At 27.0% G+C, this 288,358-nt stretch overlaps 18 protein-coding genes and 4 long non-coding RNA genes across 42 annotated transcripts in view; 12 read left to right on the top strand and 10 right to left on the bottom strand.

Annotated features, from left to right (window-relative positions):
- Window positions 1–64,606, top strand: part of LOC114121153 (kinesin light chain) — a 78,622-nt gene extending 14,016 nt beyond the window's left edge. Inside the window, exon 12 of the mRNA XM_050204090.1 lies at window positions 64,577–64,606. Within this exon, the coding sequence (XP_050060047.1) occupies window positions 64,577–64,591 (15 nt within the window). The 3' untranslated portion in view covers window positions 64,592–64,606. The remainder of the gene's footprint in view (window positions 1–64,576) is intronic.
- On the bottom strand, window positions 7,057–15,135 carry LOC114121164 (uncharacterized). 2 transcript variants are annotated; one of them, XR_007605098.1, is made up of 5 exons: window positions 14,826–15,135; window positions 9,951–14,333; window positions 9,543–9,557; window positions 8,507–8,545; window positions 7,057–7,388 (listed from the first exon to the last, which is right to left on the bottom strand). It is a non-coding gene; the product is annotated as an uncharacterized LOC114121164 (long non-coding RNA). The 2 variants fall into 2 exon arrangements; XR_007605099.1 differs by having other exon boundaries at window positions 9,951–13,840.
- On the top strand, window positions 24,753–25,856 carry LOC126551234 (uncharacterized). The gene is made up of 3 exons (XM_050204091.1): window positions 24,753–25,051; window positions 25,145–25,249; window positions 25,317–25,856. Exons 1-3 carry the CDS (start codon window positions 24,808–24,810, stop codon window positions 25,796–25,798), a joined length of 831 nt encoding a protein of 276 aa, XP_050060048.1. The 5' UTR covers window positions 24,753–24,807; the 3' UTR covers window positions 25,799–25,856.
- LOC114132348 (uncharacterized) lies at window positions 49,324–54,611 on the bottom strand. Its single transcript, XM_027997786.2, has 3 exons — window positions 54,426–54,611; window positions 52,174–52,370; window positions 49,324–51,057 (listed from the first exon to the last, which is right to left on the bottom strand). Exons 2-3 carry the CDS (start codon window positions 52,346–52,348, stop codon window positions 50,750–50,752), a joined length of 483 nt encoding a protein of 160 aa, XP_027853587.1. The 5' UTR covers window positions 52,349–52,370; window positions 54,426–54,611; the 3' UTR covers window positions 49,324–50,749.
- Window positions 54,753–57,249, top strand: LOC114132340 (SAP30-binding protein). Its single transcript, XM_027997777.2, has 3 exons — window positions 54,753–54,928; window positions 56,330–56,938; window positions 57,000–57,249. Exons 2-3 carry the CDS (start codon window positions 56,351–56,353, stop codon window positions 57,171–57,173), a joined length of 762 nt encoding a protein of 253 aa, XP_027853578.1. The 5' UTR covers window positions 54,753–54,928; window positions 56,330–56,350; the 3' UTR covers window positions 57,174–57,249.
- Window positions 60,320–90,945, bottom strand: LOC114132327 (photoreceptor-specific nuclear receptor-like). Of its 2 annotated transcripts, none has more exons than XM_027997755.2 (9): window positions 90,372–90,945; window positions 88,200–88,330; window positions 82,067–82,361; window positions 76,326–76,429; window positions 71,894–72,008; window positions 67,754–67,908; window positions 63,002–63,240; window positions 62,315–62,558; window positions 60,320–60,778 (listed from the first exon to the last, which is right to left on the bottom strand). In XM_027997755.2, exons 2-9 carry the CDS (start codon window positions 88,321–88,323, stop codon window positions 60,540–60,542), a joined length of 1,515 nt encoding a protein of 504 aa, XP_027853556.2. In that variant the 5' UTR covers window positions 88,324–88,330; window positions 90,372–90,945; the 3' UTR covers window positions 60,320–60,539. The 2 variants fall into 2 exon arrangements, with proteins under 2 accessions (XP_027853556.2, XP_027853555.2); XM_027997754.2 differs by having other exon boundaries at window positions 67,754–67,923; window positions 90,372–90,943.
- A 4,907-nt stretch (window positions 90,946–95,852) lies between these two features.
- Window positions 95,853–102,274, top strand: LOC114132343 (thiamine transporter 1-like). The gene is made up of 9 exons (XM_027997780.2): window positions 95,853–96,113; window positions 98,112–98,282; window positions 98,477–98,696; window positions 99,378–99,499; window positions 99,988–100,128; window positions 100,255–100,336; window positions 101,159–101,351; window positions 101,566–101,707; window positions 101,894–102,274. Exons 1-9 carry the CDS (start codon window positions 95,988–95,990, stop codon window positions 102,008–102,010), a joined length of 1,314 nt encoding a protein of 437 aa, XP_027853581.1. The 5' UTR covers window positions 95,853–95,987; the 3' UTR covers window positions 102,011–102,274.
- A 16,664-nt stretch (window positions 102,275–118,938) lies between these two features.
- Window positions 118,939–126,259, bottom strand: LOC114132350 (casein kinase II subunit alpha). Of its 3 annotated transcripts, none has more exons than XM_027997791.2 (9): window positions 125,640–126,259; window positions 124,655–124,832; window positions 123,869–123,980; window positions 123,577–123,789; window positions 123,196–123,390; window positions 122,928–123,130; window positions 122,688–122,836; window positions 120,521–120,589; window positions 118,939–119,152 (listed from the first exon to the last, which is right to left on the bottom strand). In XM_027997791.2, exons 2-9 carry the CDS (start codon window positions 124,747–124,749, stop codon window positions 119,103–119,105), a joined length of 1,086 nt encoding a protein of 361 aa, XP_027853592.1. In that variant the 5' UTR covers window positions 124,750–124,832; window positions 125,640–126,259; the 3' UTR covers window positions 118,939–119,102. The 3 variants fall into 3 exon arrangements, with proteins under 3 accessions (XP_027853592.1, XP_027853591.1, XP_027853590.1); XM_027997790.2 differs by lacking the exon at window positions 125,640–126,259 and adding an exon at window positions 125,136–125,581 and having other exon boundaries at window positions 118,939–119,149; XM_027997789.2 differs by lacking the exon at window positions 125,640–126,259 and adding an exon at window positions 125,136–125,579.
- A 1,074-nt stretch (window positions 126,260–127,333) lies between these two features.
- On the top strand, window positions 127,334–145,837 carry LOC126550667 (uncharacterized). 3 transcript variants are annotated; one of them, XR_007604747.1, is made up of 4 exons: window positions 135,404–135,418; window positions 138,642–138,858; window positions 139,466–139,746; window positions 145,429–145,837. It is a non-coding gene; the product is annotated as an uncharacterized LOC126550667 (long non-coding RNA). The 3 variants fall into 3 exon arrangements; XR_007604746.1 differs by lacking the exon at window positions 135,404–135,418 and adding an exon at window positions 127,334–127,348 and having other exon boundaries at window positions 138,642–139,746; XR_007604745.1 differs by having other exon boundaries at window positions 138,642–139,746.
- Window positions 145,838–154,690: 8,853 nt separating this feature from the next.
- LOC114132330 (putative phosphatidate phosphatase) lies at window positions 154,691–181,067 on the top strand. 3 transcript variants are annotated; one of them, XM_027997760.2, is made up of 6 exons: window positions 154,691–155,053; window positions 177,784–177,941; window positions 178,065–178,279; window positions 178,484–178,604; window positions 179,858–180,031; window positions 180,580–181,067. In XM_027997760.2, the coding sequence occupies exons 1-6, from the start codon at window positions 154,999–155,001 to the stop codon at window positions 180,727–180,729; spliced, it is 873 nt and encodes a 290-aa protein (XP_027853561.1). In that variant the 5' UTR covers window positions 154,691–154,998; the 3' UTR covers window positions 180,730–181,067. The 3 variants fall into 3 exon arrangements, with proteins under 3 accessions (XP_027853561.1, XP_027853560.1, XP_027853562.1); XM_027997759.2 differs by lacking the exon at window positions 154,691–155,053 and adding an exon at window positions 168,607–168,998; XM_027997761.2 differs by lacking the exon at window positions 154,691–155,053 and adding an exon at window positions 177,114–177,174.
- LOC114132331 (uncharacterized) lies at window positions 161,753–169,049 on the bottom strand. Of its 2 annotated transcripts, XR_007605024.1 has the most exons (4): window positions 168,909–169,049; window positions 168,687–168,774; window positions 168,523–168,610; window positions 161,753–161,990 (listed from the first exon to the last, which is right to left on the bottom strand). It is a non-coding gene; the product is annotated as an uncharacterized LOC114132331 (long non-coding RNA). The 2 variants fall into 2 exon arrangements; XR_007605023.1 differs by lacking the exon at window positions 168,523–168,610 and having other exon boundaries at window positions 161,755–161,990.
- A 7,989-nt stretch (window positions 181,068–189,056) lies between the features above and the next one.
- Window positions 189,057–191,069, bottom strand: LOC114132341 (60S ribosomal protein L29). Its single transcript, XM_027997779.2, has 4 exons — window positions 190,914–191,069; window positions 189,499–189,561; window positions 189,373–189,437; window positions 189,057–189,294 (listed from the first exon to the last, which is right to left on the bottom strand). The coding sequence occupies exons 2-4, from the start codon at window positions 189,533–189,535 to the stop codon at window positions 189,133–189,135; spliced, it is 264 nt and encodes an 87-aa protein (XP_027853580.1). The 5' UTR covers window positions 189,536–189,561; window positions 190,914–191,069; the 3' UTR covers window positions 189,057–189,132.
- Window positions 191,070–191,351: 282 nt separating this feature from the next.
- On the top strand, window positions 191,352–204,547 carry LOC114132316 (epidermal growth factor receptor substrate 15-like 1). 3 transcript variants are annotated; one of them, XM_050203107.1, is made up of 20 exons: window positions 191,352–191,585; window positions 191,887–191,931; window positions 192,606–192,695; window positions 192,831–192,974; window positions 193,037–193,198; window positions 193,261–193,371; window positions 193,443–193,613; window positions 194,985–195,178; window positions 195,245–195,410; window positions 198,602–198,757; window positions 199,009–199,098; window positions 199,356–199,418; window positions 200,074–200,271; window positions 200,336–200,506; window positions 200,585–200,675; window positions 200,739–200,782; window positions 200,850–200,901; window positions 200,989–201,041; window positions 201,144–201,389; window positions 202,405–202,552. In XM_050203107.1, the coding sequence occupies exons 1-20, from the start codon at window positions 191,559–191,561 to the stop codon at window positions 202,408–202,410; spliced, it is 2,280 nt and encodes a 759-aa protein (XP_050059064.1). In that variant the 5' UTR covers window positions 191,352–191,558; the 3' UTR covers window positions 202,411–202,552. The 3 variants fall into 3 exon arrangements, with proteins under 3 accessions (XP_050059064.1, XP_027853542.2, XP_027853543.2); XM_027997741.2 differs by having other exon boundaries at window positions 191,353–191,585; window positions 202,508–204,547; XM_027997742.2 differs by lacking the exon at window positions 199,356–199,418 and having other exon boundaries at window positions 191,353–191,585; window positions 202,508–204,547.
- A 3,594-nt stretch (window positions 204,548–208,141) lies between these two features.
- LOC114132303 (voltage-dependent calcium channel subunit alpha-2/delta-3) lies at window positions 208,142–231,423 on the top strand. 5 transcript variants are annotated; one of them, XM_050203549.1, is made up of 30 exons: window positions 208,142–208,751; window positions 211,111–211,192; window positions 214,160–214,267; window positions 214,403–214,616; window positions 214,795–214,926; window positions 215,846–216,105; window positions 216,866–216,979; window positions 217,074–217,278; window positions 217,400–217,536; window positions 217,604–217,744; window positions 217,801–217,893; window positions 219,772–219,828; window positions 220,563–220,643; window positions 220,715–220,789; window positions 221,351–221,455; window positions 223,185–223,256; window positions 223,753–223,894; window positions 223,954–224,008; window positions 224,287–224,438; window positions 224,617–224,664; window positions 226,536–226,629; window positions 227,082–227,114; window positions 227,182–227,313; window positions 227,395–227,507; window positions 227,896–228,041; window positions 228,125–228,391; window positions 229,376–229,490; window positions 229,569–229,764; window positions 230,227–230,437; window positions 231,125–231,423. In XM_050203549.1, exons 1-30 carry the CDS (start codon window positions 208,651–208,653, stop codon window positions 231,242–231,244), a joined length of 3,801 nt encoding a protein of 1,266 aa, XP_050059506.1. In that variant the 5' UTR covers window positions 208,142–208,650; the 3' UTR covers window positions 231,245–231,423. The 5 variants fall into 5 exon arrangements, with proteins under 5 accessions (XP_050059506.1, XP_050059509.1, XP_050059508.1 ...); XM_050203552.1 differs by lacking the exon at window positions 219,772–219,828; XM_050203551.1 differs by lacking the exon at window positions 224,617–224,664.
- Window positions 221,453–222,977, bottom strand: LOC114132345 (uncharacterized). Its single transcript, XM_027997782.2, has 2 exons — window positions 222,877–222,977; window positions 221,453–222,019 (listed from the first exon to the last, which is right to left on the bottom strand). Exons 1-2 carry the CDS (start codon window positions 222,889–222,891, stop codon window positions 221,555–221,557), a joined length of 480 nt encoding a protein of 159 aa, XP_027853583.2. The 5' UTR covers window positions 222,892–222,977; the 3' UTR covers window positions 221,453–221,554.
- Window positions 231,424–232,562: 1,139 nt separating the features above from the next.
- On the bottom strand, window positions 232,563–235,362 carry LOC114132344 (peptide chain release factor 1-like, mitochondrial). The gene is made up of 7 exons (XM_027997781.2): window positions 234,891–235,362; window positions 234,714–234,799; window positions 234,449–234,632; window positions 234,201–234,364; window positions 233,177–233,294; window positions 232,962–233,098; window positions 232,563–232,882 (listed from the first exon to the last, which is right to left on the bottom strand). The coding sequence occupies exons 1-7, from the start codon at window positions 235,192–235,194 to the stop codon at window positions 232,673–232,675; spliced, it is 1,203 nt and encodes a 400-aa protein (XP_027853582.2). The 5' UTR covers window positions 235,195–235,362; the 3' UTR covers window positions 232,563–232,672.
- A 2,206-nt stretch (window positions 235,363–237,568) lies between these two features.
- Window positions 237,569–247,384, top strand: LOC114132349 (neuroglian-like). 4 transcript variants are annotated; one of them, XM_027997787.2, is made up of 20 exons: window positions 237,586–238,043; window positions 240,484–240,596; window positions 241,107–241,236; window positions 241,307–241,422; window positions 241,505–241,698; window positions 241,779–241,912; window positions 242,002–242,163; window positions 242,256–242,446; window positions 242,533–242,808; window positions 242,878–243,055; window positions 243,126–243,217; window positions 243,298–243,578; window positions 243,654–244,022; window positions 244,092–244,326; window positions 244,391–244,509; window positions 244,574–244,760; window positions 244,961–245,228; window positions 245,300–245,470; window positions 246,321–246,493; window positions 246,881–247,384. In XM_027997787.2, exons 2-20 carry the CDS (start codon window positions 240,521–240,523, stop codon window positions 246,910–246,912), a joined length of 3,384 nt encoding a protein of 1,127 aa, XP_027853588.2. In that variant the 5' UTR covers window positions 237,586–238,043; window positions 240,484–240,520; the 3' UTR covers window positions 246,913–247,384. The 4 variants fall into 4 exon arrangements, 2 of the variants coding, with proteins under 2 accessions (XP_027853588.2, XP_027853589.2); XR_007604981.1 differs by lacking the exon at window positions 246,881–247,384 and having other exon boundaries at window positions 237,569–238,043; window positions 244,961–245,245; window positions 246,321–246,459; XR_007604982.1 differs by lacking the exon at window positions 246,881–247,384 and having other exon boundaries at window positions 237,583–238,043; window positions 244,961–245,245; window positions 245,316–245,470; window positions 246,321–246,459.
- Window positions 247,385–248,250: 866 nt separating this feature from the next.
- Window positions 248,251–251,144, bottom strand: LOC114132332 (protein FAM98A). 2 transcript variants are annotated; one of them, XM_050203554.1, is made up of 2 exons: window positions 251,127–251,144; window positions 248,251–249,986 (listed from the first exon to the last, which is right to left on the bottom strand). In XM_050203554.1, the coding sequence occupies exon 2, from the start codon at window positions 249,974–249,976 to the stop codon at window positions 248,471–248,473; it is 1,506 nt and encodes a 501-aa protein (XP_050059511.1). In that variant the 5' UTR covers window positions 249,977–249,986; window positions 251,127–251,144; the 3' UTR covers window positions 248,251–248,470. The 2 variants fall into 2 exon arrangements, with proteins under 2 accessions (XP_050059511.1, XP_027853563.2); XM_027997762.2 differs by lacking the exon at window positions 251,127–251,144 and adding an exon at window positions 250,629–250,876.
- LOC114132325 (condensin complex subunit 3-like) lies at window positions 251,027–254,411 on the top strand. The gene is made up of 2 exons (XM_027997753.2): window positions 251,027–251,241; window positions 251,326–254,411. The coding sequence occupies exon 2, from the start codon at window positions 251,421–251,423 to the stop codon at window positions 254,310–254,312; it is 2,892 nt and encodes a 963-aa protein (XP_027853554.2). The 5' UTR covers window positions 251,027–251,241; window positions 251,326–251,420; the 3' UTR covers window positions 254,313–254,411.
- Window positions 254,412–255,502: 1,091 nt separating this feature from the next.
- LOC114132328 (protein fem-1 homolog A) lies at window positions 255,503–273,986 on the bottom strand. Its single transcript, XM_027997756.2, has 7 exons — window positions 273,305–273,986; window positions 263,126–263,285; window positions 258,592–258,792; window positions 257,212–257,430; window positions 256,708–257,036; window positions 256,195–256,601; window positions 255,503–256,108 (listed from the first exon to the last, which is right to left on the bottom strand). The coding sequence occupies exons 1-7, from the start codon at window positions 273,374–273,376 to the stop codon at window positions 255,628–255,630; spliced, it is 1,869 nt and encodes a 622-aa protein (XP_027853557.1). The 5' UTR covers window positions 273,377–273,986; the 3' UTR covers window positions 255,503–255,627.
- Window positions 269,074–270,516, top strand: LOC126550937 (uncharacterized). 2 transcript variants are annotated; one of them, XR_007604983.1, is made up of 5 exons: window positions 269,391–269,480; window positions 269,546–269,736; window positions 269,850–269,952; window positions 270,016–270,228; window positions 270,326–270,516. It is a non-coding gene; the product is annotated as an uncharacterized LOC126550937 (long non-coding RNA). The 2 variants fall into 2 exon arrangements; XR_007604984.1 differs by lacking the exons at window positions 269,391–269,480; window positions 269,546–269,736 and adding an exon at window positions 269,074–269,226.
- A 722-nt stretch (window positions 273,987–274,708) lies between the features above and the next one.
- Window positions 274,709–283,409, top strand: LOC114132329 (DDB1- and CUL4-associated factor 6-like). Its single transcript, XM_027997758.2, has 11 exons — window positions 274,709–275,372; window positions 277,491–277,760; window positions 277,840–278,018; window positions 278,095–278,224; window positions 278,557–278,841; window positions 279,110–279,220; window positions 279,297–279,417; window positions 279,996–280,154; window positions 280,248–280,503; window positions 282,619–282,724; window positions 283,264–283,409. Exons 1-11 carry the CDS (start codon window positions 275,285–275,287, stop codon window positions 283,296–283,298), a joined length of 1,740 nt encoding a protein of 579 aa, XP_027853559.1. The 5' UTR covers window positions 274,709–275,284; the 3' UTR covers window positions 283,299–283,409.
- The last annotated feature ends 4,949 nt before the right edge of the window (window positions 283,410–288,358 follow it).

Below are 288,358 nucleotides of genomic sequence, written 5' to 3'. Positions count from 1 at the left end.
AAATACTTATTTATTTAGATTAAACGAAATGCAAGTTGTAGTTCTGCCTATGGAAAAATTATTTTAAACACTTTTATTAAAATTTAATTAATTTAATCAAATATTATTTAAAATGTATAAGTACTACATTTATTAAAAATAAAAACAATTCACCTGCATTTTTAGTGCATTATTTTAATGTTTAGGACATTAAAGCATCTTTTAGGATTTTATAAGGCATTACATTCCCATTCCTGGCTGCATCCGAATTGTATGCCAAAAAAAAAAAAATGTCCGAATTGCATGCCACCTCATAAAGGACTTTGTCCGAATTATATGCCGTATATCGATAATAGTTTTTATTTATTACCTATACCTACACTTATTATATTATAACTTTTCAAATTAAAAAAAAAACACATGTATAAAAACACTATGTTATAGTTGTTACAAATGATTAATTTCTAGATTAAAATATTTTAATTTTAAACTGTATTCATATACAATTTATATTCATATATAATACGCTTTTCCAAATTAAATATGACTTAAAAGACAACATTATTATTATTATTTAAAAAACTCCACCAAATTTCATATTATTATTATAGGTAACAGTGCTGTAACTAGACTACTCGAGGCCTGTGTGCAAACCAAAATCTAGACCTAGAGGACCTGTATGGCCGTATTATAATATTTTTGAGGCCCTGCAATATAGTATGAGGCCTGTGACCTGTGTAGCACACTCTGCACACCCGGTTTTTACTGCACTAATCGGTAATTATTCATTTAAAATATACCATGTACAAATTTAATATACTAATATACATTCACTTTATTACACTAAACTACAATCTTTCTATTTAGTACTTAATATTAACAGTGTCATATTCTCCAATAGATATTTATATATTTTACTTAATGAGTGTAATGTAACAAATTACAAAAGCCCGTTCTTTCAGTGGAATAGTAAGTTAAATTATTTCATTATTAATAAAATTATGTAGGGCATGCAAATCGGATGCACCAATATTCCTAGACTCCCACCCTAGCTATATGACCATAATATAATTAATAAACAGTAGGTACCTAAAATAGGTATATTATGCTTTGAAGTTCTAACCTTTAAGTAGGTAGCTGATATTAAGTACTATTAAGTACCTACCAAACCTACTATACATAGTTTTAAGTTTATATGTCTAGATTAAACAATAGTATTATTATTCTACTAATAGAACCTGATGTAGCGCCATAGAGAAATTAATTATTTGTAGGCGACTAATATTAGAAATACAAATGAAATAAACGAATTAAAAAAAAACATTTACCTAAATAAAAAATTGCTTGCAAATAACTCTCTTATGGCCTTATTTCAGAAATGTTAACCACAATATTATTTAATTGCATAGATTGCCAATGAATATTTCAGTATTTATTTGATAAATTAGTATAATAAATATTAATTCATTATTTAACTTTAATTTAGCTAATATGACGGAAATAGGTAGTTATAATAAATGTAAAAACCTATATAAATTTTTATAAGTTTGAAAGCTTCTTCGTCCATCAAGTTTCGAGAATTTGGTATACAAAGTAGTCCAACTTGTATTATTTTTTAGATTCTGAACGAAGTGATGAATGTATTGATTTTACAATGGTGTGTGTTTTTTTTTTTTTTTTTTTTTTTGTTTTTGTGTGTGTGTACAGCATAACTAGTCGAAATAATGCTCCAATTTCAAACTATGGGGGTGGTTTCCGATGTAAAAGTGAATATCCTTGGTGCATTATAGAGGTAAAAAGTTAACATTTTCCAACAGTTTTCAAAAAAATCGAGAAAAACAAAAAAAAAATGACGGAAAAACAGCAATTTTTACGCAAAACCAGTTTTCGACCAAATCGATTTTTTTTTATGGTTGTAATTCAAAAACTAATCACTGAAAATACTTGAAATTTTCACCAAATGTTAATGTCAGTGGTATCCGTATATAGTTAAATTTTCAAAAAATTTTGACTTTTTTTGTGTTATTTATAGACCACTGAAATTTTCGATTTTTTTGAGAAATTTTTTTTAAAGTGTCGATAAAAAATTTTTGGATGACCAAAAAGTTTTGAAAATGTAATACAAGGTTCCTTATGAGTTGTTTTTATTATAGCTAAAAAAAATTAAAAATCGTTAGTCACAATTTTTTTTTATAAGCGTTTTTAGTTCAAATTTTTACAAAATCTGTCGAAAACGCGAAAATTTGCAAGTAATTTTGAAGTTGAAAAATCATAAAATTTTTTTCTTTTATAACTAAGTTTTGAAAATTTGGTACAAGGTTCTCCATACATTTTTCTTCAAATATCTGTAAAAAAAACTCTACCGCATTCAGACAAAAAATTTTTATGAGTGTTTGAAATTTAAATTTTTACAAAAACCGCGTTAAATAACAGTTTAGCCTCAAACGATTTTTGATATTTGTTATAATTCAAAAAGTATAAGTCGTAGATACTTGAAAATTTTACCAGTTATTTAGATTGGCATTTTATTTACTTGATTTAATTTTCATAATATTTTGAGTTTTTTTGAGCTATTTATAGACAACTGACATTTTCAATTTTTCTGAAAATTTTTTTTTGAAGGGTCGATAAAATTTTTTTGGCCCTATCAAAATACTTGAAAATTTTATACAAAGTTCCTCATATGTTATTCTTATAGTGATTAAAAAATTATAAGAATACATAGCCACAATTTTTTTTTATTAGCATTTGAAGTTCAAATTTTGACAAAAACTCGTCAAAATCATGAATATTTGCAAATTATTTTGTAGTTCAAAATTCATAAAATTGTTTGTATAGGTAGCTAAGAGTAGAAAATTTAATACAAGATTTCCCATAAGTTTTGCTTCAAAAAGCTATAGAGAAAATTTTAAGAGTCATTATAGGAAAAATGTTTTGAGCGTTTGAGTTTTAAATTTTTATGAAATCGGAATATTTGTTTCAAAATAGAATATATGACAATATTTAATTATAATATATTATAGACTGACAAATCATCTCCGTTCAGAATCGTTTTTCGTATACAATGATACTTATCATTGCATTCAAATTTAATCTACCCTAGTCCGAGGTCTACCCCACCCCCTAATGTACAGCAGAGCGGTACCCACTTGCCGACTTTTTTGCATTAGATTCTTTACCAAATAATTTCATATGGTAGTCATAGCTAAAATAGTTTAACATTTAAAACCAATTTAAAGAAAACATTTTTTTGTGTTGTCTGCTTGTTCAAATACCTACTTTAAGTATGATTTTATATTAGTATGTGTCCAAGTAAAATAAAAAGAACAATAGTTTACAAAACAATCTTGTTTTATTAATTATAAAATACATAGTTAAGAAATTAGAAAAATTATCTAATATATTGTAATATAAATAAAAATAGTACCTATATACTCGTGTTTATAATACAATAAAATCGAGTTTTCATTTTTTTCTTTAGAAAATCTGTTTATAATATTTTTAATGTTAGCTAGCTTTCACTGTTAATATTAATATCTTTATGGTTATAGGATATACATAAGTATTAAGCGCTAAACAAATTAATGATTTATATTTTTAATTTTATTTTAAATTATAATAATAAATAATAATGGTATTGGGTTTTGGTTCTTATTTATTTTTAGGCGAAAATTTTCGACAAATTCAATTTTTTTATATGGTTGTAACTGTAAGTCTGTAAATAAATTAAATTTTCACAAAATGCTTATTTTAGCGTTATCTATATATAGAATATAGTCAACATATTTTGACTTTTCTGAGCTATTTATAGATAATAGAAATTTTCGATTTTTCTGAGTATTTTTTTTTGAAGTGCTAATAAACAATTTTGGGTGCCCAAAACAACTTGGAAATTTAATACAAGATTTCTTACAAGTTGTTCTTATTGTAGTTAAAAAAAAAATCAAAATTGTTTTTATTTTTTTTATTAGCGTTCAAAGTTCAAATTTTTAAGAAATATGTCAAAATCGCGAAAATTTGCAAGTAATTTTGTTGATGAAAATTTATAAAATTTCTTGTGTTTATATCTAAGGTTGAAAAATTCAACTCTAAGTTTTTCATCAGTTTTCCTTTAAATAGCTATAGAGAAAACTCGAAGTCTCATTATAGAAAAAATGTTATGAGCGTTTGAATTTTAAATTTTTACGAAATCGCGTAACGATAACGATTTATCCTCTAACGATTTTCAATAATATTTGTTATTATTCAAAAAGGATAAGTCGTAAATACTTGAAAATTTTACCAGCTCTTTATATAGTATTTCGGTTATTTTAAGGCTATTTATAAGCATTTGAAAGATTCATTTTTGTTTAATTTTTTTTTTATAAATATCGATATAATATATGATTTTATGAATTATATTTTGTCACTTATATAATGGTCACCATGATGTCTTGCAGGACAAATCATGGCCTCTGCAGACGATCCGTATACATAACCGTTTGAAGCCGAATCAGTCTCTCGTCACCTATCGTTATTGGACAAGATGCAGAGATTTTGTAACAATATAGTTAGTGTTTGTGTACTGTTTAGTGTATATATATATATTATTATTTAATGTCAGTTTTTACTTTTATATAAATTATACTTGGTTAACCCATATTTGATTATTAAACATTAAACCATTTGTATTCTTATATAATATGCATCACCAAAATATTTTAACTCCTACACGAATAATCTTTTTACCTGAATGATTTAGGTAAAAAATCCGCCTAGGATCAATTTTAATATCTTTTTCAATACAGAATATTGATAAATTACTAAAACGATCTTGATCCATTGTAGACCTCATAGATAAGTAAGGTATTGTTAAAAGAAAAATTACTAACACAGACTTAAACTCTTTAATTCCCTTTTATTTCATCAACAAGCCAAATGTAACGTAATGACAAACACCAATTAACACTAATTACTCACACAGGGCAACGACACCTCGGGGCTCGATTTAGCTCAAATGTCCCAAAAAAACAACTGACCCATGGCAAAACAGATTTAAATAGATAGATTTATTTTCTCATGAACTGACCACTGTCCTTCCAACTGTTCAGTATACTGCACGATTTAAGATAGTATTTAAAGAAAAAGTACTTTAAAATAGTACTTTCTTGAATCTTAAATCGCCACCCTAATGTGTCACATAGAAATATTAAGATAACAGTATTTATTTGCCATAGCAAAAAATGATTGCTAAGATGTGGCAGAAGATAGGTATAGGTAATATAATGGCAATTTGAATCATCTTGTACAGATTAGGAAAAATTGTTTTTGATAAATTTTCCTGTATGGGGTCAATATAGAAAATGTAAAACTAGGACTGTATGGGTATATCCATAATTTATAGAAACCATGGTTTAAGATATACGTTAAAGTATGGTAGAGAATGGAACAGATTAATTTATTATACAAGTTGTGATAAACAGTGTTGAGCTTAGATAAATAGTTCTTCATCTAGATAAAGATAAAGATAATAGACCTAAATTCTATTTAGATAAAGATAAAAATAAACTCAACTAAAACTATCTATTTATTAGATAAAAGATAATTGGAATTTATCTAGATAAAAAGCAGATAAATTTTTAAAAAAACAATTAAATTGTGTATTTGTATTAGATCAAAAAGCTTTTTCTGTAGTCATTATGTAAACAACAATTAGTATTTGTTTAAGGTGTTTGAAATGTGTTTCAATAACCTAACCTAACCTTGCATGGAGCACATTTATGAGGACAGTGGGCATCCATAAAGGCTGTACGTAATCGAGGGATTTATTTTCAACGAAATAATTATTTTTAGTTTTATAATTTCTATGGAGTTCGGACTTTCCATAAACAATATTATAATAAAAATTGTTATCGTTTGGCTGTCGCACGTCGACGTCGCGCGTCGTCGACGACGTTCCATAGTACGGCGACAACACGAACGAAAGTACATAGTATATTACCAGAAATATAAATATAGATTAGACCCGTATTACAGTAATACAGTATGCATGTTTCGGTCGATTACTGATCGGTTGCGTATTATTAGCAACCGACAAACCGCATAGTGTGAATGTGTGATCCTAGCCATAATAATATTAAAATTAATAAAAATAGTTTCTATAAAAAAATATTTAGATAAATTACTGTAGATGACTGAAACTTTCATCTAAGATAGATAAATAGATAATATTTAGATTTTAATCTAGATAAGATAATATATAATTAATATATTTATCTAGATAATTATCTAGATAAATTTATCTAGATAAGACTCAACACTGGTGATAAAATAGCTGAGCTAGGTTAAAAATATTTTCATAAAATTGATGTGAACGAAATAATTATTTTACATTGACTTCAAAAATGTAAAAAAATGTATAAAATAATTTTTGTTTTGGGGGTCTAAGCCCCCAAGGCAAACCTCCCCCCCTAGTTGCGCCTATGCCTGAATCATCATTAAATGTAAACTCCTACACTAATAACCTTTTAAAATTTTTACCTGAAAATCAAAGATACCTACTGTAATCGCCTACATAGATATTTTTACCTTAAAAAAACGGGTAATATTACTTAAATTTTGAAGTTAAAAAGTTAAAAAAGCTAAAAATGATCATAACTTGAAAATAATATATATATGTATAAAATACAAACACATTTATTCGTGATCGTTTTGAAAGATGTATACCTAACCCGAAACATAAATTTAAATTAGAAGCAGTCATATAACACAACGCAGGCTACAGACAGACAAAAACAATTTCAAAATATCCATTTAAACTTACTCAAAAAAATAAAGATATACGAAGAGAAATTTCACGTTTCGAGTTTATCTCCAAAGTATGTCACAAAAATAAATGTAAATAATTATGACTATTGTTTTATTAAATTTGTCATTATTATTTTTCAATAATATTAATATTTTGTTTAAGCTAAAAGTTAATTCGGCAATAAATATTTAACTTGTCCTAATTCATTATTATACATAAAATAAATGAATGAAACAGTTATTTAACACCACTCGATGGTAAAGAAATAATTAAGAATTTTCTTATTATCGTTTAATATCAAGATTATTATTATTTATTTATCAAATAAGAAATATACTATAATTGTACGTTATAACATGAAAGTATAAATATGAAATAAAAAATAAGATATTATATACTTCCAGTATTATTTTCATAACTATAATAAATTTAATATGTTATTCTATTAGACAATTTAAATTTTAAATTATATTTTATAATAAAATAGACAATAGTCAAACAAAATATTAAATAGATTAATTTTAAACTGTAGTAGCAGTGAACATCTTCTTCACATATGAGTAATCTCCGTCAACAATTTTAGCTTCAACGAACGCCGTAATCGGTTCAGTTTTCGTTTTTCCTGTAAAAATAAATAATGATATAGTAACATAACATTGCAGAAAATTGATATTCATGCATTGGGTATTTTTTGTTTCTGTCAAAATAACATTGGGCGTTTTTGCTACAGCCTTTTTCCCCCAAAAAAGTTTTGAAACCAATGATTTTAATTTTTAAGTAATATTTTTAGTGGTAGGTACCATAAAGTATTTAACAAATAGTAAAAAACACAGTATAATAGCAATTACATTTATTAATAATCTAGAATTAAAAATTACCTACTGAAAACGCAATTAAAAAAAAAAGTCCAAAGAAATTAGTAGACACACAAATGTAAGAACTGTTTCTTTTAATCATGCGGTTTTTAAAAACTTTGATTTAATTGTACATATTATTTGAGTAAAGAACTTATTATTATTACCTACTGGGTACTTGTATTATAATGTCATTTGATTAACTCTGTCTTAAAATAATATATAATTTTAGTTGATCCGGAGCACTTCGTAGCCCATTAAAAATACCATCCCTATAATATATCACTATATATGATTCTAATTTAAAACGATTTCTTATTGCTCACTAAATTTGTGATAACTAACCTAACCTACTGTGTAAATTGCAAGCCTTGATCTATCACTGTTCAGACTCTACGTTTACCAGTCAGTGAGTTAGTGAGGTTATATCATAACCATTCCGATTTTGACGTTGCCCGTAAGAGACTTGATAAGTTATGATTATATGCAATATATGCAAGCAATTTATTATCAGATAGGCAATCCCCCTGTAGCGTAAAAATACTCTTTGTTAAAAACGGGAATCATATCTTTTTCATTTTTGACGTAAATGGACCATTCCCTAATTATTAATACTGTAGCAGATTATTTCGCAAAGCTTATTTTGGTTTACACTTTACAGTCACAGCCAATCTTTTAGTTAAGCCAGGCCTAACAAAACTGAACCGAATTATTATTATTATTTTATTATTATGTACCTATTCAATATGAACACTAATTTTTATAGCATTTAAAAAACAAAATCTTATTTTTCGATTAATCTACACGTTTTGTTTGTCATTGGATATAAACACTATTTAGTTACTATTATAGTATTTTTAGTCGATTCTAATGCACTTTTACTTACCATCTGATTGGAGGTATTCGACGAAATCTTGGGCAATACCTGTAAAAATAATTTACAGTAATTAAATCTTTGAATGAATTCAATAAATTGCACATCGGATGAAACAATGCTTTTTCATCGTTGTCCCCTGTATTTCATTAATGTAATCGAATAGTGAACCTAACCTAACCTATCTTGGCCATCGGCTGACGTCGGCACGTCGCAAAATTTCATCATAAATGGTATTACTTTACATTATAAGATAGTAATCATAACAGTCGCCGATGGCCAAGATGAACTGGATGGATTCGTTATATTACTTTTGCAGTGTTGCACAAAATAAATCATTGAGCAATCAATTATTATTTTATCGTAGATCGATGAATAGGTAAAATTAAAAATATATTTTATCCCTCCCTTCCTAAAAACATGACCAAATTACGGCACTGCTGAAATCAGTAGAAAATTTTCACCAAAATTTTAGAATTTTACGACATTAGATTAACCACACAGCCAAAAAATTTCCTTTGTTGAAAAATTTAAGTTTGTTGTAACTTGATTATTTCAATATTTAACACGTAATTAAAACGTATTTGAATGGCATTGATTAACATATAAAATCTAGCTTTGCCTGTGATCGTTGCGTAGGCCTAAACCTAACGAGAAATAAAAAAAATTCAAATAAGCCATGAATGTATTTGTTTTACAATAGGTAAGCTTTTCTTCTTACACCTATAGAACGAAATTTTTTTTTCAATTTTCAAATTTTAAAGAAGAGTGGTCAAAATTTAATCTAGTTGTATTTAAAATGGGGGTAGTTGACGCAGCAAGAACTTTTCAAAATAGTTTGATAATCTAAACACAATTATGGAAAATTGTATTTATTATTTAATTGTATTATGTACTTATTTATATTATAGATAACTAAATTAAAAATTGTTAAATGCATCATGCTTTAATAATTAAAAAAAAATATATTTTAAAAATATTGACGGTAAAATACGATACGATTGTTATAAATAAATTATACACATAATTATACAAAAAACATACTTACAATACACGGCTTTTTCTAAAATATATTAATATATAGGTAAATTATTAATGTAATATAGTTTTATAATAAAACCCTACTGGAAATTCTTTGACACAGAAAAAAAACAAATAACCTTATAAATATTAATTTAAATTAAAATGTTCAAATTATGGTTAACTCAATACTTAAATTAAGGTCCAAGAGTCAACTTTTTATAGAAAGTGAAAAAATCTACAGAGTAATGATAATAATAGTTATAACATTAATGGGTGACTAAACCTAACTTAAAACTTCTTCAGTAAATAAATTACGTACATACATTTTAAAATGGTTATTATTATAAATCATATTAAACATAAATCTCACGAATTAAGTTACAAAATTCAGTTTTATTTTTAAAGAAAAAATTTTATTACAAAATACACGTACTCATTTTTGCTAGAGAAAATATAATAAACATATTAATTAATAAACAATTATAAACATTATGATTAAATTATACAGTCTAAAAATTAAAGTACTCAAATATTGTTTCTATACAAAATATTAAATAATATTATTTAGTATTTTACAACAATATTCAAATGTGACTTATAATATGAGCGAATCGTTTGCACACCGTTATAGTTGATAATAATCTTTTTATATTTTATAAGTGAATCATTAACTACTTTTTTCATAATGCACTTTTTGAATTTCATTTTCGCATCGTTATTGTTCAAAAGATACAACAAAATATTTTGTGGTCGCTCAAAAATGCATTGCATACCTACTACTATCAAACTTTTAAATCATTTTACAGTTTTAATAAAATAAAATTAATGATCATCGATATTTAAGATATCTGTTTCTTTAATATAAATACGAGTATTTATGTTAGTATCTTGTAATAGTCATACAGTTTTCATAGTATTTATTATTTATTTATGTTTGTGTAATTATTTATATTATTAATACACAACTGATGTCAATTTCCAGATTTTCTAATAATAATTAAAAAACTAAATTACTGCAATCTTTATAAGTTATACTACGGTTGTCCATTACAATGCCCTATTTAATAAAAAAGTAGATACTCTCGAAACTTATTGTACATCAGAGGTAGATGCATATTGCATAGGGTTGGCAATAATTTCTAGAAATCTTGAATTACTTTTCCGTATTACGATTGACCAAAATAAACTAACTTACCCAAAATTCTACAAATATTAACCAAACTGTATCATGATCACTTTTTAAAAATTGTCTTGAATCGAATAAGGACTAAATGAAGAATAGTTAGCTACATAGTTTCAGTATAAGGATTAAGGGGTTTAAACTATAATAAGTTCGGTAACTACGTAATTCAACCATATTGTTATTAACGAATGTTCAAAATATGTATTGTTGGACGTTTGGATTCACATAGCCTAGTCCTAGTATTTAATACGTCATATAGGCTCACTATAGCCGCTACTTGTTACATGATTTGTCAAAAATTCAGTGTGCAAAAGTGCTACAAAGATTGATGACTCATGTTAAACACTCAATGTGTGAAAAACTAAAAAGTGATCTCCAAGCTTGCAGTTTAATCCGGATAGGTATCATGACAAATGTACAAACGTTGAACTACGCTATCAATTTTCTTATAGTATGGAACAATTTATTTAATCACAAGTTTTAATGTACAAACCAATTACCTGCAGTTATAATGCATGCATTGTGTTTAACCCAACACAATAGAAGGTAATTGATTTAGGAAAACAATTTATGAACGCTATATTATCGATATTCGATTTTAAAATTTAGTAAAAATATTGTTGGGAATATATATTCATTTTTTACTTTATACAACGCAAATATTTATTGAAATTAATAAAAGAATAAAACTATTTACTTACAACCATCCGCTAAAATAAAAGTTTAAAAGTAGATGTTAATATTAATGATTGTTACCTATGTTAAAAGTAGTGGCGTATTTACGGGGGGAGGATGTAAGGGGTTTCCACCTCTCCCCCAAAAAAGCCAAATTTTTTTATATGACGGTTAGAACATAATAAAAATGCAAACTAAAAATCGTATCTACGCCATTGGCTAAAAGACAAACTAATAACTATGGAATAATATAGTAAGAAGGCGAAATGAATGTGTAGATCATATACTCATATTATAGTATTACACGACATTTATTAGAAGACTAATGATGTGATTTATATGTACAAAATGAAAACAATAAAAAATAATAGATTATATAGGATGGTTTTTAAGGCCGGACCTATACACGCCTACACGCCGTATTCTGTCGCTTTTCGAACGCTGCGTATTCCGCGGCGTTTTCTGTAGAATTAAAAATGGATTGGTTTATATCAAAGTAGCTATAAATACGACGGACGTAATACGCCGTTTTTTTATTACTTCGGGGCGTTCGCCAATCAAAACGCAAGCCGGATTACGTTTTCCGCAGCGGATGAAAATGCGACATATTACATCCGTAGCGTATAGCTATTCAAATATAAATCAACGCATTTTTAATACGACGGAAAACGCAGCGTAATACACAGTGTATAGTTCCGGTCTAACAAATCTACAGCTCAATACTAACAAACTATAAAGAGATCGATACTTGATAAAACAAAATATATGGAAGCTAACGTCTTTTTTAAGAAATAATGTAAAAACGATTATAACCACTTAAAAAAAAAATTCAAACCACGGTTTAATAACATTTAATCATTGACATCTTAAGTTGAATACTCAAAAAGTAAAATTATTCAGGTAGGTATATTATTGTATACAATAAACTTGTTGCTAAAAATATACACAACTTACATAGGTTAACTAAAAAAAAAAAAATAACAACCGATAATAATAATTGATTAGTATAAGATATATATAATATTCATATGAATAAATTATAAAATATAGCCAATCGTTTAAATAGTTCTTAACAAATTTCTATGTAATTTCTGATTTCATAGTATATTAATATATTACTTATTTTTATTATATCGTTTACTACTTTCAAAGATTAAGTTACGTTACACTTAATATAAACAAAAGGTAATATTATTTTTAAGCTCTGACTTATTAGATAAAATTGTCAAAAATTATGAAGAATCGAAACATTTTTAAGTAAAAAGACAAAAAATATAAGTAACATACATAATAAATAGGTAAGTGTAGATAGTAAAAATGTTCATCGCATATAAAACCACATTGAAAACTTTATCAGACTTACAATGAAAAACTAAACCAAGAACACATTATAAATGAAGTCACAGTGTAGTTGACTTGATAATAATAATTTGGAAAATGACACACTCGACTAAAAGATAAAGTCTTACGAGTGATACGGACTTAAAAAAGTTGCTATTCTAAAGTTTTTAATTGATTACAAAAGAATTTTTAAAAAGAAAAACTTAAATTATATAAATTAATAAAATGAAAAGCAAGAAATAATAGGTACATACCATCTGCAAAATAATACATAATTAAAAATTAATAATCAAATTACAGTTGCTACATAATATATAAGAATAAATTATATAATGATAAACTTTTTTAAATTGGTTTGTTATTTTTTTATGATAATTAACTAATAAAATAAAATATTAAAATTTAAAATGCTTAGAATCAAAATACTGAATTCATTAAGAGACAAATTTTTAATTTCAATCTGTAATTTCTGTTAATGCCTTATTTTATAATCCCTTATACGTTTATTATACATTACATTTTGTAGAAAGCTCAAGCGTTTTTTTATGTTAAATTAAATTTTATTGAGTATTTATTTGTATTGATTTATATTGTGATAATGTACACATGTGACATGTACTCTACTTTAGACCTTGAATGTATTTAATAATCAATCAACTTTAAAACAATAAACGAGATAATTATATTCGTTTAGCATCATAATAAAAATTATAAACAATAATAGGTACTTACTATCTGTAAAATAATACATAATTAAAAATTAATAATCAAATTACAGTTGCTATATAATATATAAGAATAAATTATATAATGATAAACTTTTTTAAATTGGTTTGTTATTTTTTTATGATAATTAACTAATAAAATAAAATATTAAAATTTAAAATGCTTAGAATCAAGCAATGTTATATCAAAACACTGAATCCATTAAGAGACAAATTTTTAATTTCAATCTGTAATTTCTGTTAATGCCTTATTTTATGATGCCTTATACGTTTATTAAACATTACATTTTGTAGAAAGCTCAACCGTTTTTTTATGTTAAATTAAATTTTATTGAGTATTCATTTGTATTGATTTATATTGTGATGATGTGCACATGTGGCATGTACTCTACTTTAGACCTTGAATGTATTAAATAATCAATCAACTTTTAAACAATAAACGAGATAATTATATTCGTTTAGCATCATAATAAAAATTATAAACAATAATAGGTACTTACTATCTGTAAAATAATACATAATTAAAAATTAATAATCAAATTACAGTTGCTATATAATATATAAGAATAAATTATATAATGATAAACTTTTTTAAATTGGTTTGTTATTTTTTTATGATAATTAACTAATAAAATAAAATATTAAAATTTAAAATGCTTAGAATCAAGCAATGTTATATCAAAACACTGAATCCATTAAGAGACAAATTTTTAATTTCAATCTGTAATTTCTGCTAATGCCTTATTTTATGATGCCTTATACGTTTATTAAACATTACATTTTGTAGAAAGCTCAAGCGTTTTTTTATGTTAAATTAAATTTTATTGAGTATTCATTTGTATTGATTTATATTGTGATGATGTGCACATGTGGCATGTACTCTACTTTAGACCTTGAATGTATTAAATAATCAATCAACTTTTAAACAATAAACGAGATAATTATATTCGTTTAGCATCATAATAAAAATTATAAACAATAATAGGTACTTACTATCTGTAAAATAATACATAATTAAAAATTAATAATCAAATTACAGTTGCTATATAATATATAAGAATAAATTATATAATGATAAATTTTTTAAATTGGTTTGTTATTTTTTTATGATAATTAACTAATAAAATAAAATATTAAAATTTAAAATGCTTAGAATCAAGCAATGTTATATCAAAACACTGAATCCATTAAGAGACAAATTTTTAATTTCAATCTGTAATTTCTGTTAATGCCTTATTTTATGATGCCTTATACGTTTATTAAACATTACATTTTGTAGAAAGCTCAAGCGTTTTTTTATGTTAAATTAAATTTTATTGAGTATTTATTTGTATTGATTTATATTGTGATAATGTACACATGTGACATGTACTCTACTTTAGACCTTGAATGTATTAAATAATCAATCAACTTTTAAACAATAAACGGGATAATTATATTTGTTTACTATCATTTAGTTCTAGAAAATTCTTTAAAAATGAGATTTTATCGATATTTGTGAGCTCCGATAATACTGAATCAGTAATACTAAACATAATTACTCATACGAAGTGGATTATCAAAATACAATATAATACAGTTTAGTTTTAAGTTGATGAATAATTTTTATTTTACAAATTTCATAAATAACACCAATAAAATTATAAAGCTACTTATTTAATTAAATATTTATAATTATTGTTACGTACATAAATTACCAGCTGCAATAAAAGTTATTATAATTGTTACATACATTTAAAACAATGTAGAATTCATTATAAATAGTTTTCAATATACTCAGTAAGAAATGTATTATTAATTTTAACATCTAATCACTATGGTTTTATTTCTGTGAACAATTTTTGTCCGTTGATAAATAATCTTTTATAAAAATAATCTGATTGGAGTTGGTACATTACAAAGTTTCTGTTTTAGAAACGTAGTTCGATAATTTTTTTTTTGTACCATAATTCGTAATGTATTTTTTTATAATACAAATAATATGGTAGATTGATAATATTTTTACCAAAATCATATCCTAACACATTATATTATATAGGATGTCCCAGCAGAAGCGCACATTTTAAGGACGTCAGGATTTTTTTGTATCTGGATTGGCTGCTTTGTTCCAATGTTTTTCTTATTTTATAACATCTCCCATTTGTAAATTTTTCATCGCAAAGTAGTTTTTGGCATTCATCATTATGGAGAGGTTCACAGTGAAACAACGCATAACAATAGTGGAAACGCGCCACAAGTGCAGGCGGCGAGTGTTTTGATGAAATCTTGCGAAAGCTTCGGACGAAAAAATGCGCCTTAGTGAGCAACTGTAACTCGTTTGTTAGTAAAATTCGAGAAAACTGGCTCAGTTGTGTCCAAAGATCGTCCGAAGCTTTCACAAGGTTTTAGCAACATATACTCTCCACACTTGTAGTACATTTTCACTATAATGTTACGCGTTGTTCCACTGTGAACCTCTCCATAATGATGAATGCCAAAAACTACTTTGCGATGACAAATGGGAGATGTTATAAAATAAGAAAAACATTGGAACAAAGCAGCCAACCCAGATACAAAAAAATCCTGGCGTCCTTAAAATGTGCGCTTCTGGTGGGACACCCTATAGATATCGTAAATAATAATATTATTCAAACGTTAAGAGGGAAAATTGTAAATTTTTGTTTAAATATTTGCATAATAGATTTGGTATGTTATTGTAAGATTGTATACATTTTTAAGGTTCTTCTTTTTTTGAGGAAAAGTGGTATCGCTGGTTAGCAATTTCACTCATTCGGTACAATCTTTCTTAATTGAATGACAAAAAAAAAAACTATGTTTTAAAAAACTAAGCTGCATAGATATTCTCATTTGCTTCTGCTTACGTTTTTTCACAATTATTTTAAATTGTTATTAGTACTTTATAATTAAATTGTTTATTAAATATTATCACAAATGTTGCAAACAGAAGCATGTAACTGTTCCATAGTATAAAATTCAAACCTCAAATTATATTGTAAAAGATTTTTTCTATACAAAACGATTATAATCATTTTTCTTATTAAAAAAAAAAAATTAATACGTACTTAAATTATCTGTGAATGATTATATTTAATTTATTTATTTATATGTACATAATATTTTTTTATAAATAGATTATAGACAAATGTCTTGTCACGGTTAATTTAAGAAAACCAAATTTTGAAGAAAAATACTTTCTGATGAGCAATTTCTTAACAAAATTCAGTATGAAATCGTATAGTTAATTGGACAATAGAATATTTTTTATTTTTTATCTAGTCATTCTAAAATATACTAAAATATCACAATAAACAAAAATAATACTAACTCATGTCAACTGTAAAAAATATAATGTAATATATCGTCATTATTAGTATAACAATTATATCTAACTAACATTTAATTTACAATGAAGTTTAATGAGTACATTTTAATAAAAATAAACAAAATAAATATTTACGTACCAAGTTTACCTAAAAAAAAAAAAAAAATAATAATAATAATAACACGAATTAAATAATAACTATATAAAAACTGTAATAAACATTTTTAATAGAGAAACTTATACATCGAAATATTTCAAAAATAATTATTTTAATAGCAAATATTTGCATAGCATTTATAGACGTACATCAGGGTTGTTAGTCGTTATAGGTTATTATATACTTATTAGTTTTATACATGTTTTGAAAAAAACATAATTGAAAGTTGAAATAAATACAAAGTAACTATCAAAATTGGATTGTGTTAACCAGACATAAATACGTTAAAAAAATTGATAAAAGTTCAATTGATCATAGTATCCTCATTTGCATATATGTATAATAACAAATAACAATGGAGAAACAAAATTAATAAAATAAATTATGAGAAACGTATTATGTTAATAAGTTTTATAAATCACAATAATATATACAATTATAAACTCAACAATTACTTACGTTGTAATGAATCTTATTAAAATAAAAATAAATAGGTAATTGTAATTAATTTGTATTGTTTTAAATTATTAACAGTTAATTGAAATACATTTTATAAAACTACGATAATAATGATAGATATTTTGCTTACTATATTGAGCTAAAAGCAAATAACAATAAAATTTATTTGAGATAATATAATAACCATTTATTGCAAAATACATTACTGCATTCTACAATCATATTTTATCATGATTCTTAATTGAGTTTGAGCTCAAAAAAAACAGGTGATTAATTTACAAATTAATATTATTTTAATTTATAACGTATTACAAAGATAAGTTATTACAAATGTTTAGCATGTAGGTATCTAATCTATCTTTCAGCAGTCATCACTCAATGTAGACCATTTTTGTATTGTTTTTAAAATTTATTATGATTACATGATTATAAATTATTCGATAACAATATATTAATTTGAGATTGGACTTTAAAACTTTATCTTCTTTTCAGAATTTTAAATTCATAATTTGTGTACAAACTTTCTTATATTCTATAATTATATTAATGAAATGAAATTTAACGACGATAACTCTGATTGTAATTTATGAAAAAGTTAGGAATGAATAATTTAATTTGTTGATATCGGGTGCCAGCGTGACGTCACAGTGACATCACCTGTTCCCATCAAACATTTGACTTTATTTAACTTCATTTTTGTCAAATAATAAAACTCATGTGTATAAAACTTATAAATATTTACCTTGGGAATCTATAAAAATAAACAAATAATTTTTTATTAATAATATGATATTTAATAAACCTGTCATTTCTTATAAGCTATTTTTATTTTATTTTAGTACTTTTTTTTTTTTTTTTAATTTAACTTGGTGTGTTCCAAATTTTAATATTCTAATTTGCGATCGAGCATTGTTTTTACTATGGTTTAATTATAGTTATCATTTGAACAAATTTAATATTGCATAAGTATTGGATATATTAATATTAAAAGAAAATAATTAAATATAATTGTATGTTATTGTAAAATAGCATAAAATAGAACAAACAAATACGTACTCAATTTGTCTTCTATAAATAAAAGTAAAATTAAAGTAATGTAATTTTTACAAATTAAAATAATAATAATAAACTTAAAATACTAAAATGGTAATAAAAATACAGAGCGAACACATACCAATTGTATCTAAAAAAACAAATAAATTAATATTGTGAATTTTGTTTTTAAATTAATAAACAAATAATTTACATACGTAGAAATACATTTTATTTTCAATTGTATTGAAAACATATTTTTTATCAATATTGTAATATTTATTATTTAAGTGTGTAATTACAATATTTAAATTGATAGAATTTGTTTATGCCAATATGGCCCTTGTTTTATGTTTGTGTTATCTATGTTTTCTTATGTTATCGTTTTCATGTGCACGTAACGCACCGTGCGTTCCACAGTTGCAGCCACGGACTAAGATTAACAGGACTGGAAACGAACCTTTATCATTTGGACAAGATCTGTTACGCAAAGTCATGATTTAAGATAGACTTAAAGATAGATCTTAAATCATGCGCTAAGTCAATGAGCGATTGTGGCGCCGTCTGGTGTTATAAAATTAAACAAATCACTGAAATACTGAATACAGTAAGTTCATAAAGCTGACGAAAAACAAATTTATTTAAACCATGAACTACTACGTGTAGTAGTTCATGATTTAAACTATAAAAGTATAAAATAAATATCTTACTATAACAAGTAACATGTAAGCATTGTTTTATTCTGTGATGTAAGGTTTGTATACATTGAGTAGGAGATGGAGCCACAATCGCTCGTTGACTTTCCGTAACAGATGTGGATCTTTTCATTATATTGTGTAGTATCTATGTATGCGACCGGCCAGCTGTGGAAACATTATCAATGTTAAATGTTTTCTTATTATTCGGTTATGTTCAAAACGTTAAGTTTTTCATTTAGTCATGCTTTTAGTGTCACAAAGTTTCTAGTTTTTCCATTGTTTATTGTTTAGTGTGGTGACACTGAAAAACCGTTCTTTTGAGTTTTTTCGTTTTCTCTCGTCCGTTATAATATGTTAAGTCGAATCACTTCACTTTTGTCCGCTGTCCACTGTCCAGCCAGCCGTACCATACTGTGTTTTTGTTCCTGCTGCAGCTGTCAAACCACGTTTTTCTTGTGTATTGTGATTTCTTCTGTCTGGTAAATATCGTTCGAGCATTTATTGCCAATCATTTAATTGTTTTTCCCCTAGTTTAGGGCGGTCATTGATTACCAGCAGAAGACTGTGTTTCTCGTGGTTTGTTGAGTTGTTTGTCCGCTGTAGCAGTGTGTATTGTGATTGTTCTTCGTGTTGAGGTTAGCGGGGTCCTTGAGTGTGTGCGGGATCAATCCTGTACTTTTTATTGTATTTAAATTGATTATTATACGGATCCCGGCACCTCAAGACGTCATAACCCCAAGCGTATGTGGTGCACCAGATATTATAAACTTGTCATCTGACCGACGAGTCATTTATTATTATTATTATTTAATATACTATTTTTGTTATTATTCAACTTGACTGATACAACTAATCTGTGATATATATATTGTAAACTATAAATTTATAAATCTATTGTACAAAGTGGTCAATTTATTATTATTATACAATTTTTTAAGTAACTCCAATTACAACTATTGCCTTTTTTATTATTGTTCATGGGACGGTAGTGCAATAAGTTGCTTATCCTCCCGGCCGCTAAGGCCCATTAATTTATTATTGTTAAAGCCGAAGGCGAGCCAACAAAATTCATAAATAAATATAAATGGTTTGATTAAAACCCTTTAATGCCGATTTGTTTTTGTTAATAAATCCTTTGAAACTAATTAAAATATCTACCAACAATTCAGTAACAATAATGAAAAATCCCAAATTTCATTTTAATACTCAATAATCGCCAGGTAGGCGATGATGAATCAGTAAGTCAGGATAATATTATCTTATATACATCTACCTTGAAGTTATATCAAAAGTGTAATCCCCTTTATCGACGAATAAAACAAATAATGCCATTACGCCACTCTATACACGATAACCAAATTAAAATTCAACGAATAAAAAAAATCTTGACATTTGTATAGATAAAATAGTTAGAAAAAATAAGAAAAAAATAATGCAAAAAATTAGGCCACCGAAACCATGGTTTGAGTTCTACATATTATATTGTATTGAAGTGCCACTGCGCTAACAAATTTATTGCACTCGTGATATTTTTTTGGTTTTTAAAAATCTAGACCTAGAGGTTTGGGTTGTGCGTTGATTGATATATCAAATTTTAAATCCCTCCCCCCTCAAGGGATTGAATTTTGAAAAATCCTTTCATAATGATACTATAAAAAAAATAGTAGTATGATTTGGTATAGGTTCAGCAGCTCCTCCGCCTTAAATTTTACATGTAAAAGCATAGGCTCCTCTGTATAGGCAGTTCGTAGTACAGGCTCCTCCCAAACAACAAGTAATAACTCAATATAAGACGCACCACCCATCGGTGTATATTTGTATACCGCCAGATCCTGCACGTAACCGACATATATTTTATGCTTTTCCATTCAAATACATTAACCTCCACCTTTTGAAGAAAAATAATATATATAATATTTTGATTTCGACTAAATAGGATACTTGACCGTCAAATATTTTCCCCCAATTATATTTCCTCCCTTTTATTTACACACACACACACACACACACACAACATATTATTTACCATCATAAATGTACATACGTCATACATATATACATACATACAATACATACGTAAAAACATACTCATAATATAATATAAGGTATACCTACAACATCACACATATCTAAAAATATTACACAATTTTCAGATTATAATCCCATTCGAATAAACATCATGCTAATGCATAGGTACGTTATACATCGGAATGTATCTCAAACAAACACACATTCAAATATATTATAATATAGTTTACATATTATATACATACTTACATATTATATCCAAACAATCATACACACATCATTATCACAAACCCCTGAACATATATTATACAATTTACATAATATATACTTACATATCAATAAAACACATATTTAGCATACGATACATACTACATAGGTATATATATACATATAATTATGATATGACCATACAAACTATAACTGTAACTATACTTACAAACTATAATATCATACATACACACATACATACAATATGCTCATAATATAATATAAGATACCTACAAAACCACACATATCTAAAAATACTATACCATTTTCAGATTATTATCTCATTCACTAAAGCATACGTTAACGTTATACATCGTTATGTATCACACACATACACACACACACACACACACACACACACGTCATAGTCACACATAGTCACAATTATAAACAATAAAACATTCCAATCCAATAGTGTCAACCTTAAATATATTTTCCACCCCGCCACCCGTCCTCGCACCCTTACAACATCGTACGATAACAAACATGTACAAGCCTGTAGTAACACGTCCGAGTATTGCCGATGAATTCCAACCATAAAGTATAGTGCATAGAACAATATGAGATCAGTCCCTTTACCTGCATTCAAGTGACAAGTCGTGTTATTTAAGAGTTCTTAAGTGTTTTTAGAGTGTATAAAAATATCTTACAAGTGTTATAAAAATCAAATTATTTATTTTACTTTAATGAACACCATAGTTCATTTTTCTACCACTATATTGTGCGCATACGCTAGTAAATCGCTTAAATACAAATATTTCACACTTATTTAAAGTACAATTTCTATAATTCATTACCCATATATTCGTTGAAGGGTACAGTCTTGTTTCGCGAGTTCGACTAGTGTTCTTCAGTTTTAAACATAATCATGTTTTCGTGTAGTGTATGCGATAAAACCTTTACATTGATCAAAAATCTACATAGACATGCCAAGTCACACGAATCACACACTAAAATCGTATGCAGTATTTGTTCAGAAATATTCACGCGAAGAGATAACCTCATCAGACATAAAAAAGAAAAACATCGTAAGTATTTTTTTCACAATAAAAATTTACAAATTTAATAGATAAAATATTCATAATCAAATTAATAATAAATAATACTATTTTCAGGTTCAAATATTATAATCCAACAACAACCAACCATAACCAAGCGAGAAATTCAAGATTTTTTTTATGGGTGGTTCGTCTTATATCACACTTCCGGAAGACATCAAAAATAAAAAAGCAATTATCAATCCCCAAAACTCAGACCAACAGTGCTTCAAGTGGGCAATCCTTGCAAGACACGTTTCGGGTAAGGTCAAAAATCAAGTGGCTGAAAATTATACTTCACTTGAATAAAAATATAATTTTTCTGGTTTAACATTCCCAACGCCTGTGAGGGAAATACAAACATTTGAAAAAAATAACCTTAACACGTCTGTCAATATATTCGGATTAAGACGAGAAAATAATAAAAAACATATTATTTATCCACTTAAAGTTGCGGATGAAGAAAAAAAAGATCATTTCGATCTACTGATAATTACCAACGGAGATAAAAGCCACTACTCATACATATCAAATTTCTCACGTCTTGTTAGAGCACAAAAAACGGGTCATGAGGAAACTTTTATATTTTGCAAACGTTGCTTCACATCGTTCGATAATCGACCCAGAAAAAATACACGAAGTGGACAGGCAGCCCTAGATCAGCACACTCGGATATGTGGACAACATAAACCAATTCTACCTAAGATGCCTGATCCCGGTACATTGTTAGAATTCGATGGGTGGAGTAACACTCAAAGACATCCGTTCACGATATATGCCGATTTCGAGGTACTCCTTGTTAAATGTACAGAGAGCAAAGGTGGGAATACGTCAGCATTCCAAAAGCACGAGCCGATGAGTTATGGCGTGTTTGTAAAGGCAACAGAAAACGTTCCCATAGATCTGTTAGAAAAGTTCGAATTACCACAAAAACCAATTATTTTCCGTGGTAATGAGTCACGTCAAGACGTAGCCAAAAGATTTGTGAATGAAGTGACTGAGATTGCAAGAAAAGTTGAAGATTTGCTTACAACAAATAAACCTATAATAATGACTGAAGAAGAACAAAGCACACATGCAATGAAAATTACTTGCAATTTATGTAAGTGTATTTTTTCCGACAAAAACCCAAAAGTGGCAGATCACTGCCATCTTTCAGGCAAATTCAGGCAAACTTTATGTAATACTTGCAACCTGAAACTGCAAAAACCTAACTTTGTACCATGCTTTCTACACAATTTGTCTAATTACGATGCACATTTCATCGTGACCGAATTCGGAAATGACACTAAATCAATATCAGTGATTCCGAACAGTGAAGAAAAATACATTTCATTTTCAAAACACGTTTCGAACAACTTTTCAATTCAATTCATAGACTCTTGTCGTTTCATGGCATCAAAACTATCAACACTTGCAGAAAATTTAATAACACCTGGGTTCGCGAAGTTCAGAGAAACCGCAAAAGCATTCGTACCCAGAGATTTTGATCTTGTCACACGTAAGGGTGTCTACCCTTACGAATATACCGATAGCTGGGACAAGTTAGAAGAGACGAGTTTGCCTAAGGAAGAAGATTTTTACAGTACACTAACAGAAGAACACATAAACGACAAGGAATACGAACACGCAGTCACAGTATGGAACCATTTCAAATGCAAAACCCTGGGAGAATATAGCGATTTGAATTTAAAAATTGACGTGCTATTGTTGGCTGACGTATTCGAAAATTTCCGAGACCTTTGTTTGAAAACATACCATTTAGATCCAGCCTTTTATTACACGGCACCAGGTTTTAGTTTTGACTGTATGTTAAAATATACCAAAGTAAAACTGGAATTGCTTTCTGATTATGACACCCACTTATTTTTCGAAAATTCAATCCGCGGCGGTCTTACACAAGCAAGTATGAGGTACGCTAAAGCTAATAATAAAAAACCCAAGATTACGACTCAACAAAGCCTAAATCATGGGTAGTTTATCAAGATTGTAACAATTTGTATGGCTGGGCGATGTCCCAATACATGCCGTACGGTGACTTTAAATGGGTTGAACCTAAGTTAGACGGATTAGATGCTTTAACGCCGACCTCAGATAAAGGCAGAGTGTATGAGGTGAACATATCATACCCTAATGAACTTCATGACGTTCATAACGACCTTCCATTTTTACCTGAGAACAAAATTTCTCCTGGTTCAAAAGTGAAAAAACTTATGGCAACACTTCATTCAAAAAAAAATTACGTAATCCATTATCGAAATCTGCAGCAAGCCATAGCAAATGGATTAATTGTAGAAAAAGTACACAGAGTTTTTGAGTTTAAACAATCGGATTGGCTAAAAAAATACATCGAACTAAACACTGAAATGAGGAAGAAGGCGAAGAATGAATTTGAAAAGGATTTCTTCAAACTCTTGAACAATGCCGTTTTTGGAAAAACCATGGAATCTTTACGGAAACGTTTTAAGATGGAACTAGTTTCACGTCCGCGAAGATTACAAAAACTCATCAACAAGCAAACATTTAAAAATTGTACGACATACAGCAAAAATCTAGCTGCTGTCTCATTGGAAAACAAAATTATCATGTTTAACAAGCCAATATATATAGGTAATAATTTTACTTGCATAAAAAAAAAAAAAAAAAAAAAAATGTCATCTTAGTATTAATAATTTTTAATTTATTGATTATTTTTGATTATAGGTTTCGCAGTATTGGATATCAGTAAAACCAAGATGTACGAGTACCACTATAATGTAATGAAGGCGCATTATGGCAAAAATATCACATTAATGTACACAGATACAGGTATATTTTGAATTATTATTATTTTTATTATAATTATTATCTTAATCATATGTTTTTTGTTTCTCAGATTCGTTAGTATATTACATACTGACTAATGACTTTTATAAAGACTTGGCTGTTAATTCAAACTTGCTGGACAAGATGGATACATCAAATCTCCCGAAAGACCATCCGTGCTATATTCCCGACCGTAAGAAGATCCCGGGTTTGTTTTCCGACGAGACGGATGGACTCGTTATGACAGAGTTTTGTGCGTTACGGGCAAAATCATATGCCTACAAGCTTAATGGGATGGAAAAAATCAAAGCCAAGGGAATCCGTGGGCATGTGGTAAAGTACCACATGTCATTCAATGACCATAAGAAGTGTCTGTTTGATGACAGTGATTTAGACGTTTTCACTCAAAATGTATCCATCCGATCATTCAAACACCAGCTCAAGACAATCAAATCGAACAAATTGACTTATAATAACTATGATGACAAGAGGATTATACTTGAAGACAAAGTACATACCTATGCTCATGCACATTATAAATCTGTTTGTTAATTGTATTTATAAAAAATATGTATATATGTGTATTTGTTTTTTTTACAGTAATAAAAGTCTTATACCGTATTACAAATCTTGCTATTATTTATATTTCCTTTATCCATACATTTTCTTACATTTGAAGTAACTTACATTGCAAAAGTGCATACATACAGGGTAGGAAATTAAGAGTACCTATGTGTTTGATAAAATAATTAATAATAATAAAAGTAAATCATCCTGAGTTGAAAAAATATAATATTTTATTTTTTATTTTTTTCATAGTATCAGCCGTTAATATAATTACCACCTGATAAACATATATACATTTTATTAAATTCCATAGTATCAATAGACATATTATTGCAAGAACAATGGAAGTATACTATCATGGTATCATATTTAATGCTAAATTTAGGTGTTTGGATTAACATTAACTGACCATGGAATACTGAGATGTGTTTTGTTTATAGTAACAGTAATGACTAATAGATGTGTTAAAAATATATACAAACTTCATATTCATGTTAAAAATCAACAGATTTTTTAAATAAAAATCATATTAGATGTAGCCATATGATAAATATTATATTTCTTTAGCTGTCATAAATATCATCATTTTGTTCGTAAATATTAAAATATTCATTCCTCGACACATATGGATATTATACAGGTCTTGATAAAAATATGAGACAATAAGTAAATACCTATTTAAAATCTCATAAAAATGTATAATTTCAACAGTCTACAAAACCTATATAAATGTAGGTTTTACTGTTTCGATTTTAATCTAAATAATAATACACACATTTGTATAATAATATCGTATTTTCACTGAAAATATATACAAACTTCATATTCATATTAAAAATTATCAGATTTTCAAATAAAAATCGTATTAGATGTATCCATACTATGCATTTCTTCAAATATAAACTATTTTCATATTAAAATCATATACAAATATCTTAATTTCAATAAAAACACATAATATAATTATCATCATAGACGGTTATACATAATATATTGATTCACTATTTACAGTTTCCTATGTTAAATTTTAATATATAGCTAACAAAATTCTAAATATGAACAAAAAGAACATTTCAAAAGCAAAATCAATCTAATGTATGCAGTTACAATTATTTCATCATTTAGATTCATCGATAGGTAGATTATATTAAATATTATAATGAATGATGATTTCATACGATTTTTACAGTTTAACTCATGATACATTAAAGATCTTACAATACATAATTATTATTCATACGGTTCAAATTCAGAAGTCACAACCACTAGCATACGAACACGACTATATTTCTCCATCCACCCCTCCACTAGGTTAGGTTAGGAAAAAAAAAACATTTTTATATAAACCCCACCACTAAGTTAGGTTAGTGTAATATAGGTTAATTCGGAAAAAAAAATGAAAGACCATGATCTATCATGTCTACATCTTCACATGTTGAAGATGAAGTAACCTTTCATTTTTTTTTTCCGAATTAACCTATATTACACTAACCTAACTTAGTAGTGGGGTTTTTATAAAAATGTTTTTTTTTAAGTCAGGACAATTTATTTTATATATATAAAATTTTTTTTTTTTTGGTTTTGTGTACAAAACCGCAATAAGTAATATTTTAAATTTAATTTATTAATATCCCAATAATACTTACTCCCATATGCAGAGATAAGTTTAATAGCATTAGCATTATCTGAAATCGAATAATAATAGAGTATTAAATATTTCTTTTTAATTAAAGTTATGGAATATATTAGTCCCTTGTGGCTTTAAGCCTATGAATGTTGAACATGTATAATGTATATTGTCTATGAATACAATAACTACAGAAGTACCTACTTAAATTTAGTTTTTATAAATAAATTACCCTCCTATCATACAGAACATCACTTGCATTAAAATCTATTTAACGCATATACGATACAAGGTATAAGACGTGTAGAGGCTAATTTTATTACTTGTTGGTTTTTCAGCTATAAGTTACAAATTGCAGTGGCAATTCAAATGTTTTGTAATGGTAGGTATAAAGGTTGTTGATATGTAAATATTTATAAAATAGAATTTTATTTGTATCCAATATTTCGTAAGTAAATTTTCGTAGAGTATAACTATTGTATAGATGAGATATTATAATTTGGTATCATACAAATTTAAAAAACATAAACTACCTTATAATGGTTTTTCATTTAAAATAAATATGCAGGAAATATATTTCTCTATTGTAATAAAACTTTTTACAACTAGCACAACAATTAAATTGGAATCCAAAAAGGTTATGCTATACAGTATACACAATATATATAATTTTATAAGTGTTGTACATAATATAAAAATAAAATATCTTATAATATTTATGATTTTCAAAAATGACAAACCATTAATATTTAATTGAAGAGAGTTGCATGTAAGTAGTTACCATTAAAAAATATGAAGTATTAAAGAATTTAATAACTAAATTAATACATAGAAAAAATGATATTAATAGCTAGTAAGTAGGGTTAATGAAAAGAGTTTCTAAAATATACACACTATCCTCGAATGACTTATAAAGACAATGTAGAAATGAAATCTCAGAATTTAAAACAGCATACATTTTAGTATTTTACTTTCCGTGTGATGTTTTTTTTTTTTTTTTGTAATAAAATAATACAAGAAAATACTAAAGAATTTTTGTATTCGTAATATGATTCTATGATGTAAAATTAAAATAAATCTAATTTTCGTAAGGTTCAAAAAAAATTAATGCTTATTAGTTATTACTATGTAGGAACAATATATTTGCTAAAAAAAATATTATTCAAATCGATTTACAATTATTTCTTACCTGGAAATCCAGCAGTATATTTTAAAAAACCTTAGAAATTATAAAATTATATACATTTTATTAAAATATTTATTTATAATAATATTATTGGCGAACAATAACATTTATGTGTTTAGTTATTCGCTGTTTTACAAATCATGTAGAATAAAAAGGAATTTATTTAAAAATATAATTTAATTGAATATTTTATGCCTTTTGTATATTGATAAAACAAGAGTATTCCCATTTTTCATTAAAAATTGTTTTTAGTATTAGCAAAATATTAAAAACTAATATAAGGGACCTAAGATTATCTAAAATCTAAAGAATGCACTAGTACACATTATTAAACATGCTTTCATAATAAGTTCTAACAATAATTTATGCAAACAAAAATTCAACATTATAATAGTAATCGACGTCTATGTATAGATTCGGTATTATAGTTTTCATGAAATGAAGAAAATAGTCGTTAATATAAACCATAATTTAAGAAAGAAATATATAATGAATCAATTATTTTAATAATAATTTTTTCTTATGATTCATTATATTATAAATTTCTACTCTATGTTATTATTTTTTAAATATAAATAAAAAATTAGAAATATTACCTATACAATAATCTAAAAAAAAAAATGTGTTATTATTTATTATTCAAAAATCATATAAATCGTAACAAATAAATTTCAAAGTGATAAAAATTAAAAAGCGGTATTGATTATTTTATATCAAAAAATTAAATCACACCTCGTAATTTCTCTGTTTCAGTACTATCTGTAATAGCTGGATTAACCCATACTGAAATTACTACAATTGTAATAGTAATTAAGCTACGCTTAAAAAACATTTTGATTTGACCTATGTGAATATATCTATTACAAATTATATGAATGTTAAAAAATAAACTGAATATAATCGTATTTCTTGATTTCTTTTATAAGTGAACTACCGTCCCAAATCCATCCTTCCTCAGAATTAAACAATAAATAATATTGTCACTATTTTGTTTATTCAATAGCAACTAATGTAATAGAAGCAAAAATTATAATTTTTATTTGTTTAGCTGTTTTTTTATGTTCGATATTTCGTTTCACGATTATTAGTAAGAATACTTTAAGGGGCTATGCACAGCTTTTTCAGTTAGCAGTATAATCCTTCATAATTTAAAACAATGTAAAATGAAAAGTTAGAGTTTTTATTTTTTCAGCGTTCAACCTCTAAGGCTGTTATGATAGTCGTCGATCAACATTTTATTAAGTTGACTAGGTATTATCACTAGCGACTCAACTAGAGAAAATATGAGGTGATTGCTATGAGACAATAACTTTCAACATTAAAACAAATTCCCAATTTAAACACTATAATAATAAAGAGAATAGCGAATATAGAGAAAAAGACATCTTCATCCAGCGACTTACTAAAAAATAAGAACAATGGTTCAACTATTATTTGCCTGATGTTAAATAAACTATTATTAGAACTAATAAATATATATTATTATATAGCCATTGAGTAAAATAAAGTATACTTATGACGGCATCGTCAATAGAAAAAAAATTCGGTCAAGTGGGTACCGCTCTGCTGTATATAGTAATAGTAGGTCACTTAAATAAATTGATGTATTAATTTTGAAACCCGCATGAGAGTGGTACCATTGTATACAAAAAACGATTCTGAACGAAAATAATTTGTCAGCCTAGGATATACTTTCCAGTGGTTGGTGAAAAAGGTGGTTTGTGTTTTAATGGCCTAAATACCACAAAATTTAAGTTATTTAATAATTATTATAAGCCTAACTTATAGAAAATCTTGTTTTAAATGTTCAATTCTTAGCTACTTATACAAACATTTTTTATGAATTATACCTACAAATTAATTTGCAAATATTCATGATTTTAACAATATTTGAACTTCAAATACTAATTTAAAAAAATTGTAACTATATATTTTTATACATTTTGAATCACTGTAAGAATAACTCATGAGGAACTTTGTATAAAAATGTCAAGTATTTTGACACGACCAAAAAAATGTTATCGATGTTTATAAAAAAATAAAAACAAATATTTTCAATGCCTATAAATAACATTAAAATAAGCGAAATATTTTGAAAATTAAATCATGTAATGAAAATGCCAATCTAAATAACTGGTGAAATTGTCATGTATCTATGACTTATACTTTTTGAATTATAACAAATATAAACGCACATAAAATTTTTCCTATAATGACGCTTCGAGTTTTATCTATAGCTTTTTGAAGGAAAATGTATGAAAAACTTAATGTGGAGTTTTTTAACCTTAGATATAAACACAAACAATTTTATGATTTTTCAACAACAAAACTACTTCCAATTTTTCGTGATTTTGACGTATTTCGTAAAAATTTGAGCTCTATACGCTTATAAAAAAAATTGTGACTCACGATTATTGATTTTTTATTTTGAACTACAATAAGAACAACTTATAAGAAACCTTGTATTAAATTTTCAAGTTTTTTTAGACACCCAAAATTACTAACACATAGCTGCATATTGCATATTGCTGATTATACTAATATAAACATTGGGTGAAAATTTCAAGTATTTAAAGTGACTGGTTTTTGAGTTACAGTCATATAAAAAAATCGGTTTGGTTGAAAATTGGTTTTGCGTAAAAATTCCCGTTTTTCCGTCACTTTTTTTTTGTTTTTCTTAATTTTTTTGAAACATTTTGGAAAATGTTTACTTTTGACCTGTTTAAACCACCAAGGATGTTCACTTTGCCATCGGGAACCACTCCCGAAGTTTAAAATTGAAGCATAATTTTAACAAGTTGTGCTGTACACAGACACAAAAAAACACACATCATTGTAAAATAATTACATTCATCAGTTCGTTCAGAATCTAAAAGTCTATTATAATATAATTCTTATATATAATATTATATAGCAGTGGTTCTCAATCGGTGTTCCGCGGAACACAAGTGTTCCGTGGACTTAATATAAGTGTTCCGACAAAATTTTAAAATGAGTGAAAATATTTTATTTAGCATTACTATTTTCGTTCTCTTAACATTTTGTCTTTTAACACAAAACACAATGATATATTAAGTAAGACGTTTTACTAACATATTTGCAAACTTTTTTATGCTATACATTTAATGTTTAATATATTAAACAATTAAAAATTAATATAAATTACTGTTTTATTTTACGGCTGTGTTCCGCGAAAACCTCATAAAATTTTAAATGTTCCATCATTCGAAAAAGGTTAAGAACCACTGTTATATAGCAACTGTAATTTGATTATTAATTTTTAATTATGTATTATTTTGCAGATGGTATGTACCTATTATTTCTTGCTTTTCATTTTATTAATTTATATAATTTAAGTTTTTCTTTTTAAAAATTCTTTTGTAATCAATTAAAAACTTTAGAATGCAACTTTTTTAAGCCCGTATAATCGCTCATTAGACTTTATCTTTTAGTCGAGTATGTCCTTTTCCAAATTATTATTATCAGGTCAACTACACTGTGACTTTATTTATAATGTGTTCTTGGTTTAGTTTTTCATTGTAAGTCTGATAAAGTTTTCAATGTGGTTTTATATGCGATGAAAATTTTTCTATCTACACTTACCTATTTATTATGTATGTTACTTATATTGTTTGTCTTTTTACTTAAAAATGTTTCGATTCTTCATAATTTTTTCCATAAGTCATGGTTTAAAAATAGTATAACCTTTTGTTTATAATAAATGTAGAGTGCTCTTGAAACTTAATCTTAGAAAGTAGTTAACGATATAATATAAAATAAGTAATATATTAATATACTATCAAATCAGATATTCCTAAGCAAATTAAGACCAAATTAAATTTGTTTTTATTTATATGAAAAACTATTTAACTTAAAAGTTGGTCGTGTAAACTCCATCACCACTGAAAAAAATCAGGTAAAATTGAGTTCGTGTAGACTCCACTAGTGAAAAATGAAATAGTAGATAGTATAAAATTAATATGATATATTATTATTATAAAAAAATTTAATATAATATCATATCATATCGTTCACATAAAATATTTAAATCATACTAAAGAAAATCATAATAAATAATCGTTATACCTAATAATTTAAAATCATATTTTTCATAATAATAATTAATAATCGTCCACCTTAAATATTTAAATCATAGTAGATAAAAATGAAAATACGTATATTTTGACTGCTATAAGCACGTTTAATAAGTATATAACACAACCAAATTGTCCGTATTGTATTATTTTTTACTACGGTAAAACTGAAATATTTAAATATTATATTATTTTAATGATACATTTTTAAACTATACACTTTAAATTAATCAATAACTCGTAAAAATACTGCACGGTACGGACTAACGGGTATAGATTGTCCTTCTGTTACACAAACCACTGGTACCCTTACATCATTATAATACGTCTCTGTTAGTGGAACAAAGTTATAATTAGCATACGAGTATAGTATATTGAAAACGGTTAAAAAAAATTGATTTTTCGTATAAATATAGCCAACTTCGTACCCAAGAATCTATTATAAGTGGATAAAATAACAAATGAATAGTGTCAGGTGTCAAGTATACATCGTCATAAGGTATGTCACTGAAATGGATGTGATAAATTCGAATACAATAATTAAACAAATATTGTATACGATGAATAACGACAGGGATTAGACGAATGATCATCCTGTTAATAGAAAGTAATATTGTTAAGTATGACAAACTTAGTTAGAATTTCAAACGTGATTACGTATAAAAAAATTATATCACTGTATAGTATATATTTTTGGTAGTTTTTAAGACATAATAAAAACGTACACAATTACAGGGGAAAATATAATAATTTTATACTAATTAACAGTTTCGTAAAAGAATCTATCAAAAAAAAAAAAAAAAAACCATTGAATATTATTATGGAACGTAAATTTTCTGCATTTTTAACTTTATAATATTTAGGATATTATCCCAGTTAAAACAATATGTCGCTTGTTCACGAATTACAGGCTTAACAGATGTTCCCAAATGACGTATATAGGTCGTTCACTTACTGTCAACAAAATAATTAAAATGCGGTGTACTTTGTAGGTACATAGTTGTATAATACCTGTGTCTGGTGTTTACCGTCGTAACGGAAACACAAACAGCGCGACTTGCTTCGTGATATCCCGCCCGTTTTCGCTTGCCGTATCTGGTATTTGCCGTATTCACGGAAATACAAACAGTACGAACAAGTGTCGCCGTTTTTAATCGCCGCCGCCCGTTTTCACTTGCCGTATCTGGTATTTGCCGTACTAACGGAAATACATACAGTACGAACAAGTGTCGCAGTTTTATTCGCCGCCGCCCTTTTTCGCTTGCCGTATCCATAGATAATAAAGAATGGATAGGCCACGCCTATGCTTATAACCATGAAGATTAGAGATAAGGAGACCAAACTCCTATGAGCCGCCCGTTTATAAAGTGGCCCGACAAAAGTCGCACGGTTATTCTGCCACCAGGAGCGCGTCGTTCGATTAGAGGGCTATGTTTTACCACATATTATATGTATTTTACTATAAATGTACGTTATTTTTGTATTTGAATGAAATTAAATTATCATTTATTACTTATACCTGCTTATATTTAAGTATACTTAAATATACAAGTAAAGTTCAAAAAGTGTTTCCTGTAAAAAAAGTTTAAAATTCAAAATATTTATATAAAAATATAATATATAATAATAATAATATAAATAATTGATTTTTGTTGTTTGACATCTAAAGCATAACCAGTATTACACCCTGGCACAAAACAGCACTTAACCATTTTTAATGTTTAGGTAAAAAAATAAAAAATACAAATTACTCTGGTTTTATGTATAATTATTGTATTTAAATAATCAAACAAATACAAAATAATAATACAAATTATTTGAAACCTTATCATTGTCTATTTAAAAATTTAATATTTTGATGAATTCAATAATAAATAATCATATGGAAATCATCTATGTCCATATGTTTTATTATAATTTGTATTATTATTTTGTATTTGTTTGATTATTTAAATACAATAATTATACATAAAACCAGAGTAATTTGTATTTTTTATTTTTTTACCTAAACATTAAAAATGGTTAAGTGCTGTTTTGTGCCAGGGTGTAATACTGGTTATGCTTTAGATGTCAAACAACAAAAATCAATTATTTATATTATTATTATTTATATATTATATTTTTATATATAATATTTTGAATTTTAAACTTTTTTTACAGGAAACACTTTTTGAACTTTACTTGTATATTTAAGTATACTTAAATATAAGCAGGTAATAAGTAATAAATGATAATTTATATTTCATTCAAATACAAAAATAACGTACATTTATAGTAAAATACATATAATATGTGGTAAAACATAGCCCTCTAATCGAACGACGCGCTCCTGGTGGCAGAATAACCGTGCGACTTTTGTCGGGCCACTTTATAAACGGGCGGCTCATAGGAGTTTGGTCTCCTTATCTCTAATCTTCATGGTTATAAGCATAGGCGTGGCCTATCCATTCTTTATTATCTATGGATACCATAGACCTTATACTCATAGACGGAGCATCACAGGTTGGCGGGGTTAGGTGGTGCGGTCACAGTTATTACCACAGCAGTGTTGTCATTTCTGACGACAGAAAATATGTTTATTCGCATATTTATAGAATATCTTATTACAAGTGGACGGGAATACGTGATACTCAGACTACTCAGTATATCCGAGTATATGGGCAGATGGCTATAAGAACCAATAATATGGGCTAATATTTATATTATAATTTGATTTTGACCAAATATAGAGGTGGTTTGACATTTTAGAAGTAGGTAACTTTATTTCAGAAATATTTGAAATTTGAATACATTATAAATAATTAATATTAAATAATATTGGTACAAAAAAGTAATCCAAAAAAAAAAAAATCTGTTTTTATTCATTTCGAAACAATATAAGTTTTGTATATTTTTTCCGCATTGATCCACATTTCTTTTTTTCTTTTATAGAAGCAGCATGGTGGAATCTTAAGTTTAGAAATTTAATAATTATTAAAGCTATAACTTGATCCCGATGTGTGTTGAATAATTGTTGTCCACTACAGTGTTCATTCAATCCTTGAAATATGGTTCTTTGATAAATATTTCTTTTAATTTCATTAATCATTTTGTTTTTGATATTTGGTAAACCAGGGAACAGCATCTTTCTTTAGAAGCCCACTTAACTCGTAATCTTCAGGCCAAAAATGATCAGAGCATACCCTGTATGAAGGTAAACACAAATTTAGCCCACATGCTTTTTTCCACTGGATCTTGCGTGATTCATCTTTAGGAAATCTGAAGTAAATTTAGCATAATATTTGCAAATAGTAAAATATATAATAAGAAAAATGAAGAAATCTAAATTTTTAGGTATTTTCTAAAATATAACTTACGAATGAAATTTTTTTTCTGTTTTTGTTTTGAACTGAACGTCACAAACAACACACTTTATGACCATTATTATTATAAAAATACTAATAATTAAATAACTCTATATTATAATAACTAAAAGTAATAACTTATTCAAATATCCAGAACCTAACCAGAACACTAGGTTAAAAAGTAAAAACGTAATCTTATCAATCCGTTATCATACAATGATTTTTAAAACACAACAACCGATCGCCCAACCTGAAATTCTATTGCGCATGTGTGTAGTAATTGAGTAATAGTCGAACAGCGCACTCACGTCTGACCGCTGGAACTATACCCATGCTCCGTCTATGAGTATAAGGTCTATGATGGATACGGCAAGCGAAAAAGGGCGGCGGCGAATAAAACTGCGACACTTGTTCGTACTGTATGTATTTCCGTTAGTACGGCAAATACCAGATACGGCAAGTGAAAACGGGCGGCGGCGATTAAAAACGGCGACACTTGTTCGTACTGTTTGTATTTCCGTGAATACGGCAAATACCAGATACGGCAAGCGAAAACGGGCGGGATATCACGAAGCAAGTCGCGCTGTTTGTGTTTCCGTTACGACGGTAAACACCAGACACAGGTATTATACAACTATGTACCTACAAAGTACACCGCATTTTAATTATTTTGTTGACAGTAAGTGAACGACCTATATACGTCATTTGGGAACATCTGTTAAGCCTGTAATTCGTGAACAAGCGACATATTGTTTTAACTGGGATAATATCCTAAATATTATAAAGTTAAAAATGCAGAAAATTTACGTTCCATAATAATATTCAATGGTTTTTTTTTTTTTTTTTGATAGATTCTTTTACGAAACTGTTAATTAGTATAAAATTATTATATTTTCCCCTGTAATTGTGTACGTTTTTATTATGTCTTAAAAACTACCAAAAATATATACTATACAGTGATATAATTTTTTTATACGTAATCACGTTTGAAATTCTAACTAAGTTTGTCATACTTAACAATATTACTTTCTATTAACAGGATGATCATTCGTCTAATCCCTGTCGTTATTCATCGTATACAATATTTGTTTAATTATTGTATTCGAATTTATCACATCCATTTCAGTGACATACCTTATGACGATGTATACTTGACACCTGACACTATTCATTTGTTATTTTATCCACTTATAATAGATTCTTGGGTACGAAGTTGGCTATATTTATACGAAAAATCAATTTTTTTTAACCGTTTTCAATATACTATACTCGTATGCTAATTATAACTTTGTTCCACTAACAGAGACGTATTATAATGATGTAAGGGTACCAGTGGTTTGTGTAACAGAAGGACAATCTATACCCGTTAGTCCGTACCGTGCAGTATTTTTACGAGTTATTGATTAATTTAAAGTGTATAGTTTAAAAATGTATCATTAAAATAATATAATATTTAAATATTTCAGTTTTACCGTAGTAAAAAATAATACAATACGGACAATTTGGTTGTGTTATATACTTATTAAACGTGCTTATAGCAGTCAAAATATACGTATTTTCATTTTTATCTACTATGATTTAAATATTTAAGGTGGACGATTATTAATTATTATTATGAAAAATATGATTTTAAATTATTAGGTATAACGATTATTTATTATGATTTTCTTTAGTATGATTTAAATATTTTATGTGAACGATATGATATGATATTATATTAAATTTTTTTATAATAATAATATATCATATTAATTTTATACTATCTACTATTTCATTTTTCACTAGTGGAGTCTACACGAACTCAATTTTACCTGATTTTTTTCAGTGGTGATGGAGTTTACACGACCAACTTTTAAGTTAAATAGTTTTTCATATAAATAAAAACAAATTTAATTTGGTCTTAATTTGCTTAGGAATATCTGATTTGATAGTATATTAATATATTACTTATTTTATATTATATCGTTAACTACTTTCTAAGATTAAGTTTCAAGAGCACTCTACATTTATTATAAACAAAAGGTTATACTATTTTTAAACCATGACTTATGGAAAAAATTATGAAGAATCGAAACATTTTTAAGTAAAAAGACAAACAATATAAGTAACATACATAATAAATAGGTAAGTGTAGATAGAAAAATTTTCATCGCATATAAAACCACATTGAAAACTTTATCAGACTTACAATGAAAAACTAAACCAAGAACACATTATAAATAAAGTCACAGTGTAGTTGACCTGATAATAATAATTTGGAAAAGGACATACTCGACTAAAAGATAAAGTCTAATGAGCGATTATACGGGCTTAAAAAAGTTGCATTCTAAAGTTTTTAATTGATTACAAAAGAATTTTTAAAAAGAAAAACTTAAATTATATAAATTAATAAAATGAAAAGCAAGAAATAATAGGTACATACCATCTGCAAAATAATACATAATTAAAAATTAATAATCAAATTACAGTTGCTATATAACAGTGGTTCTTAACCTTTTTCGAATGATGGAACATTTAAAATTTTATGAGGTTTTCGCGGAACACAGCCGTAAAATAAAACAGTAATTTATATTAATTTTTAATTGTTTAATATATTAAACATTAAATGTATAGCATAAAAAAGTTTGCAAATATGTTAGTAAAACGTCTTACTTAATATATCATTGTGTTTTGTGTTAAAAGACAAAATGTTAAGAGAACGAAAATAGTAATGCTAAATAAAATATTTTCACTCATTTTAAAATTTTGTCGGAACACTTATATTAAGTCCACGGAACACTTGTGTTCCGCGGAACACCGATTGAGAACCACTGCTATATAATATTATATATAAGAATTATATTATAATAGACTTTTAGATTCTGAACGAACTGATGAATGTAATTATTTTACAATGATGTGTGTTTTTTTGTGTCTGTGTACAGCACAACTTGTTAAAATTATGCTTCAATTTTAAACTTCGGGAGTGGTTCCCGATGGCAAAGTGAACATCCTTGGTGTTTTAAACAGGTCAAAAGTAAACATTTTCCAAAATGTTTCAAAAAAATTAAGAAAAACAAAAAAAAAGTGACGGAAAAACGGGAATTTTTACGCAAAACCAATTTTCAACCAAACCGATTTTTTTATATGACTGTAACTCAAAAACCAGTCACTTTAAATACTTGAAATTTTCACCCAATGTTTATATTAGTATAATCAGCAATATGCAATATGCAGCTATGTGTTAGTAATTTTGGGTGTCTAAAAAAACTTGAAAATTTAATACAAGGTTTCTTATAAGTTGTTCTTATTGTAGTTCAAAATAAAAAATCAATAATCGTGAGTCACAATTTTTTTTATAAGCGTATAGAGCTCAAATTTTTACGAAATACGTCAAAATCACGAAAAATTGGAAGTAGTTTTGTTGTTGAAAAATCATAAAATTGTTTGTGTTTATATCTAAGGTTAAAAAACTCCACATTAAGTTTTTCATACATTTTCCTTCAAAAAGCTATAGATAAAACTCGAAGCGTCATTATAGGAAAAATTTTATGTGCGTTTATATTTGTTATAATTCAAAAAGTATAAGTCATAGATACATGACAATTTCACCAGTTATTTAGATTGGCATTTTCATTACATGATTTAATTTTCAAAATATTTCGCTTATTTTAATGTTATTTATAGGCATTGAAAATATTTGTTTTTATTTTTTTATAAACATCGATAACATTTTTTTGGTCGTGTCAAAATACTTGACATTTTTATACAAAGTTCCTCATGAGTTATTCTTACAGTGATTCAAAATGTATAAAAATATATAGTTACAATTTTTTTAAATTAGTATTTGAAGTTCAAATATTGTTAAAATCATGAATATTTGCAAATTAATTTGTAGGTATAATTCATAAAAAATGTTTGTATAAGTAGCTAAGAATTGAACATTTAAAACAAGATTTTCTATAAGTTAGGCTTATAATAATTATTAAATAACTTAAATTTTGTGGTATTTAGGCCATTAAAACACAACCACCTTTTTCACCAACCACTGGAAAGTATATCCTAGGCTGACAAATTATTTTCGTTCAGAATCGTTTTTTGTATACAATGGTACCACTCTCATGCGGGTTTCAAAATTAATACATCAATTTATTTAAGTGACCTACTATTACTATATACAGCAGAGCGGTACCCACTTGACCGAATTTTTTTTCTATTGACGATGCCGTCATAAGTATACTTTATTTTACTCAATGGCTATATAATAATATATATTTATTAGTTCTAATAATAGTTTATTTAACATCAGGCAAATAATAGTTGAACCATTGTTCTTATTTTTTAGTAAGTCGCTGGATGAAGATGTCTTTTTCTCTATATTCGCTATTCTCTTTATTATTATAGTGTTTAAATTGGGAATTTGTTTTAATGTTGAAAGTTATTGTCTCATAGCAATCACCTCATATTTTCTCTAGTTGAGTCGCTAGTGATAATACCTAGTCAACTTAATAAAATGTTGATCGACGACTATCATAACAGCCTTAGAGGTTGAACGCTGAAAAAATAAAAACTCTAACTTTTCATTTTACATTGTTTTAAATTATGAAGGATTATACTGCTAACTGAAAAAGCTGTGCATAGCCCCTTAAAGTATTCTTACTAATAATCGTGAAACGAAATATCGAACATAAAAAAACAGCTAAACAAATAAAAATTATAATTTTTGCTTCTATTACATTAGTTGCTATTGAATAAACAAAATAGTGACAATATTATTTATTGTTTAATTCTGAGGAAGGATGGATTTGGGACGGTAGTTCACTTATAAAAGAAATCAAGAAATACGATTATATTCAGTTTATTTTTTAACATTCATATAATTTGTAATAGATATATTCACATAGGTCAAATCAAAATGTTTTTTAAGCGTAGCTTAATTACTATTACAATTGTAGTAATTTCAGTATGGGTTAATCCAGCTATTACAGATAGTACTGAAACAGAGAAATTACGAGGTGTGATTTAATTTTTTGATATAAAATAATCAATACCGCTTTTTAATTTTTATCACTTTGAAATTTATTTGTTACAATAAAACAAGTGTATAAGAATTTGAGGACAGCACGTTAAGTAGCTGCCCGAGAAAAAGTTAATCTAAAATTTGGACATAGACTAGCTCTATGTAGATGTGAAACTAATTCTAAAAACTAAGACGGACAGAGACCGGGATGCTTATTTGGACACAAAAAATTTTTTTTTAAGTTTTTTTAAGGGCACCCCATCACTATTTTCTACTTATCGAGGAGATACTAAAAAACATTTTTTGATTTTTTTAAATTGTATTTTAAAGGTCGCTACTAGGAATGGAAAATTGATAATTTTAGAAAAAAAGAAAATGTTATGCATAAATGTTTATATTCAAGTATATTTGTCACATAAAGATTAGAAGTATCAATATTATAATATAACTACATTTGATAAGTATTTTTAATTGTATTAAGTATGTATTATATTATTATGATCGTATTAATGTTGATTTTTTTCTGTCTGGATATTTTTGTCTAAATTGTTTTATGAGTAACAAAAGAAACTGTTTTTGTTCTTCATTTGTGGTGTGTAATTTGTTGTATTCCTCCATTAAAGCCACTCCTCGCTCTGCAGTATCATTGACAACTCTCATTGACTGAACGATTTCTTTACTTTTTTTAAAATCTTCGTCTTCATCCCAATGGTCAACATCTTTATTCAAAAATTGAGATGAAATTCCTAATATATCAAAAAATCTGCGAGTATTTTTTGTTACAAAATCTTCAAGGTTTTTTCTTAAAACTATATCAGGATCTAAACTTATGCGTTTCATCGGATACTCTATTCCTTCATTATGCATAGCATCTACCATTTTCCGTTTTGTTTCGGATGAAACATTTTCATCAAAAAATGCGAACGCAATTAGTTCTTCTGATAAATACCAAAGATGACCAAGGAATTTTTTCATGGCTTTTTTTGAAATTGTTAAATCGATTTCTTCGTATTTCTTTAAATCTTTTATTAGTTGTAGGTCATTTCTTGGTGAGTAAATCGCTGAAGCAGCTTGAAACCAATATTTTATATATATTCTTACTGTAAAAATACATATGTCACGAATTCCTTTATATTCTATTTTTGTCAGTTTAAATTGTTCTTTAAATAAATATATTTTTAAGCAATATATGGCTTTTGCCATCCATCGGGCTCGATGAAGCCCACCAGGAGCTCTAAAAGATATACCTTTTTTAGGAACTCCCCCTAAGAAAATAATACTTAGACTCAATAATTCTTTAAAATCATCTCTGGGTTGAAACTTTTCAAGTTGTTTTAAAGCAAAATTGATCGTGTCAGTAGAAATATTGTTTATTTGATTTAAAGTAGAAACATCGGAAATTATAGTTTCAAAATGTTCCAGCTGAATTGTGTGCCAAGCTTTTTTAAATCGTTTAAACAATAAAATATCTGGTGAAGATGAGCACCCAATAGAATGAACAACAACTGCTTCTAACATTATCTCCATGATATGATGACGACAGGCTAACCATAACATTTGTTTGTCCATATTTTGCTCAAGTAGAACACATGCACCATTTCTTAGTCCACTATTTACTGCAGTAGTATCAAAGCTCATACATTTAATTTTGTCACCAAGTCCCCATGATAATGTAGTTTCATATACTGTCGAAGCTATTGATTTACCTGTTCCAGAAATGAGTTTTGGAATAGCGAGAAGTTGGTCAACACTTTTACCTGATACTAAAATTGGAAGACGGTCTACTGTTTCATGTCCACTTATATCTTCAATAATTTTTCCATCCCAGTGAATAGTCAGTGGGACTTCTGGTATAAAGACATTCTTCACTGATTCTGCAATTTCTTGTCGATATCGTATACGTTGACGACGAATAGATGAAGTGTTTACATTATATTCTAAAGGATCACTGCCAAGTCGCTTAATAGTATTCATTAGTACTACTGTAGCTTTCCGATCACTTATTTTGCAACATCAAGACTAACAGCCAAATTGCTGTCAAGAAGTTTCTTTCTACCTCTTTTTTTTTGTGGTGATTTATTAATTGACGAGTCATCAACAGTAGAAGTATTGCTGTCAGATAAATCACTATCATCTTCACTTGAACAGGAAGATAGCAAAATGTGGGACTGTCCAATTTGTGATTTAATTATTTCGTCTTCTTTAATCCGTCTTTTTTTAATATTATCGTTTTTCTTCTTAATCTCAGCTTCCTTTTTTGTGAGATTTCTATCAATATTTCCAATTTTACCAGGTCGTCCTTCTTTTCGTTGTAAAAGTAAAAATTCCTTATCCTCCAGAATGACCAGAATACGAATTTTATTTAAGGCATCAGCATGGGCTATATCAAACAGTTTATCGAGGTTCTTTTGCCAATTATTCTCTTTTTCTTTTAATCCTTCGGATCGCTTTGCTTTATTTTCTTTATTTTTTTTTAGTTTTTGCCATTCATTAAATAGACCAATAATTTTATCTATAACATGTTTCTGAAGTCTTGTGGGTATTCTAGCCTTGTCCCAAATTGTTATTACATACACAGCAGTAACACGTGCAGAATCTCTAACATTTATTTTAATAATATTTTTATGATAAAAAAATAAACTCATTACCTCCTTTCTTGAAGGTAATTTAGTTTCACTTAAATATTGTGACATCTGTCCGATCAGCCATACACGAGTCATTTGTCTGGTTGAAACCGCTGTATTGATATTTGTTGTCATAATAAACGTAGTTATAAACTATAGAAATCGTGAAATTACTATTTAAAAAAATAGTTATAAAATAAAATACAAAAAGCCACAAAAATGTTGTCCATAAAATTGTATACAACCGCGATGACGACTAACGACGAGTTTGCGATCACGACGACTGTAACATTATATTGTTGTAATTGTACATCTGTGCCCGCATTATCGAAATATGTATAAGTATATTAATTGTAATAAACATTGACTGTTTAGATAAGAACATCTAACGACCTATCACTTTGTACTAGAATTATATATATTAATCATTTTAGAAATTATCTCGTATACTGTAAATAGCTATTTTCAGTGTAATTGTCGAATCACTTTATCTACTGGTAGCGACCGTTAAAACTTTATGAATTCAACTACAATTTTTTCTGTAGCTATTTAATATCATGTAGAACAAATTAACAAGGTGCCAAAATAATATTTTTAAAGTTGAAATTTAAGCACCACTCTAAGAGACCCGTATTTATATGGTTCTCTGTACCCCCTATTTGTACATGATAGAGACTAGGAGATGGACAAAAAGGTGTGTTATAGAATGTTGTCATTGTAGCTACAAAAAGTGGTTTTGCGCCCAAAACACTTAACCCTGGATCGGACTTGTTGTTGTGCTATTATACCAAGGCGTGCGCATCTATGATTTATGTGCATGGCTTGTTTGTCAAAAGGGAAAGAAAAAGTTGTTTGTGACTGTGTTTTCCCATACGCTTTGATTCTTGGAAATTGCCATCAAATTTAATTACGTATTGCTACGAGTATGATAATAAAATATTTAAATGCGAAGAACCTTGTAGTACATGTAGATAAGTTAAAATAGAAAAGAAAATAGTGAGACGACTCCGTCGGCTTACTACATATCCAATAATTGCCACTCTTACAATCTTAGGTAGTAAAGAGTTAAACTGTGTAAGCCCACAAGACTGGATCATATTGGAAAGTGCCAGGGACATATTGAAAATATTTTATGAAGTGACTACAGAAAAATAAGTGCTGAAAAATATGTGACTTTATCAAAAGAAATTATTTTTATAAAGACATTAAACAAGTTTGTTTCAAATTTTATTAATATTACTACATTACCAACAGAAATTCATTCCATGGCTCAGGTTTTAAAGGATGAATCATCTTTAAGATTTGACAAAATTGAAGAAAATCAGTTAATTACACAAGCCACTTTATAAGATCCGAGGTTCAAGAAATATGCATTTTCAAGTGAAATTAATTGTAGCAATGCAGTTGAGTTTTTAAAGGCTAAAGCACAAAGCATTTTATTACAATCAGACGAACCTAGTCATCAACAAATTACTACATCTACCTCTACTATTAATTCAAGTTTAGGTTCAGCACTGTGGAAAGAGTTTGATGAAACTGTGGTAAATTTGATAGGAGGATCCAGCTCATCGGTGGCAGCTATTATTGAGGTTGACAAGTACTTGAATGAACCGTTGATAAGCCGGGCTGAAAATCCTTTAGTTTGGTGGGCGGAAAGAAAAAAAGTATACCCAAGATTATACACACTTGTAAAAAGGAGACTATGTATTATGGCAACATCGATACCTTGAGAGAGAATATTTTCCAAAGCAGGCCAAGTAGTAAGTGAAAAAAGAAGTCGACTCTCCACATCAAAAATCTCTCAAATTTTATTTCTTAACCACAACATGTAATCATTAATCATTATATTATATTTATTGTATTATTTTATTCTGTTATTAATAACTATTGACTATTATTATTTATTTTATTTCTATTATTTATAAGTTATAATTATTGACTATTTTTATTTTATTATTATTATGATAACGTGTTAATGTTATCAACAAAAAACTAAACTAGCGTCGTTCGTTCGTGACTCGCTCGGTTCGGGGTGGGATTCAGAAGAGACAGTGTGAACCAATACGAAAAAAAAATATCAGGTAATTCGGATCACCTAGGTTCGACGATCTGAATCATATCGTTCACTACTTTGATCCGTTCGTTCGCGAACGACACATCTCTAGTTATTGATGAACCGGTGATAACACAGATTGCACGTGGTCTCTTTCCCGCACTACCACCTGTGGATTGGGGACAGGTTCTAGCAACGCCATGCGCCTCCACCGAAATCATCGAGCATCACGAAGTCTCGACCCCGCTGTTTACGGTGGACGAGCTGTTGTGGGCGGTCGGGAAGCTGCCATTGCGTAAAGCACCGGGTCCTGACTCCATCCCGAACGAAATTATCAGGCTAGCAACGAGACGCAGCCCGGGCACTTTTCTGACCACTTTTAATACTGGTCTTACCAGGAAAGTTTTCCCGTCGAAATGGAAGCGCGCCAAACTGGTTCTGCTGTACAAAGGTGCTGACAAACCGTTGGACCAGCCGTCCAGCTACTGGCCCATCAGCCTGCTGGATGGTTCTGGCAAACTCCTTGAGAGGATGCTGCTGAACCGCCTCTTACTGCACGTTGAGGTGACCGGAGCCATCAGCAACCTGCAGTTTGGCTTCAGACGTTCAAGATCGACAGAGGACGCTATCCAAGAGGTACTGAAGACGGCGCGCGCAGCGGGAAAGGGAGTAGTACAGAATAGGCACCTCTGTGCTGTTGTGACGCTGGACTTAAAAAACTCTTTCAACACGGCGCCTTGGCTGCTGATCGATGCGGCACTGCACAGGTCGGGGGCACCTGGATACCTGACAAACATTTTGCGGTCCTACATGTCGGAGCGGGAAATCCAGTACGGAACGGGGTCAAGTCTGCCAGTTACCTGTGGTGTTTCACAGGGTTCCGTCTTAGGACCAACGCTGTGGAACCTCTTTTATGACGGCATCCTACGACTACCGGTTCCAGACGGTGTTAAGCTCGTGGCATTCGCTGACGATGTGGCAGTTGTAGCTGTGGCCCACAATGCCGAGCTCATGGAACAGCTAGTAAACCCTGTCCTCTACGAAGTGGCGCAATGGATGTCATCAAACGGCTTAACTCTCGCACCGGAAAAATCCGAATGCATCATATTGGCAGGCAAGCACTGATTTGGATCGCCACAGCTAAAAATTCAAGGAATCCAGGTACCAGTGAGATTGGATATACGATACCTAGGGGTGCAACTGGACACCCGACTCTCGTTTGTCGCGCACGCCACCTCGGTTGCCTCAGGAGCTAGGAAAGCGGCGGCCGCGCTCGGTAGACTAATGCCGAACATCGGAGGTCCCTCACAAGCGAAGCGAAAGCTGCTCATGAGTGTGGTACACAGCCGGCTATTGTATGGTGCCCCAGTATTGGCGGAGAGCGTTCAAGACGTCAAAAAATCAAAAAACACACTGATGCAAGCTCAGAGAACGGCCGCACTCAGAGTAATAAGGAGTTACAGGACGGTGTCGGACATGGCGTCGTTGGTGCTGGCCAAAATGCCTCCAGTCTTCCTATTGGCGAGCTCGAGACAAAGGGTTGCTGAATCCAGGAAGTCCGGAAATGTCCTGTCAGAGGCCGAGGAAACCAAAGAAATAATCCGTCAGTGGCAGTGTGAATGGGACTCCACCGATAAGGCCGCGTGGACCAAACGGTTGATTCCGGAGCTGGAGAGATGGTGGTTTCGGGGGCCGAACCAGGTGAGCTTTCACATGGCCCAGGCGCTCACGAACCATGGTTGTTTTCAGAAGTACTTGTGGTCCAGGAAGAGGCGCAAAGTCCAGCATGCTGTCATTGTCCGACAGAAATTGATGATGCAGAGCATACCATTTTCGTGTGTCCTTTTTGGGACGAAGCCAGACGAGAGTTGTCGCAGCTTCTCCGGAGGAAACCCAGTCCCGAGGACGTAGCGGATATACTGTGCAGGCCGACAATCGAAGAACTACCCATGGACCCAGCTCAACGGCGTAGAGTTCAGAAGGCTGCTTCCAAGATGGCATCGGCGTTCTCGGATATGGTGGAGAACATTATGGGCCGCAAGGAGGAATTAGAAAGAAGGAGGCAAGGAGTGCCATGAGCGGTAGAAGACAAATCTTAGCTAAGGAAAATATTGTAGGCTGACAGCCAAACTTAGGGTGGTTAGAGGCCCCCAAATATTGGTCATTATTAAGATGTTGTAATGTTTGTTTATTGCTGTTGTAAAATAAACGATGTGGACAGGGAGGCAGCAATGGGGAAACCTACTTCCCTCCCTGTTTACGATTCAAACCCGGAAAAAAAAAGGTTATACACCTGTAACACCCCCCCCCCCTAGCCATATTATACTTAATATGTTTTATCAAGATAAAGATCATAGGCGTGTCCACACCTTATTCGCAGTGGTATATTCAGGGGGAGTAGGTTTCGGTTTAAGGATAAGACCCCCCCAAATTTCTTAATAAGCTTTATCATTATTATTTAATGATTAAATCAGTTTTACTTTTTTTATTAGGAATAAAAACAATATTGCTTTTTGTTCGCGCCGAACAAATCGGACCGCTACTCTGGACAACGATAACCGTCTTTATCTCTCCCGTCTCCCCTGTACTCCACTCCGTCCTCTACTTGTTAATTGTCAATTATCTTAATATTATTATACTATCTATATATTTATTCTCTTTGTTTTCCTATTATATTATTTAAATTATTGGTCGGCCTTTTCCGCATATGTTTATTATCATATTTTTCGTATTATTTTTTTTGTCTCTTGTTAATTATTATCATTATTGTTGTTACTCTGCGGCCAACGCCCTTTTTTTTGTATTACTATTATTGTTTTTTCTTACGTACCGTTTTTTTGTACGGTTTTCGTTTTTTTGATGTTTTTTAGTCGCATTGAGAGCAATCACGTATTTTGTCCATTTATTATTATTATTATTCGTCCGTGATCTTTCACTCACGGACTGTCTTCACTGTGAAGAATCAAAATAAACACCCTCATACCACGACCCACTTCGTAAGTTTCTTCACCATATCACCACCTCATCCATTCATTCACCATAGCCAGCGTCCTCCGAGTACTGTGCGACGCGACTTCACCACCACGGCAGTACCACCACCGAGAGCGTCACCGCGTAAGACCGCCAGCACCCACTGTGGGTTGTGTGAGAGGCCGCCCCGGTCGTCCAGTTGTACCCGTCACCAGCCAACCAGTCCCCAGCCTGCCAACACCTGCCTTAATTATAAGTAGTTTTTAAGTTGTCCCATTGATAGTTCCCCCCTGTGGTCATTGCACCAGACCGGATCGACCACAGGGCCCCTCGGCCCCATTAACTAAACTGTATCATCCTGCTTCCCTTGTGCTCTATTATATATATGTGTCTCGTCCCGTTCCTCCGTGTTGTCACCGAACGTAATATTGCCTACCTGTATTATATAAGGCGCGAACATATTTAGTTGCCTACCCGCCCCGTAGCCGGCGTTTAGCGTCAGACTTGGCCGGCCTTGGCTCCTCTCGTTCTCGAGCAGTCTCGAGTGGTCCTTCGAGAGCCCCAGTGTTGGGCGCATACACTTTTATTAGATAAATAAAATAATTAGGCAATATAAAATTTTATTTTAAAATATAATTAATTTGTAATACTTTTTCCAAATATTTTTATAATTACAAATGGTCTTAATATATATTATAATTTATAAATCTTAACGTCGTTTTGTTGGTATCATCACTTTAAATTCCTAAGGAATATTAGTTAGAATTATTTTGTTATCAATTGGTATAATTCCTGGTTACCTAACCTTACATAAAATAGCCCTATCCGCCCCTGGACGACTGTGTATGCATTGATTTCTTTACCTACCAAGTTAATCAGTGTGTTCATCGCATATTCTAATCACAGTTCATAGACAGCAGAAAAACCCATAGACTAATTTAATATAGTTACTATCTGAGGTTAAAACGTAAAATATGATCAAGGAAGAGCCCGAGGAGGGAGACATAATCCACCTATCCCCCCCTTATATCATTATTGCATAATATACTATGAGAAACGATTTGGAGCGGAGACAATAATGTATCATAGCCCATATTGTTATAACATTTATAAATATACCTATAATCATGTTTTGTGGTATTGAAATTAAAGTAATTTATTTTCATATAGTTGAAATATATTATAATATACTATAATAAATTACAGTTGGCTATATTGTAAAACAATAACCCTTAACTTGGCAAGTGTACATTATTGGTGTGAAAATTATGAAGTTTGGTTATTCTTTATATTTTGAGGCCCCTGAACTCAAAAAATTAAAAATTAAAATGTTAGGACTTAAACTTTTAAAGTTATAAGATGTATCCTGTGAGATACATTGCCATAACCTCATAATATGTACTATGTAATGATACAATAATTTAAATTTTTAATAAAAGTGTGAATTCTTATGATTGCAATAGTTGATACAAATTATTATATAATAATTAAATTACAACTTGCTGATTAAATTTTTAGAACCTCAGTCGTAAGTCAAACATATTACTTTTAAATGATCATTGAACATGAAGAAAATGTATGAACTGTGATACTATACTATAAAAAAAGATAGTAAGTAAAACTATATTATATTTCTATACAAATTATACAATTAAAAATATTTTTTTTTTAAATATGTAACTATGTAAGTACAGTAGTAAATTAATATGTATTGTTATTTATTTGATAGCTTAGAATTACATAAACAGTCCCAAATACATAAATGAAAAAATAAATTTATCGAACATATTAAAAAGTGATAAACAGGTATAAGGTAATGGTATTAAATGTTTCATAATTGGTTAACAATAAACTGTAATTATTTCATGTAATACAAACATTTACATTTATTATTAAAATATATATATATTGAATTTCTATCATTCATTAATCATTAGTGTTATAAAAAAAATTACAAATTGTTTTTAATTATTGACAAATTACAATAATTGTTGTTCGGGACGGCCCTAATTATTGTTTGTTTTAAAATTAAAATTAAATTATTGTGGATTAACTTGGCGATAAGTATAAGTATAATTACTATGAATACTATTAAAGAAGCTGATAAGAGTTTCAATCATGTTCATCTGAACTTCAGTATTTCTTCCAAATCTATTTAAAAGATCTGTCAGGTGTATGTTTCGATTAACTATTTGACCCAGTACATTAGAAACTGTAGTTTGAATTCCGATAATCAGTAAATCAAACAAATTTTGAAGTTGATTTGTAGTCAATTCTCGTAACATGTTTCCTACATTTCTAATAGTTGGTATCAAATAATTGTTAATCTGGTGTCCAATGAGTCCTCCTGAAATAACAAAAATAGGTTAAAACAGCTGGTTCTGATTTGATAATTTTTTTAATTTTATAGTAAAAATAAATTTTTACCTAGGTTAAACAATATTATTAGTTAATATTTGGCAGTATTTTATATTAATTTACTATAAAAATATAAAGTACTATATAATCTTTGTGAAATCTTACGGTTTTCATGTTTCCTATAGCATTGCTTAACAATTTTGTTGGAGTCACAAACCAAAGGCAGACACCAAAGTCAGAGTTTACTTGATTTTGTGTTATTAATGCATTAACAAATTGCTATTTAGGCAATATTATACATAATATGAGATGATTATTGAATAACATAATATGTGATATAGATCAAAATATCAAGTAATAAATAGTTTAGTAGGTAATATCTTTAATTATAAATGAATAATAATATTAACAGCATGGGCGCTCATAGGTAAAATTTTAGGGGGGGGGGTCAAAATAAAAAAATATATCTAAATAATAATCTAATGTAAGATAATAAAGATTTAATGTTATTTTCACATATAAATGTAAATATGCATGTTATTTTTTTATTGTTTATGCATATAGTTAATTAAAAATAATTTTAATAAGTATAGAAACAAATAAAAATCAAATAATCTTATGGAACATATTTTATGTTTTATTAAGATATTAATAATAATATTTTTATATTGTTACCTACATGATAAATTGGAAAAATATTAAAGGTATTATGTAATAAAAATGGACTCTATATAGAAAAATAAGAATGGATTATAGATTTAAGACTTAAAAGAAAGTTAAACCTTTGTTACATGTTGTTTTCAATAGACAGCAGTTTTAATTGTAATCAATTGTACCTAATTAGGAACACAACTGACAGAAATCGTCACTACTGATGAGAGAAAAGACGATAGATGGTACCTTATTCATGCATAATTAAGATAAACATTAAATAGGAAGCATTTTTTAAAAGTATCTTAGGTAGTTAAAATTTTTAATTTTGATATCAAAAAGAAACACACTTAGCCAATAGTATACCCAACATTAGTTGACATTTTTATGTATTAATATAAACTATCAATCCTACTTTTTATGGTAACTGACTTTACATATTCTTAATACTTACCAATTGCAAGTCCGTACCGTCCACCAAAAAGTCCTCCAAGCACAGAACATGCACCGACAATAGATCCATGTACTAGAGCAATTGGTAACCGTGATAATTCAACTTCCAAACCATCAAAATATGTTGTCAATGCTTCTAGGCTAGCATTTACAAGTGCACCTTGCCAATTAGCCATCACAATGAGTTACCTAGTGTATCTATTTCAACATATATTACACACAAATAAATTAACTTCTTTAAAATATTGTAATTTAATATTAAATTTAAGCCAAACTACTCTTATACACGGATACAAACATTACAAAGTACAAAAATGAAAAAACCTAAGGCAGTGTAGTACTTATAAATTACAAAATCAATGATCTATAATTTAACTATATCCAGACTATTTATATCACAAACAGCACACACTATAATGTGAAGATGAACTAAAATTTTTATTAATTTTATTTTCATGAAGTCTCAAGTCTAATACCATCACGGCTATAGATAAGTTTAATACCTATAACAGTATACATTTCTCTACTTATATTTACATAGTTATATATAAATATATTATATTATTATCATTTCAAATCCAACAGCGGCCGTAAAAATAGTGCTGCTTCAGTACTACGACAGTAGTCTATAGTCCTATTTAAAGCCGTGCCAGCCGTGGTGTGTTGGCATCGAGATGTATAATATACTACACAATACACATATATATTTCGACAGGGCCGTATTTACAAATTTGTAAGAAATGGAAAAAAATATCATATAAATTTTTATACATTTTTTTTCTTGGGATAGGGGCGGTACCTGTTCTAAATCCGGTCCTGCATTTCGATGTGTGTCGGTGTGTAACCTTTAATATTTTTTCTATGATGTGTACTAAGTATATCATAATTTATCTCGATTTTCGAACGTTTCCATTCAAACTCATGCAAAACAGCTCATATTCTTATGACAGGCACAAGTCGTATTTATAAATCTAACGAATCAATTGATCTCGAGCTTATGTAAAAATATCACTTATGTCACTGAGAAGTATCTTTTTCTAATTTAACGGAAATCGATTCAATAGAATGGAAGTTAAGATTTTACGAAATAAAATGTTTGGTATTTTACAAAAAAAATATAATATGACGTACTTGGTCCGTTTCCGTTATACACACACACTACACAGGCACAGTGTGACGGCAGCATAGACTTTTAATAATATTATAAGTTTATGCCCTATGGTCGGCCGTGATTAATGCTGTCATTACCAACTCATTTTATTTAAACAACTAAAATTTAAATTCATAGAACAATAATATTTACATTACACATGAGCTATTTTTGTCTTCCGGTTTACTACAGTAATAACTAATAACAAATGTCTATTAATTATTATAAAAAAATAGGTATCCTTTTAAGTTTTATTATTACGTAACCATATATTTTATAAATATTTCTCAAAGTTTAGTACAAGGAACGTTACACAAGTATACTGTAGCAGAATTTTGCAGGTTTCGGGTGATTCGCTATTATGTAACTATGTAAGTCCAAAATCAGTTGGCTTTCGGAAATACGTTCTACTACTTCAACTGAACCTCCTGTTACGTTCTTAATTTTAAATTAAATGATAAATCAATTCATTTTAATACATTTTGTACATAAAAACATAAAAGTTAACAACCACGAAGCATCTTTAATCGTTCTAACAGCACAAGGTTGGTTTTACAGTAGAACCCTTCTCATTCGCCCTCGAGTAGTCTGTCACTCCGGTTGATCCAACCAACCATAGTATTATAGATATGAATACTTTAAAAATATGCGTATTTGTATCAAAAATGTATGTATATATGTAATACTCTTATTCAAATGTTTTGTGTTACACATAATATTTTGTAATAAATAATTTAATAAATGTATACAATTTAAGATAATTTAATAAATAAATTTGATTTCGTTTTTTCATTAATGTTTCTGTATACTCTGATAATCCATCCTTTTTGCGTTCCGATCATACCCCCAGTCCAAATGTGACGGATTAGAGGGGTGCTACTGTAAAAATTTCAATTTGGTATGATTTGAGTGGATCGGAGAGATCAGAGAAAACAAATAGTGCACTGACAGACTGACATTAACATACTCTTAAATTGGATATTACAATAATAAATAAATAAACAAATAAAAATTTATTTACTAATATAACTAAATAACTGAAGTCACATTTATTTTATTTATGTGTTTAATTATAATGAAAACAATGCTTTACAAATCCTTACCAATTATTTATTTTGTTTGATTTGATAAATAATGATACACTCAGCATGAAATTGTAACCGTTCAATTGAACTATAGTATTTTCTACGAAGTACGAATATTTTATTACTTTATTAGTTCAATGTTCAATTGTTCAAATGAATTAATGAACTAGTACGGCAGTACGCCAGCCTGCTATGTGAACGATAGCTGATCTGCTGAATGCTGATAAGCCATGAAATAATTATATTCATCCCCTAGAGAGCGCTGTGTAATAATAATAACAACAATGATAATACGTGTATGTGACATATTTTGACATTTTGAATTTTACATAATATTATTATCATTATTATTTATTATCTATATCTGTACTCAAAAATTAAAATTGAAGGATAATAATATGCAATTATTCAATTAAAAAAACTAACAGATTAGTGATTATGATATACATTATATACAATCTTTTAAAATATTAAAATAACAACACTATAATATCATCCGGGTTCCAGATATCTTTCAGCAGGTAAGACAGATGATTCAGTTTTAAATCGTTGTCATAGATTTCATGATTCTTGACTCTATCAATCAATAATACTGTTGCAGTTCATGTACAGGGTAACTTACGGAAATCTGACGGTTTTCAGTTTTTAATCACATTCAGGAGGATGGACCCATAAATTCAACGTAATCTTTGGCAATTGACAGATTTTTCAATTGGCTTATAATTATAAACAACTGATTATTACATTTTTAAGTAAAAATAATTAAATACCTACTGTTAATTTAAAAAACGTCATGGTTCCGTTGGTCACCCGTATAAGGCTGTATATGGATGTGCAATAGTTTGGGATATAAATAATTTAAGTTTTTTTTTTATATAATATTTCAGTACAATAAATACAATTCTGATTTATATTGATGTGAAGATACTTACTCTAACTCTGATAAACCACATTTCGATAAAGCTTATCTTGGGCTTTCCTATTTAGGTCTTCTCCTCACTATTCTGGTCATATCCCTTCTAATCAGGTAATACACATTGTCGTGTTTCCACAGTACATGAGTCCTTGGACGTATGCATATGTTTGATGATCCTACAATCTTATGGAAAATGATTTATGTCACTACGCTTAAATCCTTTAGATTATAATCATGCACAGCTGCATTTGTCAAATTAAAATTACTGTGTAGTTTCTCGCTCCTAACACGTATAATATTCATGTAAAAGTATTTTATATTATTCAAAATATTATAAGTTACAAATTATAAGATTCTATGACGCATATATATGAGTGTATAATATAATTGTATTTTAGTATAGACAATTTACTGATTACTGGTACCTCCTAGGTATCTCAAATTTTATTTTTATGCGGTACTATTTAAAATTGACATTAGGACCTCTGCTTCTTCATATAATGGTGAACTGGTAAACTAAACAATCAGTAGTTGAAGTTTATGAACAATAATTGTTTATATGTTTGTAGTTTTATCATACTTATCTATTAATCATAAGTTTATATTTATTTGAATCATGAAAATGTATATTATGTAAATACATAGGTAGATTTATATAAAATATCTTAGTTCAAAAATTGTACCAAATGTATCATTTTTGTGTTTGTGATTGCATCTATCCATAGACCTTATACTCAGAGTATACTGAGTATAAGGTCTATGCATCTATCAGACTAGATTCTTTATGCATATCTGAAAAATATTAAAAATATAGATGTGAGGTTTTATAATTAGACTAATGATTAGAGTAACAATATTGAATAAAAATCTTTTGAATCTCCTATCCTCTTTCCTATATAAATTCCATTTGATTAGTTCTAGCAAACACTGTGATCACCTTAATTCTGAGTTTACTAGTTATTAAAAGGATGCAATATTTAATTTTAAAATATTTTTTTGTTTACAGTCAGAATTCAATAAATGAAAAATGTCAGCTCTTGCATCATTAACTGCTAATTATACAGACTCTGAAGATGAAGGCACTACACCCAGTCAACGAAGACATAGTGAAGAAGTGTCTATTTCGAATGAACCTAAGTCAGAACATATACCGAGTCCTCAATTACAAATACCAAATTCAGCTCCAGCCGTGACTAACCCAGAAGATGACAAAAAAACTAACCTTGTATCATATTTTGAGGATCATGATATTGTTATGTCAGATGAAGAAATTGACCGACGTTCAGATGTAGATGATGAAGAAGATATTTTACCACCAGAACCACATGGTAGATGCTCCAAAGAATTACAAGATAAAATTACGCGATTACATGAAAAAATGGAAAAAGATGGCATGGACATGAATTTTTTGATTCAAAAAAGAAAAGATTTTCGAAATCCCAGCATATATGAAAAACTTTTACAGTTTTGTAATATTAATGAATTGGGAACAAATTATCCACCTCATTTATATGATCCTTTAAGATGGGGCAAAGAATCGTTTTACGAAGAATTGGGTCGCTTGCAGAAAGAAGATATGGAGAAGAGACAGAAAGAAAGAAAAGAAAAAACTAAAGTAAGTTTTATATTCTTGTGAAATTAAGATAGTTTTAAAATTTTGTTGATTTAAATTATAGGTTGAAGTTGTGTCTGGTACAAAAAAGACTCCATCAGTCAATGTTTCAAGTACCCATAAACAAGAAGACAAGAAAAGTAAATGGGATCTTACTACATCTGTAACAGGTACAAAGGGAACAATTATCTCTGCTTTTGGTTCTTTACCAAAAAAACAAAAATTAGATATTCATTAATCAATGAAAAAAAAAATAGCATACCTACTCAAAACTTAATATGTAACATTGTAAATAAACTATTTTCTGAAAAGTATTTTAATTTTTGAATATAAGACATAAAATCCAAACCAGTTATCATTATGATTAAATTTAGTATTTGTAATACAATACAATACAATAAAAAAAATCTGTATTTGTGATCACATATATTAATATAATCAAACATAATATATAACCTAATAGTTAATACTGTACATTTCTACTTATGTGTATGTCCTATTATACAATATTAAAATACATTTTTATCATTAAAAGCAAACTTCAAATATTAAATTTATGATACATAATATAATTATAAATACAATTATACATATTTTATAATATTAATTTATCATTGAAGAAAAGACAAATATAAATAAATAAAAGTAATTAAAAGGTAAACATTAAACATATGGTAATATCTCAATTATTTTAAGCATTAAATAATTAAATACACCAAACATAGCAATGGCAACAGCAGCAACAACAACAACAACAACAATAACAACATCAATAATAACGACAAAGCTTAATAATAATATAATAGGTTATATACTAAATAAATTGTTAAATTTTTTTCTATAGCTTAATTGAAATATGTCTGAAAACAAAAATGTTGTAATATTTAAAACTTGAATACAGCGAGTTAGGAAAACTTATAATGTAATAATTATTTACTATATTATGAGTCTAGGAACAAATCTGAATTTAAATACAAACTTTAATATTACATACTCAGAATGTTGTTAATATTTATAGCATACAGTTTATAAATTATACCATTGGATATTTTAACAAAAGAGAGGTGTCTGTGCGACTGTGCTTAAGAATAATTATTAATTATACTTAGTATACATATAGAAGACTATGACTGTGAGCTTAAACTAAGTGAAACCAAATCAGTTAACATAAAATTGTAATTACTGGTTAAAAAAAAATTAATTTTAACAGTGTTTATAGTTTATGTAGCATGTTTATAATTTTATAACATTAGTGAAATGTGATATGAATGAAATATATTGATCATTATTGTGCACTAGTCTTTAGGTATGTTATCAAAAGATAATTTCCAGTGAACATTGTATACAATAATAATAATAATTTAGTAATAATAATTTGGATTAAGAAGTTATTGTGCTTACTGAATGATCTAAAATGACTTTATTAGCTACAGATTTTATTTGTGTAATTGTCAAATATGTTCAATGTTTGTGTTAAATACTTAAATGTGTATCTTACTTATTAAACGGCATGAATACTATATACATCACATGGCAGAAATAGAAAAACAAATTTAAAATGTCCTCATTGATAAATGGTTGGTAATAACTAATAGGTAGCCAGGTAGGTACCTATCATCCCTTGCTGTGCCATTGCTAAGATTTTGAGTTGGTACTTATTGGTTGTGTGTGTTCGTGAGTAGGGTGGTTGATAATTTTTTGTATTGGGAAGGCTTAATTAGAATCCTTTACAACTTTGGTACCTATAAGGCTAATAAGTGGTTCTTAGAAGGTCACATGAGAAATTGATAACCCTATTGTTAATTTAAAGCAACACAGGCATTCTCATAAAAGTAATTAAACCATAATCATTAAAGCAAGTATAAAAAGAATAATTTTACATAATAAATAATTATAATTATATTCGATTTTACTTTTTATGCAATAAATGCATAAGTTTTCATAATTATTTAGGTTAAATCATAACCTAATTAAAACACTTAAACTAGAAATAGTTACCTATAAATCATAATGTACATACCTATATGTTTTTTTTTTTTTTTATTAAAAATGTTATTTGGTCCAACATTATCTACCGTTTTAAGTGAACATTTTTAAAATGTGTAAGTGGTGCTTCGGTGCTTTGATTTAAAAAGAACTGCAGTGATATATGTCTAACATTTTAGAATTAGTTGCAACCCGCATACATCATAACAATTTAACTTTTAAGCTAAGTTTTATTAGTCTTGTATAGTTATGGTTTTGGAAGGGTTTCAGCCTTCTCGGCTATGCTACTATATAAATACGAAAGTGGTAACTCATAACATGTACAATAAGCCAATAGCCAATAGGTATATCATTATTAATTATGGTCTTACATGTGATCTATCATAATTCTGATTGGGCGTATATCGATTGCGCCGAAATTACCTTTTTACCTGTGAAAAATCTATTGATTCCGCCGGTTAATATTTGTAAATTATTTATTTTAATAAAAACAAAATATAAAAGGCTTAAATTAATATACAATTAATTTTCAATTCACTAGTTACAACACTCGTAGTCTAAGAGCATTACGTGAACATATAACTTGAACTTTGAACTCTCCAAGTATACTAAACGTCTTAATCTCATAACATATTCTATAATATATGTATAGCTATCGCATATTAAATGAAAATGTCTATTTCTTCCGAACGAACAACAAACAGTTGCGAATTGTTTCATTCGAAACTTAATACCCAATTCAATAAAGCACATCCTAATATATTTTTGTTTTCGCATGTATTAAATTTAAAAATTCAAACTGATACATGTATAATAATAAGAGGGCTCTATAATACTAAAATAAGTAAAAATAAAAATTATGAAAAAAAAAAAATATATAGAAATAATTTTTGGGATCCGACGGATAGGTTGTATATAGCTAGACCTATAAATTAAAATTATTTTCTAATATTACATACGTTTTTCAAGCTATAGGTACAGGAGATTATATTGTAAATTAGCTCGATAGATCACACATTACACCAATGCCCAATATTACATCATCACGATATCTATTCATGGTTAAGTGGAAATTATTAGGTATACTACAATTTAAGCGTTCAAAAGAATTTTACATAGAATAAAATAAAAATTAATTTTCGAAATCTAAACACACTTACACACGTTTTTATTAAATACGGGTAGGTTAGCCATCGGCCATTTGGAAGGTACGTTACTTATTTCATGTTGAATTGCAGGTTTATGGACACGATAGAGCGAACTAGGTATATGAGTGTGCCGAGTGACGACCAAACCACAACCATAAAGTAAATGTAATATAATATTTTATACAAAGCAGTCCCACGAAATATGTCACAGTAGGTAGGTATTCATACTATATTCTATACATAGGTACCTACCTAATAGTATTACATATTATAGGAATAGGTTTATAGTCGCGTACTTGCTTAGTTGCTTCTATATACCTATTACGCAAACCACTGTATCTGTCAATAAACTAAGTACCTACACCGGCTATGCGTAATATGCGTTAACGCGGTGTACGACGTAGGTAAGTACCGCATTGTACATTATCATGTCATGAGTGTTGGATTATTATCCGTTGTCGACCGCGTCATTAGTTCTTGTACATATCGCACAAGACTTTTTCCATTGGTATGTTGCCGATGGTCCGCTGAAAGAATATGGCCTCGATCCGGGCGGCCGGCACGTTTTTCAACAGTGGCAACATCAACAGCAGCCGGCCGAATCGGACCGGCTGGCCGGGGTGCTGGTTTCTGGTGTGTTGACCGAGCATGACGTGTGCCTGGTCTTGCAGGTTCTCCACTTGTATCGGGTCTTTCAATCCCCGTGTGTCTAAAATCATTATGATAAACGATTGATCACCATAATTCATAGTTATTACTTATTATTATATTATGTCATAGGTAATAGGTATAGGTAGTATTGTGGTAGATACAAACGTAAATGTATAATAATTATTACACTGCAGTAAATAGTTGTAAATGAGCGATTCAGACAACGGTTTGTTCCGCGTACGAACGTGTCGATAATAATTTATTGTACATACCTATCGTCTTTGAGCGGAGTGTATAGAAAAACTATTTTGTGTTTTGCGAATGCAAGATTTTTAAGGGTATGTACTATACCTATACATAGTTATATCTCATTCAAATACATCATAAGTAATGTTGCAATTTTCAAAAACCACTATTTTAAATGTCGCTCGATTTTGCGAATCTTAGACGACTTGGAGTCACTCAAATTTTTTTATTGTTATTATGATTTATAACCCGTTGTACGTGAAAGGCCATTAAGATCAAATAAGTTTCAGAGTTTTATTTATAGTGTTATTGTAATTTAAAAATCGTATAAATACATACCGGGTTGCAGTAATTATATTACTTTAAGTAAGTAAAATGTGATAGACAAGAAAGACCAATAAATAACAATAGAATACAAAAAATAGACTTAATGTTTGTCATCAAAATAATGTATAAATTATAAATTTTGACTTCAGAAAAGTTCATATTACTCGGAATATTTTTTTCTAAATCTGGCTGAAACTATAATATGGTTTAAGTATTTAATATTCTTTTGTACCAGACCGGAACCAAACCTAATAAAAACATTAAGGCTCCAATAGCAATTCTGGACTAATCGAATACATATCAGTATAAAATGGGCACGGTGCTATGATAATTGTATAAATCCTATAAACTCGACACCGATCGTTTTTAAGGAGTTGGATATAGGCAATTTTAAGGCAGTCTGCATAGTCATAAATCATAATTCGTGTTGCGCGTTGTCGCGTCCACCCCATAGACTCTAAAAGTATTAACCTTTTGCCAACTGTATACTGACTGTCCTAGTTATCGGAAACAGGTTTCGTAAACATATTTGAATTCGTTACGCAGTTTACTTGAAAATGACTTTCTTACATTTTTAAATTAATTTATTTAGGTAGCTTAATATTATTATAATATTTTAAAATTCTTAATATTCAAAATTTTAAATTACAATTTTGAAGGATTCAGGTGATTAATTTAAAAAAAGTAAAAAAGTCGTTTTCAAGTAAACTTCATGACGAATTCAAATATGTTTTTCGAATTTTATTCCAATAACTAAGATAGTCAGTACAGTGTTATTGTTTGGCGCAATGACGTATAAAGAAAATATATTTGGTACATCTGGAAATACTAAAAACAAATATAGCGATGCCTATACGTTTTATATAGGTAATACCGTAATGTTAATACTTATAATTAGCAAAACACAGATACAGAAATATAAAACTCCCTCCCGCCAATCCCTTAAAATGGGCTACCACGCATTCCTCTATCGTTTAATATTATAATGGAAATAATTTAGAATAATAAATGTGATCGTTACCGGCTCTAAACAAAACGATAGCTTTCATGCACGCGAATTCTGCCGGGTCGACGCTGATGGTTCTGAACCGTCGCAAGGTTTCATTGAGTACGCGTATGTCGGCTGCCACTTGACTAGCTTTCCCATTGGGTATGGCCGCCACGTGATCCGAAGGGTTGAAAAGTGGGTTGTTTTCCAGTGGTAAACACCACTGGACCGCGTTTAACAGGAACAATTCCGACCAACATTCCTCTAAGAGTATCACCTATAATATAATATGTAAAAATAAAAGAATAAACGTTTACGAACCATTGTATAAAATAATTTAAAGAATATGAAAGTATGTATTTAATAAACTATAAATTATGATGTGTATATACTTAGTACTTAAATAGTATTGTAAATTTTAATTGTATAATATAATATAATATATATACATATGTATATACTATATATGTACTTATATAGGTAAGTATTAAGTATATGGATGAAAAAAACAAGATTGGTAATTCGTCAATGTGCACATTGTGCAGGCGGTGATTTACCTGCATTCTGCAAGTTTATATTAGGATTTAAGTATATAGTATAATATATTGATCATCTCATTTTATCTTATAGCCGTGCATTTATTTTAATCCCGTCTTTCAGAATTTTTAAGTAGGTAGGAATTCATATATTTTATAAATTGATATTGTACAAAATTCTCACCTGGTCTCTAAACGGAAGAGATGCGAAAGACGGTAAATTTTTTGCCCACTTGACGGCCATAAAAAGCAAACGGGCGGACGTCTCATAAACATTCTCGTGTAGGCCAGGATAAAATGATGGATGATGGTCGTACATCGAATGGTGCTGGGTGAGCGGTATCGGAATCGCTGGTGGAGAAGACGATGCCCTTTTGTTTTCGGACGTATCTGGTTCTTCGTTGGTCACATCTATACTGTCATCTACAACATACATAAAATACGAATAGTATCTTAAAATGGTTTTATCCATGTGTGCTATATGACTGGAGAGTATTTGAGGACCATAGTAGTACCCACACACCCCACCAATCGATATATGTATAGGATTTCGATTCTCTTTATTTTCTAATAAGGATATTTAGCTGTATGCACGATGGTAATTTACTATTTAATGTCATAAAAAGCGTTGAAAACTTTAATATAGGTATAATACCTAATTTAAAACAGGGCGGAAAAAATAATAATGGTTATAGGTTAAAGGTAGGTCCACGGTGTTATAATAGTTATACTCATAAATCGTAGAATACTCATAATCGTTTCAATGTGCAGTTCCGTGATTACCTATATGGAGAGGGGCAATGGGAGGGCTGTCATTTTTTTTTATTCAGTCAGTGTTTATACAATGTTTTATCTTTTATGTATCAAAAATGTGAATTATAAAATGTAATCTGAATTTTGGATTTGGACTATATCGACATCTTTATAGATTTATTTAGCAAACGAATAGCTCGGTGGCGCCAAAATTCTGGATACGTTTATGTCTGAGTATATAATGTGTCTATTAATACACAAGTATTAATTAAAACACAAAGTAAAAATTTACTATCTGAACTGAATACTTTACTTACCTCAGGTGTCTTAGAAAATAATTGTATATGGATTGGTGATATAAATATTGACATATTAGAATTAAATACGTCCTTAAGCACCGAAAATTACTTAAATATTTTATCCTCAAATGGATTTATCTCTCAAATATGTACGTACACTAGAGAGGTAAATGAAACCAAATCCTGTATTGATCACTTATTTAGTAGAAATGTTCATCTTAATACTGTTGTAATTAAAACCAGTATAACGGATCATTACACAATCATAAGTAGTTTGATAATATCGCCGAATAATATAAAACATAATATAGATAGTAGAAATAATAATACTACATCATATATAAACTATAATAAAGTAGTTCAATTATTATCTATCAACGAATGGACTGGTTTATTTGAAACCAGTAATCCCGCGGCAGCATTAAACAACTTTAATGGACATATTTTAGATACCATAAATAACTGTATAGTCTCAAAGCATCATATGAGTACGAAAAATCGTAAGCTAAAACCATGGATAACTAATGGGCTTGTAATATCTATAAAAAATAGAGATAAACTAAATATGAAAACTAAGAGGGATAAAACAAATCTTAAATTATTAAATTACTATAGAGCATATAGAAATAAACTAACAATATTAATTCGGAAGGCAAAAGAACAATTTTATATAAATAAAATAGAGACATGTAAAGGTAATGGAAGAGAAATCTGGAAAGTAATTAATGAACTAACATCTAGAAAAGAAATCTCGCCTAAGCTTCCAATTAACGATATAATTGAAAATAAATACCCAACATCATCACCAAAAGACTACTTAAATATAGTTAACTCATATTATGCAACAACTGGTAAAAGATTAGTAGAAAAAAATTTCTCCAATAGTGTAAATAACATTCAGTCTAATTTTGGAACAAAAATTAATAATATATCAAATAAAAAAAATATATTTAAAATAAATACCATCGGTAGTAATGAAGTCATAAATATACTAAATAAATTGAATAACAATTCAGCACCAGGTCCGGATGGTTATACAGCTCTGTTTATTAAACAAATAGGAGACAATGTGATCCCACCTATCGTTCATATAATTAATTGTAGTATAGTCAACGGTATAGTACCCGATGAATTGAAAATGGCTAAAATTGTACCAATATATAAAAACGGTGATAAAACTGATTTTTTAAATTATAGGCCCATCTCCTTAGTAGGTATCATAGCCAAAATTCTCGAAAAAATAATAAAAAACCAACTCTTAGAATACCTAGAAAGTGAGAAAATATTATTTGAAGGACAATATGGGTTTAGAAGGAACTTAGGAACAGAGGACGCTTTAATAGATTTAACAAATTTTTTACATAACAAGAGAGACAATAAAAAGAAAATACTAATTTCGTTTCTAGACTTAGAAAAAGCTTTCGATTCAATTAGTAGAAAATTATTACTACATAAGTTAAATGAATTAGGATTCGATACTATTACACTCAATTGGTTTTCTAGTTATCTGAGTAATAGACAGCAATTAACCACTATTGGATCGCATTATAGTGACTATTGTTATGTCCATGATTATGGAGTAACACAAGGAACGTCATTAGGTCCCTTACTATTTTTAATCTATATCAACTCTATTCCAGCTTCATTATTAAAAGGTAAACTATTCATGTTTGCCGATGATATAGCTCTTGTTAATACCGAAGAAAATTGGTCAAAATTAAAAGAAATTGTCGAAATTGACTTAGAGCTTGTATATAACTGGATGGAAAAAAACTTATTATCACTTAATGTAAATAAATCAGTATGCATGCCGATAGTCACAAACCGATCACAACTTCCAGTTGGAGTGAACTTCATATTACATCAATGTTCCGCAAATAAAACAATCTGCAATTGTAAACCACTTAAAATGGTACAACAATTTAAATATTTAGGAGTCATAATGGATCAAGAGCTGAAATGGTCTGAGCATATAAAATTTATCAAAAATAAAATCCGGAGATTAACTTCCCTATTTTATAAAATTCGCTTTCTTAAGGAATCAGTTGTACGGCAAATTTATATGGCATTATGTAATTCACTCGTATTATATGGTATAACATGCTGGGGTGGTGCCAGCAGAACCGACATACAATCAGTATATATTGCCCAGAAAATTACTATAAAAGTAGCCTACTCGTTACCGCCGACATACCCTTCAATAGATATTTTTAAAAATACTAACATACTATCAATCTATAAATTATACATTAAACAAATACTTATAAAAGCAATTCAAATGCAAATACTGAATAATACAGATATAATAGACAGTAGAACAGGTAATAACATAAAATTACCTTATATATCACTATCCAGTACAAAAAGTGCTCCCGATTATATGGCCAAAACTATATTCAACAATTTAGGAAATGATGTAAAGAGTCTAATAAAGTATGAATGTGAAAATCAGTCTAATAAAACCAATGAAAAAAATATAATTAACAAAAATCGTATAAAAAATGTAATTACTAAAATAGTAAATGACCTAGATGAGAATGTGTGTAAAAATCAATTATTAAAAAGTATCTATGTGTAAATATAAATGATTATCTATTAGCATCGTTTAGTTATATAATTATAAGATAATGTTATTTAGAGTAGTAAAATACATCATTCTCAATTGTATAAGACATTGTATAAGACACATGACACTTTATTTTTATAATATTATATAAGTATTATGTATAGGAACTCCGTATACCAGAAACGAGCTTGCTCAGTTGGTATACGTATCAGCTCTTATCACTATTATTTTTATTTTTATCACTTTTACTGTAGTAATTTAATTTAATTTTTGTAATTTAATTTTTGTGATTTTGCTGAAATAAATAAATAAATAAATAAATAGTAATACATTAATACATTACTAATATAATTATTATTGAAATGACAAAATGATAATCATTAATGATTAGTGATTATAATATTTGGCATACGACTTCAAAAATACATAATAGAAATACAAAATAGTTTTTGGTTGCCGTATTATAGCCAATTAGATTACTATATTATTTAATGTTTCCAAATGAAAGTCATTGCATCCAGGTTTATATTTAACTATTTATCACGCCATTGATAATTGGAGTAATTTACCCTCACAAAATTAGCAGCACGACCATAACAGACACTTTATATGAAATATATTTAACAAATTTGTTGGTAACTTATTGTTGAATATTGTTGTACTTTATTTTTGCCAGGAAAAATGTTATTACTTTTTTTTTGCCAACTATATTCCAACAGCTCAACTTTATGCTATCGAACTTTTACATGAATAAAAAAAATCGGATTTAAATTATATGTCTCTTATGGTTATACTGTAGAGTAGGGATCACCAACTAATTTCTATCGAGGTCCGTTTTGAAATTTATCAAACTTTCCGCGGCCCCAAACAATTTTAATGACTTTTACACATGTCAATAAATATTTATTTTTTTATTTTTTGATAATTTATAAATACTTCATGGATAAAGCTAGGTTCACATGGACGAGCAGTACCTATCGCGCGCCATGTAAACGATGTATTAGAAATCCGTACCTATATCTAATTATTCTAATTGCGCGTGACTAAACGTTTCGCGTTTACGTGAACCTAGCCTAAGGTCCATATAAATAATGTTCGCGTTCCGTATGACCGTATCCGGACCGCGATCAGCGAGTTGGTGACTCCTACTGTAGAATGTATAAGTAAAGTGGAGGGTGGGTTATTCAGATAATGGATATTGCGCATAACACTTAATACAGCATATACGTGTCCAGCATTCTCGACGCTGAATAAAACCGTTCATGTGTTGCGGAGTCATTACACACTGTCATTACCACTTATATTCCTATATTCTTACCATCGTCTTGGTCATCGTGGTGAGATTCTTGTTTCGGCGATGAAGATGTGGTCGGCGACGGTTCTGCAGGTCGTTGCTGTATACTTGGCGGTGCCATTGGGCCGTTGGGATGATATCTCAGAGGAGATAATGCCAACGCCACTGAAACCGGAGGTCTGTAAAGACATGGCCTGTTGAGAATTGTTTATGTTATAAATAATTTTATAATAATAACAATAATGATGGTTATAACAAATAATAGATAATTTTAAAGGACTTTACTAGTAGGTCCCTATATACCGTTCAAAATCAAAATCAAATAATAGCGCGCTATTATATAGTATATATAATATATAATATAGTAGTTATATAATATATATTATTATATTAATATACGCGTATATTATGTAAGGTATATACGAGTACCTATTATAGGAACAAAATGATTTTTTTAAATTATCAATGTATAATAGGTATATTATTATTTATTAGTTAGGTACAATAAATGATAAAAATAAAATGTTAGCACAAATTGATAATATCAATATTCTTTTTATTACAAGATACATAGTATATCTACCTATGTACACGGAGTTTAGACCCAATTTTCACATTTTTTTTTTATTTGTCCGAAAAAAATATAAATTTATTGTAAATAATTTTAAATTTGTAAATTATCAGAGAACTCAAAAGATAAAAATAAGTTAAAAGAGATTAAGTTAACGCTATCTGTGTATTGGTAGTATCATCGACACTAAACATATTGAAAACTATTATGAATAATTGTAAATGTAACTTATGAATTTATAAACTATCAGAGACATTGAAGAGGGAAAATAACTATCGCGTCTGGATTCTAGAGTGATCAATAATGATAAATTAAATATTTAGGTATATTAAAATAATAAATATAAAATCTGTTAGTTTCCAAAAATAAAAATATCTTTAACGTAATCCATAGCTAATAAAATTTGATTGTATTAAATATTTTAATCAAATAATAGTATGAATAATAGAATTGAATTATTATTCAAAATAAATCCTATTTGTAGCTATGATATTATAATATATATAATACGACCCTTGCAAATTTCATAGTATATTTCAGATTTGGTAGGTAGATATAATATAATAGTAAATAAATATAATAACATACAAAATCTACCCATCAAATTAACATTAGTTAAATGACATTGTTCCCTCTACGTATATTATTTTAGGGTCATTGGCCACAAGTGCCTTTGATGGTTAATCCCTAAGTTCTGGTCGAGAATGACGTTGAAAAAAGCATTACAAAAATACCCATATGGCCGATATATATGAAGGGAATCGACTAGGGACCGACATCATTTAATTTGTAATTCGGTGGTGGGATTAAATCGTTTTATTGTACAGCTAATCCCACATAAATTGATATCATCTATTCTTATTTTTTTAACTCGTACGGCGATATTGTTATTGGTTATACATTAAATGCGAGTTAGCCAAACTGTTTCACTTTCATCAAATTTCAATCCCTACGTATGCAAATAAAAAATGTTAATTATTGTTTTAGAATTCTACTAGAACTTAAAAAACTTCGGGACTGAAACGGAACTGAACGGAGTGATGAATGTAGTGTTTTTTTTTTATGTCTGTGTACAGCATAAACTGTAAACACTGAAATTTTCAATTTTTATTTGAAGGGTAAATAAAACAATTTTGGGTGACCAAAAAATTTTGAACATTTAGTACAAGATTCCTTAGGAGTTATTCTTATTGTAGCTAAAAAAAATTAAAAATCGTTAGTTACAATTTTTTTTTATAAGCGTTTATAGTTCAAATGTTTACGAAATCTATCGAAAATTTGCAAGTAATTTTGAAGTTGAAAAATCATACAATTTTTTATGTTTAAAACTAAGGATTAAAAATACAATAATAAGTTTTCCATAAGTTTTCCTTCAAGTAGCTATAGAGAAAACTCGAAGCATCATTATAGGAAAAATTTTAAGTGCGTTTGAATTTTAAATTTTTACGAAATAACGTAACGATAACGATTTACTGTATATATTATATTATATATACTGCGGCCATATGGTATACATTGAAGCAATAAAATTAAACTTTTTCAATCAATGATTTAACATAATATTGACGATTTTTTATATATTTTAATTTTTAAGTAATATTTATTTTAATTTTTTATGTATGTTGATATATTGTATTTTATTTTTTTTGATACCATTTGGCCTATTGATTACAGAAATGTTGAATTAGAACAAATAGTTTATTTTGTACATTATAAATCATTTAAAAATATAGGTAATACTAAATACGAATTAAAACTATAAACTATCTAAAAATGACAATATGGGAAATAAATTTAAGTTATTACAGGTATTGGTAGTATACTCAAAGGTAATAAAACATTAAAACTTAACGGTTGTAATATTGAGTTTGATAAATCGATCAGACTGAGATAAATAACTAATAACCGTCTATTAGTTTTATAGAAACTAAAATACTAAAGAAATATATAATAATTAAATGACAAATATTGTTATATTCATGAAACATAATAATTGTTCCACATAATGTAATTCGTACAATTTAACTTTCGTGGATGAGTACCTATGTTATCAAATTATATTATATTGTTCAAACATTCCAATCAGCCTCGCTACGCATGATTACATGCGCCCCTCCGTATGTTTCAAATCATACCTTACATTCAGACTTAAAAATGCTCATTGTAAAAGAAGAAGCCAGAAACTTCTATAAACTTTTCAGTGCCCGTCTTCCAAACCACTCTAACCTTCTAATCCTTATTCTAAACTCTGATTCCATTCCTGGGAACCCACCTAGAAGGTTAAAGCGTAGCTGGAACCTAAAATAATTCTAGCCCTCTTGCTAGTAAGTGTTGCCGCTGGGTGATTACTTCATCATGTCAATCATGCCATTAAATGTAAATCCTCGAACATGCTTATTGTAAAATTGTATTTACAGATTGTATGTATTAAAAATAAAAGTTAAAAAAAATATATATATATATTATATTGTGTCTACGTTAATTGAATAGGTGTATCGTGAATGTTTTCACGACAGTCGGTTAAAATTAAAACAAATAAAAACCAAAAATTACAGAAAAAAACAGTTGTGAAATGACGCATCTATTCTGTCTCCTATTATAGCCTATAGGTATTAGGTAGGTATACCTGGTATATACTTTTGTTTTTGGCAAACACCGTGTCCATCATCACCACAAGGGAGCGAAATGTTTTTGTGCTATTCGAATACGATTTGCATAACAAACAAGACTAAATAATGTTTTTTCTTGTGGCATTTGTCACTATTATGGCAACCTGGTCGTGTGTCATATTTTCAGAACCATCTACCTAAATAATATTATCATTATATGATGTTCTGCTAGTAATAATACGTACTATGTTCTAAACAAAATGTATATTGTGCGCAAAATGTAGCACTTGGGTAAACCTACTGGCTACTGTCCAAACATTAAATTATATTTAAAAATGCATATTCATGTGTAATTGTTTGCAAGGGGAAAAAAATTAAACGTGACAAAAGCAGAGGCGGATAAACCTGACTTTTGTATATAAAAGAGGAAAAAAACATAAGGGTATAAAATAGATTCGACCCTCCGAAATGAAGAATTAAAATGCGACTAAACACCTGAACCCTTTTTTTATAGACGTGAAAACGAAACGGAGGAGATTTATAAGCCATTAATCAAAATTTGGGGTGGACTGCAGAACGTGATAGCCTATTTATTTATATATGTATATACGTAACATTTAATAGGGTGTGTTTATAATGTTTCAAGCCCTATATAATATATATACGCACTCTCACTTGCCACGTCGATAAATGATTTTGAAAAATTATTTACATGGACTTTATATTATATAATATTTCACTTTCAATAATACAAAAGTGCATGTAAATAATGCATGTATACTGTGTATAGTACTGTATCACGTTAATTGTTGTAAAATATATTTTATTGATTTATAATATCAATTTCACTATAATTATACATGCTGCGAAGAAATACTGTAAACTACTTCAATCGATCACTAATCGGCTATCGTCATCATAATTTACAAAATTAAATATGTGAATCGAAAGTATAATAAACAATAATAATAAATATTCGCTCACCCAAACACTCCAACCGCCACAGCCGCTTCTCGAATCACTCGTTCGTGGTCCATATCAGCTAGATTTTCCGGACGTATAGTGGCCGTGTTTCTTGGCTGACGTTCATTCTGGACAGCTATATACATAACAAAGAAAGCATAAATTAGTTTTATTGATCACGGGTATGTGCATAATAGTGCTTCAATGCTTCATTCACACAGGCATAATTACTATATAGAAATGCTTTATAAAATATTATAGTTTTATAATATTATTGTTGATGTATATAACTTGATTTAATAATAATAATAATTATTTATTTACGGAAATAATTCCAATAATTCCAATAAAATAAAATAAATTGAAAGTAGTGAACATACCTAATTTATAAGTAACAAATGTGAAATGACACATTTAGTGTCATGTGCTTCAATTGCGACGGTCTTTGATTGCAAAGTTAAAGAAGCAAAGTAGTCAATTAGACTAAGTTAAGTTAAGGTGCCCATAGTTTAAGTATTTTTTATTTTAATATTTATAATATGTGTAATGACGTAATGGATTATAATAAATTATTAACGAATCTGTGATACATATTTTAATACTTATATACATTTTTCTTCGGTATTAACTCTTCAGTAAACCTCGTTTAAACTCGTGTATTATGTACTTTTCACCGCAAATTACAATTTAATAGATACATAAAAAATAATATTATTATTTATGTAGTAAATGTTTGAAAAATATAAATAATTTAAATATTACTGTATTATATTTGTGATATACGTTACGACACTGAAATGCGTGTCGCATGTCACACCGATCGATAGCTGATGTACACTCGCATACATATTATTATTTATTATCACTAACTCTGTTATAATACATTGGTAGTAGATATATGGATAATACGATGAACGTTTATGTTCAATTCGTACGTTAAAAATATGCCACGAACAACGGGTGAGATCTATGTATCTATAGGCATATACGATATACCTACTGTGTGCACTATGCACGACATTAATATAACCCCACAAATATGTGTATACATAATAATATTATATCATTATTAAAATATTGTATAATATATATATATATAATATAGTACTGCTAGATGGTAATAGGTATATGGTGAATTGTCACGACACGAAATCCCTTTGATTTCGTCGCCGTCGGTGCAGTTAAAATCTCGAGGTGGCGTTTGTTGAGCGCAAGGCTTTTTAATGATAATAACGGTGCCGCGGGGTCCAGGATAACCGCATGTCACGATCCGCATGCGACAAAACAATAATAACAATACGAAGTATAATACCCTATATACGATATATTCGACGTGTTACACATAATATAATAAAATATCGTTATCTACTTTTTGCTACTGCTTTTTTTCTCCCCAAGTCTTCTCATTTGCGGCGGGTCTGACGTGTGCGCCTCATCGGCCGGAGGCTAAAAGACGGGCGACAAGTACAAAATAAAAACCCTACACTACTTTGTCCGCACATTTAGTATACATAATAATATATTGTCATTATACTCTTCGTTGGATGCGCGCGCGCTCATTAAAATAAAATTGTAAATAATAATAATATACATATTTATATAATAAACGACTGTATATGTATACATACATACATACATTATACATTGTCACCGCACGCTCACACTTTGTAATGACTCGTCGTGGTTTTTTAGTTTTTACATATTGTATTATTATACCGCGGTCGTTTTATGTTTATTTAAATGAGCGTGAAAAACATTTTCCTCGGTTAACTTGGTCCACTCTCACTCTCTCTCTCTTTTCCTTTCTCTTTTTGTATCTGCGTTTTGATGTTTTTTTAACGAGGGTCGACCACCGTGTGAACACGTGGCCACCGACCGCCACAGCTTTATTATATATACGTCGTATAGCACGAATCCTTTATATTTCGCACTATGGAAGTTGTTGCAACAATATTTTAATAACTTATTATTATTATATGCATAATACACATTTATATTATAATAGTTATATAGGATAGGTACCGTGTAGAAAAACATGGATGTTGATCAGATTTCAAACAAACGCCACAATGTGTATTATAACGTATTCAAAATTATTATTTCCTATAACTTCATCATAGGTACACGTAAATTCTTATAGCAAATTAGTATTTACTATACTAGTATGAAATAATAGGCGTGAGCACGTATACAAGTATGCAAAGTATACAACTGTATACCCTGTGAGATGGGGACAGACACTTTTTTTTAGAAGATATAGGATGATTCAATTTTTAAATTAACGCTTAAAAAATGTAAAAGTATAATCGATACTTATAGTTTGATTATGTGACAAGAATTGTAAAATAAATATATAATTTTCAATAAAAAAACGTATTTATAAATATACTTGAATGTTTTATTTTTTAACATAAAAAAATAATAATGAAAAATTTAATATTTTCTAATAAGAAGCGATAATAATATTATGGTGGAGACTAATTAATAATAATGGTAAATGGTAATCATAAATATTTTTAAGGAAATAGTAAGATCATTTATTTGAAGGGATCATATTTTATAGTTAAATACTCCGCGATAAATTTTTCATATGTCTATGTGTGTAGGATATTATCAATTTGGGTAATCAATTTGCGAAATGTTGTAACAAGATTTCAATTTGTAACAAAAATCATATAATAATATTCCATTTAATGCAAATTTAACATTTTAAGCAAGTCGATGAATGTTTTAGTTTTACAATTCATATGTATCCTGTATGTATCTGTGTGTATTTTATTATTATTATTATTATTTATTATTTGTTTATTATTTTAATCTTAAAAATTGTTTTAAGTAGTGAATTTGATCTACTTGGTACTTCGAAAGAGTGAAAAGAAATAAATTTCTACTAAAATAAGTACCTAAATTGTTTAGTTAAAAATACTTAAAATATTTAATTTTATTATCTTAAGCTTGAAAATAAAATGCAAATATATTTCTCATGAGTTTTTTTACTGGAATTTAAAAATAAAGTTAAGTCACTTAGTTACATATATATAAATTATGAGCAATTTAAGTGAAATGTTGACAACATTTGATGTTCACGTTTATAATAACGTTTTATCTTCAAATGATTTTTGTTATTTAGTTATTATTCGAAAAATATTAACGTAGAAATTTGAACACATTACACTTTTATTTAAATTATTATTTTCTATACACAATAACATTTTCAAAAAAATTAGATTTTTTTAAGCTATCTGTATAATTGTATCACGAACTTATTTAAATAGTTCTATGGTATATTGGTTGGTATTCATTATACGTTGTTAACATCTATAATGGGTATTATATGAAATAATATTATACTAATCATTATCTAATATGAAATTTGTTGATAACAAAATTAATTTGATTGATTGTATTTTAATAAAATAAGTAGGTCCAGGCGTTGTTGAGTTATGCGCTTACAACACTTTTGCGATTCATTTTTATATTATAGATAAATTTATAATAAAATATCCTTAGAAATTTAAGGAGATAGATAGTCTCCGCTTAGAATTGTTTGTTTTATATACATTTTATAAACCATACAATAATTTATCATTAAATTTAAATTCAACACACCCATTATAGTAACCTACGTATAATATAATATAATCTACTCAATGATCACGTACATTCTTCTCAGTTTTTGTACTTATATTGTTAAATATATCATTAGTCATTACTATTATAAGTAGAGTTAGGATGTTGATGACCTAAAAAACAAACACACAAAAATGCCCTAAAAACAAATGCAAAAATGCCCTTACAGCTTCAAAAAATGAACTTTAAAATTATCTAAAAAATCTAATTAAATAAGTGAAAAAAATGTATTTAAAAATAATATTTTTTATTAGAGCAGATATGGGTGTGATAATGAGTATAATAGTAATTTAAAATATGAATTATAATATTAATAATCAATAGTATACATTTACATTTTAAGCTTTATTTAAAATTATTATAAAATAAATTAAAAAGTAAAATATAAATAAAAAAAAATTAAAACGTGAATGATCGGAGTATGTCTGAAAGAGTACTTGTTTGTTATCAATGTATAACACCAAAAATCCCACAGTAATAATATTAAAATGATTTTTATTAATAATATACAAATTTTCTTTAAAATCTAAAATTTGAGAAAAATGCCCCCACATTGTACAAACATTACAAAAAATGATCTAAAATTTCAAAAAATGACTTAAAAATGTTTTAAAATGACGTTATAAAAAATGCATTTATAGTTAAAAATGCCTAAAAAAAATACAAAATAAAATTAAAATATTCTGCATTAAGGGAGCATGAATAAATTTTTTAGCTAAGATAGCATTTTATTGAATCAAAGGAAAAAAATGCAAAAGCCGTCAACATCCTAACTTTAATTATAAGTGATAACTTTCCTAAAATGATTTTTCGCATTACTTACCGTCCTTATTCATGCCCATGTTTAGGCATTTCTTCAGCCTGCACGCCTGACATTGGTTACGATGCGCCTTATCCACTACGCAACTCCCGGTTCCCGCTTGACATCTATAATTTATAAAACAACGCGTAAATATATTATATAAGATCATGTAAGACACATTATATGCTTAAATGAGTGTGTGTAAATATATTTCAAAAAGTATTAGGTAGGTACATATAATAATAAATAATAAACAACAATTACAGGTAGTTATAAATTATCATTCATAGTATTATAAAAAACATTGATTACCTAGTTTTTTTTAATCAAGTAGTCTTGCAATGCACTTATGTAACGCTTTTGTATTAAAAAGTATATTTTTATCAAGACGTTTCTCATTCGATCGACGATGGCGGAGAAACTCCCATTGCACGCCCCTTATTTTTAGTACGCAAGCGCAAAAATAATCTTTTAAATCTTAAAATACACCTGCTGTAATAATTCCACGAGTCAGCAATCACGAGAGCAACTTCCATATTATGTGATATTATTTTAAAAATAGTTTAATGAATTAAATGAATAAATTATATAAAGTAGTTTTGAAATTAGGGTGGGCAGGGTGTAGTATTTTATTACAGGACAAAGAACCCCGGAGGAATTCGGTCTTGTACTGCCGATGTACCTATGTAGTATGTATATTTTATGGTATATATTAGTTAATAGCCAGTAGCCAACCATTAATACATAAGAATAAATGGCTATTCGTTTATTTCAATTTAAAATAATTATTTATTATAATATTATGTATTATAAAATATGATATATATAGTTTAAGAAATTTTTTAAACCACGTGCAATATACTAGATAAACTATAAGGATAATAAATCATAATATTAAATAGTATGCAATAATATAAAATATAAATTAATATAAAAAAATACTCTAAGTTCTAATTTAACCATAATGCTAAAAAATATAATTAACATAACATAGTATATTATATGTAAGACACGCAGATTTTAAAATACTTTAAAAATTTTTAGTATACATAGATATCTTGCATATTATTTATAAAAGTGTTGTTTTTTTTTAGTTGAAACTTAACAGAGATTTCCGAATAAATGTTAAAATAAATGACTCGAAGTTTAAAAAAAAAGTCAGCTTTAAAAGGACGAATAAGTTTGACCCTTCGTTTGTAACGATACGCGTATACACGCTGTACCGTCTATCGGAGTTAGCGTGGGTGATGGTGAAGTGGAATTCACGGGTCCCAGGGGTGCGATCGGGTCCGAGATTTAATTCCGTCGATCGAATTGAGTGTGTGTGTGTGGATAAGTACGCACCACACTCAGTCGACACAGGACGAGCAACAGCATGGGGTGTGGGAAGGGTACTCTTTAAACAAATCAATTTATCGTTAATGCGTCTTTCTGCAGCTTCTACTATTGTGGCCATGGGATTTGCACTAATAACGTGTATGGGGTGGCGATGTGTTTCCACGAAGGGTGGAAATTATTACTACTATATACAATATATATATATATACATGCACATAATGTATCCGGTGTGTGGAAGGTAATCGTTCGGCCGTCACAAGTGTAAACCTGTTAGCGGGTCACGGTCAAAGAGCGGCAGAAACCCTCAACAGAATAAGTTTACCATTTTAATTCCCTCGTAGACCCTTTCATAATTTGATTTTCATTTGCCACAGAAAATTCATCGGTAGCCATCGCTATATCGTCTATAATGAAATCCTACTATATACCGTGTATTTGATGTATGTGTTTTTATCCTATATACAACATACATATCATTATACACCTAGCAGACGTCCAGTTAGGATTAGATATTGGCGTTACAGAATTAATAAATTATAAAACATTATGTGCTGAAAACTTGTTACGATTTGATAGACATTATTGATAAAACTGGCAACCAAAATAATCAAATTAATAGTAGATAGAAGACATATATAATAACTGTATAAATAAATTACCAATTACCAGTTACCACGACCATGTCTCATATATAAAGTAAAAATAAATAAATAATGAAATAACATAAAAGTAAATAAGTAACCATCGAAGCATCATGAAAACGAAAACCACTTAATCATATAATCATTGTTGCTAAATAAAATAGTTAGATAGGCAAATTAATTAAAATAATAAATATTTATTATTGTTTATTTCATTAGAATATGGTAACTTCAAATAACTAAGTATTTATATTTTTTTAATTTCAAAACAATATTTGTTTAATAAATTAGGTAACAATTTAGTTTATGTCTATTTCATTTTACAAAAACAGAATTTTAATTTTTAAAGCATGCCACAGCCCAGATTAAATAGTATTAGTGGGTTAAATTTATTATAAATGATATGTACTGTTGTATTATATGTATGAATATTTTATAAGAGATGTTAGTACGTAAGAAATAAGTTAAGAAAAACTATAGATAATAAGTAAAACAGTAAAATTCAATAAGTTAAGCAATACTTAATTATTCACAAAAATAGGTTAAAATAACAATTACATAATAATCATAGTGTCATAGTGTCTATAAACTGTAAATTTAACGTAGTAATAGAAAAATGTAGAACAATCGATAGTAATTCGATTGTAAGTGTAATATATAAGTGAGATGGCTAAGACAGCAAAGGGAGTCAGTGGTGGTGATCGCGTGACTCGATCACCACCGGACGTCGTGTTCAAACTTTAAATAAAGTATTTTGCGTTATTTTGTGTTTAACTTTATTTTGGTATACGTCCGAGTAATCGGCGTATACGACAGTACTTATTTCATGTTTATACTATATACCTATGTATTTAAGTATTTTATATAATAACGTGCGAATGAATAAATATAATATATACCTAGGTATAAGATATAAGATAATACATGTTGATGTATTGCACTTGCGTGTAATATATATGTATACACATTCCCTTCCTTATGTGAGTTTTTTTCACAGACGAGATAAGGAGTGGCTGCGTGATGAGTGCGTGACCGCACCTGGTACTACACCTATATGTTCAGTGAAATAGCACGGCCGTCATATGACCGTGTTATCGTCGAAAACCAATCAAAAAGTATATTGCGAAAAGGAAAGACGATCGATTTCGAGAAAATTCGAGTATAGTTTGTAATGGCAGTAACAGTGGAAGATAGCGAGTGAGCGAACAAGCGATAGATAGCAGGAGAGAGAAAGCAATGATGGTGACAGAGAGAAAGAGAGCGACAACGGAGGAGGAATAAGTCTTTTGGCCGGCCCGCGGCGGCAGCGTGCCCGTAGTAGTATTACTACGTTAGAGATATATAATTGAATCTTTTTGCCGCACTCGGCTTTCTAAACTATATACACCCCACCCCCGTAAACTCAACGTCCCGATACAGTAATCCCTAAGAGCTGTTATAAAACGTCAAACCCTCTTTCGCTACTGAATCACATTTATTTATAACCGTTCAAGAGTATTAGAGACATGAAATTGAAAAGGAGAAAAGAAAAAAAGGAGAAAAAGATTCCTGCAGCAGCCTATAGGCTTCAAACGAACGCTTGGAAAATGCTTACACATATATATATATACACACAGCACATAACATATTACGTATCAGTTAAGGTATGTATAATATGTATATATATTATATATATACGCGCGGAATATAAAAGAAAAGCAAGGAACATGGCAACACGCGTCGTTTAATACCCACATATATAATATATATATATAGGTATACATAAATATATAAAACATATAATACCTTAACATATATTCCATTTGGCATTGTGTATAAATAAAAAAATACATAATATCGAATGTGTATGTATGTATACACATTTGATTATGGAATATCACTATACTATAGCGACAGTGTTCGTGTAGTCGGTAGTGTTGTGAGTAGGTATGGGCTATCTGGTAACGCGAACAAACATTGGATTTTTATGGGCTTCAAAATCACCGAAGGGGAATCGTTTACTACAGATCGCTTAGGGAGAAAAAAATAGAATAATATCTGCAACACTACACGAATTCAAGAGGATTTCGTATAAACTATTATTTATACATACATATAGCTACCTACTGCAGTATACTTTTATGTAGAACCCCGCACGGAGTTGAGAAATAAATAACTCATAACAAATACAATTAAAAATTGTTAATTTTGATATGAAAACGAAATTAAATAATTTATCAGATCAACCTTGTGAAATATTAAGACCTCAAATTAAAGCAAAAACATTTTAAACAAACTAAAAAATAACATAAAATATAGAAATAGTGAATAAAGTGAATTAAAAAAAAATATATGTACACATAATCTTGATACATTATGTTATAACGCTAATAAGTAATAAACTAATAATTGTTGATTATGTTTAAGCAAGATGATCAATAATAATAATAATAAAAAAAAAATATTAAATGACTTTTGAATTTTTTATGTTATATAAATTATTATATTATAATAATATGTCTTTTCCGCATAATATATTGTTAGTATAACGTAGATATCTTTAAATCTTTTGCTAAAAAATCGCACGGGTTTGATAAGCTCATAATTCTACAAAAAAAAAAAAAGAAAAGAAAAATATAACACTTTTTTGATGTGTAATATTCACACAAAACCGTATCCACTTTGAATTAATTTGCATTGTCAAATTACGATTAAACACATGTATAGTGACGTATTGTATTGTACTATTTCCGAACCCCTCGTGACATAATATTTTGAATATGAAAGAGGGTGAAGTTTAGGTTATATCTACCATTTTTTTTCCATTCATCGAGTTTGCATTAAAGACCAATATAATCACAGTCTACTAAAAATATTATTCCGGGTTCGAGTAAAGAATTGTCTGACTTATTGTATTTTTATTTAAAACTAATACAATTATTGTCATTTATGTGAGCTCAACATTTCATTTTTAAAATATTATAATACAACAAATCAGTTACATAATGGACTACCTATACCTTATATGCTTATTGAAGGGAGCACGTAAAACGTATTTATCAAATTATTCAAATTAATATAATTTAATAACAATGGTCTAAACAAAGTACAATTCTATATAAATAGAAAATTTTATGTTAAATGTGTGCAACACATTATATGTTAAATTCATAAACAAATTCATTATTCGTTCAAATTTAAATAATCCCGCACCCTTAATAAGCCACTGCACTACTGCAGCTGATATATTATATATAAATATGTGTTTCGTATTATATACAAAATTATTACTGTGATTTTCCAAAATGATGGCGACACGTCGGATATCGCCAAAAATCAAAATATCTCACGTAAATATTAATTCAAACCTCTGTCCTCTTTAATACAAATTGTGATTATAAGTACAACAATTGCACGTCCTCTATATAGTATAGAGTTATCGTTATTTTGATATTGGTTATATGTACATCACAAGTTAACCGTTTTCATTTTATATATTTTATACTTTATCATCACATGGATTTTTGAATTGTACATTATTTTTGGAAAATTTTAAAATAATTACTTATACGGTACTGGTACGGTACGCGGATATACGTCGTATACCCGTCAGCAGATTTTCGATTTTTGGCGTATACCCTATGTAAAATATAATTTTACATTTTTACGGGTATACGATCCTAAAATAACTCAAAAACCAAATAAAACTTATTTTTTAGATCATAGAAAAAAACTATTATTATGTTTTAATGGATTATTCGTCTTATTTTCCTGCAGTTACACAATCACATATATACCACTGACCTGTAGATGAGTTTGCGGCGGACACTCCTCTTGAAAAATCCACTGCAACCGTTACACGCCAATATTCCGTAATGCTTTCCGCTGGATGTGTCACCGCACACGACGCAAGTCAGTCCCAGTGTTTTGGTCTTGGTTACGGCTTGGCCACCCGCCGCTGCCGAGTAATGACTCGAAGTCGGGGCGACTGAAGTCGGTGGCGTTCTCGACGAAGACACCGGTACTTGTTGGGCGGCACAAGCAGCCGACATGCAGAGCGACAACGGCCTGTCCCTCATGGAATAACTCGAGTCCGCGTCTGTATGACAAACATACCGAGTGGTCAGGCATTAGTATAGTTTATAAACTATATTATGTATGACGCGAATTCGTTTGGTGGCAGGGATGGTAAGAAGGAGCCGACAAACAGGGGCGTACATTTTTGTGCCACAGTGGTTGTAGTTATTTGGTACAGATATAAAATGATATCCAATAATAACGATTATTTTATTTTTTAAAACCAATGAATAGTAAACAATAATACAATATAAATAAAAAAAATACTAGTTTTTCGCGAGTCAAGTTCAACATTTATAAGTGTTTCAAAAGTAAAAAGTACCCCTATGACACTATAAATAATGTTAAAACCTATCGAAGAACATTTTATGAAAATCGTTCATATTCATTAGGAAGGGAGTTTAGAATAAATATAAATACAGGTCTAAAATTATTTAGTAGACATATCATAATAACTATTTTTTATTTTATGCAACATATGGCAACCCTATTAAATAAGAAAATATTAGGTTTTTGTAAGCCAATAAATCGTCTAGGATGTGAATAATTTACACACATACACACAAACATTTGCTATATTAATATATTATATTGAATTTTTATAAAATTATAAACTAAATTAATTAGGAAACATCAAACATTATTCATTGCAGCAAAATATGGATTCGATTAATGAAGAAAATTTAGCGTGTAAAGAGACGGTAACCAGAACGTGATATTACTAATATAATATTATTAATTATTATACAAATTTAAAACAAAAATATTATTTAATCTAAAATTGTTAATTACGTATTTATACGTATAAATATTATGCTATTCATAATAAAATTGAAAATTAAAAGTATATAAGTTTAACATTTATAAGACTAATATTATAATATCTGATATAATATCGCAGGCACCTATACTTATATTAAGACATACGACTGTGAACGTCGTCTGTACCTATAAGATAAAATGGAATATTATTAATAAAAAATAAAATAAAGTGAAACCTGACTTCAGCTGTATGTAAAGGATACCTCTCTCAACAGACAAAATTATTAAATCCCAACAAAAATATGAATATTCTTGCCTATAACGTTTAGCCATCTTAGTTAAAGCTCAAATTATTTAAATATGTAAATACTACGCAACAGTTTCAACGGTAGGTAATGACAAGGACAACGCGCGTGCAACATTAGAGTACGGATTACGACTATAATTACATATTCTTATAATATCGCCAATAACGATATCGTTTATTGCGCATATTTAATAATATTATTCATACAGTGGCGAGTGGCACCATTGTCATTTCGATGATTTGTCGAATACGTATATACCTATGCAGTATGCAGGCTACAAACTCTGCCTAGAATTTATCCATTTTTCATGCCAATTGCCAACTGATTTAAAAAGTGGACCTGATTAGTAAAACACTATTGAATTTTAAAACCACAAAATACATCTTGTGCGATCCAAATTACTGCTTTTTATATTTTTTAACTTTGTTATAATATGATCTATACATCCAATTTTCATTTTTTGACATTTTTTTTTTTGCATTAAAATGTATTCTTGATACGAAAATAACAAAAATTTCGTTATGAAATTTATTAGCTAGTGTTTGAAATATAATATTTGCCTCCACCTAATTTATTATTTAAGTGTGAATGAAGTATGAATGATTAAAAGTAGCGATTGTTGCTGTATATGTACTATGTAAATATGTAATCATGCAGATCATAATTAATTTCGTTTTAAAAACTTGCAAAATTGTACCATAATTATTTATTGTATATTCTTAAAGATTTATTATAGCATACAATAATTATTTATGTGTAATATGTATGCGTGTATGTATTCAGTAAATTTAATGGATTTGTAATTTGTATCAATATTTACAATTATTACGATTTTTTTTTTTTTTATAAAAGTACAATATTATCATTTAATAGATACGTATGTGAGTTTGACTAAAATAATACTAATGTCTGTCTAAAACGGACACCTGTCTATAACGGATACTTTTGAATATCCTATGTCTGTCCGTAGGTTTCACTGCAATTTATTGTAAATGAAAAGTACATTATTATAAACAGAGAATTGAGCTTGAAATATACATCTGGCCGAAGTATACTTTTGACATATTATATGATATTATTATATCGCGTCTGCGTTGTGTACAAAATTGTGTTGTATAATTATTATTACCATCAAGTCCGCGGAATAGGAGCTCTCGCGATTTGCGGACATACCTAGGCGGGGAGGCAGTGGTGGAAATCATTAAATCTGGCTTATTTGAGCACGAGGTACGGCAACGATAGCTGGTGAGTGTATATTTATATATATATATATAAAATATATTATATTCCGCCGCCGTTACGAACAGACTGAAGCAGCGCGTCGATTGATTATCCCCATGGGGGGCGTGTGCGCCTGGAAAACCGGCCGGGGCTTAACGCCGGCTTCACAAGGGGAGGGTGAACTGGTCGTGGGCACATCTGGCGCGGCATCCCGGACACCGAATGAATCGTCGCTTACATCGCCGCGCGCGCGCGTATACAGCGTATTATATTATACGCAACTTTAAAAGTCATTTTTAACTGCCATCCTGCAGTACTATCGACAACGATGACGTCTACTATCCCGCACGCCAAAAACCGCATTACAGCAATTTATAATAATAAACTATATATTTATCAGTATTTATCACATTTGTTATTATGATTTATTATTATTATTCGATTTATAGGAAAACAAACTATGAAACCTTATTTCTGGTTTTTAAGTGTCACATGTTTTAATTATTTATTTAAACATAAAACACGATATTCGTTTCTAATATTTCTATAGGTAATATTATAAAATATATATTAAATCAATGATATAATAAAATACGAGTAATACATATTAAAAACAATAGTGTAATATCGTTTTGGACAGATTTTTAACGAATTTAAGTTTCTAACTCCGTCAAAAGAAATATATTATATGTTTGTTAGGTCTATTTTAGAGTTTGCTGTTGTTATTTGGGACCCTCATACCACAAGTAATATAAATCAGCTTGAAAGGGTTTAATGAACGTTCTTGAGTTTTGCTGTATACTTATTAAAAATTTAACATGGTCATGACTCGTGATTGTAATAAGTAGTAAATGCTAAAATATAATAGGTTTGATGTTTATTATTTTTTGTTGAATTTACAATATGTTTATTAAATGTTCGTGATGTATAAATTGAAAATAGAGTAAGGTCTGAAAATTGACCGGTGGATCTAAATAAACTGACAAGAACTGCAAACAGAGGGTATTTGAGCCCCCAGGGATTCTGAAAATCCCATATATTTCAAATCAAACTAAGTATAGGGTTTGTTCACGGTAAATATAATATATTCATATAAAAATCACAAAAAAAGTGTATTAGAAATAAATTATAGTATAGGTACTGTGTGTCATGAGTCATGAACACTATTGGATGAATACTTTTGATTTTATAATTATTACTTCACATATTTTATACAGGTGATATACTACATATTATTATAATATTGCCTTACGTGTCTAGATTTATTGATAATATTTATTTTGAGATCTTTATTAGTTTTAAGTTAGTTGTGTTATATTTTAAGTAGATTTAAAATAATAGTAATTAATTATGATTTTTCGTTGATGGATATGACATATTATGATATAATTGCATAGGTACTTCATAAAAATGACTAAAAAATAATGATAAGTAGAAACTACTATTAAGTACCTAGTATCAGTAATATCTATTCGCTTGATACTGTAGTGGCAGTCGACTACAAAAAATATGTTGAGTATAGGACAACAATTATAAAAAAGGCCATATAATAAAATTATCGAATACTATTGTAATCATACATATATTGCGCATATTTTATATAATATTGTATAATTAAACAAATCGAATAACGCGAGCCTTTTTTTTTTTTTGTATAAAGGGGGTGAATACAACGATGTCAACGAATTAATCTAAAATACCTTGCTAAATTAATGAGATTTAACTATGTTTAAACAGATAACCAGCTAATATAACACGGCACTTTTGCAACGGTTGAATGATGTTGTATAATATAAAAGAAACAATCTGGAAAAATAACTAACCCAATGATATATTTGCGTATAAAAAACAAAATAAAAAGGCGAACGCCAAAGTGGCTGGAATTGTTGGCTGCGTCTGATTGCATAAATATACGCGGAAATTGGGTAAGTATACGCGTGACGGTGGCGAAGAGAAGGATTATTTATTTTTATATTTTTTTTTCGCCCTCCGCACACGGTTCCGTTAGAAATGCTAATGAAATCGGACAAATTGCAAAACTATATTCCGAGGGAAATGTTTTTTTTTCTGTCTCCGGCGTACACGAAGGTCTTGACTTTAGCGAACGAGGGATTGTTGGCGAAGGGAGTGGGTGGTAGCACGCACCAGGACGCGTATTCCCATTTAGCAACAGATTTATTCCTCTTCTTCGCCCCGTTTCTGCAATACGCGCGGCCGCCGCCACCGCCACCGGGAGTTTCTAAGCTCCAGGGGAATACACCGCGGGCCCCAACACTCATTTATTCCAATCTTCCGTCGCTATTTAAAGTTTCTTCTGCCGTCTGCATCAGTCTTGTTTAACAATGAGTAATGCAGATTGAGCTCACTGCGTTCACAAGCACTACAGTATACCATTGGTATCGTATATATAACTACCTACTTTTCTTTTTTATATTGTTTTACTAAATCATATTGTTGGACATGATTTTTTCACTACTATAAATATAATTCTCGTATTATATTATAAATTAAACACAATGTACATCGTAACAAAAATTCGCAGTGTATAATAATTCCAAATAATATTTAAAACTAAATAATAGTTGCAAAAACTAGTAAATAAGTCACAATATCTTTTTATATTTATAAATAAAATGATTAGTGCACGTGTTTCGTACGTTTTTTACGTTTCAATTATAATTAAATATAGGCTGATGTACCAAAACTGTCTTAACTTATTAAAAATAAATAATAATTATATGTAGTAACTTTTTACTTGTTGAATTTGATTTAACTACAACTATCTAAGTTTTAAGATATTTGATTACGCACTTTATTTTACTAATTTGAAATCTTTTTTTTGAACTTCGTATAGTTCAAATTTCTACATTTCGAGGTGTTGGAATGTTCAAATAATCTTAGAATCCATTCCTATTTTTTTTATTTATCGAATAAATATATTATTTTATTATATACAAATTTAACGAAGAAAAAATAACGCTCAAGCTATGACATAAGCACTTATTGTAGTTTATATTTTATTTTATATCAGCGGTTCTTAAACTTTTTTTTGCGTGCCACTGGTGTATTATTAATCAGTCACGTACCATTATAGTGACTAAAAATAGAACGATCCAAATAATTGTACAATTAAATACTTCACTTTTTAGTTAAATACATTTATTTTAAATAATAAGGCAGTAAAATATTGCAATATAATTGTTTTTATTTATTAGTCTTTAAAATGAGATATTAGAGAGAGGTGATTTTAATGAGATATTTTAGATATTTATTTTTAATTTTCCATTTTACCACCATGCGGCCTTCCGCGTACCACTAGTGGTATGCATACCACAGTTTGAGAACCGCTGTTTTATATAAATTAGAATTTATTTTTCTGTAAGAAATAATATTATTGTTACTATAATGAATACTGCTTATATAAATGATTCATTATAACTTATCATATTTAAATCGCAGTTTCAAATAGCACATGGGCTTTTAAAATATTGATTTTAAATATATAATAATTTGTTTTGTAAATATTTTATTCTATTTGTTATTAATCTAAAAAAATAAAGTGACTTTACCTCGATTTTCGCTTTCGGAATTTAAATGAATACTACCCATTCTTGGATCAGATAACGAGAAAATGGGTTGTGATTGTTGTATTGAAATGAATGGCCGATCTGAATCAGTTGTGGTTAGGTTCATTTTAAATCTGAAATTAAATATAAAAAGTATAAATGAATATTAGGTACACAATTATTATTTGATAGCATGATAATTTTATCATTAAATTATAGTTAATAAATTGTTTTTACTTATTAGTATCTACCTAATAACTATGATGAATACCTTTTAATAAATATTTAAGAAATTTTTAAGAATTTCTTCATTTAGGCGTAGAGTTGTTATATTCACTAAATCATTTGTAGATAAGTAAAGATGTTTAGATATCGCGTTTGTCTTAGTATAAATTATTACATGGGTCATTTGACTCTCCTGATTTGTATTTCAACTGCTTTTAACTGTTATATCCTTTAATTCGATTAATCTATGTACTTTCAAAATACAATTTTACGCTACTCAACTAATATTGCAGGGTATCTATACAAACAATATCGCGCTATGTGCTGTATTAATAAGTTACCTTATGCTAATTTATCTTTCAATTCTTTACCTTTTGTGTTAAGAAATTTATTTTTTTAATTTTATTATTTTATTTTTTTGTGTTTGTGTTTTTATTCATATAATTTTACACCGTACTTTTAGCACTTGAGATGATGAAATTATAAATAAATATTAAAATTATCTTAATATTATTCCAGAATAAAAAATATAAATAATATAATTATGTGTATATTATATAAATAGAAAATACTAGTGCTTATAGAAACATATTTTTATTTTAAAATATATTACAGTCTCAAAAATTAGGGTTGCTTTATGGCTGGAGGCTGAACATGTGTAAAATATGTAAAGGGCGTTTTTTTTTACTATAAGAAAATTCTACATAGACATAATTGAAATAAAAATAATTAAACAATTATAGAATTGAATAAGAATATAAGTTAGAAAGACTACAACTACCTACAGTCTCTCTATTTATTTCATTCAGTTGGTTTTAATATAATAGCTTATTTAAATAAGTGTCTATAGTTACTAAATGCTTTCATTGTAGTTTGAAAAAAATAAAATGAATCAGATTTTATGTTTGAAAAGACCATAATGTTGATTTTTATTATTATTTTAGAATTAATAATAATTAAAAACAAATATCAGTATTTTCATACAAATGTAATGGAATTTTATCAAATATTGAACATTTTAGTAATTAAATCGATTTTCAAAAATGTAGATAGGTACCTATATTACGTATACAATATATTAATTAGGTAATAATATAATATATATGATTTAATTATTAATTTTTGTTTTAATAAATAGAGAATTTAAAATATTTCTTCATTATTGAGTATATTATAATAATTATACTAATCAAACGTTATTCGATTAAGTAACAAATTATATTGCAAAACTATCACGATTTGTTAGTTAAAATTATTAAAATAAATTTTCATTATAAACTATTATCTAATTTATTTATTTATGATTATCTACTAACTTCTTGTAACATATAGACTACGTTGGACGCATGTTCACGCTTCACAATAAGTACCCTCATTATAATATTTATTATGTATACTAAGGATAAAGCTTATTAAGTGTCTGTTAATAGGTGAATTATTTTTAATTTTTATATTAGCTAATATATTTTAAATTAATATTATTATTTTTGTATTTCATAGTATTATAATTAAATTTAATAATAATAAACTACTTATGACATAAGATATGAAATATGAATACTGATAATCTAAAATAAATATTTTGTACAATATTTCGAATTGTTGAAATAATTCTTTTGAAACAAAATTTTCTACCAAATATTATATCCTCATAAGCATTTTTTTAAAATTATTAACACATGTTTTAAATATTGTGTTTACTATGATTTTTATCAGTAAAATGAACTTAAAAAAAAAATTAATACATAGGTATTCTAATGGGAAAATTCAATCAGTCTTAATGAATAAACTGCATAGTTGTTGTAGAATATAAAAATATCATAAAATATAATATAACTACGTATAAATAACTTTTGATTCACGTATACCAGCAACATCGAAATTAAATAGGTATAGGTACACAGCAAATATTAGACAACAATTAATATGGATTAAGAAAATACGACTTACCTTATTTAATAGTGTACACAAATATCGTAACCGAAACGGTTTAACAATATAATGTTGAAACGTAAATACGATAGTTTACTATAAGTAAATTAATATATGTGCAACAATCGGGTTCGTTTATTAAAACTGTATATAAAATACGGAAAAACTGGCACCTTTCGAAAATGCGCAAAGGTATGTTATACTGCACCGCCTGAGTAGCGTGCGGGTTGTGTGGTAGAAAAGAGTATAATATTATACATTAAATCGGAAATCACGATTATTTAAATCCGGAAAGACCGACGCAAAGGCTCGTAGATATAGGTAAATGTTAAAGAGAACTCGAAAAACCGAAAAAATATCGCGAGCGGCGCGCGCGTAAAAATAATCGGATTGTTGCGTGTATTATGTACGAGTGACGTATCCGGTTCGCGTTTGGCTTATGCCCCGGGACTCGGAGCTTAACTCGTCGGGCCGGTAAAAGTCGCGGCGGCGTAACGGAGGGCGGCTGCGGCGGTGTATATATAGGGGCGGTGGCGGCGCGGGCGGTGGCGCGGCGGTGGCGTCGGCCGATGGTGCTTGGCACGGGGGTTGAGGTTCGACCCGGAGAGGCTTAATCTTGGTCGGCCGACTGTCACAACCCCCGGGTTGGCGGCCGGGTGACCGGGGCGGCGTGCGGCTGGGACCAACCGGAAAGAGTTAGAAATGAAATAGTGCGCCGGGCGCGTGCGCACCGGTTCGCAGCCGCCCGCCCGGCTACGGCGCGCCACGGTCGCCATGTTTATTGTTTAGCGGCCCGACGCCGCGCGGGTTAATAGTTAAGCTCTCCGACACGGCGCCCCCGTGCACGACAATTTGATTACCGAGTATTGAACCGGCGCCGCCGCCGCCGCGAGCGCGCCGCCACCCACGACCCACACCTAACCCACTCCACTTTTTCTCATCGCGTCGCGTCTTCATCCTTTACCGTTTTACTCTCTCTCATACTTTGTCCCTATACTCTGTCTGCGCTGCAGCTCTTAGATTTTTTGAAACGGAGGGGAATATAGATTTTTATCTATTCTCGGGCCAAGTTACAACCAAAAAAAAAAAAAAAACATGTACCTATATTATATTCCTGTATTTACCCGGAGGTGCTAATTAATTATAATAATAATAAATCACATAAATTATATACAAAATAAACGCCTTGTATATTATGATGCATTTCATTACTTATGTTAGTATCATCTTGCAGACTTCATAAACCATCCCATGATGGTAGTAAATATTCTTACATTTCTTTATTAAATATATTTTATTGTTATCAATCAACTAATTTATTTACAAAAAATGAAAAACAACAGAGCAAAAGAATATTGAAAATATGAAATTTATTTTAAAAATAAATTTACCTTCAAGGTAAATGTTACTTCTATATAAGTGGGTACCTAATCTCGTGTTATTTTTTTCTATTCTTTTCGTATATGCAATATGCTTATTGTGCCGATTTGTACAGATTATAGAATTATATTTTTATTAAAAAAAATAAAAAAATAAAAAAAAATGATAAGCAATAAATTATTGTAAATCAATAGACAAAAATAAATTAAGAAGAAGATATGATGACAATCTCATTCCCTCACTATGGATATGCTCCTTATAATCGTGAAGTTCTAGGTATACGGCGATATTAATATTTACTGCACCATTAGTCTAATTCATTCGTCATATGTAACTCAAATTCTCATGGCAATATTAAAAAAAAAAAATTATTTAAATCAATTAAATTTTTAACTTACCACAAATAGGTGCCAATAATATGCAGTATTTGGCTTTAATCAGTTATACACATATAAAAATGATGTAACATAGGCACATTTGAAAATTGTATAACTTTTAATTGCAATTGTGTAACTTTCAATTAATAACTTTAAAATAAATTATCAACTGGTTGCGGGTTGCCTTTTTTTGTTATAACAAATAAAAACTTACAATTTATATTATGTTATTAGGATGTACAATGTTCATATATTTACAGTTTCATATTTTTTTGGGGGGTTAACCTTTCATTTAGATAATAATATTAATATAATATGATTAAATATTTATTATTATATCAATAAAGTAAACCAATAGGTACAATTATGAATGAATTATAAAATTATGAAATTCGGCAATTGGCAATATTGCAATAAATATTATCACTATTATCACAAAAACATGGTCCCAATATTATTATATAATTTTACAGTTGGCAATGCCATAATGATTGGTCTGCGGAGAAAGGATTAAGAGTAAAATCGTTTTACTTTCGAATATAACGTTACTGACTAATTAACAACTGATAAATTATATATATTTATTTTGGAAAAAAATGTAATTATTAATTTGTGAAAAATCAAGAGAAATAGTGGACTGTTTTACTGACCTGTGTTGTACTAACTAACAATATAGTTTTACATTTTTTTATTAGATACTTAAAAATACAAAAAAGGAATTCAGGAATTCTAATAAAGTACCGAGCCGTCTTCATGCGCTCATCAGCCTATTTGTATACTTGAATTATGCATTTATTGAAATTCTCATTTTGACAAGTTCTTACAACCTATCTATATAATACTTCAAGTCTAGATACTATATTTTTTTAAATATTTTTTTTTGACATTTAATTTATTTAAAGGAATAATTGCGTGTGTCGTTCTTATCGAATTTTTTTTTCGGATTTCATAAACGTCTATAGATAAATATTTCTAATATCAATGTATTATTTTTACTGCAATTACAGTAAATTGTAAATAACGGCTGTGAAGGTACCTTGGTTGTAGATGCTTAATATATGGTGACTGATTGTTCGTGTAACTCGTTTGCTCCATCCTATAGGCTCGTAATCCTTGAGTAACGTCTGTCATTGCACTGCATAGCACTTTAAGGAATAAGCAATTTCTAGAAACACGACATAACGGCAATTCTTCCGTGATCATCCCGGAAAATTTCCAGGAGTGCCAACACGCTAAGAATGGTAATGAAAACACGGTTTGATCGAGAATCGTCATTGAGAAATGTACATTAGAGATGTGGAAATAATAGGCCAGTAGCATAAATAACATTAATAGCCACTATTAGCTTTGTATATCATTTATAAATGGTTATCGTTTAAAAGTCAAAAGATTACCAATATCACATTGTAATGTACTATAGGTAATCTACTATGACCGTGTTCCAAGTATACCGCATGTGGTCCTAGTCATAATTAACTACCTAACCATATGGCGAAGTAAATAAATATGTTAAACCATAAAAATGGTATATCTATTATGATGATTACACGCGGTTTACACGTTACGCAGAAACAAACAGTGCAATAGTTCTTCGCATTAACAACACGGATGCTTCGACTCACAACGTAAATATAATATAATCTTAATAGATAAAAACACATCTACGTGGTGATTGGACTGTTTTAAGTATACTACCTCAACCGCAGTATAAATTCAGCAACCACGGTCCACAAACCACATATTTTTGAAATTTGACGTTTTTATTCGTTTTTTGTCAGTCACTGTCACCTTACGAAAACGTTAGGTTATTACAATGCAAACGTAAAGTAGACACTTGGAGTATATAATCATTTTTAATCTAATTTGAAACAAATCTCGCACAACCTATAAAAATAAAACAAATACTGTTGAATTAATATTATTTTATAATTGTATATCGATGTTATTCAGGTTAGTACCATATCTACTTGTACGAATAATGATTAAAGCTGTAGTCGTATACAGATCCACATTATAAATTTGTAAAATATAATCTTTTATTTATGATGGCTTATAATTATTAAACTATATAGTGCTATACAAATTAAATACAATGACTTTTTAATATATATTTTATTTGTACGCGTATTGTATAAATACTATATAGATAGTATTAAATATTAATTCACGTGTATTAGACTTATGATAAATCTGTTCACTTAGTTCAAATCGGAAATCATTACATATACAAAATATATATTATATTCAGAGCAGAGTATGATGGATAATAATATAATACGATATAGTTTGTGACTTAAAATCATATCATTCTATATGCAGGTAATTTTAAAAAAAGTCCCTCATAAAAATAATATCGATACTTAGTATAGCGGTTACTAAACATTTTTTTAGCTTACCGGTACCACTTAGGTTTATCAGTCGCGTACCACTTCAATGACTAAAAATAGATTGATCCAAATTGTACAAATAAATACTTTACTTTTTAGTTAAATACATTTACCTATTTTAAATAATATGGCAGCAAATTACTACAATATAATTTTTTTTTATTAACCTATTAGTTTTTTTAAAATAAAATTTGAATCAAATAACACATTTTTAATGAGATAAGAATCGAATGTTTATTTTTAATTTTCTGTTCTTCTACTAGGTATACCTACGACCTTTCGCGTACCGCATTTCGAGAACCGTTAATCTAGTAGAAATTGGTGACTAGTAATAGAATGAAAACTTAAAGTCCTATTAACCTAATCTAATCCAAAATAATACCCAAAATCAGTACTCAACACTTTTTATCAAAATATAAATAGGTATAAAAGCGTTAACACACCGTGCAATAATTTAGTATTTCATTGCTTCGTATAATCGTATGCGTACTAATACACCTGTTACCACCTCAGATGAATTTAGTGTACCTACCTACTAAATTATACTCATAAATTATTATTATAATTATTTCGTATGGCTATAACATTCAAGGTTTAACATAATTAACAAAGTATAGAATAGGTACAAGTAGTAAAACAGATAAATTAAATAAAAGATAACCAAGTGATAACAGGTTATATATGTAATACGTTGACTAGAACTTATGTTTTGCATTGGTCTTCTATTAGATTTGTATGTCTAGGGAGTTCAGCCATTGCACTGCTTGGGGTACAATGGTAAATCGCTTCCTCGCAGTGTAACCCGGGCAACGTCTTAGACGGCTAAAGATTTACCAAACTCGGCTATTGTACTGTCCCAGACTTTACGATGTCATATGACATTCAACCAACTAATCATAAATTATTATAATTACGATAAAATATCGTCAAAATTGATGACCTAGTAACTGTATACAGTTCTTGATTTTATTCAATATGCAATTTAAAGTATAGATTTAAAATGTTATTGTAGATACGACAGTATTTATTGACCTACGTTGAAAAAAAAACACCTAAGATTTTCTAGCTTTACCAGTACATAAACTTTAAAATAAGCTGGTTTGTATCTATTGTATTTGTTTTTTTATTTTTATCAGATTTCCCGTGCCAAATAAAACGCGGGATTCTAAAATAAAGAAATGTAAATTACCTGTTATATTATGGTATGCATTTATGTAATGTTGTTTCAATATAAAATGAAAAATTAATATATTTTACTGGTTTTATAAACCGGTTTAGCAGCACATTTCTTTTCTCCGTATTTATAAACAAACGCGAAAGTAAATATTATATCTTCTATAGTCTATACTATAGTCATTTACCTAAGTCGTTATGCAGTATGCGGTACTAATATAGTAAAGTTAACGTCTTACAAAATAACTAAAGTCTATATACAATCATATTTAATTTTCCGTTTTTTATGAATAAATGTGATAGTAAATATCTTTGAAATGCATAGTAGGACAAAAATTATTACCTTAGCGGTAATATTCGCATTTTCCATAGAATTTCGACCCTTGGATTATTTTATGACTAGCTATCTAGCCGGTCAAGGAGAAAACGTTACAGATACTCAGGTATTTAAATAAATAAATATTTTAATATTCTGTTATATTTATTATAACCAATTAACCTAATAATTTGTATTTCTAAAGAAAAATAATAATAAATTAGGATGTATAAAAATAAACAGTAGCGGTAAGTTACAGAAAAAAAAACAAACAAAAAATTTATAAAATAATTAGGTTTATAGCTCTTTCAATTCAAATATCTTCAAGTCTAAAGTATTCCTATGAGTTATAATAAATTAATAATAATATAATGTAAAATATTTATGCATTAGAAATCAATAACATAACATTATAACAATGACCTATAGGCACGTCGCACGTTGACTGATGATAAAAATGTAGATACCAATACCCACTGAAATCCAAACTTTTTACTTTTTATAATATGTATATTGTATACATACCTATATAATACACTGTTACTAATTACTATGGTTAATTTCTATACATCCAAATCCAATTATACTTTACTAAGATGTTTATTACTCAATTTTAATTTCGTTGATACGATTGATGATTTTTTTGTTTAATTATGTTTAATGATGATAATGGGTTAGTCCGAGCCACCCGATAGCTTACACACACCATAAAATACAATATGTGATATATTAGTCATAAACATATTAAGTAATACAAATAAATATACAGACGATTGTTCTGTGTACATATTAATAATGTGATAGTAATATTTAGTAGCGCCCTGAAAGTGAAGTTGTTTATATAGTGAGTCAGCCTACTAGGTTTCTATGACATATTGGTTGACGAGCTATTATTGAAAGTTCTGAATATTTTTAAGTGTCAACTATGTCCAGGGTTTTTCTTTTATTGATTAATAATATATAATTATTCATTAATGATTTTCATAAAAAATATTACTACTAACTGTGCGAGTATATAATATATGAGCTAACTCGCTAACTATATATGAATTAAATACAAGATGTTTAACCAAGCATTTCATTTTTCTTTAATAATGCTGCAGAAATTCAAAAACTGATTTTTAGAATTTATATAGATTTAAAGATCATATCATTTTTGAAAATTTGAAATTTTTATGTCAATTATGTTGTGTCCTGTGGGCTGTGGTGATAAAAACTTCTATTTTTCAAACGAGAATCACCCTTTTTTGCTTGAATCTTCCAGCAGATTATTTTTGTTTGAACATTTTAGTGTGCCTAATCTAAATTCGTACGAGTAGTTTCCAATTTGTTAGGTACATTTTATGTACCTATTAATTCCAACTTTGAATGTATATATTTCTTATAGTGCTTCAAGAGCAAATCTAATTACAAATTACTAAAATATTTAAATTTGATAGGCACGTTCAATAATATTGCGAAACATGTATTTAATTGTCAATAAATATATGGTAAACACATTCAAATTATTTTTTTAGACCATATAAATATTAGAAGTACAAGGTTTTCAATAAATATTATCTTATTAATATCTACTGAGATTACACTTGTAAGTTATGAAAACTATAATTTAATATTTTCATAGATACCGTGTGATTATATTTTTTAATCATTCATAAAACAATATTTTAATATTTTGATAAATAACAAGGAAGTTACCTATATGGTGTACATAAATCATTAAAAATACTTATAAGTACGTAAGAATAAGGTGCAGCTTGCAAATAGGTAGCTGGTAAGTTATTTAGCTACCTATACTAAGTGTTATAGTATTAAATAGTATAATAAAATCAAAACATTTTAACATTTCCAAGATGGGTAAAAATGTGTACGTAGTTACAAAACACATATTGCATAAAAGTTATAATATCTAACAAACATTTAATATTTAAATCATTAATCATAATAAAATATAAATTATTATTAATTAAATTATTGTCATTGTTGTGTTATTACCTTGATCTAATGATCTTAATAATATGTAGCTAATAAAAAATAAATTATAATAATAATAATTATAGCAGACAAGTTTTTACAACTTGACTTATTTGTAGCAATAACTATTTGTATATATTTTTTACTTTAGGGGACAGATGAGTTGATGCGTCTTAAAGACTATTCAAGCATATTAACTATTTTGGTAATAATGATGATAACAGATAATTTACTTTACAAACCAGTCATCTTATTCAATGTCTTCTGTGCAATTATCGTTTATTCAAATCTTGTTATAATACCTAATTTCATCCCGTTAAAAGTAAGTATGACTCTTGTATGATCTATTACACTATACGAAATATTTAAGAATACAACTTATAAATGTACTAATATTTTATAAAAAAAAAAAAAAAAAATTAAACACATATTCTAAAATTGGCTGATTGTTATTTTGAACAATTTTATTATTTGTCTCTCGTCAGACGTCGATTCAAATTTTCTGTTTTCTTACAGGTAGTTCAACTATGTGTGGCGTTTTTCAAATCGTACGAAGTAATCTACTTTAGTTATTTATTTGCTAAGGTACAGGACAAAAGATATTATCAGGTAACATCGGGATTAGCTAGAACCGCAATGTTGATGGGTAAATGTTGTTCGTTGGTATTAGCTCAGGCGTTAATAGTTATTTACGGAAAAGATTACGTTAACAAATTAGCGTGTTATACATTGGGAAGTGAGTATATGTGCACCTATGTATACTTCTAAATAGTTTTAAGTTTTATATTATGTATTACATTATTTAAGGACAAAATAGCATAATATTAATTATTAAAATTATAATTCCAGCAATACATTAATACTTATATCAGTTATACCTATAATCTAAAATTCTAAAATATTTTTTTTTAAGTTAATTTTTTTTTAATTACAAACATTATATTCCGTGAATATGATTTATTTCCCGATAACTATTAACTATATTATATAAATAAAAAAATATAAATTGATTAAATTTACCTTCGCTTTTCATTTATCTTTACACTTAATAGTTTCAAACTATTTTTTACTCTATACACAGGGATACCACACTATGTGTTGCCAAATTATTTTTTCTAAGACATTTTTTAAAAATATGATGTTTTGCAAAATGTGATTGTATTTAAAGATATTCAAGATATTTACCCATCTTTTTTGTTAGATAAACATTTTAATCATCCATTTTATTCAATTTAAATTTAATTAATTTAATTTTCATGACGTAGATAATTTTAACGTTATAGATTTTTCATTCTCTTTTACTACAAACGCGTAATATTTATTTTTTATTTTAACACCTATAAGTACCTATTATAATAAATAAATTTAAATATCCACAAATTGCTCGATATCCTACAAATTTGCTTTATTATTTTAGGTGTGGTTTTTGCATTTGCCTGTGCATCACTTTTGCCATCAGTAAAACGGAATAGTAAAAATAACGATGATACTGTAACAGAATTTATTTCAGACAATAATAACGAACAACTTAATTTAAAGGTACCTAAACTATTAAATTATTTTGTTTTATAATACATACTATTGTTTTAAATAATTCCAACTGCAAATGCTATCTATCATGATAGCGACCGCCTATTCTTTTGCACAAGAATATTTGTACGAATTTAATTCCATTAATTGAGCATGAAAAATTTAAAATTATTTTATTTCAGCTATTGGAATATTGAACACAGTTATTTAATGCAGAATAGTATGAAAAATTGCGGTTTTTGCAATGTATACTAAAACTATTTTAAAAAAAAAATGGGTTAGGAATTGTATGAATGTTACAATATAAGTATCTCTTTTATATAAACTATAGATCTACGGCGTATATAGATTCTACGCTCATCTCATCAGACAATAGGCAATTATAGGCATTGTATATTCTTACCGACTGGTCGTTTTAAATTATAAAATCAAATAATTTTAAGCAAAGACGTTTTTTTTACTTTATTTTAATTTATACTTGAACAAATATATTTTAGAAAATACCTCTTCAATCTAAATCGTTTGCAGCCGAACCTATGTCGAAACAATTATGGGAAGACTTTAACGAATCTTATAAAAACTTAATCGTTTTAAAATGGTCCATTTGGTACTGTTTGGCATTAGTCGGCTATATGACGGTAAGTTAAAACTCACACTTCATAAAAGTATATTAAGTATATAGTATATCATTGCAATTTTATGTGTAATTTATTTTTATTTTATTATTTTATATTAATATGTAATTATTATTTGTTTAATTACAGATAAAAATTTCAAGTTTAACACACAAATTGGGTGAAAATGAGCAAGCTGATTGTATAGTCGAGTCCTTGACCATATTTATTGGTTCGTAAATATGATATTATTATTTTGATTACTAAAACTACTAATTTTAAAACTAAAAAATATCTAACATTTAAAAACTCAAGGTCAATTCTTGTACCTAGTATTATTATATTATTATTACTGTAACGAACCATTTACATATAATTTATCTATGCATAAACATCTATCCATATAGTAATATGGAAAACTATAATGAACTAAAAAATAAATATTAGTGAGTAAAAATAATTTTTAAATATTTTAATATAATTCTTATATTATACGAATATAAACGATATTTATAATAGATGATACTTATCTTATGCGTCGTCTAGTTGTTGCATAAATAATCACATTTTTCCAATATTTTTCTTAATTATTCTATTTATTTAAAGTACTATGAATTTTTTCCTCATTATTAAAAGTACCAACTAAAATACTAGATCCAATTTGGAATCAGAAACCTTAAAGTTGACGCTGGAAGTATTTTTTTTTATTTCTAAATCATATATATATAAAAGAAAAAAGACAATCATCATTATGTAAATCCACGCAATTATTCACTTAGAATTTAAAACAGTATGATAAATGTTGAATGATTTTTAAAAAATTTACATAAGTGGAGTGTTGGAAGTTACATAACTACAGCAGCAAGTCGAACACAGTTCACAGTTTGTTAGATAGGTATTATTATGATTTATAAACTATATAATAACGTATAATATTAATAATCATAATAATATATATATACATGTAAATGTGATCCTTGAAGCCAATTTTCTTATAATTTCACGAACAATATAAATATGTTTTTGAAATTTAATATTAAAAATCTGTGCACAGGGGCCATCAGCTCGTACAAAATCGGTGTAAGACGTGTGAATTGGACATTAAATGGTAATGCGTTTATAGGATCTGGGTCCTCGATTCTCGGCATATGTTTGATATCTTGTTATTTTCATCAAAATATGTTATCAATCCAACTTTCGTACATATTATTTGGAGCACTCATCCAAGCAATGTTTGTAACAGCGTTGTAAGTAAAATGCAATTTATTTTATGAAAACTCCAATTTTTGAAGAAGAAAAAATATAACAATACTATCAACTATCATATAGATATATAATAGTGTTATCTCAAACAGTGTCATAATAATATATAATTAAATACTTAAATGTCGAACACGATTTTAACCAGTAAATTATAAATTATTATTATTTCCCTTATTTCTGCAATTTTTATTTTAACAGGTCTGAAATAGCAAAACAGCTGAAAAATAATTGTTATACACTTGTATTGGGTTTCAATTCGTTCATCTCACTGATACTGTTACTGTGTTATAAAGAAATCTTTATCCGTGGCAATTTTTTTAAAATTGATATACCTGAACAGGTGAGTAAGAAATAATTAAATACAATTTTTTCCTATTTAAAATTGATTAGTATGAAGAATATTTATATTCTATATATTTGTTGTAAAAATTAAATTGGTAAAACTATAAAACTTAAACGTTAAACTTTAACGTAAAATTTACGATATTATCATAGAATTTAAAAATAATAAATAATTTATTTTCAGGTTTTATTCTACGGTGGTTTATACATTTTTCTTGGAACAATTTATTTGATACCATCCGGAATATCATTCAATAGAAAACTAAATAATAGTTGTCCGGTCTACGATATAACTGAATAGTTATCAACGACTCATCACAAACCATTTGCACTACACATTACCTTAGTTAAAATTTAAGATTCTGTTTATATTTAAGTTATTGATCCATTTATTTTGATCTCAGTCATTAATTAGTTACCAACCTCAAACATTTTTTTGAGAAATATAATTTTATAATACTACCTATATGAAATACTGAAATTGAGAACTAATTAAAAGTATATTCGCTTTACCTACATTTATTAGTTTTGATATTGTACTTTTATAATAAACCTTTGATATTTATGTGTTATGTTTTATATTCTATTCTGATAGTTTCAAAATATTATGTCAATAATATAAATCACTAATTATAAAATTTAAAATTATGGGCATCTAAAAATTTAGATAAAAAGTGCAGTACTAATCGAGTTGTTAATTTATAGCTGATATACATAAATCAAAATTTGAATCATTTTACCAATAGAAAAAAGACTTCAACTGCCCAAAGTCCGACCTCTAATCATCGCAATTACATAGGTAACCAAAGTTTAATCGTAATATTATATTTTATACGAGTGAAATGTATTCGAATTTAGAAATATAGAGTAAATATCTATATGAGCATCACCGTAGGAATGACATTAAGTAAGTATAGGTATCTATTAAAAAACTTAACGTTTTCATTTTCAAATGTAATATTTTTTTTTCGTATAAACAGCAGTTGTACGTGCATAAACCATAATGTAATAACTTGACGGGTAAATGTCAAAAACAGACTTGTTGTTTTGCAGTAATTATTATTGTTCTACCGGAGCCCTTTTATTTTATTTTTTAGCTTAATCCTAAATAATATAATAACATGGATAGGTAGGTTTTGTATGAAGAAGAAACAACAATGGAACCATACAGACCGTAAATAACTGACTGTCAAAACAATTTAGCGCCCCACAGTTCGATGCAAATATGAACAATACACGTACTTAGGTATTATATCTAATAAGTCAAGGGGAACAGTCGTAGTGTTTAGGTTTTTGGGTACCTACAGACAATAATTGTTTAAAACGATAGATTATTAAGTGGCGTATACGTCGCATCCATCTAATGAAATCAATACTTTCATATAGGTACGCCCCTGCATATAGTGAATTTGTACAGATTGTGAATATGAATAAAAACACATAATATGGGCATATTATTGGTCATTAAACATATCAATTTTATGAAATAGACGATTGCTAAATTATACGCTGTAATTTGTATACCCAAGATAAATTATCGTTAGTTATTTAGACAATTTTAATTTAATTTTCCATTGTTTTATGATCAAATAAAAAATATGACAATATAATATTACATTAAATTAATTTTTGTACAATTTGTGTTTATGAGATTGATAATTATAAATTTATGAATTTTTAATTATAAGCAATATTAGTAAATAGCCATTTTATTTTTAAATTTTTATACCAAATGACTATAATATTATGAACGTTATAAACTATGAGCACAACGGTAGGTATTATTGTTGTGTATAATAAATAAAAAATAACAACTCACAAGCCTAAACTTTTAGACACAAACCTTTTTTTTTATATAATATATTATTATATTCTAAATAATTTCATAACAATAATAAATAATCGAATCGAATCGAATGGATTTTAATGGTAGTTTATAAAATGAATTTACAAAAATATCAAATAGGTATGCACAATATTGGATATTGTAGATTTTATTAAGCGCAGACTATTTTTACAAGTTCAAAATATTTATAAGTTTATAGATCAATATAATAACACTAATAATTAAAATTTTCAACCATAGACCTACATCTTTCAAACCCATTATCGTATGGACCTATATTATTTTAAGAAGGAGCACAAAGTTAAATAAATCATAAAATTCTCGTTCGAATTATAATTTTGCAGGTACATCAATGTTTTCAGAAAAATTATCCACTAAATAATTTACGATAGAAAAGATATTAAGTCATTTTAAAAATAGAAGTTTGTATCCCTACAGGACACTGCAGTATACAGCATAAGCAGTACAAAACATTTCGGGAGTTAGAAAACATGATAGTCTTTATTATAGATATATTTGAAAATTTTAGAAATCAGAATTTAAATATAATATTCGTTGTATTAAACAACGAAAAATGGGGATAGATCGTGCACGCTGTAATGTCTTATACACATAGGTACCTAATATATTTTAACGCCGAACTCGGCGTCGGGCGTACTGTTAAAGGACGCGTATACAGGTTTTATTATCCCTATAATATTATACTATCACAGTATCACTGCAGATTTAATGAAACTACTATATTAAATCCGTGATGATAATATATGTTATACGTCATACGCTGTTGTACTCATGCGTTATACATCGGATGCGTTTATTCTTTTTGTCATTTTCGCGCATATCGGTGGTATATTATTATATTGCATAAGGAGACGAAGTGAAACGACGGCGGCGGGCTGGTGTAAAATCGATAATTAAACATTACGAATCGCCCGGCCCGTCGCCGCCAAAGCCGCGGCGAAACGACGAACAAGCGTATTACTACACATATATACAAAACGCACACACACAGACACACACACACACACACACATACATAAATACAAGCCACCGGTACTCCGCGGCGATTGGCGCCCCACCATCGGCCACGGGTGCTCGTGCGTGTATTTATATATATACATATTTATGTGTATACATATATATATATATGTTTATTATGTACATACGACGAACGCTCTCCCGGATTTTCCCGGGGACCCGGCAGCCCGCATTATCCGGAATCCCCTTTAACTTCCGTTTTCCGACGATCGACCGGGCCCCGCACGGTAGCGGCGGCGCGATCAAACACTCCCTCGCCTTCCTGCTTCTTCCCGCCGTACACCCTGCAAAGCCTGCACCCCGTCGCCAATAAAAGCTTCACTATATATATACGTTCGTTTGACCGGCGTATACAGGGCGATTTCGTCAAACGTATATATATATATATTATATTCGACGCAATTCGTGACGGTGAAGGGGTGGTTTAGTCGAATATATACCTCTACTCTCCTCCCATAGCGACGGTTTCCCGTTTATATATTGAATATACGCACATTTATATATATATATAGGTACATATACCCTACACCCCCTTTATTATTTGTATATATATATAATATATACTTTATATATACAATCAAGTCAAGCCGACCCGATAAACCCTGTACACAGTTAATACATATATAGGTATATACTATATAAACAAACTTACCCCACCGCTGTCGTCCAGTGGCACGGCGGCTGGAATGGAAAACAACCACGCTACGGCACCTTGCGCCGCCGGACGATTTTAACGCCGTTATTCTTTTATACAGGCACAGTCCTGCAGTATTTTTAAATCCGACTACCTGTGTCTCGGCAGCATTCGAAGCTTATAATATGTGCACCGTTACATCATCAGCTGGAATCAATCGTTTCAAATCGATTGCTATAATTTATAGGTATTTTGAACGGTTGGCTTAAACTAGTGATCCGGTTATTCGTTTCACGGGTAACAATAATAATAATTATTGTTGAGTGTTGAGATTAGACAATCGTATCGCATTCAAAGTCTAAACAAAATAATGTATAAAATATTAAACGCACGCATTGAACGTGTACAGAACCATTTTATTGGAATTATTGCTGTATGCATATGGGGAATAAGCCGGGGACCAATATGGCTAACCGGCCCATCTTAAATGTACTCAACGCTCAAAGGCTCAATATGTCAACACTCGAGAGTCGCATGGAGTGATAATATTTTTGAACGCTTTAGTCACTGCAGGCTAAATGTAATATACACCAACATAACACTGTCTAAGAGTTGAATTCCGAATTTCGATGGCAGATACAAGAGCTTTAGATCGAAAACCATACCAAATACTTGCGATCGATTTTCTTAGGATAGCAGTCACTGTGTTCCTATAACAAATCGTGTTTCTAATTTTAGTAAATCTATGCAAAGATGTGGAACGGCATATTTTATTCAAACAAAAAAAAAAAAAAAAATTATAATTGTTATCTTTATAATTTATCATAAATACATATTAATATATTATATAGGTACCTACTATTAATTCACTATAAGTATAGAAAAATTACATTTTTTAAAAAAAATATTAGACATAATAAGGATACATAATAGTTGTAGAAGTTTTACAAATTACAATATATTTAATTATTGATACATAATGCAATTATTTTAATAAAATGTAAATTACATCAATGATTGACATAATAGTATTTATATTATATTAAAAGTTTTACTATGTAATATGTGATGTGTACATGTTTTAATAAATTTATAACTGTATAAGTAGAATTGATATAATATGTAGTAGATAGATGTACAGTGTACAAATATATGAGTAATCTTAAAAACGTTTAGTAAATTATAAACTTCACAGTAAAGTATGTATAAATGCACATTAAACATTGAATAGGAATATGAACACCGAAACATTTTAAAATCGAGCGTCTGCATCTACATTAGATGTATAAATTATATAAACCCTTTAGCTTAAACAGTTTGTCACACATTGTGCACTATATAGACAGTCCCGTGCCCCTTCATAACTTCAATTTGAATTTAAATAATATCGCCATTGTAATATCGGTGATAAAATTTTATTATACAACATAAAAGAGGGCTCAATAAGCACACTGTGATATAATATATTATAATCAATTTAAAGCAATTGATTATATCAATCACCAACAATAATATAACATAAAAAAATAAAAAGTCTATATGTACTTTTGCAAATTAATAAAACCAAAACTATTCCATTGTATGAAATTCAAATAAAATAAATAGATGGAGAAATTATTATCAATTGAAAACTGTAAAAATATGTAAATCATAATTAATTATAGGTATACATTATTTAATTTTCTATAGTGTACATAACATAAGTATACATTTTTATTTTATTTAATCTATTTGTGTACCAATATACTCGTATTATTTGATATTTTTTAAACTTTTTAATAATTGTATTTCATTCAAATATTTAATGTTTTTAAAAATAATATTTACTGCGATAAAAATGAAAAGAAACTGTTATATCCGATAATCCGTGTTTACTGTAAATATAAAATACTTGCAATTTATACTAAACGCGTCTGTTTATTTATATAGTTTTAAATTTTGAAAGGTCTTGATGTAGAAGCTATGTTTAATTTATACATATACATTATTTTATTCATAGTTCGTACTACACTTTTAGCTTTTGATGCCAAAAGATTTATCTGTCACTACAAACTCGAGTACAAAAGTAACATTGAGACTAAATGCTTTAAAGATTAATGGTGAAAATGTCCATTAATTTTAAAGAACATATAATCAATATTTTAACAGTAAAATTTAAGATTTTTTTTTAACAAAACATTTTTTATACACAGTGACAAAATTGTGAAAAACTTAACTTATTGTTGTATAAAAAATAAATAATATATAATAATGTATACTATGTTATATAACATAATATTATTGACAATATGAAAGTAATTTTAATTTTTTATATAAAAAAGTAACATTATGCGTCTAAGAGCTTTAATAAATTAAAATTTTATAAAACAGTAAATTGATCATAACATCTAAGTATATAAATGTAAAAGTTAATTTATCTTATATAATATAACGATGACACAACCCACAGACTGTGCGTAAAACGGCATGCAATTTTTTACTGTTTAGTTTTCGTTTGTTTGATATATAATATCTGTCCTGGAGTACAGTGTTTACGCGCATTGCGCAATACTCGATTGCAATATCATTAACTTTGAATTTATTGTCGCGCGGAGATTATTCAAATTTAATCACTTCTGTATAATGCGTTCGAAGGATGATGATGAGGAGGAGGAGGAGGAAGAGTGAGAACTTTTAATTTAACTTAAGCGGTTTTCCTGGTTAAAACCCAAACACCTCCCCTCTTATAGTACTCAACGCAAAACCAATTACATAATAACGTGTTAAAGTCCCCCCGAAGGGATAATAGTCACGTTCAACGTTTGTGTGTGTATAATATATACATAATATATATAGTACGAATATTACACATATGTATATATGATAAATTCTATATACACAGTGGAACGCCGAACGATAGTCATGTTAATGCGAGCATATATATATTTCTTTCCAAATACAATAATATTATAAGTTTTACTTCTAGTGTTAAACTCACACACAGTTATATTTTGAGGTGACGCGACTACAAACATTTAATAGCAATTATTTATCTATAAGACTTATTAATAAATCGTGTAACATAAAATACATATACGTGATGCGTACAGTCGTCAGAATGGTTTTGCTTTTGATGTTTCATCGGTTTAAAAATTAGTACTCTCATGACGAACCAAAAATAAAACTATTCGGACAAAATTAAAATGTATAAAAATTTTACATTAATTTACAAACTTAACTAGCCAAATGATTATTAATTATTACGTACTCGCATAATATATATGCTTAGCGAGGTATTTTACGAAGCGATTTTATATCAATGCATTAAACGTCATTCGCGCATCACTACTAAATTATTGAATATATAAACTATACTTATTAGTACACAACGCAAATAAATATAAACATATTAATAACTGAGTAAATACTCGTTAGAACTTTGAATTAGATACATCAAAATTTTCAAAACAAATATTCACTAAATAATTTATAGAAAAAAAGGGGATTCTCATTTTAAAAATAGATGTTTGTAATTCTGCAAAACACTATATCCTTAAAGTAAATTACACACTATGGGCGAATCGAACGCGCGCGTCCGCATTTTTAAGTAGTACAAACAAATTCAAGAATGTAAAAATATAATATTCAAGTACCTTTAAAAATTCCAAAAATCAAAATTTGAATAAATTCATTATTAAAGTGAAAAATGTGGATGAGTATAATTATATAGTGTATAGAAAATAATATTTCCGGGATGAGAGGAGATTGGTTAAGATATAAAAAAACTTTCAAATAAATTTGTCATGACTGTATATACAAAAAAACGATATTTTTTAAAAATATTTGAAGCCCCAAACCCCCCTGTACACGTGCCTTTGTATATAATATGTATGTATATACACATTCATCTGTACACATCATGTATACAATACTTATCTCTATATAACATCGTTGTGATTCGAGACACGTCGCGCGCTCGTCGACCTCGCTGTGCGGCGTCGGCGGCCAGTCGCGCTCGTTAACACCCGCTCCATCAACCACTATATTATATTATATACCGAGACCGCGGGGAACTATTGCAGTATATAATATATTATGTATGTGTACAACACCGATTTAGTGTTCGAATCCTGTGGTGGCGGCGACAGAGGCAAGAGGGAAGGATATAGTGCACGAAATTGGATTGTGCGTATCTATATATATATATATATATAACACTTGCGCACCCATACTGCGTCACCGACTTGTGTGTGTGTGTATGTGTTGTAAACAAGAAGAAAGCGCGAACTATATAATATATAGATACACACACACGAACGGGTCGGAAAGAGTTATTCCGGTTCAATCCCGAAATTACTTAAAGGTCTGATTCGATTTGTCCCGGGCCCCTGCAAATAGAATTACTTACTCTGTACATCCGGAATTTTGATGTTTTCGGCAGCACCTCTTGTTTCAATGTTGTCTGGCGGCGTGTATACTAAAATATTATACAGCCTATTAGCTTATATACCTGTTGTTAATAACTTATTATAATATTCTAAAGAGTAAAATAATGTTTATTAATATTGAGTGCTCAAATATGAAAGTAGAAAATAATTTTGGGCTTATTAAAAATATTTATGAATTTATGATATGTATTTTAAAATACATTATACTTCTAGCGTTCATTTTATATAATTTTACATATCAATCATACTATTCATACATCACTACAAATCATATTTTGTAACCTAATTTTCTACGTAATTAATTACATTGTTATTTTGAAATAAAAATGCATTTTTGTATTTTTATGTTTAAACATTTTCAAATAATAAACTACTCAATAATATTTATTAAGATAACGCCACACTCGAGTGTGTTATTAAAGTTGCCTACAACTATTGTTTCTGTTTTATAAATGTAGAGCAAACATATAGAAAATTCTACGATTATAATTTATAACAATTCATTTTACTATGTTATTTTTTAAATTTAAATTTAAATTAATTGAATATTAATTGATCAGAAAATTCAAACGTATGATTATTATCTAGGGTACTTTAAAGACTTTTATTGATATTTAAATTACGAAAAAAGTTATTAAAATTTTAATACTAAGTTTTGTGTTAAGGGGATTCGACCCGAATGTATTTTTTGCCAAAATAGACTTATATTTTCTCAACAACATATAAATAATATGCTGTTGATATTATAGCATATTTATTTTTGGCTATTGCGCCATTTGATAGAATAGATGCTAATTGCTATACTATAATAATTACCTGCAGCTCCTACTATTTTGTATTATAATTTGTAATATTACGTATTCGTTTTATACCATTCTTTTTATGATGGAAAACGTTTTACTAATAAAAAACGACGAAGGAAATATCTATCAAAAAAAAAAACACAAAGGAAATGTTGATAAACTTAATAAATGACGAGAAAATCGTAGAACCAAAAAGGGCGCAGTAAGTTAAAATAATTTTTTCATAGCTTATATATCGATACTTGTACCTATATCTTTTTATTATTTATATGTTTTTTTTTTTATGAATAATGAGTATAATAATATAGAATGAAATAAACCATGTTTCATAACTTTATTATAACTTGGTTCAAAATCAAATAACAATAAAATCCTCATAGATACCCTAAATAATAATCTCACATTTAAATTATCCAATAAGTCAATTCACACTTCACGGATAACCGCAAGTGAAATTGTTAATAATGTGAACGTAGAATTTATTATTCATCTAATAATACTAAAATATTATTTATTGATTTTCGTCATAAAGAAAATGAATCAATTTTTATATCATAAACATTGGCGTTTTGACAGAAATTTAAGCAGTTATTGAATGCCATAAAACACTAAATACATATATACTATATAGTATACAAGTATAATACCACTAAAAATAACAATCACAATAATTTGACGGATTATTGGATATAATCTCTTGATAAATAGCTGAATAACGGATAAAATAATATTGTTCATAAAAATGTATTGATTCACATGCATTTATACCATATAGATTTAGTATAAAGCGTTTGTCATTTTGAAATAACTTCTGCTGAAAGACGAAAACGACAGTGGCGATTTTAGATCATATAGATTATAGATTAACTAAATAGCGGCGATAAATTGTTAACAACATCCCGACATCCGTGAGTCGCGCATTCGAGAAGTAGCGTTTATATACCTAATACCTATTATGAACTGTCAGGAAAAATCATAAGTATCTAAATAGTAATGCTCTATTATGTGTAATTATTGACATTTAGCGGTATCATAAAAATAAAAATATTGTCTCTAACCATTATATTATAATAAATAATATATTAAAATATTTGTTTTTTATACAAGGTTTTTTTACTGTATCTGTACCTATATAATTTAGTGGACAATTATTTTTTTAAAAAAATGTGATGATTAGGTAAATAAATCAAAATTCTAATAATATATAATTGTAGGTATATAATATAAAATGATATATTATGATCGACGACGGTAGATAATAAAAATAATGTACTGTTTTTATTATAATGGCGATTTAAATGTTGCGAAAGCTACAATCTCCGGGTATACCGGTGGGAAAGGGAATGGGTACCTACAGTAATAGCAGCAGCAGCAGCAGTGACCATCATTGTCATTTGTCAATAATTACTGTCACGGGATGTGCGATACGAGCGTGTGTCGTGTAAACACCCGCGGCGAGTATGGGCGGGCGTCGCTGTCGATTAGTTTTTGACAAGCACAGACTATTGCAACGCCTACATCTATAGATTGAACTAATGCATAATGTCGTGTAATATTATAATAATTTTAATAATATCCTATACAGTGTCTCACCATCGTTACGTTCGAATCTATAAATTTTAAAATGAAATATTCTATATATTACACTATTATAGTATCTATTTTCTCACGATATATCTAAATAAAATAGTATACTCATATACTCTACGCTATCGAAACATGTTCGTTTATAATCAATGGTATTCTAGGTATCGACTTAGATTTTGCTACAAATTGACTACTGCAATGTTTTATATTAGGTGGGGATAATACCCAATACCTAAATTGACTAGCACAAATACACTGAACGTTGATCATGCTGTATTAACGACTGATATATTATTATAGTTGTATAATATAAGCCCGGATTAAGTATCGATTGGGCCCCAAGACACCATCAACTAAGTGGGCTCCCTTTCAACTTTATTTTCAAAAAAATTCATCATTACATTTTAAAGACTGTCTATTAGTGTATAATGTTGTACATAAACAAAACAAAATATAAATTAATAGTTATGTAATAATTTATTATACATAAACGTGTATAATATATATATATATAATATACATATATACATAAGGGTTAAATATTTTTCTTTTGCAAATTGTTGAATAGTTTCATTGAAATCGATCGATTTAAAAATATCATTTTCTGAATATACTATCATTAATGATGTTAAATTTACCTATTATACTCAATAAAATAATTTTTTTTTAAACTATTTTAAACGCATTAAAAACATATATTTTATTTTTACAAAATCAATGGGCCCCGGAACCGTGCCCCCCCCCCCCTTAATCCGAGCTTGGTTGTATAATACTTATATGAGTTATAAGTTATAATGTTATATCACATAGAGTAGCATATTACAGCAATACAGCGTACCTAACTGACTAATAGACTGTAACAGTGTATAATAACAGTCAACTGACGTTATACTACAGCGGGCTTGCGTTGTTCGTTATATTATGGGTAGGTACGAGATATTATGTGCATCGTGTGTGCCGGATCCAGACCGGATGATAATATTATGTTATATAACTTGATGTAAAATGTTGTAACAACGTTGCGGGATATGTGCATGTGTGCACGAACGGCTGTCAAAAGCACAGTCCATGGTCACGTGGCGGGCACCACCGCGCAGCGGCGAGTCGCCAACGATGTGTGCACGTAACAAACAATAATAATTGTTTATTTCAGGAGATAAAAACGAGGGGTTAGTCGATACAATAACGCGTGTACTACTACACGCAGGTCTCTATTATACTATTATTATTATTATTATTATTAGGTAGTCGTGTTGGACTTTGTACAGTGTACACGCATTATTTACCCAAATTATTTCATTATTTTCTTTTAAATTTGAAAACACGTATAGATGTATATTATACAATATCAGCTGCAGACTGCAGTTATAATAAAATAAATTTATGAGTACAGGTGGAACATGGTTAAAATATAGCCAATATAGGTAGGATAGTACACACTCCATTACAATAATATCGGTGGACGAGTTTCCACCGCGATAGGTACTATCCAAATGACTATGATATGATAAGATATAGTACCTATGATGTAAAAGCTAATGTCTAATAATGAAGCAAATATCTGTGTAAGTAGGTATATAACTATTTGAGTGTACTAAGCACTAATAGCCTTCATTTATATAGTTACGCCTATGAGTGTGTAAAACATAATGTATATATTGTATAGAATAAATTATACATCTCCAACTGTTACCACATCTACCTACCGAATAAATGTATTATATAATAAATTCAGTAGATATAACTTAGATCTCCTGATGTTCCTCAAATTTATAAATTGCAGTTTATAATATACTTATGGGTTATGACACATCATGATGTGTCAGTTTCTATCATACACATTTTTAAGTATTTTAACAAACTTAAGTACTAATAAGTAGGTACCTACATAGGTACTTGTCTTTTGATTATAACATTTTAGTGAAATTGACAATTGTGTAAGTATTTCAAAATAATTATAGTTCCTAAGTTCCTAACAATTCCCATCTTAAAGATGCATTCTATATAAACCTAATAGGGGGGTGCTAATACCTCCTAAGCCCCCCTCCTATTTGCACCTATGGGTGTAAAGTAAAACAGATGACCAAGGTTTTGATGAGCCTGTAATGACAGTTGCCAGTTACTGTAACACATGTTCAAATAGTACACGTTTGAACAATTATTAGTTCAAAAGACAGTTTTTCGTATGGTCGAAAAATTAAAATGTAAATCTGTGTGCATTACTGCATTAAAGTATAATAGAAATTTTAATATCCGTTGTTCCGTTTAGTTAACCAAGTCTACCTACGTGTGACGACTAACAAAACCAAATTTAATAAGCTATGTTTTTGACATAATAATTTGACCTTTACGTCAAATAAAATCTGAGTAGGTACCTATTTGTTAACTATAATCGTAAATGTATAAATTAATGATACACTCAAAGACATGATTTTATATTTACACTATTTTACTGACTATTATCCCTTGGCAATTTTTTTTGACACACCTGCTAGTAAATATTTTTCCTTTCCACAAGTAATTATTTTTAAGATATTTTTTTAGATATTCATCTACTAATTTAACTTATACAACACTATATAAAATGCAATTTAAATATTTTTTTAAGTAGGTACTTACAGAATAGATATTGGATTGTAGTATTGACGTATTATACACATTTTTAATCCAATTTAAAATTTCCATGTAAAACTTTAGGTTTGCATACTATTCATATTTTAAAATATCAAATATTAATCTATATAAACAAACAATTTATACCTTTATAAGCTGAATAATGTACAAACTTGCTTCTTATATTCAATATTATTTATACTAATGTGTTAAAATACATTTTTGGTTTATTTTTCTTCCAAGATTTTATCCAAAAAAATAATCGATGACGATTATTGTTGTTTACCATTTACTTAAACTCTCAAGTCTCGAAAAAAATTGTTTTCATACTCAGAATTATGGAGAAAAGACAGATAAGTACCAAAGCCAAAACCAAAACCAAACAATTATATTATAATATAATATTTACACATAAATTTTTCAAGGTTGTTATCGCGACGACCGCGGTATTTTCGTCTACGTTAACCTAACCTAGAATGCGACCTCGAATAGCAATTATTGAACAACGGCACACACGCGTTAGAGTCGTTAGACTTAACCATGGTTATATTATTATTAGGTTAATAAAGTTTCTTGTAAAATATGAACTTCAAGTGAAACTTTTTTCTAAGCCACGCCTACAGTTTTACTACACTAGATTAATAAAATAAAATGTAAAAATAATAGGTAACATCGTTAGGTACACTTGCTATAATTTTAATAATTTCATGCAAAAGTACACTGTGCGACGAGCAACAATCAAAATATATTTCCATTTCTGTTTGTTCGAACTTCATGGCGAATATAAATGAATAGGGTTGGTGTAATCGTGTTACAATAAGTTAACTGCAACGATAACCAGGGCCTAAAATTAGGGTATTTTGCTTCTGCACACCCAATTCCATACTCCAAAATATTTTTAAATAATAAACATAGACTTAGGAGTACACATGTCACATATAACTTCGTAGCATAATTGTTTTTGGTATTTATTAATAATTAGTTATAATAAATACAATCTAAGAGAATCTTCTATAAAAGTTCTTGATACCTATATAAGTAAAAATTTTAAAATTAAAAACAAAATAACTTCACTTAAAGTACAAAAAGTAATGCACACTTTTAAATTTGCTACTGCACACAATTTTAGGCCCCGGCGATAACAATCCGTCGTGACTCACGTCAGTTGTGGATAGTGGTGGAGTAGGAAAAGGCGTCTAAAGGTTTATTCACACGACGACACTCGAATTACCTCCGGGCTCCGGGACAGTCCGGGTGTTTTCGGAGGCAATTCGAGTATACCCAGTCTATTCGAATTGCCTCCCATACCATATTTTAGAGTTTAGATTATCGATAGTTTTACATGAACTATCTATTAAGTATTAGGTATATAGATTTACGTAATGTTCAAAAATATTATTTTTGAGAATCATTTCACAGTACCTAAATATAATTCTAATTTTTCATCAACTCACCCTCATATTTATAAATTTTTGGTTATATAAAAATCAATGCAGTTAGATATACAGTAATATTAATTTTAATCATCAAAATTAATGGAAACCAAATTTATTAGGTCAGTCACAAAAAATTAAACAAATTTTATTAATTATTTAAAAGATAAATTAAACACGAATGAAATAATTGCAAAATTGCAATACCTACTTAAAACCATTGGCAAATAAATTTAAGCCACGAAGCTAAATACGATAATACAATATAACAAACTTAAATTTTAATTTTTATCATATATACATATACACTATTATTTTTATTATTATTACAGCTGTCAGTCTATTTAATAAAATATTAAAATTATATGACGTTATCATTTATTTTCTCAGTTCATTTAATATGTCTAGTCAATAATATGTATAAGGTTATACCTAAATCGATTAATTATAGCTTTCGGAGGCGATTTCAGTGCAAGAGAGTCACTACTTTTTCGACTACTTGAAACCCCTGGATCCGCGCCTACAGGTAGGTCTGTAGGTATTTAGATTATTGCAAAGTTTATCAAACCATTAATTATTACGTCTATTTTTGTTTAATACTTATGTGTAATCACGATTTCCGGAAAATACCTACGTGGTCAACTGGTCAACAGTACGACATTTGATTATGTAGTTCGGGACCGGATTGGTCTGGAGATTTATCTTGCCAATCCGGCGCTGATGTCGTTTATCTAGAATTCTAGAACATATTTTGTAATTTGTATATTTGTTATAGATCACTGATTGTTTTAGGTTTGACATGAACACTGCAGCACTTTCTATTCATTTCTTTAGTAACATTAATGTTAAAAAACTTTCTAGTTATTTTAGGACATTTAAAATTTTTAATGCATATAGGTAGTCGATGATTGACGATTGTTTAGGGCATTTAAGTCTTTGCTCTAGTAAATAATAATAATAATATTTGGGCATTTGGCATCAATAGATAATACAATTTAACGAAGTAGGTATGAATATGAATAATCATGAGACGTAATTTGTATATATGGTCTAAGACAGTGAAAGTAGGTACCTACTTAGGTACTAATAGCCAATCCATTATTATAAAATATTTTCCGTCAACAGCAAGCTTGTAATATTTGAGCAGAATGCAGATGGGTAATAACTAATAAGTAGGTAAGCTTGCTATTTGGTCGTATACAACTTAAATTTTGAAGCACCATAAATTTGATCCTATCACGTTCAAATAGGTAAGTATGCAACACTACTTACTCTTATTTGGTTAACTAACCCGTAGACATCAAAATTGTTTCTTACCAATGTCGATCCTCCTGCTCTCCTATAAACGTTGCACTTATTTTATTAATTTCAACATTAATAATAGTTTGTACTTTGTAACACAATTAAAGATATCTTTAATCGTAGTTTGTAAACATGACACAGATTAACAATTTTTTCGTTATTCAATATCGAATCACACATAAAATTAGCAATTCCAAAAGGCTCAAATTCGTTGAATAAATCACAGAATATAAAAATGACTTGAGATTAATTAATATAAATGATCTACTCTCGAAATATTTAAACAAATAATATATATTAGATTGAAATTGTATTGTAATTTGTGAGGTCTTCACACTGAAACTATAATAGCATTTTTGTCAATAAATTGTTATTGCAATAGATAAAATTAATTTAACTTTTTCTCTTTATTATAATTATTAAATAAATAAGTACTTGAGAATTATGCTGAAGTACACCTACTCAAATAACAGAGATATTAAGCTTTAATCAAAAATTCATAAAATATTAAAATGTAATATTAAAACTCCTTTTTTTCTTCACTTAATTATTAGTACCTTACAACCCTACAAACTCAAAACAAAATGTTGTTACTTGTTAAATTTACTCATCTAGGTACCAATCAGTTTCTTTTAATTATTATCAAACATCACTAGCCATCTTAATATGAACACATTTTTAATAATTTTTAGTAAGAGCTAGCTAAAAATAATTATTAAATACATTTTTGAAAATAAATATTTTGATCACAGTGACATTCAACATACTAATCAAATGTGTTTAAATTCGAAATCACAGAGTAAATAATGTACAGGTAAGCAACTAAAATATTATCTGGAGGATTAGTACACGGATATATAAAATATATAATAATCTATACAACATATATTTTGTTTATTTTAATATGAAAAACAAAAACTTAGGAGTGGCATTTAATATATAAAGCCACAATAAGTATCGGTTGTAACAAAAACATTCTCAGTGAATTAGGAAAAATGTTAATCAAGTTATTTAAATGTTAAAGAAATTCCTGTCGATTACCCGTGAACATTTGGTATTATATAATATATATACTTTTTAAATACAAAAACTACTTATAAAATACATGAGAAATAATTTAAACATTTTAAATCTAAAAATTAAAATTAAATAAACACTATTGACCAAATGAAAAAAGGGAAATTTTTATTTATTATTTTTAACGTAATTTATTGTTATAATCATAGCTATCTATTTACATTATTTATGTTGTAAAATATATATATATTTTTTTATAATATATATTATATCATTTTTTTAATGTAACAAGGCAACAAACACAATGTGTTATATAAATAAATTACATAGAAGAGCAGGAGCTGATTGGCTAGTATTTTCATATTGTTATCACTGCGGAATTTAAAAATAATAATAGAAAATTAATAATGTCCATCAGTTTAGTTTTTCATTATTGAGTGTGGTGGGTAGGAATATGTACAACAAATACATTTTTTGCACAGTTGTAGCATGAAAAATATTACTGTTTTATACACAAAAGACCTAAACATTAAATAATAACCTTTTTTTAATAGAAATAATACAAGTAAAAAATAAAAAACAAAATTGTTTTTGAGTGTGATATTCCTGAGAAAAAGGTGTTGATTTTTTTAAGTTTTTTTTTTCATTAACTTTGTCCAAAGCAAAAAAAGCAGCATTGTCACATCGAGGAACTCACTGTAGAACGCCAACAGCATTTGGAGAAGTTATTCCGTTCCCACCTGCTAAAAAAAAATTGATTTTAAAACTAAAATAGTAAGACACTTGTATATAATAACAATACTAGTATATTGATTAAAAAATTAGGATTTTAATAGATTTTATTAAATTTAAAATTTAATAGTAATGATAGATATTAATATTTTTTTTTTTTAAGAGCAAGATACACTTGTTGGATTCATGGATAATTATCAAATATTACAATGATTGAGATTATTAGCCATATCTTTAAAAAGTTAATAGTGCACACTTGATTTATTTAGTAAAGAAGAGAATTTTAAATAAAGATATTTGAATATACTAATTAAAAGTCTAAACCTCTTCTTTATTATCTTCCAGCTAAATATGTTAACATTGTATTATAATTCACATCTCTTATTTCAATTTATCAGAACATTCATGAACAATGTTTTAGAAAAATAATTTTATTTAGTAATTTAAATAAACAAAACATTAGTTAAAGAAACATTCAAGAATTGCAAGTTTGTACATTTGCTTAATAAAATATGTGTGACAATTTTTTGAAATTATAAATAGATATACATAAAATTTATGTTTTAAGTTTTCAAAACAAAACATAAGTTTGGTTAATGTTCAGATACTTCAAATTATTATTTTATAAAAAATGCTTAGTTATATAAATTTGACTTCAACCATTATTTAAAAAACTGTATATTATATGAAATAAAAATTTAATATCTATTTGTCTAAAATAACAAAGGTATTAAAGAGTAATATAACATACTTGAAGTACAGAACACTTTAATTTAATAATTAAATACAATTTATAAAAATATCACATTTTTTAAAATTATAACCAAATCTAAAGTAACTTACAATTTAAAAATATACATTGTAAATAACTTATTTTAACAGCAATAATAGTAATTTGGTATACCTAATGATCTACAATTGATACATTTATAATAAAACATATTACATTTTGATGAGACTTCAAGTATTTTTTAAATGTTAACTCATGTTAAAGGTATAAGATGATATTGCATATTGAAGAAAATTACCAAAATTAAAGTAAAAATAAAATGTATTAATATTTTTTTAGTAAAACATTCAATTAATTTAAATGTTTAATTATTATTTGAATTAACTTAAGAAGTCTTATTAAGACTTAATTTAATTGTTATTTAATTATAATTTACAAAACAGATAATTTATTTAATAAATACATGATCATAAATTATAGTAGTAATTGGTACAAATTATAATTAAAATTTTCAATATATACAAATATTGAACAACTTCACATTTAACATGTCAGTTAAATGTATTTTACACGTTATTAATGGTAAAAAGTTGAATAATAACAGTTACAATGAATACTACATTTATTTTTAATCATAATTATTAAGTACCTGTAATTGGTGTTGGAGAAACAGACGATGTGCCCAAATTAATTCGAGACTGCTCTTTTACAACTGGATCTAAAACAACAAAATAAATATTAAAAAAATATTATTATTTATTTCTCACTGAACATTGATTAACAATATAAATTTTAAGTAAAATAGAGGTATATTATGAACATATATGTATACTGGAAAGTATACTTAAATAATAATCAACCCAGAGCCTGATGAGATATCGAAGATACCTAAGGGTAAGAAATTATAAACTAACGTACACATCTCGCGGGGTCGGCAATCCACCATAGGTCGATTGCTTACCTGATAATATATTGCTTAGTGATGGGCACTATCGAGTGAAAACTATCTATTTATTCGATGTTTCTATAAACTATCGAATGTACCAATACTATTGAAACTATCGAGTGATTCATTCAGTAGATAGTTTACACTTACAGAATAATCACACTACTGAATGAAAACTATCGAGGTTTAAAAATATCTATTCAATCAAAAAATCACTTGGTTGTTTTATAAACTATCGATAGTCAAAACTAGTCAGAAACTCCCATCACTAATATTGTTCCCATAATCATAAGAGTTTAAAGGTCAATACTAAGCTTTATGGCTATAATATAACCTGACTAAGTCATTGACTGGTAAACGCAAAGTCTGAACAATGATAGATTGAGGCTTGCAATTAACACAATACATTCTTACCAAAAATTCAGTGTGGAATAAGAAAGTATTTTACAAAATTCACATTTTTAAGTTGTGCTTGCACAAGTTATTTGAGATTTAAAATGATCAATGAAAATGTCTAAATTTTGAACACCGTTAAACCGAATATTAAATAACAAATTAAACAAAGTTCGAATCATATTAGAGAATTGGCATTTTTAACAGGCAACAAAGTGCACAAAGTCAGCTAGTTATACATAATATATTATTATTTTTTATTTACTAGGCTTTATTTTAGATAATTATTTATGCATTAGTCACCACTTTTCCTGCAATAGATTACATTTTTCTACACGGCATAGAGATCGTGAATAACAAAGTAACAATAACTTTAGTATATAAATTTACAATCAAGAAAATCTGTGAATTGATTCCCTAATCCTATAATAGTATTTATAAGTTCTGAACAGTTATCAATCTGTGATTACATGAGTTCTGATTTGCAAAAATTTTTAAGCCCAAAGTGCTACTTTTGAAGTTCTTTTTGACTATAATGGACGTATATGACAATAAGAAAATATATTTTGAAGCAACCTTACCAACAATGCCATGCTAATATTCAAAATACACAGATAATGCTGCTTAATGGTAGTTAAGAGAAAATCACAACAGTCAATAACAAACATGTATTATAAAAGTTTTACGACAATATTTTCGTGCAAATTATACCGATATTTTAATTTACAAACTTTACGAAAAATAAACTTCAAAGTTATAGAGTATAATATTTATTTTTTAAAGTTTGCTACTTTTAGCACAGAGCTATATTAAATAGGGTTAAATGAGTTATAATTAAAAATTGATGGTAAGTTTTAAATATTAAGACCTAAAAATTACTTTTTCAACAAAATGATTTATTTCTAATATAGCCTATGAGATTATTGACATACACAATAGATACACAAAAAAATACGGTATATTATATCAGGATAACAAACCTATGATGCATGTGCTTTTATGCTAGAGAAACAAAAACTTTATGGAGAAGAAGTAGATATATTAATAAACTTAGTTTGATTTTAAAATTTGTTTTATCAATGTAATAAATATATATTCATTATTATAAGTAGAACGTTCCAGGGAAGCTAACTAAATGAACAGAAGAATAGCAATTACAGAAAAACTTTAAACATACCACTCCCCTAGGTGATAAATATAATGTGGATAATTTATGCTTTAATAACTATACTTGTAAAAATTAATAATCATTTAAAAATTGCCTAATGAATAATTATTTAAATAATTATCTATAATATTTATTTTAAATGAGTCAGATTGAAAACTTTATACAAAATCATTATTCTAATTTAAATGAAGACACTGAACTCAATAAATTTCTTTAGAATTGCATATCTCCAAATAATTAAGAATTTAAAAATTTCATAATAATCATCATTCTCATTAAAAAAATATATAAATATATATAAGAACTTACAAAAATATGGATGATCCATTGCTTCTCTAGCAGTCAACCGTTCAAAATGATCATAACGCAAAAGTTTATCTAAGAAATCTAAAGCTTCTGGTGTTACAAGGTGTTGATTTTCACTATGCACAAAACGCTCCCATCGTTTTCTTGAATGCCTAAATGAGTAAAAATGGCCAGATTAATAATTTGATAATTCAACTATTAAATAACTCAATTTAAAAATAACAATTATCATGGTTTATATACCTTCCTAAAATATCAGAAAATCTTGGATCCAATTCAACATGATACTTGTCTAAATATTCAAATAGTTCTTCAGTTCCTAGAACTTTAGCAATACGCACAAGTTGATCGTAATTGTCATGTCCATGGAAGAATGGTTCTTTTCGGAATATCATGCTAGCCAACATGCAGCCCAGTGACCACATGTCCAATGAGTAATCATACATCTAGAAAAACAATTTAGAATTTTAATATAAAAATATAACTATAAAAATTAAAAATAAATATATACCTGATAATCTGCGAGTAACTCTGGACCCTTAAAATATCTGGAGGCAACACGGACATTGTATTCTTGACCAGGATGATAAAATTCCGCTAAACCCCAATCAATTAACCGCAATTTTCTGTTTTCATGGTCGATCATAACATTGTGAGGCTTTACATCACGATGCATGATGCCCATACTATGGCAATAGTCCAATGCCTACAATTAAGATATTTCATTATTTTATTTAATTACATTTATTGTAAAAATTATAAGTTTCCATTGATAAATCATGTTAGGATGTATTTAGATACTGGTCATAAGTAGTCAACTCAACACATCATTAGGAGTAAAATAAATTAAATTGTTAAAAATATTATTCAAGTTACAAAAGAAGTTAAGTACCTTGAGCAACTCATAAAGATAAAATCTAATATCATAGTCATTCAGCGTCTGGTAGAGTTGTTTAAAGTCCATATTGTTAACATGCTCAAATATTAGAGCAGGTGTACGGGATACAGGGTCTTTAACCACTGCTTGCAGCGATATAATATTGGTGCCACCCCTCAAATTTTCAAGAATTTTTATTTCTCTTTTGATTTTCTTTTTTTTTACGGGCTACAAGAAAATATAATACATTTTATAGTAATGAAAATTTAATAAATATAAATTATTCATTATTAAAATAATTAATTACCTTTAATATTTTCACAACACATTTTTCACTATTGGTTACATCAATTGCTTCAAATACTTCACTGTATTTACCTCTACCAAGTTTTCGAACTAACTGATAGTCATCTTGTTGCCTGAAACAATAAAAATTAACATAATCTTAAAAAGTCACAAGCACTTGTCAATCTATAAGATTTTTTAATTTGTTATAAATTATAAAGCTGAAATAGCAAAGTTTAAAAATGAATAGTAATATTGAATTATGAAGTAGGTATTATAATCAGATATTGACAAAATGAAAAAATAGATAATAAAAAAAAAAAACTATTCTATGCTCTGCTCTTAATAAAAAAACTAGCTACAAACAGAAATATTATTAATAAAATATTGATGTAATTTGTTTATGAATAAATATATTATTATAGGTAGGTCTCTCAATTATTATAAAATATTTTATTTAATGTCAGCATGTACCTAACCAATGAATACCTATTTCATTAACTATACAATTTTAATTTTAAATACTAACAAATAGGTAGGTATTTAGGTTATTTTCATGTTACAAATATATTAAATAAGTAAGGTTAACTTATTTAAGTTTAAATTTTAAAATGTTTTGCTGTTTTTAATCAAAGAATTAGCAATTATTAAAAATAAATAAAGTTGTTAAATAAAAAATATTCAAATTAAGTACTTATTTGAATGGTATTGAAATGAGATGGTAACTGTTGGGGAAATGTTTCCAGAGGTAAAAGCTTTTTCAAAGATTGACATAATATCATAGTAAATACAAATAATCAAGACTTACCCCCATTCAACGGTGTAAGATTCGTAATCCCAGTATTCTCTGGGTTTGTGAGAATTTACATCGGCATAAACTCGTGCCCGACTTGGCAGCGCCATTTGATTAATGAACCTGACAGTAGTTTGATTGTTAGCAACTGTCCGAAACCTCGTTCCGGTTGCACTTAACACGCAGCCGGTGTCTGATGGTATTGGCAAAGACGAGCAATCGAGAAAAAGCAATACACAACAAATATTAGAGCATACCTTTAATTTTCATACAGCATTCTTATGACAAGAGACTAGCACGACGGTAGTGAAGGAGGTCGGTTCGTTTATACTCTCTAGTACTTACATCACTTAAACTTATGGTGTACATATAAATGAATAAGATTTTCTAGGTTATTGGTGATAATGAATATGTTATTTTTGTTATAATATTATATTGTAGGGTTTTTTTCTTAATAGTAATAACAGTTAGAATTTAGATGGTAAATAAAATTTACCTAGGAGAAGCAAATCGCACGACAGAAGGCCGCGGGAAATCCGGCTAGAATAAAAACGGCGTACCAATAAAGTACGCTGAACGGTAAACATATAAGTCCATAAAATGTGCGAATACGTGTACTCGGCGCGGATCGACGGCGACGGGTCAAGAAGCCGACGATATGATAAGTATCAGAAGCATAAGGGCGACGACGACGTTCATTAATAATTGTATTTCATTATTTTTATTATCAAACGTGCGGGGGCCTCAATACGGTAGACACGGCGGCCGATCGAAAGCCGCCTCGTTTACAGTTTGGCCGTCAAGGGAAACGCGGAATGACGTACCTACCGACGGACCGCCGACGTCGATGCCGAATGCCAATGTCGCCGCCGACGCCAGTCGCCTCCTACACGAGACGTTGACGGCGGCGGGACGTGGACGGTAGGCACGCACGTTTTCGTGTGTGGCAAAGTGAAAATGTTTTCCACAAAAAAAACCAAAATACCCCCCCAACACGTACCTGCTATAACATTTTCCGACGACGGGCCGTGTGCTCAGCTAAACGCCGCTAGCATGTTCCGCATACGGCGACGGTGGCCCAAAAGTAATCGCTGCTGTCCGGACGATAGTGGCGAGAACCGGGGCGGCGGCGGCGGCGGCGGTAGCGGTACGAATGAGCGATGCGATGGACGGAGCGCGAATAAGAGCGCACGCGCGTGTCGCGGTCGTACAAGACGTGAAAATCGTACGGCGAATAATAAAAAATGTTCGTAATAACAATATTATTATTTATTATCGTCGTCGCGAGATTTTCTGTACCGTCGGATCTCCCGTCTCCGGAGCGGATCGTCGAACAGGATCGGCAGCAGCGGCAACCCCGGGGGCAGTGTGCGTGACGACGCGCCGCCGTCGACAAACGGAAATTTTTTTACGAATTTTTCCTTTTAAATATATACTACTTATTATTTTTTTATTATTTTTTTTTTTTTTTTTAATTTTCTAACGCGACTCGACGACCGGCGGAACGGTACGATATGTCGATATATGTATATTATTATTATTATAATAATAATATTATAAGCCCGCGCGCGTGTGCCGAGAAAAAGAAACCGTACGCACACACTCTCACGCGCGCGCACACATACACACGCCCGTTCGTGTAAACTACGATACTAGGACGCCGTGAATCGGAGTATTTGTGCGTGAATGTGCGTGCGAGTGTTTATTTGTGTGTGCGTGCGTGCGTGTGAGTATAGCGCGCGCGCGCACCGGGCGAAGTTATTACTCTTTAGTCGCGTTGACGGAGAATCCAAAATGGCCAGGCTGACCCGTTCGCGGGACACGACGACGGTACGCCGCCAAAGAGGTTGTAAACGCATATAACCTCGCGCCAAACACCGAAATACGAATAATACACCAGCGGCAGCTACCGTGCTGTTGTTGTTGTTATTATTATTATTATTATTATTGTTATTATTATTAACTAATTAGTAATTAATGAGAATTCCACCACAATATGCTCTTGTTTGCGCGAATACAAAACGTATAGGTACCAGTTTAGATTCCATTTGAAAATAATACGCGAAAAACAAACATTTACAACTATTGAGTTTTAAAGGTAGGCGTTAGAAAAGAGAGATTCCGAATCGACGCAAGACACGATATTATAACCGTCAAACGGTTTCGTTGCACGAGTATAATAGTTAGTAGTTGGTAACGGTAAGAGAAATAGTAAATGGAACGGTTGATTTACAAGCTGTACGCCGAAGAACCTTATGACAAGACGAAGAGAAGATGAATCCACTTTATTAATTAAAAACCCATTCGAGAAGGATATTCCCGCGGAACGTTTATGCTCAGCCAACAGTGTCAAATTAAGCACATTAGCAGCCGAGGAATAGTCATGAGTTACACACATTGTGTAACAAACGATTGGTATAAACCGCTAGAATAGTCCTGTACAGTGTACACTGTACACCCTTTTGAACTTACAAGAGTCACCCGGAGTGTGATGATTCCAGCAGACAACCACATCACACTCGAGGACTATAATATTATTATTTTATTATCATTACATGGTGTATTTATTTTGACAATCGTTTTACATACCTTTCACCGAAATCACTATACATGTCGATGTACATTATTATTGCACAACATATCAAACGATTCTATGGTTCAACGAATCGCAATTATTCAAAGTCAAACACGCGCTAATTAGGACGTCACGTGAGTAATGAGTATCTATGTGTAAATAACAAATATTATGTATAATATAATAATAATTGTCTTTGACTTACAAACGTACACGTGGGGTACGGGTACAACATACCAAATTTACGTTCACCAAACCATTTTATGTTGCTAACTTTAACGTTAGAATGATTTTACCTACACGTATTATCAATTTTTAATACATGGATATTAAATAGGACACCTTGTAAGGCTATTATATATAATTTCAATTTTTAAACGACAAGCAATAAGCATTTTAAATTTGTAAATTTAGTATATTATTTTACATGGTTAAGGCTCGCTTTACGGTTAAAATACTGCACGCACATGTATGGATATTACAACATTTTCTTGTGGAGTTGTGTATATAGACGTATAGTAGTAATATGATTTAATATAAAATCACTATTAAAAGTCATTTTAAGTAGGCAATATGTAGACATATACAACTTTAATAAATATTAAGCGATTGCAATTACCAATTACATTCTTCCGTATATTTATGTATTTTATACACACTGACAAGTCAATAATACCGTCATGTTAAATTGCCTATATTATTTCTCCTTAAGACACGATCCTTTATAGATCCTTATATAAAAAAATGCGATAACGGATTACACACACTAATGTTCGTTTACTTTTCATACATTGATACAGCCGAAATGTTCATGTAATATGAAAAGCCTAAATACTTCTCCTTAAAACATGGTATGCTTCAGCCCCTTAAGCAGAAAATGAAGTTAGCATTGATTGAATTAATTATTTCAAGGCACTATTTTGCTACATTCACTTTTTATGTGTGTACTATTTTGTCTATCTATTATAAAATAAAGGCGTCCGATAACATTGAAGAACATTAAATATTTCAATATTATAAGTTTATAGCCGATAACCGATATAGAGGTACATATATGATTTAGTATTATTTCATATTCATGAAATCAATGGCGTGCACAAGATTTTTAGGGGCAATGTATTGATTTTGTATTAAAATGTATATTATAATATATACATGCAGCTTGATCACGATTTCAGGGTACTTCTACAAATATTTCAAATGGATTATCTTGTATTGAAATTAGAGTTTTAGGGAATTAAAAGAAGTACCGAGATACACATTTTCCGTCTTTTCGGACAAATTTTTACCTCTTTCGAGGTTATATGACGTATTATTTGCACCAAAATTAATATTTTATACATTTTATATATGTAGCCAGAAATATTTAAAGTTGTCAATAACCGTTAAAATATAGTATACATAACAATAAATGAAAATAATTATATAATTTTAATAAATTGGTTGATTTGTTGATTCAATTTTTTTTCACTTATTCTATATGATTTATTTTACACGAGTACATGACATATTATTATCACTAACCATTTATCTTAAAAATCTACATTATTGCTGTATAAATAAAATGCACACATCACTTTTACAAAAGTGTTTGTAAAATTAATTTTAACACTTACACGAATGCTTACGAAGTAGGTACTAACAATATATTTAACAAAAAAACTGCTCATTCACTGTCTATACAACAATCTATCGTAAGCAAATAATACATTTATTAAGATTAAACGTTTAGAGTTTTTGAAAGATATAGTGATCACTTTGATATCCGTTATTTATCCGGTGTTGGTGAGTTGCGGCCTATGTTTATGATACAGAGTATCAGACGTTCGAGTTGAGGTTACATTTTATTTATCACTATACATATCAGGAGAGTCCACGAGGAGGTTGTTTGAGTTACCTCCCAAACATTTATTTTTATTATTTTTTTTTACTGATGTATAGGTAAAATGAATATTTTGAGATTATTGGCTTGACAAAAACTTCTACTGCCTTTTGGCATCTACTTAATACAATTTTTTTTTTAATCATTTTTGTACAAAAAGTCTTTTTGTAATTAAAAAATTGACTAAGTTGGAGTAAGTCAAAACTTCAGTTAATGTATAATTTGTTTTTGATTAAATTTTAACTTATAATCACTATAAATTATATAATAAGTATCAAATAAGTGTAATTACCTACCTACTTACTTACAAATAATAATTTAATAATATCATAGGTCCACCTAACGCATATCTTAATTCTTATGTATGTAATAATTTGTGTTTAGTTAACTGTAATAATATGATTACAATTAGAACTAGGTATTTGTATAAAGAAATTTTATTTTATTCTTCGATACCTTTAATAACGACAAGATCAGATAAATAATTATTAAGGTAATTAATTTGATGAAAAATATAATTTTACTTAAAATCATTCAGTCATTCCACTGTAATATTAAAACAAATCAATGGACAAAATACACCATTGATAACCAAATTTGGTTTGTATTATTTGGAACATGGAGATAGTATATGCATAAGTATATAATTTTTTTTTCTCTTTCTTTCTCTTATTACTGTATTTTGGATCTTAATTTAGTGTGTATTTTAATGTATTGAACTCTCTCTCTGTAGCACACGCCTAGCTTTTAAAGAGAGAATCAAAAAACTTAATACGATTTTTATATATTAATTTTATAATGTTGCTTCTATTATTGTTTTTTAATATTAATAAATATTATTATTATTATTATTAAGTATGCAACTTATGAGAATTCATCTCTTAGTATAGAAATATGAAAAAATATATCAAAATATATAATTTTAAATTATTATATTATTTATTTTTAATTCAAATAATGTGATAAAAATAATGTAATACATTATAATATGAATTGACCTGAAAGACTATCATATTATGCCAAGTTTAACAATATGAAACGATTTAAAAGACTTAAACTTTTATAAGAGTTCTTCTGAATCGTTCATTTTAGAACAATTAAATAAAATTACAATTTATCAACAACAATTAATATTTACATAATTTACGTATATTGTCCCTTACATAATGGTTACATAATTTATTTTTTTTACAATAAGCAAACTTTTTACATAGTTTAAATTTAAAGTTACATAATTTATATATTTTTATTTTATTGATTAAGTTATTTTAGCGATAAATTTTATATTTAATCTTTTTTGTTCTTACTTTAGCTAACTTGCCCCAAAATTCAGCAATTTAGATTATATAAATATTTTTATTTATATAATCTATAAAAAGAGAGAAGTCACAATTTAATATGACATACATAATAATTAAAAACTAAAGGAGAAGTGAGACTTCATATTAGATCATATTATATTTAGATTGTGACTTCATTTTTGAATATGTAGTATAAATAAAATATGTTTTATTTTTATTTGTGGTTGATCCCAAGTTGTTTGACTTATAATATAATAATTAATAATACGAAAAGTCTCATGATTTTATTATCGGTAAATATCATGTATTTAATTATATAAAATAAATAAATAACTGTCATATTATTATCACTATATAAAAATATAATAATAGTGTTTATAGTTTTATACATAAATTTAAGTACTATTACTACTATATTATTAGATACTTGAAATCATTTTATAAATTTATAATATTTTTTAATAAATTTACATTTAGTTAGTGTTGCACGTGCACTTTTGCACGTAATACATAATATGTGTACCTATACGAGTATTATGGTCTCGAGCTATTAAATGACGACTAACAGTAAAAATTCTTTGTACTAGAACTTAACCTATAAATTCAAAACTAGATTTTGTGAATAATAAAATATTATGTGTCATATTATTAAATTATTATCTTAATATAATATAACCATATAGTCAATATGTTTTGTAGTACTAACTACTAGTACAACGAGATTTTAGCTTACCAAACTGATAAAAACATTATTTTGTACATCATAATACCATATTATACATAAAACAATACAAGTCATTGTCAGACCACATATTCAATGTTGAAACATGCATACTGTATAGTATACACAACAAAATTACTAATTGATTACATCATAATATTTAGAAAAAAATATAAAAGAAAGATTTACATGTATGCTAGCTGTACCACTTTTTTACACTTGAATTGTTATGTTTATTTTTTAATTTTAATATTTATTTTTTTATAATAACTATTGTTGTACTTTACCGACTACCAGTGGCATAATTTTAGAAATTTTAGAAGGGCAAGGGGCACTCAACATTTAGCGAAAGGGTCATTAAAGTCATTAATGTTCTCTCTCTTTTGATATTCCAATAGTGAAAATCTTTATAAATTATATAAAATAAAGAAAGAATGCAATACATTTGATCATATACAATGTTCACGCTTCGCTATGTTTTAAAAAAAATATTGAAAAATTATTAAAATGAAATTTAATTTTCTTACTTTAATTTTATTTTGACTAGATTCACAAATTGCATTATTTACATTCCTGAAATTATTAAAAAAAATTTTAAGTATTAATTTAAAACTGTTTTAAGTTTAATTCTTTTTGAATCTGATACATACTCTCATCATATTATCTGCAGTTTATCATCCTATCGTATCATCAAACAATCTATTATTCTATTATAATATATTGTTAGACTACGCAAATTACCAACCAAATTTTTTACCTGGCGGAATAATGATGATGCGCAAACGATAACCATCGATACGTTTAATATAAGATAAAAATACTTTTATCCTTATAATACATTTATTTAACATTTCTCCTAGTGTATAATATTACGACATTATTGTATTATCTGCCGGATAATAAAAAAAACCTAAAAATATTATTTCATGAATTAAGATTACAAGCTTATCATCACATTATATTTTTCAAGCAAGTTATGGTACCTTTTTAATTGTTCTCTTATGTACTTGATAATTGATATGATTTACTTAATGATAAATCAGTACCTAAACTTTGTTTTTAAGTTACTCACGCACTGAGTTTAAGACTTGAATAAAAACAAATAATTAGGTTATGGTTTTAATTTTTGTGAATAAATTATTTTGCCTTTTCCCTGCAAATCCACAAGCGAGAAAACTGTCTGAATACCTAACCTAACCTTTCTGTTTAGACTTAAGTACAGGAGACAACCATTGAAATAACAGAAATTTTTGAATATATCTATAGATTGTGATTTTGATATTTTATTATGCGTATAATTAACTAAATCCTTTACCTATACAACTCTACAATAATTAATTTGGATGTAAAATATTATATAAAATGTTTTATAAATCATAATCAAGGTGTTAAAATTAGGTATGCATATTATTTTAATTTAAAATAATAATGTAAATACCTATTAAAACTACCAAATTATTATTGGTCACACTATATTATATTAGTATATTACAATTAAATTAAAAATAAAATGTTCTATATATATACAATCTATTAAATCGTTTATATATAATAATATTAACTACGTCATAAAGACCAAGTACAAAAATCGCATAAAAATAGGGCATTGAAAGTTAAACAAATAAACATAAATGAATCAAAACATTCAAAACCCATTTATGCAGAGTATTACCACGTCATTATATAAATCACTGGTTTATAAAAATCAAATTTTTGTACTCATTTTCTATGTAAATGTAACCATTATTGTAATGAGTAATGATTTAATGATACTTAACAACTTATACTTAAGAATTAATTGTACAAGTTTGGTAACTTTACCCATGGTATGACTACCTAATTTGTAATCGTAGTCATTGAGTTTTGCATAAATATCAGAGGTATATTTTAAGGTTGTAGTTATAAAAATATTCATTGGTATGTTTATGCATATGACAACATGTATATGAGATTGACTATCTAGATAATATCATTAATAATACAAAAAAACGATTTTACTAAAATTACATCATATATACCAAAAACGGCCGATATTAAAAACATATTGCATGATACACATTTCAACACTTGATAAATGCATTTAATAAATTTTAGTAAGGACACAAATAGTTGTTAGACATATATACGAAGAAAGAATATTTGTAAAGGCTGTTAATAAATTTATGACTAGACTATTAGAATTAACAGTAGACATTTAATTAAAGAGGAATATGAAGAAGATCTCATATAATATACTTTTAAAGAAAATGTAATTTTTAATTTTTAAAAGTACTGGTAATTAGTTAAAAATCTATTCAATTACTCAATGCAACTACGTTCCTAAAAATTTAAGATTTATATCCATGGCCTGACCTAATACTGGCTGGATATCATAGTATCATACTGACTTAGTTGTTAGTAAAATTAAAAATGTAGATTTTTTTTCATATTTAGCACTTGGCCTGTCTTAATAAAATTGTCTAGTTTCGCCTATGTAAAGAATATAATACCTAGGTATTATATATTATTTAATATACATACCATCTGTAATCAGTGTATCGTTAATGAGTTATCAATATATTAATTCATGAATACGAGCATACAGTTAGCAATTAGCCATAGTTATAGACCCATATATATATATATATATATAAATGTAAAATGTAAGTTTCTGGGTCGCAACGGTGTTTATTAATTTTATATGGTCAAGACAAAGATTGATTTTTATCAATGTTTAGTTTAGTGTATACCTTGATTTTCATTCAAATTTGCTAAAATGTCTAAAATTGTATATGGTTATACAAAGTAAGAACAATGTAATTGTTTTTGATAGACATTTTTAGGAAACAGTTCAGCCACGTGTTATTTTTGTCACCAGATTAATATAATTTGAACTTGAACGACCATATTCTGGTGTCAAGGATGTACGATTGAAAAAAATATTAACTAATGGACAATGGTACCTACCTTTATTTGTCCAAAATCATAAGCAGTTTGATTAATCACTTTCACTGTCAACGTGTTTTATAATAATTATTGTAATATGATTATTAGGTATATTATAATCATATTAACACGTCAATGGTAAAAATTATCTTTACACCAATAACGGTAATGGACATGGTTTTTATAATCATTAATAAATTCATAATACCTATAATATATTATATATTAATAACACAATCTGTTAATGTTTTTTTACATAAAGTGTGAAGCGAAAAATATACGGTTTGGCTAACGAGTAACGAGTTGGCTGATAAAAAGTAGTAAAAAGGTTACACTTTTTATGTTTAATATTCATACATAATATTCAAGATGATTCATTAAACATGCTCACACCTATTATTTAATTCAACAATGAATTTATTTTTATTTTTGGAATTTTTAAACATTCTTAAACACCATGTATAATATTTTAATACTACTTAAGTAGTGTCCTGTGAAGATAAAAGCTGTTTTTTAAACAAAAACCCTTCTTTTATTGTAAATCATTATTTATTTGATGAATAATCCTAATATACCTAATTCAAAATTTGAACTAATTGTTTTATACCTAGTTATTAAAATGTTTGTACTAAGGATTAAAGTTCTGAGAAATGATTTTACAAAAATATAAAATAGATATAATATTGGATCTAGTATTTATTATATTAACACCATTTTTCAAATTATATATGTCTATATAGATTAATATTAATTACTATAATGTTCTAATTACTATATATAGTCTCCGTAGATTCTTAACTCATTAACATACAGGGTATTTATAGTATACAAAGTTAAATAATTTAAAACTACTTATCCAAATGTTGATTTTGAAACACTATAAATAATTCACAGTAGAAGAAAAACTTCTCATAATATGAAAATAGTATATATTATTTCCATTGGGTACTAGTACAAAAATATCTCGATCATTTGAAAATATGATCTTAAAATATCAAAAATCAGATTTTGAATAACTGAAAAATTAAAGATATTAAAGGGTATAAGTATGCTTTGTGAATCATCCTGCAAAGAATTTAATATTAAAACATTAAACAGCTGTCAGTTATAATCGACTTCGCTGTATACAATACATGCCAATCTTCCTAACGAACTACTATTTTTAATTTTTAATTTTAAGTTGTAACAAACGTTTATTTGTATATTATATAAGTGTGTCAAGTACAACAAGTAAATTATAAATAAATGCAAACATTTTTATTTTTTAAACAAACAATTATTACATAACAACAACGAAATAAAAAAATATATAGATATAAAAATGTAATATATCGTAAATATATGTTAAAAACTGAGGAAGTTTGACTGTTGTATAGTAAGTTTCCAGTATAGCTTTTAATTGAGCAGATCATAATAATGTATAATATGTTAAATTTTAATTCCAAAAGTCGTTGCTCATTTTATACAAAAATGATACTGAACGGAAAGATATGTTTAGGTACCTCTATTTCTATTAATATTCTATAATTTATCTATAATCTATATAAATATTAATAACTTATTTTTTGCAAAAAGATATACATACATCATATATTGTAATTTATTATACCTATATGTATTAGGGTATTCTTTAATTTTTGATTTTAAAAAATGTTTGGTCTTACCCCCTAAATGTGTGCGTATATGTATAAAAAAACCAATCGGTTAAGGTTAACCCGTGCTGACTTGTAGTTTAAGTTTGAACTCTTTAAATTTTTTAATATTTACGAAAATTTTCCACATTCTCGTAAATATTTCGTCAATCTTTACAAATATCGATATTTTTTTATACTATATATTTTAAAGTAAGTTAAATTTCCTATAACTTTTATAATATTACATTTTTTAATATCTTCAATGGTTCATAAAGTATATGGACTTGATTGTAAAAAAACACTATATTTTTGGAAATACGAGTAACATAGTAAAAATAAACAATGTTATAGAATAATAATTAATAATTATGTTTATAATTTATAAATCTATTTAAAAAATGGAACATTTTTATCATAAAAAAAAAAATCCTATAGAATAAAGAAAGTTAATATTGTTGTACATAATAAAGTACTTTTTTTACAATCTGGATAAATTTTCCGATGTTCTTGTAGGTACACATTTTAGTATAAATTGTTTTTGATCTTCATCTAATGTTAATGTTGCATTATTGTATTGTTCCATATGCTTCTCCACTCTTTCTGGAGTATCGTTAACTATTTTTCCAGGACGTCTCTTAGGTAAAGACATTAAAGGAACAGTAAAAGAAAATTGGAACATTCAACGAAAGTTCAATGAACCAAATAGAAAAGATAATTATAATAAAGATCGTCCATCAACTTCGTCATTAAATTTTATTAAATTTGATAATATTTCAGAAAATAAGGGTCCAGAAAGTAGTGATTCATCAGAATAAGAGATGAATATTTCATTAGAAATAGAGCTCCCTCCAGAAAAATGCCGGGGAAAAATTAATTTTATTACACTAAAACTAGCCGGAGCTTTAGATAGGTGTCAGTTAAGCATACGGTATTTAGTATATATTCTAAAAGCTACTTTAGAAGCTTTAAAACTTAATGTTGAGGAATATGTTATAAATCAAACTTCCGTATTATGTATATTATCATTAACATATAATAGTCAATAAACCGACGTACCAATGAACTATAGAACTATGGGAATAGGATTATGGATAGAGGTATAAATAGTTTTTAAAATTAGTCTAAATGTTTTAAAAAATGTATTATATACATTATTAAAAAATAATAATATGCACAAACATAATAGTAAAAGTTTTTAAGTTTCTATAATTTATATCTTTATAATTATAAAAAATGTGGTAAAAATCGTTTTCATATTATTGACGATTTAATACACATCAATGGATTTTAATTTAATAGACGAATGAACTGGTGGTTAAAACGAATGTGCGTTGAACATTTTATGATTTAAGTAATCAACAATATCATTCCAATATTTTTTTTCTTAGATTAAATATTTTTTAATTTTTTAAAAAGGATATTAAATACTTTTGTCTATAATAGCATTACCTATACCTTATATGACAATGATATTCATTTCTACATTCCTAAGTCTGTCATCATACTAGTATATGCATGCGACAATCAGTACTTATAAGTCGTACTATATTATCAATTTTGAGCCTATCGTGACATAATTATGCACCTAATTTTATTAAACATTTAAAAAATATTGTAAAATTAAATCTCAGGTATTAAATAAATGCAATACTTATTAATAACACTTATTCTATAAGCTAGAACTACTTAATATAAAATATGAATAATCGATAAAAATAAGTAGTTAGGTAGATACGTATCCCTGCTATATCACTATTCTTTACCATGATGTTTACAGCTGTTCAAATGTTCAATATGACAATAAGTATGATTTAAAAAGATACAGGCACGCCTCCCTATAACATTTTAAAAATTGAGACTAAACGAAGCTCATAGATCACAAAATATGTATCTGCAAATTAATTATAATTTGAAAGTTTATAAACATTACATTGGTTTATAATATTATAAATAATGTTGTTTTGATTTAAAAGACAATTTTAATAATTCAATTTAATCGTATATTTGTATGGAATTAAAATAATTAAATAACTTTTTAATTATAATAAATGACTACTTAACTAATAAATATTAATAGTACTTGGGTAAAAATTCTATCTTCTAATTTAAAAGAATTAAACCATTTATATTTTATTTTGTTTTATAGTTTTAATATCCAGTGTCCAGATTAAATATCCAAGTGTCTGATAATAATAATTTCAACAGTTTAGTGTTACTTTTTTTTTACTAATTAGAGAGGTATTACCGACTTGAATAACAATAATATATCTATACATTAAATATGAAGGTGTAATAGATAGATATAATATTTATGTTTAAACTTTTAAAGATAACGATATCATTTGATTGTTTTAGGACTAAGGACATCGTAATAATATTAAAAATTTAATTCGCTTAACTTATCGGTAGGTACATTATTAATTAATACTTTTGAAATTATAATTATTATTTATAGAAATGGCTAATATGATAAAAAAAAAAAAATACCTATAGTTAATTATTTCATTTTTATCATACATAATGGAAAATTTGAAAGTTGCTTGACTTTTTATTCAATCTTGGTATAATATCTAATGCAAAAACCTCAATTCTATACCATTAGTGATTAATCAAATAATCAATTTGGTAAGGTCATAAAATTGGTTTTGGTACCTACTAATCTTAATAAATCCCTGTGTTTTTAATATTTTGGTTAGTTATATAACACACAAAATAGTCAATTATAAAATATAATGATATTCCATAGACAATTATACTATAACCAATTTAAGTTTTAGATGCATAATGCATATTGTATAACACTCAGAAATGTATTTACCTCTAAGTCTAGATAATATTTGGATATGTAAAAATGTAAATATTGAAATATACCTATAGTCAGTACTTAGTAGTTATAATAATGTTAAACTCATAGTACATATTTTCTATATTAATAAGTCTAATACAATAATTCTTTACTTCTAGATTTTCAACCAGCTGCCATAATAGTAAAGAATTAAATTTATCAAAAATTAACATTTCTCAAACGTGTTTGGACTAAAAATCACTCTAATGGATTCTACAGCCTCGAAACTCAAAGAAACCAGCTTCAAAAAAAAAAGTATTTTATTTGTTAGAAAAAAAACTGGTCGTCTCATCTCTCATCCAAAATTTCAATTATATTATTACAACATTGAACATAGTACGTAACACATCATAAGTGATTACTATAATGTGTTTAGAATAATATAATATTTAACAAATCACTGTGTCCGCGGCTCGTGTACATTTTTTTCTCATCAATTGTTTTATAAGTTTACATAACGCCGGATGCTTATTATCATTTATAAATATTTAAATTCTACAGCTCTTAGACGTTAGACTCCAGACATTTAGTTTTTTAAAAATAAATTTTGTCTTATTTTAATAATTATGAGCTTCTATTTTGTAATATAGTTTGTTTGAGATTTCATTTATTAGTTTACCAGCCAGTTTCAATTTTACTCCATTATTTTTTAACAATAAAAACATTCAAATATGTTCTCAATATCTATATTACGAAATACATACTTATATGTGTGTTTTTTATGCACATATATAATATATAGTATTATAAATGTATTTTTTATTAGATTATTAACTATAATTTTAGAGTTTATAGTGATTTCATAAATATTACCTAAAATCTATTAATATATATTAGCATAGACTTGATATTCTCTTAGCCAATTTTCTGTACTAATTAAATTTCTTTTACTTACTGTTACTAATGCATTAACTGCGGCGCACACATGAAATGAATAATAAAGAAAGAGGAGAGATGAAAAATCTATAGAATTGACCAGTCAGTTAAAACCAGCAAGGTCATCTTGTTGCTAGTGGTAATATATTTGTAAATGTAAGTAATGAGTGTATTATATATATATATGTCGCATATGAGTATGTTGAGAACCTAGGTATATAAGCAGTGGTAGTAATTTCACCGTAACTTCTTTCTTCGCTAGCCATCTGACTGAGAAGAGGTTAAGTTTATTTTTTCTGAAAAACGAATAACTGATCACTGACCGCCGATATGTCGTACAAAACAATAGTAAGTATAATGCATTGTTTATCTATAGAAAAAAATTAAATTATTAAATACCTACTTCAGTTTATATCAAATATTATATTGTATATAGCTACTTAGTATTAACTATTAAGAAAATTTTCGATATTTCAATTTATGTATGATATTTTTGTTTATTAAAAGAACGCTTATTCATTCGATTAAGCATTTTTAAGATTAATTTATAGACTCATATGCTATCGTCTAGTAATAATAATCTAAAACAATATGAAATTAAATTTACTCCATTTATGTTTTCATTCTGAAACTATTTTATTTCTAAGTTTAAATATATTATTATCACACTGTTTTCTATTTAAAGTGAAATTGGTGTGAAATTTTCAAACGTTTTCATTAATAATTGAATACGTTAACTATTAAATACGCATGCAAGTATATAGAAAATCTAAAATATATTAATTATAAATATTTATAACTTAGTTATTTATTTAACCACTTAAATAATCTTATTCGCGCCTAAAGTAGGTAGTTAAGACTTAAGACGCAGGGCTACATCAAAGGGGGGGACGGAGGTTTATCCCTAGGCGTATAATTTTTGTGGGCCGCGTATTTTTAAAGTTTCATCAACACTAATTAAATTTAAAATGGACTTAGAAACAAAAGTCATAACTACAAAATAATATTTTAAAACAAATATGTATTCATTACTCATTAGTATGAGAATAAAATAAATAAAATAATTTAATTTAATTTTTAATCGTAATAAGTAATAACATTAATTAACATGGACAAAATAGGTACGCATCGACGTGGAAAAAGCGTACACGAAGATTTAATATCTATGGACTGTCCGCGAGAGGGTATATTATCGTACGAGTACATCATTGGTTAATGTGTATTGTGTACAACTGTACAAGGGGAAGTTTATCGCGTGATAACTGTCACTGCAGGTCTATTAATAAAATATTTAAACTTTATATTTAATTTTAAAAATCTTACATTAGGTGTATTACCTGACCTTAAAAATCAAAATCTATTAAACATTTTGAAGTTAGTACACGAATATACTAACATAACTGACATACTCCTAAATATTTGTATTGCTATTCATTTGTATCTAACATTGTCTTTTACTATCGCATCATGTGAACGTAGTTTCACTAAATTCGAATTAATTAAAACATATTTAGGATCAACGATGAACTAAAACAGACTCACTAACTTGTCACTACTGTCAATTGAAAAATTTACAACAAAGATAGTTGATTTTGATTCAGTTATTAATAATTTTTCTGCAATCAAAGTCAAAAAAGTTTTGAATATTAAGTTTAAAATTTTGGAAATTTGGAAAATGTATAGAATGTAATCATTTAATCCATAAGCTATATTTATGTTTCATCGTATTTTTTTCGTACCATAGGTACCTATATTAATATAACCTATACATATTAAGTTTTATTTGTAACAAATATTAAAAAAGTACAAATAGTGTTAATTTACTTTACACAAAGCGTTTTGTAATAAAAATAAGCAATAGATAATTTAAATGTATTAATAAATAGGTAACTCATATATACTATAACCATCAATTTTATTTTTTCTAGACCTAAAACTTAAAAATATTGACGACAGATTTTAGTTTAAAAATAAAATTTTTTTGGTTTCAAGTTAAAATTGTAAAAATTATTAATGGTAAATAATTTGTTGGTCTAGTATACTACGAGAGGCTTTATAAATGATTGTTACTCACACTAATGTGAGAGTGTGATAGACTTTTAGTAAAAAAAAACTAATTCTGGTAATCTCCCTGAAATGGGCGTATATTATTCATTTTCTCCGGATGTTAAAAAGTTAATATTCGACCCTGCTTAGACGTATAAGTATAAGATTTAATTTTTACTACTATAACCTAAACGTTAAATATTGTATAAATTAATTATTTTTTTACAAACCACGAAAATTAATAAAAATATAAAGTATAACTCTTATTTGGTTTATTATTATTATTATTATTTTTTAAAAGGACGAAAGTAGATAACTGCTTTGTTGCGCAGTAAGAATGAAGTGTATCTTAATATTAATCAGAAACTTTAATGGATGCATAAACTTTGAACTCAATGATAAAACATTGAATACGATGAAAACAATTCTGCATGAAGATGGTCAACTTAATCATAGTACATTTCAATATTCGTATTTTCGTGGATTTTCCCCAATAATTATTTTTAAAAAAATTAAGAATTTTCAATATTTACAATTAGATCCAATTTTTTATAAGAAACATTCATGATCAAAGCATTTTTTCTACCAGAAAAAGTGTTTTCAGGCAAAAATAATAAGAACATGCATTGTAAAATCAATACATTCATCGCTTCGCTCAGAATCTAAAATATGTTTAATTTGAATAAAATGAACTATGATATAACATATAAGTCTAGAACATTAATAATTATGTAAAATGAATGAACATAGCCATATCTACACTGTACCTACTTTGTAGTGTTAAGTGTTTACTAGAGTCACACTCACAATATTCATTAGAGCCGTACGAATTAATCATTTCCATCTTTGAAATATATTTATGTTATAAATAATTAATACATTATCACTTTAGCCAAATTTTACATAATAATTTTATAATATAAATGTATACGTAGTATAGGTATAAAAAAATTAAATTACATAATCTCTATAAACATCTATCCCTCTCTCTCTCTCTCTCTCTCTCTCTATATATATATATATAATATATATATATATATATATATATATATATATATATATAATATATTTATATATAATATATATACTCACCTAGTAGAATATTATTATATTAATAATAATGCACATTAGATAACTATAAATAGATATTTTTCTTTTGTTCTAATTTATTTATGAAATAAGTGTTTATTGTATTCATATTTGTATAGCCAGTAATAAGATAAAATAAAAAACAAATGTAGATTTGCAAAAAAAAAAATAATAATAAAATACGGAATTATTCCACTTGATAGTATTTATCAATATTTGATTAATCTTTTTTATTACCTAATACCTGAGCTGATTATTTTTCTGCGTAAATGATGTAAAAACGACAATAAAAATGCTCTTGACTTTTTAATTTATTATTATTCGAATATGTACTCGATTTTAATCAAACAATAAACTATTAAATTCGTGACTGAATTATTATGAAACATATTTTATCATCCAAAAAGTGTATAACTAAAATATTTGCAGTATTAATATATTAGGTATTATAAACATTTTAATTTTATGCCAATACAATATATAACTAATACCCATATGTATATTAATGGTAAAATATGTTATGAAATTTCAATTTTCCAATCATTCCAAAATTACGATTTTGCATTATATTTTTAATGTTATACTATTTAAAATTGTAGATATCAAAAAAGCGTTAATTTCTAAACACTATAATAATAATAAAACATTTTACGAACCTTCAATTTAATGAATATATTAGAATAAATACAAACAGCATTATTATTTGTTGTATAGAAATAACAAAATCGATAGGGTCTTCAAAATATATTAAAAATCATTTAGATTTTATTTAATAAAATTGTTAAATTAATAATAAGTACTTATAGGTAATATAATAAAATATAATATCATAAATCCAGACCTAGGTGTCGTAGTCCAGATATATCGTAGGTACGCAGCATTATTATATTCAATTATTGTTTATTTGATTTATTAATAGTTATTTTGCAAATTATTTGTTATCATTAATCATGTGTTTAATACAATATATAGGTCATACCATGTCAATAAAATTACTTCTAAAGAAATTCGAAAATCGTTAAAACGGTTGTATGGCGCAACTGAAAGTATTGTAATATTAATGTTTTATTGCTTTTATGCATGAATGTATTATTTGTATCTAAGCGTTGCATTACATGTCATTGTCAACAACTTTTGGAATAGTTGAAAAGCTTGTTTACTTAACAGATCACGAAAAATATTAATAAGACAGTTGCAGAGAGAGTAGTTATCACGAAAACGAGTAATATTTACGTTGCTTAATTTTTACTCATCGACCCTGAGTAAATAGTTCAAAATAATAAACAAACAGAACTAGTTTGTAAAAAAATTCCGTTATTTACAACTGCATTGTGAGCTTATAGTGAATCAAACATTTTCCATTTTCAACCAAAAATGTAGCTTATTAAAAAACAACCAGTACCTAATTGGTAAAACGATGTACAGTAATAAAATAGGTGTAGGTGTATAACTGTTAATAACTATATTGTTATCAATTTTTAGTTTTTTAGTTTTATTAGTGCATTAATTAAAATCGTTTGCCTATAATATAGTAGTTAATATAATAATTATTTATTAAAATAAATAGCCATAAACCATATTTATCTGGAAAATATTTTGAACCAATAAAACCTATCTATGGATACCATTCATTGTATAATAATATAATATCCATCGATTTTTTTTAAACTATATTATACAATTGTAGATAATATTTTTTTATTTATATATATATGTATAATAGGTAATAGAGCAGATTATGACATATGAGCACGCGTGTTATAATATAAAACTATAAACGATCAAATCGTATAAGTACAAGGTACAAGTGGACATAAAAAATTATTTTACCATTTAAAAATGTATTAAAGTTTAAATATAAGTACCTTATATCGTGGTGGATAATAGATTAAATCCTCTCGTGATCAATAGCTTTTAACCATTAAACCAGTAACTATAACATGAACTATCTTACGCACAATTTCAATGTTACCTATGGAGAGAAATAAAAATAAATTGTTAAATTTTACATTTCACAACACTATTTATAAACTGTATTTAAACGTATTTACTTTTACTTAAATCCACTTCAACAATCGCTTTTTTGTAAATAACCAAGTCAGCCTTGAGCCTAGGCGTCTTTTCAAAACAATTTAGTTTTTATAGTTATAGATGTGATTTCTGTTATTTTTTCTATTCATTAACGTAATTGTTTATTTGACTCATTTTATTATAAGCTTTATACACCATTAGCCGCTAAGTAAATATAATTTAACTAACAAGTGACGAGAAGTGCTAATAGCATTGTCAGGAGAAGATGATAGGTTTGGTTGACCCCCCCCCCTCAAAAAAAATAGATTTTCCAAAAAAATATACTTGTTATATGATTCAAATATCTACAAAATATGTTATCATAATATGATTCTATCTCATATTTTATGTTATCGTATATTAAAAATTAAGATTGATAACTATATAATAGCTAGAATGTGCAAAGCTACCCACAAGTTATGTTAAGTGTACTAGAAATATATTTTTAGTCTTCAAATAATATAATACACTGACATTTATTAATTATTTATTTAAGCAAAAAGTAATAAAATGTTTGCTGATAACCTGAATTTGCGTTTCACCACATTTTATCACATACATCCTGTTATAAAACTTATACAGCTATATTTTATATAGGTATAAGTATAAGTTATTATAAAATATTAATTTATCTTAATATTTGAGTAATTTAATGAAATATTATTATTTATTTAGATATTTTATTTTATATTTCACTTTTATAAAGATTTAAACATTTAATGAAAGCTTAAATATGTTTGTTTGAATTTAGAATCACAAATCTATAAATTATGCATGAAATATAAGTAATAAAACAATTATAATATTATAAAATGCTGAAATTAGTTGCAGATTTTGTGTTGTTTGTTACTTGCGGTGGTATTTGTTGCATCGGTACCAATTGATTCGGATCCAACGGATACAAGAAAAAGAGAAGACATTCCGTCAATTGGTGATCCAGATAACTTTTTGATGTTAAAACTATTAAAACTTAAGCTTCTCAAAACAGCACTTTTAGGTTAAAAAATGTATCATATTTTACATAGACTGAGATAATCTTTAGTTATTTTAATTTTATTTTTAATAATTCATTAAAACATTTTTCATTATTACATCTTTAATTATAGTAATATACTACAATCACGTTCATTTAACATTTTATTTTTGTAAGTTTGTAACTGATTTTTTTTTTACGTTCTATTGAATAATAATGACATTGAAATTACCTATAATTAAATTCTTATAAAAATCACAATGAGTTTTTTTTTATCACTTATCTTTTATCACTTTAATCATTATACTAGTACTTAAATATGCTATTTCGGTAGTAGACTATTTGATAAAAATGAAGTATTAAATTGATAACCTATTGAACTAAAATACTAAATATTGACCTCGTACAACAACACAAATACAAACGGATAGGTATAGATACCAAAGTACTACGATATTGATTTTTGATTAACCCTTTTAATCCATATATTTACCAATTTGTTTATAATTATTAAAATATCACATTATTTTTTCTCAATTATTTATATCGAATATACATTTAATAATAAGTTATAAGTTTTAGCTTCTTAGTGGAGCGATTATCTAGCATTCCGGTTTTAAAACCATGTATGTTTTCTACGTACCTGTCACTACTAATTTTTATTTTACGATTTATATTCGTAATTCATTTTCATATTCTTTATTTGAAATTATTATTTAGTTCTCGCAAATATTTGAAATCAAATTGTTTGTTTAAAAACTATGTTGGTAATACCTGTAAGTACATATTATGTATTACCTTTTTTTCCCCGGTTTGAACCGACAACGCCGCGGGAACTGTTTTCACAAAAGTTCGCGGAAATAGTACATACTACCTACATGCTTAATTTATAACCTATTTAATTTATTGATTATTTCTTAGTCCTTATACTACATTTCAATTATTTGTATATCTAATATTAGCATTACCTACGCAAGATCAGAGAAAATGATCAAACGTCGAGATATGAAGATAAACTGCATCCGTCGTTAGTCTACAGTAGAAATGTAGAACATTGCATACGTTTGTATCTGACCACTGTTGAGATTTTATGCTGTGAGATGAAAATTAATTAGGTATTCATGGATTTGCATCTCAATCATTAGTATCCATATTATCTGCATGATTGTTTGATGTTTCGCTAAAACCAACATTAACCGAAATTATTATACAATTTTTACTATACAAAAAAAAATATGTAATATGTATTTTTGTATGTAATTTTGTAATTAATAATGGTTTTTAGGTACTTATAACATTTAATTGTATCTACATAGAATAGGCTGTATATTTTTACTTTTTAGTGAAATACAGTTAATAGTTTAATACAAAACCTAGCTTTTTTGTTTTTAATTTAAAAATACTATTTTAATAGAGATTTCATAACTTGATGAATGATGATAATCATATTATAGCCTTATAGATATATCATACATTCGTCCCAGTGTTAGGCAAAATTTTAAATAGATAATTATTCAAATAAATATATAATCGGAAAAAAATGTTATCTAAATAGGTAATATAATCATTTAATATTTGAATACGATTTTAAAATGACCTACTTAGGTATGATTCGTATTATATAATATCATTATAATATAATGCGTGATATCAATATAATAATTACATTGTTGTACAGACATTTGTAATCATTTTAATATTATTACCGAGTATTTGAGAACAAAATATAGCCTATTTAAGAGGATGTCACACTAAAAGTGAAACGCATACAACTATAGTGATTGCGATCCAGTAAAGTAAATAACCCTGCTTTGCTAACCTCAAAACCTTGAACACCAAGATTTTCTATAAAATATAATCCATTATAAATCTCTAAAGTTTGAACTCAAATTATAGGATTAAACTAAAGTGTAAAAATAAATAATCTAATTGGTTTTAATTTATAATAAACATATAAATACGTAATTTTCTCTTGTGATTTTTACGAGTTACGACTCTACAAGTCTACATCAATTTGCGACTTGTCACTGCGACTGTAGATTCTTTTCGACTGTCCATCAATATTTTAACCGATGTAAACGATATTATTCTTTACTTATAATTCCCCTATTGTTCCTTTCAATTCTATCTTCCAATTACACCCTGTCATAATCGCAATCATATCTATATTTGATCATACGGGCCTCTTAATTAAACCTTATTGTAGACTTGTATGGCACAAATTATACGTCTCTATAGTAAATTATACCTTTATAAGTTATAAAATAAATATTACTATTTTGACTAAATGACTTTACTGTAAAAAAAAAATGTAATTTTTATTTCATAGGTACAGGTATTGTTTGACAAATACAAACGAACACATAATTTGAGTATCCATTCACTTTTATTTTAGAGGAAGCTAATAATTCATCTTTAAATTTTCTGTCTCATCTTCTTGTACCTATAGTATAATATCATAATATCTTTGGAAAAGATTCTAGTACACTGATATTTGACAGGTAGTTTGTTTATATCAGTGGTCTAATATATTATACTTAGGACACATTTTATATATATAGGCCATATATATTTACGTCAAAAGTTAGCGGGAAAAACACTTTTTTTTTTTACTCATTTTAATACTAACTAAAACAATCAAAATCAAAATGTTTGAAGAAATAAATATTCATTTTGGGCCACACCGAAAAGGCTCGCGTGCCGCGTGTTGAGACCATTGGTTTTTATGGTAGATACTTACTGCTTGTAAATAGCAGAAGCGGCTTGTGAGTCGTGGACTTTGAAAGTGGGAGAACAATAAAAAATGATAAAAATAATTATGTATGAATTTAAAAGATTATTAATAAATCAAAATTAATACCATATGGAAAAATGAACATAATTATATAGTCATAATATAATCATAATAATTAAAAGAATTTAACATCATTGATTATAAATAGGTACTATTAAATACTATTTACAATCAATGATAATATAATATAAACGCTATACTTTTAAGTTTTTAACCATTACGTATAGTGTAGTCCGCTGCATATCAGCCATCAGGTGATTATTTGTGTCGTTCCGGCGGCAGTATTATACCGAATCTCTACCTCTTTGTTTTTGTATTTTGATCATATTTTAATATTATAATTATAAATATATAAATTTATGGCTAGAAATTGTCAGCATCGCCCAGTACTAAACTCTATGAAAAAATCTTAATGACAAATAAAACAAAATATTATATCTACCTATTGATTCTATACTCGCGCAGATGAGTATTATACCCATTTAAACTATATTGTTATAGACTATACGACATACGTATTATATTTTTAAACTCCGATTATCTGATAGTATTTTCATAATAATGAAAATTTCTTTTACTTTCATTAATAATATAATACGAGGTATAATTGTCAATATTTAAATTAATATCCTACTTCTTAATCAGTAATTTGTTACAATTTTAGAAGGAGCAACCGCCTTGTTGCCCGTTACACACGAGCCGTCACTGGAAAATTTTAGTACTTCCGTCATATTAATTAAAATTTGTCCCGTAGTGAATTGTAACTATCATATATTTATTTAAGCTCAAATATTCAAGAGATAAAATTAACAAGTAATAGATTATAGCAATAATGAGGATGAAATACGAATAATTCACAAAAAAAAAATATAAAAATTCTTTGGCAAACTTACAATTCATTCAGTATAAAATATTTAAAAATGAAACATGAATAATAACAATAATCAATTTGAATTTTCTGCACAAATATAAGCAAAACTATAACACAACAAAACTAGTATTTTTTAGCCACATGTGGTATATCCAAGGTTAAGTTGGAGGGTACCAAGTGAATATATTTTGAAATAATAATAATTATCTCTGTTTATAATAATATATATCGTCTCAAACGATAATCATCAATCAAAGTACGTATACGGTCTTTGATTTATGTGATAGGATGGGTTAGGGTTGTACATTGTACATATATAATATGGTATACATATTACATATTATATATCTTTAACGAATCGATTTTATTGTTTGCATTCATTCAATATTATTACAAAAATAAAAAATTTGTAATTTAGTGAAAATTTTGACTTCTCCCTTTAAAAACTTAGATAACTAAAAATAACTGTAATCTGCAATATATTATACATATTAAATTCATAATATTATTCATGGTGATTGTAAGTTGTACCAGTTGCAGCTGTGGTAAGTACTAATAATTTAAGATAGCTAAATACGAATATTTGTGTTTATATTATAATATATGATATCGAATTTAAAAATGTATTAATAAATTAGTAAAACTATACAGGGTGATTCATCAAATAATCACACTTTAAAAAAAATTATCTTGAATTACTACTTGAACTGATGAGGGTACCATGAAATTATTTCAAATATAAAACTATCACTAATCATACATACATTTCAAATGCATATTTTTTAACAATTTATAAAAAAATGAATTTATGAAAGATATAAAGATATTGTGCGTTCAATGGTTTGATTAGGTACTTATATTTTTTATAAAATACAATTATATTATTGCATAATATGTTTGATTATATCTTACTAAAGAAAACCAAAGTTAAAAATACAAATATAAATATTTTTTATACTTCAACTGTAGAGTGCCTCTAGATTTTAAAAAATACTTTAGGGTGATATAAATCAAAAACGATTAAAAACCTCAAAAATCCAATTTTGAATAACTGAATTAGAAGGAAAAGAGATTGATGATTTGTAACTCATCCTGTATATAGTGTATATATTCAATATTTTAAATATTTTCTGATTTAAATTTGTATTTTTATAATTGTATTCCTCTTCTAGAGTGTTTAATTTGGTTTGTATTCCTCTGATGAAATAAAAGTAAAAAATACCTAAACATAAACTGTCAATTAAGAAATTTGCTTCAGTTTAGAATTTTATTTAGGTATTCTATATATAACTCAGTGAAAAGTTATAAATGTTTTATTATTTTTTCTATAAACCATCAAAAGAAAAACAGAAAAATGAAGGTGGACCATCTCATGAATAATTTATTTTTAATGTTATATATATTTTTCGAAATTCTAATTAATATTTTAACCTATACTAAATACCTATTTTCATTTTGATTGTTTTCTCTCAAAAGATTATTAAAAAATGTATCTTGTGTAAAACTCTTGAACTTTTAACTCTTTAGTTATGTTCTAGATGTCGCAGTCCATTTAAAAATATTTTCCATTTAACAAACCTAAAATAAAAAAATTTAATTTAAAAAAACTGGGAAAGTAACTTTACAATTTATTATTATAGACATTTAAATTAACTTTTTTATTGAATCTCTATAGGGACTCGTATTGGATTTTTTAAATTTGAATTCAACGATAAATAATTGTATACGAAAAATCATTCTGAGTTTCGAATGTATGGAATATACCAGTCAGCCTATATAATTTATTATACATTGATATTATTAGTATATACTACTATTAGTAATTTATTCTTATAATAGGTTAAAGGTTAAACTATTGTTTGCTAAAAACTTATCTTATATGGATTTGTAATAATTATTATAATATCAATAGTTATATTTAATTAAGTCGATACCAGTATTGACTAACTTAAAAGTCAATACAGACATCTGGCATATCGTAGAAAGGGGTGAATTGAGAATAGACTTAAAGTAGCTTAAAATTAAATAAATTAAATATTTTATTTTTATGTATAATAATAATATACAAATAGATTATTTTATTACGAAGTATATTGAATTAAATTTTTAAGCTATTTGACCACGACAAATTTTTATCGATATCTATAGATAAATAAAGCTAAACAAATACTAAAATTTCAAACAGCATCAAATGCCTAAAAGAAATTTAAAATTTGTCTAAATATTCTATAATTTATCATGGTTAAGAAAATGGTTTTTGTTTAGAAAACTATAGAAAATGATAATTTAAGTAGTTGTTAAATATTTAAAATTTCTACAATTTATATTTTTTGAATTACAGCCTAAGTAAGTAATGATTAAAATTTTAGAGAAAAAAATAGGTATTACACATTTTGTGTGAATGAATTTATTGGATTTGCATTTTCTAACGTATAAGTACTTAATGTTTAATGGTTTTTGATATTTTGATATTCCTCAAAATATATTAACCGTAGAAATTTTAAATATCCCACTATATATTAGTTTTATTAAATATGAACATGTACAATTTTCAAAATATTTAAACTTATTTTAAGCTATTTATACCACGATCCTATTTACTCTTCTAGGTACATTGGTGTATTTACTTGCAAATTTACAAGTTATTTATAATATTTAATGTAGAATATACGAGTAATATTATAATTTGTAAATATACCTATATATGATTTTATCAAAAATAAATTAGTCATAGTAATATAAATAAATCATAAATTATCCTTAGAAATATATTAAAGATGATACGCTAACCGTTTTTCGTAGAAAATTCATCATTGGATTCAAATTCAACACATTCATTACTGCGATTTTCTTAATGGCCTACACTTGAAACTCACTATCAAGTAGAGCGACTTCTCCGATTTTTATCATAATTTTTACAATACAAAAAAAAAATTATAAATTGATATAAATATAATAAACATCATAATATAATATATTTTGATATTTTTTTACCTATTATCCTATTAAATACATACCTATTTAAGTCATGAAGTATTTTTTTTTTGTGTGCTCGATCGAAGCCTTTGGAATAGTAAATAGTTTCTATTGATAAAAAAAATATAACACTTATATTAATTGTATACCACTTACCAGGCATCGACATGCACGTGTAATAAATAGTTTTTGCGGTTAATAAACTTATATAAGACGAAATCAATCATATTATCCGTTCTTTGACCTTTTATATTTTAAATTCTAGTTCATATTTTTTAAAATACCTAAAAAGTTAATTTTTTCACTTTTGAACTTTATAATACTATACTAGTTTATGAATTTTGCTTTAATTATAATTAGCGATTTTAATAAAAATGTATATTTATTTAAAGTTTAAACCCTTGATTATAGAATATAATATACTACATTAATAAAATAATGGTGACTTTGAAATAATGTGAAATTATTTTAAACAATTATTTACCTACAATTCGTTGCTCTTACTTTTACTATTCAAAAAGTGCTATTATATCATATAAGTTATGTATTAATTAATACATTTTTTTAAATTTTATCACAGGTTTAAATAAAACATTTTTAGATCCTATATTATTTTAGTTCGATTCGTCATAGCAGTATACTAACTAGTACCTACACGTAAAGTTTATTATCATTCAATAAATTAAAATTGTAAAAGATTAATCTATGGATAATGTGTAATTTGTGTATGCTATGTATGTGTTATCATACCATCATAATTAAACAAATATTTACTCTACAAATCACTGTTATTATAAGGTTATTTAATATAGAAAATAATTTCCAGTTTCCAGATTCATTCTACAAAGTAATTTATCAATCGTATACGCATGCAATAAACTATATTCTAGTAAATAAATAGAAATACAAAATAAACTGTAGACAGGATACAGGATATAAGCCATATACATCTCACTTCGCTTACACATGTTAATGGTGTGTTCAGATTTCATATTTGAAAACAATAATAATAAATAATTATCATCGCATTTAATAAACGCTTGTAAATCAGAACAGAGAAGATCTCCATGTACCATGCATATATCTTAGTATTTCCATTTTGTTATTTGAATACTAACTACCTGTTATGGTTTGGTATTAGTGTTAATTGATTCATATTTCGATTTAGAAACAAAATGGAATTGTATAAATATGTATAGTGTTATCTATTAAATTTCAAATATATTATACCTATGCTAAAAATGATTAAAATAATAATAATACAAATTATAATTTTTTTGTAATTCATTAAGGGGATTTGCTCACCATTCCCCTGGAAAAAGGGGATCTAGACTATTCTGCTCACACCGACTTCATATTGGCATCATCGCCTTCTTTGCAGCTTGAAATTTTATTGCATCCGAATTGGTTAGGTTACTATTGGTTCCCATACCTAAAAATCGACATATAAACTGATTCCCTATATTTTTAAAAAAATGGAAATTGAAAATGTGACTTTATAATTTACAATTAAGAATAATGTAAATGTATAGTTAAGAAAATTTAAATAATTATTAATTTTGTTGATATTTTGAGAAAGGTTCGAACTGAAACATGCATTTAACTGTTTTAACTACGTTGACAAAAACAACAATCTCAAAAAATTAAAATTAAAAAAGAAATAAAACATTTTAACAGAATTTTGTATTTATTTTTACCTTACAATTATTGTTTTTTCTTATTAATTATTATACTATAATATTAATACTTATAGTTAGGTATATGATTTATTATGACTTTTAATAATATAACATTATATAACCTGTATTTTAAATAAATAATTTAAAAAAAAATTAATAATAATAGATAAAAATAAAATAGTGTTGGAATTGAAAATAAAATTAACTTAGTAATCAATTAGGATTTGCAAAATTTAATAATTAATATTTTAAATAGAGTAAATAAACGGAAGATAAAATACATAAAACTTCGTTTTAAATAATAGAAAGTTTTAAGTATTAAATTAATAATAATCGTTATTTATTTATTTTTAGGTTGCCATGCCAATTATTACATGGGAGATGTAAATAAATACACAACATTTTTTTTTTTAAACGTAGAGATACCTATAACCTGAAAAGATATTTTTAACACTATTTGTTTTAACAATTACATAAAAAGAAAATATGTAATTAAATATAATTTTAATGTGTACCATAACAGTTATTAACTATTAGAGTCTTCAATCTAAATAATAACATAGTTATATTATATTAATTAATTGTTATTATTTTTTATTGCTAGCTGTTACTCATAATTAACAGTTATAATACATATATGTTCATATTAGTAATTGTCGTATACTACTCTACTCATACTTGATACAAACACATGTTTGCTAAAAAAAAAAAAAATGCTATACAATAAATACAAACCATGATAACGAAACGCACATTACGTTTAGTCAAATAATCAAATATTATATTGTATATTATGACGTGTACTCGCGTCGCAGTCGGTTGTCGGTATAGTATTACTCCAGTATAGTAAGTAGTAACGTAACATCATCGCGTGTGCCATTCTCTGGGGAACCATTGAATCGAACTGTTGTCAGACCAACGGGTTCGTGCCTTTTCGATTCACGCTATCACGTGGTGCTAAAATTTAAATTTTAAAACACAATAATTAGACGGTGAATTATTTTATATTTAAAATACTTCTTAGGTTTTCTTTTAATACGTTTTCGCAAAAATAAATTTTTACTAAATTTGGAATTTTGAAATATTTCAACAAATAATTAAAATGTTCAGTCAAAAGCATTGGATACTGTTTCTTGATGTCGTACTTCTAGTTCTAGGTAAGTAACACTTATTACATAGTTATGTACTATGATATTTTATTACATAATGAATACTTTTATTGTATTCTTAGCCTTAAGATGTAACAATTATAAGTATAGTTTTATATTAGGTTATTGATTTTGATCATAATAGATATTTTATTTCTATAAACAGTTTAAATGTGTATTTATCCTAAATATAAATTAACAGAAAAATAAATTGTTAAAAATTATATAGATAAACATTAATAGATTTGATACAATTTTTTTCGTTTTAAAAAAATGATTTTTATGCTACGTATGCATATTAATTTTAAAAACCGCAAAAAATACTTTTAAGTCAAATATTATCTACATTAGTTTTTATTAATTGTATTCAAATTTAGGCTTTAATTATGTCATACGTACCTACTAGTTATTAATAAATTTGTAATCGTATTGGTCGTTCATATTATTTTAGCACTTAAGTAAATTTAAATTGTTATGATTTTTGTTTAAAGTATAAACAATTGATTAGATTTTATTTTTCAAGGTTGATATGGTCGTGAAAAACATGCTTTAAGCTTTATGACCTCACAAATTAAAACTTTTATATTGTACACTTAATAGGTATTCCTATTTACATAAATTTTCAATATTTAGTAATTATGTTCTGTGTTTATATTATGCGCTAAGTTTGATATAACATTTTTATGAAGGATTTAATTTTAAATTGTACCATAATATTCAATAGATTGAATACCTAAATACTTATTAGTTTTTAATAATTAACCATTATAGCTGTATAATGTACAACCGTACGAGTGTTGTTAAGATGATCGGCTTACATTTTTATTTTGCTTAAATCTAAGTTTTGAAAAGTTAAAAAAATGAAATCTTATACAAAAGTTTTGCGGAACACGCGTGTTTAGATAATTTTACCTGAATAGAGCGTGACTATTAACAATTTATTCCCCTCTCCCCCACAAAACATGAATAAAATTATGGTAATAGGTATAGTAGGTAACCTATCATAATTAATAGTGTTTTTAAAAGGCTAAAACGGCGTGACTTGAGTAGTTGAATGTTACACATTTAGAATTAATTGTTTTGAAATGATTAATTTTATTTAGAACAAAAGCCGTTGTTTACAGTTTAATCATTCAATAATAATTTATTCACACCAGTAAACTATATTCCACAATAAACTAAAATATAAATTACAAGAATTCAATAAATATCAACTTATTAAAATGTACTTAATTATCCCTCTAATTATGGCTAATACGTATAAATTATTACTCCAAAGTCTAACTTGTGAAAATATGATAAGGGACTAGATACATATTTAAAATGTTATAATTTTATATATACCTATACACTATCATTTATAGTTCATAAATTAAAATTTATTTCCATATCAAAAAATTAAATAATTAAAAAATATTTTATTTTTATAAGCTCAAATTTTAAAAATAAAATATGAATGTAAAAATAATTTTGAAACTGTTCAAATATTATTAAATAAATATGATTATATCCAACTAATATCCACATAACTCGTTGTTTTAAACATAATATAAAATATATAATACTCATTGAAAAATAAAATAATTTCTGATATTAAAATATGTATACCTATAAGTATTTTGTTTCGAATTCGTTCATAAGTTTATAGGCCAAAGACGAAAGGGCAACAACCCTTGAAGTGTTGGAAGACGATGTGCAATTGTATTGATTTCGTTTGCAAAATAAAAAAAAAATAAGAAAAAGAAAAGATGTAATTTATTTATTTATTTCTTTTGGTAATGTTCCAACAATAAAATTAGTTTTGGTAATATTATTCAGGTTTGGTTCACTTATTTTTTTTTCATTCATGTTATAGTTTCTATGAGTAAGGTATTAGTTTACAAAAATAAATTGTTATTTATTTTTCATAATAATATAATACGTAAACATTAGTGTAGCATATAAATAATGTTGTTTCTACATATTGATTGTTTTTAGCAAGGGAAGAATTTTTGTATACTTGTATTTTAATTTTAATATTGCAATCATATTTTATTGTTTTTTATTTATTGAGAGATTTATTTTTACAAAGTTCAATAAAGATTAATAATTGATTTTAATTAAGAAATCATTCCTATATTCTACTCCAATTCAAATAGTGCAACATTTTACCAGTGACGTTGGCAATGCATTACGTCAACAATGAACTTCCTGCATTTTAAATGATTTTAATAGGTATGGATATTCATGACGTAGTACATATGACGTAGAGAGATAGCTAATGCATATGGAAAGGAAGTAAGGTAAAACCCATCCCGGAAAAGCAAAGGGTCATGCGAGTAAACCGCAACATATGTGTTATTGGTAGTAACGAATTAAAATAATAATTACTGTTATAGCGCTATAAAAAATATTATTACTTATACATTTATTGGCCGGATATCATTGTCTATTGTACAGGAAAAACAATATATTTATGCAGTGTGCACATTAATACGATTTCGAGGGCTGAAACTCACGAACCCCATGATAATATTATAACTAATCATCAAAATTTTCAGTTTATAATATTATATGTAATAACCGATATAATAGTTAATTGTACTTGTTTATATAATATAATATTTTACATTATAAAATACAAATGCATCTGATTGTTATTTAATAAAATTTACTAGTATATATAATGTATATATGTAGTTTTACGGACATCATTGTGAATTAAATCTATACGTTTAGTTAAATGACGACAAAAACGTCTGAAAAACAAATGTAGGTATTACTGTAATCAAGTATAATATTTAATAAGTACTATAATTAATTTTATTAATTGGTAGGTACCGATTAATAGTAATAAAAATATAATATAAATAATATAATAGCCTGACAATTTTAATTCATACTTAGTAGTGATTAAAGATTAAAGATCAATGCATTTATAAGTAAGCGGGATTATTGATTATATATGTTGGGAGTACTTTTTTCATTTTAATATTTCAACTTTAAAATAGTTATTAGGTATAGTTAAATTATTATATTAATGTAAAACTGTTCAAAACCAAAGTTATTGATGTTGTAGTTATTCTTCTATCTTAGTCTAACTTGTTACCATTCGACGCCTCTATAGACCAGTTATTCAGTATGCCTATTTATATAATATATTTAAAAGCGACAGCAAGGTCCATGATGCAAGATAATATGAAATTATTAACACACCTGTACGTCAATTAAGACTTAATTAACTGGCTTTTAACAATATTCCATAGCCTATACGTATATAAGTAATTATCATACAAAAAAAAAAAAAAAAAATGAGCTTGATGTATGATGTTTATTTTTATATATATTATAGGCGAGTACTTATATTGTTGATTAATTAATGAGCATCGAATAGTGAATACATGTCGAGAAGCAAGGAGTAAAAACTTTATGGACTATAGAATAGACATTTCGATGTATTATAATACATTATTGTCTGTGCGTGTATTGTTAAACTGAAGATCTAATGCGATGATAAACTGTTTTTTAAATCCCTTATAATAATAGCAAAAAATGAATATTATTTTATTTTCATTCACATACAAATATTATATACGATTATATAATATTTATTTTGTATTCTATTGTAATATTTTTTATACGTATAAACAGCACTCAAAATAACCATAACAATAGAAATGAGATTTTCGTCTAGTTTAGCTTCATTTTTCTCGTTATGTCTCACACGAGTTATAAACATATATAAACTCGTAATATAGATGTATATAGACGTCGTTTGACAATACGATTACAATACAATATATAATGACAACAATAGTGACTAAAAATGACTGGAATATGGCTAGGGCCATAAATATCAAAATTTAGCCACAATAGAAATAATATTGTCCATGGACCATGATATTATGTAAATTTGAATTATCTACCCTACCTGCCCATAGGTCGTACGACTGTTGTACGGCTGTACGAATCTAAAAAGAATAATTACGTTTAGATAAATATATACAACAATAAATATATCTTTGTTAGAATAGAGATATTCAACTGTAATGCAATGATTTCTTTAAATGTATTGTATTTGAAAAATATTTAGAAGCAATAAATATACCAACTGGTATTATTTTCCGATCTATTATAGAACTTACAGATTTGAAATACACTAAATAAAAGTTTAAAAATCTGAAAATAAAATAAAAATAATAATATTGATTGACTTCAATACAATGTTATCTTTTAATTGATAGGTATGTTTTTAACAATAATTATCATAATATAATAAAAATCAAATAATGCTGTTGAAAATTTGAAATCTGATTTTCCTCTACGGTTTGTTACCATACAGTAATTTTATTATTGTGGTATCGTCAGTGGAAACATTAATTAAATAATAATTAAAAGTCCTTCGCATAAGTTACATAACTATTTATGTACTCGTATAATATATACATGTATAGTGTCTCAACGTTGCTCGCGTTGTGTTGGCAAAGTGATGAACAATTAGCTTTTTAATTATTCGTTCAATTTTAAAATTTGAGATCTATATTTTGAATGTTCTAAACAACCAAAAATTGTCTATAATGGTATGGTATGGTAAGTAAAAGTTATAATATTTTTAGTTTGATTTCCGATAACTTGATTTATTTATAACAAAATGTATGATCTGTTTTATAGCTTTTGGTATCTTTAATTGTATTTAAAATGTTACTGGTAATTTTCCAGTATTTTTAACAAACAATTTTTCAATTTCATAAAGTTTTAAAAAACCTGCCAATAATCGGTAAAAAATAGATTTCTAAGATATCGCAGTAATTATAGATTTATCCGAAACCTCACTAGTTATTTTTCAAATTAGATAATTTATCATTGTATCCATATTGTTTATTCTGTTTCTAATTTTATCTTAATGCTACTTGTATACAAATGTGAAATGATGATGTTTAAAAACGAGTCTTAAATAATACTGTTAATGATTCAATACATTTTAATGGAACTTCAGTATAAATAAACAAAAGGATTAATAAGTAAAGTATTTTAAGAATAGACTTATAAATATTACCGTTAATTTGACAGATCGTGAAATACTAAAATATATGTAGGCATTAAACTCCATAGTAATCTTTTATTTACATTGGCATTTATCCAAAGTTTTAAAACTTGCTGTTTTAGCTTCTTCTTAAATCTATTATGACGATGAGCATCAGTGCAAAAATAATAAATTGCCATACGTATACTATTTGTTTTGTATAATTTTAACGAGTAATTAATAACAATTAGTCTATTTGAAACAGTTCAGAATTTTCAGATGTTCAGAACAATTGATCACCATTTTTGTTAAAACATTTTTTTTCTTATAGATATGAATATAATTAACTATAACACAGCATATCAAACAATAGTTATAATAACTATTTCAAGTATACGAGTACATAAAAATAAAATCATAGATACACCTCTACCACAACAGCTAATGAAATCTGTCACTTGCTTCATTAGTGGTCCATTATAAAAATTATTTTCCTTTTTACAAAATTATTAGATAGGTCAATACATCATAATATTTAAGTGAAATTTGTTAAAAATTAACTGGGTTGTTCATATATCAGTAATAAATGTGTACCAAGTCATTATTTATAGGTATGAATGTATGATATACAAATATTTATACATCGTAATTATAATTATATCACTATTCATATGTCATTATAAAAAAAAATCCATACACTAAACTATTATATAGATACTATAATGAATAAATAATGATTATTTTTAACTAGTAGGTAATATTATGTATTAGTCAAGTAAAAACTGGGATTTTAATGTCATTCTTACACGCTTAAATAGAAAATTTACGATGAATGACTAATGATGTTTTTAGTATTTATAAGCAGTAGTATAGAAAAGTGTATACAAAATTAGACATAACGATTTTAATACAAATGAAATTTGTATGTAGTTTGTATTTTGTACTATGTAATATGTATGTCCAATTATAATGATAATGAATGCGTAAAATATAAGTTATTTGTTACCATGTAAATATCGGATCATAAAAATTTAAAAAAAATATATTTCAATTTGATTGAGTAAACTATCTAATTATGTAGGTATAGTGTATAATATAGCATCTTAAAGTTTAATAAAAAATATATTATTATTATAATTATTATTACACAATTTCTTTTTCAATAATTATTTACCATCGTATATTATTTGAAATATCTACTCAAACAAAAATTAAAATATATTTTTTATCTAGGTAACTACTCACCAGTATTGACAGTTTTTATTTTTATTTTTATAGTTTATATGATTATTAAATTAAATAGTATTTATAAACTTCGTCTTATATATTTTTTTTTTAATATACCTTTTATCGTTATAATTTTTAGCTATGAATAATACACCATAAAATGCTTATCGTTTATATAGTAATAAATTATAATTTGTAATCACTTTCAATTTAAAATTAAATTTATTATATAATTGTATTAATCGTCTATTTTTTAGTATTGAAATTTGTAATACTGTACATCATTTTTAAATTAAATTTTCCATTAAAAAGTGTATGACGTATGTGTGTATAATGTTATTTATATAGGTAGGTATTTAAGCATGATTGAAGTCGTTTTGTTATAGTGATCAAACTTTCGTCATTTTTTCAACATTCACTTTAGTGGTGGTGGGCGTAGCTCGTTTGTGGTTATTCGATTTGGGAATAATGAAATAATAATAAAATTAAAATACCCTCTTGTCATTGACGGAATTTATTACTTTAATACATTTAGCGGCTACAATAGCAGTTTACCACTGTACGTATAGTTGAGTTAAAATAATACGCGAACATCGTATATATATAACATGTGACATTACTCGCGGGTGATGAACTTGGAGGGCATGAGGCGTCATGACATTGACATTGACTCTAACAAAAGTCAATGTTGGTCCATGAACATGAGTTCATAAATCCCTGCGTGTAGGTCGTCCATTGCACATATTAATAAATAAAAAAAAACATTGTAGACAATAATATATAATGTATATACGTAATATTTTATATACAGGGTGATTTTTTTAAACGCATTTCATTCATTATTTTATTCATTTTTTTTTTTTTTTTTAGTTCTTACAAACGGTTCTTACATAATTTTTTATTAGTATTATAATTTATAACACTATATTTTTTTAACAACGACTAATAAGCAAAATAATTTTATGGTGATTTTTATTTATAGAATATTTAATTAATAGTTTTTTCACAGTTTATGAAAATTCAAAAGTTTTGTAACAAAAAAAAAAAATATTATTATAATACTTAAATATATATTTTATTTAAAAATTATGCAATACTTGTTTATAGTCTAACTCTTAAAGGTATAAAAACATGTTTAAAAAAAAAAAAAACATCTGAAAAATTAGTTAGAATATCGCGAGTGTTCAGCTACTATAAAATGGATTCACTTTATGTATTGTAATACAAGTTCCTAGTTAGGTAATATAGCCAATATAGGTACTAGTAGCCTAGCTACCTACTTTAATTTTCGATATTTATCAGTAAACGCATAATATTATCAATGATAATTTATAGGCTATAACATGTTATTATATTCGCGGTGCCTGCAATGCGCTGAGTTTTTTAAACAATTTAAATCGCTTAATTATATATAATATGTATATACTATATACTTATATACTTTATATATGTACAGGGTGATTTTTTAAGCATGCTCGCACCCCATTTTTATGCTTAAATTATGCATATATTCAAATTCTGATTTTTGAAATTTTTAAATGTAATTAAAGACAATACTTTATTAAAGTACTTAGATTTTTCACAACTTTAAAGGAGTATCCTGTGGCGATACCAACTTTGGTTTTTCAATCGAGATCATACATGTTTAAAAGCAAAATGTGAATCAGCTAATTTTTCTGAAAATTTTGACGTATTGTAATCGAAATTTGAACGAAAACTTCCGCAGTTATTCTCTTTTAAATACTAAGGAATAAGGATAATAGTCCACTATAATTTATACTAAATACTTAGTAAATAGATACGAACTCAATAATTATAATTCGGTATGCAATATAAAATATTAGTTAATAATTACTACTTATTACTAAATGCTTATGAATTAATATTTAACCTGACAATTTTCGAAAACAAAGGAAATATGTATAAAATAATTTCCTTTCTATTTTATCGTTTACCTACCTATGTTATCTTATAGCCTATAGGTATAACTGTATAAGCATATTTATTTACTTAGAATAAAATACTAAATAATCGCAAGTAGTAGGTAACATGAGGGTAAAATAGTTAGAATATGTAATAGTTAATTAAAAATACATATTATAATAGAAATAATAATAGGCATTACATAGCTATTACACATGAACTTATATTTATACATTATTATAATGTAATTTGAATATTTATACACGTCCAGGAAAATGCTTCAATATTACGCACATGCTATAACTCTAAGATAAAAAATAAAAGGTAATTGTCATAAAATATAAATAGGAACCGACCACGATAAATTAATATATTATTATACACTAAACAGTGATACGGCCGGTTGGGTTTTACTAATTTATTATTTACCTTACGATAAATTTGTTATTATATAATACTACTAAAAATATTACAATACTTTTTATTTAAATATGTTTGATACAGCATTAGATTGTTATTTAAAACTATATTCATTTATTCTTTTTTTTTTTTTACATCCCAGTATATAGCGAATTAAATTGTTTATATTTAACCCAATAACATGTTCGAATGCTATTTTGTAAAAAACATGAGATATACAATTGAAACCATGTTTTTTTAATCTATATTTATAAATTGTATTTATATGAAGCCAATACCCTAGCGGCCTAGTCAATATAATAAATTCCTAACATTAGTAGACAACATTGACAATGCCTATTGGCATTAACTGACTTCATGGGAAATTTTGTAAAATCAAATATTTTCTTAATACATTTACAACTATGACTAGGAAATTACCTAAATTACTAATATTGATAGACAATGTTGATAGTTTTGTTTGGCGAATTTAAATTGAGTCAGAAATTTAAAAATATAAGTTAAATTGTACATTATTATTTATTTTCACAGTTTAGTGTACTGTGACACTTTAAATTGCATAAAACATTACTTTTCTACAAGCACGTCTATTAATTCTGCATCTTGTTTTACAAATACATGATGTACATCAATGTAAATAAATTATATATTAATAAAATATTTCTAAATGTATCTTTGCCTGAAAATAACAGACATTAACGATATTTCCTAGTCAATATCATATACATACTGTCTAATTTGATCGGAAATGTCGCTATTGGCTAGCCATTTAAATAAATTCCTTAATTTATATCTTTAACGGAAACATATACAGTACAATACTATACTTTCATAATTCATTATTTGTATAAATATTTTTAGTATTACTAACTGTCAATAATAATAAATGGTTTGTTATTAACTCGTCACTTTTTCAATTCGTATTACATATTGATTTTATTATAAACCTAACTTTGTAATTGCAATTTTTTATGTTTTGTGTCAAAATAAGTTCCTTTTTTTTATTTAACTTAGTTTAATAATAAAAAAAATTATTATTGAAACAATGATTTATATTTATGGTAATATTAATAACGATGATTTCATTGTATTTCAATACAATTTAATAATATTTATTTTAGTGTTACTCCTATTTAATAGAAAACATGTACCTACCTATTATTATGTAGTTGAACAATACATTTTAAATTAAAATTTAGTCATCAAATAAGACTCAAAAATAATATTTCTTATGTTTACATTATATACTTATCTTATTATGTAGCTTATCTGAGTTATTATTAATATTATAGTTTATTGATAATATCTATTTTTAATAGAAAATTACTAAGAACAGTCACCATTTCCTATACTTATTCGTTTAATTAATTTTAATAAAGGTTTCATCCCCCTCAAAACGTACAAACAAAAAAATTAGCTCCCCTCAAATAATTCACTGCAGATTATAATTGATTTATTTTATATAATGTAAATTATTCTTATTATACTATTATTATCTAGGAGCTATTGGATGTAAAAAATAAAAATATTCAATCAGAAATGTGTGTTGTGAAAAATTACATGAATTTTTCAACTGATAAAAGCAATATTAGTTGAGAAAATTTTACTTCAGTACTTTTTAAAGACATATATAAAAGCTTTTAGCTTATGCGAGTTGCACTCACTCTCCCCATAAGTTCGTCTACACGTGAACGTAGTTTTTCAGCAATGTGAAGAATAAAAACATGATTGAGGTCAGGTCATCATCTATGTTGCAAAATAGATTTAACAATTTATCCATCATTGGTATAGAAAATGATATTTCCATAACAATTTATAGAGATGTCATACTGGATTCATTTGCAAAAATGAAATAGATATATTGTTTTAAAATAAATACTTTAATATAACAAATAGGTAACAATGTTGTTATTGTAAATTAATATTTAATAATTTTGTTTTTCTTTATAATTTGTATAGTTAATATTATGTTTCTTATCTATGTAAAGTTAAAATTCAAGTAAATATTTGTACTAGTAAATGTATAATACCTATAGTATGTTTAAAATCAATCACGCTTGCATAGTTTTGCACGGTGTACCTATACCTGTATAGAGAAATATTATAATAACAAGTGTAGGGAGAGGCTTAGATATATACAATAAAGTAATTTTAAATATTAGCCCTCTATAAAACCATGGCAAATTTTCACCTATGCCCTACAAAACTATCAGGGAAGTAAGTGCTTTCCTTGCCACCCGCAATTACGCTACTGCTCTTATTATTGTTTTATTGTTTTATAGTTTGCCTATAGTGATCTAAAATCTTTATTACGCGAATTTTTTCATTGTCCATAAGGTCATAAATTTAATGTATATTAATACATTACACTTATATTTATTTTTAAGTAATATACAAATTAACAAAACAGGCTATGATAAATAAGTTCAAAGAATAAATAAAATAAAATAGGAATTATGTTAATGTAAATCACTTTTTACAAGAATCAATATAATACCAAACATGTATCATATGTATAACACTACATTATGTACCAAAGGGCAAAGTCATATTGGTCGACACTATACATTATCGATTTCTTCGCTGTTTTCGAATTCCTGTATATTATTTTATAGTGTATACATAGAAGTATAATATTTGTATTGTTTATAATAGGAACTAGGAAGACATTTTAAGAAGCCCTTTTTAAAAAATGTTGATTACAACCTTGAATAATAGAAAAAAGATATAACTATACATATTGTGCATAGTATATTTGAATTTTAAATATTTTTTTCGCGCTGCATTTAACAACTACCAGCGAGAATAATTTTCAAAATCAACACATGATTTTTTATGTAAGCTAATGTTTGCATAATATTGACATTTGACGATTGTGTGAATATGTACTTTACAGTGTATGCATTAAAATATTATATTATTATGACATTGATATAAAGACCTAAAGTTATAACTATTTATATCTATGGCTTAAATGTATAATTGATTTTCCATGTAATTTTTAACTTAAAACGAATGAAACATCAGAAGTTTTTAGAGCATACTTAGATAGTTTTTAGATACTTATGGATTCTTTTTGATTAAAAAATCTTATTCATCGATTTTGAATTTTTCAACACATATTTGATGATAAAATAAAAATTATAATAGGTATGGTAATATGCATACAAAAACTTTATTGATTATTAAACAAGTTAATCTTGTGTATCAGCTGTATCATGAAAAATTCATGATCATTGATCAATTTTATTGACCAACAATAGTCAACACTTATTTAATGTATACTTAGAATATTAATAGATTTATTTTATAATAGGTAGCTAGTATACTAGTATTATAGGTACCTATTACTTAGTATTACTATACGACATACGTACTCGGTCGTAGCCCATTCGGGTCCCTTTTTCCTAAACGGCTCCCGTTTTATAAAAAGATCAATTTCCAAACGGCTACGGATTTTACAACACAAGTTCATTTTCATTTCATACCGACTTAAAACTGTCTCAAAAGAGGTGTGGAAAACTTTTATTGGTGTAAACTAAGTAAATTATTTAACGTAAGCAGAAAAATCATATATTGTGAATTTTTTATCAAAATAATGTTAAATTTTAGTGTTAAAAAAATCATACATTTCGCAATTTTTTTAGGCAAATTTTTTATACACCTAAACCATACGTGTTATTTCACTAGATGAAAATTTGCCTCCTAATGAACTCTAGTTTTCTTAAAAATGTAGGTGTACTGACACGAGTAAGCTTTAATTTAATTTTTTTTCTACGGGAGCCGTTTAGGTATTTACCTGTTTGTTAGACCTTTTTTGACGGGAACCGTTCGGAAATAAGCAAACAATAGACGGAAGCCATTTGGGATCCGACAACTTACCTACTACCTATACTTATCTATATTATATATTTATTATTGATTTAAAGATTAGAGAAATTTATTAATAGATATTTTAATTTTTAAAGGTAGACTTAAATTTTAAACTTTCTGTAATTTTTATTAAAAAATCATTCAAATTCAAGATTTAAAATACGTATAAGTAATTAGTATGTTATACTCCCTTGCTTATTAAACGCATAACTTAGTTTCCTCAAATGCATATCCAATCGTGTTTATTTAGTACGTATTCGAGTATTAAATTAGAGCCCTAAGATATAGCAATCGGCAAATCACAGTTTGACAGATATCGTGCGATTGGAATACATTTAATATAATTTTTTCAATTATCTAGCCGATTTTATATCCATAAACATAATCACGCTCAAAATGTAATTTGTCATCCGTATACATATTATATTTTTTGTATACCTAATTTATATCACAGTCGGAGGTTTCGCGGGTTTTTTTATTCAATAATATTCTAATACATAGGTACAAGCAAAATAATTTATAACATAATATAACGTATATTATATTATGATATCTATTACTAGTACCTATGTTAATGAGTAATGATATCATAACGAAATAGGCTGAACATTATTATCATTATAGATACACGCTGCCAACCCGGGATTTAATGAAATAATAAAATCACATCGTATTGTGATTTTCGATAAGTGCGGGAGTGTTATTTACCTCATAATTTTAATATACAAAAATATACATCCACGCGTAAACTGTGTAATGACCTTGATTAAGCTGTTGTACAATATTATCTAGATAATACACGCCTAACATATTATATTATATTATATTTATGTATACCTAATTGTTTTCAATTTTAGACACGAATACGTTAATTTATATCTCTCTGTCATCTCTCCCGACCAGATAAACGTATAATAATATACGTTTGTGCACAGTGTCTACCTCTACTTGTATAATATTATGACGTTCCGTTCATAACGTAACGTAATGTACATTCCTATAGTACCTATATAAATAATTTTTTTATAGTCACGTTATATTCCGCGTTAGTCGGAGAGATCAACGACGGCGGCATTCGACATGTATAAACGGTTAGTCTCGGGTGTGTGACTTGTTTGAAACTGTGCCGGTATTACAATATAATATAATAGTATATAGGTTGTATCTACCTACTTATAATAACTATCAATAACTCACCTGGACAATCACGACCGGGTTATTAATTCTTAATTCTTCGTTTTTTCTATCTTAGTGACGTTTACAACGTTTGTTTTCGATTTAATTACTAAAATAAGAAGAAAAAAAAACAGTGTAGCGAGTGTATTTTAAATAAAACTATATTATATTATTATAGTGACATCATAAATTTGTTGTTTTCGTTTTTTTTTTTCGTATCACATTAATCAACTTTGCACCTACCATATATTATGGAACGTAAAAGTCAATTCGTGCGCCTGTTCAAAGAACTCTTTCAATATTTGATTTCCGTAAAAATCAAAACGTATGTATGTAAGTAACCATGAAAATCGTTTTAGTATAATAAAAATAGATAATTAGTACAGCTCGAAAATAATTTATACATTAATGTATGTAACTACTATAGTATTATACATAATAATATTATAATATATCGCAAAGTATTAGTTTTTTTATAATGAAATGTAGTAAGACGGTGAGGTGAGTTATCTATGGGTTGTGGTAAATATTTCATAAAATCCACTTAACGCTTTCGTATCACTTTCTATCTTAGAACACCGGAACCTAATTACATGTAGTGCTACCAACTAACCGACCGTTTTACCCACAGTGTCGTAGCGATACGTTTGATACACAGTACACACATAATATAATATTATTATCTCCCGGTAATACTGCAGTAAATTAAAATATAGTAGGTATAGATAGGTAGGTTATTAATTTCTGCAAGTAATGGATTTAATGTCATTTTTACATAAACGGGAAGCATTTAACATCCAGTTGATGAAACATTTTCCGATATTTTCCAATCAACTTTAAACCTATAGAAATATAAACGATAGGTAATATACGTTTTCGTTATGGGTAAGATATATTTTATACTATGAAATATAATCCAATTGTTTATGAACCCCGCAGAGATAACCATTAGGTATTTTAAATATATAGGTTAATACATAATTGTCACACCAGCCACTTATAATTGTAAACTATAAGGTCAAAATTAATGCAATTGATGGTTAGATACATGTATAGACGATTTACGGTCAGTGGTGAAAAATGAAAATAACTTGAGGAACTATCCTATTCTACAAAAAATACACTATTTAACGAGTTTTATCTTTATATAGTATATTTGCCCTATGGTTAATAGATATAGGAACTTATTCAATATGTTTCTCGTGACTTTCTCCTATTTAGGTATTTATTAAAGTTATAACAGATATCGGGGAACTGAAAATTTCCCACTAATAAATGTATAATAAAAATATAGAAATACTATATTCTGTATCATTAGTTTTCATCAAAAACTATAATATAGTGTATACTGTTTACTGTTATCATTAGTTTTTATATAAATTAACTATTTTATGCCTGGTCGTATATAGACAATGACTAAACACTAAATAAATCAATAGGTACAGTGAGCTAATGGACCCCTTAAACATGATTTAGTGGTCAATGATTGGTCTCCATTAAATTTAAGTGAACCGTTAAATTAATCAATTTTTACGCGACTCGATAATAGTCCATATAATGTAATCAATCATTTATGATGAAGGTACCTACCTAATATCAGGAAATAAGCAATTTATTTGGAATGCAGACACGTGAGTACTTGATCTACAATATTATGTATTTATTTATTTTGTGACTCATCTTAATGATATAGTATTATATAGGTAAATATAAGTGTTTATTGAGTATTGAGAATTAAAATTGTGATATTATACCTAATCATAATAATTTGTATCGCTTGTTAAAATTTAAAATTATAGTATAGTAGCAGGTATACTTAAACGATAAAATATTAAACTCCCCACTATAATTTTTCGTATATAAATGTTATTATAATTATTAATCAACTAATACCTATGCAGTTTGTATAAGTTTGTATAAAATATAGGTACTACCTATTTCTACAGTTTTGAAAATGTAAACATACCTACTGTGTATTTTGTTGAAATTTAGGTTAGTGTATAATTACAGCATTATACATCGTGAATAGTAAATGATAAATTGATGACAAACCCACAATAATACGTTGAGTATCAACGATTGTATAAAAAAAATGGTAACTAAATTTAATAAAATAATAATAATATTTATTACTATTTAATTTTATAAAAGTTTTAAGAATAACTAAACTTATTTACACACATAAAATTATCTTTCCGTAGGTAGTATGTCAGCATATAATTAATTGGGGTTTACATAAAAATTTGTATAAATTGTATTCAATAATGAAAATATCACAAATTTACACTCGAAAAAATTCATATAACTTAATTTTACACTAGTGTACATTTATAAACACTGTCACTGTGCATTACTAGTTGATATTTAGCATTTAGTCTCACAATGTATACACTGGTAATTTTATCAACTTGAAGAGTCGTAGGTAGACATTTTTATATTTATTATTCATTTTAAATTAAATATTTAAATCAGTCTCTTTGCTCTCTTTGGTGTAGAATATTTATAACCTAATATATAGACTAGAAGAAGAAGAGCCCTCCTGGTATATACAAATTATTAATACAATACTTGTGGCTTGTGGTTTATTAAATAAGGAGGTATTTTTCAAGGGAGGGATTTTTTTGGAGAAAAAATTTTAGAGGCTTTAAAGTACTACCTATATTAAAATGAAATGAAACTATTTATTTATTTTTACATACATATAGTAAGTTATAAGTTTAACAAATGTCAATCACTAATAAATCACAATTCATATAATATGTTATACTTATTAAAATATTCTTATATTGTTGATATTATATTAATATTTGATTACATAAAAATATATAATGTTCATTGTATGATATGATTATAATATAAATAAATAATAACAATGTACCGTATTGAAAGACTGTTGGAATTATATTGCAATGTACATACGGGCGCCAGGTTAAAAAATAGACTTTATTTATAATAAATTAAGACGCATTGCCTCGCATTGGCGATACGTTTCATTGATTATTAATTATGATTTATTACTGAATTCGTTATTGTGTTGGTGATCCAGTAAATAGTATGTTATATTATTATGTTTAATACTGTCGTGGTGGGTTACCGTGTAAGCGAATCATTGCACTTGTAAAACTAATAATGTAATTTTGGTTAAAATTTCATTTAAGTTTAAATACCTACCTGATGTTAAAATAAAAATACCTAGTGTACTTTGGTTTGTAAATATGCACTATTGTCAGTTCATGAACTCGCATAATATTTTTATTTTAATGTAAAAGATTAAAGTATCGATATTGTATTGTATCCCCAATCTACGATATTTCTATAGGTACCAAGAAACTTTAATAATTAGTTCATACTTTCTTCTATACACAAAAAAACAGTTAACAAAATATAATAGAACAAATAACAATATGACAATAAAATAAAAATCCTATATATCTATAAATATATAATATAGGTACCTATTTTTATAGGTATTCACCACGTTGCATAGATTCAACATGATATATTTATAATCAGATATTATAGATAAATTGCTTATATATTATAATAATATAATGCACTTACTAGTTACTACCTTGATTTTTTATTCAGTTGAAACAGTTTTATTTCTAATTATAAACCTAATAAAAGTATGATGATTGATAATAATCCATACTTACTAATATAAATATGTCATTAATATGCTAACAGTATAATATATGGTTTATTAATTAAAATATGTGTGCTACGAAGTAAGAAAACTTGTTAGTTGATAACATTTTTGAAATTAGTTTAAATACATACTTACAATACAGTATACCTAATTTATAACAATGTTGGTAATATATTTTATATTTGAAATTAGATAACTCGTTTATTGAGTATAGTTCATAAGTAGATAATTTTTAAGGATTTTTGTTTGAAACATAAAAATAAGGAGTTTAAAATATGTAATTTATCCCATAAGAATTATAATCGGAATTTAATGATAAACATTTTATTTTTGTCTTCGATATTTTTGATAGTTGGTTAGATGGTTAAAAATTTAAGATAGGTTATAAATGTTACGAAATAATGTTATAATATACGATATAATAGAAGCTTAATATGAATATATTTATTTTTTTATTAAACAATAAGTGACAATTTTAGGCACTGATTAGTGATTCAGTACAGTTATTGAAATGAATTTACGGAGTTCATGTAAATTATTTGTTGATCCTCGATTATTAAGCCATTAAGGCATTTGGTTTTGGGATGTATGTTGAAACTTTAGAATTGTTTATTTTCATTTTAAAGTGATTTTTTATTACCCAATAAATTAAGGAAGATCGCAGGATAGATTTACTCTTATGTCTTCTAACAATTCTAACTTGCTATTTTACGTACTACTACACATTTTGTGTATATGTGAGTTTGTATATTTTCTGATTCAATATCTATTGTAAAATGAATATACGATTGCTTTATCGTTCGTATAATCAGCCACCTTAGTAAAGTATATTATTGAGCTAAAATAAATTTATTAAAGAACAGCGAGGAGAAATAGTTGCTTGAAAAATACTATTAGATATTTTATTTTACGTATATAAATATTTTGCTACCTAATCTAGTTACAAAATCCAACCGTAAAGATTTGAAAAATAAAATATTTTAAGTTGAGAGACTGTAGCAAAGTTTGGGTAATTGATCTGAGACAATAATAATTTGTGTAATTTTTGTAGTCTGTAAATGAGAATGTATTGTTCGAGTGTGCGACTATTATTGACGATCTCAGAAATTACAATTATAATGTTTTTGTTATATAATAGATTTAAAAGTTGATTTGTGTAAAATAGATTGATTAGTTGCAAATGACTTTTTTCTAATATTCTATATTAGATATATTAATATTCTAATAGCACCAACGGAGGATATAAATATTATAAGTTGTAGTTTTGATTTTGAGTTAATTTGCATTTTTCTAGTTAAGTTTTTACTTTTAATTTGGCTATTAATTACAATCTAGATTGCTAATAAATTTCTGTCAGCTTATTACGAATTAGACACCGATGACGATATGGTCTTATCTAAAGTATTTATGGCCTAAAGGTCACAGTATCCTATTGGCACTTTGGTATATGTTAGTTAAATAAATACTATACCATAAACAGAACGTAATTTACAAAAATTGTACATACAAATTACAATTAATAGACTTTGTAAGTGTTAACAATATAGACGATTGAAGTATTAAAGGATATACTTGGTGCATACGCTTTTTAAAAATTAATTAATTAAAATAATAAATTACAAAAATTCAGTTAGAATTAGATAAGCTATAAATATTTCTTTGAAATAGTAATATGTACTCACGTATATACACTATTTGAATTAGGAATTATGATCGTAACAAGAGATATTTAGTTAAATAAATATTTTTAAATGATATTATTGTGAGAAAATAAAACATTTGCTAGTATGTATCGGAGACTAGAGTAATTTTATATGACAATTTAATAATGTTAGATATATTTTGAACGTTATTATATCATCTCAATTCATTAAAAATGTATTTTTATAGTATACAATAATATTATTTGATCACAACAAAATTGCATAATAAATAAGAATTCATTGTACTTGTGTGCACCATCACCATGCATGATTATATGTAATATGAACTGCAAATCATTGTTTTACTAAGTAAAGATGATAAGAAGTATAAAGTTCATTCATTTGTTGCAATACTATTAATAAACAACATTATATATATATTTTACATACATTATAAACTTTTAACGCGCCATTCTACGTATGTGTCTAAAATCCAAAAATATAACCAGTTAAAACTGTTAGAATTTAATACTTAGTTAAGGATGAAATCATTTTATTCAGTGCCGTAGCCAACGAAGAAGATAAAAGGGCTTAAGTCTCCCCTCTCTCAAAAAAAAAAAAAATTTAAGATGATTATATTTTCTAAAGTGAATTAAACTTTTTTTAGTATATACTATTTTTAGTCATTAAATACTGAAGCTCCTCTTTAAAAAAATTTAGCTATAGCACTGGATTTATTGAATACTACAATAAATAAATAAGGGTTGTAACTTACAAATAAATCATTCACTTATAACCACGTAATTATAGGTATCTAATAATAAGTCGTCGAAGTATTATATTATCTCTGCAGTATTATAATTTTAGTAAATCTACCTAGATATTTTTTGCGTTTTTGTGTATCATTTTTATCATCAATGTAATATAGTTTTGTAAAAATGGTTAAAAAATCTTGTACAATGATTCAATTATTACTATATTGCTCATATATACATGTAAGTAAACATTATAACAAAGAACCTAAGTAACTGCATTGCAGTTCTAAACTTCTTAATGTGAAACATTTTTACATTTTAATTTTTAACGTTCTTTACCATATTTTAATATAATGATGATCGACAGCTGTGCTAAAATTAGACATGACACTTACAGCATGAACTATTCTATAATTAATGTTTATAGAAAAAATAAAATCTATTTTATTTATTTTTATACGTTAACATGTATATTTGATAATGTTATATACTGAAAAACTTAGAAACTCTTGCTCACTATTGTTATCTATATAGTCTATAGTCTATAGCTGTTAAATTCTAGTTAATATTATAATTGTTAACCCACTATATACAATTATAAAAAATGGTGGTCACTTGGGTTAGGTTACGCTCTACTGTACACTGTACAGTAGGTATTATCGGTACTGAGTGGATCTCGGATAAAGAGTAGGTCACTATAATGGATGTGTTAAATTCAAATGTAATGATAGATAATATCATTGTATACGAAAAACGATTCTGAACGGATATGATTAAATTTGTCAGTTTAGGATATATTTTCCATTGAACGGGTAAAGGTAAATATGTTTTAATTACCTGAATACCCTAAAATTAAATCATGTACAGAAAATGCCAATTTATTAATATAATGTAATATAATATAAATTAATAACAATTTTATGAATTTTTGACTACAAAATTACTTACGAATATTAGCGATTTCGATATGCTTCATACAAATTTGAACTTTAAACACTTATAAAAAAATTGTGATTAACGATTTTTAATTTTTTTTAACTGCAATAACAACAACTTATAAGAAACCTTATATTCAATTTTCAAGTTTTTTATCAACATTTCAAAAAAAATTAAATACTTAGAAAAATTAAAAATTAAAGTTGTCTATAAATAGCTCAAAAAATGCAGAATATTTTCAATATTTAACCATGTATAGATAACGCTATAAACATTTAATGGAATTTTCAAGTATTTACAGTGATTCGTTTTTGAATTACAACAATATAAAAAAATCATTTTTTTGAAAACTGCTGGAAACTTTTTACTTTTGACCTCTATAACTCAATTTGCCACTGGAAACCACCCCTGAAGTTTTAAATTGAAACATTACTTTGACAAATTACGATGTACACAGAGTTACAGACACAAAAAAACACACACATACATCATTGTAGAATCAATACATTCATCTCTCCTTTCAGAATCTAAAACTTAATAAGTCGATCTACTATAGGTACCTATATTAGGTGTCCAATGTATCCCATCACTTGTCATTGATTAGGTCGGCGTAATAGAGATGTATTTTTACTGTTTTTAAATTATAAATCGTTGTTTACAAAAACAGTTCATGAACGGAGACGATCAAATTATATTTAACAACTATTTTTTTTGTTTTTCCCCGACTGTTTTGAAAATAATGCTGAATTTTTTACTATTGACTCCCCCAACTTTTGACACCTACTATTTATTAAAGACTAAAGAGTAAAATATTTATTAATATTTTTATTCTTTGATTCTTAGTATACGTTTCTTAAACAATAATAGTACCTATAGAACATAACATTTATAATATTATTCATGCACATTAATAGATACATTACATAATATCTCTAATAATAACATATATATTTTATCTTTTAATATTATGCTGATATAACACATCACATCGTAAACACTGCGTAAATACTTCGCATTTACTTATAAAATTATTAATTACTGAAAATCAATCCATCTGACCTGTGACTTATGAGTGCTATTGATAAGGGTATATAAATAAAGTTAAAACATACAAGTGCTTTTTATGGGTCTTCCTTAGGACTTATGTTACACAAAACAACCTAAATTCCTAAATAAAATGTACAATTATACATGATTACTAAGTTGCTTGTATACAATATTAATCATTATACTTCATCCGATGATAGTTTTAACAATTTGCTGAGTCTTTATACGAACCAAATTCATTCAAATTTGAAATTAAATAGGTAATAAGTGTAATACGTGTAATTCTTTCGTCGGAGTTTAAATATATGTTATGTACGCATTACGTAACACGATACATTGAAGGCCTCCTTTATATAAAATATTTTGAGCTGAAACCTAAATGTTTCCACTTTAACACCTTTACATTACTATCAAATGGAATAGGATCTAATTCATGTTGATTGTATACCTGCTGGTATTATTTTTTATACCTACCATTTGTAAGTACTTACAGATAAATTATAATATAAAAAGGATATAATATAATTCGAAAATAGTGAAGATTTAATTGTAAAGAATATTTTCAAGTGGTATTTGAAATATTTATTTTTATTAGGTATTGTTATAGCAATTAAGAGCACCTAATTCCTATGACAATTTTTTATACACCTACTAATTTCTATATAAATAAAATAATAAAAATAATCTGTACGGTGTACTATGTTAATGCGTCATTAATTTATTAATTCATTCATCACACATATATTTATGTCAAATAGAAATCTTTTAGTTTTATACGCAGATGGAACTATTACATGTAACTCAACGAACTTAGTTTGTCACGGTTGGTTTGACTAAAGAAACATTTATTAAACTAAAAAATCAATTAAAAGATTTTAGAATCATTAAATGTATTAGATATAATGTTCGACTTTTCATAAAAAAAAAAATGTTGACATATTTAAAAATAAATAGATATGTCCCTCTTTTCTGGCACAGTGATAAATCGTTGAGTCTAAAATCGATAATTATGGATATAATTTCATAATAATACACTTTAGGTTGTTAAAATAACACATCTAATTCGATATTTTAATTTTTTTTTTTAGTTTTGATCGCAATGGGTTTGGTAGAATTCGGAACTATTCCACACTTGCAAAGCATCGGTTTTTTTTGCGGCGATCCCAAAATAAGCTACAAATACAAGGGTGATACGGTGGAGTCCCACGTGCTTATACTGGTTACGCTCATAATTCCATACTTGGCGGTAAGTCAAAATAAATTAACATTCATGCGTGGAATCAAAAAATATTAAAACATACATATTATAATAACTATAGTCATAAAATATATTATAGAGATTGATAAATATAATAAAATATGTACACAGGCAATGATGACCGAATACTTAGCGAAAGAAAAAAACAAATTTAATTCCGGACGGTATGAATGGTTTAAGGAATCGTTGCGATGGTATCGGCAATATATCTTGGGACTGATATTCGTATTTTTTATAACAGACGTCGGTAAACTTCTGATTGGTGAACCTAGGCCACATTTTTTAGACACTTGTCATCCTAAAGAAGCCAAAAACTGCACTAATAAGTAATTATCTATCTATATTATTATAATACACTACAATTTTCATTGAATTAATATATTAAATACTTACACATATATTATTTATATCAAACATTTTATCGATTCAAACAAACTTAAAATCAATAATACCTTACCATTGTTTTATATTGATATAATATGTAGTAGGTATATATTTATATTTATAACAACATTTACATATTAATTTAGGTATATTGATCGTTATACATGTACGAACGAAAATGAAAGTACATATATCATAAGAGATGCTAGCAAGTCATTTCCATCGGGCCATGCTTCCATTTCAGTTTACGGGTCAATATCTTTAGCCGTAAGTATATAAAATTTGATATTTTTGTGTCATACAACTTACTTTGTTCCTTATTATTTTCTTAATTTACTATAGTTTTCCATTCTTTTTTACTCATTAAATATTAATTAATTAAAATTTAAAATTACAATTGTAATTTTAGTTTACATTATATTATGTAAACCTGTAGAGTAAGTGTGTACTACTGTATACTACTCTTCTGTACATTAAGACGTAGTTGACAGTTGTCGAATGTCGAATGACCAAGTGAGTCACCTGTAATGGATGTGTTAAATTTTAATTCAATAATAAATCACCATACACGAAAAGAGATTCCGTACAGAAACGGTTTAGGATATATTTGTATTATATTTATTTCATTGATCGCACAAATTTATTTCAATACCACTCGGAAAATCATTTATATAATGATTTATATTATTTAATTCAAATTTAGCGCTTAAAGTGATTTTCTAAATGACAAGGTGCACTTGACAGCTGCAACTGTATAGCAGAGTGATTACTTGCTTTTCTCCTTTTTTTATTTGGTTATGGTGCTTTTTTTTAAGTTAGTTAACACATTTTGTTTGTTTAGTAGATATTTCATATTTATATACTTTATTATATAACTAGTATATAATATTTTTGAATAGATTTATCACTCTTTATTGTGTAATAAATATATATAAATACAATAATATGTGTTTCCTCCATATTACAAACATACAAGGTACAATACAGCAAATTTGCGTTCAATAGAATCGTTAGGTGTTGTTAGCCTATATTAGAGTCAATTGATCTTTTCAATTGATCAAACTTAAAGTTCAAATAGTATTTGTTTTGTATGTCAATTCTCTATAGTATTTCAAATTTTGTGCAAGTTACGAGTGAATAAAATATTGTGATTTAAAAATGCTTATAACACTGCAATAACTTAAAGAATTAAATTATATCGTAAAAAACCAACGTACAAACCCATAGGTAAATAATTTTCTTTCCTTTGAGATTGAATAGGTCAAATGTACTCAAATATCTTTAATATAGTGCTCACAACTGAGTCACAACTCAAAATTGGTTCCGCTCATGTAAATTTGCTATGTTGTACTACATTTGTAAAATGATGACAATACATGATCTGTGGGTGTGACCTACGGTTTACCTTGAGCCTACGCCTTGTCCTCAGCTTATTTGTATTTATATTAATAATATTTTAATTGTTTTAAGTTTCTAATTATCTCTACATAATATATTATATTATGTTGTTGCTTTTACAGTGGTATCTACACAACAAATGCAAATCGCGTTCGATGTTGTTAATGCCGGTCTTACAGGCGTTGTGCATACTCTGGGCCATGTTCTGTTCTTTGACACGAATCACAGATCACAGACATCATTGGTGGGACGTGTTGGCCGGTTCGATCATTGGAATCGTGATCACCACTTACATTGTGAGTATGAACATAATATATTATATGATCTCCCCTGGTTGGAGGGACCTGGGGGATTTAGCTCCCCATCCTATCAGAAATGTTAATATCCAACCAAAATTAAAATTGTATAATACATTGTATTAATACTATTATTTGTTTCCAACCCCCTTAAAAATTCAACCAAATATCCGAGTATGTATAGAATTATAGGACATAAAACTAAGTAGCCTATTATTATTTGTATTTAGTTTTACATTTTGATTTTATTAATCATATTTCAATTCATATGCAATGTGTATTAGAATTGCTTATACCTAAAAACAACAAAATAACAAGGTTTGCATGAATGACATTTTATCGTATGCCCATGTGTAGGAACTTATTGACATTATCTTTAAATAATAGCAGTTAACCTTTAAACGCTAACGGCTAACCTTGAAAAAATAGACAATAAATATATATATAGGTAAATTTTATATCTATAAAATATAATCTACTTAGAAAATGTTTCCAAAAAAAAAAAGTTTATTCATATTTTATTGATTTTTTTTTTTTGTGTTCACCAGAACGGATTATTCGATAGACAAAAAACCGATAACAAATCACATTCGACCACTGAAACCTGGTCGAATGAGACGACGGACAACGGATACTTTACAGCAGGAAGACTCTTAAACGTCGTCCCCGATGGTAAAAATCCATCTCTGAATTTGTAATTTTCGCCAAAATACAACAATATACACATAAAATACTCACTTTATATTTTTACACTGTACAGCATTATTGTTATTAAAACGAAAAACTATTTGTTAATGTTTAAACATCAGTATTCTCGCTATTTAACTGTGTATATATATATATATATTAAAATACATATTACTATGTAAATTACATTAGATATAGAAATGCGTGATAAATTGGAATTTTTAGGAGATGCATAGTTCGCGCGTTTGTTTCCATTATTTTACATGTAGGTATCTAAATCTATAATTTTTAACTATTTTGTAATGTTTATTGTCGTGTACATATCACTATTATAATAATGTAGTTTTTATTTGCTATTTTTTTTTTTTTCATTAAATGATAAAGCGTAATACGCATTATACATGATGCATATAACATATTAGGCATGTATAATATATATATATTTACATTTTAAAAATGTTTAATAAAACAAAACCTATTTAAATAATTTTAGGCTCACTTTTATTAATATCTGTCGTTTATTCATGAAACATTTAACCAATATATATTTACACTATGTTAATTTTTATACTATATAGGTACCTATAATTTGTTACTATTAAATAGTAGTCAATAGATTATTTTTATATCTTATCATTTTTACCTAAAAAATTTAATTACCTACTATAATATAGACGTGGTTATATTTGAGTAGGTATATGGCTCATACATAATTATTCTGTACATGGATATTTTTAAAACAATTTTTAATACAACATTATGTTTGAATAATAAAAGTTCCTTCGTAAACTACACCTACTCCATATTGTATACATATATTTTTTATACCTAAACACTTTGATAATATAATCACAGTTATTGAACAAAAAAAACTAGAAAAATATTTGATTCTATTTTCACTCATTAAAAAACGAACAATTTTTTTCCAATAACTTCAGTTCAGGTTGCTGATACTGAATTGGTTCCTGAGCTCCAACCCCACATGCCGAATTGGTTTCCGTTTGAAAAAGGTATTTTATGAAGATACATAGGATACACACTGCACAGGATATAAATATATAAAATATAATACGATATACTCATACAGCAATATAAATATTAAATACGTATATGGTGTATCTCAATCGTTAACTTAATCGATTGGGGTATCAGCAATAACCTCCAACAATCTATTGCTAATGTTAAGTGTAAGTACCTTTATATTTTATACTATCTCATTTATATTTTGTACCAATTATGAAAAATAAAATTAAAATTGTTACTATTTTACCAAATACAGAGAGTACAGATGGGAACCAATTTGGCTAACTCAATAAAATTACCTTTTTCAAATGGGAACCAATTCGGCCAAATGTCTGTACTTTGTAGTCATTAACGAATAATAGCTTAACGAGTAGAAAACATTTAATAATTAAAATGATGAAATTTTAACTATAAATAATGGGCTTTAAACTTTTCAATGTCTACATTGTAGCTAATAGTATGATACTATGGAATATAATGCTTTTTCAAGTTGATTGACCATTACTTTTGATATTATTAAATTGAAAATGTAGGAAGATATGAACATTTTTATACATTTATAATAATCAATCACAATAGCTGCAAATAAAGAACGTGTGCAAAAATAAAATTCACTAAACTCGCATATTAATTATTGAAGCAATTTGATGACTAATATTAATCAAGACAATTTTAGAAAACTATTAAATGTAATACGCACATAATATATATGTTTCATAAAAGGTCGGTAGGCTATAGCTCATTGGTTGGAAACAATTTAAACGGAATTTTTTTTTATAATATGATCTATACTCTATACATCAGACTATAGTGTATCATAAAGATGAAGATCTCACTGTTGTACTTATAAATATTTATAGTTTAAATTAGGTACAAATGTCAGATTTTTCTGTTACACGCTGAATAAATACAAAAATAAATAGGAATCTTCTATGAAAATATATCTCTTATTAGATATCTACAAGATGTATCTCCATTCTCCATAGACTTTATTATAAACTATTATTGTATTATACTTTTATTATTGCTCACATTTTCGTTTTATGGACCGTCTTGGCCCTTGGGTGATTTAGGAATTTAAAAATCATTCAAATTCACTTTTTGGGATTTAGAGCTTAGTGCCGCAGTTAGGATATTCCAAAACGCTATTATATAATATACCCACATGGCCGCATCATGAGTTTTCTTTCGGTCTTAAAAAAGTATAAGCAATACACGGCAGATTTTCAATTCCTCTGTGATGGTACACAACGGTAGACAACGTATAGGTGGCTATCTAGGTTATAGTTTTATAATAATGACAAACAATAATCAATGTGTCGAGCATCCGTTTCTCAATCTTATACTTATTGCGTAGGTATAATGACGTAGCAGTCGTGATTTGACAATTTTAATTGACCTGGGCAAACCTAAAATATACGCTCACCCACCCATCCACCCACCACTGCGCAGATTTGATATTTTACTAATTAAAAAAACAGTTTAACTGAGTTATTAGTACATAATATTATTTAGGTACTCATAATACAGATTAAAAAATATTAAAATATCTCAGAATAATTAATTAGTTATATAGTTATTTTAAACCAATTCAATAGGTATTATTAAAGATGATCAACCACGAACCACCCATCCTAAAGTTTGAATGTTCAAGCCGTCTCTGTAACGTAACAGCATAATGATTATAAAACAATCGCACGTCATTCGCATATCCACTCACCAACACGACTACTTGACTATAGTGACGACTACAAATACTGAGTTATGTATTAAACATCTGACACGCAAAAAGATTATATAATATGTGTTTGAGTGTCAAATGTCCCAGTGTCGACCAAAAATAAATATAATAAGATTCAGCGTCATGAGCTTGGCGGGGAGAAAAACCAAGCGCGCGTGCTACACTGCTACATTTAGCTTCAAAACTAATGAATACGTCGTATAGTAATATATTATCATGGTATATGTGTTTGGTTAATGACTCAAAGTTAATGGTTTCGATAATATTATACGAACAACCACATGTGTTGTCTACGTCTTACTATAACATACAAAAACTTATGTTCAATATTTTCAATTTTGCAGTGTTTTTAGCTTAAATTTTAGAGTAAATTTATTTATTATCAAACATTTTTGCTCAACACATTTTGACCTTCAACGAATTAAATATTTTTTTTTTCTAAATTTAAAAATCCGTGTATTTTTCATTATAAACTTAACAAGTTCAATTTTTACGTACATTTGTTATTATATTATATTACTGATTTATTAGTGATCGTTTTCCATAAAATTTTGTTCAAGTATTTACAATGGTTTACATTGACGAAAAATCAACAAAAATGTTTAAGTGATACAATACCATACAGAAATATTGAATATGCGTCATATTATATATTTATGTTTAAACATAATACTTAATTAATAAAATACTAATAAGTCGACCGCGACAAATTACTGGCTGTGACGTTTGTGTACACAGCTATGTATTACCGTCAATCTGGGTGACTTTAAACGATTTTGACTTTCTTTTTCTTATTCTAAGCTGAAAAAAAAAATTTCTGCAAAAAATATATTCATTAAGGCCATAGAACCAAGTAACTATTTCAAGTTACCCAGATTAACGATGTATAATATTGTTTCTTTTTTTCGTATTGTCGAATATCGGAATATATATACCTATAAATCAATCGTCATTAAGTAAGACACTGTAATGTGCGTGTTAAATTTTAATTAAACGATAAATAATTTGCCATTGCATACAAATAACGATTTTGAACGAAGACGGACTATCAATTTATATTAAAAGTATATAATATAATGTCAGGAATTCATAATATGATTTTTTCAGACAATATAATATATTAATATGCTATAGGTATAATAGTATAATACTACATAGAAAACAACTTATAATTAATTTAAATAATTTAAAATCATCTAAATTTGAGCTTCAAATGGCTATAAAAAAATTGTGTTTTAATATTTTTTAGTTTCAGTATGATTGACTTATCTATTATAAATTTCGTATCAAATTATAATTAAATATTTAAGTCATAAGTATAAAAATTGAACATTTTTAACTACAAAATAATTTGTAAATATTCTCGTTTTTGATAAATTTTTTCAAACCCTTATCTTAGAATTATTTTTAAATAACTTTTATGATAAATTTAGAGGAACTTTAAATTAAAATTTCATGTTTAATACCTACCTCGGAAAAAACTTTTTTATCGACATTTACAGAAAAAATTTACAAATAACTTGAAAGTATTCAAAGTATTTTAAAAATTAAAGCATATATATAGGAAATGTTAGTATAAATATTTGATGAAAATGTCTGGTATCAATATAGTTATTCACATTTATAAATTACTAAAAAATATTAAACTAAGTTTAGTTAATACTCGTTTTGCGTAAAAATTCTTGTTTTCCTTAATTCTTTTTTTTGTTTTTGTTTTTCCCAACTATTAAAAAGAGTATTGAACATTTTTTTACTTTTGACTATCAACTAGATCCAAATTGCTACCAAAAATCTCCCTCAAAGTTGACGAATAAAGTACCTGCAAAAAGTGATGACACTTAAAGTTAAAAAATTAAAAATTAAACATCATTGTAAAATCAATACACATTCATCGTTTGGCTCAGAATCTAGTATATAATACAATTTTATAAATTATACAATTATACATTTGGCAACGTTTAGTACACAACCGTGCTGTATACTCGTATATATTTATTTATGGGTTTCCATTGTTATTCAACCAACATAAGCAGTAGTATTCCTTAAAAGGTAAATCGCAAGCAATCGAGTTCTACTCATTCACGATTCACTTATTATAGTTATTAGTTTATTACCTATCGCATTTTTAGATTTTTTAAACACAATAATATGTTATATGTATCTATATCCTATACATGACATATTATGTACATTGTACAATCTACAATATTACATAGGTAGGTACTTATCATATTATTGTTGTCTTTGATTTGACTGACAGGTTATATATTTTTTTAAACAGCATTCTATAAACAATGAATAAAACGAAATATATAGCTAGGTACCAGTTGCGAGTAGCGGCGTCAAAGGGTCACGACCCACCTTGAAAACTTACGACCCATTTGTTTGCCCTCCTTGGAATTTTAATTTTACAAATATTAGATATTATACATTTATACGTAAATGGTTTTAAAAGGAGATATGTGATTCTGATTTTTCAATGTTATACGTTCACAATCACACAGGTCAAAGACACAATATGCAAAGGTTGTTGACGTTTTGTATTGTGTGAAAAATGAAAATCACACACAAATACACAATATACTATTAATTATTATTTATTGCCGTACAAATTTGATTTTAAACAATTCTAAAAAAAATGAGCATATATTATAAAGCCAGTATGAAGCATTCAGCGACTAATATCGTATAGCTGCTACAGCAAATCTACTTCTACGATCACGAATCAACTACCTATACGTTTAATTTTATTAGTTTTAATGGAGTGAGTCAACCTAGAACTTAATCTCTGTTCATACCTACTTAATGTAGGTTTCTCACCATAATTTAATTATTATGAGAGTTATGACTATTTTATATGCCAACTTAAATTTCGATGAAAAATCGGAGTTCTTATCATTAAGTTTCACAATAGATCAATCCACTCTAATAACAAAACTAATAAATCTAAACACGTGAACTGCTGACCGAAAATGTATTATGTTAATATGTTAAGTACATTTGTACGATGAGAATAACAAACCTAACCTAACCAGTTTATCGTCCTAAATTAAATTCCTAATTGAATAAATATTATTTTGTTACAAAGTTAGTTACCTACCATTGAATTCTAAAAAGTTTATGATTTTAAATACCTACCTACTTATGCTACTTAGGCGTCAACATCAATCAATAGCAAAAATGACATAGAAATGAACGAATTGCGAGTATGAGTAATATAGTAGTTGTGGTTATCGGGGGAGTCGTGGTGAGGGGGTATATATAGGGGGTATATGCTAATTGATTGATCGCTCCCCACCTTGGGATTTAAAACCATAAACTAGGTAGGTATTTAAACCAAAAATAACATTTTTATTGACAGCTCTTTTGTACCAAATTTATATTTTGTATTATATTATACGTGTATACATTTTACAGTGGTAGTAATGGTTTAATTATCAGTAAACAAAATTGTGTAAGATATTTTATAAACAAATTTACAAAAAAAAAAGAAAATATTTTTTCTTCAAAGTAATAATAAATACTTAATAACATTTTTTAAAAATGGTTAAAGGAAATGGTCTAACAGTCTAACGTCTTACGTATAATATTTTGGAATAGTTATCAAAAATATATTAAATTATAGCAATGTGCTATAAGCTAATAAGATTTGACTACCTACCTAACAATTTTTTTTAAAATACCTATGTAATAAAATCAAAATTACAAATAATCTATCAAAATATTTATGTTTAGAAAATAATCTTATTAAAACATATTTAAATCATAATTTACAATCTAAAATTGGTCATTATAACACTTTAAATGTTAAAAAACTTTGTTAGATTTAATTTACTATTATATTTAAAAGATACTTTACTGTTTCCAACTTTGTATTTACATATTTGTAATATTCAAATTAAATTTTGTAATTAACTTACAACAATATTCACTCAAATATGTATAATTTAAAAATTAAAGTGTATTGTTAACCATAATTTGAAAGCAATTTGTAAGATTGCTGATTGAGCATAATTTAAAAAATATTTATATTTATTAATTATTATTGTCTATTATTTGAAAAAAATGTTCCTAGATAATAACTTTATTTAGCTATAAATTATAAATTATAATAATAAATTATTTTAGATATGTATTAGGTATGTAAAATATAATTGACTTATTTTATTAATTGAAAAATGTTATCCATACAATGATATAAACTAAAGATAACTAATACTTTTGTACAACCTATTTATTATTATTTTAAAATGTATATGCAGATAAATATATCTTTGAAGGGTTAACAATAGAATTAGATTTATTTTTATTTCAATGTAAATGAACTATATCTATCATAAAGGTTGAACTACCTACTTGAATATGGAGATTTTTCTTTTTATTAGATTTTAAAGACACCAATCCAAGTGTTTCATAGAATGGTTATTTATAATTTAACATTTAAAATGTTGAAATATTCTAGTATTCATGATTTCATGAATATTATATCACACAATATGCACGTATGTAGTTTAGTTGCATTAATTTTATTACTTTTTAAAATTGGTTGTATTTTGTTAATTAGATTCTACATCTAATATAAAAGCAATAATTACTAAGAGACAGTTGATTAATATAAATTATTTTTCAACGAAGATGGTATGTTGCATTGTTGCTGCTATTACAAAAATGATGCCAGCGTTAATGTACTTCATGAATGACCTAAATAATTTCTTAATAATTATGATGAGATATCTGGAAGAATCTTCATTCTATAATACAAATTAAAAGTATACAATATATAAGATAATTAACTGAAAAATTATGGTTTAATTTATAATGTACAATAGATGTTACCTTTGATGAAATAATGTTTAATTGATGCAAATGTCTTTTTAAAAAAAATATTAAATGGTTGTTTATCTTTGTCTACTATTCTCTCTTATTTTCTATGGTACTAAAACCTTTATAAAATGCCTATAAAAAGCTTACTCATATTATGTTTGAGACTACTGCTAATAGGTTGCATAAAAAAAATGATTAATTTAATGGTTCATAAAAAGGATATTTAAGAATGTTTTATTATGTTAGAGATTATTTATGCAACTTAAGATGAATGATATTAATAGCATAGTAGTCTGTCAGTAATTTAATGTCTAATAGTTAAATCTACAATTTAAATTAATTTGCTTAGTTGTGATATATGTTAAGAAAAGTTTTCCAAATCAAATGAGATTAATTGTAATACTAGGACCTCTTAGTCAAATAAAATTTAAATGTATATTTCTAAAAATATTAATCAAGAAATTATATTACTCATCTCTTAAAACCACATTAATAATGGATTTGTTAAAAATGTTTTTACCTAACGTACAGTAAATATTATATAATTGTAATATATATAATATGATATATAAATATATTATTTATAGATAATCCATAAATTTAAAATACAATATTTTTGAACGAATTATGTAACTATCCATTTTCTAAATTATAATGATTTACATTAGTTCCTACAATTGTGTATTCTTGTTTTAAGTAGTTTGTTTATTAATTGCTTAAAATACAGGAAGAATTCAATAAAAAAATAACTTTTAATTGTATTAATTTCGTTTAAAATAAACGAAAAGGAAATTTATTGATGTCAAACAATTTTTTTAAGTCAGAATTATGGTTTTTTGGTTGCGGCTTTCTTCTTTCTGAATTCAGCAAACTTGGTCCTTAAGGCTAACCTCTTTTCACTTCTTTCATTAGCCCTGGCCAACTGATCTGCGGTGGACAGATTTCCTTTTAAAGCATGTTTCTGGTTTCTCAAAAATTTTTGACAAACCTATAAAAATATGTTAAATAGAAGTGACAATACAATTATAAACATTTAATGTTAAGAAAATATAAATTTGCCACTTACACCACGACGTGATTCATGTCTGTATTTCTTTGGCCTATAAATACCATTACGATGGTCCTTACGATCTAAATAAATACACAGAAGTTATTAAATAATTATTAAAAGAATTTTAAGTTAAAATTATACTTTGATTGTGATTGGTATGATTCTTTGACTTGGCCATTTTGAACGGTTATACGAATATAATTTCTGAAAGAAGATAATCAGATATGGTTTTATTTGGTTTTCAAGTTTAATATTATATAGTATTAATTACTAGTTATTGCTTATTACATAATAATTAAAAATATTTTAATTTATTTATAAGTATCTTACAAATTTTAAAGAAGTGTAGAATCCTAGCTAACTCAGATATATATAAATAAAACATTTTAATCTATACAATTAATTATATTTTCAATGTCTACGTTAAAAAAAAAAAAAAAAAAGTAACACAATGTTATAAAGCATTGTGATTTAACGTTCATTTTTAATGATACAACTTGATTAAAATTAGTTTTAGTAAAACTGATTAATTATCTATCTTAAACTTGTTTTACAGATAAGTGAATACATAATGGAGTATAATTTATTTGACGAAGTTCCATATAATGTTTGTTTTCAAGTTATTATTTTTATACTGAGAATTGAAGTAGATACAACTAAAATTAAACTATGTTTCTTTCTTAGATGCAAGATATCTACTAAATATTTTTAATACAAAATTAATATTTAAAATTGTTCATTATTACTCTTTCAAAGATGTGTAGGTATTATACAAACATATAAGTTTTTTTTATATATATAAATCTACATACAATAGAAAAAGATATATTACATACATTCATTTCAATGATTTTTTTTTTAAAAAGTTGAGTAGATATTAACTTATTTTACTCCAGTGTTAGGAAGTGGAAAGTATTTGATTTTTAATGTTCTATTTATGTATTTATTAAATTAATAAAGTCCAATATTATCAATGGAATGTTACAATTAATAATGCGATATTGCTAATGATTATTAACTTATATTATAATACTCAGCTTTTAGTAGTTTTTAATAGTATAACAATGTACCTCCAACAATACTGGATGGACATTTATTTTTTTTATTAAACGTACCAACACTAACCAAAAAGTATAAATATTAAACAAGCATATTGTACTCTAAATTTCTTCTCCGAAAACTTGGGAATTCGTTGATACGCTCCTTAAATACTTCCCTCGATAAGCAATTAGCACTTTAATGAGATGTAGATTGTAGCGATATTTTATTTAAAAAAAAAATGTTAATATGTTTAATTTTATTAATTTACACCGAAATAAATGACAATTAAATTTAAAAATTAGTTTTAAAATAATTGCTCATTTTATAGTTTTTAAGATACCTAACCTAATATACGGACCATGTGACATGAGTAATTTGGAATGCGTAAGTAGTATACTAATTTCAAGATAATATTTATATTATAACAGTTTATGGTCAAGCAAATATTATTTTATTTAATAAAACAACAATATACATAATAATATTAAGAAATAAAATTATATTTAAAAACTTACCTTAAACACGAAAATGGACAATACTGCCGTTCACACGACGACGAAAACTGGAGAATGTCTATACTATGATAGCGTGTATAATTCAGCGATTTGCACCAAAACAAAACACGACGCCATTCCCATATTAAATTTGATAAGATATTCTACAAATTGATGATAATGTGCCAAGGAGGATAGACACAGTTTTTTCTATCACACATGAAATTTATACAAAATTTCAAAAATAATTTTTATAAATGTATTTCTTCAAAAAAAAAAAAATGAAATGACATTTGACATTGAAAATAATTAAAAATTAGAGGCATTTAAGTGGAATGGAAAAACCTAGAATAACCAACACCAATGTAAAATTTAAAATCCTATTTGGAATTTCACACCATGACCATTGCAACACTGCAATAAAACGTCATTTATTTTCTGATAAAGATTCTAGAAAAAATCAATTTTATTTGTGTTTTGTTATTACGTCCAATTATTATTTTTGTCGACAGTTATAAATTATAATAATTTTTACGTGCACACACCGAGAATAGTCATCCAACGAGTTGGTCGTATTTTGTTGCCGTCATTATTTTAGTAATATTTGAACCAATTGGTATAACATCGTTTTAATTATATTGCAGCAGTTACCCTAGAGCGTTCAGGATGGCTACTTTGCCTTCCCCAAATGAAGTGAGAAAAATAACTTTAAATTGAAACTGGATAATCTATTTGAAAATGATAAAATAACTGTTTACCTAATCAATTTTAAAACAACAATATTTTATTCTAAGTTTAATTGTAATGAGATTCTATAATGTTTTATAGTTATTTAATGGGGTGAATTGCTTACTACTTACTTGACTCCACCCTAAAATCAATTTATTAATAATATATATTTATATTTTATATCTTGTGATTATCCAACATCAAGGTTATTTTGAATCATTTTTATTAATGTTCAATGTTAAATATATTTAATGCATAATTGTAGGTAGCTGGAAGCCACTTCCCAATTTATGAAGCTCTTTATAATATGGTAAGTAACTATTTTAAACTTTTTTTATTTGTAATTTTGAACATGAAGAGATGAATACATCAACTTTAAAAGTCCATTTTTTATAACTGCAGTTTAAGAGTATAAATTATTTTTAAACTCATTTATAATGTTTATATAGGTATTATATTATTAAATACCATTATAAAAAATAAATTAGTAGTGACAATTTTTTTTAGATTTACTTACTTAATTTTAAAATGTGTTGTTTATTCATCTTGAATAGTTTTAAAAGAAAAAATTAATCAATTGTTGCAATTAGCTTTTTATATTTATATTGGATAGGATTAAGTATACCTATTATTTTCAACCTTAAATTCCTTAATAATTGTAGGTAAATGTTAAATAATTTCTAATCTAAAATATTTACAAACTAATCTAACCTTAATTCAAAGCATATAATTTTAAAATAAATATTTGTTCATAAGATTGAGTTTTAAAATTACCTAATTACATTTTTTTTATTCTATATTATAACAAGTAATAAATGCTATTATCCTTCCTGTTCATGTATTCATTAATATTCATATTATTTATTAGTTAAATATCAGTAATATTTTGTTGTTGTTATGTAGAATTTTATGTTTGACTTAGCTGTTTTTAATTATTAGGTATCTGTATAATAGATTATTCTAATTATATATTTGATTTTTAAGGTGGATCCTACAAGTAAAGGAAATATTGGAGCAATGGATGCCGCTAATTTTCTTAAAAAATCTGGTCTATCACAAGTTGTACTTAGTCAGGTAAGTTTATTGTTTTTATGTTTGTTACATATTAGTTAAGTATTAGTTTAAATTTAAAACTTTAAAGAAAGAAAAGAATCTTAAATTTAAATTTAAAAAAATGTATTACAACTTTTTTTGTAAATTGTTTTGAAGATTTGGGATTTATCAGACCCAACTGCCAAAGGTTTCTTAACCAAACAAGGATTTTTTGTGGCACTTAAATTAATAGCATTAGCACAAGCTGGACGAGAAATATCTATGTTAAACATCACTCAACAAATCACACCACCCAACATGGTATGATTCAAATTATTGACTAACTGTATGAAAGTAATATTGGATAATTATTTGTATTATAGGGCGAAGCATCAAAACACATAGCAAGCAAAGTTCTAACAGCAGGATTAGTTACTGCTGTTACTAATATGAATGACTGGTCAATGAAGCCTTCAGAGAGAATGAACTATGATAAAATGTTCGAATCATTGAGGCCAGTCAACGGAACAGTTGCCGGAGATAAAGTAAATAGTATAAAGTATTATATTAACTGTATATGTTTATGTATGTATATAATTATTTTTAGGTTAAAGGATTGCTAATTGATTCTAAACTATCAGTAGATACTTTGGGCAAAATTTGGGACTTGGCTGATATGGATAAAGATGGAAAGTTAGATCAACATGAATTTGCTGTGGTATGTATATTTAAATATTCAATATTAGTATGTTTTAGAAACTGAATAAAAACAATTTTTTTTTTTTTTAGGCAATGCATTTAGTTTATAAAGCTTTAGAAAAATATGCTATTCCTAGTGTTCTACCTACTGAGTTATTACCTCCAGCAAAAAGAAAAGGTACTATGGCTAATTCACCTGTACCTGTTTTACCAGTGCTTTCTTCTAGTGCTACCTCAAATCTAGTCAAACAACCACCCAAAGTAAGTTTTTTGATTAATCCAATCAATAAATAATTATGTATCTGAAATATATTATATTTGTCTTATAATAACCTATAAAAAATTTAATTATATATTAATTATATTTTATATTTTAAAAAGATTGCTTGAAAGTAAGCTATCTTAGTCTTAAACCATGTGTGTGACACAATCTACAGGCTACGGTTGCATTTTGTCTAAAACTGGATTGCCTTTTCCCACAAGCCACTCTACTATTATTTTCCATGTGTCTGCTGTTTCTAAAACTTCCTCTATTGAAACTTCGGTAAAATTAGGATATCTTTATTGGTATCCAAATTTGATAGTGTTTCATAGAACAGCTTTAGAGTAACTTACTAGTCAGTTAGTATTTAATATATTTGATAAAGCATATTCATATGTCCATGTATATCTGTATTAACTGATTGGTCAGTAACATTTTTTATCACTGTACCTGTCAGATAAAAAAAATAATCAATTGTCTTTTGGATGGAAAAAATCAATTAGCATCAAAAGTTAAAGTTTCTGTGTATGTACCTATGACACTATTCTTTATTTAAGTTTATAATAAAAAACATTAAATATTTCAATTAACCAGTGTTCTAGTATTCTAAATCTCTTAATTTCTTATTTTTACCTTTATTGCTTTCCATTTATGAAGTAGACTAAAAAATATGTCATTTCTAGTAATTCTATGTGTCTTAATCAATTTTTCTAAAATATAATATATTTCTTATCTGTTTGTTTGTAAGCTTCAAAATTAGTATTCTTATTAAATAATCTTATTAATATACTATTATTGTTTTTGGCTTGTCAAATTTAAATTAATAAAAATATAGTATAAAATAAGTTATTTTACTAACATTAATTACCAGTTATTAAAAAGATAACAACTCGGGTCTTGCGATTGAATGGTCAATGGTTAATTGAATATTGTACTTAATCATTAAAGATATTTAATAATATTAAGGAGTGATTGATAAGAGGTAGAAGAGCATGCCACAAACACATTAAAATGGTAAATGTTCGTTGAATTGGCAATTGGATAGCAATCTAGAATAACTTTTTTTATTGAAATAATGGTAGGTATTTTCCTTAAATTACGTAACATATGTGCTTGAAATTATAAATTCAATTGATATATTTATTTATTAAAATATATATAATGCAATTTTGTCATATTATATTTTGGACTACATAAAACAATATTAATGTATAATTTACCTGGTAATACAGATTCTGTTATTAATGAAATATCTAACTTGAATTATTATATACTGTACGAATAAACATTTTTTTAATTTTATTTAACGTATTATCCGAGTTTTATATTATAATTATTGGGTTTTAATTTATGTTTTAACTAATGTTTAGAGGCCAATTACTCCATCTATTGGTTTAGTGCCATTACCAACAACTACATGGGTAGTTACTGTAGAAGAAAAAGCTCGCTATGATTCTATGTTTTTGGAGTCTGATGTTGATATGGATGGATTTGTTTCTGGACCAGAAATCAAAGATAGGTTTCTTAAAACTGGTATTCATCAATCTATATTAGCACATATATGGTAATTTTTTGTAATTAAGTGGTATATTATTATTGATAAGTATTTTATTAATTATAAATATTCTAGGAGTCTTTGTGATATTAATCAACACGGCAAGTTGGATATGGAGCAGTTTAGTCTTGCAATGTGGTTAGTTGAACGTAAGCTTAAAGGGATTGATCCTCCAAATACTCTTTCTCCTGAAATGGTACCTCCAAGCAATAGAACTGTTACTCCGTCAAATGCTGTTCAAGTAAGAATATTGATAATTATTAATTTTATAAATATATTTTTATATAAAAAACAACATGTTTTTTATTAATACCTAGCATATGCTGCTTCTCTGTCAAAAAACATTTTACATCCAACCCATACAAAAATCCCTAAGACTACAAAAACGGCATAAAAATATATATCTCTTTGATTTGAAATATTAAATTCTTTAATTAATTTTATCTCTACTATTCCAGCTAGGTCATCAATTTGCCAACATCTAAAAAATAAAAAAAATTTATAAATCATGTATGTATCATAATTAATGTTAGGAGTATTATATTTACGTAAATATTTTTTCATCTTCTTCAGTTATATTTTTAATAGTTAGTCTATTTAATAAATCAACTGTTATTCTCTCGTTGGATAACAAAATAATCTGGTTATTTATCTTCCATTCATATGGGGCATCTGAATTTAAATTCCTATGTATACATTAAAAGTTAAATAAATTAATACTGATGTTTTAAATATAACCAATAAACTAATTTATTCCTAACCCAGGGCATGTAATATTTAGTTCTTCATTTAAAAATGTAATAATTACTGAAGTTTCTACTTTTGGTGGCATTTCAGGTACTATTTGCAATGGTGAATGTATACCAGCAGAATTATTAACTTTTTCTTTTACATTTCCCTGCATATCTTTTATTTCAAATATATCATTTTCATTACATTTTACCTTAAATAAATAAAATTAATACAAATTAAAAATACTTGTTATATTATCATACTTTAAAAGTATATAATTTTATTACTTGACAATGTTCAATCATTACTCTTATTGCTTTATTCATTATTGTAATACCATAATAGCCAAATAAATCTAGTAGACTACTCTCACACGGTAAACCAGTATCAAAAGCAGCCATTAATCTTTCTAAAACGTATATTTTTTTTCTATTTTTTTTATTAATGATATTATCTATAATTTAAAAAAATATTGGTTATTTATAATAATTATTTTATTGTGATAACAATAAAAACTTTATTTTTTATTTACCTTTTAATGATATCGTACAATGACCAAATTTATTTCTTTTACCCATCACATCACATTTGCTACATAATGACCACTGAGTCCATTGATTCCAGATTTTTAAATTTACATCTTCTAGTATTATTTTTCCACTTGTTTTATAATTTAAAAAATGAGTTTTGTTCGTCTAAATGTATTTTATACATTAATATTTATCTATTTTATTGAATAATACATTTATTTTTTTATATACATCAATAATCAGCTCTTTATTATCATTAATAAGTTCAATAAAGTAAGGTCCTGCTTCACTATTAGGTAATTTACATTGATAGAAGCCACTTTTAGATTCATCCATATTTATTATAGTTAAAGACAAGTCCAATGATGAAACACGAAAATAATCATTTTCGTCTATTAAGCTTAAATTATTTGAGTTTCCTGACCATGAGTAGTACCATACATTTTTGTGAAGTATATCATTAGGAGAAATACATAGTTCACACTCTAAGCTATTAATTATAAAGAAATTGAATGTAGTTTTATTCATGTATATATTATGGTCATGAATAAAAAAAGACAAACCTCAGAATTTCTAGCAAAAACGTTAACTATACTTAGAAATAACATATTTTGATCTTTTCCAGACAATAGTTATGACCAATATAATTTGAGCAAAACTTTAGCAACTATACCATTGAATATTTCACATTATAATAACACATGTTTTAAAAAAAAACATTATACATAAATAACGATTATGTAGAAATATAATTATATTATACAATATATACTGTCTTAGTAGTATTATAATGTTAATTTTGAAAATTATAAAAGAAATTCACTAATTAAAAATTATTATTGAATAAATTAATCATATGTAAAATATTAAATTATACACAATAGTAAGTACATTAATTAATAATGTATTTTTAAGGTATTTATATTTTGTACAGATATTTTATTTATTTATTTATACCAAACTAACTTTCGTTATTTTCTTGCTTGTAGTATTATATCAATTTGATAAAGTGCTTACTGTGTATATTAAATACTAATCATATTAATATTATATTAATCGATGTTCAATTGATTTGACTACACTATTAGGTTTTCCAGTCCAAATATGATGTTTTTCCCAAGAACTGTGGGTAGTTGTTATTTTACTCAGAAATTTCTGAGGTTTACATGATTTATCTTTTACTGTTAAATTATTATTATTATACCATGAATTATAATAACAATTTAATTAACCTTAAAGATGAGCTTCTAAATGTAGTTATTACTTTTGCTTGAAAAATATTATTTTCATTAATACTTTTAATAAGCTCTTCTAAACACTTATAGTACAAATCCCATAGTTGTTTATTTTTATTTATTTTTTCAATATCTTTTCCAGGATAGTCAAGATAAGAACCTGGTTTCGGTCCTACTTGTGAAATTCCACGTGTTTTATTCCAATTTTCTTCTAAAATATGTTTTGTTTTTTTTCGCAAATTCCTCCATTTTGATTTTAAATTAATAGATATTATATTTTCTGAAAATATTAAAACAAGTATTGCTATAGAAATAACTTGTATATTTATCATTTTAAGCTAATATATTTCTAGATTTCTAGTTATTATACATCAGAATAGTTTAATTTATTAAATTAAACAATTTTTAAAATAAGTTCTAGTAACCAAAGCTAGTAAATAACATTGTTTATTTGGTAATTTTCTTACTGATGGCTGTTATGATAAAAATATAACAGTTGCAGTTTTATCCAGCTGAACTATTTTTTTATTCGAGATAAAATTGTACTTTATACCTTGATCAAAATTATGGTTGCAGAGGTTTTTTTAAATGGATCGCGTGTGCAATGCAATACTGTTCATACTTCAAATACCTTAAGCATGATTTTTATGAAATTAAAAAAAAATTAATGTTCCCGCTATAATTAAATAGAAAGGCATCTATAAATATTACAAATAATTGCAGACAATAATACTTTATAATTTGTAGTACAAAATAAAATGTCCGTAATTTTTTTTTTTTTTTTATGGGTTTCAAAAAGTGATATTTAAGTTTAGGGTCATGCCTATAAATAGTTAAGAATTTGAGTAATGGAGAATAGTAGATTATTAAAATATAATTATATTCCATAAATAAAAAACTTGAGTGTATTTTTATAATGATTATGTTTTCTTAAGATTCTAGAAAAGCCTCCAATGTATACAAATCCTGAGTTAGATATGATTCAAAAAGATATTGATGAACTAGTCAAAGAAAGACTTATTCTGGAAACAGAAATTGCTCAAAAAGAAGCTGATTTAAAAATACGTTCCGGTGAAGTAAAAAGCTTACAGGTAAAAAAATTTGAAAGTAATACTATTAAATAATATTTTTAAAACTGAGTAATTAACATGTGCAAGAAACTATTTTAAACTCCATGCACTTGTAAAGATGTAATTAAAATATTATAAAGTTTTAGTAATTATTATTCAGTTGTATTTTGTACTTAAAAATTATGTATAAAGCTATTTGGAATATTCTTTAAATAAAGTTTTAATTAACTTTTTATTCATAACATTATTATTCAATACCAATTTATTTTTAGGGAGAACTAGACACCTTATCTGCTACTCTAAAACAGTTAGAAAATCAAAAAGGCGAAGCTCAAAAAAGACTGAATGATCTCAGAAACCAGGTAATTTAGATTTTAATCAAATAAAACCAAAATATAATAAGACAAGTGTAAATTAGATTACTGAGAAGCATTTTGTATTATTTTTTATTATTTTTTATTATTTAATTAACACAAATAATGATTTTACTAATTCAATCTTAACATTTTGAATTTGTTTTGCGTTCTAGTCATGTAATTAATTTTATTGATGTCTGCTTATTAATTTATTATTTTTATTTCTCCTTTTAACTTGCATGTGCATATTTTCACAATTTTAGACTATGTTGGTAGAAAATGAAATAATCAACATCAATCAGACAATTAAGGCTGAACAAGTACAGGTATTTTATCCTAAACCTTAGCTTTATCATCCAGCTTATTTTATACGTAACTGCATGTTTAATACATTATTAAAAATTTAACAAAAAAAATTATTACTCAGAAATTCTATTAAACAAGGTAAAAATTAAGTAGTATAAGATATTCCTATTTTTTTTTTGTATGGTAACACCGAAAAGTAAAAACCATGGTGGCCAGTATTGTGTTTTTGTTTTTATTTATTATTTATTAATATAGTTAAAAATTTTATGGTATAATTTCCAACTTATCTATATTAGCTATTATAAATCAGTATGTGCTGATTGGCTGCTCATTTTTGTTTATTTATTTATTTTTATGATTATTATTTAATATTGTATGGAGCAAGAAAAATTATAAAAATATGTATTTTTAGATTTTTTATCATTTATATGTATGATAAAAATCTTCCTACAATAATATTATTTGAGAGGATATTTCCCTTTATGATATTCGTATATTTATTCATTTTTTTAATAATACTAATAGACTAAACGCTAAGAAAATTTTAATATGTCTCATATTGATGAAACAACAAAACCATTCTAAATTTTTTGTTCTTTAATCCATTAAAATTAGTTGAACATGATTATTATATAGAGTAAATTAATAAAATATATTCTTTATGTTATTCAATAGGTAGACAATCTTCGCAGACAAGCAGATGAACAAGAACTTACATTAAAAGTGCAAGAAGCCGATCTTTCTTCTAAAAAGCAAGAGCTTGAAGAACTTAAAACTCTGGAACATAAACTTGAAAAAGATCAGGCTGAAATGGGCAAAAGATTAGATGAGCTAAATAGCATGTTGCAAAATTCACAACTACAAATAAGTCAGGTAAAATTAATTATAAAAACAATTTTAAATATGTTTTTTTTTTTAATGTCATAAGTTTCATTAGTTTAAGAATAAAGTTAATCAATTGGAAGAAAATAAGCGCCAAATGGAAGATATAATTGAGTCAACAGAAAAAGCGTTGGCTGAAGGAAATGTTTATGCCATCCCAGATTCTTTATTAACATTTAATTTAGAGTTCCGGGATCTTGAATGTAGTAGACTTCTAGGCAAAATTGTAAGTTAAAATATATAAACAACATTGTTAAATTGTTACTATTTTTATATAATAATTTTATTCTTTTCAATTTTTTAGGTTGATAATAAAAATTCTTTTGAAAATGTAAATGGTTTTACTCCAACAAGTGGACAAAGTGGGTCACGTGACGAAAACTCATTTAAAACAGGTAATTAATTGAATTTTTCCTTTTTGTATCTAAGTTGTTTAATTGCTCAACTTTTTTTCATAGATTTCTTCACAAATAATGATGCGTTTTCTACAAACAATAAAGCGGTACATACAATTATATAATTATAATAATATAATATACAATTCTTGATCTATTTTTATTATGCTATAGGAAACTTTTTCAAATGATCCATTCACTTCATTTGATGATTCCAGAACTAGAAGTAAGTTGCATATTTTACAAAATGTGACTTTAAATCTTAGATATTGTAAAATATAATATTTATTTATTATGATTCATTTATTTTTAGGCCAAAGTACAGATCCATTTGGTGGTGAGACTAATGTATCTAAAATGTCTGATGTAAGTTATTTACTATTTACTATTTATAATATAATATAATTCATTCATTCATTTAATAAATAATTATTTATTAATTCTCTATACAATTTTTAATTTTTAAAGAGACATGAAGATAAAGATGAGTTTGGTTGTGATCCTTTTGCTATACTACATGCTCCAACAAGACCAAGTTCAGCACCACCTCCACAGCGACCTGAAAGTCCCACCCCAGCACTTCCGCCTAAAAAAGGAAAACAACCACCACCAAGACCTGCTCCACCAAGGCCAGCACCATATCATGCCCCAGCATCTCACAACAGTTCTTCTACAAGTTCAGAGTTTGCTGATTTTGCAAATTTTAGCAACAAGGTAATTTATCATAAAAATTTACATAAAGTTAATATTTTTTATTTTCCTTTCCTATTTAATGATTTATTATTGCCCAGGTATTGTATGTGAAAATGTTACATATATTGTGTTGTTAATAATCTATTAATTTGATGGTTCTTGGGGGATTAAAAAACATAATATTATTATAGATATTATAGAAATGTATCTCATAAGTTGTTGAAAATTAAATAATTAAACCTATATATCAAACAATTAACTGTATTACAATAACTAACTTGGATCTTAAAACATTTTTGTTTATATATTTATTTATATACTTATTAATTTACATATATACTAATATTTATAACTTATATACATATTATGTTATAAATTAGATAGATGGCAGGTCGATAATAAACTAATATTTTTTTATATTAAAACTGTCCAAAGGTACTATTAAATTTTCTTTATTTTATTGATTAGATGTTCTTTCAGATTCTCGGACAATATATGTATTATAAATTTTTAATTTCTTTGCAATTTATTATAAAATTATTTTATAAGAAAAAAATCAAACTTATTAAAGAAAAGTTAAATATTATATTTTCTTCGAATTATTTCGAACCGAGTTTTCCAAAATAATATAATTTGTGTAAATAAATTTAGTATATAACAGTGACTAGGTATAATGTAAAAGTGTTAATTGCTGTATTTAATAGATAGTAAAAGTGCCAATTAAATGATATTGAAGATATTGAATTTTATCATGCTCTATTTTTTTGATGATTTGTTACTTAATATTTTACATTATTCTTTTGGAATTTTTCCTATCTTAAAAATTTAATATAATTACTACTTACTAAAAAACTTAAAGGGCTAATGGTATGTCATATCTTATATATAACAATTTTTTTAAATATTTAATGAATTTAATCCATCCCAATTTATATTAACATATTAACATTATTTGTAATTTTATCAATTACTAATAAATTTTTTTTTTTTTTTCATTTTTTTTTTATTTTTTTTAATTTTTATTTATTTTTTTTAGAAATAGATATGATTTAATTTTTTTTTTTATTTAAGTTTTATTTTTATTTTTTTTTTTTATTTTTATTTTTTATTATTTCTTTTTTTTTTCGTTCCATTATTAGTTTTCACAGAATATCAAGACAGAGCCTAAACCAGTTTCTCAATCAAACAGTTTTGAATTTACGGAAGACCCATTTAAAGACTACAGATATGAAGATCCATTTAAAATTGATCCTTTCTCAGATACAGGATTTGAAACAGATCCTTTTGGCGATGGTGCATTTTCTTCAGACGAATCCCAAAAAGTTAATTATAGTGATGAACAACTCGCATGGGAAGCCCAAAAAAAATTTAGAATTGAAGAAGAGAAAGCACGTTTAGAGCAAGAAAAAGCAGATTTTGAACTTGCCCTAAGACTAAGTAAAGCCACTCCAAAAATCAGGTCAAAAATTTTACTATAACCATAGAAGTGTGTAAAATGCAAATACCAAAAATTAAACTTTGTATTAAAATAATATATTAATTTATTAGTTATTTGAAACTGTAATAGGTACATTATGCACAATATGTACCAATTTTATTTTTATTTATTATTTAACATTGAAACCTAACATAATTCTACTCAGTAAATTGTAGTATTATATTTTGTTATATATATTTTTATTAAATTGTAATTATTTTACCCTCATATAAGTTATACACTTTTTCAAGGTAATGTACAAATGATCATTGGATAGATAAATCTACAGTTCTGTACTATTTTCCAAGTATATTCCAGTATATTGTTACATTTAATTTCATACGAGTTTTTCCTAATTTTTCAAATGAAATTTAGAACAAATAACCTGAAGTTAACTAATATATAAAGTTTAAACAAATTAAATAATCATGATAATATTAATTATATTCTAGCACAATATGAAAGTTAAGTTGTTAACATATAGTCTTATTAGATTGACTGTGAGTCCACATAAAAAGTACTTAATGTTGAGCACACTGCATATAAATATGTAATCTAGAGTATTTCTTATATTTATAAAATATTGAATTATATTGTTACCACTAACAAATATAATAATTAATTTGTGATTATAGACGGAATGACATTAAATTAAATTTTTAAAATAGTAAGTGAAAAGCTATAAATGATTTATGATGATAAATCATAATAAATATTTACAGAATTGTAGTTTAAAAACCACTGCCCATATCCTTAACACATATTATGATGTTACTATAATAAGTATCAGTATAATATTTTACTGTTTACTATTTACTTATTAATTATCATTATCCTATTATTTATTTGTATCTATGATATTACCTATATGGAAATTGTAGCCCATATTGTTACCATGTTAATTGATATTTTATCTCTCTTAATTTGTTATATATACTGTAATAATATTATTACATCATAAAAATCTTAACATTTTTTCTTAAAATCTATAATCGTAATAAATAATAATGTAATTTGTCACAAGAAAACGAGTTTTAATCACAAGTAAATATACTTGCATATTTTAAATCAATGGCCATCAATTTTATGTTTTGTTATATTTTATATGCTGTTGTTATTTTTAATTGTTATGGAACATTTTTAGGGGCAAATTATGTAAAAGAATAATTTGTTTATTCTAAATACGAGCTTTTGAATGTATTTGTACATTTTTTTTTATATCTAGTAAGGAATACCGAATAGTTATAACAAATTATATATATTATATCAAACGTCTTCTATTTCCTCCTAATAACTTTATTTAAAACAAAAGTAAATAATATATAATCTAACTAATAACAAATGAATTTAAAACGGCCAAGCTTACCTCACATTTTCATGTTGATATACAATCCCAAATAAAATTATTTTATTTTATTTACTTCTGTTATCCTTTAGTTTGTATAGAATCGTATTATGTGACAATTATACAATAATGTTTAGCCGCTGTTTCTATACATTCTGTTATTATTCTTATCCTATATAATATTATATTTTATTTTTAAGATTTAGCTGGTAATAAATTATTATTGGCTATAGTAGGAAATTTTTTAGCATCATGACAATACATTAATTGTTGGAAACTAATACTACTTTTCTGCATTCCATTTGTTGATAAATGTGTATCAAATCTAACAATAAAAATCATTGATATTATTAATAATATTTGTTTTTTGTTATTAGTAGAACTATTTATTTTTATTTGATAAAAGATTATATACTAATGAGTAATGACTAATAAATGTATGAAAACTATTTTTCAATCTTGCAGAAAATGTAATCTGAGTTATATACAGTTTAATATATAATAATATAATGAATGTAGGAATAATTGGTACCTAGGTACTTATAATCATTAGATTGTATTTTTGTTATTTCTTTATGTTAATATGTTCATATTCTAATTTACTTGGTATTCGTGTTAAATATAAAATTAAAATCATTGTGTCTACTTATGCAGTCATTACCTACTGTAATGTCTTAGCTAAAAAAAAACCAAGGGAATATGCATCGCTTCATTTTTCAACTCGTAGGATGGTTCATTTGGGTATTTCGTTTTGGCTCACAAAAATCGAATTTTTTTTTTTTTGTTTATTCTTTGGGCCGTCGTCATCAATTATAGAAATAAAGAGACTTTTTTTTATATATAATTCATACTACCTATACTTGTAAATTAATTTATGTATGTTTGTAGCTTCTACACTTAAATGCTACTCGATAAAATTCAACAAACCATTGTAGACTACTTGGCTATCATCCTGTTTCTAAAAATTAAATAAATTAAATAATTCTACCAAGTACCTATAAGTTTTTCCTAAAAGTCGCGTTTTGAGCAAAAAATCAGGTTTTTCATTTTTAGTTGACGGTGCTGTTATATTTATGTGCGCGACTATAAATACTTGAAGAATCTTGATATGAATAGGTCATTATACTCATCATTAAAGCTCTACCAGTTGGGTTAGGTAACCCGTATATGTGCAAAATAACTTGGAACATTTAATACAAGGATCCTTATGAGTTGTTCTTTTTGTAGTTAAAAAGAAAATCAAAAATCGTTAGCTATAATTATTTTATACGCGTTTATAGTTAAAATTTTTACGAAATATGTCAAAATCGCAAAAATTTGCAAGTAATTTTGTGTATTTAGTTGTAAAATCATAAAATTGTTTATGTTTATATCATAAGGTTAAAAAATTCAACAAAGTTTTTATAAGTTTTCCTTCAAATAGCTATGGAAAAAACTCGAAATATTATAGGAAAAATTTAATGAGCGTTTGAATTTTAAATTTATATGAAATTGCGAAGGTAACGATAACGATTTATCCTCAAACGATTTTAAATAATTATTATTATTCAAAAAGTATAAGTTGTAGATACTTGAAAATTTCACCAGTTATTTTGATTGGCATTTTCTTTACATAATTTAATTTTCAAAATATTTAGCTTATTTTAATGCTATTTATAGACATTTGAAATATTCGTTTTTGTTTAGTTTATAAATATCGATAAAAAAAATTTGGTCGAGTCAAAATACTTGAAATTTTAATACAAAATTCTCATAATTTAGTCTTAGTGATTCAAAAATTATAAGAATACACAGGCATGATTTTTTTTTATTAGCGTTTGATGTTCAAATATTGACAAAAATTCGTCAAAATCATGAATATTTGCAAATTATTTTATAGGTATCATTCATAAAAATGTTTGTACAAGTACCTACATAAGAGTTGAAAATATAATATAAGATTTTCCATAAGTTTGGCTTACAATAATTATAAAAGAACTTACATTTTGGTGCATTTCCACCTTTTCACCAATCACTGGCAATTATATCCTAGGCTGAAAATCATCCCCGTTCAGAATCGTTTTTTGGTACCTATAGGTACAATGATACCTATCTTAGAGCAGAGCGTTACTCACTTGACCACTCTTTTTTAGAATTTATTTTTATTTTATTTTTAAAGATATGATATTTAACGTGTTATTTCATTATTACCAAAGCTTAGACATTTAATTTGTATGCGTACATAATATTACTATCACATAGTGGTTTGAATGTTTGATATAATTCTAGAAACCGTTTTTCGCATTTCTAAATGTTATAAGTTTATAACTATTATACACACGTGCCATTGACCGTGTGCCGTTTATACAACTATTTCTACTATTTTATTATTATATTTATATACATTATTCTACCAGTACTACCTATTTTATCCATCATCGTGTCCAACTCATAATTTTACCTCTAGGCCTGAGTTATTGTATCATTTGGCGTCTTTAATAACATTTTCATAAGCCTGCTTTTTATTTTTTGCCATCAGGAATTTTGTATTATTTTTAAGTTCTTTTTCATGTGTACACTTTCACAAAAATTATACATATTAAATACCTATTACAGTTAGCGATTTATATATAAGTAGTATAAACTTCATAATATACAATTCTTACTATAATACTGCATTTGAATATGTATGGACTTTATTTTGTCGTACTCTAAAATATTTCAAAGAAACAATAAATTAATAATTGTATACTCATAGGCGGCCATAGCATAAATATACGAATATTCTAGGAAAACCTATCCAAATTAAATTCGACCAATATATTTAGGAAAATCAATAGAACTATTAACTAGAAATTATTTAATTATAGGTAATATTGATGTATCATATCAGCCATAAGCAATTACGTACAATGTACTCTATCTGCACTCTGCATCGTCAACAGTAATTTTGTTTAATTAATATTGTAATACCTAAATTTGATATTAAAAAAAAAAAACAAAATTATAATTTGGTATATTTAAATTAAAATCCCTCTTACGTCCTGTATGGCTGTATTATTATCTAAACATTATAGTATTATACACAGCATGTCGCATGTGTTACCGGAAGTAGAAACATAATTGAAATACATAATAATATTCCTTAGACAAAAATTCTGGCGTTAATAATGGTTAGCAAATTTGCATATTAACTCTAAATTGAACGAGTCTATAAATATGGCTCATCATATTATTTTTAAATCATCAACGGGAAGAATGTTCATTCTATGAATCAAATTTTTTTTTTAATATTCGTGTTTAAGTGTAATGTAAAAATCAAAAATATATATATATTATTTTTAGTATATTTTATTTCGTAGTTATCTATTTCCGAGGCTTTATAATAAATAATAATAGTTGTATATGTAATTTTAAACTATCCAAAATAAATCATTTATACATAAGTGTTACTAAGTACGAGTACCTATTTATACATAACTAACTTACTGATGGCTATATATTTAAGGTGGGTAGAGACATTTGACATTTCCTCAACACCTTTTTATCGTATCCAATACAATACAATTTTTTTTTTTTTTTTTTGACAAGTTTTGACTTGGATTTTTATAATAATGTATTAATTTAAATCGAGCTTATATATACGTACGCTTATAACTACGAGATAACGTCACAATGACGAGTTAAAAAAATGAAAATATAGTTGTATAATACGCCTATACCTAGTTATTATGTCGATATAGATATTACTTATATTATTAGCATTTCGTCACTGCCGTCATAAAATAAAAACGTATATACATATATATAGGTACTCGAGGATAAAAATTAAAAAACCAAACACAATCGATCATATTCGTCGTCGCGACGGCGTTGGACGTGGTGGCGTATTAGCAAAGTCGTCCGAAATCGAGTCGTACGCGACGCGGTCGCCGTGCGCGCGTTGTACCCATGCGCCACGCATTTCAGTCACCTCGGGGTCTCCGTATCGATCGGTCCGCGGCTGGCCGGCCGACAGTGCGATGCACAGTGTCATTAGTGTTCCAGCGACGGCGACGGGAGACGGACATCGGCGGTCTAATCAAAACAAACCCGATAACATAATAATATAATATCATATTATTTTCATATCATAATATAATAATAATTATTGTCGCTGGTATTATATAGTATTAATTACGTTCGTGCTCGTCCGGTTCAACAATATCATAATCGTCACTGTAAAATATTATAATATATATTTACTTTAAATCTTCGTTCCTCTCGACGACTTACTATACACTATAATTTAATATTTTTATCACTATTTATTAACGTTATATACCCATAAAAATATAATACAAAAGTAAATTATATCATATTATATACTATAATTTTATTGTAATATAACGTTGTACAAATTGCCGCGTATTTAGTAACTATATATATTACGAGTATATTATATATAGTATATTATCCTTATTGTAAAGACAGACAATAACATGAAATCCGCCAAAGTCTTGGTCGCCCTATTCCTATACGGGTGTTTCATGGTTCGGGAATGCATTCAACACGACAATAACGAACCCGTCAAAACGGCTCTGTAAGTACCTATATGTATACCTAGGCAATAATTATGTGTGTATATTATATACGTGTTACACGCCATGAGAAAATAAATGGACCTACACATATTATGATGTATTGATTGTATTGTGATCGTTCAAAATAGATATAATATACATTCATATACCCGTCGTCGCATAGGTGCAATTTGGAAGGTGGGCATGGGTGGCTTAGTATCTCCGGTTTTGAAATTAGCACCCTATGGTAAACATTTAAGTATGTAATTATACCTATTTAATCGGAGGGGTGAAATTTGCTCATCGTGTAATTCAAATAATCATATCTCATAAAACTATCCGAAAAAAAGAGGGTGACGTGATGATAATTTTATAAACTTTACCTATATAGGTTGCTATATAGCAACTATGCCTACATGCATATTGTGCAGTATATCTATTTATAGTTATTGAAGCTAGTAAAAGATAATTTTTTGTTAGCTGCTATAACGTGTTAATATAATTTAAAAATAATTTACAATTTATCATTAAACATAGGTACCTACATAATAAAATATAAAAATTCAGCCCTGAAATCAATATAATATAATTATAATACGTCAGGGGGCTTGGAAACATATGTAATATGTATTCGTGTATTTTTAGTACGTTGTAAATCATTTATAAAAAGTCACATAAACCTTTTATAATATTCACTGTCCAAAACCCCAATACATTCTTAATATTTAAGTTTAAAAATGAATTAACTAAGTCCCAAAGAGGAGAGGAAAACGATAGACCCTCTCAATATCATCACTATGATAATTTATAGCCTATACTTAGTTATCCTCCGAGGAAAATACTTTTTACTTGAATTTAAATAAAAATCGAGGACGGGCGTTGGTTTTAGTTTGAAAAACACTGCTTTATAGCAGATAAATATTAGGGTATAAACAACGGAGGACTCCGTCCAACCTACCACCTATAGTAATATAGTAAACACATATAGTAAATTAAATAACTATTAAAAAACCACAGTATTATAATATTAGACACTGATGTTACTTATATTATATTTATTATTTATGAGTGATATTACTGGAACTTATTTTATGGATGTAAAATTAGGTATTTTATAAAAAAATAAATATAATTCATTAATTAAATTCCACAAAGATTTGTTTGCATTTTCTTTTTTAATCTATCTCTTTTTAGGACAATAGGTATTTTCTTTCTTTGCAGTTTGTTTGTCCTTAACCCACAATTTCAATGTGTTGATATTGAAAATTGATGGACCAATATAATCACTACCTAGCAATGAAATATGTAGGTACGGTCGTACGGATCTCAAAGAATTTCTTTTAGGGGATACAATTTCAATCATTGAGCTGAATGAACTCTCACATTCTAAAAATATTTAACCACAGTAATTTTTTTAATATCTTAAACGTTTTCTTCTTGTATGTCTTTGAATTAACGAAAACTTGTAGGTATACATTTTTGAGATAAGGGGCGTTAATCGACATTATCACTATGTCCATATCGTGCATTGAAGTTGTCGGGTCGATTTTAGGAACAAAATTGTCTTATAATCAGACAACAATTGTTGGTCAAGCACTTCTTTAAACTTAAATGATACATTAGATGAATTTAAAAACTGTACCTATATGTATAATAAATAATATAGTTTTAATATTATTTGAAAAACTTCTAAAAAATTAGGCAGAATTGATTTTACGAAAACGTATAGTACACTGTAAGTTTTATTCCTTAAAAATGCATTTCCCGAGACTCTAAATTTATTTTCTTGATTTTTAGTCTCTGAAATGTCACTTTTATACTATTAACGACTTTTGATAATATGAATGATTTTTAAAATTATAGTATGATTTAAAGACAAATTTAAATCTCTATTTTATAGATTTAATGATAAATCAGACAACTCATGTAACATTTAACATATCACGTAATATTCCTAGATAGGTATTGTAAAAACTCATTGAACGTTAATAATTTATTTAAACCTGAATACTTTGATTTCTTTTTGTGTTAGCTCCTAGTTTTTAAGAAATGTTTATGTTTTAATGATAATTGATAACTATTAGTTTGCTTAAAATAAATGAAAACAAAATCAAATACACCGTTCAAAAGTAGACATCTTCAGAAAGATGCTTTTATAGCGTCCCTTACTTTAATGAAAGAGAACACCGAAATCTATGAAAAAACGTAAGCGGGCACAATCCACTTGTCCCCCCACCGTCAAATTCGAGCACTATTTATTAGCCACCGTCAAAATTATGTTGACAACAATGCCATGTATATATTTTATAAAAAAAAATATATGTTTATTATATAAATTATTGTATTTAAAACTCATTATTGTGTTCATAAATGATTTAGGCTGCAAACGTGGGCTGAAAAATTATATTTTGAATTGTGGAACTGCGGAGAATATATAACGAATCGAAAATCACTGCAAACCGTAAGTATATATATATATAACTACGACGCACGCATTATACAAATAGATAACTATGATATCATATTTTTTATAATTGTCTGGTAGGTACCTACAACAGAATATAAAAACTATAATATTATAATATTTTAAATATTTGATTAATATTATTGCATAAGCCATAATTTAGTTTGATATACCTAGTAAACACTTAACATGTTTGTATTGAATGCAAAATATGTGATGTAATTATATGCTCATAGGCACCCGAAAAGGGGGGCAAGCTGGGGCATTTGCCCCCCCCTCGCTTTTCAAAAATATGTTTTAAATTGAATGTTTACAGATAAATTACTATTTATTATATAACAAATCCTAACATTGTCCCTTCCTAAAAAAAATTCTGCGGGCGCCTATGATTATGCTAAATGTAAAGTATTTAGAATTAAGGCTATTATAGCCCTTAGGTATTTAAATAATTAGATTTTTTTTTTTATTAAATGTTTTTCTTGGTTGAATTATCATTGCCATTTTTATTAAAAATTAAGATATAATATAGGTATGCCATATAATATAATATGTAATTAATATAATTTTATATTGTACAAATAGTTTGTAACTAAATATAAATAAAAAAAAAGTAATAGGGACTATTATTAGTAGTAAACTATCTCCATAAATTAGATTTTCTATAAATTATTTAGTTCCAATTATCGTTTAACTTTAACAATACAGAATATTGAAATTTATTTGTATTTAATGTTTCAGAATGTTCTATTCTATTAAAATAAAAAATTTACGTTGGTAATTATTATTACTTATAAAATTATTGATAGGGACCTACTTAAATTATAAAATTATCAAGAATACGATAATATAATAAACTTACTAAATTTAAAATTTCAGGTTTATTATTCCCACATTTTAAAAAGCCTTCAACATATAACATAAATATTACAATATTTCGCAATTAACTAAATTAAAAATTTGATATTATTATATAAGTAAAAAAAAATATAAAAATATTGTACCTAGTACCTACACAATTCGTGTCACGCATTTCACATGACATTTTAATATTATAAAATAGATATTTTCATAATTAAATGTAACTCAATAATTTAAAAATATAAAATATTTTAATGTACGAGTACAAAATGTTTTAAAAGTCATTCATTGTCACATACAAGGATTATTATTATTAAAAAAAAACATAATTGTACACCACACATATTATACACCATTAACAGAATAAACACTTCGTTAAGTATTTTCATTAATGTATAGTTGTTATTAAATTAATCGCTACGTATCATTGGCGGACATTTGGATGAATACATGGGGGCTTGACGCTTGACATTTTTACTCATAATCAAAATTAAGTAACCTTCAGGCTTCAACCTACTAATTTACTAGCTATAAGTATAAACCTCAAACATGTATAGGTAATGTAATATAATTATAAATAAATAAATGTAGTAATATGTTAAATGGACAATAAATCTATTAATATCAATAATACTGTAGAAGTGTAGAGTATAAACAAATTAAATATTTTGAAAGGGGAGTCCCGGAGTAGGGAGGAAACTTAAAGCTTTGATTTAAACTTTCCAATTATTCCACCACATTGGTCACTTATAAAACATACCTTTAATAAAGTATAAATATACATTTTATTTTTTAGATAAACATTGATACCTACTCACTCCCTGTAAATAATATTTGTGGTGGGAGTAAAGAGTCTATTAAAATTAATTCATTATATTTAAATTTAATATTTTTACTTATAATCATGTAAACAATACTTATAATAATAATATAACCACATAAACAATAAATACAATTATACAATTTCAATTCTGATTATTGTTTATTTATGCGGTCGTTTAGACAGTTCCTAAACTAAAAACTTGTTTTTAATTAAAAAATTTAAAAACTAAAACATTATGTTCTAAAACTGTTATTAATAGCCATTAAAATACTACCTAATAACTTACAAAATCGAATTCACCACAAAAAAAAAAAAAAAAAATACATCAAATATTTTTTTGTTTTATAATTAATTTTATTCTGGTGTATTGTATGAAAATCATTCGATTGATTCATTCACTTAATTCAAGTGCAAAAGCCTAATTTCATAAACACCAGGTAGATAAAGTTTTTATATTAAAATTAAAATTATTATTTAAATGATTGATTTAATAAATTTGAATACCCATTTAATATACTATAAAAACTATTAATAATAATTAAAATTACAATCTATTGAAAACTTATTAAAGGTATAATATTATTATTATTTAAATAAATAATAATATATATATATATATTTATTTATTATTAGAAACTTTATCAATAAACCGTCAAAAACTGGTCTACAAGTGGTCAGAGCACAGCAGTGTTTTTTCTTACTAATCCATTAAGAAATTATCAGTATAATTGTTTAAAACCATTAAATCAATCACAACTTAATAACAAATAGGAAAATAGTTAAATATATATTTAAATCAAGTTGCGGAAATTAAGTAACATGCTTTAAAATTATAAGAACTCTAAGAAGGTACCTTATGTATCTAGTACCTACACTATTTTATTTAAATACTGTTTCGTTAATATAGATTAAATTAAATGCATAATTCAACCGATATAATGTACCTAATTTATGTATAAATAGACTTAAAACTAACTATTACATAGTCGTTAATTAGGTTAGATAGTAAAAAGACATTAGATGTAACATATTTTAAAAATTAAAAATAAATAAATAATATATTTTTCCCTAATATTAAATAAATATTTTGTAAATTTATTACATTTATTCAACTATATTTAATGGATAATAACCATTAAAATATATTAACAATTTAATTTCTTAGTCAATGTTGTATTTTTAAAGAAAAATAGTTTATTTATTTAAATATCTAGTATACTATTTTATAATAAAATATTATTTCAATATCTTTTCGATTCATTTGCAATTATTTTTATTCGTAGAAATATAACAAGGAATCAAAATTAGAAGCAAGGAATGGGCAAATTTTGGTAGCAAATATTTCGAGTGTTATCAAATCAATGATGGATAAAAAACAACAATCTTTAAAAGTTAGTAACAATACATCGTTTTGATAATCAAGTTTTGTAAATTGATTTTATATGTATTCAAATATTTCAAACACAATATTTAATGAACAAAATTAATTATTTCTTATAAATAAATATGTGTGTATTATTTTGTAGAGAATTTTAGAAAGCGTTGAACAAGTTGCAGTTTCAGCACACGACGATGAACCTCCGGGCAATGATTATAAGATTCGGAATTCAAAACCAAAAAAAGCTACCCCAGATACCAACATATTATTAAATGATCTAAAAGAAAATTCTCATTTTTACAATACGCCTGTAAATACTACTTATAGTTCTGTACACATACCAACTTATGTTTATGACCGGGGTAAGTCTAATGTCTAAACACTTTTAGCTACACTTTTAAATTATTTCTATACCTATAAAGTAATATATATATTCATAATTGTATTCATAATTAAGTATAATATTATTTAAATATTTTTTCGCATTTATTTATTAAATACCGGTAATAATTTTTAAATATTTAATACATTACAATTTAGCCACTGAAGTAATTAAGGCTATCAAATGGTCAGAAAACCTGGATGCGACATTTAAAAAAAACTACGAAACCGATCCAAGATTATCGTGGCAATATTTTGGTAGTACAACTGGTTTCATGCGACAATTTCCAGGTATATTCCAATATGTATAGTTTATACCAATATATTTTTCATCATACTAGGTATATAATTTTATATTATATATATCAATCATTTTAATGGTCAAAAATGTATACCGACTTTACAAAAGTTTTTGATCGAGTAAATCGTGAAAACATGGTACTTTTTTTAGTGTACTAGTTCAATTTGGCTTGGGTGAGCCATTTTCACCCATATTTGATTAATTATAATTTCGAATAAAATGAAATGAGTAAAAAAAAACTATGGTATGAAATTCCTTCCTACAAATTTGTTCGAAAATGTTATATGGTCGTAATAGTTCTCATTGTATCTCACTGTTGTATCTCATTGTATCTCATTGTATCTCACTTGTTCTCACTGTTCAAGTGATAATTGAAGTTAACCATTCACTTTTGTATGTAAAAAAAAATGTGGATACACGATTTAATATACTAAATACAAAAAAAAAAAATTACCATCAGGGAAATATCCAATTTAGGAAAAAGACTGTTTGAGAATTTTGATTCGTATTTTAAAAATACTATAGTATCAATTTATTTGGTTCATACTCTAAGTATAATTTAAAGTACCTTCCTAATGTTTAAATAAATACAGTCTTGCGGTCTCTTTCAATAAATAAAATATATCAATAAAAAACATTTCATTCATTCTTTAAAAAATCTCAAAACATCAATTAGGTACTTATGTCAAATCAAGATTGTATTTATTTTTACATTAACAAATAAGATACTAATAGACAGTATATCAAATTTGTAACTAACAAATAAATCCGAATTAAATTCATGCTCAATTTACAAATGTTTTAAACTTTAAACTATTTTGTTGAAAAATACTCTCAAATCTCTCAATTTCTTTTGTATTCATTAATTTAACTATAATTACTAACCTGTAACTCGTCTAATATTTATAGCAATGCAATGGCCAGAGGAACCAGAAGATTTGTATGACTGTCGAATGCGACCTTGGTACGTTGAAGCAGCAGCCAGTCCTAAGGATATTCTTATATTAGTCGATAATTCTGGGTCAATGATGGGACAAAGTAAAATCATTGCCAGACATGTGATAAATACATTATTGGATACATTATCAGTGAACGACTACGTGAATGTTCTTGTATTTAGTAATGTAACGAATGAAGTAGTGCCATGTTTCAAAGGTTTACTAGTACAAGTATGCATTAATTATTTAATATTAAAAATAGTTAAATTGATTTTATTTTGAACTGTAATTTTAAAGTAAAAATAAATTATTAAATATTGAATTTTTATAATAAATTATTTATAATACTTATTTAATTTTTTGATAATACACACATTTTTATTTCTTAAAAGAACGCCACATCCGCATGTGATATTTCTGTCTTACATAATATGTACAACATAGCAAATTTACGTTCAGTAGAATTAATTTTATAAAAGTTAGTTTAAATATTGGAGTAATTTTACTTATTATCAAATTTAAAAGAAATAATATTATCTAGGCTATCACATAGGCTTTTATTAATTTTAATATTATTATTTTAAAGTGAGTTATGGGTATTTTAAAGTTGTAATATTTTACATATCTAGTTATAATTCACTTAACAATTTTAATATCAATAAACAATAAAAGACTATGAGATAAGCTAGATAATATTCTTACCTATTCTCTAAGTTTAATAGGCGAATTTACTCCGATATTTAAGCTAACTATATAAAATGGATTCTGCATATAATTCTATGACGGAGACAACCCATGCGAGTGTTGTGTATAATACTAAATAAAAAATTAGAAAAAAATGTACCTACCTACTGTATGATATTGTAATATAAAGATAATAATCCTAATTAAATATTGATTAATTTATAGAATAATTTAATACCTGATAAAAAAAAAAAAAAATTGATGAATATTTAGACATTTTAATAAGGATATTTTATTTCTTATTCAGGCCACACTTGCAAATATCCGAGAACTAAAATTAGGCGTAGAAAATATTGCCGATCCAAATAATATCTCAGATTTTAGCGAAGCATTAACCAGGGCGTTCGACACACTGGAAACGGTACTTAATATTCACAATAAATTAATACTTCTGTTTAATTATTCTTTTGGTAAATATACATTTGGTAAAATGAAAAATACAATTTAATTGTTAGTACCGCGAACGAAATATGGGTGCTATGTGTAATCAGGCCATCATGTTGGTTACTGATGGAGTACCAGAAAACTTCTACGAATTATTTAAATCACATAATTGGAAGAATGGTACAATGGGTATGCCAGTAAGAGTATTTACGTATCTAATTAGTCGAGAACTGCCTGAAATAAGAGACATGCAATGGATGGCTTGTGCGAATCATGGTAAATATTTTATAATTGAAAATATTAAATTAATTTATACAAATTTATGTTAGGTACCTAGGTATTACATTTAAAACCATAAACAAATAGAAAATAAGAACGATAACATTTTTTAATTTAGGGTATTTTGTTCATTTAAGTACGGTAGAAGAAGTTCGAGAACAAGTGGTACACTATTTACCGGTAATGGCTAGACCATTGGTGTTACACCAATCTCATCATCCGGTTATTTGGACGCCGTTATACGCTGACGTTACTGTAATCATAGTTTATCATTTAAACTTTATAAGTAGTTAAAAAATAAATCAATTGATAATACTTTTAGGATCCAAAAATGACTGATTATTTGTGGGAAAAAGAAGAATGTCATCAACAGTATAATGATACGATAAGCTATAAAAAAACAAAAGACAAATTTTTCTATCCAAAGAATATAGCAAAACGAGAACAAGATCGAAAAAGAAAAGTATGTACCTACCTAAATATATTTTGAAACTAAATTATATTTCAAAATGTTTTTAGGAATTGGATCAAAATGTAAACGTAAATAGACAAAAAAAACACAATTTAATAACGTCTCTTGCGATGCCAGCATTCGACAAGAAAACTGAAATGGTAAGTTTATAAAAAATAATTGTTGAAGTCATATTAACATGCAACAATCATCAATTTATTTCATTTTGTTTATAAATTCATTTTAGAAGGATTAAAGCTGTACGTTGTTTTGGAATACTTTCAAAATAATATTTTGTATTCCAATGCAACGTTGAATCTTACACAATTTAAATTATTTGAATACATATAACCACATTAATATATTAACACATCATATACATAATTTAATGCATATTCACCGTGCCGTAGTCAGACGAAATTGGGTGTTCGTGTTTTCTTCCCTCCTAAACTTTTTTCGTAAGTTCTTAATAACTAATTGTGTAAACATAGAGTTTCAGATCAATAAAATCAATTCTCCATTATTCCTTAATTACCAAAAAAAAAAAAAAAATCCTGGTTTACATTATTAAATAAATTATTCAAATCAACTTTATTGATATTGTGTTTTTATTAGGAATACGTGTGCTAATTAGTAACTTATAATTGTTTTTTCCTAATTTATATATAATTTTTATTAGTGGACTAGATTTTACAAAGGAATTTTTAGGGTTTTAGTCTAAAACTACAATTTCGAAAAATGAGTTAGGTATATAACTGGCTTTTTGTTAATAACTTAAAAAATAAGTATGGAAAGAAAAATATTATTTTTTATGAAATGTAGTGAAAATAAAGTTCTGACTACGGTACATCATAAAGTGTCACACTGTCTTAGTAAACTGCATTACTTAAGTAATTAACTAGATTAAAATTTCATAGTCCTTATGATACCATTGAATATCTAAAACACAGTTTTTTTTAGATGTTATAGTTTATAAGCACTATATAAACAGTAAGCACTGATAAAAATAACTTGTCTAATGTCTAAGTACTAAATTTTGTTATAATAAGTACATAAATAAAATATCAATACCTAAAATACTTAAGAAAGAGTGTATATTTTATGTTTTCTTAGAATTTTAGGGAAGAGTCGTATATTATGTGATTTTGACTTATTTTATAATATTTATATCAACAAAATGTTAAATATGGTTTACAGATTGGTGTATAATCCATGGTTTTTGAGTAACGAGAGTATCATATTTCTCACCACTGATCGCTTTAGATATTATTTTACCTATTTAGTATTTCTCGTTCTATCCCTCTTTTTATATTTTATTAGAGTGTTTGTCGATTTTTCTTTTTAACTATAAAAATCGACATTGTTTTTAAACTATATGAATTACAAACTATTAAAATATTATTATATTTAGAACGCTAATGGCAATTGTCAATTATCGGTAGATCATATTATATATTACCAGCGACGGCAACGTTTTATCATATAGATTGCCATTTGTTGGAACTGTTGGAAGTCTGTTGATGACACATTGGTGTGTGCTTGTCAGGTTTTTGATTTAACAACATTACAAATAAATAAAATATAAGTATTCAATTTAAAGTAATTTTTAATTGAATTAATGTTTTATAGGTACATTAATATATTATTATATAGGTAAAAGGTATTAAAATAAAAATTATAATTACTTACATGAGAAATTGAGATTAATAATTAACTTCATGGTAGGTAAATAATTTATAATAGTAAAAACTTAATATTTATATTTTACATAATCAAATTTACTGAGATGTAGGAGTTTCAAATTCTATATTAATAAATTATATTCTTACGTGTATATGTGTATGCTATAGTGTTATACATTATGTGACACCAACCCTCCCCCCTCCCCCCAAAAAAACCCCTACCTATTAATATATTATTGTATGCAATATGCGTATTTTTGACAAATACATTAATGCCGGCAGATTGTTAAACAAATATTTAATATATTTTTTAAAAATAACTCATACTAAACATGTTTAATAATTATTTCCCAACAGAATATCACAATAAGAAGGCTAATAAATGATAACTACTGGGTTTGGGAAACAAAAGAGGTATTTAAAAATTCAGCAGGTAGTCTTCCATAATTTTTTTGGTCATCATTAGAAAAATCTTAATATTTTTATAGTAATCATATTTTATTATAATAGTTCGTTAATGTCTTTATATTGTGAAATTTATTCTTCTATCAAACAATTCTGTATCTATTATAAACTATATTATATTGTATTATAATAATTATTATAGTAATTAAAATTAAGTGTCAAATATTGGAGCCTAGCGCATTGGATAGATTAAACGTAATAATTTAGAACGCCTAGAAATCTAAGTTTAGAATTAATATTTTCTTAGATAGAATTTCTAAATAATGGTGATGGATTAGGGACCTAATACGTTTTAATTATATTTATTTAGGTACCTAGTTAGAAATAATAGTTAGTACTAATATTTGGTTTCAAATAGATACTTGGCCTGATTGGAACCTAATTCAATTTTGAAAAGGCGTTTTATATATTTTAGTCAATGACTAGCGCGTAGAGAATCAATAGTAATTAGTATTTTAAGTACGTTGTAGATATAAACAAGAACCTTAAATTGATTTAATTTAAGCAAAATAGAGTAGACAGATCTAATTTTATGTTGTTAGTATTATTTAATTTGTTTTGTTGAAAAATATAACTAGCTGGTGTGCAGTTTTTTAAAGGGTATTACTTTGAATATCGCACACTTTTATTAAAAAAATAATTTTTGCTAACATATTATAAGTAAAAAAGTTAAATGTTTACAGACAAAAGTGGCCCATTTACTTGGTGTTGTTGGAACTGATGTTCCCGAAGCTGATCTACGAGAAGCAATGTCACCTCACATAGTTAGTGAAATATATCTCAATGGTTTTAAAATATTAATAATATTTATTCTATTTTTATTCTTGATTTTCAGTTGGGTGTCAATAACTATGCATTTATCGTTACTAATAACGGTTTTATTGTCACACATCCAGATCTCAGACCAGTTGTAAGTACATTATAATGTCTAGAAGAAAATATAAAATGTTTCTCTTTACATATATTTTATTATTGAGAATACTTCAGAACACGCATGTGGTTATTAAAAAATAGAAATTTGTGTTAAAAAAAAGAATAATGAAAAAAATATCTATCAACTTTTTTATTAAATACTGAAATTCAATTATCTCATTTCATTACGTAACGAACATTTCAATTTTAATTTTAATACAAAACTCGTCAATAAACCTTTAAATTATTCCACATTCTTATTAAATTTCAACGATCGGCTTTTCTTCACCGATCAACACGTGTCTTAATAAATAAAAATAAACACACAAACTTACTGTCTAAAACTGTTTTTATAGATTGTATTTGTATATTATCTCTAATAGATTCTTATGAAATCTCGATTATTTTTATAAATATCTGACTTGAGTTATTGATTTTGATGTATAAATGTATAGTTTATTGTATAACTATATAAAAAAAAAATGTATATATTTATTAGATTAGATAATATAATATAGATATAAACGAATTTCGTTTTTACAAAAATTAATATTTTTAGTTTGGAGATATTTTGAAGCCAAATTACAATAGCATCGATGTGACTGAAGTGGAACTTGTCGAATCCGACAATAACGCAAGGGTATTTGATCGAAGTATACTCACGGTTAGTACAAAAATAAACATTACATAATAAATAATGATTAACAATTTCAAAATTATTATTATTTATTTATTTTTAATATACACCATTATATTATTATCACTATCCAAAGAAAGGATAGCCCTGGTATCCTGGGTATGTGTACGGAAAGTATCTGGGATAATATGTATTCATCATAGGAAACGGATAAACCATTAAAGGACTTTGGTAGTATGATTGGTCGTCATTCATATTATTATCCATCACGTTGGAACTAGCTGTCACTAGAACTTCTACAGGCACTTGACGAGTCTTAGGTTTTCGATCAGTACTTAAAACGATCACAGGTTCATTTTGCTGGACGGTGGTGGACGTGATATTTTTTTGAAATTCCGTTGTTTTATTCTGTGGTGTAATAATTTTTCGATCATCGGTAATTTCTGGATTTCCTGTCTCGAGAATAGCTGTTGTTTCATTCTGTGGTAAAAGAATTTTTTCGATGACACCATATTGACCCCCAGAATTATGGGTAACATTTATGTTTTTGCAATCGAGACAAGAAAAAGTAGCTATAGCTATACAAACCACCTATACATTTGCAAAAAAAAAAAATATTAGCATATCTAGAATATTAAAAATATTAATAAATAATAATTGTTATTAATTTTAGTATTCATTCGATAAAGTTTTAACTCGAATTAGTTATTACATATAACCTTTTTCACCCAGTTTTTAATTTTGCTTTAGTTACTTGTATACTATAAAATGTTTTAAACAAAAACGTATGTAGTCTAACCTTTAAAATTAAAATCATATTCATAGACAATTTAATGTCACTATTTAATAAACAGCATGACAAAGACAAAAATATCAATAGAATTTTAAAAATAACCAAATATTAACCAATATTTTCTATAAACTAAGTACTAAACTTAGGTATTATAATATGTAATATATAACCTATTTTAGGTTCTAAACAAAGCTAGGATAGTTAAAATATTATATTAAATTTTGTTCTATAACCGTTTGTTGATTTCTTTTAAAACTATCGTGTTGCCTATTATGATCATTGGTGTTTAACTTGAATAAAATATAATTTCTAAATTTTTATTTGTTTTTTGGCAAAAATTAAAACAGAATAAAATTATATTACTATATGCTACTTCATTTTGAATTTATAATACAACAAAAATTATAATTTGGTTTTATAAAACTATTGTTCTTTAAACAAAAGTATTTTTAAATAAAAATGTATGTGTATTTTCAATTCTAATTGTATGCAGTTATACGGTGTTAAACATTTAAAAATATAAGAATGTGTATATATTGGTATTAAAAAAAATACAATGGCTTAGAATACTTATTAACATTTTGTTGTGTATAAAATATATTTTATAGATAGTCGTATCATCTAAAAAAAATATTTACAAATAATATTTACTTACAAAGCTCCGCATCATTGTTAAATTCTAGATGGTTGTTTGGAATAGGTGCGTAAAATAATAGATGACGATTTAAACATAAATGGAGTTTACAGGAATTATTACCATCTTATATAATATTACGATGTCGGAAATATTTCCAGTTCGTCAAAATCACGGTCATTGGTTTTTAAAAGAATACCTATTGAACTATAGCTTAACTAATCAATTTTATATTTTCCGCTGAAATAAATATTTTATTTAAAACCATATAAATCGCTTTGTGTTCATGCACCCAAAACTAAATGTCTTTTCTTTTGTATATTTTATAGCTTCGTGATTATATCATCAATCAAACAACTGGCGATCGAGAAATCACTGTGAAATATCATTACGACAATATAGTAAATTATTTATATTTATTAAAAAATAAAAATAACTAATAAAATTTTACATTAATAATTAAAATTATTTATTTATACAATTTTTTACTAAGTAAATATATTTTATTTTTATGTTAACAATTTTGTTCTCTCATATATTTATTAAATTTGTGTATCATGATTTATGAGTTATATTTAACATTTAAAATACATATAATAGTCTTATATATGATAACATTTAGTTCTATGTAAATTCATAACTAATAATACTTGGAATACTTGGATACTATTAGATAATTAAATAATCAATAATAATGAAGAATTATAAATATTAAAAAAAAATTTTTTATTAATATGACAAGCAATTGTTATCATAAAAACTAAAGTATAAGTTATGAAACAATTAATACATTTAATACATATAAATATAAGCAAATAGATATCTATAATATTATATATAGATAATTAATAAATTACTGATTTAAATGAATAATACATGTATCATTTATGTTAAAAGAGACGTGCAACAACAGCAGAGAGACATTATTATTATTCGATTGTTGAAGGAACTCCATTTACAGTTGTGGTTGCTTTACAAGAAAAGCACTTCGGTTACAGAGTTAAAATACCAGAAAGATTTCAAACTCTTAATACAACAAGTAATTTTTAATAAAAATAAACTAGTTGATGAAAATTAATTTAACAATGTATTATATAGGAACAACCCTTTTGGACCTTTTCAAAGATGATGAGTGGAGAATTCATCCAGATTGGTAAATACTAAATTATATTATCCCAAAAATATCAATGTACTATTATAAATGATTTATATATTTTAATAAATCTTATTCAATAATTATTTATAAAGGAAAAATTACTAGCGTATTTAATTAATATTTTATTAGTTTTTTTTTTTTGCCGTACATATTAATTTATAATTTTCTACTTGTCAATTACCAATTATTAGACTAAAAATATGTATGTATTTATGAGATAATCCAATTAGTTTAAACTTCAAACGGAAATGTGATTTTTATTTATTTATTTTCAGGCTGTATTGCAGATATGCATACGATGATGGTGATAATACGTCATTTAAAACTCCAGAAGATGAACTTAAACATTTTTTAAAGAGAATCAGTAAAACCGATAATTCTTGGAATAAATGGCCTCCTCCGAGATTTTATAGTGAATCATACGACTGTACGTATATCTACATATTGCTTCTAATAACCTGCTTCCTATAGCTACCTTACATCTATAAAATAACATTAAACATTTTTACTAATAAAAATACCTTTGATATAATATGTATTAGCTTTATAAATAATAATATATATTCTTAATGAGCTGTAGGATTAGTAATTATTTATTTTCGCAGCAAACGGGTCAATATTGCCCGAAGAAAAATTCGATTGCAAATGTTATTGTGAGTTTAGTGTTAATATTTTTGCATGATCAAGCTTGATCTCGATGTTTTGTGCAAGTTCAAAATTGTGAAATATAACATTTATTTTATTTTTTTAATGAATTTATTTTATTTTTATAATTCTGGACACGCAAACCAAAAATATGTTTCACTACTGGTTCTATATATTCAGTAACGGCTATCTCGAAATAAAATTGCACAGGTGCTCCCTTAAAAGAACTAGTACTCCCTACCAGTATTTTGGACTTAGGGTAACGCAAAAAATATTTATTAAAAATAAATTTTTGAACTTACCAACATTTAAAGTTTATTTTAATGTGGTCTTTGAGTTTTTTAGAATTAACCATACAAAAACTTTTGGGCATTAAAATACATTCACTTCACATATACTATGTCCAAAATTTCAAAGTCTATACATTTTATACATATTATACATTTTATTATCCATGAAAGGGGTGCATGAGCACCTTTTTACATACCTACACGATAGCCGCTACTGTATATATTCATAAATTCTTTGATAAATTAAAAAACACACAAATATTTCAACATATTTTTAATAAATATTATGAGTATAGTAGTTATAATTAATTTTTTGTGTGTAATTTTATAAAATATTGAAATATTTTTACGAGATAGTTAGGCTATTTTAAAAACAATGTTATGTTTCTTAAATTATGATCGGAGCTATGAATGTGTTTGTCTTACAATGATTTGTTTTTTATATCAATTTTCATTTTCTGTTTGTGTCTTTCATCACGTTTTTAAACTGTTTCACTGCTTTAAATTTTAACTTCTTTGAATAGCTACTTAAATTTAGTTGGTATCTTTGGGGGTAAAAGTCAATTTCAAATACTTTTAAAAATACATAAAAATAAAACGAATTATAATCTATAATTATAGATAGTATTATATTAGATAAGTACCTATAATAGCTAATAACTTATAGGCATAAAATATGTTTAACTTATATCAAATATCAGTTGTAATTAAAAAATATCCATGATCTTTATAATTCCTTAAATAAAAAAAATATATATACCTATATATAATAACAATAATAACAATTCAATTAATTACTTATTACAGTTTAATTTAATTTAATTATAGAAAAATAAATAAACTATTTTTTTTTTTTTTGTTAACATTATTAGATTATAATATCTATTTTATTATATATATATATTTTTTTTTAGTATTGAATATTTATTAATGAAAAAATTTAAGTGTTTTAGTGGCTATTATATATATTATTTATTATATGCATACTTAATTGCCATTTAAACATTAAGCCACAAGGTTGATAAGTTTAATAGTAAGAATAGCGTGTATAGTTTATATAATACCTGCGTGTATGTCAAGTTATATTATTATCATAAATATTTAATTTATTTTTTATTTTTCGTGCTTAAATCATATTATTTCATGATTAAAATTTATTGAATATTGTAACTACAATTTGTTCAGTTTTATATTTTATAACTTAATCTATATTTGCATCCAATTTTACTACACTCCAGCAACCTTCTTCCAAATATTAGTAAATTAGAATTCTTTTCCGTGATTTTTATGAATTATACAAACGTGTACATGTTAGCTATAATACATCGCACCTTGATTTGATAAGTTTACGCGATTTTTTGATTGTGTTAATATTTGTGTACCATTATAATTTAGCTTTGATATCATTCGCTTGCAATATATACCAAACATAAAGCAAATAAAAAGGTTTACAGCTCATAATTAATGAAGTATAGAAGTTAAAGAATTTAAAAATGAAAACTATCCAAAAAGCATGGCTTACAATAAACAACAACAAATTATGATACATAGACTTCCAGTAACAATTACTTAAGACTTTTTGTTTTCAGGTGACAAAGAACTTATGCTTAGTTTGATATACGATGCCAACATGACTAAAGGTATTTTTACAGAAGCTAAAAATGATACAGATAAGAAAAAAAAGTAAGTTTTTGTATATGCTTGATTATTTTAGCTTGATTTTTAAATTCACTTTTCAAATTGCACAATATAATATAGTTTATACACTTGAAAATTATAAAAAAATATTTGTGCAATAACATTTTTTTGGAATTTTTATTTTAGCATAGGCAATTAATTACAACTTGCAATTTAATAATTTCAGTACTAATATATACTTATACACGTATTTTGATATTTATGCATATTACATATTATACGTTTAATACCTATATTTTTCATTGATTTGATTTTATAAAAATATATGAAAGTAATTAAATGTATAATATCCAAAAAAATGTTACAATATTTTGAGCTTATTTATTTGTTTGCGTAAAATTAAATCACATTAAATGCACTTACTCACGCGCTTTATATATTATGTTCACTTTAATATTTTTCACGTTAACACATCGCACTATTTTGTCTTAATGAAGTCCAGCAGCGGTCTTGATGAGTTTATTACCGAGGTAAAGTACTCGTATAGGTCGGTTAAGATAATTAAATTAAAATCTATTACTATTTATGTGTTTTTAGAACCGAATTTGAAAAGAGATTTGGAGTGACATTAGCTTTTGTTGCTACCCATAGTGGTCTCACCAGATGGATGGATTATGAAGATAAACCCAAGACGTCATACAATTCTGATAACCATGAAAATCAACAACCGTAAAATAAAATATTCAATCATTTTACTTTCATGTAATAAATTATAATTCATAACAAATACTTTTTACGTAATTTATACAGACATTTCATTGACGAAAATGTTTACTCAATCGAAGAAGTTTGGTATAGAAGGGCTGTCGAGTATAATATGGTAAACGATGAAAGCTATGTATATTCTGTACCATTTGAAAATGGTAAGTTATTCATTTTCATGATTTCATATTAAGAATTTTAAGTAATACAGTTGTAGTGTTCAATAACAAACTATATAAAAAAATTATAAATCCATTTTTTTTTTATCTTTAATACAAATAGATGTTTTCAATAATCGAAATAAGTTCCATAAAACTTAAAAGTTTCCTATCAAAATATTTATGATTCGTTTTCAAATATTTCACTTACGTCAAATTAGAATTGCATACATGTATGTCTAACTACTGGAAATCAATTACATTTATTTGTTTTAAATTTAAATAAAAAAAATGCAATAGGTTAAAAAATTATAAACAAATATTTAATTAAATATTTTGTTTTTTTACCAGTTTTTTTTTTTTTTTTTTTTGAATAATGTTTATTTTTTAGAAAATATTAAATCAACATTGGTAACGGCGAGTCAAGCGGTTTTCGTTACTAGTAAAGAAAATAAAAAGAAAGGTGCTGCTGCAGTTGTCGGCTATCAATTCAGACACTCGGCTCTTCAAGAATTGTTTTCGAACATTACAAAACAGGTGAATTTTATACTATAAATATTTTAACTGTTATAGATAGTTTGAATTAAAGCTATTTTTTTTTTTTTATATAATAATTACAGTGTTACTCAGAAACTGGTTGTACGCCGGCAAAGGACACTTGTCAATCCTTAGAACGGGATTGCTACATACTTGACAATAATGGTTATATTATAGCATCAGAAAATCCAATGGATACTGGGAAGTTCTTCGGTAAAGTAAAAGGACCAATCATGAATATGATGGTAGAAGAAAAAATTTACAAAAAAATAACAATATTTGATTATCAAGGAGTATGTTTTAAGCGAGAAAATGAAGATGATTCAAATAGTTCGTCATTTTTGTATACTGTAAGTATTTAATTAATTATTATAATTTCAAAAGTCGTCTACTTTTCAAAGACTGATCTATTCATTTTTTTTGTCTTTTTCTTTTTGGCTGATTTTTCTGTTGAGATAAAATTTCTGTCCGCTTCTTCTTTGAAATAATGACCCCTTGGTCATCATGAATTTTAACGTTAACGAGTAATTTATATTTTCATTATACACTTAAGTAATTTTTTTATTTAGCTAAAATATTTAACAATAAAACTTATAAAAAACAACTATCCTAAATACCCATAAATTTAATTTAATGCACTTACGAGCTATAAATAATTGTAATATATGCAAATACATACAAGTATAAAATATATATTATTATACAACTAGCCTAACAAATATTTTTATTTATGTTAGACCATATGATTAATCAATATCATCATATTTTTAATTTTATATTCAAATTTATTTATTTTTTATTTATGGTTGGTTTTTGTCAGCATCAATTATGCTTTTTACAGTAATATTTATTTATTGCAAAAAATACAATAATTATCATAAAAGCATTTAACACCTCTTGGTTTAACATTTATTTAAATTATAATTATTCACATTTAAATCATCGTATATGTTTTTTTTTATCTCACGGCATTTTAGATAGGCTATTTAACTACATCACTGTTGTGTGTCTATTTTTTCAGTATCTCATAGTTTGTGAACAATACGAGTAAATGCTTTAAAAAAAAAAATCTAATGTTGTGGTTAGGTACCTTAACCTTAATGGACTTAGATTTTCGGATATACAATTCTAATTTTAAACTCTCGGATGTTTCTACTAGTATACACCAATTATTAATTACACTATAACATCCTTCTAGTTCCATTGAAACCGAATATTAATAAAAGCCAATAGCAAACAAATAAAGAATACTTTTTCTTGTATAACATACGATTATACTAATATTCGATTTCTACTAAGTTTAATGAATAAAAAAATATTTTTTTTTTCGATAGCCGATACATCATATGAAACAATTAATTGGATGGCTAATAGGGCGTGTATTATGGTTGGCCGCTCATTCAAATTTTCAGTGGATGGTGTCTCAGGCTCAAGCCATATTCGAAGACGGTTAGTACACTTATCTTAGTTATCTTAATTTTTTAATCATTTTCACTTAACTAATGATATCGTGATTGTTGTATTCAGTTCCAGATTACCAAGAAGATGAAGAAAGTAATTACAGTTCAGATACTATCTCCACTTTTAAGATTGAAGGCGAAAAAGCATTAAAATACGTTAAAATTAATCGAACTCGACCGAAGTCTTGCGATCGTGTCGTCGATTTGTTTACGCTAACTTCGAAAATTCCAGAGAAGGTTGAACGTAAATCTATGTGTGCCAGGTAATATATTTCAAATATATTTTTTACCTATAAAATATCTAATGTTTATTGCAGTGTGGCTCTGGTTAAATTTTTTTTTCTCCTTTCCCCTATCCTATTTGCACGCCACTTACAACCTAACCTAACCTATCTAATGGTATTGCACGTATAAACTACGACGTATTGACGTCACAACGAAATTATTGCATACCGTGACCATTTAATTTAAAGACACTAATTTAGTATGTGACATTTTTTATTGCCTAAAAAAAAAAAACCTAATTTATAATAATATTTTAAGCTGATATGATTTCTATAGTATACGTGTGCTTATACTGTGAAAAAGTAACGCTACCATCATTTATAAAACCATTTTTGTTTAATCCCACGCCTTAACTCTTAATTAATATCTATTCCTGCATGATAGGGTACGCTTAAAATGACCTACCTATACATGCAAATTACATAATATGTTCTTAACAGGCCTTATGAATTGCGAAAAATAATGAACACCAACCTTATCTTGCTGGTCGTCAACGGACGGTGTCCAGAATCGTCTAAATCCGAAAATTTTGACACCTTACCAGAAGAAGTTATGTATGACGAGTTCAATAATTCGTTGGGTTGTCACAAAGCGTTTTATAGTTTACCACGACGTAGACCTAAAACAGCTTGTATTAGGACACATCCAGACGTAAGTATATTCCGACGACTATCATTATAAATTTTTAAGCAAAAAAATATATTTAAGATTCTTCTTTTTATACACTTTAATACACATTATGTGTACGTATATAATCATTCAAGTATAGATAGATAAATCTTGGACAGCACGCTAGTACACGTACCTACACTACGTCAAACTAGTTTAAGGTACTTATGTTGTGTTTTTAAATCGATTATCGTTCATTTACATGTCGAATTAAAAAATTTTAACTGTATAAAACACAACATATTGTTCTAGAAGAATTCAAAATTATTCAAGAAGTACGGTATGTAGGTATAGCCAAAAATAGAGAATATTATAGTAAAAAATATTATTACCTACATCTACCTACCTTTCAACCTATCTTATATGCTTACCTATTTATATTTTCCATACATAGCCACTCGTAGGTGCATAGTAGCAATTACTCTAAAAAATTAAATATGTATAAATGGATATAGGTGTTTTGTAATTTATTAGATAATATAGGTACATCATATACATATTATGTGCGTGTGTAGGTATATCTATTATCTACACACAGTAAAAAAAAATATAAGAAAACGCTGAGTTTTAAAAATAAATAACATGAAATAAAATGTTTTTTAGCCGTTTAGGGCTGTTTTTACAAAGAAATGGTGTACTCAATTTTAAATGTATTTTTTTTTTTTTTAGGAGCACGAAATTTATGACAAAATGTGTGGCAGCAGTACAATAATTACAATTACACCAATAACTTTGTCAGTAATTTTTTTTTCTACGTTTAATTTGATAAGGTTTTTTGTAATTTTTTAATTCTAAATCAAAAATTTAAATTCTCTTACTTATGTATTGATAAATATTGTTCAAGAAGTTATCTTCGATGTTAAATATTTTGTCTATTGCGTTTATTACAATATAATATACGTTAAATCTTGATATTATAACTGCATGAAATTATTACCTACATTAAATGTAATATTTTTACCATGTAACTAGGTATTGAATTTTTTATTTTCTACTTATGAGAAATGAGAATGCTAAACACAAAATTGTTATTAACCTAATCATAGGCGCCCGGGGGGGGGGGCAAGCTGGAGCATTTGCCCCCCCTGACTTTTCAAAAATATTTTTTTAATTGAATGTTTTAAGATGAATTACTATTTATTATAATATAACAAATCCTAACATTGCAGTATTGCACCTTCCTAGAAAAATTTCTGCGGGCGCCTATGAACCCAATATTCCATGTTGACTGGTATATTATGTAGATTTTATACATATTTATATGTCTACGTATCATAACGATGTTGTGATCTCAATTCAACCATACCTATTTAGTATGAATTAATTCTCTTAACAATTTGATAAAAATAATTATGATTATTACTATCATTGACTACAGTTTGTTTTGGATTTATTCTTTAAACAACGATACTATTTAGTTAATACCATTGATTATAGAATATACTCTATTCTATAATCAATGGTTATAACCTGTCGAGAAGAAAAGTCCTTAAAACATAATTGAGAAAAATAATTGCATACTCTATCCAGTTACTGGCCATGGCCTGTCAAAAATCTGTTCTTCTATACATCCCAATGTGACACTCTGGATAGTGGAGTCTGTCTTAATGTGAGGATGTGTAGAATTGATGTTTTCTCTAATGTTCTTTAGCTGGACAGAATTATACACATCAAGTCTTGGTAAAAGGTAAATAAAATTTATAATAATTTCTTATTACTTAAACGTAATCACTAATCAAGCATAAGTGAGAAGAAAAATAATAATACAACAAGTAATTGTATAGAAAATAATTCACAGACTTTTGTTTATAATAGCTAAGATAATGACAATTTTATTTGTGGTTTTACTAAAATTGAAAAATTATTTTTATGTTAAAAAACACATCATTGTAAAACCAATATATTTCTCACTCTGTGAAGAGTATAAAATATATTAATTTTCAATGAAAAAACAAGTATTAACTAATTTAACATTCAGTAGATAGTTATAATATCTATAAATATTAATAAACATAAAATAAATTATTTATTTATGTGATATTATGGTATAGAACAGTAAGTTATCTTCTATATTATTATTATAATATGAACAGAAAATATAAATAACTATATAATAATAGCAGTTTATAATTGTTTTTATTACACCAAAAATATTTTTTACAATTATGTTTTAAACTTAACCAAATAATTTTAAGCTCTACGTTAGTTGAACAACATTTAATTTTTTTTAGAAATACTTTCAATAAATTCATTAAAGAGTATTTTATTCGCTCTTTCTTGTAACTCAATGACTACTTTATCCAAATATTCTCTGCCTTCTAAGAACCCGACTAGATTATGAAAACTCTTAGAAAGACGATGGTCAGTGATTCGGTCTTGATTAAAATTATATGTTCTAATTTTTTCTGATCTTCCACTAGAACCAACCTAATAACAAGATTAAATATTAATTATAATTAAAAAATAATGATCATTGGTCATTTAATCTATGAACTTATTTTTTTACTTGTTGTTTTCTAGCAGATCTAGTTAATGATTGTTGTTGCTCGAGTTGTTTTTTATAAATTATTGCTCTTAATTTTTGTAATGCTAATTTTCTATTTTTAATTTGTGATCTGTCTGTTTGGCACTCGACTACAACACCTGATAAGATAATAAATTATTAGAGATAACATTGTCATGAAACAAGAACTCTAAACTTAATTAGGGTTTTTTTTTTACCTGTTGGCTTGTGATGCATTCTTATAGCGCTGTCAGTTTTATTGACATGTTGGCCCCCTGCACCAGATGCTCGCTTTGTTTCTATAATTAAATCTCTATCATTAATCACCACATCTAACTAAAATAAAAAAAATAGGTGTCAACTAGTTGAATAACAAAATGTTTTTTCCATTTTTACTAAAATTAGAAATAATAATAAATAATAAATAAAATATTGATATTAAAATAAATACATTTAATTATTAATTAATCAGATAATCAGATCAAAAATTGCTTAATATAGTTTTTACAACTCTTAATATACATAAATATATTATCTTTCTTGTAAATTTAAAATTGTCACAATATGATCAGTGATATTAAGCTGTGAATGGTAATTAAGTCAATCACATATTTTACAATTTTTAAACTATAAAAAGACAGGAATTGTATGCATTTGCATACTCATTATATTGAGTTTATGCACTATGTTGAGAATTAAAAATGCCTGCATTTCAAATTGAACAGATTCTCATGGTCAAATTTTATTTTGCATGTATTTGCATATTTGGAGGGTTGAGGCATATTTTATCATTAATGCATACAATAAGTATATTTTAGACAATTTTAATAAATAATCAAATAATTTCATCTCTTAATTCTAGAAATTAGAATTTTTAATTATTAATTACTCACGAAACCAAATGATATTATCAATTATTGATTAACTATTATTTAGTAAGCAAAATTATTAAAAATTAATTTCTAAAAGATATACAAATAAGTATAACTAATATTTTTTGATGTTGAAAGATACAACATTCATTTTATTTTCATTTTTCAATTGTAATAAAAACGATTGAAAGGAAAAATACTATATTTTTTTTAATAGTGTAAATTTATGATACTTATTGATAGATATTTTACAATTTTATGAATATTAATACATCTAATATATTGATGAGTTTTTTTTGAAAATTTGTATCATATTTATCACATTCTTAATGCATATAATTCCTGTCTTTTATCATAAATAATTAGTTACTTCAGTTGGCTGAGGTAATATGGCTACTGTCACAGTACTAGTATGAATCCGTCCTGATTTTTCTGTTTTTGGAACACGTTGAACTCGATGTACACCGCCTTCATGTTGAAGCAAACTGTAACAATCACTACCTGACAGCATCAGACATGCATGACGTATACCTCCTATCAAACCACACATATGTACAATATTAGATATATCATTAGTAAAATAGTACATAATGTTTCTGAGTCAATCTAAATATTTACCCATCTCAGTGTGACAATAATCAGCTACTTCACACTCCCATCCTCTATAATGTGCAAATGAATTGTACATTTCAAAAAGCTCTAAAGTGAATATCATTGCTTCTTGACCTCCAACTCCAGCCGTTATTTCTAACATGACGTCTTGACAATTAATTTCTTCATTGGGTACTAATGAATTAAGAAGCTGATACATATTTCATGATTATAAGTATTGTATATTATCAATGATTTTAGTATTGAATTGAATAAGTACTACAACACATACTTCTAGTTCTAGTTTTGTCAATTGCTCTTCATGAGACTTTATTTCTTTCTGTAATTGTTCTCCAAACTCTTTGTCTTTTTCTTTTTCTTGATTAACAAATACAATACTATAAGTCATAAATATTTAATATTTAAATAAATGATATATTTTGTATGGAAAAATATACGTGATACTGACCTATATCGAATTCATTAAGTGATTGTAAATCAACTTTTAATAAACGTATAGCAGATATTAATGCAGACACATTAGGTTTGGACATGTCCTCCGAGTAATCTTCGGATATGAGTTTGTTTAAATATGACCGCACTCCTGAATTTTGTAACAGCTCAGTAGAAATTCCATGGCTCGTCGTAGTCAAAGAAGAATATGAACGGCACACTAAGAACTGATGATGTGAAAGTGTTGATTGAATACTTTTAATCGGCCATAAGGCTCTATTATACAACCCAAATATATATCTGCTATTGAAAAACTTCATATTTGATAAAGATAACAAAATACAAATGACACACACGAGTTAAAACTAACTATTAAATATAAAAGTATATATTAAATTTGTTAAATAAAATTGCATAGCTGAAACTTAAAATTCATATTTAAGTATTCACAGTAAATAAAATCAACTGACTATTGGTTATTTGGTTATCAAAATCTATTTGTAATTGAAATAATTGTATGATAACAACGTGATACTGAGACCGGAGTGAGACCGCAGGTATATTATTATTATTATTATTATTATCTTCAGTACCTCCATAACGGCAATCGCATAGAAAATATTACTGACCATGTTGCGTGTGCCACTGTGCTGTTGTGTAGGAGCCAGGAATGCAGGATACAACAAGTTAGATTAATCCACATTTATTCTGTGGATGTATCCACCTTATTGATATCGATTTAATCCTTTAATGGATATTACCACCGAACTATATTAGGTATTAGGTACACTATTATTATTTATTATAAACACCTTTATTTTGCAAATATATGACAAAATAAATCTAACTACCAAGGCTATAAATTAATATAATTATATTATACTTTGGAAAGCCTAAATAATATTTTCTTATAGAATATATTTTAAAATAAACATATTTTTTTTTACATACAAAATAAAAGTAAACAATAACATAAACGTCATAAACCAACTAGGTATTTTATTAGGTATTAGATGTTTTACAAGTCGAATTAAAAACAAATTATCGTTGGAAATAGAATTTTAGAGGTTACAACGTACGAGTACAAAAAAATTGCTATAAAGATAGTAAGTTCTTGTGGGTACTTATGTTTTACTGAGTATTTTATTTTTAAAATTAAAACTTTAAACGCTAATGACCTTACCTATAGCCTATAGGTATAGAAAACAGGAAACATCACATCCGAATTATAATATTTAATGTAATATGTCGTTGTTGCACCAAACTATATTATACTACTGTTTAATAAAATTCAATGTGCCACAATGGCGGGATGACTCGTGGTGATACGCAGAATTGCGATGATCCGTGTTTTCTGGCTGGACACTGGATCGTCTGGACAGAGTAAACACACGAAGATGTTACTTTTTCTGTTACTTTATATTCGTAAAATAGGTTGTTAGTGAAAATAAAAAAGGTTTTATTGTAAAGATTAGAGAAAAATCATCTAAATTTAAAAAAAAATGCAAAGTGCAAAAATAATTTGATAAAAATGTAAGTAGAAACGAGGTTGCGACTTTGCGAGTGTAGTACAAGTAATACTGAGTGTAGTGTTAAGCGCCCGGTAATTTGACCACATATTTTTATCTACCTGTTTGCTGTTTCGTTATCCAGAACTCACGCTTCATACTTAGATTTGGAGATTTATATTCGAAAGAAAAAAAGTAGAAAAATAGGTTTCGGAGTTATTTTATCTCATAAGGTCATAACATTGAATTATTTAAAATTTAATGTCTCATAGATTTATAACAGAGAATTGTTATATTTTAGAATTCATAATAAAGAATATCATTTATAGTAAGCAAGTAATATTGTTGTAAGCAAACATATGGTAATGAGAAAAATATGATAGAATAGAAAAAAAGAAATTAGTAAGTTTATTTTTTAATTATTTTTTTTGTTAATTCTAAGAATTTCTAAGAATTTCATCCTATATAGTAGCATCAATTTCATAAAAAATTGAAATCTATTTTTCAGAAATTATTTCTTACTTATTTTCTATGCAATTTCTTTATCGCAATTTCTTTTATTATTTTTCTACTCTACTAAAGATTAACTTTAGTTGAACAATGATTTTTGATACCAGGGTTTCATGAAGTAGGAGGCCCGTATCGAGAATCATTTCCCTATAAGGTTGCCTATCTAAAACGCCTTGTGATCAATAATTGTATTATAATTTATAATATTAATATATTTAATTCTTTTTTTATATTAGTTTTATTTAATTAAATAAAATATACTATAAGCGTAAATAGTCAAAATTAAACAATCATAATTTCTTACTAAACATTAAAAGTTATATAATTATTTAAAAAAGTGTTATTCCACCCCATCGAATAAAAAATCTTGATTATGCCACTGAAATATATCTTTAATAATTTATAATAATTAGCGTTCTGGTTTCTATAGTAATACATCTTATAAGTTATAAAAAATTGTGTGAGCTAATGCGTTCAAAAACAATAAATCACGTACTTAACAATTGACATGACGTATGCAAAATGCAATCATTTATTTTAAAATAGTAATTTAATACAATGGGTCACTCAGACATTAGATTGTAGAAAATGACCCCTCCTTAAATGACATCACTGATTACCTACTTATAATTTATTATTTAGAGTGTAGTCAGCTAGTAGGAGTATATTAAATTTTTAATTCTATCCAAAATTTAAGTATAAAAAAAAAAATAATGCTTTAATGCATAATATAATATTATGTAGACTGCAGTACGCAAAATACCGTTACACTGCAGTAAAGAATTCACATATTTATAAAACAATACTGATTATGAAAATAACGAAAGCATATTATACTTCCTATATTATATTATCAATTATATTATAATATGACAGTCTAAAAAATTCTGAATTTTTTTAGTAATATCTTATTTATTGTCGTCCGGTTGATATGTGTGCGCACGGTTACGTTCGCTCCGTTATCTCGTGTAATAATAAAACCGCACTCTAGTACGTTATAAGGTTGAATAATTATCGTACACCAATTTATTTATGATTGACTAACAATAATTTTCGTTAATATAACATCATAAACGACATAAACTCAATTGGGGGCCCGGGCCTTTGAGAAACGTCGGAGAAACCAATCACATAATATACCTTATTGTTCGGTAAGAATAAAAAAAAACGATATTACCTACTTTTCTTTTGTAGTTTTGTACTTTTAATCATGGCATCAGTGGTGTATATTTACGGAGTGGAAGGGTCCACGGAGTCTGGACCTCCCTCGTCCAAAATTTGTATACAACACAATTATGTTAAATTTTATATTTTTACTCGAAAATATATATACATTTTTTAATTATAATTTATAATATTAAGGTTTATCGCACGGTTACCGCAGCTTATAATTTTTAAAAGCTGCCATAGATACCAATTAAGATACCAGTACAGGTAAAGAAACGAAAAAGATAGTGACGGTGAGATTTCTATACTGTATCCGCGGTAGCAGTAAATACCTTGGTTATCTACAAGTATTATAGTCCATATAGATAACCACTAGATGACTGTGGTAATTACATATTTGTATAGACTACATTTGCGTCGGCGTTAAATAAATAATGAAAGTAATAATAATGTATTTTGTAATTATTTTTTGGGTCTCTTAAACCGTGGTCTATTCGCAGTCGACTAGACCGTGGTTATTACGGACTACAAGATCATATATCATCTTTGTCCGTGACCGTTGTTATCAAAAAAAAAAAAAAAAAATGTAATCTGAAATATAATAATATTATCATATTTTTAATGGTATAATAATAATATATATTATGTACATTATTTTATTTATAGTTAGGTATAATATAATTTACTATTTCATACTAATTCTGTTTAATCAAAAATGGACGGTCCATAAATTTTAAAAGTTGGTTAAATATCGATTATTAATTGTCCTTGCTCGTATGAATATAATATGTTCTAACAATTTTGTCAATTTTTGTGTATAACACTGTTTTGCCGTAGTGTACGCTAACAGCCTAACACAGTTACACGGCTGTCGCGTGGCTCAGTTTTCTGCCGAATTAACAATACAATTTGCAGTTCATGCCAAGGGCTTAAGAGTTCATACGAGTTCACATAGGTATCATCATATATTTTTCTTATTGATTTGTTTAATTTCCCTTATACGGTTACACCTATTTGCCAAGTTTTTATATTTTTAAGTGGCTTATAATAATTATAAATCTACATTGATTGATACACATATTATACTTAAAAAAAAATAACGAATTTAAATTTGATTGTAAATTGTAATACAATATGTTCTATTTTTCAATAATTACTTATATAATGTTACCAATAATATAGGTATCGTTGTTTTTTTTAATAAAATGACAATATTTCGTTCAATATTTTATTGAAAAAAGTAAATTTTTTAACCAATTTTACAGTATAGATACCTAATCGTATTTTGTCATCACTGAAAAAAATCTTTATAATGTTTTTTTTTATCTCTAGCCCACGCATAATACAGACAAAAGTACAAAACGCATTCAAGCAATTTTTTTTAAGTTTTAATTATTTTTGTATATACTATATAGGTACCCAAAGTATAATTCATAATATTTTATATTATTTATATAATATAAAAACAGTCGTTAAATGAGTTATAAAGAAAAGCATTGATCGTTTAATAAATAAATAAAACAGTTACTAAATGTAAAAATATCATCGTATATAGTTGAGTTCCTCGGTATATGGGCCAATTAGCTGGGATAATGATGTTTGTCGTTTGCCGTTGTAGCTGCATTATTTATTTTGTTCATAATAGGTAATTAATTTACCAAAATGCTTTTTCGAATATTTACTATTATCTCATTTCTATTTTTTGGTTTAAAAATTGTTTACGATTTCTGTTAACATTTTGCAAGTTTATGTTCGAAATGCTTATTCAGCTTATTGCCTTTATTAGTAAATTTATAATATATAATTAGATACATTTGTAAATAAATGTATAAATCTTTAATATTATCTCCACAGAATACATTATAGGTATTAATAATTTATTTATTCATAGATGTTAAAAAAAAATAAGTTTAATATTTTCATAAGTACTATAATTCTGTTTAAAAGTTTAAAATATCAGAAAGTACTTATAAAAAAACAACTACCTATCCTAAGTACCCATAAATTTATTAATTAATGAACTTATAAGTTATAAATAATTGTAATATATGCAAATACATACGAGTATAAAATATATATTATTATACAACTTGCCTAACAAATATTTTTATTTATGCTAGACCATTTGTGCCTAATCAATATCATCATATTTTTAATTTTATATTCAGATTTATTTATTTTTTTGTTTATGGTTACTTTTTTCATCATTTATTATGCATTTTATAGTAATAGACAATAGTTGTTTGATTATTGTACAGACTACGATAATTATTATAAAAGCATTAAACACCTCTAGGTTTTACGTTTATTTAAATTATAATTATTATTCATACGTAAATCATCGTATAATATTACAATATGATTAGTGATTAAATATATTTAATTAATCATAATTAAATCAAACAATTTGTGTATAACTTTTAGCTTATTCAATATAATATTTGAAACTTAGTATATCAAAATGTATGGAAATTCTCAATATTTTCTGTATTCAACTACATTACTGTTCACGTTTTTCGTAACTACTACATCTATAAGTAAGTACATTTTATCTTTACAGTATTAGTTTAATATCATTAGACATAATTACAAATTATTGGATTATGAGACTTATCTGCAAGGCACCAGCAGAAATATTTTTTTTTTATATAGATATATAATCTAAAAACGAATCTTATAACCCATATTTTTGGACGGTCTAACAATCAATAATTGTAGAAGGCTACCAAATAGTTACTACGTATAATACATCCTATACCTTATCTCATTGTATAGAAAAGGCATCTCCTGAAAACAGGGCCGGATTTAGAACAGGTGCCGCTCTAGGCCCTTTTAAATATGACGCCCCTATCCCAAGGTCTCTTATTCCAAGGTGCTGCCCTATAATTACTATTGGAAATATTCAGTGATAATTCTAATCCTAAAGTTCGAAAAACCACCTGATAATCCAACCTCTTACAGACCTATTAGGTCTCTTTATACATTTTTAAAATAATTTTATAAATATCATTTATATTCTATACTTTCATTGAATAATATAATTCTAGTTCAATCACCGCCAAATATTGTTAAAGAACCATCTGTTGATGAATTACTATTTCAAGTACCTACTCATCAATATGAAAATGATAAACCATTTAAAATTGATTGTGAAGCAGAAGGAGAACCTGCTCCTAAGTATTAAAAATTATAATTTAGTTAATTCGTTTGAAATAAGTTTTTGAAAAATAATCGGTTTTTTTCAAAGATATCGTTGGATGAAAAATGGTAAGAATTTTAATTGGCAAGCATATGATGACAGAATATCTCAACAGCCTGGTATTGGTTCACTTATAATTTACAGACCTAGAGATGAAGATCTTGGTAGGTCTATACTTATTTTTAAAATTATAAAAAGCTTACTATTTAAATACCTACCTATTTAATAAAAACTATATTTTTTTAGGACAATATCAGTGTTTTGCTGAAAATGTATGGGGTATAGCTACTTCTAAATCTGTGATGGTTGTGAAGGCTGAACTCAATTCGTTTAACAATGAACCGAACATGTATATTGAAGCTCAAGAAGGTGAGCCATTTAAACTGACTTGTAATCCTCCTACTGGATGGCCTAAACCTATTGTATATTGGGTAATATTGGTAAATGCTAATAATAATATTATTTATCAAGATTGCGTATTATAATTTATAGTTTATAATTATATTTTATAAAAATTTAGGAAAAAAATGGCGGGAAAACAACTGCTGAGAACCTTAGAATGACGACAGACCCAGAGGGTAATCTTTGGTTTTCGAATGTAACGCGAAATGATGCTAGCTTTACATATTGTTGTTATGCTAAGTCGTTGATAAAGTATACTCATTTTTAACATTAATACAAAAAAATTATATTATATTATCTAATAAAATTAGCCTAATTTAATTGTGAATTGTGATTATTAGGAGTGAATATAAATTAAGCAAACATGTAAAAATTAATGTAATTCAAAATGCTGAAACGTATGTAAAAAATAAATATCCACTTATTCAGCAATATGTATCCAGGAGGAATGAAGTAGCATTGTTGAATAAAAATGTTGAATTGTTTTGTATTTACGGTGGAACGTAAGTAATTCCTCATACTCTTATTAATTATAATAATTAAGTTAGAATAGTTAGATAATATAAATGTAATTTTTTTTACTTATAATTTGCAGTCCATTACCCCAAACTATTTGGCTTAAAGATGGAATAGTTATACAATTTAATAAACGAGTTACCCTAGGAAATTTCGGCAAAAGTTTGACTATTTGGAAAGTAAATTTTGAAGATGGAGGAAATTATACGTGTGAAGTTAGCAATGGCGTGGGATTACCCGAATCGTATAATATTTTACTTGATGTCATGGGTAGGAATTAAAATAATATTTATAGCAGTTATAATATACTATTATATTATGAAGAATTATTATTGTAATACAGTTTTTATTCACAGCTGAGCCGATTTTCACTGTTATTCCACAAATTGTGGAAGGAGGCGAAGGAGAAACGGCAGTTATTAAATGCGAAGCAAGTGGAAATCCACAACCATCAATCAAATGGATTCATAATGGTCGTCCACTGAGTGAAGCATCACCAAATCCAAGACGCTTTGTCACTTCTAATTCTATAACGATTACATCATTAACTAAGTATGATATTGGAAATTATGGTTGTAACGCTACTAATAGTATTGGATATGTTTACAAGGATGTTTATATTAATGTATTAGGTGTGTTCTAACGAATTATTAAAACGTGTATAGTGTATTATTATATTAACAGTTATTACGTAATAATAGCTTTAGCACCAGAAATCATTGAATTTCCACCTGATGTGAAAACGTTTGTTGGTAGTACTACAATAATTACATGCAAACCATATGGAGTACCTAAACCACATATAAAGTGGACAAGAAAAGGTATAGAATTAACTGGTGGACGATATTCAATTTTAGATAGTGGTGATTTAGAAATAAGGTTAGTTAAAAATGTATGGGATTTTAACTCAAAAGTATACCCCTATTAGTCTTTATATTTTTATTTTCAGTAAAGTTAGTTTTATTGATGCTGGGGTTTATACTTGCATTGCTACTAATAAATATGGAACGGCAAGTGCATCTGGAACACTTACTGTTACAGGTATACCTACACAATTTAAAGTGTTTACATTTAAGTACTAAACCTAAAACCTAACCGTTCTAACCACCATATGTTTATAGGTATTACAGAAATTATTACTGAACCTGAAGACAATATGGTTGTTGTCGGATCAATGGCAGTATTTAATTGTATAGCAACTGCAGATCATTCTTTGCATCTTAACATCGATTGGTTAGTTAATAACGAACCTATAGATTATGATACCCAACCTCGTTTTATCAAAACTAATAACTATTCTTTGATCATTACTAAGACTATTGAACTGGACTCAGGAATTTATACATGTTTAGCTAAAACTGAGTTTGATCAAGTCACAGCTAATGCCACCCTTATTGTTCAAGTAAAGAATCATTATTTGTGAATAAGCTCATTATAATTTGTATTCAAAAATACTCTATCATACATAATTTATTAGGATAAACCAAATCCACCAACATTATTGAAAATTACTTGTAATAAAATAAATGCAGTTGTAAAATGGCAACCTAATGGAGATAATCGTGCACCTATACTACGTTATATTATTGAGTACAATACCAGTTTTGAACCTAGTACTTGGTTAGTTGCATCAAATGATGTACCTGCATCTGATCTCAAGTTTATTGCACCAATGACACCATGGGCAAATTTTACATTCAGGGTGATTGCAAAGAATAAAATTGGTAAATCAAACCCATCTTTACATTCAAGTGTTTGTACCACACAGCCAGATGTACCTTATAAAAATCCAGAAAATATTGAAATTTATGGAACTGACTCAACTAACCTTGTTATTAACTGGACAGTAAGTAATTATTTAATTTAAAAAAAATTGTTCGATGAAATTTAAAACAATTAATTTAATAATGTTAAGCCAATGCCAAAAATTACTCATAACGCTCCTGGCTTAAGATATAGAGTTTATTGGAAACAAGATATGCCTGACAATGTCTGGAATTTAAATGAAACAATAGATTATACTATAAATGAATTAGTTTTCTCAGATCAACCAACATACACACGTTATAAAGTAAAAATAGTTGCATTTAATGAAAAAGGTGAATCTAGTGGACTTCAAAATGAAGTTATTGGGTATTCAGGCGAAGATGGTAAAATTACTTATATTTCTTTACTGGTAGTATTTTTATCATAATTATCCAAGTTATTGTGCAGGGCCACTTGATGCACCTAATAATCTAACTGTTATGAATGTTACTGGAAGTAAAAGTGCTATATTGAGTTGGGAACCTGTATCACCTGAATCTATAAGAGGAAACTTTAAAGGCTACAAAGTAAATTTATATACAGATATATTAAATTGTTTTTACATTCTAATATTTGAATTTATTAATATAGATCCAATTTTGGGCTGATAGAGATGGAGAAGATAATAAGATTGAAGAGGAAGTTAGTTTGGATAAAACAACAGTGGAAATTAAAAATTTTTTTCCAAACGCTAATAATACTGTTTGTATTCTGGCTTACAATAGTCGCTTTAATGGGCCTCTTAGTCCAAACATATATTTTGTTACGCCTGAAGGAGGTACTTAATTCACTTGGTAGTAGTTATTAATTTATTTTATTTAAGTCATTAAGGTAAAATAGTATGTAGTATTATTTGTTTCATAATTCATTCTTTGACATGTATGTAATAATTTGTACATCTATATATATCAAAATGGATTTATAAATAATTTCGTTATATATAAAAATTGCTGATTAGTATAATATTGTATGTTTAAGTCCCCGGACCTGTTAATGGAGTAGAGGCTAAACAATGGGGTTCTTCTGCAATTTTATTAAGTTGGCAACCACCAGACGAAGCGAATGGAGTATTGACAGGCTACGAGGTTTCTTATGAATCAATGACTGAACGGGGGGCTGGAGAAAGAACACAATGCCCATCTATTACCAATCCTAAACAGACTACTGCCAAACTGACTTCATTAAAACCATCAACTAATTATCGAATTTACATCAAAGCAACCACAAAAGTTGGTGTTGGTGAACCGTACGTAAACAATTTATGTAGGTATTATATATTATATTTGAAATACTTAAATCATTTTTTTTTCTTAATAGATTTTTTATTGAACAGCAAACCAAATCTCCTTTACTAATAGACACTGAACTAGATAAGCCGGTGTTCAACTATATCCATAAACCATACAATAAAATGTTTGATACAGTTCGTATTTTTTGGACACCAAACCTTGATGGAAATCCTGGATCTCATTTTTTTGTGAAATACAAGTAAAAATAAAAATTTATAGTTGATACTTACATTTTAGGTAATATATTTATATATAATATAAATGCATAGTAGCATACTACTAGCATAATAGCATAATAGTAAATGTAAAATAAGGAATTAAATTGGTATTTAAAAAAAAAAAATGTTCAATGCTAAAACCTTATTTATTTTATCTAATGCTGATTAATGAAGCCAAGTAATTAATAGTAATTTACTAATTATAAATTTTTAAATTTTTAATATCATATAATCTAGATTCTAGAGCAAAATATTTTTCAGAAATGTTCATGTAGAACAATCGAGTATTCAATGAATTTAAATGCTTTCAAATAAAAACAACTTATATTACCTACTTAAGATTTGATGTTTGTATTTAAACATTTTTATAAAAAATACTCAGCATTCGATTATTAAATTAAATATTAATGTTTAATAAGTTTGATTTTTTGTCTCGCACACATAAATCAATAAGGTTAAGAGTGTTAAGACTAAATAAGTGGAAAGTGCATAGGCGGATAATTGGCCATATCCGTGGGGATGAAGCTTATCATTTTTAGCTTATATATAAGCGTAAACACACATTTTTAAATGCCTAACAGCCCTAACATCTAGTGTGGCTTGAATGCTTGATTACGTTCTGGGGAAACTTAAGCCCCCCCCAATATCTATCTATGAGAAAACGGATAGTTTAAATTATTAAAATTACATGTACTATAGATATACCTATCTTAAATTTTCCAAAAGAATGTTAATACAATTAATATTTTTAGAAATAATGAGTTTTTTAAACAAAATTTGAATAAAGGTAAAAAGTGTGAAAATAATGTTAATTTATAAATTATTTCATAGGCTTAAATCTGATTATTTGTACGAAGAAACTAAACATGAATTTTACAAGAATTTTATCGATGTAAAAGGTTTGAAACCAGAAAAATTGTATGAATTCATTGTAGTTGCTGTTGATGGAAATATCATACAACAATCAGATACTGTTGAAATTGAAGCTGTAAACCATGTAGCTGGTAAATCATTATAAATTTATCTAAATAAGGCTTTTGAAGCATCTTACATATATTTATTTGTATGTATAATATATTATTATAGTATTAAAACGATTTATAGTATAGGTATATTTTTCTGCTGACGTTATAAAAATCATTTTTAATCACACTTTGCTAACGTCTTCATCACAGTTGTAGCATTTTCAGCGAGTGTCATATTATTTATTATTGCTTCTGAATTCTAAAATAACAATCATGAATATTATTATATAGTAGGTAATATATAAAGGATATATTAGATACCTATATTTTTAGTACTTTTTTTTTAAGATTGGATAAGGATTATATCGATGTGTTGAATAATAGGTAACTTTATTATTCACCTAATAGTTGCATTATTTTATCTAGGTATTATAGAACCAGAAGAAACAACTGAATAATTCTAAATGCATTCAAACAAGAAGAAAACACAAACATTTCAATCCTCGGAAATTTAAGTGGTTTAATCACCGTGTTTTTTTTACCTATCATTAGTATAATTTATTAAGTCTATTTTATTAATTTAATTATTCTACTTATCTATTTAGTTAAATAAAATATATTCAGAAAACCCGGTAATAACACAGCTTGGAAATTATATTTTTTTAAATTTATTTTTAGTAGAGGTTTTAATATGATTTACCTATTTGACATATAATATGTACCTATACTTACCTATTTTTATCGTGTACACCTGTCCATAAAATTCAATGTCAAAATTGTATAATCTTTATTTTATGCGAAACATTAACATTAAAATAGAACTTTAAAAAAAAATTTACAAAAAGGTATAAAAATTAAATAAATACTACTTAGCTGAAAAGCTTCTCTTTGCTACTGTTCTCACTGTAATTATCCATAATTATTTATAATAGTAGATGATATATATATATATAGGTACTAAGATCTATTAAAAATAAATATAATATACGTAGGTACCTACTACCTATATATACATAGATAATCAACATACACAGTGACGTATTAAGGCTTTTTCGACTAAATAAGCATTTTCTAATTGGCTGCCTATTTCTCGATATCTCTCATAAAATTATTTATTAGACAATTTTAAATGTTTAAAATTTTAATTTAAAATGAATAAACTAATTAAACTTTATACAATTTACTCCCATAATCAAGAATTTATTTATTCGGAGTTTGAATGTTTTAAAAGCAATGATACTAGGATATAATATATGTAGATTTGAAATTTGAAAATAATATTATATTGATTTTTTAACTTAAATGTTAATAAAATTGTTACTGTTTTTAAAAAGACGATGAAGTTAATGCTATTGGCCATTGCGTTTTCTCTGTCTTTTTGGACATCTAACATCGACATTGAAAGTTAAATAATATATTTTTTTTTTTTACATTTGCAATTCATAATAAATTAATTACTAAAAAAATTTTTTTGTCCTTTTATTGTATCTATTTAAGGTATTCAAAATTAGAATCTAGAAATATAATACCAACAATATTCATAAAAATTAAATATATCACGATTCCGAGATTATTGAGCTTCCACTAATTATATTGTAAAATGATTAATTAAACACATAGGTAATAAATTAATCAAAGTCAAAGATGTATACACTTTAGTTCTTGATAAAAATGTTTTTATACAAATATTCAAATTCTACAGTATGCAAAATGCACGAATTACAATCATTTAATACATTATTAGGTTTAGCCTCAAATATGAATATGAGTTTTTATTTTAGATTATATTAAACATATTTGATGCTTTAGAAATATACATTTATTTAATTATTTTACAATCATTATTTAATTAGACTAAATAGTACAAATATATGAAGAAAAAAAATCCAATTGTTTGATAGTATGAATATACCAAACCATACACATACTTTGAATTAATAGTTTAGTTTTGTTAAAAACAATAGGGTAAGCTTACGATAATATAAATTACTTAGTAATAAATGTTAATCAATCAGTTCAATAATTTCTCTGTTGATTGTAATATGTTTGTCCATTATGACCTCTACCTCTTTTGGAGTAACCACGTTTATTTGTGTCGTTATACTGTCTATTATTGCCATCATACTGATCTTGACTATTTCCATAATGATACTGAGGTTCTTGACTCCATTGTCTTTCATTTGCTGTACCTTGAAATCTATTATTATCATATCCCATATTTTGATGGGCTCCTTGACTATAGTTATCATATGTCCTATTCTGTCCTTCATAAACATTTCCACCATGGAAATCTCTGGACTGATTATTGTTCCAGCCACCTTGCACTCGTCCTCTTCTATTATTTTGATGAAAGTTTCTGCTTTCGTTACCAACACTGATTGATTGAAATCCATCAGTCATCTGATAAACATTAGATCCACCTTGATAACCACTAGTATTAGAGTTTCTGTATGATTGATTGTCTCTAGTTTGTGGACCACCTCCACCTCCACCTCGATTTCCTCTATTATTGAACTGTACACCTCTATTTGATTGATTACCTCTGCCACCTTGTGATTGCGTTCTTTGCTGCCAACTAGGCATCTCAGGAGGTGGTGCTTGTTGCTCATTTGGTCTTCCACCTCTATCAGGTACCTGACCTATCATAACTTTGTTAACTGATGAATTTGTATTTTGAACAGCTAGTGTACTAGAAGTTTTTTCAACAATTGCCAAATCATCTCTAGCTGATAAAAAATCAGATACACAAAAGTTTGGTAACTTTTTTATTATATTTAATTTGGTTTGATAAATTTCATCCAATTTTTGTTTTTTATTTTTTAGTCTGTCGGGCCATTTAAATGATTGAACTGTTACATCAAGTCTTGTTAACAACATTGTACTTCGTATGTTAAATTCTTCATTAAGAAGTTCTATACTATTATTAATGTATTTCCATTGTTCACTACTATATGAATTACAAACTAATGACTTTCCAATCAATACAGGTGGGACAGTTTTTAAAAGATCTTGCAATTTTGTATTAACTTTGTTAAATAAAGAAGAAGTGCTAATATTTTGTGGTGGCTTAGGAAATTTTAAAGTCATTAAAATCTCTTTAACACATTTAGATGTATTGCTTTCAATTAATGTCACTTGCATATTACATTTGGTATTAGAGGTGCTAGCATTTATTATTCGAGATGCTTTTAATTCACCAATTAAATAATCTAATAAGAGTAACTTGTTTTCATCTGAATTTAAACGATCTTCAAAGTTGCCTGCAACAAGTGTGTTATAAGAACAACCAGATTCTTTTAAAAAACTACTAACTTCCAACAAAAATGAACTAGAATCTGCTTCAGAGCTTATAGAATTAACATGTTCTTCTAGTCCCAATAGTATTTGAATTTCTTTGGTTATCCATTCAACTAATTGAGTATACTTAATGGATTTTGGTCCACCATTTATTATTTTTTTAAATTCTTTAGCAGAAATGGATTTTCCTAAATTTCTTAAATCTTCCAAAATGATTGTTTCCATTATAATTTATCTAAAAACAAAAAAACATATTAATATACAATTAATAGTAAGCTTTATAACACCTAATAGTACCTAACTGTAATTCTTAACTCAAATAGTTAAATATTGACTTTGAAATAGGTAAATAGATAAATCATGGTTACCTACTTATTTTTATTTATTAACTTTTAAATGCTTTTTGAATGAAATGGGTTATAATATATTTTAGGTATATAAAAAAAAAAAAATAAAAATTTTATAGGTATTTCTAATAATTAATAACTTAGCAGTCATTTAAAGAAACATAAAGTATATTTTAATAAAAAAAATTTTGTGAGTTATCCTATAAAAGCATACAGAGAATGGAAAAATAAGTTAAAAACACCCAATAAGTTTTAAGTAATCTAATGATATAACTTTTATTAATATCTCGATTAACATCAAATAGTTTTTGAGATTAGGTATTAGTAACTTGCATTGGTTATGGTACCTTATTTTAGTTTGCGTACACAATATTACTAAAATCATAATTTTTTCCATTTAAAAACATTTATGTCTAATATATTTCCATAGGTAGGTAGATAACTATGAAAACTGATTAGTTCAAAAACAAAAATAATACAAAATAATATTAGCGCAGGATAATATAATAAAAAAGATTAGTATAACTTACAACTTTTGAACCAGAACACGTTTTTATTTGAAATATTGAAAACTTATCACCGGGATTTGTAAGTGAATATGCACGCCAGTTATTATTAGTTATTAGTAATAGAAAGTGTTAAGTTTAAAATGTATAGAAAACCGGAAAGCCTGGTGACTGCTGAACTCGATAGTCGATTATTACAGAATATAAATTATAAATATACAATTTATTATGATACGAAAAATTATAACATTATGCTTTAAATCTTTAAAATATTATATTTTAATTGTTATTTAATATTTCAATCAATTACTATCAAAAATTTGACGGTACAAAATGTTAACACCAATGTCATGGAATAGAAATATATGTAATCAATATCGAGATGGAGGTATATAGTGGTTGTTGTCGGCGGTTTTCTTGTTGTGGAAATGTGGACCTTGTAATTTTGTAGTTAACGAACTATTACGATTGTATACACCGTAGTTCTATACTTGGTCGGTTAAATAACAACTTTGAATTTACTTTTATTAATATTTAATTGTTTGTTGTCTGTTGAACTTGTTGAACGGTTCAATGATTTGTCGATGTGTATTTTTCTAAACAAGTGAAATAGGTGAATACCTATTAGTGAGTACTAGTGAGTAGAATATTTCTAGTTTTGATTATGTATTTTGTAAAATAATATTCGAATGTAACTAGGTATTCTATTTTTTTTTTTTAGTATAACCATATGAGTATAATGACAGTGTTCATTTATTGAATAAGCCAATACGTATTTTAAGCCATTGCGTATTATTAAATTTTGAAAATCAAAAAATGGCCATAAATAAGAAATGTATTATTAAATTGTTTGAGAAGGCTGGCGATGTTGGTCCACAGCCAAATTTGCTGAAAATGCTTAGAGACAAATTCATTGACATGAGATGGAAGGATTTTGTTAAGTTGTTCATGGACGCAACTATGTCTGTTATAATTTCACAAACTACCATTCATTGTGCTACTGTCAACAACATGATCAAGTTTGCTGCTAATGGTGTATCTGTATTGTCTGAATATTCTACCAGGGATGGCCGTAGTGGTTTGTATTTGATATCTGAGATTTTCCAATTATGTCGTAAGTATGGAATCGCTAACGATAAAGTTATCAGATGGAGGTTTTGCCTATTTCTTAACCATTTGTTGAATCACATGACTGCAGGAACAGTATTGTCTGTAGAACTATGTGATGTTGCAACATTGTTGTTATTGGAACGCTTGCAAGACAGAAAACCAGAAGTTCGAACACAAGCAGCATATGCTTTACATCTGTTGCAAAAATCAGATGATTCTAAATGTCCAATTGTTAAAAAATTCATGTTCCATATGACTTGTGATTCTAGTGTTGAAGTTAGAACAGCTATTGTTAAAGGAATAGCAATGTATAGCAATGTTGTCGAAGAAATGTTGAGTAACACATTATTTGATGTTAATGATAATGTCAGAAAAGTAGCGTACAATCGTTTTTTAGAATATCCATTTTTGAGGTTATCATCCAAGCAAAGACAAATTATATTGGAAAATGGTTTTGAAGAAAAAAATGAATCAATTAAATCATTAGTGAAAAATGAATTTTTAAGTAAATGGCTAGATGAGTGTGATAATGATTTTATAGTGTTTTTGAGCAATTTAGGAGTAGAAAATGAAGGTGTATGTCAAAAAGCTTTGAATATAATATTTGAAAGTTATTATGATAGTCAAGTTTTGGATTTAATAAACAAATATTTAAATTCAGATACCAGAATGATTGCATTTGATAAATTAACAGTAGAAAAAATTTTTCTTTGGAAATGTATAGCCAAATACTTAACTACTGAGAAGAAAATTGAAATAGCTCGCAATCAAGGACATGTTGATGACTGTTTCATTGATGTTTTACTACCAGATTTAGTAAAATTTTCTGATTATATACGTGATTATTATTTTAATTCTACAAATAGTCAAGAATTTATACTGATACAATTGTTGGATATGAGTACTACATTTGTTATAGACGATGTCGGTGCAGTAAATCTAAATAAACTTTGTTTAGATTTAATATTAGATGATCAAATCTCTGTAAAACCAATAAGATCTGTGGCAGAATTATTCGATTTAACTTTTAAAAATGGTCAAGATCTTTTAAATTATGTTAAAGAAATCTTAAATAAGATTCAAACAAAAATAATTGATGTATACCCACTAATTGATCAGGTAGGCAAAAAAGAATTTTTTGAACATGAATTAAAATCAAAAAGTAAAAAACTTGATGAATTAGTAGCCAATGACCCCACTGATACGGAACAAGTAGATATGTTAGTATTTAAAACTAAAAAAATGATAAAACAGTTTAAAGAAATAAAAGTATCGTCAGAAGAAGATGTATTAGTTGATACAGCCGTGAAAAATATACTTAAGGTTTGTGAATTGATTTTTCAAGTACAACAATTACCTAAAGTTGGTACTGAACTTTCCCTATTAACAGATATTACTCAGAATATTGTTGTCGAATTCTTGGATTGTTCTATGGTAAAAGTACGAATGGCTGCAATTCGTTCTCTTTCACCATATTTGTTGTTAAATAATGTTGATGCAGCCAAAGAACACATGAATACTTTATGCGCTGAAATAGCAAAACCCATGACTGATAGGCACTTGTTATTCAAAATAATGTTTGAATTGTTCATGCGTTATGATCTCAAAACATTTGATATGAGTGATGACTTGGATACTGATGAAGAATATGAAGAAGACTTTAGCGTTGACAATATTTTACCGTTACTGGTAAACTGTATTGATTATGACCTAGATGATAGTAGCTTTAAGTCAGTTGTTGTACAAGGTTTTTGTGACTTATTGATATTTAAAAAAGTCAAGTCTGTCGGTTTACTGTCTAAACTTTTAATATTATGGTTTAAACGTTTGAAACGTGAAGCATTCAATATATACAATTATTTGGTGAGATTCTTTACATCATATGCGTTTTACATTGATTCAAGTAGTATAGCATTTGCCATGTGCTATGTACCAGTGTTAAAAGAGATTGATGAATGCAATTTAGCTGAAAAGTTGGATATCAAAATAGAAGAAGTGAACGCCACTTTAATTAATTTAACGCGTGGCCTCATGTACAATAATCCGAAAAAGGCTATTAACGCTCATGGTGAACTGGCATGTTACATACTTGATTATTTATTAGATGAAAATCAGCCCTATACAGCTATGTTAGTGGATACTTTGTATAAGTTAGAAATTGATTTTGACAACAATAATAAATTATTAAATTCAATTGGTCCAAAATTGACGCGTGTGATCAAATATTTAAAAACTTTGGATGATAAAAATAGTTCAAAATATTTGAAAAAGATTAAGAATAAATTTGATCCAGTCTTAAAGAAAAAACCAACTTGTAAAAAAAAGAGCAGTGAAAAAGAAGTTGATGCTACGGAAACTGATAAAGAGGAGACTCAAGTACCATTGACTGCCAACTTAGAACTGGACTCGAATGAAGCTCATGATGATTTGTTTGCACAAGAGAATGTTGTTATGATTGAAAGTAGTGATGATGATGATGATGATGACAGTGTAGATGGGTTTACGACTACAAAACTGGACGCAATGAAACGTCTGTCAGAAGTTTTCAAAAGAAGTTTCAACACAAATACAAATGAATTATCTTCAGATAGTGGTTGATTTAATAAATTTATTATTTTATTTTTAAATATTAATTGTATAACATGATCAAAATATATTTTGTACTGTTTATTAAATAAAGACAATACTGTAAATTTATTTTTTGTACCAATTATAATTTAAGACTTTCAAATATTACTAGTATTAGTCATAATCTAATAAAATCATTTAATAATATCTATCTCGCAATTTGATTTTTAAATGTTTTATTCATAAGATAATGCTTATATGTGTTAATTAATTTTCGGTTTTATATAAGTTCTATTTCAAAGTAATGTGGTTCAATAAATAAAATTATTTTGTATTTACTATTCTTAAATGAAGAACAGTAGAACCTTGATTATCGGAACTAATTGGGACCACACTGAGTTCGGATAAGCAAAAGTTTAGGTAATATAATATGTAAAAGATTTGAAACCAGGAAAATTGCATGAATTAATTGTAGTATTTATTATGAATACTAGTTCTTATTATCAATGGTAAAATTTAATGAATTCGTAATGTTATAAAAATAGAATATTTATTATCATCACCTTTTTAAACCTTAAAAATATGACAGTAATTATTAATTACAATATTTTTATATTATAAATTTATTTCAATTCAATTTTCAAAACATTTTTACCAATAAAATTATAATTCACTGTAATTTAATTCACCAGTCATATAATTCTTCAATTCTAGTGATTTTTTTAAGACATATTCACAGTTTGTTGTGCAAGGAAAAGATAATTTATTACATGCCACCTGTACCAGAAGAGTAGGAGTAATCTGTATTTTTAAAATACTTTGAGACACAATACACGAATAATTTTTATTTTTTAAATATATTTATTATAAAATAGAATTATTAAATTTCATCTATGTAAACAAAGTTTATAGATACTATAATGTACATAAATAAAAATAGCATTAAAACGTCTATTCTCTCTACATAAAATAAAGAAGAAAATATATCTTGTACAGAAAAATGTTATATTGTTATTTTGGTATTTGACAGTATAGTGACAGCCAACGGGGCGGGTAAATGCTTGTTTACTTTATTTATAATATTATATAGTAAAAGTAAATTGTAACACAGAGAACAAATAAGAAAGGTATACACACAACTGCACACATGAAAACCAAAAAGTTTTCAGTTGATGAGTTTTTTTCTTATTGATTAATGATTATATAGTAGTAGTCTGTACTATAAGTTTATAAACAATTTATTAGATAAAATAATAATTATTTTTTTTTCTTTATACGTGCATACAATAAATTACAGAAACATCAAACCATCATTATACATGTATGTCTTCTAATGTCTATTTTACTAGTGTTTTTCCACAAATTCGTTCAACGTGACTGGAATAATTCCATCGAATGGTATACGGTATTTGCGTATGGCGCGAGCAGCATGGCAGGCCAAAGATGTGTGGCACAACGGATTATGTGGGGTGGCTTTGCGCATGTCACAGAACGTGCGACCAGCCATGTTGACAGCATCGTAATGCGCTCCACCACCCAAAAGCAGTTTGATGGTAGTCATATCTTTGGGGGAGACTAAATGAAGTGGTGTATTACCCTCATTATCACGGGCATTAGGGTCGGCACCAACCTTGAGCAATGCTCTCAGCAACATAGATGCATCTTCAGAATTAATGGACTGGGGATGCCGGGATGTTGCCAGAGCAGTTTTACGCGCACTTGCTAAATGAAGAGCAGTCTGACCGAGATGTCCAACAACATTGCTCTTGTTCAAACGATATAGTAAGCGATGAGTCAGGTGAGAATGTTCATCGTTCCTGATCAATCTAAATATAAACCATACATAATAAGTAAAATGAATTATGTTGTGTACAAGCAAACTTGCTTTACTATTAAACAAACATAAACATACTTGAGAGCCATATTAAAGAGATCCAATGAAATGAGCAATAATCTAGGAGATAAATCTAATGACGAAGACGGCACTTTTGGTTCACATAATTCGTTAACAGCTTTGATCAGGACTTGAATGATGTCCTCAAAAGTCAACAGCGCTGGCACTTGTCTGTATCCGTTGTTTTCGTTAGTAGCACACGCATCAGACATGAAAGAGAAGAGTTCAGCAAAGGAGAAGAATGAAGAGACAGTCATTTGGTGGCAAGACTCAAGAGAACTTCTTTGGATGTCCAAGGCATGGTTCCACAGAGATATGCACCGGGTAAATTTGCCGGCATCAGCATACACAGCTCCTCGATAGCGTACATAGTAACTGGTATCCGGATGTGTAGGACCGAGAATCCGTTCTCTTACTAACAAAGCCTGGAAAAAGAAAAACATTAAAAAAAACGTTTAAATAAAGAGAAACATTTACTAGGCTTTAGACCAACGAAGGCAGTGGCCAACGAGACAAGCTGAAATGACAAACCTGCATCCTCATCTCGTCAGGTTCAGACAACAGTTCATTAAGTTCCTCGTGGTTTTTCACTTCTTGCGCCCATTCGTACGCTTCAATAGGCAGTGCGTTGTCTGGTTTCGGTATGTCTTGTTCGTCGTCCACGTTGAACCTCAGATCCATGGCCTGTTTCCATAGGTCGAAACCACCGATCAAGTCTCTCTTCTTGTCAATGTATGTGGCACCAAGTAGTTCCAAGGCTTCGATCTTCTCTTTACGCGATACCAAGTTGTTACTTTTAACTAGGTAGTCGACGATGTCTGCGTGACCGGTGACGCACGCAGCCAATAGCGGTGTCATCCCTATAAATTTTAACAGAAAACACAAATAAGAATTATTACCAACTGTCAGCCAATGTGGCTAGATTTTTTTTTGGCACTAATAATTTACTAAATTGCGTAGTACTATTTTTACTGTTATAATAATATAACACCAAGTGGTAATAACATAATAATACAATTATTGAGCAGCACTAACCGTAAGAATCCACTTCCATTTTGGCCCCGTTGAGTATGAGCATTTTAAATATATCTAGGCTACCTGACTCGGCACAGTCGTGCAACGCAGTGTTGCCTTTGACGCTCTTTTTGTTGATATCAGCTTTTAAGGCCAACAGGAAATTGGCGATTTTGTAGTGGCCTTTATAGCAAGCGATCATCAGGCACGTGTGACCGTGACGGTTGGATACTTCGATATCTGTGAAAATGGAAAAATAAGAATTCGGTCGGAAGCAGTAAAAATACTATCGTCTAGAGAAAAATTTAACCATCTATAATTTGCGTGAAACATAAAAATTGAATAACATACATCATAAGACTCATAACGTGTTCAAGACGCCACTATTAGTTACTATTTAGCGACTATAATAATTATACAGAAATAATTTGTCCAGGTAATAAAATACGCTTTTCTCTTAACACTCAAGCGATTATCTATTATTGAATGGGTGCCGCCGAAGAAATAATAATTAGATGACGAAGAAAAACAACAGTTTGTTGTTCCCGTGGTTAATAAATTTCACCTTCACGGTGACGATTAAACAGGAGTATGGCGATCGTCGCACGTACACGAGAAATTCCGTAATAACTTATTTTTTTGTATAATATGACATTCGATTACACACCATTATGGATAAATACACATTACAGCTGGTAAAACTTCCAGATGTTTTTATTTTTTACCAATTCGACCAAGTGTGCAGTCAATTTACAACGTCTTAGTACAACTAAAGCAGAAATTTACTTGAATAAAAATCAAAATGGGAATAATTTAATATACCAAGGTTTCTGGCTCGAACACGATTGCACCACATTTCGACTCTCGTTTCCCGGAATACATATGATGGCGCAGTCACTTACATGATATACATTAGTTACTAGAAACCCAAAGGTATTAGGTTAAATGCACCCGAAAATAGGATATTTTCCACCCATCACAGATAAAAAAAAAAAATACTTAAAGGGTCAAAAGGGACTGTTTTTCATGCTATAAAAAGAAAGATAAATATGATCAATCTCATTACGAGATATGGAATTTGAAAACAAGTTTGTTTTCCTCGAATTGTCTTATTTACCTAGATCCTACTGATAAATGTTTACTTTAATACTAAACGTATGAATCTTTATCAGCTATTTCTAAAAATCGTGTTAATTATAAATAATTTAAAATAATAATTTTTTATGTGTACTATTACGACGTAATAATATATTATATGGCACCCGTCTGATCACACAGAGTTTGCGATATCGCCATCTCATAAATCTGAACCCCCAGCTCGGGGCGAGGATTATGAATGAGACGGTTTTGAGGGATGCTGACTAAGTAGTAACAATGTACACAAACGGATGGCTAACACACCTGCACCATGTTCGACTAGATATTTGACGATTTCGTAGTGTCCGTCAAAACACGCGGCACGTAACGGCGTCGAATTCGTCTTGGTTGTAGAGTTCACTATGGCGTCTTCTCGAATCAACAGTTTAACTATGTTCAGGTGTCCAGCAGCGGCCGCACACCATAGCGGTGGCGCTCCCTCTATAGTTTCACCGTCAAACATAACTGTGAACAGAAAATCAGTGTTTTACAAAAAAAAAGTCAGAATAAATACTGCCAGAGTTGTGTTTATTTATTATTAAGTTAAATCAAACCTTGGTTTGGTATTTTATTTGATGATAAAGGAAACACTATCTTTAGTCCGTTTAGGATGCATCATAATATGTTAACATAAATTATGTTACATAATATGAAGATAGAATACATTTTATGGAACACAAATCTGACGCGACAGTACAGTTCATAATTATAATATTGCGACTTGTAAAATTAAATTATCATACACTTTTCTTCGCATATTCACGTATAATATATTTAAACATTTTTTTACGTGACAAACCGGCCAACTACATATTATTATAATATACATTTATGACATATTAGATCAGTAACATTATTTGATTAATTTTTAAATTATTGATGCCCTATAAGCAACATAATTACTTAAGTACAAGTTAGTAGGATGGACTCAATGAATGTTTTGTAGGATTTGTTATTAAATTCAATTTTAAAATATACATTTATAATTAATATTAACGTTATTTATTTAGTTTTATAGAACTATGCATTTATAGTAAATTTTAAATTTATCATTGTTATCAATTATTTAAAGTAGACTGTTAAAACTCCATCTCTACACTTGACATTTAGTTAAAAAACACCAATTGTTACAAATAGAAAAAAAAATATGGGACAATATTTATAAATTTAGAAGACGCCGAATCGCTAAATTGTTCACAAGGCTACAGATTCAATGGGCCAGCATTAGGTAGACATTTGGCATCTAACGCCAAATAATAAAAAAAATTATCTAGAATAATAATATTATAATCTTCGGTTACCTAATTATAAAATAATGATAACATACAAGAGCGGATGCATGGAAAGTGTTTGGGCCTTTGGGGAATGGCAGTGGTTGTTTAACGTCCTCGAAACTTGGTATTATTTATAAAATAAAAAGAAAAAAATATTCATGTTATAACAAAACTCATAACATAACATTATTGGACAATGAACACAAAACCTTAACTGTGGTAGTGTCTCAGTAGATGGTACTATAATATATTACGGCTGTAAATCGTAATGAATAATAATGATTAAATTAGTCAGATTCCAAAACTATAACTACATATTATACTACTACACTCGACTACAGTAGTAGTGTAGTACAGCATCTGACGTGCACCAACATAATATATAAATACCGCACGAGAACCATTGCCTGTCGAAACACGAGGCTAACCGAACAGACATGCACAGACATGTCCGTAGTCTGAACTCTGTTAACTCGCGCGTGCATGCATACAACTAACTATACAGGTTACAAGTATAAACGACGACAATACCTACGACATAGCACTTACACATCACATACCACTTATCTAAAAAAAAAATTGCTTAAGAATATTTATTATCCATCATTTTCGTTAGCGTTTTTTTTTTAAAGTGATAAATATATTTTTAATCTGTTGTATTTATTTCAGTTTAATGAAATGAAACAACTAAATTGATACATAACTGGCAAAATATTGTATTTATTTTATTGTTTTCTTTATTTATTTATAACTGACAATTAAATATATTATTTATTTAACAAGGGAAAAAATTGTTACAATAATATTTATGTGTTATTATGGTAATTAAATGTATAATTGTGCACTATTTCTTCGTAAACCCATTGGCCACGAGCCGTTACTGATTAATAATAATATTAATTTAATATAATTTGTACTTATTACAACTACATACTCATAATATAAAATATATTTACTACAACGAAACAAAAACACTATTTTTAAGTCTGGAAATTTATTCTATTTTATTAAAATAAATTGAATTAGTATAAATATTACCAAAAATCTTATTACTTAATAATAATTGATTCTTTAATTCAATACGAGGATCAAATTATAAATAAAAATACAAAAATATTTTAACGGCCAATCACTGCGAAAGGAATAGATAACCTTTTTATGACAGATAAATAATAACAAACAATTATTAATGACCTTTTTTGATAGTAAGAAATATGTAGAAATGTTTTATACAATTATTAATTATGCCTTTAGAGGAATACGTTCATATTATAGTGTTCCGAAATATTAATGCTGGCGTTTAAATATTTGTTTAGTATAACTACCAACATATATTTTCATTGTTAATTACTTCTTAGTTTTATATTTAAAAAATATTTTTTATCACTTGTAATTTTTAATATGATCAATATACAGAATAAAATGTATCTTATTTTCAGAAGTTAAAATAATAACTTTACCTACTTAATAATTATTAATTTTTAAGCAGTAAAAACAATATCTAAATAGCTTTAAATAATAATAATAACAATAATTATTCAAAACAATTATAGCAGTTTAGTAACCTACGTTTATGTAATTATAACTTATAAGAAACCGTAGAAATTATTTAAATAGTTTTAAATTATAAATTATATTACTTATTAGTATTACATAATTCAATATTGGATCAAAAAATGGCTATTTGAATTACAAATAAATAATACTAAGTTCAAGTGTTTTATGTTAAATATAATAATATGGCATTTGATGGATTATCAATGAGTGAAAATACGTACTATTCAAAATAACTTTTTTTATACCATCTAGAAATATAGTTTTCACTTTTTTTCAGCATAATATATACTTATATTTATCGAATTCAGGAAGATGTTTATATTTATGTAGGTTTCAAATACTTCAACGTGGATGACACAGTCACACAGAGTAAGTTACAGTTTAAATTTCATACGAGGTAATCAATTTCATGATAACAATTATAAAGCAAGGCACTTATTTTATTTCCACTATAATTTTTTAAACTAGTTAAATAGTTTACTAGTTAACTAGTTTAAACAGTGGAGTCTCGATAACTCAAACCTCGTAACTCGAAAACATCGATAACTTGAATTTTTTTTTTTATTCCTAGAGAATTCCTATACATTCTATGCAATATTTTTAAATAAAAAAAACAAAAGTCGAATTAATTTTTACTTCCTTTGAAATTTGAGTTATCGAGACACAACTGTACTTGTTTTTGAAAAACACTTTTGTCAGTGTACTATTTGTTTTTTTCTTTAATCCACGTGCAATATAGATAATTTGAGTACGGCAGAATTAATTTTTTGCATTAGAATAAATTGACTTATCATCAAACTTAAAAAAAAAAAAAAATATTACATAGAGCATTAAGGCTTATTGGTTGTTAATGGTATTTTAATTTTAAAATGAGTTAGATGTAACTTTTCATTCTGAAATATGTTAAAATTAAAATATCAATAAAAGCTTATGAGATGCCTAGGAGTGGCCAAATGGTTAATCAAAAATGTTTGAACAAATTTGATCCCTTTTTGTTAGATTAGTTTTTCTGAATTTAAACTTACTATGTTGTGCATGGAAAACTAATAATGTGATGATATCATCTTAATAATTTTAGAAATATTAAGTGTCTTAATATGTTAAATTGATTATCCTTTAAAATATCAAAAGTATAATAAGTGTAAATAACAAAATAGGTCCGATAACTTTTTAAATATATAGTTATTGGTTTATTCTTTTAACACAGACAAACATAGCTATCAAAACACATTTATTATGATATTTAATAATTTGCTTTTGCAATGTCGGATTAATGTTCATTTATTTATTTATTACTGTTATCAATCTACAGCTGTTAAACAAAAAAAAATTAAATCAAATTACAAACAAAGCTATAAAGTTTAGAAATATAATGATTAATTAGCACGTAAAATAATTGAGAGAATGTTAACATATTAAACAAAGACATCATAACTATTCCAATTATAAATAAAATCTGACAATATAAGCACTAAGACTAAGTAAAAATATAAGCTTTATCAATCTGTATACTAAATAACATTAAATTATCATAGAATGGATTCATAATTAGCAAAAAATGAAATTGTAAACAAATGAATATAAATTGTTAAATATTAAAAATACAAGTTGTATTTATAGTTGTATGGATACTTAATATACATAAATAAAAATATGTTTACTATGTATTGGGTTCTTAAAATACGTACTATCTATATACATATTAAAAAATATATAAATCTTATTTTTATTAATAGATAAGATAAAATTGAATAAAATTAATAATAACTTGCAATTTATTTAGTATATTGTTATTATTTATACTCGAGTTTATACTTTAAAAATATATATTAAAATTAGTTTAAAAGTAAATATTGTGATGGAACTTAATGTATCTAATACTTTTAAAGAAAAAGGATAAAATTGGGATCAAAGGACATACCTAATATTGTAAAAGATTATAGATCAAGAAATTATTAATTTATTACCTGAGCCTGTTTGTTCAATATCGACTTTGTGTCTTTTGATTAAGTACAAGGCTATATCATAGTGGCCGTGTCTACAGGCCATCAGCAATGGCGTAGCGCCAGTTGTTGTGGTTTTTAACAGTTTGGCATTTTCCATCGCTGATTTGCCTTCCAACAGCAACTGCAAACAAACATATTAAGGTCATTTATAGTAAAACTGAATTATACTAAATGAGTAATTAATTGCACATTAGACAATTAAGACTTTTAAACCCTAAAATTGGAAAACATTTGTCACCACCAGGAAGTAGAGTTCAGTCACGTTTTTAAGTTCCATAAGTGTATTATAGCTTATAAGGAAGGGTCAAGGGTACGAGCTACCTGCAACTAGACTTCATCGATAAATAAATACTTCCATACATGGTACAACATTGTGGTCATTTCATACAGTTCAAGGTTGATCCAAATAAATTACTGAGATAAATTCAATAAAAAACATCTTATTTATTTGAAAAAAAAAATAACACGTTTATGAGGATAATTGATCATGTTTGATGATTCCGACGAGACAAAAGAAGAGAGGCAAGAAAGAAAGGAGACGAAAGCAGCACATTTATTTTTCGAAGTAAAATGTAGTGGGATATTGATATCATAGGTACATATAATATTCAATACAGACATTGAACTCAGTTATCCTACTTATAACTATTGTCAACAATATTGATGGCAGTCTCAAGAAAATAATTTTCATTCCCATATCTTTTATGAAACACTCATATAATATACGTATTTAATTATTTAATATAATATGTAGATAAGTGGTTTGTTGTACATCATTGTTTCAATATAAGTAAGAGATTGCAAATATAACCATGTTTAATTTTCATGAATAATGATATATATAATTAGTATATAGAAACCAACTAAATAATAATAAGATATAATTAAAATATTGATTTTAATTAAATTCATTAATATCTAGGTATCTACTATGTGCAATTAGGGTTTAAAGAAGTATTATTTAATTAATTTTTTGATGATGAAAACATAATTATTATTTGAAAGAGTTTTTAGATCTTATTTAAATTTAAGAAATATTTTATTTTAAATCAATTTGTATTTTGTTAATTATATTTATAAATATAAGGGAATATACAGAAAGTAACTTTATGTAACACATTAAACAAGGATATTATTTTACCTTGAAACAACTAATATTAAAAATTTACCATTAAAATATTAAAAATGAACAAAATTAATTACTGTAAAATAACTAAAATATCTAAAATTTATTGACATTACTTTAGATAGAATATTTTTAAATTAATAACACATTTTTAATATAAACAAATAAAAAGAATTGATAACAAAAACATACTATTCAAAATAATAAATAACGTATTAGGTAATTTTGGACTGATTATAGGTTAAAATTTAATGTTTGTGAATTCAATTTCTAAAATGGTTTAATTAATATTACATTTTATATACCAATTGAAATGAATATTACACTTTACTGCTATATATTTAAGATTGGGGGATAAATTGATAAGCTAACGTTATTCAATTTTGTTCAAAGTTGAAATCAAAACTGTTGCACTTAATATATACCAAAACCTAATACAAAAATATTGCATACAAGTAAATAATAAAATTAAAGTATAATTATAGGTAACATTAAATTAATAAAAATAAAACCAACAATAATATTGATTTTATTGTTTTATTTCAATATGAAAATATAAGAGGTAGATACACATCATCACACTCTATAAACCGTTGTTAGTATGAAAAATATTGACCTTGGTATTGAACTATTCGCTAACACATATGTTGCATGTGAAGTATGTTATATACCTACAAAGTTGTGAATCACTTTGTCTAATGTCATTCTACCTTTCACTTCCTAGTTACTGTCATAGAAAGCTTTAATGTTATAATTCTATAAATTTTATTTTATAGAATTAAAATTACCTATTATAATTAATCAATCATTGTAAATAACTGTAATGGTAATGATAATAGTACTGAGGATTTAATGGATTTAACTAAAAATAATTATAATATTATTATAATCTGTATCTTTTAATCCATAATGACCTTTTTTATCTAATTGATTTATTTTAAGATATAAAATATATTATGCTAGCTAATACATACATAATAGTTATGTGAACATCATAAGTGCAAATAGCAAAATTTATTTTTGGGGAATTAAGTCCGTGATAATTTGAGAATTTGAGTAATAAAAAAAAAAAAAATGAAGAATACAAACCTAAATTATTATTTATAATATAAATTACTCATCACACAATTTACTACTTTACTACTAATAATTTTTTTTAATATTTAAACGGTTTGACTGCCATCAATAACCTCTACAAACAGATATTATTGAGAACTATTCCCAAATTCACTTAATTATATTTAAAACATTTCTATGTAATATATAATTATTACCTTGATGTTTACTTTGTTGTCAATGAGACTGTAAAATAGAAGTTTCAATGTATTAATATTAATTTATATAAATATGGATGTAAAGCAATGTAATTTATAAAACTAATACCGGGATTAATACAGATTTATTAAAGAGAACAACAGGTGTAACTGATATTACTTCATATAACATATTAATGAAATAAATAATTTCTTTGTATTGATGTTGTAAGAACAGATTATTACATTTATTACGTTAAAATATATTTTATAATTTTAGTTTTATTTATTGAAGGATTATTGAGATTTATTTTGTTTCCTGTTTTGAAATGGTGAGTCAACATTTACCATTGAGAGACAATTTTATAAATTGGTAAATTATATAGTTATATTGTACATAAATTCATAATTTAACATACTTTGCAAAAAAGGGTTTTAACTACATACTTATATTATTATGTGTTATATTAATTAATAATGGGAACTTAAGTATACAATTTTAACACCTATGCAACAGTAATACAATAATGATAATATTATAAATTATAATAAATACATGTATTCATAGAATACATTAATTGTTATTTTATATATTTAAAAATAAATGAAGGAGTACATAGATGCCTACTATAGACAAATATAATATTTTAGTATGAATAATTGTTTAACTAGGATGCTGCTTTTACATATAAGAACAATGTATATTTTTATTATTTTATATTATTTCTCGATTTAAAGTTGTGTATACGGTTTGCAAAAATATTTAGTACAGGGGGCCAACATTTGATGTGGGTAGTCTGACGTTTTATTTACTTTTACTATAATATTATAATGTTGGTTTAATGTAAGCCTATAACCATGTGGATGATGGTGGTTGATGCTTAAATAATAAAAATCTGTTTATGAGCAAATCGAGGAACAAATATATACCGAGAATTTTATATATATATATATTATAGTAATAGTATAATAGTATAAGACTTAGTATTTAGCTGATTGCTGATAGCTATCAACATATTATTATAATCGGAAGTCGAAATAAATATTTATGGTAGGGCAGAAAGTAGTATAGCAAAATGAAAATAATAAAACTAGATTTAAATAGGTTCAAATGGAATTGAAATCAAAACATAACAATATCTTGTTTTATTATTTTTTACGTTTTGGTAAAATAGAACGAAATCATATCGCGAACGTTAACTCTATTTAAAAAAAGTGTCAACAGCAATACCTATATTTGTTTAATTGACGTTACCGTAATAAAAACCAATCATGTATGAAGTATTAGGTATCATGCAATACAATAATACAATATATTATTTGTATGTTTTAAATTAAAAATAAATTTAATTCGTTCGACTACGCACAAATTTTATTTTTGCACAGCAACAGTGTATTCCTCCCGTCTCATCTATTCATGTCCACCTTCATTCGTCATCTGTGTTTAATTTTATATCAACGATAATTTAAATAATATATTTCAATCGTGATTCAACTAGTAAAAACGAAACAAGGAAGCAAAACATAATATTACATAGGTATTGTCGTGTAACAACCTTGCCAACGACCAAGCGCAATAATTAACAGACGTACGTGTATAGCAGTGTTTATGCCAAGAAGCCCGGAACACGTGCGAATTCAATACACGTGTGTAATAGACCCTACTGCAGAAACACACCCAATGCGTATATTAGGGAAATACATTATTTTCTATATACTGAATAACCCTAAGCATTACCAAAAACGGTTCAGTTATTATCTTTATAATTTTTCTTTTTATTTATAATATGCGTATATGGTTTAGAACGTTTAGGTAATACATTAAACATGTACACATAGGTAATATACTTATATTATTTTTGTAATATTATTTATGTTTCAGTTGACCAGAATAAATAAAGGATGCGCGAAAAAATATTTAAATTTTTCGAAATCATTAGAAACTTATACAATTTTAGTAAAAGCTACATAGCAATTAAAATATTTTTTGTAGATGGTACCCATCTAATATTGGAACATCGATACATCCATACTATAATTTGTGAATATTGTCATACTGGACTAAAATCCATTCTTTCATTATACAATAAACGAACTAAAATGTTATGTATACAATTTGTAATTAAAATAAACCCGTTAAGCCGTTTTATACGTAGTCATACTTTATTTAATACTACTTAGTACTTGTATTGTTTTGGTTATGTAGGTCATAGAATCATAATGTTATACTACAATTTATAATAATTTGGTGTTAATTTGTTATTTAATGAAAGAAATTATCTAATACATAAGTACATAACATAAAATTATTATACATATTATTAATAAGAAACTGCATTTTCATTCACAACAATCGGAAAACACTTAAAAATATTATGTTCAATTTAAAACGGAGTTTTGGGTTCTTCTATGTTAATTGGCCGAAAACGCTAAGTAAGAACAACAATGAAAGTATAAAGAAGATCAATTCAATTTGGTAGAAAATTATGAAACAAATCGTGTTTCAACTTTTAAAGTGTATTTCGTAATACATTAAAACAGTTGTTGTCTTTAACTTAAAACTTGGTCTAATGCAAATTGTTAATACTAATTGTTGGCTTACAATTAATATATTACACCTATTATAAGTTATCAAGTCATATAATCACAAAATCAATATAAGTAAATCGAAAAGGAAACAGTCGGGTATGTTTTGTGTACTTTAAGAATTATAGTCTGATTTCAGAATATACACTAATTGGGCGAGAAAGAGGGATTAAAGTAGAAAATGGAACAGCTATCAAGGAAACCGCTACCTATCGAGAATTCGTAACGATCCTAGGCTAACCATAGTCGGTGCCTAGTTGCAGTCATGATTGTGGAAAGCTGGGTAATATATGAAGATAATACATAAATAGCACCAACTGGCTACTGGTGGGAACAACATTTTGGGGTCATTATTTTTCTACTAGGTATATTTAAAACAAATCGTGATTTAATTTTTAGTTAATAATATAATATAAAACATCATTATACTACTTGATATTGAACAATTAGTATCCAAGACTTGAATCTATAAGTCTCCAAATAAAGATATTATATTTATCATTCTATAAGGTGTGATTGAATTACTACTTGATGGCGTGCTTAATTTATGCCATATGTAAAAAATTGTACAAATATGGAACGTTTTCATTATACAATTACTATTTTTTTTTTTTTTTTAATGTCTAGCATTAAGAAATAAAGGTCAAGGGACAGGAAACCGATCACCCAAACCTTGTAAATACGACTCTGGCGACAAAACAATATTGAATATAATAATATTGTTATTCGTCGAGATAGAAAGCGTCAAACGACGGCCGGTAAGTGGGTAGACTATTGCTATATATACACAATATAGGCACATTAACATACACACATGTGACGTGTATAATATTTAGGAGATTACGACGGCCAACTATTATTATTTTTATTTACACATTATATTATTATTATTTATTCCGTATCTTTTACGCCGACGGAGATCTCGTTGAAAAACGAGCGGTCGCCAACCAATTGCGTCGTTGACGGCATCCGCCATCCGGCACGATATGAAAATAACTCGAGAGCACACAAAGAAACCCGTTTTTAGAGCTGGACACGACGACGAGTGCGCCGCCGTTGCCTATTGGCAACCACAACAAAACTCGTAGCGGAAAGAAGTAAGTACACCGAGAACTGGACGACGGACAACGGTTTGTTCATTGCTGTCGTGTTTACAATAACAGTAGAAAAATAATAATAATAATTTTATACTTGGTATCCTAGCACTCCAAGAAATATACACTAGGTTAAAGATAAGAACTAAGAATAATAAACTATATTAGATAAATATAAAATATAATATTATTTCCATAATCTCTCGCCCAACTCGGTGGCTACACATCGATAACAAAACTGAAAACAATAGTCAATGGTAACATATCTTATTTTAAAACGTTATGTTATTTCGATGTTAAAATGTCTTTCATTTTCATATAGATAATCAATGGCCGAGTAGTACCCGAGTTTTATTTTGAATTAAAAAAAAAAAAAATAATAAATGTGTAAGTCTTCTGTTACTACTACAATCACCATACATAAAAAGTAAAACAGAGATAGACAATATTTACAAATATCAGACGAATGGGCATAATATCAATAATTAGATTATTTATTATGTTGACACTGACGTATGTATTAAACTAATAATCCAAAAACATAAAATGAACGGAACAGAATAAAACATTACAGCTGTAGCCGTTATAGGATATTGAACCTATATAATATTATTATTTTATTCAAGTATTTAGATAAGAAAAGTAGCGACGCGTGGAACAACTGTGGAAGTCGATAACCGGCAGCAGCTGTTAAACGCAATTAAACAACGTTGATAAATCACTATTAACGTAAATATGAAATTGTACTGGTTCGATACGCTTTTAATTTTGTATTTTATACGCCATACATAGATTCGTTATGAAAAATATCAAATCGGCTCCGGACACGGTGATAAAAATAATAGGACTTCTGCCGTGCGCTAAGTGTAGTGTTACGAATCGTTAAAAATTATACCTATGGAAAACCGACGGAGAAAACGGTCGTCTTGAAAAAAATCACGTCAATTTAATGGGTCATCGTTATTGGGTTATCGGCCGATGTTATTATTATATTATATCATTATGGTAAAATATGTAACAACCAACAACGCAATGTTGTATTATTGTAATTATTATTATTTATTCTATTTTTTTCTATTATTATTATTATTATTATACGCAGACCGAGAGCCAAACAACAGCGAGAAGCCAGGAGAACGCCGACGAGAGAGGTTTTGTTTACGATTTAATTGCGTAAATGCACGCGCGGTCAACATTTGCCATTTGAAAAGACACTATTGTTACGCATCGGCGTTATTATTATATTTTTTTTAAAATAATAAAATGTTTTGAAAATTGTGCTACGATAGCCTACGTAGTGATTTTTTTTTTTTTTGTTTCAAATAATGATAATATAAAACACGATACAAATCGACGGCTGCCACTTCAGTCACGTGGCGACCATGAGAAAAACGTCCGATTTATATTTTGGCGGTGCGCAATAAAATATACGATCAATGCGTTCGTTAGTGTATTTTTTTCCTTTATGTCGACGCGCAATATTTTTATTCGAACGCGTGTGCGTACCGCGTACGTAACTAGTAACTACGATAATGAAATTGTTAACAACTTTTCATATTTATAAAACGATGATGATCATCATCGTCATCGTGTACCACTCAAAAAAGAAGTATAAATATACATTTTTTTTATTGTTACGAGAAAAACAGTGAAGCGTGCTTTTTGTTTTTTTTTTCGGCGCAATTATATTGTTACAAAGTCAACTTTATAATTTATAATTATCGTTTCAAGCGATCCGACCGGTTTTGACCGTTTGTTTAATTAACAATCGAGGAGTTTACATTTTTTACCAATATTTAAAAAAATTTTACACGCATAATATTACACGATGCAGTGCTATAAGAGCACTTTGAACACGCATTATTATACAATTTGTTACTTTCCTTTTTTCCATTAGGTTTTATTATATTATAATAATTTTCATTATCTTTGATTGTGTTATTTGTTATTTTATACACACTGTAAAAGTATACGTCGCCATATTATAGTCGTGTAGGTTCTTATTAGAGAAAAATGTATAACAGATCAACATCGTTCGACAAATTGTTTTTGTTTGGTCTCCAATCAATAATATAACATAATATTATTTTAAATGTACGCGCGTATATTGTTTACATAATAGGTATCTATATATATCATACATGAAGGTACCAATCAAAACTAATTATGAAACAATTTTAGTTTTTATTTTATCAGCAATGTTGTCAATATAATATAAGGCAATTAATAAAATGTAATCAAATATTCTAAGTGTCCTACTAAAAAAGCCCTGAGCGAAGCTCAAAGGAAGTATTAACAAATTACAATATAATATTGGTGGTAAATTAAAATAGTATTTTATCATATTATATTAACGATTATGAAGTAGAAACTATATGTTTAAATTTCATAATTATAACTTAGAAAACCAAATTCTGATTAAATTATTAGGTTAATCTATTTGAATACCTACCTAATAACTAGATTATTAAGAAAATAATGTTTTGAAAATAAATGTTTTCAATTTATAATTATAACAATTTTTATTATCATTCATATTATTTAGATTCCTAAATTTCAGCCTAAATGTTTAATTAATAATACTGATAATAAAATTCAAATATGACTTATAATATTTTAATATATTATAGTACACTGTATAGATACATGTATTACAATATAGCTAACACAAATAAATGAAAGTATCAAGTACAACAAAAGATATCTACTTAATAAATCTGGAAATAAACAGAAAAGTATTTATTTTTATTTTTTTAACCTACTTATAAATAATTAAATGTATAAAAGAAATCTAAAGGACATAATATTACCTACAATTTAATATTTTACTTGAATAGATGTTAAAGTTAATTAAAAATATTAATACAAGTAAAAGGATTGTGATAGAAAAATTAAGTAAATATAATTAGAGGCACATGTAAAAAAGTGAAATATCTGGTATGTATCTAATCTACCTCATTTTAATAGTATGCTATAAAACAATGTACCTATGAACTAGGTATAGATAATAGTACTTAGTTTTAAGTAATGAATTATATTTTATTTAGTCAATTGATTAAGAACATTTTTAAATGAATACATAAGTGGGCCTCTGTTTCGCCTTAAACAGAATAATAAAATATTTTAATTTATGTATTGTTATATATTTTTTTTTTTGGTAAAAATAACTAGGTCTTATTTAAAACTTATTAGGTAAATGTCTTAACACATGAGCACATTATGTAGATAGGTAATGGGCTTACAACTTATTTAATTAAACAATTTTAATAATTAAGAAGCTAAGATTGATATTCCTGTTTAGTTAGATACTTGTAAAAAGTTCTTAGGATAATTTATTTTAAACTTATGATGGATATAGGTGTATTTAAAATCAGTGAAATAAATACATTTAACATTTTGTATTAGTGAATAAGTAAGGAATGTAGTTTGTAGATAACCTATGATAAATAGTCATACAGTATTATTATAGTGGACTTATGTAATTAAAGAATGACATTTAAATGTCGAAGCCAAAGATGAATTTAAATATTTAAGTCAAACAAATTCAATTTAAAAAACTTTCTAATCAGGTACCTATCTATATTTTAATAAAAAAAATAATTATAATATAATACATATTAGACAACAAAATGAGAGAAAAATTTATATTCGATAACTAAGCTGACTTCCAAAAATTACAATTGAAAATACATTTAGATAGTCTAGATATTTATAATTTTTACTAAAATTTGTATTGAAGGTAATATGATTGGAAAAAAGAAAAACTACCTATCCAAGTAAGTGCAAGACCACAAAAAGTATTAATTGGGGGGTGGAAATAGAGTATACTATATCCTTCGATAACCGATACTATCGGCTGGCAAATACAGAGACCCAGGTGACAAAGTGTACCAAAATAATTCCTTCAGTGTGCGAACAGTAACTGCAGCAATTGAACCGACAGCAGTCAGTCTTTGTACACAGAACCAATAATATATACCCACCATAAACAACACAATATGTCATACAGCACCAAAAATTATCACCACCCCCCTCAAAACCCCCTGTGTATTGGGGCTAACCACGCGTCGACTCTGCTCACCTGCAATCGTTTTAGCCGTCCGTCCCTGGCGGAGTAGAACACCGAGGCAGCGATCGTTTCTATGTCGTTCATGTTACATCCGCTGTCGTCAGACCTAACACGATGGCATGTCGTCAACAGCCGCGAGGCGCGCGTTCGGAGAGCCGTGTTTGCAAGTGTTGGCGTACCACGAAATATGACAACAGGGGGCCACACACTGACCCGGACAACGATCGACAGGGATGGCGAGATTTCTCGACGAGAAATTCGACGGGATGTAACACCAGAGATATTACGTACCTTACAGTCGCTAAGTCACGGTAAACACGCAATGAACTTAATCGCAGTGAAATGCACAGGACGCGAGCGCACACTCACGTATAGAGTCTATCGCTTACAGATTTAGACGATTTGCGGAAATACTCTTGGCGGTGCGCGGTGATCGTGTGGATAACGCGACGTTGGCGACGACGGGTGTCGCTCAACAGAAACGAAAACCAAACTGACGTGTGACGGTGCAACGGCCGACGACTGACACTGACGGCGGTCGAGTCGACGAACCGATGGACGTGTGTAGAACGCGAAAAACGTCGGTGGCGGTGGAAACGGGACAACAACGATAGTGGCGACCGTTCGCTTTTGTCGGTTGACCTTGAGCCGCGTCCGCAGTGTCCGCGGTGCAACAACGACAGTGGCAGCGTCAGCTGATCACACGGAGAACGCTGAACGAAACGAAACAAACGGGCGCAAACGTACTACAGGATGGGAACGAACCACCTCCACGTCCGGTTAATCTCTATTTTGTGGTCCGATTACCTGGTTCAACCACGGTCATAGTATACAATAAACATTGATTATTTTAATGTTTACTTTTGAATAATAAAAATAAAAATATTTTTGTTTTGGCCGTTCAAATTATAGGTTTTGGGTATTCATTTACTATTTAATATTTACTATGTATTTTTAAGTTATTTCGTTATCCCGGTCGGCCCACGATCTACGGAACTCAACAACTAATAAATAATAACCAATAAACTAAAACTTTGTCGTATTCGACAAGCCAATTAATGCCTCAATTCCGGTCTTAGAGTAGTAATGAGGTTTAAGTCCAATACATTATTGAAACATTAACTTAGTAACAGACATATTTGAAAAAACTTCTATACTTATACTTTACTATTATACAATATACTTTTAATTTTACTCCCTTAAACTTTCCTACGGCCTACAACTTACTGGCTACTAGACACTAGTATTGGTAAGAGTTGATATAATATGATATATCTCAAGCATAATGTAGAATAAGACTATAATCTGATTTATTTATCTCTAGGTCCATATTATTATGTACCTAAATAATACCTAATATATATTTTAATATTTAGAAGTTAAATCTTAATGAAATTAATCTCTATGTTTTACATTATTTGTTAATTTGTTTCACTGAAATTGGTTACACTGTAAATGGAGGCATTGGTCGCCTCAATATCTATCGATACGGCTACAATTCTATGGCTCCGACGGCGGAGATTACGCTTACGGAGGCGTGTTATCAAAGAGCAAAATATATAAATATAAAATGCTGTTTCATGTTTAATAATAAGACTCCACAAGCGTCATGGTGTACGGTGTATTCAGTATTGATACAACTTGGCAGCGTTTTCCGCCGCCTAAATTGAGGCATGAGTTGGCTCACGGTACGGCATAAATAAAAAACAATTTTATCGTTATTTTTTTCCCCCTAGCCGTTTATATGACGTACATAATAATATTATCTATTATTTGGTCGCACGAGAGTTATTTACGACAGCCGTCGTCAGCGCTGAGCGCAACTAGCTCTGTGCAGAGTATGCGTTCGATGTCGGCACTTGGCACCCTGCCATCGGCTTTATCTGATGTCTGTACGCCGCAACGAACGGTCGTCACAAGATCGGTTGTCGACTACGACGCAGACTTAAGTTCATTGTTCAGAGAGTTGTTGTTCGACGTGAGCGCTTGACAATGTTGCCGTCAGACGGATTCTTCCGGAACGTCTACTTCCAGCCTTACAATGACCGGGGTTCAGCGAGAGTAATAAATTCCTCCAAGAGTAAGTCGTCGTACATATCCACTTCCACAACCCAGTGAACAGTGGGGATGTATGCAATTTTTTAAAACCATAGTCATTTTTCCAATAGCTTACTTGACATGTCTTATGTGTGTTGATGGATATATGTATTACTATAATTATATTAATAGTTAAATGTTGCTGCATGCTGTGTATAGCATCGGTGAAGTCCAAAGTTTTGGTTTCTATAAGGTGTTATTTCTATTGAGTATTTACAGATACCGATCAATTAATAATTTGCCAGCTACCAAGTATCTATCACTACTTTAAATTATAATATAATACTAATAAAACTCAAAATTGTTCCAATATTTTCATGCATGAATACTACATTGTGTACTGTAATACTCTACTCAATTCTATACTAGGTACTCATGAATATTATTACATAGTGTTAAGATTTTTTGGCTATCTTAGAAGAATCAGCTTTTTTAATCGAAGCGGTATAAGCAAATTGTTTTTGTTTTAGCGACTTATATCTTTGAGACAGTTGTTTTTTAGCAAGTAGTAGGTAGGCAGTTGTACTTTAGACATTAATACTGTATAAAACCTCTAAATAATCATTTTAAATATTTGTTTAACCTATTAAAGTTTAATAAAGTAATATAGACTATTGAGTTACCTTGTGTTTGAAATAACAACCTAAAGTTTTCAAACTTTTTTAGTAAATTCTAAGGTAATACTGGATGAGCATAACAATGTTGATATAGAATTCCTAAAATATTCTTTATAGTTAATAGATAACTCATAGATAGGAATTTCCTATTTGTTAAAAAATGATAAAAATCTTGATTTTAATTAGGTACAGTGATTTTTTTTTTTAATTTTACTTGAATATTGGGACCTTTTCCGTTAGTTCACTACCAGTACTTTTTTTGATTTTTCTGTTCATTCACTAACATTAATCCATAAATATATTATTTAGATTCTGGGGGTATGAAGTGTGCTTTATGTGTATATAGTTACTACCAATAACTATATGTGTGTTTCGGCACTCGTCGCTACGCTCCTCGGCGCCGTCGCTACGCTCCGCACAAATCGAAAATATCCCTCGACTTGCTATGCAACGCCACCTCAAGTAGGTCACAGGGTAAGTTATGTCGTAGTATATGGGCAGTGATTATCCTGTGACTTACTTGAGGTGGCGTTGCATAGCAAGTCGAGGGATATTTTCGATTAGTGCGGAGCGTAGCGACGAGTGCCGAAACACGCATGTGTAGTCATTGGTAGTGAATAAACGGAAAAGGTCCGAATATTGTGTTTCAGTATTTATTTATGTAATTTGTTCACAAATTATTTACCAATGTATTTATTCTAAACCTTACAACAGTTTGAAATACTTCACGAGTACACTGAGTACAGCCCTCGTTAAAGCACTTACTTATATTGCATAGCTATACCATAAAACTGTCAGCTTATTGTTTAATCATTGATTATTCATTTTTAATTTTATTATTTTTTGCCTATTCTATATTTATTTTTTAAATGTATATAGTAGTATAATGTATATGTATTGGGAGCTAATGTTATTAACGCCATATTAAATGTTTTTATGAAAAAACATTTTCTAAAAAAATAAATAGTACATAGGTAATGTATGTAGAGTGCCTACTTTCCATCCCTCTAAGTCGTGGAATTTAAATGACTGTTAAGTCTACTTGTTAACAAAAGTAGTTACCTTATTTAATCTAACTCAAGTATAACAAAAAAAATGTATAATTATCTGGTATGAAGGTGCTGTGGACTTAATGGCTTTGGTACATCTGAATGTGTTGTGCTGAGGACTTTCCTATATGTGGCGTTCTCATACGTCTTCTCTTAGATCTGAGGTCCATGACTTAGCTATTGTATCCTTCTAAAAGTTATTGTTTCCATACATGTGATCTAATCCAATTTCTATATTCGAGATTCACATTAATGAGTCCATGGATTAGTTGTTATTGCTTAACTTATTTTCTTATAGTTCTTAGGATTATTAATAACTGTAGAACAACTATTAAATTATTATAATATTTAAGAGTAACAATTATTTTAAATTTATGTAGTTTTACAAAATGACTGTTTATAGTATATTCTTAAATACCACATTTTTATTTATAGATAGTAAACATTTTGTACAACGACTTGGCTTGGAAAAAACTTTGGAAATCCATCAAGGATGTGTAAATTCTGTGAATTGGAATGATTCTGGATCGTTATTACTTTCAGCTGGTGATGATTATCATTTAGTAATTACTAATCCATTTACACACACAGTATGTGTTGATTATAAGACACAGCATAAAACTAATATTTTTTGTGCTAAATTCTTACCTACTACAGACAACCGTGTCATTTCATGTAGTGCAGATGGTGCTGTGCTTAATCTTGGTAAATATTCATGTATATTTGCTTTTTATTAATTTACATGTTTTTAATTTTAATTTTAATTTATTTTTTTATGTTATAGATTTGGAAAAATTAAAGGAGACTGAGCAAAATTTTTTTTATTGCCATAGTGCCCCATGTTATAAACTAGAAACAATACACGATGAACCTAATATAATTTTAAGCTGTAGTGAAGATGGTACAGTTCGTCAATATGATCTCAGAACTAATGTTAAATGTACTAAACGGAGTTGCGATGATGTAAATCAAATGATTCTTATTTGATTATATACACATATATTGTTAAACTAAAATTTTTTTTATCCAAATCAAATAGAATAAATTAGTTGATTGCGGTATACCTGTTTCCACCATTGCCATAAGCCCAGTTAAACCTTATCAACTTGCTATTGCCACAGTAGATGGTATGGTTAGGATAGTTGACAGAAGAAAAATTATGAAAAATGGTAAGTTATATATTAAATAAACCTACTTAATTTTTCATTAAATTATATGTTTATATCATTCAAGACTAGTGACTTTTTATTACATCAGCTTTATTATGATATTATCCTATTATGTAAAATTTTTATTTTTATTTCTGATTTATCACTAAACAGTATAATTTTCATTGGCAAATATAAATATGTATATTAATTTACTAGTAAAATATCTATTTTGATAATAATCTTAGGTTGTATATTGTACTTTAGGTAAATTGTCTATATTTAAACTCCTTTGTTGTTCTTTCTAAGTTATTGGTAGAATAAAGCTAATTGTTATTTTAAATTTTTTTCAGGATTATTTCAAAAAATTGAAACCGAATTTGCCTTTACTGTTCCTAGTTTAAGTCATCGTGCTTATCGTATAACATCACTGGCATACTCACCTGATGGCAGAGACGTGCTTGCGAGCTATTCCAATGAGGATATATATCTATTTAGCCTTCATAATAACCCTTATTTTTGTACGGATAACTGTGCAAATGACTTTTTAGAAAATCCACCAAATCCACCACCATACAGGCGAATAAGATTAAAAGGTGACTGGGGAGACACTGGACCTTTAGCTCGACCATTTACTGGTATATAATAATATATTTTACAAGTAGTTACTGAAATTAATTTGAATGAAAAATGTTATTAATCAATTATTTATGGATAAATTAAAAAAGAAAAAAGTGTGATGTGTTAAATTGTTTATACAATTGTCAAATACCCAATTGCTTATATTGTTGAGGTAATAAATAATAATTATTCACTTTGATTCTATATTAAAGTTTAAGTTTAGACTACTCCTAATGTGTTATAATACTTATATAAATTAAATGCTTTATTATTTTTGCTGTTTAGATAATTTTTTTAGACCAAGAACACGGTCTGAGGCGTCTGTGGATGTATTGAGTGACATATTAATTGATGTGTTTAATACACCATCATTAATTTCTGTTGTTATGCAAAATCGTAAGCATTTATAATTTAACTTTTATAGTTTATATTGATGTATATAATAAGATATAATATTATGATAATATTTTAGCGAGATCAAATTATTCTCCAGAAGTTACAGCATCCTTGAGACGTATTTTAAGTAAAATTGTACAACAAGGTGAATTTATTGTTCCTAGCCATATTTTTACTAACTATTTGGCTATTGAAAAGTAAGTTTTCAATTTTTTATTCCATTTCAAAGCATATTTATTATTATTTTACTTATTAAAATATTAAGGAATTAATGACATGATACGCAATTTTACTAAAATGGATTAAAATTTAAAGTAGTTATTGATGAACAACATTAAGAATTATTAATAAATTTGTAAATATAAAAATATTAAGTTTCAAATTTTCTTAATAATGAATATCTTATAGTTCTTATGGTATATCCAGTGTTGAATCCAGACAAATTCTCTGGGAGGGGGGGGCTCACTTTTATTTTTATTGGTGAATGGTGATACAGTCAGTAAATAGTTCCTATACTGGCAATACGGTATAAAAATATTCTATATAAATAAATTTTATTTTATTAAATGCCATTAGGTGCAGTAATCATAACGAGTATTGTGCATTTTTAAATAGGTACATTTTGTTGAAAGTTGTATTTTTAAGGGGTGCTAAAGAAATGTCAGCGAGGCATTTGCTCCCTGAAATATACTTGGATTCAACACTGGGTATATAGTAATTTTATTAAACACTTTATTAACAATACTATAACAAAAATGTTTGTTTATAAGTATAGTACCAACTCAAATGAAAATAATATTGTTCCATCTACTTCAAATAGCAATAACCAAAGAGATGAAAATAGAGTAAATATTTATAAAAAACCTCCAGTATTTGATGATTTTATTAAACTTCAATCAATCAAAAAACGGTATAGAGGTCATAGAAATACAAGGTAACGCCAAGTATTATAATTTAAATTTAATCCACAACATTTTGACAATAGCTGATAAAATAAAATAACAATGCATTTCTTAATTTTTTCTAGAACTTTATTCAAAGAAGCAACATTTTGGGGCAATGATTTCATTATGTCTGGTAGTGATTGTGGACATTTGTTTGTATGGGATCGTTACACATGTGAAATAGTGATGTTGCAAACGGCAGATAGCCGTGTGGTTAATTGTATTCAACCACATCCTAGTAGGCTTTTACTTGCAACTTCTGGTGTTGATCATAATGTTAAGCTTTGGAGTCCACAATCCGATATTTATAATATGATTCCTGAATTATATATAAAAGAGGTATGACTAAAATATTAATTTAAAATTTATAGTTGAATAATTAATACTAAATTACTAGGTTTTTATTATAATATTATTTGTTGTGTTATCACTAGCAGACAGACTAAGTCTACATTTTTTAGAGTTTGATGTATTAAGACGCGTGTATTTTATTTACTTATGATTTATGTGTACCATTATGTATTATACATGATTATGACCACAATTTGTGGTTTTAAGGAGGGTTGTATTAAGGAATTTGCTAACCTGGGACAAAAAAAAAAAACGCTTTATTATACTAAATACCCTCTCATAATTGGTTGCTTGGGGTAACAGCACTCTGTAGCCCTCTAAATATGACCCTGGTTTTAAGTTCTTTGTATTATGTTTATTGTCTATGAATCACAGGAAAAAAATAAAAAATGAAACCAAAAATACTCATGTGATAAAATATTATTAAATTATTTATTTATTGTATCCAATTAATTATTTAGTTATTTCTTAGTTTTATAGGTATTGTACAATGTACATAGGTATAAAATACCTAAGCAAATAATTAGAAAAGTATTCAAATAATATTAAAATTTTTTTTTTCATGTTAGTTTTTATCAGTTTTGGAATATTTAGAAATTCATTTTTTAAGTAATAATTGATAAAAACATAATAATAAATTATACATTAATATAATATATTTACAATATGCCATATGCTAATATAATATTTACAATTAGTTATTGTGTTTATAGTAGGTATTTACAATTTATGACCAAATACAGTTTTATTACATTTTAATAACATATATGTTTCAAAGTTTTCATCACTCAAATGATAATGTTTTTTTGTGAACACTGTGCTTCTGACGCTAAAAACTTTTTCAACAGATTCACTACTTGAAAAAGGAGTATTATATTTTATGAATATTTTTTAACTGCAGGTGTTAGGCTAATCCTAAAACTTGGTAGACTGATTCTTTGTCTATCCAGTGCTGATTGTGAGGGCCAGAATTCTAGATATTAATACAAAATTATATTTTATTTTTTATGTATTATATATTTTTTTTCCTAAGGCCATTGAATAATGTTGTGGTGGAGATGAAAAAATTTTTAAATTATGTAATTACTAATTAATGAATTATTTACTTATGATTTCAATGATTACTGAATAATTTGATTTTTAAATATATTTGTTACTATTTTTAAGGTTCACATTATAATAAATTTATTATATAGTACTATTTAAGCCAGTGGTTCCCAACGGGAGGGGGGGAGGGAAATTAGAGTCTTCTCGGGGAGGAATATAGTGATGAAATTACAAAAATAATTATGTACTTTTACAATGTGTACAATTGAAATCATTGTATTCATTTTCAGATTATAGCACATTCATAACAAATATATATTACATATAACTATAGACCTTTTCGCATTTAATCTAATATTAATAGATACACAGTGTCAAAGTTTGATTTGCATGACTCACGGCTATCTGTTTTCCTCCAATAACGGATATTACAATTCAGATAGAGCATGCGTTAAAATGTTTTTTGTAGACTCGACTTCGTGTTTATATTTACATGTCAGTCGAGTCGCACTTTTAATACTATCATTTTGTATATGTTATTTTAATATTTTTGTTTTTATATTCAATAATTTTTTCTTATACTTAATATTATTACTTCGTAGGTGATTTATAATACATTTTTAAAATTATGAAAATAATAAAATAAAATAAAAATCGACTTTACATTTAAGGGGGGCATAGAATGAAAAAGGTTGGGAACCACTGATTTAAGCAAAATGGTAGCGGTGTCATGGTTCATCTTAAAAAAGTATTAGCTTCATAGTCTCTCAAATAAATAATTTCATAATTATAAGAAAAAAAATATTATTAGAATCATATTGATGGTGAAAGAGAAAGTTAAATAGTTAAGTTTACTGTATCCATGTGTAAATTATAAATATTTAAAATAACTGGGTTTCTTAAAGAAAATGGATGGTGTTTAGATAAGATACAATTTAGAGCTGAACTAAGTTTATATTCCAGAAAAACATAGTTCTTAAAATTTTAGTTTTTTGAATTATAAAATTAATTTAAATACATATTATTTTAAGCATTAAATTAATATTTTAATTTTAGATTGCTGAAAGTAATACATTAATGGTGGAACAATCCAGGGATACAATTACTGTGTCTCCATTAATCATAATGCGAATGCTTCTTTATTTCAATAAACTTGGACAAAGTTAGTGAATCCATATATTATATATATATTTATTCTTGTAATTTAAAATATATTATTAGTTGAATCAGTAAACATGCCTGATAAAAAAAAAAAAAAAAACCAAATGGTTATAACCTATAACCATAATATTTATACTCAATTGAATTTATTTTTATTTGGTATTTATATTAAATATAAATACCAAATACATTAAATTTTAATGTAAAGATTTTGTATGATATTTTGTGAAATAATAAATTACTATTCTATTAGTTCTACACTTCTACTAATGATACTGATACAGATTTTATAAGAAGTTTAGCATACTTTTACTTGTATAATTTTAATATCTAATAATAATTATAAATATGTTATGAAATATTAGTTTTTAATTTTTAATTATTAATAAAAAACAATATATATTATACAGTTGTACCTATAGTTGAATTTCTAAACAAATTTGATGTTTTTTTATTTATGTATTTTTACTTTTTAAAATTAGTTGTAATTAATCAGTAACTATTTTAAAATTTTTGTACCATTCTTGTATTTTTTTTCAGGTGGATTTTTGGACAGAACGAATACCATCGAATAACTTAATTAGATATCATCTATTGTATGTAGTGACACCAAAACCCAGTTTTTTTTTAAATGTAACAGTTTGTTTTGATTTTTTTTTGTCTAAAATAAATGTTTTTTTAACTGACTTATTAATTTCAACATATTGTGCAATATTATCCCATCACTCATATCCTTTATCAAAATTCATTGTAGGGTATATTATTTTAATACATACTATCTGATATTACTGATATTACTATAATATAGGTATAAAAATAGTATAGCTGATTGGTAAAAAAAAAATTGTTAGTAAATATCATTTGAATTATAATTTTAAATTAAAAATGTTTTACTTGGTTATTTGATAAGTATGGAAAATATAAGTTTTCTTATATTAGTAGTTAGGCCTTTAATAGATTGTCTAATATTACAATGTATGTTTAAATCTTTAAACAATTTATAAGATGATAAAATAGTTATAACATATATTGCAACTTATGCCTATATATGTCTGTTATATATATATATATATATATATATGTGTGTGTCCTATATATGTTCTTTGCATTTTTATCTGGAAATATAAAATAATTATTTTTTTCAAAAAAAAATTCCAAGTATATGTTGTTATATAATTTTTTTTTCATTATTTTTGTTTATTTTCTTATTTTGTAAACTATTTTTGTTATTTCTTGTTATTTCGAATAATTCTATGGTTAAATTTGATATAAGTTGAAAATTATTTTAGAGAATCTTGTATAATTGTATATAATATGTACCTATTTTAATATCTTTCAAATATTTATTTTAATTCTTAATAATACTTTTGACTTGTTAAGTGTTTGAATTATTAAATGTATGTTGTATACCTTTATATATTTTTGTTAAAATTATAGCTATGCTCAAAAAAAAAAAGTAATTTAATATTCAATACAATATGTTTTGTACACAAAATGGATCTGTACTTGCAGCTTAATTTTGCTTTTATTATCAACAACTGAGGAGTTAATCAACCATTTGTACAGATTTAGTTGTGCTATAATGTAATAAATTCTCTTGCACAAAATTAAGCTCTTAAGGTTAAGAGTAATGACTTAACCATCTTGGTATACTATTGAAAAAATATTTTTTATTATTACTGTCGGATATGAAGGTAAATTTTATATGCTGTGTAACATCCAATATCATTGATTATTAACTACTATAATTTTACTTAACACCTTAAAATTAACTACATATTTTACTGTTGTAATTTAGTAAAAATAATTTAACATTGATAGTTAATAATTTTAGAGCCAATACAATGCATTTAAAAATAAGTTAGATAAGTCTGATATAAATGTTGATATATTATGCTAAAGAAAATAAATGTACATTGTTTGAATAATCCTTTAAGTAAATTGAATAGTCACTGGTTATACTTAAATCTCTATTCAATGGTGCATAATGCAAATGTTACTTAAATACATATTTTGTTTCCTATTGGATCACCAGTATTGGAGAACTTAATGGTTTCATACTTTCTCCTATATTGTTGTTCAATGATTCTGAACATTAATATCGAATTCACTAACACAACAATTTATATATTTAATATTGATTGCTTTTTTTACAATTGGCTTCAGTCATTAGTAGGTAAGTAGTTTCAACTTTTGTTTCATCATGTTCTTATGATAGACCACATGAATTGCTGTTTTAACAACCAAATGTTGTCGTTTCAATGAACTTAGAATGTTTGACAGCCAAGACATGCCGTGCACCAAGATAAAGGAGATCCATAAACACAACCGCCTAATATCTATCAAATGTACTCATTATACTAGTTGTACCTACTATTTGTACTAGTTTGTAAGTACAGTTTATAAAAAAAAAATGGATTTTTTACATTTTACCTCACAATGTATTATATTGTATTAGTAATTGCGTCTCGTTAAAACATTGCTGTTGCAGTACTACAGTTGTATTATGAAAAATGCACTACTGTCTAGTTGGTAACTTTAAACTTTAATATGTTGAATCGCTGATTGCTGAAAAGGGTTACCTACCTACTAACATGGTCACGAAAGTTTTTTACCAATTAATGGCGTCGCAAGATCGCGCTGTTGTATACGATTTTGTTTCATATTATTTACGTATCCACAGATTTTAGCAATGTGGATTATTAATAAATTGTATCTTGGTTTTTAATACTGGGACTTAAATACCTGATATAATATTATTATAAATTATAATCTTTAATCGGTTTACAATGACGCTCTCTATTAGGTTCCAATTATTATTGGCGTAGTTAGGACCTATTTAAAATCTTATAGCTAGGCACAACAAACGTTATGCTTCCTCATTCACTCTCATGAAATTAAAATTACCAATATAACAACTACTTGCATTTGCATTAAATTAACTAATAATTTATCATGTACCTATAGAAATATACCAATTAGTTACACGGTGAAGCCTCCTACAGTCCTACTACACTATTTCTACTCTATGTAAACATTTTACAACAATGTCTTTTACAGAGGTCGAGGTGAGTGATTGTTGAGTTCAAAATTCTTGTATAATGTCCTGTCTGAATTAAAAGTAATAATAATGATGATTTAAATCCTTTATAGGTTAAAGATATTTTAATTGAATGCTATAAAATACATAAATTGTTCATCTGCACAATTTTAGACGACGTTTCATTTAGTTTCACCTTGTATTGCAAAAACCTCGACAAATACGAAGAAAATATAAGTACCATACCGATCTGCGAAAAAATCTCAATAATCTTTTAATGCACCGTAAATCGTGTTATTTTTCGTACCTTGGCAAACAATGAAATCAATTAAAAGTCCACAACTATTAGGTAAGTAGGTACTAATCGAGATTAGGTACATTTAGAGAATTCGATGATATTGAATTGAGTCCGTACTACTTTTATGTGTTTAAATTGAGTCCAGCTTATTATCTTAATATCTTTGAATCGAGTCTGTACACCCAGATAATATGTTATAACTACCTACCGGTGGCGACCTTGAATTTTTGAAAAATTATTTTATTATACATAATTATTATTATTATTAAAGACATTATTATTAAAAACAATGAAAGCAAACACACACATTTTTGGGAGACTACACGGCCAACTTCCGCACGGGGTGTCTCCTGAGTAACACTAATAGGCTGAAGGGACTCAACTCCGATAACCCAAAAATGTTTGCGGGATTCAGCTCAATATTTGGGACTCAACTCAACGTCAGCCTTAGAATTATCTAACTGTAATACCTATATTATTTAATGCCCAATTGTGTCTGTGATTCGTGAATATTATATTGTATTAACACTATGATTTACGATAGCCGATAGGTTAGCAATAGTAGTACTTATAATAGTAACACGATAAAAAAAAATTAAATAAAAATGTCTAGCCACAGGAATTACATGGGTTATGTATAGGTAGGTTCTCATAATGATATTAGCTATCACACTGCCACGCCTGCGGCCGAAAATAAATGCCGCTGCAGACTCAGATGTACGATCGTACATCTGGGTCGGTGTCGCCATAAAAAAATCGAGTAAAAAATAATCTGGAATTCCATATTGCAGCTCATAACGGTCGTAATCTACGTTGGAGGGATTATAGATTATTATTGTTTAATATCATATTAAAACAATGTGTATATGTGAATATGTGATACATAATATACTCGTAAGTCGTAACATATTATAATATAATCTAACTATACGAGCGTGATTCGCCGGTCAAACGGACGAGAGACCATTTTTGGTAATAATAATTTAATTTATTATAACAATGTAATAACACAATAACGTAATATATAATATATAATATTGTTTTAATACAGTAATAATAATAAATGAATAATAAAAAAAAAAAAAAAACAAAGTCAGTAAAAAGTAGTAATATTACGCGCATTATTATAGTCGTTTTTATGAAATGGACTTAACGCAACGATGATGATGTTGTAATGTTGTATTATAGTCATCATTTTATTATTATTATTATATCTATCGCATAATATGTTCCATATTGGCTAAACAATACGATAACACGTACGTCTGGTACGATCACGGCAAACTACGTTGAGTATAAATTGATTTTAGAACGTGATACTTATTAAAATGATAATAATAATAATAATAATAATAATGATTTTGTTTTTCTATATGGCATGGCTTTCATTCATATTAAATGTTTGTGGAATATAACTCAATGGTGGCGTAAAGTGGTTTTTCACGAAACAGCTGCTTTGTACTGGATAAAGGCGGTTCTTATATATAGTTGTGTTTGTTTACAGTCGCGTATTTTCAACATTATACCTATTTATGGTGGAGTGTATACATGCGATTGTATAGATTTGTAAAGTGATTCTCAATCTACTCAATTTTCAATGCAATGTAAGTAAAAAATATACAGAATAATGTATTATAATATTTTTTATTCCACATGGACATCACAATGCTTAAAATTATATATAAATAAACGTTACCTATATAGGCTATAACAACACAGTGAAAGCTATTATATTATGTAAAAATGTTGTTTTTGTTTTAAAATAGGTATACCTACTTGTAGAAAGTCTAAAAAAAAAAAAATGTAAAACTATGCTAACAACTAACAATCTAATATAGTTTTAGTCTTATCAAATAAATTACACAACTGTATAGTATGGACGGGTTTATAAAAGTTTAAAAATATTCGCAAATTATTCGTAAGTTTTGTACTCATAAATTAAATAATCATGACGTAGCGCGACTAATCATCATAATATAGTTACCTCTCTTTGTCACTCACCTATAGTTATCTTTGAATCTTTAACTGGTTCGACTGTCCAGCCCAAGAGAATAAATGTCACTAATAGTCATTGTCTTTGTAATGTCGTTTACGTACTCGTACATACCTCATTGCAGGTACGTTTAAGCGTCAGTATAAATATTATAAAAAAATAAATACAAATAAATACATATTAAAATAAATTATAGTATTATCGTCTATATTAGTTTGAGATTTTTATAATTTTTGAATTTGTACCTTACGGTTTATTATTTAATGCAGAATTATAGTTTTTAAGTTGTGTTTTTTTTTTTATC

The sequence above is a fragment of the Aphis gossypii genome, chromosome 3, assembly GCF_020184175.1.
Source record: "Aphis gossypii isolate Hap1 chromosome 3, ASM2018417v2, whole genome shotgun sequence".
NCBI classification, from domain to species: Eukaryota; Metazoa; Arthropoda; class Insecta; order Hemiptera; family Aphididae; genus Aphis; species Aphis gossypii.
This window is presented reverse-complemented; position numbering and strand designations above follow the sequence as displayed.

What these genes read in the sequence shown, in the direction of transcription:
- LOC126551234 (XM_050204091.1), top strand. Translation starts at nt 24,808, where the DNA reads ATGAGGAAGAAGGCGAAGAATGAATTTGAAAAGGATTTCTTCAAACTC. An exon ending in TAACAAGCCAATATATATAG is followed by an intron (nt 25,052 to 25,144) that starts GTAATAATTTTA and finishes TTTTGATTATAG; the next exon opens with GTTTCGCAGTATTGGATATC. An exon ending in ATTAATGTACACAGATACAG is followed by an intron (nt 25,250 to 25,316) that starts GTATATTTTGAA and finishes TTTGTTTCTCAG; the next exon opens with ATTCGTTAGTATATTACATA.
- LOC114132348 (XM_027997786.2), bottom strand. Translation starts at nt 52,348, where the DNA reads ATGGCTAATTGGCAAGGTGCACTTGTAAATGCTAGCCTAGAAGCATTG. An exon ending in ACGGTACGGACTTGCAATTG is followed by an intron (nt 51,058 to 52,173) that starts GTAAGTATTAAG and finishes TTGTTATTTCAG; the next exon opens with GAGGACTCATTGGACACCAG.
- LOC114132340 (XM_027997777.2), top strand. Translation starts at nt 56,351, where the DNA reads ATGTCAGCTCTTGCATCATTAACTGCTAATTATACAGACTCTGAAGAT. An exon ending in AAAGAAAAGAAAAAACTAAA is followed by an intron (nt 56,939 to 56,999) that starts GTAAGTTTTATA and finishes TTTAAATTATAG; the next exon opens with GTTGAAGTTGTGTCTGGTAC.
- LOC114132327 (XM_027997754.2), bottom strand. Translation starts at nt 88,323, where the DNA reads ATGAACCTAACCACAACTGATTCAGATCGGCCATTCATTTCAATACAA. An exon ending in TTCCGAAAGCGAAAATCGAG is followed by an intron (nt 82,362 to 88,199) that starts GTAAAGTCACTT and finishes TTTGTCATACAG; the next exon opens with ACGCGGACTCGAGTTATTCC. An exon ending in CTCTTCCGTTTAGAGACCAG is followed by an intron (nt 62,559 to 63,001) that starts GTGAGAATTTTG and finishes ATTATATTATAG; the next exon opens with GTGATACTCTTAGAGGAATG.
- LOC114132343 (XM_027997780.2), top strand. Translation starts at nt 95,988, where the DNA reads ATGCATAGTAGGACAAAAATTATTACCTTAGCGGTAATATTCGCATTT. An exon ending in CTAATTTCATCCCGTTAAAA is followed by an intron (nt 98,283 to 98,476) that starts GTAAGTATGACT and finishes GTTTTCTTACAG; the next exon opens with GTAGTTCAACTATGTGTGGC. An exon ending in ACGAACAACTTAATTTAAAG is followed by an intron (nt 99,500 to 99,987) that starts GTACCTAAACTA and finishes AATATATTTTAG; the next exon opens with AAAATACCTCTTCAATCTAA.
- LOC114132350 (XM_027997789.2), bottom strand. Translation starts at nt 125,226, where the DNA reads ATGTTTACCGTTCAGCGTACTTTATTGGTACGCCGTTTTTATTCTAGC. An exon ending in TTTTCTGATATTTTAGGAAG is followed by an intron (nt 122,837 to 122,927) that starts GTATATAAACCA and finishes TTACTCATTTAG; the next exon opens with GCATTCAAGAAAACGATGGG. An exon ending in AATGGATCATCCATATTTTT is followed by an intron (nt 120,590 to 122,687) that starts GTAAGTTCTTAT and finishes TTGTTGTTTTAG; the next exon opens with ATCCAGTTGTAAAAGAGCAG.
- LOC114132330 (XM_027997759.2), top strand. Translation starts at nt 168,917, where the DNA reads ATGGAACGTAAAAGTCAATTCGTGCGCCTGTTCAAAGAACTCTTTCAA. An exon ending in AAAAATCAAAACGTATGTAT is followed by an intron (nt 168,999 to 177,783) that starts GTAAGTAACCAT and finishes TTTTTTTTTTAG; the next exon opens with TTTTGATCGCAATGGGTTTG. An exon ending in GCCAAAAACTGCACTAATAA is followed by an intron (nt 178,280 to 178,483) that starts GTAATTATCTAT and finishes ATATTAATTTAG; the next exon opens with GTATATTGATCGTTATACAT.
- LOC114132341 (XM_027997779.2), bottom strand. Translation starts at nt 189,535, where the DNA reads ATGGCCAAGTCAAAGAATCATACCAATCACAATCAAA. An exon ending in TCATACCAATCACAATCAAA is followed by an intron (nt 189,438 to 189,498) that starts GTATAATTTTAA and finishes GTATTTATTTAG; the next exon opens with ATCGTAAGGACCATCGTAAT. An exon ending in GACATGAATCACGTCGTGGT is followed by an intron (nt 189,295 to 189,372) that starts GTAAGTGGCAAA and finishes ATATTTTTATAG; the next exon opens with GTTTGTCAAAAATTTTTGAG.
- LOC114132316 (XM_027997741.2), top strand. Translation starts at nt 191,559, where the DNA reads ATGGCTACTTTGCCTTCCCCAAATGAA. An exon ending in GAACAGTTGCCGGAGATAAA is followed by an intron (nt 193,199 to 193,260) that starts GTAAATAGTATA and finishes AATTATTTTTAG; the next exon opens with GTTAAAGGATTGCTAATTGA. An exon ending in ATCAACATGAATTTGCTGTG is followed by an intron (nt 193,372 to 193,442) that starts GTATGTATATTT and finishes TTTTTTTTTTAG; the next exon opens with GCAATGCATTTAGTTTATAA.
- LOC114132303 (XM_050203549.1), top strand. Translation starts at nt 208,651, where the DNA reads ATGAAATCCGCCAAAGTCTTGGTCGCCCTATTCCTATACGGGTGTTTC. An exon ending in AACTTATGTTTATGACCGGG is followed by an intron (nt 214,617 to 214,794) that starts GTAAGTCTAATG and finishes ATTACAATTTAG; the next exon opens with CCACTGAAGTAATTAAGGCT. An exon ending in AACCATGAAAATCAACAACC is followed by an intron (nt 227,314 to 227,394) that starts GTAAAATAAAAT and finishes TAATTTATACAG; the next exon opens with ACATTTCATTGACGAAAATG.
- LOC114132344 (XM_027997781.2), bottom strand. Translation starts at nt 235,194, where the DNA reads ATGAAGTTTTTCAATAGCAGATATATATTTGGGTTGTATAATAGAGCC. An exon ending in ACTTAATGAATTCGATATAG is followed by an intron (nt 234,800 to 234,890) that starts GTCAGTATCACG and finishes TTGTTAATCAAG; the next exon opens with AAAAAGAAAAAGACAAAGAG. An exon ending in AATGCATCACAAGCCAACAG is followed by an intron (nt 233,099 to 233,176) that starts GTAAAAAAAAAA and finishes TTATCTTATCAG; the next exon opens with GTGTTGTAGTCGAGTGCCAA.
- LOC114132349 (XM_027997787.2), top strand. Translation starts at nt 240,521, where the DNA reads ATGTATGGAAATTCTCAATATTTTCTGTATTCAACTACATTACTGTTC. An exon ending in TGGGTATTCAGGCGAAGATG is followed by an intron (nt 244,327 to 244,390) that starts GTAAAATTACTT and finishes GTTATTGTGCAG; the next exon opens with GGCCACTTGATGCACCTAAT. An exon ending in AAAGTTGGTGTTGGTGAACC is followed by an intron (nt 245,229 to 245,299) that starts GTACGTAAACAA and finishes TTTTCTTAATAG; the next exon opens with ATTTTTTATTGAACAGCAAA.
- LOC114132332 (XM_050203554.1), bottom strand. Translation starts at nt 249,976, where the DNA reads ATGGAAACAATCATTTTGGAAGATTTAAGAAATTTAGGAAAATCCATT.
- LOC114132325 (XM_027997753.2), top strand. Translation starts at nt 251,421, where the DNA reads ATGGCCATAAATAAGAAATGTATTATTAAATTGTTTGAGAAGGCTGGC.
- LOC114132328 (XM_027997756.2), bottom strand. Translation starts at nt 273,376, where the DNA reads ATGAACGACATAGAAACGATCGCTGCCTCGGTGTTCTACTCCGCCAGG. An exon ending in CTGACGAGATGAGGATGCAG is followed by an intron (nt 256,602 to 256,707) that starts GTTTGTCATTTC and finishes TTCTTTTTCCAG; the next exon opens with GCTTTGTTAGTAAGAGAACG. An exon ending in CTCTTTAATATGGCTCTCAA is followed by an intron (nt 256,109 to 256,194) that starts GTATGTTTATGT and finishes GTTTATATTTAG; the next exon opens with ATTGATCAGGAACGATGAAC.
- LOC114132329 (XM_027997758.2), top strand. Translation starts at nt 275,285, where the DNA reads ATGTTGCCGTCAGACGGATTCTTCCGGAACGTCTACTTCCAGCCTTAC. An exon ending in AGTAATAAATTCCTCCAAGA is followed by an intron (nt 275,373 to 277,490) that starts GTAAGTCGTCGT and finishes TTTTATTTATAG; the next exon opens with ATAGTAAACATTTTGTACAA. An exon ending in CTAAACGGAGTTGCGATGAT is followed by an intron (nt 278,019 to 278,094) that starts GTAAATCAAATG and finishes CAAATCAAATAG; the next exon opens with AATAAATTAGTTGATTGCGG.